Raw genomic sequence first — 277516 nt, 5'->3', positions numbered from 1 at the left:
GAAAGTGCTGTGCACCTGGGCCAAAAAACAGACCCCGGGGTCATCTCCCCCGCGGAGCCAGTGAGAACCTGGTGCTCAGAGCCGGGCGTTTGGCAAAGGAGCCTCTCGCTCCTGTCTTGTCCCACCCCCGCCCCGGCACGGGGCCATCGCCGCCGCCCTGGCTACCCCCGCTCTGCTCGGGGGCGGCTGGAGCCCCCCCTCCCCGCCCAGGCTCCGCGGACAGCTCCCTGCCCTGAACCAGGCTCCCTGCCCGAGCCCGGCGGCAGCAGGACCTGGCTCCGGCACCGCCCGCTGCTGCCCGGGGCCGAGCCCCTCTCCGGCCCCAGTGCCCGGGCATCGCCCAGCCCGCAGCCCTCGCCCCGCGCCCCACACCCCCACGGCTTCCCGGCCCGGCCGGGGCTGCAGCGCGGAGCCGCTGGGCCCCCGCGGGCTCAAGTAGCAGCAAGGGAAGTTTAGGTTGGATATTAGGAAAAGCTTTCTCAATAAGAGGTAAAGCACCAGAACAGGTTACCCAGAGAGGTGGTGCAGTCTCCATCCTTGGAGGTGTTTAAGCCCCAGCTGGACAAAGCCTTGGCTGCGATGGTGTAGTTGGGGCTGGTCCTGCTTGGAGCAGGGGGTTGGACTAGATGTGACCTCCTGAGCTCCCTTCCCACCCTCATTGTCTATGATTTTAAGCAGAATTATTTCCCTGTCCAATTTTAGTAGGAAGTTGACCTGGAGACTTTAAACATGCAGCCAATGCCCATCTGGCCGGACCCCTCCCCAGCCACATAGCCGTCTGCCTCCCCCTTTACATTGTCTTTAGGTTTCTTCTCTTTCCAGACACTAATGAGTGTTTTCCTATCCAGGCGCATGCCCCTGTACTTGTCTTCAGTCCGGTACTCCACGTCGGTGGTGTTCTTGGGGAACATGTACTTCCTGCCGCCGCCCATGATCACCTGGAGGAGGACACCAAGAAGAACCCGGTTGCAATCGCGTGGGACGCGGAAAGGAGCTGGTGGAGACCGATGGGGAGAGGGAAGGGAGGACTGCCTAGATGTGTTGCACGGGGTAGTGATTTGCACAGCAGCTCCTCAGCAGGACGTGCACAGGGCACGTGGGGCTCACCAGCTCACTGAATGGGCCCAGCTGGAATGGGGGCACATGGGAGGTGGGCACCAGAGGTAAAAGGTTGCTATGAGGGTCTGCACGTGTACTTTCAGCCACCTGCAGCCGGGTCAGAGCTAGGCACCGTGCCTCCACAAGTCTGGACTGGACCAGGGCTGCACTGGTGGGGGGAGAGATGCTGGTGAGGGTCAGCCAGCATGCTGGTGTCCATGCCGGGGGACGGGCAGGCTGCCAGCACTGTGCAAAGCAGCTGTGCATGGCCCTGCTGCAAGCACCATGCCCTCAACCCAGGCCTGCAGTCACTGGCGGAGTGAGCAGCAAGAGCCCCGTTCGGTGCCAAGTCAGCCCTGCCCGCGGCTAGAACAAGGTGGGCAAGATAGGGGCCATGGACCCAATGCAGCCAGGATGCCACACTGAACAGTGGCACAGCGCTGGGGTTTGTGTGGTCCCATATTGTCATTATCTGTGCCCCTGTAGGCCCCTGGCTCCCCTCTGTGCCACTGCCTGACAGTGGCTCTGTGCCCTCCTGCCACTTCAGCTCCACGCTGCCCAAAAAAAGCCAGTTCTGTGGTGCTGCAACATCTCCCCCGCTCCCGTCCCCCGCAGAGGACCTCACCGTGCTGCTACCCGAACACGGGCCATGGAGCTGGCCCTGGCTAAGCCTGCTTCCGCTCTCCCCAAAACCTCGCTGCAAGGAGCCACAGCTGCTCCAGTCATAGCAGGCTGGTCAAAAAAACCAATTAGTTATAAAAGGACTCACTTTCCATAATTGCAAGGAGCGTTAAATGAACTCCTTATGACGAGATGCATAGAAGTGAGCAGCAAGCTGCTGGTTTCCATGCAGATGAGCCAGTTGTGGAAGAACCACGTTTCACCGAGATACGTGAGGCAATCTGATGTGCCAGAATAACAGAGCGTCGCTGTTCGTGCTCCTCCCTACAGCCTATAAAACCTGCTTTCATATTAGATCGACCCCTTGCATGGAGCCGGCAGTAGGAGAAGGCCCGCTGTCCATCCGAGTCAGGAACTGGGAGAAAACCATTCGACTGTAATCAGACTTCACACCCAAGCTTCCTAGATCTTAAAAAAAGCAACTGATAACATATCATGAGATGGTGACGGGACTGCAAAATATGATTGTTGGCGTCCCTGATAACTTTATTTGGCTGGTACTACTGGGTGTTTGTAATGCCAAAATCAGAGTGGCAAGTAGGCAGTGAAGTCTCTGCCAGGTCTGACACCAGTGGCAGGGAGATAACGTTATCTCGAGTGCTCTTTAATGACAGCATAGAAGAAGTGGTTTGATCATTGCAAAATTCTCAGGGAAAGGTACATTCAAATGGCTTATACTGTTTTTCGTACGTGCTTATGTTATAGCTACTGGAAGACAGCAGTCACGGGACAGAGGATGGCTCGAACCTTGAGGAAAGCAGCAAGAAAGAGAAAAGGAACTGAGAATCTATTAAAACCAAACCATGGTTGTGAGCTGGTGAGAAGGTCTTAGACTGCTTGTCTAGCAATTAGTGCACATTAGATCAATTAATTAGGCGCTAGGAGCAATAATTACAGATAAAGGTTTGAGGAAGTACAAAATTAAAGCACAAGCAGAAGAGCACTAAGGACAACGAGGGGCCAGGGAGTTGTAGTGATCACTGGGTTTGGTAAGTGCAGACATACAGTGCATGAGAAGAACTAGACAACAGGCTTGAACTGTGGCGCAGAAGGCAACCTCCGCAGACACTTTGTCTCTAGGCCATGGCAGCACGGAGGAGCTGGCTCGGAGCATCTCCAGGGCAGCCAGGTTCCCAAGGGTGAGCGGAAGGGGGCTCGGGGTCAGACGGAGCAGAGCGGGGGTCTGGATTCCTGCTTTCACACTGCCCCCCATCCTGTGTGACCCAGGGCCCCTACTCCCCCCTCCGTCCCCTTGGTGAAGACACTGGGAGACTGTCACATGACAGCACTACCTGCCCAAAGTGCTGGGTACCAACATGTCAAATGGAGGGAGGACAAAGTGTGTGTGGGGGGGCACAAAGGGTTTCTGTACAGCCCAGTAGACATCCGTGCGGGCTTCGCTGCCCAGCTGTCAGCGCCCGGAGCTGCGCTGGGACAAGGGGCTCGGGCTGGGGCTGGGGCTGGGGCTGGGCCAGGCGCGGACCACAACCACCGAGCTGGCCCCACGGCTGCCAGCAGGTGCGAGCATGGACTAGGGCTCGGGCGAGGCCATTGCACAGCCGGGAGCCTTCCACCGGGGCTCGGCGCGCTGCCCGCACCCACAGCCCGGGCTGCAAGGGGTGCGGGCCCTTAGTGCCGGGGCCGGCTCCGCCCCGGGCTGCAATTAGCGCTAATGAGGCCCGGCTGGAGCAGCGCGGAGTGCGGGAGCGAGCTCCGCCCGGCGTCCGGCCAGGGCCAGGGCCAGGGCCAGGTGCGGGCGGGCGGGAGGAGTGCGGGGCGGAGCCGCCTGCCCGCCCGCCCCCCCGAGGCCGGGACCTCCTGCCGCCCCCCGCCCGCCCGCCCGCCCGCAGCCGCGTCCTGCTGCCCCGGGGCCGGGCAGCGCCTGAGCCGGGGGCGGGACAGGGCCGGGCCGGGCCGGGAGCGCCCCCAGCCCCGGGGCCGGGCTGTGCGGGGCGAGCCTGCCGGAGCCGGGGCGGGGAGCGGGGGCTCCCGCCGTCCAGCGGGTCCCGGGCGCTGGAGCTGCCCCTGGGGACGGGACCGCCAGACTCCCTGCTCGCTGCCGCGTGGCTCATGGTCAGCCTTGCCAGCCCCCTTGCCCCGGTGCACGGGGAGTGAGTGGGCACTCGGGCTGGCAGAGGTGGTGCTGCAGCCAGCGCAGCGCAGCGCAGCGCAGGGCACAGGAGCTGCTGGGCAGCCCTGGGCGGGGATCCCCCGCGCTCAGCGCCCCGCAGTCCGAGCAGGGCTCTGCCCCCGCGCAGGGCGGAGGGGGGCGTCCCAGGGCGGGGGTGCTGGCCTGCCCCTGGCGCAGCTCCTGCGCCTTCGCCTGGCACAGGCTCGCTGGGGCGGTCAGCGGCGTCCGTGCGCAGCGTTGGGACCCCTCCGCGAGGACAGCAGCCCTGGGGTGCTGGTCCGGCTTTGGCCCAGCGGCCGCCCGGCTCGTGGCCCTTTGCCTTTTGGGGTCCCAGAGGCAGCTCTGCAGCTGGACCTTGCTCTGAGCCAGGCCCCGGGGAGGGTGTTTGGGCAGGCGGTCTTCCCTGGGTCCTCTCATATCCGTGCTCCTCAAGACACAGCTGTCCAGCTCCCAGAGCACAGCCCAAGGCCGATGCTGCCCCCAAGCCCAGGTCTGACCTAGAGCCGGGGGGCCGGGGCACAGTGCTGCACAGCGTGGGCTGGGGGTCCCGATTCCCTTGTGGCTGGAGGCCTCCCAGCCCCCCTTCTCTGCACCCCCTTGGCTGGGGTCGTGCAGGAGCTGGGACACCGCAGCGGAGAAGCCCAGGGGGATGTACGAGCGGTTTTGCTCTTCCCTTGCCTTTGTTTGCGACCATTGGAGCTGCAAAGGCAGACCTCCCGGCCTCCAGCCCCGCCTCTCTGGACTCAAGCACAGGTGGCTTGAACAAGTCCTCTCTGGCATGGCAAATATGATGGCCCTTGGCTCGCAGTGGCTGGGCAAGTGCCGCTGGGGAAAACAAGAGTGAAAGCTGGGGCCAGAGGCTGCTGCCCCTGTGCAGAGTCAAACCCACAGGCCCCGCTTTCAAGCACGGGGCCTTGACCACCAGGCCGCGAGGCAGGCTAGGGCTGCAGCCTTCCCGGGACTCCCCTTGTTGTGGGGCCACAGGGAAAGAGTCAAGGGGCCCAGAAGTGAGGGCCTGCACCAGCCAGGCCCTGTGGTGTGTGGTGCTGGGCTTCTCAGCGTGGGTGCGGAGGTCTCAAGTTCTGGTCCCGGCCTCCCCTGTTTTGCAGGGAGGTGCCTTGCTCTTTCCATGGCGGGGCCTGGCTGCTGCGCTTCAAGGGGCCCATGAAAGCATGAGTTTCCAACCTTCCCTGGTACTCCGGTGGTAAGGGTGCTACCCTAGGTGGCAAAGGTTGTGGGTTCAAGCCCCTGCCTGGCTGGAGCCCTCTGGCCCCTCGCTCCTCAGTGAGTCCCTTGTGCGCACAAGGAGGCTGTGCTGGGTTGTGGGGAGGTCAGGGGGGGAAGGCTGGGTGGGGGGGGACCTGGGCCAGTGACTCCCTGGGTGAGGGGCAGGGGGTTTTTTTTGCACTTTGAACATCTTGGGTTTTCCTTTTTGGGGGCCTGGGGCCCAAAATCTAAGGCAAAAAAAAACCCGGCAAGCCACCGGGTGGTTCAGGACATTTTCCAACTGAGCTGCACATTCAAGTCCCCTCCGTCTTGCAACTGCGATCACCCCTGAGCTCCAGCTAGTAGGCAAGCGCCGGAGGGGGAAACGGTTGCGTAGTAGATGGTGACCAGGGGACTCAAGCCTTCGGGGACTTGAACCTGCAGCCCCTGCCACCGCTGACAGTGTCCCGAACCACCCTGCCAAAGGGCCAACCTGACTGCAGGGCCTTCCCACGGGTCTCTTCACCCGCCTCGCTGCCTGCCCTGCAGGCAAACAAGCACACACATCAAAAGGGATATGCTGCTGGCATCAGGACTTAACCCCACAGCCGTGCTCCTCCTGGCCCCTTGACCTGCCCACCTGCACCATGTACTGTGCCCACAACAAGGGAGCCAGCCAGGGGTCTTCAAGAGGAGGTTGGATATGCATCTGGCTGGGGTCATCTAGACCCAGCACTCTTTCCTGCTTATGCAGGGGGTCAGACTCAATGATCTATTGAGGTCCCTTCTGACCCTAACATCTATGAATCTATGAAACCCAACCCCCCCCACCTTGCCCCGGGGCCTAGGGGCAGGACCCCCCCCAGGGCATGGCATCTACACGTCCTGTGTCGCCTGCTGTGGTGGGCTTCCCTGCACAGGTGGGCTCTCCTCTCCCCCTGCAGCCCCTTTTCTGCTGCTCTGTGGAAGGAGGCAGCTCCTGCTGCTAAAACCTGCAGCAACAACCAGTGCAACCGATGTGCACCCCACCCACCCCTGGGCTCCTGCGCCTGGCTCGGGGCAACCAGAGGGGCTAGCACGGCCAGTGGAGACCCTGCACGCACCAGCTCTGCTGTGTCGTGGGGTAGACATTTGTGCAACCCCTCCACGTAGTCACAGCATCTCGCTCCTGCCCTGCCCCCCCGGCACGGGGCCATCGGCTCCGCCCTGGCTTCCCCCGCTCTGCTCCGGGGCGGCTGCAGCCCCGGGCACAGGCGGGGCTCCCCGCGCTCCCTGCCCGGCACGAGGTACCCCTGCCCCTGCCGGGCACGGCCAGAGCCCGGGGGCAACAGGACCAGGGGCATCGCCCAGCCCGCAGCCCCCGCCCCGCGCCGCCACGGCTTCCCGGCCCGGCCGGGGCTGCAGCGCGGAGCCGGCGGGCAGGAGCAGCCCGCTGAGCCCAGCTCCGCCCCGGGCTGCAATTAGCGCTAATGAGGCCCGGCTGGAGCAGCGCGGAGTGCGGCAGCGAGCTCCGCCCGGCGCCCGGCCAGGGCCAGGGCCAGGTGCGGGCGGGCGGGAGAAGTGCGGGGCGGAGCCGCCTGCCCGCCCCGCGGGGCCGGGACCTTCTGCCACCCCCCGCCCGCTCGCAGCCGTGTCCTGCTGTCCGCCCCCCCGAGGCCGGGACCTCCTGCCGTCCCCCGCCCGCCCGCAGCCGCGTCCTACTGCCCCGGGGCCGGGCAGCCAGAGCGGCGGCGATGGCCCCGTGCCGGGGGGGCAGGACAGGAGCGAGAGGCTCCTTTGCCAAGCGCCCGGCTCTGAGCAGCGCTTCTCACTGCCTCCGCGGGGGAGATGACCCCGGGGCCGGCGCAGTCTCCAGGCAGGAGGGTTTGGAGTCGGGAGAAGGCAAACCCGCAGCTGTGGATGATGCTGTGACTATGTGGAGGGGTTGCACAAATGTCTACCCCACGACACAGCAGAGCTGGTGCGTGCAGGGTCTCCACTGGCCGTGCTAGCCCCTCTGGTTGCCCCGAGCCAGGCGCAGGAGCCCCGGGGGGGGGGGTCAGGGTGCACATCGGTTGCACTGGTTGTTGCTGCAGGTTTTAGCAGCAGGAGCTGCCTCCTTCCACAGAGCAGCAGAAAAGAAGGGGTTGCTTAGGCAGGGGGAGAGGAGAGCCCACCTGTGCAGGGAAGCCCACCACAGCAGGCGACACAGGACGTGTAGACACCATGCCCTGGGGGGGGTCCTGCCCCTAGGCCCCGGGGCAAGGTGGGGGTCTGGGTTGCTGGCCGGCCAGGGGCTCCCTTGTTGTGGGCCCAGTGCACGGTGCAGGCTGCAGGTCAAGGGGCCAGGAGGAGAGGGGCTGGCAGACCACTGCCCTGCCCTGGGGCTGTGGGGTTAAGTCCTGATGCCAGCAGCATATCCCTTTTGATGTGTGTGCTTGTTTGCCTGCAGGGCAGGCAGCGAGGCGGGTGAAGAGACCCGTGGGAAGGCCCTGCAGTCAGGTTGGCCCTTTGGCAGGGTGGTTCGGGACACTGTCAGCGGTGGCAGGGGCTGCAGGTTCAAGTCCCCGAAGGCTTGAGTCCCCTGGTCACCATCTACTACGCAACCGTTTCCCCCTCCGGCGCTTGCCTACTAGCTGGAGCTCAGGGGTGATCGCAGTTGCAAGACGGAGGGGACTTGAATGTGCAGCTCAGTTGGAAAATGTCCTGAACCACCCGGTGGCTCGCCGGGTTTTTTTCTGCCTTGATTTTGGGCCCCAGGCCCCCAAAAAGGAAAACCCAAGATGTTCAAAGTGCAAAAAAAACCTGCCCTCACCCAGGGAGTCACTGGCCCAGGTCCCCCCCCACCCAGCCATCCCCCCCTGGTCTCCCCACAACCCAGCACAGCCTCCTTGTGCACACAAGGGACTCACTGAGGAGCAAGGGGCCAGGAGGCTCCAGGCAGGCAGGGGCTTGAACCCACAACCTTTGCCACCTAGGGTAGCACCCTTACCACTGGAGTACCAGGGAAGGCTGAGAGCGTCTGCTGCCGTGGGCCCCATGAAGCGCAGCGGCCAGGCCCCGCCATGGAAAGAGCAAGGCACCTCCCTGCAAAACAGGGGAGGCCGGGACCAGAACTTGAGACCTCCGCACCCATGCTGAGAGGCCCAGCACCATGCACCACAGGGCCTGGCTGGTGCAGGCCCTCACTTCTGGGCCCCTTGACTCTTTCCCTGTGGCCCCACAACAAGGGGAGTCCCGGGAAGGCTGCAGCCCTAGCCTGCCTCGTGGCCTGGTGGTCAAGGCCCCGTGCTGGAAAGCGGGGCCTGTGGGTTTGACTCTGCACAGGGGCAGCATCCTCTGGCCCCAGCTTTCGCTCTTGTTTTCCCCAGCGGCACTTGCCCAGCCACTGCGAGCCAAGGGCCATCATATTTGCCATGCCAGAGAGGACTTGTTCAAGCCACCTGTGCTTGAGTCCAGAGAGGCGGGGCTGGAGGCCGGGAGGTCTGCCTTTGCAGCTCCAATGGTCGCAAACAAAGGCAAGGGAAGAGCAAAACCGCTCGTACATCCCCCTGGGCTTCTCCGCTGCGGTGTCCCAGCTCCTGCACGACCCCAGCCAAGGGGGTGCAGAGAAGGAGGGCTGGGAGGCCTCCAGCCACACGGGAATCGGGACCCCCAGCCCACGCTGTGCAGCACCGTGCCCCGGCCCCCCGGCTCTGGGTCAGACCTGGGCTTGTGGGCAGCATCGGCCTTGGGCTGCGCTCTGGGAGCTGGACAGCCGTGTCTTGAGGAGCGAGGATATGTGAGGACCCAGGGAAGACCGCCTGCCCAAACACCCTCCCCGGGGCCTGGCTCAGAGCAAGGTCCAGCTGCAGAGCTGCCTCTGGGACCCCAAAAGGCAAAGGGCCACGAGCCGGGCGGCCGCTGGGCCAAACCCGGACCAGCACCCCAGGGCTGCTGTCCTCGCGGAGGGGTCCCAACGCTGCGCACGGACGCCGCTGACCGCCCCAGCGAGCCTGTGCCAGGCGAAGGCGCAGGAGCTGCGCCAGGGGCAGGCCAGCACCCCCGCCCTGGGACGCCCCCCTCCGCCCTGCGCGGGGGCAGAGCCCTGCTCGGACTGCGGGGCGCTGAGCGCGGGGGATCCCCGCCCAGGGCTGCCCAGCAGCTCCTGTGCCCTGCGCTGCGCTGCGCTGCGCTGCGCTGGCTGCAGCACCACCTCTGCCAGCCCGAGTGCCCACTCACTCCCCGTGCACCGGGGCAAGGGGGCTGGCAAGGCTGACCATGAGCCACGCGGCAGCGAGCAGGGAGTCTGGCGGTCCCGTCCCCAGGGGCAGCTCCAGCGCCGGGACCCGCTGGACGGCGGGAGCCCCCGCTCCCCGCCCCGGCTCCGGCGGGCTCGCCCCGCACAGCCCGGCCCCGGGGCTGGGGGCGCTCCCGGCCCGGCCCTGTCCCGCCCCCAGCTCAGGCGCTGCCCGGCCCCGGGGCAGCAGGACGCGGCTGCGGGCGGGCGGGCGGGCGGGGGGCGGCAGGAGGTCCCGGCCTCGGGGGGGCGGGCGGGCAGGCGGCTCCGCCCCGCACTCCTCCCGCCCGCCCGCACCTGGCCCTGGCCCTGGCCCTGGCCGGACGCCGGGCGGAGCTCGCTCCCGCACTCCGCGCTGCTCCAGCCGGGCCTCATTAGCGCTAATTGCAGCCCGGGGCGGAGCCGGCCCCGGCACTAAGGGCCCGCACCCCTTGCAGCCCGGGCTGTGGGTGCGGGCAGCGCGCCGAGCCCCGGTGGAAGGCTCCCGGCTGTGCAATGGCCTCGCCCGAGCCCTAGTCCATGCTCGCACCTGCTGGCAGCCGTGGGGCCAGCTCGGTGGTTGTGGTCCGCGCCTGGCCCAGCCCCAGCCCCAGCCCCAGCCCGAGCCCCTTGTCCCAGCGCAGCTCCGGGCGCTGACAGCTGGGCAGCGAAGCCCGCACGGATGTCTACTGGGCTGTACAGAAACCCTTTGTGCCCCCCCACACACACTTTGTCCTCCCTCCATTTGACATGTTGGTACCCAGCACTTTGGGCAGGTAGTGCTGTCGTGTGACAGTCTCCCAGTGTCTTCACCAAGGGGACAGAGGGGGGAGTAGGGGCCCTGGGTCACACAGGATGGGGGGCAGTGTGAAAGCAGGAATCCAGACCCCCGCTCTGCTCCGTCTGACCCCGAGCCCCCTTCCGCTCACCCTTGGGAACCTGGCTGCCCTGGAGATGCTCCGAGCCAGCTCCTCCGTGCTGCCATGGCCTAGAGACAAAGTGTCTGCGGAGGTTGCCTTCTGCGCCACAGTTCAAGCCTGTTGTCTAGTTCTTCTCATGCACTGTATGTCTGCACTTACCAAACCCAGTGATCACTACAACTCCCTGGCCCCTCGTTGTCCTTAGTGCTCTTCTGCTTGTGCTTTAATTTTGTACTTCCTCAAACCTTTATCTGTAATTATTGCTCCTAGCGCCTAATTAATTGATCTAATGTGCACTAATTGCTAGACAAGCAGTCTAAGACCTTCTCACCAGCTCACAACCATGGTTTGGTTTTAATAGATTCTCAGTTCCTTTTCTCTTTCTTGCTGCTTTCCTCAAGGTTCGAGCCATCCTCTGTCCCGTGACTGCTGTCTTCCAGTAGCTATAACATAAGCACGTACGAAAAACAGTATAAGCCATTTGAATGTACCTTTCCCTGAGAATTTTGCAATGATCAAACCACTTCTTCTATGCTGTCATTAAAGAGCACTCGAGATAACGTTATCTCCCTGCCACTGGTGTCAGACCTGGCAGAGACTTCACTGCCTACTTGCCACTCTGATTTTGGCATTACAAACACCCAGTAGTACCAGCCAAATAAAGTTATCAGGGACGCCAACAATCATATTTTGCAGTCCCGTCACCATCTCATGATATGTTATCAGTTGCTTTTTTTAAGATCTAGGAAGCTTGGGTGTGAAGTCTGATTACAGTCGAATGGTTTTCTCCCAGTTCCTGACTCGGATGGACAGCGGGCCTTCTCCTACTGCCGGCTCCATGCAAGGGGTCGATCTAATATGAAAGCAGGTTTTATAGGCTGTAGGGAGGAGCACGAACAGCGACGCTCTGTTATTCTGGCACATCAGATTGCCTCACGTATCTCGGTGAAACGTGGTTCTTCCACAACTGGCTCATCTGCATGGAAACCAGCAGCTTGCTGCTCACTTCTATGCATCTCGTCATAAGGAGTTCATTTAACGCTCCTTGCAATTATGGAAAGTGAGTCCTTTTATAACTAATTGGTTTTTTTGACCAGCCTGCTATGACTGGAGCAGCTGTGGCTCCTTGCAGCGAGGTTTTGGGGAGAGCGGAAGCAGGCTTAGCCAGGGCCAGCTCCATGGCCCGTGTTCGGGTAGCAGCACGGTGAGGTCCTCTGCGGGGGACGGGAGCGGGGGAGATGTTGCAGCACCACAGAACTGGCTTTTTTTGGGCAGCGTGGAGCTGAAGTGGCAGGAGGGCACAGAGCCACTGTCAGGCAGTGGCACAGAGGGGAGCCAGGGGCCTACAGGGGCACAGATAATGACAATATGGGACCACACAAACCCCAGCGCTGTGCCACTGTTCAGTGTGGCATCCTGGCTGCATTGGGTCCATGGCCCCTATCTTGCCCACCTTGTTCTAGCCGCGGGCAGGGCTGACTTGGCACCGAACGGGGCTCTTGCTGCTCACTCCGCCAGTGACTGCAGGCCTGGGTTGAGGGCATGGTGCTTGCAGCAGGGCCATGCACAGCTGCTTTGCACAGTGCTGGCAGCCTGCCCGTCCCCCGGCATGGACACCAGCATGCTGGCTGACCCTCACCAGCATCTCTCCCCCCACCAGTGCAGCCCTGGTCCAGTCCAGACTTGTGGAGGCACGGTGCCTAGCTCTGACCCGGCTGCAGGTGGCTGAAAGTACACGTGCAGACCCTCATAGCAACCTTTTACCTCTGGTGCCCACCTCCCATGTGCCCCCATTCCAGCTGGGCCCATTCAGTGAGCTGGTGAGCCCCACGTGCCCTGTGCACGTCCTGCTGAGGAGCTGCTGTGCAAATCACTACCCCGTGCAACACATCTAGGCAGTCCTCCCTTCCCTCTCCCCATCGGTCTCCACCAGCTCCTTTCCGCGTCCCACGCGATTGCAACCGGGTTCTTCTTGGTGTCCTCCTCCAGGTGATCATGGGCGGCGGCAGGAAGTACATGTTCCCCAAGAACACCACCGACGTGGAGTACCGGACTGAAGACAAGTACAGGGGCACGCGCCTGGATAGGAAAACACTCATTAGTGTCTGGAAAGAGAAGAAACCTAAAGACAATGTAAAGGGGGAGGCAGACGGCTATGTGGCTGGGGAGGGGTCCGGCCAGATGGGCATTGGCTGCATGTTTAAAGTCTCCAGGTCAACTTCCTACTAAAATTGGACAGGGAAATAATTCTGCTTAAAATCATAGACAATGAGGGTGGGAAGGGAGCTCAGGAGGTCACATCTAGTCCAACCCCCTGCTCCAAGCAGGACCAGCCCCAACTACACCATCGCAGTCAAGGCTTTGTCCAGCTGGGGCTTAAACACCTCCAAGGATGGAGACTGCACCACCTCTCTGGGTAACCTGTTCTGGTGCTTTACCTCTTATTGAGAAAGCTTTTCCTAATATCCAACCTAAACTTCCCTTGCTGCAACTTGAGCCCATTGCTCCTTGTCCTGTCACCTGCCACCACTGAGACACCACTTGTTCTGGTGGAGAAGGGACCCCCTGCACCATCAGCACTAATAGCTTGCAATGAAAACATGCAGAGCATCGGGATGAGTGTTTGCCAGCTCAGACCGTCCTACTCCCACCCCTGCCCCACCACACAAACCAGCCAGGAGCAGCACAGGTTTTCCAGTTTATTCCTTTTTTGAGCCTGTATATCTTAAAAAGCATTTTTACAAATAGAATCTTCTTACAATAGCGATAAATAGAACTTTATTTTATACATCAGTCACTGGATACACAAACACCATCTCGGATTTAAAAAAAGAAAAAAAGAAAGGGTGGGAAAAAAACCCGAGTGTCCAAACATTAAGTTAGGATCTGACTCAACGTATGTTGTGCCTTCAAAAAAAATATGAGTACAACACAGACGTGGAGGAATCCCAGACGCTCGCGGGATGTATTACACATACAGTAGGCAGTTGAAAAGTTACTTACATGTCATGGAGCCGTACCTTCCTGCCGGCAGAGGGGAGCCTTGAGAATGGGTGGGTGGGGTTTGTTTGTTTTTTACAATTATGCGACACAAAGCCCCAAATTTAATCGTACCCGTGGCTATATATTCATGTAATCCTGCTTTAGCTGCTAGCAGGCTCCCAGGGTGCTCTCAGCAGCAGGCCACCCTCTGAATCCATGATGTACCGGAGAACGAGGCCCTGCTCTGTAGTGCATTGGGAGGGCTATGGCCTTATCCATGGGGGCACCCAGTGTGGTGCCAAGGAGCCCCTGGGCAGTGGCTTTAAAACAAATGCTAATGCAACAGCCACCAAATGGCTTTACCAGCAGCATTTTCTTGGTGGGAAATGCCCTTTGGGATCAAGATCTTCCCCCAGCAACCTCCTGGGAGGCCCTTTAATGCCCCTTGCCAGGCTGGGGGAAGCCAGCTCTCCAGGTTTGGCTGACAGACAGAAATGGGTTTGTTTTCTGGTGACAAACTCAGCCTGTTTGTTGCAAAACCCAGTTCTGGAAAAGCTGGAAACGTCGGGGTTGGTTTGATCCTTCATTAAAACAGAAGTTGTGCAAGAAGACTTTGCAGGGGGGAGAGAGGAGGGAAAGCAGCAACGGCCCTCACCGAAAACCCTGCATCAAATAACTCTGCTCAGTGTCTCGCCGGTGCCAGGGCTGGGTGGACTGGCAGCTTTGCTACACGCTGCATGTCTGGTTTGGTGCAGGGCAGCTGGATGGGCAGCTGGAGGGAGGTTGCGTGGCTGCTGGGCTTGCAGGGGTTAAGTCCTATGGCTCTGGCAGGTCTCGTCAGGATTGTCTCGTCAATGCACAGCGGCTCTTTGGGATAAATGTGTCTGCCCCCCACCCCCCGGCCGGGGTGTTTGTGCCACGCCTGCCCAGAGCTGGGGGCGCGTGAACACGCTGCAGTGGTCCTTCCTTTCCCAACCGGAGCTCACGGGGATCCTCTGCACTAGGTGTTGCCCCCACTCCTGTCCCTGGCTACCTCACCCCACCCGTTTCACCCCTTTGGTCCTATATCTGGGGGATGCGCCCATGTCTGCAGCTGGAGATGCCTTCCCTAAAGGGTGGCATGAGCCCTGTGGCCCCAGTGCCCTCCACTCCCTGGCTTCTGGGGACCCCTGGGTTGGGGTCACTCCCTTGGGCGGCGGGCGCTGGATTAGAGCAGTCTGGGTCTCTCTGGGGTGCAGGGACCCTTGTGACAGGGGCAAAAGCCCCCCCACTTGCTGCTGGGCTCGTGACTTTGGGGCCTTGTTTGACAAGATGAGACTGGGTGGTGTGGGCTCTGCTGGGGGAAACTGGTGAATGGGGTCTTGCTTACCGCAGCCCAACCCCCAGAGCATCAGCTGCCGCGATAGCCTCTGTAAACGGCCTTCCAGGGATCGGGGCCAGCCTTGCCCTGCCTGCGCAGCCACGGGGAGGAGCTGGGGGCTCGGGCCAAGCGGGGAGGGAGCATCTACCTGACACCCCCTTTTTCCGAGCCTTGCAAACTGGCCCCAGCTCTGCGGGGCGTTTCAAGGCTACAGAGGGTCATGGGAAGTCCTGGATGCTGCTGTGTCCCTGCCTATGGGACTGGGTAGGTCTGCTTCACCCAAGCTGCCGCACAGCACCTTTCCCCTAGGCCGATCCCTTTGCCCCTGCAGGCTGCGAGCTCTCTGGGCAGGACACGGGTATGGCAAGGGGCTGGGGTGAAATGCCCTGGCAAGAACCTCAAGAGGAGACCAGCCAGACCTGCCGTCGGCTAGCCCGAGGCTGGGATGGGAGCAGAGCTCACCCAGAGGAGGTGGTGCCTAGAGGAGGCTGGATCTAGCTGCCCGGGGGGGATTGTCCTGCCATGGATGAGTCCCAGCTCTACCGTCCTGCATCACCTGGTGGTCGTGGGCACCTGGGTGCATGTGGCTTCCTTGCTGGTGGGGCTCCTCCGAGGACTGGCCGGGCCAGAGCTCCGCAGGGCACATCACGGTTCAGCAGGTGAGAGCTGGAGGTGCGAGATGTGTCCGGCTTCGTTTGCAAGTCCCGTCGGCAACGTGCAGCGATCGGACCCGGTGGGGGGCTGGGGACAGGGTCGGGAGCACGATGGGTGGGCGTCGTGGGGGAGGAGAGGAGCGGGGTCTTTGCCACCCGCTTCTAAGGTCTCGCAGCAGCTTTGGGAGCAGGAGAGCGGTGGCGGGTCCCTCTCGCATGTCGTCGCTGCTCCCGGGCTCTCCGCGCCGCAGGGAAACTGCTGCCCAGCCTGGAAGTGGGAAGGCAGGCGGGAGCGTGGGTCTAGCCGTCTAGGACGCAGGCTTCGGCAGGCTGGCTTTGGCGATGGGGCAGGGGCTGTCTGCCGTGACAAAGAGCGGGACCCTCCGCAAGTCCTTCAGCTTGTGCTTCTTCTGTGGGTGCTGCGGGAGAAGGGGAGCAGGTCAGGAGGCGGCTGGGCTGGACCACGAGAGGGTTGTCCCCCAACACCCCTGCAACTCCACCTCCTTTGAGCCAGGGCTGAGAACAGAGACAGGGCAGGGCTGGGGTGGGCAGACATGGGACTGGGGCTACTGGGCAGAAAGGGAGGGAGGGCAACAAGCAGAAAGAAATGCCACATGGCCCGGTCTGGGCAGTCCTTGGCCCTTGCACTGGCAGGGACATATCAGAACGACCCGCTCAGGCAGGCTGCCTGGTGCTGGGCAGGGCCCGGGGCCTGGTGCCTAATGCCAGGGGCCCGGGAGGAGAGATGAGGCTGTCATGTTCTGGGCACATCCAGGGACAAGGGCAAAACCAGCTGGGCTCTGGCTAAGAGCCTGCCCAGCTCTGCGGATGCCCATGGGGTGGGGTTGGGGGGGATTTGGGGCGTACGAGCCCTGGTTAGGGACACGGTGCGGTAGCCCCACTTGCAGAGGGCTGAGGGATGCACGGTGCATGCCCCGTGGCAGTCAGCACCTCCCTGGCAGGCTGCTGTGGCCAGGAGCATCTGCCCAATGTGCCCAGCTCTGAATCCAAGAGAGGGAAGCAGGCAGAAGCGAGGCGGTGCTGACCTGGCAGGAGCGCGCATCCACGGAGGCCGGGGAGGGAGGGCTAGCAGCTCTGCACAGACAGACACACAAAGAGGAGGGCATTAATTGGAGCCAGGGGGAGCCACGACATCGGGGACACACACTCCACACCCGCTTCTCCCCTCCCTACGGCAGGAACCGGGCAGGGATGGAGACGAGGAGGCTAGACAGTGCACGTCCCAGCACAAGGCCAGAGGGTTTAGCTCGGTGCCATCCTGCACCTGTGTTACAGGGACCATAGCAACCCTGTCCATCCAGGTCACCTTGACATTTGTACAGAAAGCAGGGCCTGATGCTCATGGGGGAAACTGTCTCCTGCTGCTCATCCCTGCCCCCATGCCCAGAACTGCTGGCAAAGGTGGCATGAGACTTCGAGCAAAATATTTCAGACCTAACTAGTTTCAGGGCCAGGATAATGCACCAGGGCAACACCCGACCAGCTCGTACAGCTCACCCCGGCTTCGGTGAACCCCTTGTGTTACAAAACAAGCGGGGAGTAGATCCAGAACAGCTTTTTGTTTGCAAATGTCCTTCCACATGATTAAAAGCAAAACACCCTCAATTCATTCCAAAATGCAACGTTTCAACCTGGGTCAAAGTGACGCTATTTTGGACATCACCGAAACTCAGAAACATTTTGAGATGAGCAAAAAAATCTGGCACTGTTCTGACAGCGAGCCCAAACCTCCGTTACTGCTACGGGTCGGGGGCGAGGCGTGTGGAAAGACTTCCTCTCCGCGCAGCCTCGTGCTCGCACTCCTTTAGCCGACACATCAGCAGAATTCAAGGCTGGAATATTGACAGCTTGGAAAATTTTAACAAGCTCTGGGCTTGTCTGGGAAGTGAGCAAGAGGCAAACCATTGCCCTAAGGCTGGTATTTCTGACACAGCTCATGAGCTACTCTGTCCTGCAGAGCCCTGTATGTGTGCGCAAGTGTGTGTGCATGTGCCCGTGTGTGTATGTGTGCATGAATGTGTGTGTGTGCATGCATCTGTGTACACTTCTATATGTATGTGCATGTGTGCATGCATGTGTGCGCGTGTATGTGTACGTTCATCTGTATCTGTGCATGCGTATATGTGTGTGCATCCGTGTCTGTGCATGCATGGGTAAGTGCGTGTGTACATTCATGCATTTGCATGCGTTTATGTACATGTGTGTAGGTGCACGGATGTGTGTGTGTGCATATGTGTACGTGTATGCATGGGCTCGTGTTTACGTGCATGTGTGTGTGTGTGTATGTGTGTGTGTTTGGGGGGGGAATTTGTGCTGCTTCTCTCCTGCAAACCTAATACAAACCACAGCACCCGGGGGCAGAGACTTCGTCTCCTGCTCCTCGCGGAGGAGGCACAGCAGCCTGCTCCTCCGAGGCCCCTCAACAATCCCCCTCACATCCTGGGGAGCTCATGGCAGTCCTCAGCTGGGGCCAGGCCCGAAAAAGCAGGGGACACCTTGATGCACGTACACATCCCCAGCTGTCTCTGCTGGGTGCCCTGCACGCTCTTCCCCTCCTCCTCCGGCCGCGGCGCTCTCACCAGGTGGGGTGTGTGCCGCTCCGATCTCTCCAGCTCGATTTTGATCTCTGGACAAGCCGGGTCCCCAGATTTTCTGGCGTCTGGCTGAGGAGACCGAGAGGGGCCTGAAAGCGAAGGGGGGAGAGAGACGCAGATGTGAGATGGGAGGAGACGAGAGCTCCCGGCAGGGTCGGACGTGTAACGCTATGCAGAGGCGAGCGGGCAACAGAGACATGCATGTTGCCGGGGGCCTGATTCTCAGCCCTCCCCACGACACGCATCTCTGAAAACGCTCTAAGGTATCACGTTGTTATTGTCCAGAAAGCTGCAAGGAGGTCTCACCCACCTTGGGCTTTAACAGCTTCTCGGACTCAAGCGGGCTGCAATAGGATCACACAACGGTACCCGATCGGTGGAGCAGGATTGGGCCTGTTGTGGCTAGGGGATGCTGTGGGCTCAGTGCCATCCTGACCGCAGTGCCCCTGGGGGTGCTGAGCCAGCCACAATTAGCATGGGGCCTGGGTGGCAAATGCCCTGCAGCAGAGGTGGCCAGAAGCACACGGCTAACCAGGGAGAGGAGAGGCAACATAGCAGCAGAGAGGGCAGGGAGCAGAAAAAAGAGCAGCAGATCAGGCGAGGAGCACAGGACAAAGAGCAGAAAGCAGAGGGGACAGGGAAAGGGGATGGGTGCGAGTGGCGGAGACCCCGTGTCCCCTGCTGGGAGCTGGCTCGGAGCCGGGCCCGCGCCCCGATGCCACGCCACGCCGCGCCGGTACCTGGAGAGCTGCCCCCGCTGGCGGTGCTGAGGCTGTCATCCAGCCAGGTGCTGTAGATGAAGGAGTCTCGCTTGTGCGGGGTCCCCGAGGAGGACTGGCTTTCCTGTGGCACACAACGGGGGGCAGGGGGGGTGAGGGAAATGCCCCCTGACCGGAGCGCCATGGGTGGGGGCCGAGAGACTCCCTCCCCAATGCCCGCAGCCGTGGAGAGGCCGGATGGGACTTGTGTCACCCAGTAAGCACCGTTCGGGAGGGCTGTGCCCCACGCCGGGGGAGCAGCCTCCTCCCCTGCCCCCAGGGGCTGTTACCATGCCAGTGTCGTCGTCGTTGCCGCCCTCGTTCTCCTCCACCACGCTGCCGAAGCTGCTGGCGCTGGACGAGGAGCGGGAGAAATCCCGCAGCGCGTCGGACTTTTGGGCGAGGGCCTCCACCCTGGAGAGACGCAGCGGTCAGGCGCCACCGCCCCTGCCCGGGCACACCCCCCAGCAGGGCTCTTCTGCCTGCAGCTCCCCACCCCAGGACCTTGCGCTGTCCAGAAAGGCTGCCCTTGGCAAGGAGATAAGCCCGCTCCCCAGAGAGGTGTAGATGGGCCATTTCAGGGCTCCTTGCACCTTCTCACCGGTCACCAAAGGAAATGCCAGCTGCCGCGGGGCCAGCTTTGCAGGGAGGAGGCCTGCGGCCAGCTTGCGGCATGAGAACGCTTCGATCAGGGGGTTTGCTGGTTTTTCAAAGGCTGCAGGGTCATGGGTGGCATCCTGGAGCCAGGCGGCCTGTTCCCAGGGTCTCTGGCCCCGGCCAATGTCACACAGGTCCCTGTCCTCCTGCAAAGCCCACCTAAAGGGGCCAGCTCCCCTTCGCCTCTCCGTGCCCAGGGGAGCTCACCTGTTCTTGGTGGTGGGCATCTCCGGAGAGCTCTGGTTAGACGAGTCCTCCGATTTAGGCTCCTGGGAGACGTGGCCGCTGTCTGGGGTCTTCTGGGTCCCTGTCGGGCTCTCCCTGCGAGGCACAAACGGGCCCGGGGGGAGATGCTAGTGATCAGGCCCACCCGGAGCTGCCAGCACTGCATCTCAGTCTGGTTCCAGCGCTGCTCCATCTCGCAGCCGGCACGTGGCAGAGCTGCTCCCATCACCCCCGTTTTCCCCACGACTGAGCAGGGACCGCATCCTTCACCTGCTCCAATGAGCCAACGTGCCCCTGCCTCCACCCACCTCTTCTCCTGCACCTCCTGGATGTTCTCAATGCCGATGGCGCTGCTTCTCCGGGAGCTGAAGGGCCCCGATTTCTTCCGCGTAGGGCTCTTCCCGGGAACAATCAGCGACTGGAAGAGAGTCGGTCTCATCGGTAAGAGAGCCCCGCTGACAGCCGGGACCGCCCGCCGGCCGGGCTTCCAGAGGACCCCCACCACTGTCCGCACACACGTGCACGCAGACGTACAGGGGCCCGCGCTCCGGGGTGGGTAAACCAGGTTGGGAGCAAGGACAAACAGGTCTGGATCCTGGAGACAGGCCACCGGTGACTATGCAGGTCCCCTGGGGCATTTGCACGGGGACCCGTGTCATCTGCCTAATCAGGGCAGATAGTGCCCAGGCACCAGCATGAGATGCAGCCAGCTCTGGGCATGTCTGTCCCAGCAAGCATCCACCTAAAACCCCCACTTCTACTGGTGCAGCTGGGATCAGCCCTTGGGAAGGTAGGGGAGCATGGCCACGCTTTTGCCCTCTCTGCAAGGGAGCATGGCTGTGCCCCGGGGCAGGGCTCCCCCCTCCCTATAGCATGGCATCGCGAGGGGCTGCAGGCTGGGCTGGGAGAAGTGTGATGGGAGTGGGACAGCTTCTTGGCCCAACGTGCATGAAGGACACATGGCATCTTGGAGGACGTGGCCTCAGGCCGGGAACCTGCCATCCCCAAGGGTGGAGGTGCAGCAGAAAGGGGGTCAGGCCCCGGGAGGAGGTGCTGGTAGCTCTGGGGTCTGGCTAGGGCAGTGGGGGCTGCTCCAACATGGCCAGTAGCAGCCAGAGCCCTCCGCAAACCCTGTGTGGGGCTGCGGCACCCCTGCCCCAGGACCTCCCCGGGAGAAAGGCCCTGCTCTATGGAGGAGGCGGCTGCGGTGCCTCCCTGCTCTGCGACCGCACGGCACAGCCAGGAGCAGCACCTGGGAGTCCGGCCCTGGCTCTAACCACTGGCCTGGCTGCCAGTCAGCTCAGGAAGGCACCGAGCAAAGAGGACGGGGCCACCCATGCTGCGCCGAGGGATCAAGCTTCAGTGCTGGCGACTCTCCGGGGGGGTGGGAGTGGGAGCAAAGGAGGGGGCTGGGAGCCAGTCTGGGGTCACCGCCCTCATGCAGATCTGAATGCATCAAGCGGGGGTGGGTGTGGGGTGCAAGGCCAGCTGGGGCACGGGCGGACTCTCAGTGAGTCCATTTGCAGACAGACTCGACGTGAACCCCCAGCCACGGCAGAAGAGGACGATACTGGGAACACGCTGGGACAATACTGGGAATACTGGGGTGGGGGGTGCTGGCCACACTGCTCCTCACAGCCTGGGACCGGTAGGAGAACGCATCTGCCCTTTCTGCGCACACAACAGGGAAAGGGAAGGCACTGGAGGCCCCCACGGCAGTGGCCACGTTAGCTGTGGCTGCCTGGTGCCCTGTGGCTGTTGCTGGGGACCCACTAGTGCGAGGAGCAAACTCGAGCTAGGATCGGAGGTGACTCTGCAGTGAAGCCAAGCCCCGAATGTGGCAGGGGCGTGACGGGACCACGGCTTGTGGAAAGCCCTGGTGCCCGGGGGTGCGAGGGTCCCGGCCAGGGCTGGGCAGGCCAACGCCCCATCTCCCGCCCCAGCACCAAGGCCACACGTGACAGAGGACGGGGAAAAGTGTTCCCAATATGGTCCGGTTCCTCACCGAGCCCCCCACTGCATGCAAAGCGGCAGCTCCAGAGCAGGGGGCAGCAGGGATGAGGCGGCAGGAGAGAGCGGGGAAGAGAGAGAGATTGAGAGAGAGAGAGACATCAACCTCTTCTATGGTTCCTATCCCTATGGCGCTGCCTCGACGTCCGTACCTACTTGGCGTTTTCCCAGGGACAAGCAATGACTGGCAAGCGGATAGAGAGCGGCGGAGAGGAAGCGAGAGAGATGGGGCATGGGGAGATGGACAAGGTGGGGGGTGGGGGGGGAGGAGAGAGAGAAAGAGAGAGAAAAAAAAGAAGAGAGAGTCATGCAAAAAAAAAAGGCTTGATCATCATAACAATGGCTTCATCAATAGCACCATGGCGTGACCTGCCCTGTCCAGGCCTGGGGATGGGGCAGGGAGGCAGCGGACTCACAGGGGACATACTGTACCTGTGCGGGGCGTCCCCGGGGGCTGGCTTTCACAGGAAGCCCGTGGGAGGTGCTGCGGGTAGGGCATGCGCTGCTGGGGTGATGGAGAGGGCATGGGGGGCAAAACAGCTGTGAGACGGGGCAAGGCAGTGAGGCGCAGGGGGAACGGCGTGGGGAGGAAGCTGCCCCGAGCGGCTCCGTCCCTGCTTTCTTCCTATTGGGAACGGCATTTCTGGTGTCCCTTCCAGACAGCCCTGGGGCCGCGTGCACCGCAGCGAGAGCTGGCAGGGCCTGGCAAGCCCTCCAGGGAACTTTATCCACACGATGCACAGAGAGGGAAGGGCCTGAGTCCTTCAGCACCCGGCTCCCTGTGCCCATGCACTGGAGGGACCGGGATGGAGCTAATGCAGGCATCCCTCCTCCTGCGGGCCAGGGTTTGGGACCTCACGGGTGCAACTGGGGGGAGGCTCAGCCAAAGCCGTCAGTGGGACCCAGAGCGGAGAAGCGGTGTCACCATGCTTGGTGCGGGCTCCACTCGGAGCCAGGGGCATTCAGGTACAGCCCCATGCTCCATCCGCCCTTCCTGAAGTCCAGCCAGGGGAGGGAGTCGGCAAGGGGCCTCGACCCCAGCACCTGCAGCCCCGCTGCCTCCAGAGGCAGGGAATCAAACACCAGCACCCTCTGCTCCCCTTCGCGGAGGGGGTCTGGGCATTGCACAGCACGGATAAGCCACCCCCAGCCCTGAAGCATGACAGATGCTCCCCCACATCATGGGGAAACTGAGGCACAAAGTGATAGTGAGCCAGTGGCAGAGCTGGGAGAGGTACCCCAGAGGCCTGCCTCCCACCCACTGGGCCACACAGCCCTCCTGCTGAAGGCTGATGCTGGGGGCGCGGGCTGGATCTTGCCTGCAGGGAAGATGCCATGGGTGTCCCCAGACGTGGCAGGCCTGAGTGCAAGTCTAGGTGGCCTATGGACTTGCAGGAGGGTGCTGAGGCAGCCCTGGGTGGCACAGAGCATAAAGCCCGGATCTGCCGGCGGAGGAGAGGGCTGCTTCGATGCGGGGAGCAGAGCCAGGCTGCACCCAGAGGGACCCTCCATGCGTCCCACGGAGCCACTGGCTGCTTACAGGTGGGAGCTTGTGAGGCTATGAGGGAGGTGGGACAGAGGGACCTGCCTGTGGGGCTGAGCCAGGGCGGCGGGGGGCTCGGATCTGGCATCCCAGGGCCCTGCAGCTCTGCGACGGGCAACCCTGCAGCTAGGCAAGACGTGGGGCAAAGGCTGAGTGCAGGGATCGAGAGGAGGTAGGAGCAGAGGCCCGTGGCGAGGAGGAGAACCGGAGAGACCAGAGAGGGAGGTCCAGGAACTGCGGGCAGGGGCTGGGAGCAGGGGACAGGACAAGGTGATGGGGCTGGGGCTCCGGACACTCACGATGCCGGTGGCTTTGGCGACGTCGGGGTTGTTGTGGCCGAAGCTGCCGCTGTGGCTGGTGGAGACCGTGTTCTGCCTCTTGCTGCTGAGCCCCACGGCATCCATGGACTGGCTGCGGCTGCGGATCACGCGCTGCAAGGGAAAGCCGCGGCCATCACCCGCCGTGGCTCCCCACGGTGCCGGCCCGGGCACGGAGGGAGAGGCTGGGGGAGCCCAGCTGAAGGGCACGGACGGGGACTTGGAGTCTGAGCCAAGGGGGTCCCGGCTCGGCTCCTGCCCTCATGCAGCTGGGCTGGGGCAGGCTTTGCAGGGGGGCACGCACGTGGGAGCGGAGCCCCGGGGGAAGCCAGCGCCTGCCCCTCTCACCTTGAAGGACTCGAAGAAGCCCCCGCCGCCCCCGCCGCCGTTCTCCATCTTGTCCTCGTCCCCGCCCAGGCCCATCATGGACTGGCTGTTGATGTGCAGCTCCTCGTACAGCGTCTCCAGCAGCGCCGCCCGCGTGCGCTCCTGCCGCGGGGGAGAGGGGAGCGTGAGGGTCCCCGGAGGAGGCAGTGGCGATACGGGAGGGAAGGGGCTGAGCTCTCATGGGCGACAGCTTGGGTGCGGGGGGCAGGCACCGCGGTCCACCCCCACCCTCGCTGCCACGACCTGCCCATTGACCCTCAAGGTCAGGGAAAGAGAGACAGGAGCCGCAAGCGATGCAGGGAGCGGGCTGCTGGAAGGGAGGGCAGTTAAGGCAGGTGCTTCGATGATGCCCCCTCAAGGACACGGCCCCAGGGGCCAGGCCATGCCCGGCGGGGCTCACCTCCAGCTTGGCGAACTTCTCAGCTTTGTAGCAGGCATACTCCGCGTTGATCAGCTTGGTGAGCAGGAACTCCTGGAAATCGGTGCCCTGGGGACCCGCCCAAGAAGGGGTTAACCCCGAGCCCCCCGAGGTCCCAGCTGCACGCTACACATGGGACCCCGCTCCTGCCCGTTCGGGCTCTGACCCACCCAGCGCTCCCCGCTCCGGCGGTCCAGGCGGATGAGCGGGTGCATGTTGGCCTGTGCGACGGCCGCCAGTGCCTTACCTTTCTGAAGATGGCTGGGTCGGGCAGCGGGGGGCCGAAGAAAGGCACGTCGTCCCGGGCTGTGACGGAGACCTGCAATGCACGGAGCGCGGCCATGGGGCTGTTGGTCTGGCTGAGGGCAGGTCGGGATGCCCATGCAAGATGCCTTGATCCATAAGCTGCCTAGTCCCTAGCCCTGGTGCAACCAGAAAGGCCTTCACAGAGCCCGGGAGGAGCCTCTCGTGGACCCCCAGCTGCATCGCCAGCAGGGCCCAGCCCATCGGGGCTCTTCCTCCAGGTATTACTGAGACCCCTCAGCAGGTTATCTCCCCTCTCGGGGCTGTTGAGAGCAGACAGCCCGGGGTGCCTCTGGAAGGAGGTCCAATCCCCGCCAGTCCCCCTGAGCCAGTGCCAGACTGGCTTGTGCCAGACTTTGGGCTCACCCTTGTGCTAGACTTTGGGCTCAAGAGTCTTTGCAGCGCCTGGGCTTGGTCTCCAGGCAGCATTAGGAGGGTGCAGGGTGGTGGACAAGGCTCTGTTATCCTTTCCAGGCTGGGAGGCAATGATCGCCCCTTCTGCCCCTTAGATTAGGACTCAGAACTCTTTACGACCAGGCGTATTGTCATCCTCCCAGGGGGAAACCGAGGTACGGATAAACAGGCACACACGCTCCGTCCCACACACCAAAGCAGTGAGCAGCAGGGCTTGAAACAGGACCCAGGAGTCCTGGCTTTCCTACCCCTTGCCAAAATGAGCAGACCCCACTCTGGTCCCAAAGTCCTTGGGAGTCCTGAACCCCTGCTCGCGACGCAGCAGGACCACCTCCACTGCTCCCTGAGGCCGGGGCTCAGGCCCTAGGTCCCTGCTGCAGGCCAGACCTGGGTGGCATGGGGGGCTGGGCTGCCCCGCGGGGGCCCTCACCTTGTAGAGGGTGTTGTCGGAGCAGGGGCTCTCCACCTGCACCACGATGTAGGCGTGCAGGAAGTTGGAGGCGATCATGTCCGGCACGAATGGCGTGTTCTCGTCCTGGAAGACGATGGCCACGATGTCGTTGCCTATGTGCCTCTTCCTCTGCAACTGAGTGCACGAGCAGGGGGTCATTTTCCAGGCTTGGAGGGGAGCTTTGGAGCCCCAGCGCCAGCCCCGACAGCAAGCTGGGGGCCCAGGCCACCCGGGTCAGGTAGGGGCAGGCTGGGACGTGTGCCAGGGAGACTGGGGGGATGCTGGAGGGGCGAGGAACAGCAGGGTTTCCCCAGGTCCCTGCCCCACTGCCAGCCTGACCCCCTACTTTACCCCCAGGCATGGCCTTGGCCTCTCACAAGCTGAGAGTGACTGTAGCACACGTGTTTGGGTGTGCACATAAGTCACGCATGTGCGGAATGGGGGCTATGCTCACCCCCGGGAAGGGGTCAGGCTGGCTGGAGCAAACCCCTGCACGCATGTGCAAGCACACGTGTGTGCAGATTGTGTCAGGCCCGGTTGCGCTCCCCTACCTGCTGGGCGTCCCCCTCGGTGTAGGGCAGCTTGGTGGACACGTGGAACATGATCTCCTTGTTGCGGAAATTGCAGTAGACGGACTCGGTCCCCGTCTGCCCGTGGGTCACGTCTAGCCCGCCCCGGAACCTGCCCCCGGGCACACACGGGCCTCAGGCGGGGGCCAGCCGTCCGCAGCCCCCTGCCCACCCACGGCGGCAGAGAGCAGCGCCAGGCCCAGGTCAGCACCTCCGGGACGATGCCACCCTCCCCTGCGCGGTCCAGGCTGGCGGGGGCGGAGGGAGCTCGCTCACCCCTTGAAATCCTGCAGCTTCACCTTCTGGCCCAGGAACTCGAGGAACTCCACGAAGGCCGGGCTCTCCTCGTTGGTGCTGAACAGCTCCTCCTCCGACGTCTGCAAGAGCCCGGCACATGGAGGGCTTGCACAGGGGCTGGCAAGCTCTGCCCAGGGCCCCCCTGGCTGGGAGCAGGGCTGGATGGGGAGGCCAGGCTGCTGGGGGAGATGCTTCTTGCGGGGCAAGGATGGGGAAGGAGACCGTCTGCATCGTCCCCAGAGCAAAGCGTGGGGGAATTGAACTCTGCTGAATGAATCCACCCTCCCACCAGCCGTACAGGGACATTCCTCAGCTGGGGAAACTGAGGCACAATGCCAGAACCTAAAAGCTGGCATCCCAGGGCAGGGCAGGGACCTGCTGTTCCAGGCGGGCTCGGCCCATGGTCATCGGGCAGCGAGCAGGCCTGCCTCTGACAGTCCACGCGGCCCCGGAGAGGTTCACACAGCCCCAGGCTCCTAGTGCCGGCGTGCAGCGGCGCGGCTGGCTGCCTGGAGCACGTGGGACCAGGATGCGTGCAGCCCCCGGCCATGCAGACTTTGGTGGAGAGGGAGAGCATGCCCTGGCTGCGGTGCTGAGTACCCCAGTGAACCTGACCTCCCTCTCTCCAGTCCCTGCAATGTCTTGGCAGAGAGTTGCTTAGCTGCTGGGCCTTTCCCATGTCTCCCCGGGACCCTCGTGCTGGTCTCGGGAGGTGTGGGAAAGGAAGGTCCCTATCCTGCACCTTGGAAAGACGCTTGCAAAGGGCCAAGCAGGGTCCCTGGCCTGCAATTCCCAGCTGCAACTGCCAGGGGGTGCTGCCACCCTAAAAAAGCCTGTGGGGGGGCACAGGGGACCGTGGCCATCTCTTTAACCCTTCCTTTGCTGGAGGGGTCCTGGCCTGCTGCCCTCACCGCTCAAAGGGTTGGTAGCCCCAGTGCTCGCAAACACCCGAAGCGGTGCCAGGCCCCAGGGCACCGGTCTGCCCCGGCGGTGGCTGCATGCACCCACCTGGCCCAGCTTCTGGTAGATGACACCGAACTTGAAGTTATTGCTGATGACGTGCTCGTCGAAGGAGACGATGAGGCGGGAGGCCTGCAGGACAGGGGGAGGCTGATGAGTTCATGGGCATCGCACTAGCAAGAGGGACCCACCTCAGGGCTGGGGTGGGGGGCATGCGTGTGCACGTGTGCATGTGTGCGCAATGGGGAGGGGGGCCCTGTGGGAACCAGAAAGCCCGTATTTGTTTCTGCCCAGGTAAGGGGAAAGCTTCCACCTGCTCTGGCTGTTCCCACTACAGAGCTGAGCCCTGAAGCTTGTGCCCCCTGCCTACCTTTGGGTACAGCACGGGGTAGAAGCGGTCCACATTCACGTCCTCGCACACCAGCTGCAAGAGGAGAGAGTGGGAAAGGGCTGGGTGCATGTGCGTGCCATCACAGGGGACCCGCTCTGCTCTCCCACCCCAAGGTCACTTGGGTTCGCCCCTGCCTGGCTCTGGGTGCCATCCACAGCACCCAGGGGCTCCAGAGCTGCCCCGGGTCTGGTGCATCGGCCCTGCCACTGCCCACGCTACCCAGACAGGGTCGCGGGCTGGACACACAGCCCTGGGCCGGGAGTGCCCTGGGGTGGGCAGGGAGGCCTGGGACCCCTGGTCTCAACCCCGAGGCTGGGAAGGTGCCTGCTGGGGTCTGGCTGAGCACGGCCCGAGGGGACCCAGAAGAAGGGCCACAGGATGTGGTCCTCCACAGTGCCGCGAGGGTGCCGGGAGCTCCCCGGGGGCGCAGGACATGCCTTGGCCATCTGCACGACGTTGGGGAACTCGGTGAGGCAGGAGATGGGGATGACGTCGTGGTACGTGCGGCTTTTCGTCCTGCAACGAGAGACGCGGCGTCAAGGGCCACCCAGGTGAGGGGGCCAGTCCCAGTCCTGGGGTGGGGGACACCCCTCACCTCCCCCCCGCCGTGGGGTGCAGCCCCCGCCCCGCGCTCACCGCAGCAGCAGGCGCAGATGCTCCTGGTCACCGATGACGTCGTACTTGAGCGAGAAGACGAGGTGCCCCAGCGCCACGTCCATGGAGTAGTAGTTGAAGTGCTCCTGGGGGGAGACGGCAGGCGAGGGCCTGAGGGGCTGCCCTCCCGCCACACGGCCCACCCTCGGGGTGGCCGGCTGGCCTGAGGGGCAAAGACCCCCCTAATCCCACAGCTCCAGGGTGATGCTGAGCTCTGCGGCCCTCAGGCCGCCTTGCTGAAAGCACCTTGGCTCTCCGGGCGGGCTGGGGGTGCCCTCGGCCTGGGGAATGGAGATGATTGATGGACTAGGACCAGCCGAAGCAGCCCTGGTGGATCTCTCAGGGGGCCGAGGCAGCCCAGGCAAGGGGCTCCTAATGGGCTTTGGGAGCTGTGGGATTCACCCCGCAGCACAAGCTGTCCCATCTGGGATCTCTGTGCAACGTGTCAGCTTGATGGGAAGCGTTTCCAGTGCTCAGAGGCGAGGACGGGGGCTTGGGGAACGGGTCCTGCACCGTGCTGCATGGCCTCCCATCAGGCAAATCTGCATTTGAGTTCCTGCCGTACCCCGGCCCCGGGCTGTGCCAGCGAGACCCCTGATCACACAGTTAGGTCCTGCAATCCCAGAGTCCAGCATGGACAGAGCCGAGGCCAAGGAGAAGCCGAACAGCATGGGGAGGAGAGGCGGCCAGGGCGATGGAGAAGCAAGGGAGCTCGGCACGAGCAGGAGGGGCCCAGCAGTGCAGCCAAGGGGCCGGGGAGCTCCGGGCAGGTGATGCCTGCTGGCACAGCCGGGGTCAGCCCCCTCCGCGGGAAACAGCGCAGAGAAGACAGGCTGTTCCCAGCATCTCGGCAGCCAGATGCATAGGAAAGCCACAGTGTGCAAGTGCAAAAGCAAACAGCATGAGATCCTTGGGCAAACACAGCTGGGGCCAGGGCTGCTAGGGAAGCCCCGGCCGGGCGCTGAGGACAGGCTGGCGTGCCAGCACACGGCTCCTTCACAGCAGCCCCGGTGCTCAGGTGAGCCAGGGGTCCACCTGAGGGGGCTCGGACAGGGCCCAGCTGACCCCTGGGTCTCAGCAGAGGTGAGAGCAGAAGGAGCAAGCCCAGCTCTGCATTTTCCCCTGGTTTGGTCCTGCTCCATTTACAACAGCCCTCTCCAGCCGGACACCCCCCGACCAGGGCGTCTGCCTCACAAGTGCCAGGGGGAGCTCCCTGGGGTCCTTGACCTTCACGAGAGCCCCATTAAGGGTCCCACAAGCAACTAGACCGGGGCAAAGCCCCAGAGCCGGGAGGGCTGGAGACGAGACCCCCCAAGGGGAAGAGAGAACAGGGGTGGCCTGGACCATCTCCCTGCCTGGGCCAGGACCTGAGGCAGGGGTGGGGGGTCTCACCTTGCCCAGAAAGTGCTTCCTGTAGATCCTGGCCGTGTGGTTACACTCCAGCTTGACCTTGGAGGTGGGAGACTGCAGCTGCTCGGTTTCGGGGACGCTGGCCAGCTCGTGGTTGGTGCCTTCGATCCAGTAGCCCCCAAACTGCGGCAGCAGGATGAGGGGGAACGGCCCTTCCCGGCCCAGCACCTGCGGGACAGAGAGAAAGCAGTGAGAGCCCCCCAGGCCCGCCTGCAAGCATGCTCTGCCTAGCTCACGAGGCCCCCACCCAGCCAGCTGCTCCCCGGAGAGGCAGCGAGGGCCAGCACAGCACCGGCCTGGGGCTGTGGAGTCCTGAGTTCGACTCCCTGCTCTGCCACTGACTTCCCGGGGACCCTGGGCAAGTCACTTCCCCTCAAGCCTCCTCTGCACTTGGAGCTGTAGCAACAGGAAACTCTAGGAAGAGCCACGGCTGCCATTAGCAACGTAGGATGTAGCCCCTCCTGTAGGCCCAGTCCCGGCGGCCTGGCAGAGAGGAGGGTGCTGGCCCGTGTTGGCCCCGCAGCAATGCAAACACCCTGTCCAAATAACCAGGCGGTGAAGGGCAGCGGCATGGGTACCTCGTGGACGCTGGGGTAGGGGATGTAATCCTCTTCTGTCTGCAAGGCACAAACACAGCAAAGGCTCAGAGATTTGGGGATACAGCACAGCTTCCTTCCCCCTGCCCCGACAGCATGCACCATGCATGCCCCTGCAGGGTCCTGGCTCCATCACCCAGGCTTGGGTTCCCTCCTAGGACCTGCCAGTGGCAGGAGGACAGCTGAGGGCCTTAAAATCCAGCCCTCCATGTGTCCCCAGGGCTCTGTGGCAGCAGAGCTCAAGTGGATTACCACCAGGGAGCCCCCACCGTACTTCAGCAACAGTGGGAGCTGTAGTGTAGACAGGTCTCTACCGCGGCTGCAGCTGCTCTGGTGGGGAGTGGCAGCCCCAGAACAGGAGCAGCACGTGGCATCACAGGAGACACCAGAGCTGGATGGGGGTGACAGCCACAGCACAAGGCCTGACCCAGGAGACACGAGAGGCATCACCCTGCCTGGATCTGCCAGCAAGGACTGGTGCCTCCTTGCATGAAGCCAGCCAGCCCATTGCTCAGATGGCATCACGTGCCTCCCTAGCTCTTGTTCAAGTCTGAACATTCAAATGAGAAGTGACACTGATGCAAACATCAGCACCACCACGGCTGGCACGAGGTCAGATGGCCTCCCCCTGGCCAGTGGGCTGTGCAGCCCCACCCCGGTTCTGGGGTCCCACATGCCTCTGCTTGTCTCTTTCCATCACTTTCCCCCTCTCCTGCAGACAAGGCACTACTCTGGCCTGGCCTGGAAGAGGGGATGGCTGGCACGGACCCAGGTCCCAGCTGCAGCCACTCTTTGCTGGGCAAAAGCCTTTTGCATCCTGAGCTCTGGGGTCAAATCCTGCCTTGGGTTGCTGGACAACATTAGATGGTGCCACCTGACTGCCCACGGGGGCACCCACACAACTGACGTGGTTCCAACAGTAGGAAGCCTCTTTGCAGGAGAGTTCGGGGTGCCGTGGGGGGGTGACTAGCAGTGTGTATATCGGGAGCTCAGCACTGTGCAATGCTGTGTACCAAGAGTGGTGCTGAGGAGCAGAAGCAGAGGGCACTGGGGCAGATCGGGCTTGACCCCAGGGCAGCAAGCAGCACCCTCGGCACCTACCTTGAGAGGAGGAGGGAAGGTGCATCGCTGCTCGTCCATTCTGCTTCCCTGGGGGAGACAAGGGGCAGAGAGTCAGCGTGTGGCACTGAGCACGGGCCTCTCGGGGGATCAAGGCCTGTGACATGTTTACTCTGCAGGCGAAGGCCAGTTCCTGCTTGGCACGGCTCCGGCAGGCTCTGGGCGTGGGGGCAGAGGGGGAAGGGAGGTAGCAGCTGGCAAAGGAGCTGCCAAGGCGCGTGGTTGCCATTGTTTTGTCTCACATCCGTGTGTGCAGGTGGCAGGGGCTGTCTGGGGGTGCTCACATGTCTGCACCACCCTAGCGAGGCTTGGGCGCGGCACTTACAGGTGGAAGCACCTGCCCGTCACCACCCTCCGCAGAGGTGCCCGTGTCCGTAGCAGATAAGCTGCCACGGCACTGAGGTGGGAAGGGGGCGAGTCCTTGGGCTCACACCCCCGAGCTGCCAGGAAGCTGCAGGCTGGGGTTTGGGGCCCAGACCCAGAAACGCAAGCCCTCCTTGGGCCATCACCCAGCGCCCGGTGCTGCACTGTGATGGGGTTTGTGGCCTCCGGGTCTGAGGCTGCTGAGCTGGGACAGCTGCCACCCTGCCTCGTGCCAGTCCCTGGGCTCGCCCTGCCAGGCCTCTCCTGGGCAAAGAGTATCCGGGATGAGCATGAGCCCAGCTGGGGAGGCAGAGGGAAAGAGCCCCATCCAGCTGCACGAGCAGCCTGTCTGCGCTGCGGGGCTCTGGATTTGGGGGCTGTGGGAGGCGACTCACCTGCATCTTTTCAATCATTTCAAACAATTCGGTGTTCTGCAAGAGAGAAAGGAGTGTGTCAGCCAGTGCAGTCGGCCCGGCCCCCGCCCCACAGCCCAGCTGCCATTGCAGCCCCGCATGGGGCCAGAGGACTGGGCCTGGCTTTGGGGCATGCATGAGGCTAGGAATGGGGTAGGAGGCACCAGCTTGGGGTGGACAGAGGTTTGGGGACAGCCCGGAGTGTGGGGGAGCCTCCTGAGGAGCTTCCCAAGCAAGGTCAGCCCCAGCCCCACCCCGATCCCAGTGGTCAGACCCTAGAGCTCCCAGAGATGCTGGAAATGGGAAGCCCCAGGGGCTTCAGCTGGTGCGAGATACACATCGGCTCGCTCAGTCGCTCGGGGGCGAATCTCCAGCCTCCGGCCCCTCGGACGGGGACAGGGCCCGGAGCTCCTGGCAGGGCAGAGCTGCCAAGTGAGCAGGTGCCACACGGAGGGGCACACACAGGCACACACGTGTGTTCAGCTGCATGCACACCCCCTTCCCTCGCCATCATGTAGAGAGGTGTGAGTGCGCCCGCATTCACACAGGCACACAAGGCTGCAAGTGCACACCTGGGCAACATGCACACACATGTGCACATGGCTGCTAGTTCTCACACGTACATACAGACATGGCTGCAAATTCACACACGTGCACACATACACCTGCAAGTTCACACACGCATGGACATATGCACACACAGTGTATATTATGTGTGTGTGTGTGTATAGCATGCACATGGCTGCTAGTTCTCACACACACACACAGCTGCAAGTTCACGCATGCAGATAAAAGTTCATACACGCACGCACGCACACACACAGCTGCAAGTTCACACACACGGCTGCTAGTTCTTATACATGCACATACACACATGGCTGCAAGTTCTCACACACACCCCCCTGCAAGTTCACACGCACACACACACGGCTGCAAGTTCACAGTCACACGCACACTCCCTGCACACAAGCGTCTCCCACGGGCAGGGCGCACCTGCACACGCACACGCACACGCGCCCCGGCCCCGGTACGCACGGTCCAGCCGTCCCCGGCCGCGCTGTCCCGGCGCCCGGCCATGCTCCGCTCCGCAGCACAGCGCCCGGCCCGGCCCGGCCCGGCCCGGCCCGGCCCGGGGCAGGAGGAGGAGGAGGAGGAGGCGGCAGCGGCGGGGAGGAGCCGCCTGGCCCTGCCCGCTCCTCGGCTCCGCGTCCCCGGGCCGGCACAGCCCTTGCAGCCGCAGCTCACCCGCGCAGCAGGGCCGGGGCTCAGGCAATGCTGGGACCCGGGGTAGAAACCTCCCGGGGCCGAGACTCCACCGCCGCTACCCTCAACTTCCCTTGCTGCAGCCTGAGCCCATTGCTCCTTGTCCCGTCACCTGCCCCACGGAGAACAGCCCAGCGCCAGCCTCTGTGCAGCCCCCCTGCAGGGAGGTGAAGGCTGCTATTCAATCCCCACTTAGTCTTCTCTTCTCCAGACTAAATAAGCCCAGTTCCCTTCACCCTTCTTCATCAGTCCTGTCCCCCAGGCCCTGAACCATTTTCGTTGCCCTCCACTGGACTCTCTCCAACGTGTCCACATCCTTTCTGCAGTGGGGCGCACAGCTGGAAACAGGACTCCAGATGTGGCCTCCCCAGTGCTGAATAGAGGGGAAGAATTGATCCCTCGACCTACTGGCAAATGCTCCTGTGCAACTCAGTATGCCGGTAGCCTTCCCGGCACCAAGGGCACACTGCTGGCTCCTGTTCATCTTCTTGTCCCGTCCCCCAGGTCTTTTTCTGCCGAGCTGCTGCCCAGCCCATGGGTCCCCAGTGCAGCTAAGCCGCAGCTCTGCACAAAAGGACCTGGGGGTGGCAGAGGACAGGAAGATGAATACCTTGCTCTTGTATCCTGTAGCAGCAGAGAGTGGAGGCGAGAGGAAGAGCGAGCTGGGTTTCACCTGGGTTTCCACCCCCCGCTTGTTCTTTTCCCCCCTGCAGCCTCCAGTGTTCAAGATCTAGGAAGCCGTGATGCAGAGGCCACAGCCCTTGCTGTCCTGCTCAATAGCTCCTGCTGCCCCTCTCCTCCAAGACCATGTCCCCTCCCTTTTGTCAGTGCCTAGGCAAGGAGCCAGGGGGACGAACAGGCCACGGAGGGCTAAAGCCACACTGGCTACCTTTCTCCTCTGCTCCCGGGCTGGCGGCACAGCCTCAGCCCAGGCTCCATCAGTGCTGTGCTTCGCCAAGGGAGCTTCGCTCAGTTGATGTTGGCGTTGGCTCGAGACTTGGCAGCCTGGAAGCAAAGGTCCCAAAACAAGCCTCCCTTTCACTTCGAGGCTGCTGGTGCAAACACTGGCTGCGGCGGGAGCAGGAGCCCCTCCAGCTGCACTAGGACGTGGCCAGCAGGCTAAGGGGACCCCACGTGACACGGGGCAGCATGGGTCCTGCCGGCCCACTCCAGGGTGCCAGCGTATGTGGCAGCCTCAATGCTGAATCCTTTTCACGTCCATCACAGCCCGCCATGCTCTACCCTGCCCAGCTCCCACGACCCCTGTGCCTGGGCACAAGCATATCCTAGGGCATCGTGCATGGGCTGCAGCAAGGACTCTCCTGTACTAGGTAGGTCAAGGGCACAGTAAAAGTGATCCGGAGCAAGAATAGCCATCGGAGACAACGGCACCTGCCTAGCCCCCTGCAGACCTTGGCTCTTAAAGGAATGCAGCTGGCAGTGTGGCTATTAGCCAGCTAGAGGTAATTAAAGCAATCAGAAGGCGGGAGGGATGACTATTGTGGCTCCCAGTGCAAAGTCGACACGTATCACAGGAGTGCAGGAAGGTGAGGCAGCCTTTCCTGACAAATGTCAGCTCTCGGGGTGTAGAACAAAGCCAGAGCTCGTGTGCATCGCCATGGTTACGTGTCATCAATATAAGCAATTAATCATAGTGTCACTCACCCTCGCTGCCATCCCCTGTGGGCGGCCTCCGCGCAGGTAGAAACAAACCTCATTTCACCTCATACCGAAATGCAGCAACCTCTGGGGAGGGACACAGCCGCTACGCCTTACTTTGCTTGATCTGCATGGCACACGGTTGTAAGGACAAGCAGAGAAGGTCAGAGCCCACCGGAGCAGTGGCCCGAGGCACTGGGGTAGGAGTACAGGTGCTGTGGCTGTAGCCTGCCCAGGACTTCCTGCACCGATGCAGTTAAAAATGTTCCCATTTAAACTGGAGCCCTGGATCTCAGTCACCTCCTGGATAGGAGCAGTTCACACCCTCCTAGGAGCTATTGTTTTGGGGTGGCCCAGGAAATCACTGGCTGCAATTTGGTGCTCAGCCTCCACAGATCTGCTACTGCTGATCCACCCGGGGTCAGCCTGAGACAGCTGCTCCTGTCTCTGGAGCTGTAGGGCCAGGGGTCTCATCCTGGCTCCTTGGCTTTCGCCTTGTTCTCCCAGCTCCGAAGTATATGGCTGTCTGCGTCCCTCAGCAGCGTGCAAAACACTCAGGCTCCCAGCTGGGACAAATCCAATGATTTTTTGGAGGCAGCTTGCTGCAGACCTGGTCGGCAACGGCATGGTTTTGTGTTAGACACAAGACGCAGCGCTGCGCGGATGCATCCCTCCGTGGGCATCAGAAGGCTCCTGGGGAGAAGTAGGTGAAGGCGCCTGATCTGGGAGCTGCACCGCATGGAGATCCATGGCTTTGAACCAGAAGGTCAAGGCCGCAGGGGGGGAGCGGGAGACAGGCTTCAGTGAGATCTGAGCTCCCCACAGCCCCTCTTAGGCTGCAGTGCAGGGCTGCCATCTCTAGCTCCAGAGCAGGCCCCTTCTTCTCCCAGGGAGGGAACATCCCCAGGTAATCCTATGTTGTTAGCACCCCATCCAGGCCCTTGCTCCTGCTCCAGTGGATTCCTGTAGCCTGGGCTCAGCTGGAAGTCTGTCGCTGAACTGCCTGCAACAGGCCTAGCTGGATTCCTTCCCAGACAGTCTCCACTGAGCAGGGAGGTAGGGGCCATACGAGCCCCAGCTTGCCAGGCTTCCTCCATCACCACCCGGCCTGCCCCTTGGAGCTGGGGAAGCAGGTGAGCTGCTTCCTGTGCAATCTGGGTGTCAGAGGACAGAGTCCTGTGTCACTTGACGTGCCACGCACAGCAGGTTTCCAGTCACGTGCTGCCACAGTTAGCCCTGATGCATGGTTTGCAATCCTAAGTCCACGTGCAGCGTGGATGTGAATACCCACATAGCTCCACCCGCATGGCTCCATGCTAAGAGCCCGCACGGCTACCCGGGAGGTTGTGCTCTGGCCTGTGCATGTGGGCAAGTGAAGCCACTGACTAGTAGCCAGGCAAAAACCTCACGGCTAGCGCAGGTGGGGGCAGGCTGGCCGATGTTTCAGTCCAGTGACCTACTAGCAAGGGCACTTTACTGGGTTCAAGGCTCCCCTCATCCAGAGGGGTTGGAGGCTGCAGCTCTCCAGCTCCCCTATTACCATACTCAAGCATTAGGCTACAGGTAGGGATTATCCAGACCTCTCTCTGCTGCTCTCCTGGCAGCCAAGAGTGGGATGTGAGGCCAGGAAGAAGACAACAGGAGTTGTTGTTGTTTTTTTTTAATTTCATGTCCGGAGCCAAATTGGTTCCAAATTCTCTGGACGGAGCAGAGCTCAGCTGCTGAAGTCTGTGTGGCGCTACCCTCCTGCGGCTTCAGATCCTCCCAAACCCATGGCAGGCATCCTGTGTGCAAGCCTCCAGCCCAGAGGCCTTGGCATTCAGATGTCCCCTAGTCTCACTTGCCCTTGTCCAAAAGGCCAAAGGAGCAGGCTGGAGGGAGAGCCCGACAGCAATCCCCCATCCCCTTAAATTGTGTAGCCGAGATCCTCGCGCTTGGAGGCATTTATAGACTCAGCCTGCCCGCAGTGCAAGGGACAGGCCTTCACCTTGCAACTGCACTGGGTCACTCAGGGCTGGGAAGAAGGGGCTCTCCCCTGCCAGGTCAGTAAAACCATCCTGGGATCTCCTCTGCCAGTTTAAGAAGACAAGACTGAGGGTGTGTGGTTCAGGGAGGGGGATGCTGTCCTGGGAAGAGCAGGGCTGGGTGTTTAACCTGCAGCCCTGGATAGAAACCCCCCTGCACTGCCCTCCATCCCTGCCAGCCAGACTGCTACGTGCAAGGGGCAATGGCTTGGCTTCAGGAGGGGCCTGGATGACGCGTGCCGGATGGAGCCCGGTGCTGGGAAGTTGGGGAGAGGTGCACACATGGATTAGGGGGCCTCGAGCCTGTTTCCCACGTCCCGAGCAAACGCCCTGACTACTAAGCTGCTGGCTTGAAGCAGGAGGACCCTCTGCAATTTCAGGACGTGCCCAGCCAGAGCTGTAGCAAATCCTCCTTTGCTGCGAGGGCACACACATCCGTGCTGCACAGGGAGCAAGACTGCAAACAAACGTGGTGGTTACACGCTTGGGAAGTGCCATCCGGGCATGTCAAGTGAAACAGAAATGTGTCCTCGGCTCCCAGGTCCCTTCCCTGCCCACGGTCAGGAGTGGGAAGGGAGGGAGACGAATGCCGGAGATAGTGTAGGACTGGCTGCTGCAAAGTATCTGAGATGCCTGCAAATGAGAGAGGAAGAGCTCTGCTTGGCTTGCAACGGGAGCCCACGAGAGAAGGGAACCCAGGGACGTCCAGCTTGGAAGTGTCAGCCACCTGCCTCCCCGACCATCCCTGGGGCTGCTTCTGCTCCCCGCACCGCTGAGCCTCTCTGGGCCGGGGGATAGAAATCTAAAGAATACGAACAACAGAGCGCAGGCAAATGTCTCGTAAAGGATATAAATGAGAGAGACACGCAGCACCGGCTAAGCCCCAGGACCCGGCTGATCCAAACACAGGGCTAGGAGCTGGCTCGTGCATAACTTCTGTACCTGGAGTCAATTGATTGCCAATTAACTCCGTGTAGTTAACTGGTTTCTCGCGGCTGGTGCGAAGGCCCCCCTCAGGTTACAGCCGTTTGTTCTCTGCTACACCAGCCTTTACAAATATGATTACTGCCTTGACTAAACTGGTGAGAGGCTCGCTCCGGGCACCGGAGTCTAATTAGGAGAGACTGTGTCTGTGCGCGCTCGTGTGTAAGAGAAATCAGTGTGTGCACACGCGTGTGTGTAAAAGAAGACGTGTGTGTAAAAAGTGTGCATGTGTGTATAAGAGGAATCAGTGCATGCATGTGCGTGTGTGTGTGTGTAAGAGAAATCAGCGTGCACTTCTTTGAGGATCTATTAGGTGCTCACGTGTGCAACTGTGAACGTTCAGCATCCATCATCTCCGCTGGAGCCGAAGGGGAGGTCTGCACTGGATGCTCACGCAGCTTCTCTCCCCTGATCAGATGACTCTTCAAATCACATTTTTGGGGTCTGCTTTAATTGTTCTCCCCTCCTGTCCCCTCCCGACACTTCCCCTACTCCAGCAAGGGCCATTAGCCATGCATAGGCTTTTCTGGTGACCCGACTGAGCAGCAAAGTGGACGTGTCTTCTCAACACCCCGTTCTACAGTGGTGGAAATGAGGCAACGATTAATGGGGTGACTTGCCCAAGGCTAAAGTGGGAGTCAGTGGCAGGGCTGGGATTAGATCCCATCTCCCGTGGGTCTCAGCATCACCAGAAAGCTCAGATGTGGGGTCGGGAAGGGAAATGGCCAGATGCTGGGTGAACGGGACATGGCAGCCTGGCAAAGCATGTGATAGCCCCCCCGACAAAGTCTCCGTGCTCGGAAAAGATGCTCACGCTGAGTCCGCACATGAACAGCCCCCAGGAGCTGGCGCGGAGCTGAGCTCCGGGCATTTTGCAATGGACCAAATTAAGTGGGATATTTCAGGAAGCACCTGGGGGCAGCGGCAGGGGAGCTGAGCACAGTCCGTCTCTGCGAAATGTCATTTGTGAAAGGCTAACGACAGCCCCGGTCCAGCGACTGACTGCACGAGCGGTTGCTCCCACCCTGCCACGGGACTCGGCACACGGCCGCCCACCCGGGGAGGGAAGAGCTGGAGAGACGCAGACACTCAGAGCTTGGGCAGAGAGAGGAGGTCCTGCTTGCGGGCTGCGGCGGGGAGGGCAGGGACGGTGCAGCGCTCTGCCGCGTCTGAGCTGACAACCCATATCTGGGAGGGGGGATTGGCGCCGTTTGAGACTGGAGGCGAGCGTGGAGCAGAGGCAGATCGGGGAGCCCACGTCACAGAGTTGCACCACGGAGACACAGCATCCGGCGGTCACCAAGCACTGCTCAGGACCTTTGCCAGGGCTGAGCTCCCAAGGTGCCAAAGTGATGTAACGCACTGCAGGGAGTTTGGAGACGGACGCGGACTGCTTTACGAGGGTCGCTGCATTGGGTGCAGCGGATCTGGCTCCGTGGGGCTGGGACAGAGCAGCACGTGGAATTGCTGGCCTCCGAGTGGGAAGAGGGGGTTTGATGGGGTCCAGGGGGTTACGGCGGAGACACACACAGCACGAAGGAAGACAAGGGCCTGCGGAGCAAGAGGAACAGCCGGGCAGGGGGCGGCGTAGGCCCGGGAACAGTCTGCCGAAGGAAGTGGTGGGACGTTAGACACGACTAATGCCCTCGGCCCAAGAACAGGCAGGCTCTGCCGGGGCTGAGGCTTTGCTGGCTGCGAGACCAGGTGGTGCAGACTGGCAGGGGCTGTGGGCACAGGTCGGGCAGCCCATCACATGCTTTGCTGGCAGTGAGTTTGTCGAGCTGTCTCTCATCTGCTCCACAGAGACAGGCCAGCATTGCATGGGGCAGCTGGGCCTGTGGGGTTGAGCCCATGGAGATGGACACATGCAGGGGGGCACCAGGAGCTGCAACGCGAACCAGGATGCAAGAGCATGCCCAGGTATTTCAAGCTACAGATTTACTACTGCCACTTCCAGGAGTCCCTGCAGGCAGGACTGAAAGGCACTGGGGTGATGTGCGGGGAGCTGCTTCAAGGGCTCCACGACTAAGCCCAAGAGAAAAGGGAGCTTAGAGCTGGGAACCGCGACAGTGAACCCACCCCATGCAGCCGGCAGAAGGCAAGACAAGAGAGGCCGAGTCTGCAGGGGAGACGGCTGGATGGAGAGGCATGGGAAGGTTTCAGCATAGCCCAAGGATGGGGGGGAAAGAGCCTGGGTCTTGCAAACTTCTGCTAATGGGGAGGGACCAGACATGGCACCCCCGAAGAGTGATCAGAGGAAGCCCATCTCCAAACATCTCCTCGCCAAGCTGCGGGGAGTCTTTCTACTGGCTCTGAGCCCAGCCCCTGCAGGAAGGACCCAACCACGCTGACGGTGTCGGGACAGGATGAGACTGGCCTGGCAAAGCAAAACAAAGCAAGCAGATGAAGTGCTTGCAATAGGCCCCGGGGCTCAGAAGGGAGTGTGCACATAGATCCCCTAGGCAGCAGCCTCAAAGTGTCCTTCAATGCTAGACCCGTGTCTCCCGAGTACTCATTCTCACCCAAAAGGGACCAAAATGTGGGCCGGAGAGAGCACAGCAAGACTGGGCCAAAGCAATGCAGACTTCCCCTCTTGCAGGGGCACAGACCCGAACGCGGCAGCGATGCCCAGAGGCAGCAGTTTCACCCTCCCACATCGGTCTGGGACAACTTCTCGCTGTCCCCTGCTCCTTCAGCCTCAGGGCCAGCCTGAATCCCCTGCCCCCTAGGTAACCACCAGCACCAAGCAGGGGCAAGGAGCCATGGGCTCCCACAGCTGCAACAGGTCCCATCCACCCCCGGAGGGTTGCCCAGCCCTGCAGCTGCCCTCATTTCCCTTGCAAATAGTGCCGGGGGCTGGAAGGCGCAGAGAGCAGAGGGGAGGGGGGTTTGGACAGCAAGGTGTAACCCAAGTGGCTCTCAGGTGCATGCAATGCCCCCTACCCTAGTGCCTTCCCTGGGAGCTGCGCTGGCACCAGGGCCCAGCGGCACAGGAGGGACTGCAGTGTGTTCCCGATGATCACCAGCCGTGACGTGCGGGGACCAGCCCTGCAGCCAACACTGAGCAACAGCCCTGCAGCTACAGGTCCATGCAGCCTCCCCGACCAGGAGAGACCCCATGGGGCCAGCTGAGCACCCCCAAAGCACCCAAGTGAAAAGCCAGCCCCCCAGATCCCAGCAGGCAAGCTGGAGGACAGCCAGGGTCACTGCCCTACAAGCCTACAAGCCTACAGGAATCTCATCCCAGTGCATCTGGGCTGGGGATACTACACCCATGACATCTCCACACCCCCCACCAGCCGCAGAGCAGCAGCATTGATGCAGAAGATGGACACTGAGGCCTGGGGAGGGAAAGGGACTTGCCCAAGGCTGCACAGCAAGTCAGTGGCAGGGCTGGGAGTGCGACTCTGTGTGGAAAGGGGGGGCAATCCCTCCCCCGATGACCTGGAGCTTCTTCCTGATGGGTGAACGGATCAGGCCCCTGGCACGTTTGTGACTGGGGGTACGGGTGTCGCGGGCACTATGCAGAGGTGATTCATCCTGGGGGGTGGAAAAGCTGGGCAGCCCCTTACCTTAGGGTGGCGGGGAGCAGTGTGGGGGGGAGCAGAGTCCACCCGGGGCAGCTCTACGGCGTGTGAGAAGCGCTGGCTCGGCCCATTGTTCTTCCTGCAAGAGAAGAGAGACGCGGGTCACTGTCCAGCCCCTGCAGCCCGGGGTGGTCGGGGCCCGGGGCATTCAGCAGGCCCCGGGCAGAGGCTGCCCATGGAGACGGGCCACACGACCACGTCCCCAGGCTGCACCGAGAACAGCGCCTGGGCGAGGAGGACACCGGGCCGCAGCGGGCTGCCCTTCCTCTGCCGCAACCCCCGTGGCTGGGAGCCCCCGCAGTGGAAAGCAGCAGTGCAGGCAGCTGGTGCAGTGCAACCAGAGCCACGCTGCCCGCTGCATCGGGTAGTAGCGGGCGAACGGGGCGGCTAATAGATTGGCGCTACCGGGAGATGCAGCCGCGGGGAGAGCGGTTCATCGCCGAGACAGCTGGCTGCCGTGTGACAAGGGGCTCCAGACGGCTCCTCCACACCGCTCCAAGGGGCAGGAGCGGGCACGGGACAGAAATAACCCCCAGCCTCCGAGACCCCTGCAGCAACCAGAGCTGCCGGTCTCTGGTGCAAAGCTGGACACCCCAGGGATGCTCTGGATCCTAGGGCGGTGGCGGAGGCTGTCCCCAGCCTGAAGAGCACCATGCCCGCCGGCAGTGTTTACCTTCCCCTCCCTTGGGCAAACAGCCACGCGGGCTGCTCCAGAGGCACCCGGACAAAGGGCGAGCTCCCAGCAAGGGTCCTGCTCTGCTCTCAGGGGACGAATCCTGCTTTATACCAGAATCCGGTTTTATACCAGGCTGCGGTTTGCTCAGGGGTGCGAGTAGCCCTGGCAGGGTACCGCCAGGGTGAGAGCCCCCTGCACCAGGTGCTGTACGCACAGACAGGTCCCGTCATGAAAAACTTATGCTCTAGCTAGGCTAGATGGACCCAGGAGGGGAAAGTGAGGCACGGCGAGGTGAAGTGACATGCCCAGGGCACGGAGCCCGCTGTCTGGGACCCAGAGCTGTGTTACCCCCCACAGCAGGGACCAGAGCTGTGCCCCCCCAGCCACAGTGCCTCTGGCAACTGCCCAGCCTGTGACTGAGAGCCAGGGCAGGCACGTGCCCCCATCCCCGCTTGAGCCAGGGGCACAGCACAGCCAGCAAGGCCAGCACAGGTATGTGAACTGCCTGCAGCCGTCTCCAGCCCTGGATCTGCCTGGATCCCAGCGGGAGGCAGCCACGCAGCAAAGCCCCGTGCTCCCCTGGCCGGCGGGGCTGCGTCTGCGAGCGGGAGCAGTCTGGGATCTTTCGCGGGCACCGCGCTCGCCATCTGGGGACTCCCCGCTGATTTGCAATTAAGCCGGAAGATTGGGATGACCCAGAGGCCAGCGAGCTCTGCCTGGCACGAGCGTGCGGCACCAGTACGGCGTCAGAGCCGCTCGTGCGGTAGCTCCTATGTGACAGGTGGGGAAACCGAGGCACAGCCAGGGGAAGGCCTGGGTCTCAGTCGCACAGGCTGGGCCAGAACCCAGTTGTTTGGAGGTCATGGACCTACGACACTTTTACAGACCTTGGCGGGGAGACCTAGACCTGGGGAGGGGTCAGATGCATGCCTCACACCCATCCCAGGCCCAAATCCATGCAGCCGGGTCTCTGCATGTTGCAGGCAGGTGCCTGGAGCATCCCGGGTGCAGCCACCATTTCCAGCTGTGCCCGAAACCATCCATGTGGCGGGAGCTTGGCGCCCTCCCCTGGGCTCAGCCGGCCTACGGCGAGGGCAGAGCTGGCCCCTGCGAGCATCACACAGTGCAAAGCAGAGCCGACCAAGGAGCCATTTCACCCCGCAGAGTGGTCTCGGGGGCAGCTCGGCCGGGCATTGCCCAGGCTCCCCTGGCTGTCACCCCAGGGGCACACAGGGACTGTATCCTCTCTCCAGCTGGAAAGCAACTCGCGGGTCCTGGTAGATGTCAGGGATCTGTGAGCCCAGCTGGAGACGGGGAGACACGCACATGCTGCTGTGCTCTGCCGAAGCCCCTTGAGGCTGCCCCCAGCTCGGGTGCCCTGCTGCGACTCCAGACCGTGGCTCTGCCATGCAGCCGTCTTCCCTGGGCATCCCACGGCAGCTGCAGTCAGGTCCCTCTCATGCAAAACCAGGGTGGGGGCACTGAGGGGCTGTACCCACAGGGCAAATGCCCTCACCGCTGTGTGCCGTCCTCCTCCCCCGTGCCACTTCCCAGGACCTCCTTGCACGCAGCAGCCACGCATCAGAGGAGCTTGTGAGTGTGCAAAACCTCTCTGCTCTGCCAGAGAAGGCTGTGCTGAAGCGATTGTTAGCATGCCCGAGGGGCTCCGTGCCAGCCCCGCGCCCCCCCCGCACGCACACATGCGCTCCACAGATGCATGGAGGCGAGCAGCCCCGTGGAGCAGGCGGGCAGGAGAACGCACTTCCCCGGCGCTTCTCCCTAGCAGAGCAGAGGCCATTTGCACGACTGCAACTGGAGCCAGGCCACGGAGCCATGGGGTGCCGCACGCACCCCACAACCACAACCCCAGGCGGCATCGCTCAGATCCACAGCCACGTGGCAGCCCTGAAACAACCCAGTGCTGAAGCTGCCCAGCACTGAAGCAAGCATGGTGCTGAGGCAGTGGTGCCCAACACGCCAGTGCAAACATGCAAGCCCTGGCTGTCCTCGGCCACAAAGTACCAGAGCTGTGAGCCCAACGCCACGATGCAGTACCCATGGGATGGGGGCACAGGAGCAATTCGAGCGCCTGGTGCTCGCTGGCGTGGCTGGACTGTGACGTTACAGAGCCGCAGCACAGGGGCAATGCCCAGCCCCGAAACCAAACGGTCCTGGCAGAGCTCGCTGCTCCTCGCCCCCGCAGCCTGGAGCAGGGCCTGTTTTGCAGCCCGGGTCCCTCTTGCTGAGGCCAGCGGGCAAAGGGGCGCTGCACCGTACGGTGCAGACCTTGCAGAGATGGAGAGGCCGCGGGGTGAAGCCTCCCTGCCACCCCGATCTCCAGCTGACAGGAGCTCCTGCCCCTGCCCCAGTGCCTCACCAGCACCCCCAAGGCGGGCAAAGGGGAGAGACCCCGCATGGTGCCACGGCTCAGCCCGCAACGCACCAGGTCACCCCTGCCTCACTCCTGTGCGCAGGGAGGTTTGTGGGCTTCTGGGGGGCACTGAACACTAACCACTAGGCCAGCTGGTGGCTAAGCACTGATCCCGGGCTGTGGGTTAAGACCAGGGCCAGGTTCCCGCTGAACTACAGATGTGGGGGCCACAACCCTGGGATGACCCTGGGGCCCGGCCCTGTCCCTCCAACTGGCATCTGGACAGCAGGACGGGGCCGGAGCGCTCCACGGAGACACGGCCCCATGTCCCTGCCCCTCCCAGCTCTGGACCTGGGGGCAGGCACCCGCTGGACCGTGTCGTGACCCTGTCCATCCTGCTGCAAAGGATGTGGGAACAAGAAAAGACTCCCAGCAAGGCCCCAGCTGGGATGGGCAGCAGGGAGGGCCAGGAGGGGCATCACTTGCCCCTGCAGCGAGGGTCCCACCTGCCCCCAGGCTGCAGAGCGGAGCAGGGTGGGCTTGGCAGTCCCCTGCAGCCCAGGGGGTGGGAGCAGGGGGTGCCCGGCTGCTAAGGGCATGAGGGGGGGGACAGGAGGGGCAGGGTGCCCCCGATCCCCCCCTTCCAGATGCCCATCATCACAGTTTCGGGTGCCCCAAGCAGGGAGGGGGGTAACCTGGCATCTCCCCCCAGCAGCGCCCACCCCAGCCGCACCCCGCGCAGAGCTCACGTACCCGCAGCCGCAGCCAGCCCCAGCCCCGGCGCTCCGGTCCCCGGCAAGGAGCTCCGCCCCAGGCACGGGGATGCTGGCAGCCGCTCCGCCTTCCTCCGAGGGGCGGGGGACCCGAGAAGGGATGCTCTTGGGCACGGAGAGCCGCCTGCTCCGGGGACAGCTCCTCCTGCTCTGCTCTCAAGACACCCCTGGGGACAGGGGTTTGCTCAGATCCTCGAGACCCCCGGGGATCTCCGGGCTGCTAGCTGCCGTGCCCACAGCAAAGGGGGTGCAGGGTGAGGGGCTGGGCCATCCTGCAGGCATAGGGCTGCAAGGGGGGGATCTGTACCCTGTCCCCTTGCTATGGTCACCCCGGCTGGTAAACCCCCGAGTGACCGCTTCCCTCCCCAATGCCCTGCAAGCCCAAGACATCCATCACCCCATCCTGGAGCCAGGCCCAGCTCCTCGGCAGGACACCTGCTTTCCCCAAACATCACTGGGGGTAAAACACAGGCTTGGATCCTCCCTGCACTGCCCACGGGGCTCCCGGACAGACTCCTTTGTGCAGGGAAAGGCGCTGGGGGGGTTTATTTTGCTGTTAAGCTGCATTTGCAATGAGAAGGCTCCAGTGATCTCCGCGCCCCGGATCCCTGAAGCACCCCTGCTTTTTACTGGCAACGGCAGCCTTTGCTTCCCATCTTACACTGCTATGACGCCCCCGGCTGTGCCATTCGCCTGAGACTCCTGGACTCAAGCCCAAGCCGGCAGCTTGCGCGGAAGAGCCGGCACCACGAGCGCGGAGGCAGCGACGGGCTCCGACTGGGCCTGGACCCTGGAGCGGGGCAAGAAGCCACGCGGGACTGACATGGAGGACCCAGCCCGCTATTAAACAGCAGCCATGTTCCACCCCAGAACGGGCTGCATTTTGGCAGGGGGAGATGATTAGCTTGTGCACTGAGTGCATCGAACTGCATGAGTTTCTAAGGGCTTGGGTTGAAGCCCTTTGCAATGGAAGACTGCAAGACCTGACTCTCCTGTCCTCACCTGAGGTCCTGCAAGGAAATGCTTTGGGGTTACGCAAGTCTGGGCCAGTTGTATTATGAATGTCCCACCCTACAGCACTGTTTCCCCTGAGGTCTGGGTGGTCTCTCTCTGCCCCGGCCCCCATCGCACTCCTGGCCACTACGACTCGCTGCACTAGGAGGTATCTCCTGGCTCCCTGCCCGGCACCCTTGTATGCAGACAGGCAGCTCCGAAGTGTCTCGTCCCCAGCCAGCTGGTTGGAGCCACATTCCTTGCTGAGACCAGACCACTCCGAGCACAAGTGATGCTTGCCCATCCAGGAGCCCACCTGTAATTAAGCAACCCACGTTCGTTAGCTGCAGCACAGCCCTCGGTGCAGCTGCAGCCTCCGCTGTGCAGGGACCTCTGGGAGGAGCGACTGCAGCGCGTTCCCAAGGCCTGAGCATCCGTCAGTGCCAAGCCCCGGCAGGAGAGGCTTTTAATTAAAAGTAACAAATGGAAAAACCTTCAGGTTTCTCCGGGACAGGCCGAGGCAGCCAGCAGCCCATCGGGCAGGGGTCGGACCCCTGGGAACCACCACCAGGCACCCTCGGCTCCAGCCCCTGGTGCACCGAAGAGAGGGAAGGTCAGGGCAGGAGCCAGGGAATTAGGCTCCTGGCACGTCCTAGGGCTGCATTCGGAAAGCGTGGCCAGGGGAGGAGACCTGGACTCCTGTCTCGGGGCGTGCTGGTGTGAGGGAGCAGCAGGGCCTCCATCAGGAACGTGCAAGTAGGCGGCAGCTCCCGCTGCTGGCGAGGGGAGGCTGCTCCGCTAAATGTCCCTGCCCCACAGAGGGGCTCTGCACGGCTGCAGGGGGCTGCATCAGATGCCGCAAGGGCAGGACCTGAGTGCCAGGCTGTGCCCCCCGGGTGGGATGGAGGCCGTGACCTTCAGACACTCAGTGGATGGGAGCCGCCCTCCCGGACCTCAACCTCAGGTCTCAGCAAAGCCAGCCTCCGAGAGCACCAGCATGCATCAGGATGCCAGCCCAAGCGTTCGCCTCCCTGCCCTGCTACTGACTTGCTGCACGGCCTTGGGCAAGTCAAGCAATTGCTGTGTGCCTCAGTTTCCCCCTCTGTAAAACGGGCATAATCCTTCAGCTGGCTGGTCTGCCAAGACAGCGGCTTCCCCAAGGGTAGCAGCACAGACCAGGTATTGGTTTCCCTGTTGGGCGGTTGGTTTCCCTGTAACGTAACGACAGGAGATGCTTCCTCATTTGGGGTTTTTCCCCAGTCTGGGGGGCTCGTTTCACCGCCGGTTTCTATAACCCCCGCTACAGGGCAAAACTTTTTCACTGGAGGAGCGTCGGCACAGGGCTGGCCCGGGTCCAGCTGCGTGGTACCCAGGCGGGCCAGGGTATTTAGCAGCGCAATCAAGGAAGGAGCTAAAGCACTCTGGGCTGAGCGGTCCCTATGGCAACCGGAGGCAGCCACGACGAACCTCCGCTGCTAATTGATTGACAATTATAATTGGATAAGCGCGTAATGATGGTGACAAATCACGCTGCGAACCGCAGCCATCTGCGCGGACGGCAGGGAGGGAGACCCGTCCCGTCGCGCCTTCCCGCAGAGCTCCCTGCGCCTGGAGGACGAGCAGCGAGGACCCGCTCCCCGCACAGGGCTCCATCCCCTCTGCCCTCCCCGCAGCACCCGGGCCTGCCCCGGGGCATCCACCCAGCTACCAGCCTTCGCAGCTCTGCATCCCCTCCAGCACCCTGGGACCAGGCAGGTCTCCGGCTGTCATGATGCGGGAGGGCATCCGTGCCCAGCTCCGTCCGGAGCCCGGCTGGTCATTTCCTATGTCGATGCAGAGACCGGAGCAGTCCTCAGGCCGGCTGTGCGGCTCCACGTGGCCTCCAAAACCGTGATGGTGCAAGAGGCATCGTGGGGGGTACTGGGATGGGCCTGGTCTCCCCGCACCCCTGCTCAGGGGGGCTCTCCCCAGCCAGGGAGATGCCAGGCCCCTGCTCTGGGCTCTCCTTCAGCTCTGGGGCTGTCTGATCTGCATATGCAAATATGCAAATGAGATGTTTGTTTGTTTCTGTAGTGACGGGGCGCTGCGGCACTTCCCGACCCCATGCATCTCCTCCGTCAGTCCTGACCGGTGCAAGGGGGGCACGGCTCCCTGCCCAGCACCTCCGCTGTTTCCTTTGGGCCTCTGGTTACAGCAGCCATCGCCTCCGTCCCCCTTTCCATCCATGGGCCTCAGAGCAATCGCACCGCCCTGTTTACAGACGGGGAGACCGAGGCACGGGATGACGGCGTGGTCAGACGAGCCAGATCTCATGCCCCCCTAGCTTGGCCCATGCATCCCCCAGCCCCATCCGTCCGGGAGCTGAAGCCCGGGCGCTGCCCGCACTAGACGAGGGAGGCCGGTTGTTTCATGCCCTCCTCTCCCTGCCCAACTCTTCCGACGTCTCGCTGCCCAGAACGGCTCCTTCCTGCCACGGCATCTGCAGCCGGCCCCTATGTGTGAATGCCAGAGAGCTTCATAGGCGTGGGGGCCAAATCCTTCCTGCCCCCACGATGCCTGCTAGGCCATAGCCACGAGCTCTGTTCCTGTCTTGCTTATGCCGTGGGGTCAACGAGGAGTGACCCCGTTGGTGCGGCCTCAGGAGAGGAGGCAGCTGTCAAAGCCGGCCCGGCTGGAGCCGCGGGAGAGCGGGCCCCGGCCCCCAGAGGGATTTGCCGATAAGTCTCGCTGACGGGATTACCGGCTTGCAGCTAAGCGTGCAGCAAGCTTCCGGAAACAAAGCCATCTGATGCAATAGATGCACCTGATCTTCCCCGCTCGCGGCTGCAGCCCGTCTGCAGCACAAAGCTGATTGCCACAAAGCCTGCCCAGCCCGGGGGGGTCGGACACCAGACGCAACACCAGGCACAGCGGTGCTCAGAGATGGGCCGTCACGTGGCAGCATCGTGAGCTGCGGGCTGCCGCGTCTCCTGGGGTCTGCCTGGCCCTAGGCGATGGGGAACCAGCCCTGAGCGCACGCCCAAGGGCAACCATTTGCATCATCGCTCACATTTGCAAAGATGTGCCAGTCACGACATCCTCGTTTTGCTTTGATGCTCGCTTACAGGTGGGCATGCCCAGCGGACAGCTGGGTGGGGGCTGTCTTGCAATATTGGCTCTTCCCTCCTCTGCCTTATCCTTCATTACCGGCTCTGGGGCAGGGGCTGCTTCTTGCCCCGGCTCCGTCCTGCACGATGCAGCCCCCGGCACCACGGAGCAGCCCGGCTCCCTATGCACAGCAACAATCCCTGCCTCTTCGTCCCTCCGACCTCTGGGCTGCTCCTATTTCCAGCTCCCGCTGCCTGCAATCTGTTAGGCACCAAAGAGGTCCTGGACGCAGGCCCCTCTCTGCAATCGCTGCTGGGTCCCCATCCTGAAAACAGGTGACTTTGGAGCAAAGGGCCCTGAACTAGGCCCTGCGGACCCACAGCACATCTCCCGCTTGCCTCACAACGGCTGCCTTGCTGCTGCAATCGTGCCTCCGCTACCTGCTAGCACCAGGTCCTGGAGGGGGTGGCACCCAGCTGGCATCCTCTCCGGATGCGTGGAAGTTGCCAGGCTCTGGGAAGGATGACCCGGGCCTCCCGGTGCTCAGCGAGCTGTGGGTTGCTGCATCTCCTGGGGTCTGCCTGGCCCTAGGGGACTGGGATCCAGCCCTGAGCACACGTCCAAGGGCAACCGTTCACAGCATCGCTCACATTTTCAAAGCTAGGGAAGTGACTTGGAAGCCGGGATCCCATTGACCATGAAGGACTCTTCAGGTCTGAGTCACTTTGACAAAACAGATCCCAGCTGCTTAAGTCACGTAGGATGAAATTTCCAAAGGGATTGAGGCACTAAAAAATTCATATAGATGCCTTGTACGATTTCCAGGGCCCCTCGGCCCTAGGCATCTGACTGGAGACAGGGAGCTGTGCTGTCCTTTCTGCAGACGGTGCGCGCGGACCCAAGCGAGCACATGCGTGTGTGCGCGTGCGTGCATAATGTGTGGGCGTGTGTCCCTTGCCACGGCTTGTCCCAGTTCCCCGGGCCGGGCGCGCCGGCTGGCAAGCTCGCTCCACGTTCCTGCAGCAGCCGAGCAGAGCCGGAGCCGAATCCCTGGCTGATGCATAATGCATCAAAACCTGCCTCTCGCTTTCTGTTCCCAGCTGCATCCCAGCGAGCGCCTGTTGTTGTGTTCCAGTTCAGACGCAGCTCAAACACTACGCCGACGTCTGCCCCATCGCACCAGACCCACGCCCCGGTCCGGAGCCACGTGAAACCTAAATGCTAGTGAAACCCAGGGTGGATATGAGCACCCCCTCCTCGGGCTCTGGATAGTTACCCGGTGCTGGGCCTGGCTGTCCCTGCCATCCCCCTCCAGCTGGTTGATTTTTCCTTTGCTGGGGCTGGCACTGGCCTCACTGTGGCATGGGATGTACCCGGTCCCTGTGGACTGTTGGCTCTTTTACTCCCCTGCCCAGGCTGGCCCATTTCCCCCCTGCCATGGTCCTCCAGGCCCAGGAAGTGCCAGCCAGGGGACACGATGCCTTGGGTACGTGGCTCATGTACAAGGGAGTCCCTCTGGGAGCCTCGGGGCTCTCCCTGTGCCCTGGAGGTGGGGTAGGGGGGCACCCACCTGGGACGTGGCATCGACCGAGCCCCACGATGGGAGAGGGTTGGAGGAGAAAGATCCCCCCTGCTCCCCAGACAGATAACCCTTGCCAGGGACAGTCGGGGCCTCGCAGCAAACCGCTCTTCTATCATGTCCTGTGTCGCCTCTCAAAGCCGGGTCCTTGTCCCGACTCGAGGCAGGCAGTCGAGAGACGCAGGGGAAGCGGGCGCAGCTCCACGCTCAGACGGGGAGTCAGGGGAGGCTGCCGTATGCCAGAGCAGCCCCAGGGCTGCTCAATCTCACACCAAAGCTCCCCATCTGGGAGGCACGAAGCCAGCTTTCTGTTCCTTCTCCTGGAGCCCCGATCCCAATGACCCCGGGCATTTGACGCTGCAACCCTCACGGCATCGCGGTACAGACACTCTCCTCTTTCTCTGCTTTCCTTCCTCTTTCTCAGGCTGTTTCCTTCCTCCCTGCCTTCCCCTCTGATCCAATCCAGGGCATTTCTAAGGCTCTATTCATTGCGCTATCTCAGCATCTGCGGCTCCCTCCTCCGGGATAGCTCTGCCGGTGGGAACGAGGTCCGGACGTGACTTGGGCCTGCTAACGCCATCAGGACCCGGGGAAGAGAAGCAGCCCTGCATGTGCAATGCCTATGAGAGTGTGTGTGGGGGGTCTCTTTTCCCTCACCACCCCATCTGCTTGAAGGGGTGCCCGTGGGCTCACCCCAAACCTCTGCAACCTTCCTCCCCTTGCTCCGCTGCTTGGTCCACGCGCCCTGTGATGCATCACGGGATGCAGCGAGTGAACATCGGGAGGTGGCTGGGATGGGGGGGAGCCCTGGGAGGACATTTCCAAAAGGCTGGGATGTGCGCTTCCCTGTCTCCCCGGCTTCTCTTGCACGCGCAGGACACAAGTGGATATCAGTGAAGCACCCAAACAGCTCCTTCCCCAGCTGATCATTCCCCGCTATGCTTCGCTGACCAAGCCCCTTGGCCAAACGGCTCTGCGGAGAGGCCTGGTTTTCTGAAGCTCAACACAGATAGAAAACTGCATAAGCACCGACAACTCCGCCTCTCCGGCCTTCCTCGCCCTCCCAAAGGGAATGGAGGTGCAACATCTGTCTCCTCTCCCAGCGGTAGTGTGAAGCCAGGCTAGAGAAAGCCCTGGGGTCTGCCAGCCGACCCACCACTTCCAAGGAACAACGGCATTGCCTCGTCCCACGCGCCGGCCCCGGGGTCGAGCCGGGCTGAGCCCCTCCGGCAAGATGCTGTAGAAGGAGAGCCGCGGACAGCGCCTGCCCGGGGGGAGCTTCGGTTGCAAGAGGTGGAAAGAGCTTAATGCTTAATTCAGTGTCCACATGGCACCGAGTCTGTACAGCACCTGGCACCACGAGGCCTACTCTACAGCCAGACAAATGCTGATGCCGCCTGCCTGCCCTGCGGGTCCCCCGCGAACAGATGCGCGAACCCCTACATCGAAGTCCCAGCTCCCTTGGCTCTGGGAGACCAGGGCCAGCCTTGACCCGGGGGAGCCCAGCCCAGCCCAGCTCACCCCGAAGGACACGGCGAGGGTCTCTACCTGTCGTGCCTCCTCCTCTTCCGGGCACGGTACAGCAGGCCGATGAGGATGGCCAGTGCGCGCAGCTTGGTCCGTTTGGAGGGCATGGCGGCCGGGAGCAGGGCCGGGGGCTCTACGAAATCAGCCCCATCGGTCCCAATGAGCCGGGTCTCTTCACAGGGCAGGTGCCCGCTCCTGCCTGCGGGGACCGAGGTGCCGGGGCACGTTTCTGGAGGGCTGCAGCAATCCCAGCGGCTCCCTCGGGCCCAGGAGACTCCCCGCTTTGCCAGGCAGCTGGGAGACCTGAGCCGGCTCAGTGCGCCTTGCTGCCTATTGCCAGCTTCTCTGCAGAGCCGGACGGCTCACGCAAGCCGCCCCTCGCCGCTCCGCTCCCAGCTGCTTTCCACCGCGCTGTGCCCGAGCAAGCCCCCTCCGGCCCCGCGCTCCGTGCAGCCGGGGCCACCCCCTCCCTTTCCTCCGGAGCTGCTTTATCTGGGCCAGGCCTGGGAGGATGGAGTACCGCTGGCCTAGATGGGACCGGCGATGGGGAAACTTAGCAAGCCCTGAATGATGATCAGCCATCAGATCCCTCCAGCCCCCCGGCCCAGCCACGTCCTACAAAGCCACGGGGTTGCAGCCAACGCCCATAGCTGGCAGGGATATGTTCACGGTTTCCTCGACCGGCCCAGCACCAAAGCTGGCTGATCTGGGAGCCGAAGCCCCGGCTCTCTGCAGTGCCCCGAGGCGCACGGAGCTGGCCCGGGGCAGGAAGGAGGAGCCTGCCCGTCTGTCCGGATCGATCCCCAGGCAGGGAGGGACAGCTCGGCGCTCCTGGCCGGGGGATTTTCTGCCTTTCAAGGCAGGCTTTGGAACAAATCCCTGGCCCCATGCCTGGCCGGCGGGAGGGGGAAGGGGTGCAGCCCATTGATCTGATGCTTTTAATCTCAGCCGTTATCGACACGCTGCAGCCGCGGGATGTGGGGAGCGAATGGGCCAGACAAAGGCAGCGCCTCCCAGTCCCGTGGCCCCGACAGTCCTCCCAGGAGGGCCACGGCCAGGAGCGCGTGCCAGCTCGCGGTGCCCAGGCCGGGTCTGCTCTGCGCGGAGCAGCTGCTTTGCCAGTGCAGCTCTCCGAGGCACGGGGCTGCGAGGATGCAACCCTAACGCCGCCAGCTAATGACCCACGAACCAGCCCCGTCAGCTGTCGGGCTGCGGAGGAACAAGCCTGGCAACCCAGGGGCTGTGGCGGGACGGCCACCTGCCCAGAAGCAGCTCTTGCCTTTGGTGCTAACAGCAAGGCAGCTCCGGGTGCCTCTGACCAAGGGATCAGGCATAGTCCGCCACGAAGACGACTGGCCACAGACGGGCTCCAGTCAGCCGTCCCAGCCCTCGTAGAGAAGCAGGGCTGGCAGGGAGCTGTGGAGGTCACATCCAGTCCAAGCCCTGCTTGAGGCAGGATCAGCCCTGTGCAAACCAGCCCAGACAAACCCGTCATCTGAACTCTTCGTACAACTGCCGCCAGCCCTGAAGTGGCACCAGACATCACACCCGGACCTGCCACAGCCGCCAATGCCTTGCTTGTGTGAAGGGGTGTTAATCGATGCTCAAGGGGTGCCAGACAGAGCCCGTGCTCCTGCTGCAGGGGAAGGCAAAACCCTCCAAGTCGGTGCCAACCTGACGGGGGGGTGGGCATCCTATCTTGACCCTAAATACAGCATCTGTCTGAGCCTGAGCGCAGGAGCAAGACCCTCTAGCAGCGTACCCCCACTCGCAGCCCTCCAGCCAGGACGTGCAGGGTCGGTGCCAGCAGGAGCACTGGCACAACCCAGCCCCATCCCCAGCCTGGGCTGCAGCCTCTGTGGGAGGCTTCAAACCCCCTAACACACAGAGCAGAAAGTGGGTAGGGGCAACCGGCACAGCCCAGAAACTTGGGAAATCCCATAGCAGAGCACAGGCATCGCTGCACCGCAGTGCCCGTCCAGCCTCTCCTTGACACCTCCAGGGACAGAGAGTCCTCCCTTCCCTGGTGTCCATCCCACCGCCTCCCTGCCCTGACACCGAAGACGTTTTCCCTGGTCTCCAACCTAAACCGACTTTGCCATAACTTCCAGCCACTGCTCTGCATCCTCCTCTCTGCAGCAAGATCCTCCTCTCTGCTTCTACTCTCTCCATCATCCCCAATGGCCAAGCAAGTCCCCAAGTTGGTGTCACCTTGATGCCGGTTGCTGCCAGCCCTGCCACGCACCCCTCGCTCCAGGGGTTTTCAGCTCAATGCGTTTCCCGCAGAAAAGGCGGATGGCTTGAACCCGGCACTTCTCGCAGGGCTCGGGAAGGAGTCTGTGGTGGGAAGATCGGCGGCACCCGGCAGGCTCGGCTCCTTTCGGCTGGGAAAGGATCTCTTGTGGGTGCTTGGCACGCACGCGCTCTGCATCGCTCTCCGCCTCCTCTCGCCCCGTGGAAGTTTCCCAGAGATGCAGACGGTCAAGCCTCAGCGTGTGTGAAACCGCAGCCTTGTTTCCCAGCCAGCTCCCTTCTTCAGAGGCCTGAAGGGCAGGAGGTCACATCCCATGGGGTTTGTGGGGCATGGCTTGTGCTCCTTTGGAAACCGCCTCTGTGGAAGCAGATCCGGACTTGACCGCTGCTCGGGGCAGGGGCGTGGGAGCAGGCTCTCCCCGTGCTGCACGGCTGCAACGTACCCCGTGCAACGTGCCTCTCCCCACCTGAAGCCCCAGCCCTCGGCTGGCGCCACGGGTCTCCGAGCCCATGCGATAATGCATGCGGTGCAAGGATGGAGCGGGATGCAGAGTCCTTTCCACGTGCCCCCGTGAAGGACGTGACAAAACCATCGGCACCGTGTATAATGGAGGAGCTGCCACAGCAGGTGGTGCCCGGCTGGGTCCACTGGTATTTCGCATTCATGTTTCATTTGCATGACGCGGCCCCCTCGTTAATCACTGCTCTGCGTGGTGTCTCATTACTGGGAGAGAGCAGGGGGCCAGGGTGGGCGCCGGGCTGGCAGCGAGTGAGGACGGAGCCTCTCCCTAACACAGCTCCCGTCCCGAGCGCTTGCTTGAGGTTTGGGTGTTGGGAAACACCCCCCAGAAGCAGACACGACCTCCAAAGCGTTCGGCTCAAGTCCCTTCTCTGCGCAAGCTCCCCGGCTTGGTCGCTCGGGCTGTCTGAGCCCCCACAACAAACTTGACCTTGAATTCCCAGCATTGAAAAAAAAACCCTTAAAGCAAAAACAAAGACAGCAGAAAGGCTCTTCAGCGGGCTGCTCAAAGCAGTGCAAAGCAGCAAACGGAGCCTGGGTCTCTGCCTCTTTCTGCCTCCGCACATCCCCTAAATGGCAGATCTGGAGTCTGAAGAGCTCCCAACCATCAGGCCTTGAGGTCGAGATTGCACAGGGGTGGCACATGTGGTTTGCAGACAGGCAGAGGTGGGATCTCACAGCAGTCACAGGTGTATCTGCAAAGAGACCCTCTGCTGTGACCCCAGGAAGCCACGTTCTCCCCCCAGCGGCAGGGAGAGGACCGAGGGCATCGTGGACGCATGACAGAGCAGGGGGCCGGCTCATTCCCTGGCCCCAGGGCATGAGGGGCTGGCGCGGGGGTGGATCGATGCCAGAGGCGAAGGAAGCAGCACCTGGGCAGGCCCCAGACAGGCTGGAGCGGGATCGATTTGCTCCGAGGCCCCTTCTGGCTGCTGAGGCTGCCGGGGATCGATGCGCGAAGCAGCCGCACGCCGGGGAAGCCGAGGCCGTGTCCAGCCTTCAGGAAAGATCGATGGTCGGAGGAAGGAGGGGCAGCCTTGGCATTCAAGCTCCTTCCAGCCAGGGGCCTGTCTTGGCTGGCCGGTACCTGCTCTCCACTTCGTCCTGTTTCTGCCCTTCTACCCCAAATGAGATATTTCCTCCTTCTGCAATCGGTCTGGTCAGGCACCAAATAAGAAACCTCGTGGTCCAAGCAGCCCCAGTAGCCACGGCCTCCACCGCCGCTGCCAAATGCAGCTGCCTCTGGTGTGGAACAGCCAGAGAGAAGAGGAGGAGAGTCCCTGCACCCGCAGTGCATGTGCAAGGAAGCAGGACGGGGAGAGGAAAGGGCCTGGGTTGGACTTTAGCCAGGAGATTTCATAGATTTCATAGACATTCGGGCTGGAAGGGACCTCGGAAGATCATCGAGTCCAGCCCCCCGCCCAAAGGGGCAGGAAGTCAGCTGGGGTCATAGGATCCCAGCAAGATAAGCATCCAATTTACTGCTGAAGGCGTTCAATGTAGGTACATGAACCACCTCCGGTGGCAGGCTGTTCCAGACCTTGGGGGCTCGGACAGCGAAGAAATTCTTCCTTATGTCCAGCCTGAAATGGTCTCGCAGGAGTTTATAACTGTTCGACCTAGTCGTCATCCCTTGGGGTGCTCTGGTGAACAATCGTCCCCCTAGATCTTGGTGGTCACCCCTGATAAACTTATAGGTGGCCACCAGATCACCCCTGAGCCTGCGCTTTTCCAGGCTTTTCTCAGCCTTTCGTCGTAGGGTCTGCTTCCCTGACCTCTGACCATGCGCGTGGCTCTTCTCTGGACTCTCTCAAGCTTCTCCACATCCTTTTTGAATTGTGGAGCCCAAAACTGGGCGCAGTACTACAGCTGCGGCCTCACCAAGGCTGAGTACAAGGGGAGAAAGACGTCATGGGATTTGCTTGAGAAGCATCTGTGGATGCAAGCCAGTGTTTTGGTGGCTTTATTGGTCGCAGCATCACGTTGAAGACTCGTGTTCATCTTGTGGTCAGTCATGACCCCCAAGTCCCTTTCATCCGTAGTGCTAGCCAGCGTAGCACTGCCGAGCCTATAAGGATGCTGCAGGTTTTTCCTCCCAAGGTGGAGAACCTTGCATTTTTCGGCGTTGAACACCGTCAGGTTCTCGTCCGCCCATTTCTTGAGCCTGTCCAGGTCAGCCTGGATCGCCCGCCTGTCCTCAGGTGTGGATGCTTTACCCCAGAGTTTGGTGTCATCAGTAAACTCGGCCAACTTGGAGATGAGCACACAAATGCCACCTGTGAAGACTTAGCCACTGCGACCGGAGAAGGACACATGTAGTCAGTGCTCAGTGTAGGATCCTTATCCACAATGCCCAAGAAATGCACATTACCCACAATGCCCGGGGAACGCACACATTACCCCGTTGCTCACACTGCCCGAGAGGCCGTGCATGCTTTCCTCCCACGTCTCCGTGGGAGAGCGTGACCCTCACTGCCGAGGGACTGCGTGCCACTGCCCGGTGCCCACAGGCCTCCCGTGACCCAGGCTGCCCTGGGAGCGCTCCCTGCCCGCAGGCCCGGGCTTGGCTCCAAACACCACCCTCTTGGGGAACGCAGCTGTCCGTGGGACCCAGTGCCGGCACCGGAGCCTCGTGGTGCTTGGAGGGGGAACGTCAGCCCTGCTGGACACCTGGCTGAAGCAGCGACCTTCCCCTGGGCCACGTCTTCACCCAAACCAGCTCTGCCACAGACTCCCCGCGTGTCCATGGGCATGTCACTTAGCCTCTGTGCAATGGGTGTGAGAGCTGCACCCCCTTTCAGGGTGCAGGGAGGACAAATGCACTGAGCCACTCAGTGCATGTGCCACAGCCCCGGGCCCTGCACGTGCCAAGCTAGGAACAGCTTAGGTCAAGACTGCTCTGCAGGGTTTTCCATGCTGACATGGCTACCATTGAGCAAGGGGAAGCCCAGCCCGTGGCTCAGAAATCCCCTCAGCAGCTTCCTCCGAGCGGGCGCAGAGGCAGGCTGCTGCCTTGGGTCTGGGCAGCGTTCAGGGCACGCTGCAAAGACCATCTGTTGCCTGCAGGAAGGAGGAGCTGAGGGGGCTCCTCGGGAGCACGGTGGGGGCAGGGCACCTCCTGCTGCTTGGAATTAGTGGCTGGTGAGTTATTTAACGAGATGCCGGGGGCGGAAGGGCTGTTGCACACAGGGGACTATTCCTCGGAGGACTGGCATTTTCAGAGCCCACCAGGGAGCCTGCATCTCTAAATGCACGCATTTGTCGCTGCTGTGCATGTCCCCGGTACGTCAGGAGTGTGCCCTGCGCTCCCCGCCTCCCTTCCAGGCAGACCCACCCTGAAACGGAGCAGAGAAGAGCCTGCCGCTCCCAAGACGAATGCAGGGAGGCTGAGACTGGCAGCGAAGGGCACCCTTCGGTCTTAGGGCAGGAGGGATGGGTGCGGGGGTGCCTGTGGCAGCAGCCTCAGGTATGCCCGTGACCCCCAGTCAAGGTGTTTCAGCTGCTGCAGTGATACCCAGGGGAGGGTGGGCACAGATGTCGTGCTAGCCTGCCCTTTGGAGTCGGCTTCCTGCCAGGCGGAAGCATGCCCGGCGCCCAACGCAAAGCATTCATGCTGCTCTCTCCAAGCACAAGGCAACCCAGGAATTGCACAGCAGGGCCCAGCTCCCCCTGGGAGCGCCAGCCACGTCTGCCTTAGTCCTTGCCCCGGCACCGGCGCTGCTTTAGCATCTAGAGGCCTCGATGAAGGCCAGGACCTCGCTGCACTGAGAGCTGCCTGGCCCCAAGAGCTCGCGGCCTGAGCGGACCAGACAGGGTGTTGCACGGCCGGGGCAGGGCTGGGAGCAGGAGCCCAGGGCTCCGGGGCTGTGCTGCCTTTTTGCACGCCCCAACCAGGGGCCGAGGGAGCATCTCCTCCTGGTAATGCAATGCGGGATCATCCCCAGAGCTGGCAGCCCAGCACCTTCCCCGCTGCTGGAGGAGCTCCCCCGGGGCCGCGGGGTTGAAGCTGCCAGGCTGCTCCTCACCCCTTTTGCATGGCATGTGGATGCCACCACGCGGCTGCCGGCTCCGTCCCCAGGCAGAGGCGGGCGCTGGGCTGGGATGCAGTGCAGAAACGCCATGTGTAGGCCAGCTCCGGGCCCACGGGGTGCCTGTGGCAGGGCCCACGATGCCTTGGGGACTGCCCCCCTCATGCTCTCCCTCCGCAGAGCGGGGAGCGTCTCCCCCCAAAGCACAATGCCCCTTTCAGCTCAGCAGGGAGGGCAAGCATCCAAGCATCTGCATCGGCTGGGCTGTGGGCCAGGGAGGCGCCTGAGTGGGCCTATTGTCTGCTCCAGGGCCCCCTTGTTTCCCGGGGAAGGCTGCCCCAGCTGCAGGGCCCGATCCGGGCTCCAGGGGAGGGAGCGTGCCCCTGGGCTTCCCTTCCAGGCTCCCACCCAACGCAGCGCCAGGAATCGCCTCCCTTCGATGCCTGCCCCGCAGTGCCGCTGGCATGGGCTCCCGTCCCTCTGCCCCCTTGCTCGGCGGGGCGAACCGAGCCTGGCTCTTCCAGGCTCCCTCCTTCCCCTGCCCCGGTCCAGCGTGCAGGCGCCTCTCCATCCCAGGTCCCACGGCCCCTGCCTTGCACGGGCTCGCTCCTGCCTCTCTTGGAAATGCCACCGCTGCCCCGTGTGCATCCCCCTGCTCCTCGGGGTCACCGCGTGCACTCCGGATGCTCTCCCCCGGCGCGTCGCCATGGCCTCGTTTCCTCAGCCGGTGGCACGGCCATACGCCCACCTCGTACACCAAGGTCACAAGCAGAAAGAGTGAGGCAGACGGCTCCCCTGTCGTCGCCGCCAGCCTGACTCCCCTCCCCGCACCGCATCACCAGCGCTTCCCCTAATTCCCCTCTTCTCCAGCTTAACGAACGGCCTCAAGTGCTTTGCTGAAGCCCTGGGAGCCGAGACCCGCTGCACCGCCTTTGTCTGGGAAATCAGCTGTTATCGGAAGGAGCTGTCAGGCCCGCCTGGCGCCATCTCTCTCTCACAGACAACCCACCGTGCACTTCATTCAGCCCCTGTTCCCTTCACCTCCAGGACTTTAATTATCCCTCCCTCCAGCCTACCACCAGATTTAGCATCTGCTCTTGCCCAGAGCCCTTTCCTGCACCTTGGAGGCTGAGCTGGCTGCTGCACGGTGCCTGCCCGGACGTGGCCGCTTCGCTCCAGACACTTGCGACCAGCCCCACACCTCGCGCGCCGAGATGGAGATCGATGTCCCCTGCCCTGAGGTTTTGTTTCTGCCTCTGAGGCCATTTCCTTCCCCTCGCTGGCATTAGTCACCCCCAAGGGCACCGCCTTCATGAGCCCCTGGGACCAGTAGGTACCATCCCTGCCTGCCCGAGCCGGCCGCCCTCCCCGCGGAAACGCGGCGCTGTACTCACCGGAGGTTCCTGGGGTAGATGAACGACTTGTCCACCCTGAAAAACAAGGAGAGAGGGGTCAGAGGGGTCCTGACCCTAGGAGTCAGGTCATAGGAAAGCAGGGCTGGAAGGAGCCACAGGGGTCACCTCCCCTCCAGGCCCCCGCCTGTCCAAGCCACCCGGTGCAAATCCTCGTCTAAACCCATGCAGGCAACCCCGTCACGCTGCGGCACTGTGGCACCCACCGTCCAGTTGCTGCCCAGGGGCATTAGGATCAAATCCAGACTAGCCAGCCCCCCCAAGGCTGACGCAGAGGGGAGCACGGAGAGGGCCGGGGGAAGCCTGTAAGCGTGGCTGGAGGAGTCATGGGGCAACCGAGAAGCAGATCCCGGGGCTGGGGGAGTGGGGCAGGCTTCTCGTCCAGGTGGCATGAGGAGGGGCTGTCGGCAGGGTCAGCGGGGTCGTGATGGCACCCCAGCATCAGGGGGACCCTCCCCAGGGCCCTGGCATGATTGAGAGCAGCTTGGACCGTGGAGCCATGTTGATCCTCTCCCATGGAGCAGGGGAGGGAGGCCGAGCCACCCGGGCTGGTGCTCTGGATGGGAGCCTGGTCCAGCACCAAGGGGCCCCGCTTGTGGAGACGGTTGCTCCCCCTTGTCCGGCAGCAGCATCGGGGCAATCTGTGCCAAAGGGCAAGGGCACAAACAACAAACAAGCCCGAGCCTCCGGCCTCGACCCTGGAACCAGTCTGACCGGCCGTGCCGCGCTCCCAGCTGTTTAGGGTTAAACACGGCGCGTTTGCAAGCACCGGCGCTGGCAGCCAGGCCCCCCACACGCAACAGGGCTGAGACCACGGCTCTCCACCCCTTGGGCCACGCTGGCTCTGCTTGGGAGCACAGAAGGGTACCAGAGCCAGGCAGACCCCAGCAGGTCGGACAACTTTTAACCCCGTTGCCACGTCTGGGTTTATCATGCCCATTGTGTTGCCCCATCAGCACCCCTGGGAGGGCTTGGAGGCACCCCGGGGGCTGCAGCCGGCCTGAATCATGGTGCAAGGCTCTGGAGCTCGTGCCGGCTCTCAGGTACACGTGACGGGCACAGCCAGCCGCAGCCACCACTCAAGTGGAGGGTCGTAAAGAGCCCGGGTCCGAGCTCAGCCCCGCTCCCCTGACATCGGGGCACACCACGGCCGAGTTGGCCCAGGCTCCAGTGGGGCAGTGCTGCTTGGCCCCCGGCACCCACTCCTCGGTGTCCCCTGGCTCCAAACAGGCTGGTCAGTCCCCTGCCCGTTTCTAGCCAGCGCAGCAACCAGGTGCTTTGAGGGGGCTGGAAATGCACCAGGGAGCAGGGTTAAACCCTTGGTTTCAGCCTAGGCACCCCCACCTGCCCCTGCCCATCTCTTTGCAAGCCGTATATTGGCAGCTGGGGCTCAATGCAACCACGTCACCTCCTGACACACGTGGACAGCACCAGGGCACCTCTCCCTTGCAGGGAAGGCGATGGCAGCGCAGCAGAGCTAGCTGAGCCTCTCCCACCCCGTTACGCACCCACGAGGCCGGCCAGGGAGGGAGGGGGTTTAGGGGACCGACCACGTCTTTGCCACGAAAGCCCAAGGGGCAGCTTGGCCAGGGCCGCACAGAGAGCCAGCACGCTGCAGGGGCCGGAGCCGGCACACCTGGGTTCCCATCCCAGCCCGGAGCAGCTGGCATGGAAGGGGCTCGGGGGGAAGGACGGAGACAGCCGGGGCCACAACACGGCTGTCGAGGCAGCTGCCCCATCCCGGAGCCCTTCTGCCGCGATGCTGCAGGCGCTGGCGACGCAGGTATGTGCTGCTCCCAGCCCGCCTGGCCCCGCGGCTCGCGCTGCCTGCTCCACCGTCCCCGAGGCCTGGGGACGGGCCGCGCAGAGGGTTTCCAGGCAACAAATGCACCGGGGGCCGCGGCGCCAGCAGGGAGGACATGCAGAGGAGTAAACACAGGCCTGCAAGACAACGGGGACCGCTCTCTCCTGCCCCGCTGCAGTCCTGGCTGGGCCCAGCAGGGGGCCAGGGGCAGTGGGGCAGCTCCGGCTTCTCCGCCTGGGACATGGGGGCAGCTCGGGCCCGAGTCCACGAGGGCCAGGGGCTGGTCTGCTCCACACCCCCCCGCCGTGAGCCCAGACACGAGGTGCCACCTGCCGCCCGCACGCCCTGTGGGCACAGGGAGCTGGCATATGCCCCCCAGGGCAAAGGGCTGAGCACAGCAGCCTCCATCCCCCGGGATTCCCCAGTGGTGCTAGACGGCCGTGGCCTGGACAGCATCCAGCACCTGGCCCCAGCATGAGGCCACCTGGACCCAGCCTGGCCTGGGCAGGACAGCACCTGTGGGCCCCAAATGACATGGTGGGGAGGACAGCTGCTAGCACCCGGGGGCACGGCCAGCCCCGGGGTCAGCAGCATGGGTTTTCACCCTGCCCCGCTGCCCCACCAGATGCTCTGCTTTCTCCTTGTTGCCCTGTGCCCCCTGCCCTACAGGCTGCTCTGCTTTCTGCTCCCTGCCCTATCTGCTGCTGCGTTGCCTGCCCTCTCCCTGGTCTGCCGTGTGCCACACACACATGCCACTGGTGACATGCGTGCCGCAGGTTGCCCATGCTCCCCGCCGGGCTAGACGCTCGCACCAGCCTGCTGCAGCCCCACAGGCGAGGACCAGCCCGCGGGCACCTGAGCCCCGATGTGGATCTCCCCAGGTGTGACACGTCCCGGACCCACAGAAGGAAAACAAGCTCCATCAGTGCGGAGGGGGAAACTGAGGCATGAAGCGGGGAAGAGGGCTTGTCCACAGATATCCAACCAGCCATGAGCAGGGCAAGTGGGACCCAGGAGCCCAGGCATCCAGACTTGGGTGCTTAGCGCCAAGGCATCTCCCCTGGGTCCCAGCTGTGAGAGGCGGGCCGTGGGGGGTGGCAGTGCCGCCCCTGGCCTGTGCCACGCGTGAGCCCGCACCATGCCGGAGGCACCCCGTGCCCATCCGTGCTCTGATGCCTTCGGGGGCAGAGCTGGAGGGAGCCGGGAGAGCGGGTCCGGGCAGGGACAGGGCGCGGGGAAACGGGGCCGGAGCACAAGGAACAGCCTGCGCTTGCAGAGCTGGGCTGGGACAGAGGGAACTGGGCTGGGCCTGGGGCATACTGGCTGAGCTGGGGGAGGCCTGTACTGGGAGAGCAGGGGCTGGGGCATACTGGCTGAGCTGGGGCTGGGCCTGGGGGCGCGGGCAGAGCTGCACGACGCAGAGCCCCCGCACCGCGGCACGTACCCTCCGTAGGCCCCGAAGGTGAAGCTCCGCTTCCTGGCGCTCATGCCGGCCGCCCGCTCCGGTCGCCAGCTCCTGCAGCTGCAGAGTCCAGAGTGGCAGTGACTGCCCGGCCTTGCCTCGCCTCACCCAAACCCCTCCCCGCCGCCTCGGCAGCTTCCTTCCAGCCCCACCGGCTCCGGGCAGCGCAGGCAGGCAGGGCCGGGGCTCTCCGCGACCGCCAGCCCGCAATTCTCCACCCCCGGCGGCTCTGGAGCAGCTGGCACCGGCTCTCCGAGGGACCCATTAGCTCTGCCTTGGCAGGAGGCCCGAGGGAGGCCCTTAGCAGAGGCTGGGCCAGAACTGGCAGGCACCGGGCACCCAGCTGGCGTGCCCACCAGGGCCCCGGCAGCAGCAGGGATGCTCTTTGCTATCAGGGCACTGCTGTGGGGAAGCTTGCAGCAGCCCCCATGCCCCAGCACAGGCCGGTGGAAAGCCCCGGCGTGGCCGAGCGGCGGCGGTGATTCCAGGCCAACAAGCGGCTGGATTGTTCCCAGGCCGAGTGGCTAGGGAGGGGGTGGCGGGCACGGAGGAGGCAGGAGAATGGCAGGCCTTGTTCGGGGCCGGCGCGAGCTCTGCGTGGCCTGGCTCCTTGCTGACCGCGGCTTTCCAGGCCAGCAGGAGGGGGAGAGTGCAGCAGCCTATGTGCCAACTGCACCCCCGGGCTCCGGGCAGGGCAGGGAGCGAGGACCATGCAGCACCTCTGGCTGACCCAGCCCCAGGAGATGGGGATCCCCTCCCTGCAGGGCCTGGGCATGCGAGACCTCTGGCCCAGGCTGCCCAGCCCTGCCCCTGGCTCCTTGCCCCAGCTTCAGGTATGGGGCATGGCTCTGCCCTGCCTTGGGGGAGGCAGGGGCACGGTGTCAGGGGGCTCAGCCGTAGGCACCGTGCCATCAGCCTGCCCATCAGTGCCGTGACATCTCCCCGGGGCAGGAGACGGCCTGTACGGCCACAGCTCCAGGCTGCAAAACAACCCCCCCGAACGCACAACAGACTTATCCCCAGCCCCACAAACCGGGGCCTGGGGCATGTCAGCACTCCCAGAGCCAGGGGCCGGGAAGCTTGAATGGGAGTGGGCAGCTGTGCAACAGCTGGCGCCACATCTGGGCTCGGGAGCCCTCCTCCACGCCCAGGCTTTCAGGGCTGGGGGCAGAGAGGAAGCTGCAAAGCAGAGCTTGCAAACCAGGCCTAGACCCCGGCCTGGCCCTGAGCCGGCGTGCGGGCACCTGGCCCCATCCAACAGCTCCGCCACCTTCATGTGCCACGTGCACACCAGCTAGCATGTGCACTGCGCAGGCAGGCACACGTGCACACCCCGACGCCCGCCTGCTCCCCTGAAAAGGCCAACGCAGCAGAGGCCGCCCCGCGCACTCCGACACACCAACATGGATGCCCGTGTGCTCACACACGTGTGCACACGGGTGCGTGCAGAGGCGAGACTGGACCGGCCGGGATGCCCCATCCCATCACCCCGGCAGGTCCGGAGCCATCTCCAGCCCCAAGCAGAACTGCAGCCATGGGTGCAGCTGTGCCCAGCTGTGCTGGCTCCTACCCATTAGGCAGCACTGCCAGGCCGGTCAGCGGGCGCCCTCTGCTGGAGCGTGCCAGGCCCTGCCAGCCAGCACCGTGGACAGCAACCCCCCTCCCCCCAATGCTCCGGCCCCGCCAGCTCCAGCCCTCTTGCAAATCAGACACGGGTCCAAGAGCCACCAGCTCCCCGTGGGCCTGGCCTGCCCGGGACCATGCACGCAGATGAAAAGGGGGACGTGGGAGGCATTGAGCTGCTAACAAGGCTGGCGGCTGGGCTGGCAGATCGGGAGCCAGCGTGCAGGGGCGAATGCCAGCCCTGGCTTGGCACGCCACCCAGGGAGGTGTAGGGCCCTAGGGCAGCCTGCGAGCGCCCTTTTCTGGGGGCAGTGGGGGGCTTGCTATTGGCTCTGGAGCAGGCTGGAGGGGGGGAAATGCAACCCCCGGGGTTCACACAGAAAACTGCCCCCTCCTCCTGCCCCACAGCACCTTGGCTGCCCCTTGCGCACAGGCCACTCCAGCACCCGGCCCGCAGCCTCCAACAATGCTCCTGCCACCTACCCCTTCCCCTGCTGCGCATGAATCACGGGGGATAATTGCAGCTCCCCGGCGGAACAATGCGCCTATATATAATCCGTGCACACGCACACCCCCTCCCCGCCCACGGCCGGCACGCGGGACGCAGGCAACCGCTGCAGCAAGCAGATGTTTGGGGGGGTCGGGAACATGCTTTGGCCTGGGCCAGTCCAGCTCCCGCCTGCAGCCAGGAGGGCTGAAAATGCACCGGACAGAGAGCTCCAGGACTGAGAGTCTCGCCTGCCTCTGCGGGCTGGGGCTGGAGGGGTTATGTACTATGGTCCAGGAGACTCTGGGGCCCAAAGGGCTGGGGGGTGCCCTCCACCTGTCCCTGGGGACAGGCCCAACCCCTGAGCCCTGCAGGGGCAGGCAGGAGCTGGGGGGGGTTGGCCCAGAGTAGGGGCACAGCCCCCTGGCTGCACCGCTATGGCTGCTCCCGGTTACACCCAGCTCAGGATGCGGCCTCCACGGGCCACCATGGGAGAGGGGTCTCAGCCCATGTGCCCTGCTCTCCCTGCTGTGCACCCCCACTCCTGCTGGGCAGTGACAGGCCCCAGGTGCAGCACTGCACGAGTGTGTGCGTGCGGCAGAGTGTGTATGTGTGTGTGGCAGTCAGCGTGTGTGCAGCGGAGACTGTGTGTGTGTGCGTGCACCAGAGAGCACAGTCATGTGTGGCAGAGACACTGTGTGTGCATGTGTGCAGGAGTGAATACATGTGTATGCATGCGTGCAGCAGATAATGTGTGCATGCGCATGTGTGTGCGTGAGTGCATGCTGGGGGGCTGCAGTGGAAGAAGGCCCTGGCCCTGCCAACAGTGCTGTAGGGGCAGGGACGCGCTGCCCCCGGCGTGCTCGCCCAGGCCAGGCCAGGCCAGGCAGCAGAGCCCTTCCAACCGCCTGCTCTCAGAGCAGGGACTGAGCCGGCAGCCCCGGGAAAGCCACCGTTCCCAGGAGCCACGGGGCGTCTGGGGCCAGGAAAGGGACTAGCTGCCCAGGGCTGGCACCTCCTGGGGGCACCTGCAAAAGGAGGTGTGGGGCTGGCACACGCAGGGGGACCCTGGACCAGGCAGGGCCATCAGATCTGCTCGCGGGCCTGAGAGCAGCCGGACGCAAGGTCGCACAACGCGAGGGCTCGCAGCACAGCACGAGTCTCGGGGGCAAGGGCTACAGGGGTGGGTGTGCATGGGGTGTGCGTGCCCGTGGCTGCGCAGACTGCCACGGTCCCTGCACCTGTGGGGGAGCATCCGTGCCCTAGCCTAGGCTGTGCTGTGCCCCAAACCACAGCCCATGGTGCTCCCAGCCCCGATGCCCCTCCACCGCAGCCGACCGGGCCCCGCACAGCCGGCTTGGCCCGCAACCCTGCCCCCCACGCGCGGCTCCGGCGATGCACCTTCAATTGCATTTCAACCCATTACCGGTGCCGCTCCCATCGCAGGAGACGCTCCTTCCCCGGAGAGCGCAGCTGCTGGGCGTAACCCTTTCCAGCCGGAGCCTTCCCCGCTGCGGCTGGAAGAGGACGCAGTGCCCAGGGTGGCACTGGACGGGGTCCTGCCCAGCACAGCTGGCACCCGAGGCGGACGTGACGGCCCTCAGGCTGGCGGGAGGGCCCCGGGCTGCTGGCCAAGGCCTGGGCACAGCGGTCAGGAGAAGCTCTGCACAGCTTGAGCCTTGTGGTGCAGGTGCAAAGGGGCTGGCGGAGACGGGTCCATGACCAGACACGTCCCCTCCGGCGCTGGGCGCCCCCAGGGCACTGAGGGGCACCCCGCGTCACCGCTCCCGCACCCGCTGGCAGCCGCACCGGGGCTGGGAGGGGAAACCGAGGCGCAGGCCCGGCGAGGCAGGGAGCCCCCCCGGGTGCCCGAGCTTTCCAGCGCGGCAGCTGCACGGGGAGCAGCACCCAAGCCCCGGGGAGCGACCTGTGCGCCCAGGGGCGGTCTAGCTTCACCCGCGCCACAGGGGAAAGGGCTCGGAGGCGGCGGGGTCAAGGTCGAGGCGCCCCCCAGCACTGCTACCACCCCCGAGCCCCAGCACCATCCGCCCCGGGCCCGGGGGGCGGCAGACAAGCGGGGCACCGCCACCCGCCCGCCCTGCCCTGGGCGGCGCGCCGCGGGATGCGCGCACGGGCACCGGCGGGGGCTGCGCTGCGCTGCGCTGCGGGCGGGGAAACTGAGGCACGGGGCGCGGGCACTTACCGGGGCCGCTCCGCCGAGCCGAGCCGAGCCGAGCCGAGCGCAGCGCCGCCGTGCAGCCCCCCCGCCCCCGGCAGCGTCACGCGGGCCCGCCCCCCCCCCAACCCCGCCGCTGCCATTGGTGCGCGCCCGCCCCGCGCCGCCCCGCGCCGCGCCGAGCCCCGCACCGGCTGCACCGACCCGGCGGGAGGATGCCGGGGGCAAGGGCAGGGTGCCTGGCAAAAGGCACTTTGGGGGCAGGCCGAGAGGACGAGGCCGGCTGCGCCCCAGGGACGAAGGGGCTGGGACGTGTTGCCCCGGGGGCATGGGGCTGCCCTGCGGGGAGAGGCGGAGGGCAGCTGGGGCGAGCGCGGGGCCCTGCTGTGTTTCACGGGGTTCAAGGCCGAGGGCTTGGCTCTGGCGGGGGGACGGCTGCCGCCCCCCGCACCGGGCAGGCCGTGCTCCAGGCACCGGGGGAGCCCCTCGCTGCCACCGCGGGGCCCCGAACCCCGCTCCGGTGCCGCCCGGCACAAGGCAGCCCCTCGCCAGCTGCGGGGAGACAATGGAGCTGCTCCCCTGCTGCCCCTTCCCCAGACCCCAGTCAGGGAGGAGCTGCCTAACTGAGGAAGATGGAGAAGCCCTGCCTGCCCCCGCAGCTCCTCACACCCAGGCCCCAGGGCTGCAGTGCGGGGAGCCACGACTCTAGGCCTGGAGCTGCTCGGTGTCTGCAGAGGGCCGGAGCCGTGCCCTCTGAAGGGCTGGTGGGGGCTCCGGACCAGCACCCCGCAAGGCGCAGGGGGTGAGACCCAGGCACCCTTGTCCTAGCTAAGGTGCGAGCGCTGAGGGGCACAAGGAGAGGGACTTAGTGATACGCACGGGCAGGTTTCTGTACGGGCTGCAGCGGTGCCTCCAGCCCACAGCTTAGCCCATGGGCAGGGGTAGCTCCTTGCTGCCCATCGTCACCCCAGAGGCTCCAGGCCTAGCCGGGCCCAGCTGCGGAGGTGGACGCGCAGGTGGAGCAGGATTGGAAAATGGAGGCAATTGAGTGAAGCCAGCAATGCAAATAAACACATGCATATTCATAATGCAAATGAAGCACTGGCTTGGTTTATGCATCAAGGTTGCAGCTCACCCGGTGGGCTGGTTTTAGGGGGCAATCAGGGCCATTGCTGGGCACCCTGCTGCCCAGGCTAGGCCCTTGGAGAAGAGGGCTCAGTCCCTCGGCACAGCCGCTCCCCTGGCCCCTGCTCCCTTCCCTGCAGGGAGAGGCCAGGCCTGGCGCAACCCAGGGCTCCCCCAGCCTGCCCCTCGCCCCCCGGTTTGGCAGCGCGGCTTTGAGGACATAGCCCACGTCTCACCGAGCAGGTGGGGCAGCCACACACGGCTTCCCTCCACCGGTGCCCACCCGCGACGAGCCGCTGCGGTGCGTTTGCCGGTGCAGACGATGGAGTCACTTCCACTCCTGCTCATCGCCAGCTTCTGACAGCAGCTCCGAGGCGCCGGGCTTGGCTGGAAAGCAATGGGTTGGGTGGGTTTTTTCCTTCTTTCCTGGGATTGTTTTTTTCTCCTGAGCAACGGGTTTCTTTTCAGCTCAGGATCTTGTAAAACGGTGTCCTAAAAACACCAGAGCTTGTAGTCAAATGGGCACCGATGAGTTCCCTCCCAGGGGTAACACCGAGGCACGTGGGCATTAGCTTCTTCACCATGTGACATGGGGAAATCAGTACAGGCAGCAACACGGAGCCCATCCCAAAGGCAGGCAGTGGTCCAGGGATGGTGCCCTCCCCAAAGCTGCCTTCTTGGGCCTGCTGCAGGCTCCAGGGTCCCGCAGGGCAGCACAGGCATCTAGCAGCAAATGCAGACAGTGAGAACAGGGGAGCATCTGGCTCAGGGGGCACAAAGCCCCTCACCCATGCCCAGCTGCAAGTTGGCACAGGGCCTATGTGGGCTTTCTTCACGCGGCACCCAGAGACCAGCTTCCCTGCCTGTCTCCCATCGTCCATCCTCCCTGCAGAGGGGCAGCGCCCAGGCTCAGGCCCGAGGGGCAAGGCCTAAAGCACCAGGCCAGAACTGGCCTGGGCTACAAGGCTCTGGAAGGGTTAAGGGGACCTGCATGGCCCCCCCACAAGGCTCCCTGCATCCAGCCCCAGAGGCGCTGCATGCGTGTGCTGCACCCGCCTGTCACATCGCATGGAGGAGCCACGATGCCAGGGCCAGCGGTGGTGGACGTGACTCCCCGTGCGGCCGTGGGAGCAGAGCGGAGCTGTCAGCGTGGCTGACAAGTGACAGGCAGCGGCGAGCACTGGAGAGGTCAGGAGCCACCGCGGCAGCCCCGCCGCCCCTGCACCTGCCCTGCCCTGCATGGGTCAGTGCCTCGGGGTCAAGCTGGCGCAGCCGGTGCCTCCCGCGGTGCAAGGGGTAGGCATCGGACGGGGATGAGCTGCTCACAGCAATACCAAGCAGGGTGGTGGTGGGGGGAGGACGTCAGGCACGAGGCAGAGGGAGTGAGCAGACAGGCCCCCACGGCTGTGCTTCCTGGACCCCTGCGATGGGTCCCAGCACAAAAGGAGCTGGAGCGCAGGGCAGGGATGAAGGATGCTGTCTGCAAACACTGGTCCATGCCCGGTGCAAAGGCAGGGCTTCCTCCCAACCCCTCCATCCATCAGCCATGTAGGAAACCATGGCCGGCGGGCATCGAGGAGAGGAGGGCAGAGGCGTAAGGATGCTGAGCCACATGCCAAGCGACGGGGAAGGTTGGGGGACTGGGGAGGGCTCTGAGCTGCAGGGGTGGAGTGGGGTGGGGTCCAAAGGCAGAGCCCACACAGCAGAGGCTGCTCAGGAAAGGCCTGGTTGGGCAGGAAGCCTCACTTCCCTTGCAGCCCCCCCAGGCCCTGGAGGCTGTCACAACTGACAGGGAAGCACAAGCTGGGAGACCTGGGTGCTAGCCTGGTCTCGGACCCCAGCCACAGCCTGAACACGCCGGAAGACCAGCTCTCCCGGACTAGTGTTGTTCTCCCAAGGCTCCCGCCCCGAGACAAGGACGGGATGCAACGTACTCAATCACCTTAATGCAGCGACGCGGCTGCAGGTTTCTTTCGAGAAAAAAAAAAATCAGTTTATCACCATCTGTTTCTGGGCATTGACCCAACTTTGGGCGGGAGGCTGGAGAGAAGCCGCCGGGAAAGGGGAGGAGGAAATACCTCGCTGCCTTGCGCCGCAGGTCTCCTCCGTCACTGCGGATGGGGAGCGGGGAGCCGTGCTGGAAGCCTGCGGAGGGAAGGGAGACAATTTGTAATTATTGTGCTGCAAGGTGTTGGACAAGCATGGTGCTACCACCTCTCCAGGAATCACTGGAGGACCTTCCCTGTTTTTGGGGGGGACCGGCGAACCCCACCCGTGGGAGGTAATGCCTGGCAGACAGGCCGCGGCAGCCAGTCGAATCTGTTGTTAATTCTCACCTTGGATGTGATCCGATCGCTTGAGCTGCCCCTTGTGCTTCTCCAGGGGAGTCAGACAGATGCTTTCAGGAGACCTCCTGGGTCTGTTGCAGGATTTGCTCCCGGAGCTGGTTGGTAATGGTCTCCTTTCGACTCCCTTCCCTCCCACCCACGGCTTCCCAAGCTCAGTCTGGCATTTCTGCACCAGCTCAGCAACCTGACATGCAGAAGCATGAGCCACGGGCCCTGGCAACGGGAAGATCAGCAGCGCACGACACGCTCCCCACAGAGCCATAAACCGTGTTTCTCAGGGCGAATGCCACTTTGGGCTAGCGGGGGGTTTAAAGGGCAGCTTGGCCCAGCCTGGGCAAGGGCAGAGGAGTTGCAGCTTATCAAGCTGGCTGATACGGCTGCATGGCTAAAGAGCCATCCAGGCCAGGGCAGGAGGTAGTAGGGAAAGAATATAAAATGGCTGCTGCCCAAAACTGCATTGCAATGAAGCATTAAAAACAACATTGCTGGGAGAAACTGGATTGTCAACTTGTTTTGCTGTCCAAACGTGCCGGTGGCCTGAGCCAAAGGGTGGGTTTGGCCAAGGAGCATGAGGAATGGCACCAGGTGGGAGTAACGCACCCGTGCATGATGAAGGATGAAGAGGAGCCCAGCAGCTGAGTCCCAGGGCAAGGATGGGGATGGCCAGGGCCGGCAGTGGAGTTAGATGGAGCACCGCGGCGTTTCTGGAAGCACAGAGAAATCCCGCCAGCAGGCCAGAGTTATGCCGCTAGAAGAGCCTACACTTTGGGGCGTCTTTGCTGTCTCTCCCTGCACACACCGTCCCTCTGCCTGCTCAAGGAAAAGGCCAAATCCCTACTCCGAGATGAGACGCCCTGAAGAGTTGCTTGAGGCGTAGCTAGAAAACAGCAGCCGCCTCCGTTAGGCTCCAGGATCTGGGCTCTGTCTCAGCTACCCCGCAGCGCCGCTCCTGCAAAACGCACCTCTCCTCCTCCTCCTCCTCCTCCAAGAGCAAGAGACCACAGCACAAGCTGCAGGAAAACAGGGACCAAGAACCTCTAGGAAACACTGGCATCCTACTCATGGCACTGCTGCCAGAACAGCTAGTGCCAACCGGGCGGGAGCAAAGTGCGTCACGGCCCTGGCAGCAGTCTGTGTCTGTGCAAAGCGGCATCAGAGGTGGCTGCCAACAATGTGCAGGGCCTGGCGCCAACGGAGCACAGACCACGGCTGGTCTGCGAACAAGAGCCTGGGCCCTGGGGAATGGGTGCAGGTAGACGGCTCCCCTAAGCAAGCGCTCTACCTTCCAGCCTGGGTTTTCATATTGCCACCCAGGTCCCACAAGCTGCTCTCAGCCTGCCTCCAAGTATCTGTGCGGACTCCAGCCTGGCAGAGGAGCTGCTACAAGTGGCTGTTCTCTCTCCAAGGATGAGACCCAGCAGAACAGAAGAAATGCAGGCTCCCTCCCATGCTAACCTGACCCACGGGACTAGGCTTGTGATGTGGGCACCCGGCCCCCAGGAAATGGATGGAAGCGACCAATGCATTTCATGCAGGCATCCTGACAGCCACATCTCATGACCGCTAGTCTCCCCATCAAAGCCATCTTAAGGCTTGTGGCCTCATTTAAGACCTGACTGGGATGCCGATGCAGGGCAGCATCCATCCGCCTCTCCAGACGATCATTCCAGATCCTCAGCGCTCATCTGGTTCTGAAGGCTCGTGGTCTGCTTGAGAGCTCTCATCTCTGCTGCTATCAAACGATGGGTAACAGCTGGGTAGGAAGCCGTGGGTGTGCAAAGGAAGAGGCACGAGGATGCCAGGTGCCACAGCTGGAAGAAGCATTTGTGTCTGCTATCCCCTTCCTCAGGGATGCCGTAAGGGTGCACGGCAACTTCAGGACCTGGTTGCATGGAAAAGGGAGATCCAGCCAGCAGGAGGGTAGTGACCAAAATACCCAGGGAGGGAGATGAGATGCCATGCTATAAATCACAAGGGTGCAGTGGGTAGAGGGTGCGGAAGAACAAGCTAGCTCAGGACACAATGAGCTCCTCAGCAGAGAAAAAATGGCTAAGACTTCAGCTCCTTTTTCAGCAGGGCATTTGAGAGCGGGGGGAGTGCTACAAGACAGGACCAGCAAGGATTTGAATAGGAAAGAAGAGATGTGAATTGCCCCTTCTGCAAGGCCAGGCCTGGCATGACAATACCCTAATTTGTTTAAAAGGGATGTATAGGTTTACCCCAAATAAGAACAACTTAAGCCCTCCCTCCTTGTGACCAGAGTCCCAGTAAAATAAATGGTCTGTTGGTCTATGCTGCATTCACTGCTTGTATGTTAAAAACAGGCAGGGTGAGGACCTGAGCTCCAGCTGGCTGGGAGATGGGATCTGGCTTTAAAATGTCTTCCCAGCTCCCACACGAGAGCCCCAGCTCTACCTTTCACTCTACAGAGCCTTCACCCATTAACAACAGGAGCAATCCCTCGAGTGTCTTGCAGCTAAGCTACAGGACACAAGTCCAGCTGCTGCTTCCACACCAAGTCTGCTGCTGTGGAGGGCTCAGCTCCTTGCTGCACACCAAGAGCAGGAAGTGGTGTCTTTGCAGATTTAGAAATAGCCTGTGAAGCACCGTCATGGGATAAGACTAGGAGAAGAAACGCAGTCCCGAGCTGCAGGGCTGAGATGAGGCAGGAGATCCTTACCGAAGGCACGAGTGATCTGAGGACGCGAAATGGTCCCTCTACCTCCACAGCTATCTTGTCGAACACGGAGCACCAGACCGATCTGGAAGGTCACACAGGAGGCCAAATGCTCTAAGCTACAGCTGTCTCGACTGAAGTGGGCTTTGTTACAGTCATGTGTTAAGTGCTGCCTGCACTTGATATAGAAACACCTCTGTCTTGAAGGACAATTACTGCAGCAGAGTTATTTTTGCTTCTGCAGGGGAATAGTTGCCAAATTGTACGCCACACAAAGGAGTCTTCTTGAACCATGAAGGCCCAGTTCTCTACATACTGCTGGTTCGTCGAACGTTTATTCCGTCTAGGACTTCAATTTCTGTCCAAACACCTACGTGCTCTGATATAGGCTTATTTGCTGCACTGGGTATTTCCCCGCCTCCCCCATTCAATTGCTGAGAATGGCTCCTCTTCATCTGCTTCACAGGTAAAGCTAGTCATTCCCACGTCATATTTTCAGGACATTAGTCTGATCCGTCTGTCCAAGGCCCCTGATGGGAGGCAGTCATGCAGCTCACGCGAACCCTGACTCAACTGTGAGTGTTATTTCAGACTCCTTCAGCCTGGCTCCTCGCACCACAGTGAAGTATATTATTAAGCACTACAGGAATGCTTCTGCAGCTGAGGGAGTAACAGACCTTACTCCCCCCATCTAGCCCTGTACGATGCCATTAGGCAAAAGAATTGCATCCACCTGCATTTATCTGAACAAGGTCTTTCAATTTAAATTGCCATCCTGGCTGTTAGCTTGAGAACAACAAAACACGTCAATAAGAAAAAAATCAATTAGGATTACACGTACGGGCTTACAGGTAGAGTGTTTTTCTACCAGCAGATGTTGTTCTGTGACCCCGCAAGTACTCCACTGCCCATAGGAACCCTGAGTTTCTACTTGACTACAAAATTAAAGCCATTTATTCTTCTGCCACCCGACCATTAACTCTGTTTCGGGGCACGCTCAACCCGAGGACAGTTAAAGGGTCAGACTGACGTAATTCTCAAGAGCGTTAGGAAAACAAGACATAAAACGTCACACAAGATATCCAAACCAATCAAAGTAAAAAAAATGCTTTATGCAGTGTTAAGAGCAGATAGACCATGTGTATGCACTTTAATAAGGCTTCCACAGCTCAAATGACAATTTCAGTCCAATGTTTGCAAATACAGACAAAACAGTAAATGTGCCTTTGATCACATCTTGTACCTGCTTCCTCTGCACAGTTGTAAAATACAGCAATGCCAAGGCCGTAAGGTACATCTATACGTTACCTCTGTATAACCGCGTCTACGTGTACATCATGGTTTGCAATTCTTCCCTGTGAAGTTTAGAGATTTAGTTTTGCAATGTTTTAATCTCAAGGAAGAGCCCTAGTAACAAATCATAAAATAACAGCAAATTGAAAAAAATATCAAGTTTCCAGGGGCTATGTACATGAGTGCGTGCTTCAGTCTAGAAAGTAGAATAAAATCTCTGGCAGGCAAACAAACCTGTTTGCAAGGGAAGGAGAGTTGCTTAATCAAGCACTAACAACAGCGTACTGAAGTTTTACTGAAGTCTTTACCTTGGGAAAGAATAAACTGCTCAGCTGCACTGCTATACCTCTCAAAGATCCAGCCCTCTTACTGGATTCAAACCCATACCTTGAGGTCCAAAGTCAAGCCAGAGGCAAATCTTAGCTTGAAGCTGCCCTTTCCAAATCATCTCAAAGCCATTATCAGTGGCTTTCCAGCTGCTCCACGTAGCACACTTTATGCCAATTGTTTTGCAACTCACTGGTCCACACTTGCTGCCGGAACTCCCCAGCACCCTTCCCCAAAATGATTCAGGAAGAGCAGGAGGGGAGACCAATATAATATAGACAGATGAAAACAACAGAGAGAGAAAGGACAAAGACTCATCGTTTTATGACAGGCAGCCAAAATTACTCTGATAAAAGGTACATTTTAAAAAGACCGCTACCAAGATTACTGGGTCCATATTTTCATATCCCGCCCCCAACCCCTCCACTCCTGTCCCCCTTGCCTGCAAAGCTTCTGCTTTTTTAATACGCTACTTTTGCTCAAACAGTCCTTTAAAAAATAAAATGATCCGATAACAGCCCAAATCTCAGAATTGTTGTCAAGAGCCAGCGTACAAATCAGTTAAGACTCTCTTGCTAAGGGAAGACACTTAAGTCTATGCAGGTACCAGGAAATCTCTAACTTGATTATGAAAAAGGCCTTGGCAGTGCCCTTTTTCAGTGTTCGAGTGGTACGTTACTTCCTGCTAGTAATATTTAACAGGACCAGGAAGACAGCCTTTCTGAGAATTACAGAAGATGTATCAAAAAAGTGTTAGCGCTTTCCTGAAAAGAAGGGAATGACAACAGAAAGAAAGTCTTGTTATGTAAAAAAAACAACCACGTTACCCAAACATGACCCCCCAACCCCTTTGGTAGCTCTGACTCAGATGTTCTAGCAAAGATCAGTTCAAGGCTCCCAAACTGATCTGTAGAGTGTAAAGGATTTCTGGCTCTTGGCAGTAGCATACTGGAGAAAGATGTTATCAAAAGTTGTTAAAATAGTCAACATTTCTAAAAACACGTTTCACAGAGAAAGACCATGTGATTATTAAAGTTAGGATCGTAATGTTTGGAAGTGAAACTGCAAAAGGATGAGTGCGTGATAACAAAGTCTCCAGAGACAGTGGAAGGGGGAAGTCTCCCAGCCCCCCTTGATCTCTGCGTCTAAGAATCACTGATGGAAGGCTTTCATAGGCAGGCCACAGCTTACATCTTGGGGTACATATATGAAGTTTGAAAAAGCTAGACATTCTTCACAATTAACAATTTCTTTACTTCCATGCTGTACTGAAAGAGTAATAGTGGATCAAAGACAGGATATCTGTAAGCAGGTTTATGTCTAAAGACTTACTTTAGGACAGATCAAGATGTTTTTGATCTACTATATTACAATTCCATTATGGAAAGATGACCGTGGTATGAAATCTGAGTAAGGAAATACAATTAAATGCCACTCCCTTCCTCAGCTAGAAAGTTCTGTCTGTAAACACGATATACTGTTACTGCTACTAAACTTTGCAACCTTACTTTGCTTTATTAAATATAAAATTTGAGACGCTCTCTTGAAGTCAGGATGTCCTTCAGTGCAATCTGCTTTGACGTAAGGCATTTTGGGGCAGTCATTTCAGAATTGGTTTCTGCCTTCTGGAAGAGTCAAGCAACTGTTGAGTCCTATATATCCACCTTTGCTTTTAATGCCCTACCATGTCAAAATCCTCTTCCCTTCTGGTCATTTCTCTGCTGCCAGCGGGTATAAAAAAAACCTTTAGTGTCCAAGAAGACCAGTCCCTGGAAGCAAACAAAAAAATACACACTTTTAAGATGAAATAAATGTAGGCTCACAGGTTTAAACAAAGGGGTGAAAAAAATAAATGCCTTACCTTTAAATCCTTCTTCAGGCATACAAACTGAAAAGAAAAAGGATAATGTATTAGACGCCTCCAGTGACATGCCTTCCAGAAGAATCAGGTGTCTGATTTAAAGCATATTTCAAGCTGTCAACTGAATATTCAGCTGACAGCTATGGGAAGATCTTCAACACTGCTGTCTCTAGTCCGTCTCTCTCCCACCTTTCTTGTAGGACTTGAACTCTACAAATCAGCCTCTCTCTCTTTCAACATTTCCCGTTCCAGGCTCAGCTTGGCTCCGTATGGCCATAATTTGTGTTTAAACCACTGAGCAGAAACACTGTTTCTACAAATGAGACTGTTTCTAGAACATAGTTATGAGTTCTTCTTTACCTTGCATAACATCATCCATTGCTGCATAATCTGCGATGGGTTCATCAGCCTATAAAACAAACCGAACACTGAACCAAAAAAGAATAAAATAAAATTGGCACAATCATGAAAAGCTATGAGGTCCTAGTAGCTGAGGGAAGAAATCTAGCTGCTGTGTATCTGAACAGATCGGAGAGGAACGCAAACAAGATCTGCTCCCAGAGCAGGGTTGTTTTAGGGCAGCGAGTGATAAGAAAAGAAAGCTGGAAAAATTTGTTGTGGTTTAGAACCATATGCTTCCATCTCGCTGAAATCATTTAAGCATCTCTCAAAATCCCTTCCTGAACTGGCACCTCCAAATTGCTTAAGTGGCACATTTGTAAGGGGGCATCGGAGCAGAGGGATGAAGATACTTAATCTGAAATGCTAATATATTGGTTGTTTTTTTGGCCATCTGCTGCCTGTTAAACTGACAAGCACACAGCTTCACAGCGACACTTGCTAGGGCATTAATTAGGCTTGACCAGACATAAGTGATATTTAAAGAAACAACATTTTTCCCCTCAAGAAGATCAAGAAGTTAAGTAGGAGAATCTATTAATGAGGTTACATGGTTTAGTGCTCATAAGGAAGAGCGTGAAGACTGAACTGCAAAACCTGGATTTTGCCAGCTCTGCTCACGGATCTGGTGCAGGAGATTCTAAATGCACCAAACACATGTATCATCAGTGTAAAAATCAGTTAGGCTTTGTGAAGTTACAGCACTTAAAGACAACGCGAGCACAGGAATTACGACTGCACATTTCCAGACTCAAGAGCTCTCATATCATTTCTGTTTCCAGGCAGCATTTCCTTCCAGCAGCCCCCACCCCACTTCTCAATTTACCTTCAATAAGATGACTGACTCTGGAATGACTCCAAGGTTGCCAAGCGTTGCAGTGTCATCACTGAGTATCTTTCCATTGATTGATAAATTCTGGTCAAATGGAGCAACTGAAAATGCATGCATGATCTGTGCCAACACAATAAAACACACCAGTTTTGGGCAAACGAAAAATATACAACAGACCTACACAAATACCAAATGTAAGAGAGAAAACCATGTTCCTTTCCCTGCCACACTGGACTGAAAGGCACTACCGTATCATGGCAGGATCCAGCCCTTTCAGGCTGTCAACCAGTGAGCAATGCTTTCCAAGAATCAACTTGTACACTGCCTCTGATGCCAAAACTGTGGCAGCTCTGCTGTGTTTAGGACCTTTCCGTCCACGGTAGAGGAGGTGAGATCTGGTTGTGAATTGGTCTTGTAGTTTGGTTCTTTCTTAATCTTAACACAATTTTAGATCTTCCTACATTACAGACACAAGTGCAAGGCATTTTTGCTTGGTTATTTAACTCCTTGCCATTAGCATAGCCATGATAACAAAGGACCGTGTCTTTAGGAACCAAAGGAAGTTTACCTCACCTGTATTTTCAGCTCCTTCAGCGTCTGATTTGCAGAAACAAGCAGGGCCTTTTCCCCTCTGACTTTCCTGTGTCGTGTACTCCGTCTGATGCCTTGCTTCTGGTAAGTGACATAATTCTGGTGGGATACTTTCTGCCGCTTGGTACCACCATTAGTCTAGAGATAAAGTCGAGATACAGGAAATTTTGTCTTGAATTCGCTAAGGCAGCTTCTCCCGTCCTTTTGCACAGACAGCAGTGAACAAAGTAACTTCAGCAAGGGATGCTGAAAGCGCTGCAGCGCATGTTGGATGAACTGACACACATGGGCATCACAGAGAGGTTGCAAGGACTGTAAGACATCCATTTGTAAAGCTAGCAGGGTATGGAATATTTAGTGTTTGTTTAAAGGAACATTACACCGACACCACGAGTAAGCCAACAATATAAACTGCCGCCACCTGACATTAAGTATATAAACCTTACATTTCCTACCGTACATTTTCTATTTCTGAACCTTATTAAAACATAAGTGAAACAGAAATACTTAAGTGTTGCCTGCATGTTTGTTAACAACAGTGGGCAAGAAAAATTAGTTTTTAAAATAGGAAGACATGAAAACCAGTTACAAAATCTTTGCTGTTAAGAGTACGACAAGAATGTGATTCGAAGTGAGGAGGGTGATGTTTCTTGTTCCAACTAGTAACGGTAAATGGAAATGACTCCCACATTGTGCCAAAGACTGTGCAAGTTCAGATGTGGGTTCCTCAGTACCGATGGGCAAAGTCTAAACATTACAAACTCCATAGCTTTTCAGATCTCTACCTGGTTAAAATCTGGGTCCTGTTCCCCTTCTGGTTTGTTTTCTTCCCTTTCCTCTTCAGCTTCCGAACTGCTCACATTCAGCTCTGGGGCAGCTTCCTTCATTACCTGCAGTTACAAAACCACATGCTGCAGAACAGTCCCAACAGCTAGAAAACCTCAAGTTGACTAGGACAAGCTGCCTCCACAGTGTTTTTAAGGGTGCTGTTTTAATGAAACGCAACAGCACATAAGGACACGAGGGATCAACCCCATGGGCACCGTGAAGGTCGATTCCCGGCAGGTGTTTGGGCTGCTTCGGTCTCGGACACAGCAGACTGTACGAGAGAGAAGGCTAGTGTTACATGTCCTCAGTTGGGTTTTGGGTGCTGGTTAAAGTACAGGATCTATGGCAGGGCTCTGGTGCTTCCTGTGCCTCAGGACCCATTTTCCTCTACAGACAAATGGTGGTCACCAGGAGCCACAGCTGAATTCTTTCCCCTTCAACCAAGAGCTTCTCAGCCTAAATGTAAGTGTGCCGTGAAAGCCATAGTAAAGAGACACTAATATGCTCTGAATCACACACTTGGGTCATGCCTTTAGCAGACTGGCAGAGGTGCTCCTTAGGGTTATTTTATTGATCTGGCGTTCATTTGTAAGTATATTGTGAATAAATAATTTAAATAATTCTCCTCATTCTGATCTATAATTGTTAAGTTACTTTATAGTGAACACTTGCATTAGGCTAACATATATGTCTGTACTACCCCTGTGCTCCTCACCATCTGAGGCTGGAATGTTTCTAGCGTTATATACTATATCTCCAGCCTCAATACTCGATTCTCAGTTTTGAAAGCTTTTTAAAAGTAGGTTCAATTAAAAAGACACCACTATATTCCCTGCATTGCAGCACCTGAAACCTATTAGGGCTCCCTCTCCTTTATAGGATATAAATCAATGGCTAGAAAATGAAAAGATAAGCTGTTCATCCTCTCCCCTAATTTCATCAATAATTGATAAATGATTATAATGTTCGCCAAAGTTGTGAATTACAGAGAGGTACTTATGGCCACCTTGAACTGCAGGCACTTGGGTGTACAAGGGAGAAAACACTAATTGACTTGCCAAGCAAATAAATCCGTTAAAGAAAGTTGTTAGTTCAAACAGCCACCATTCAGCAAACAGTTTAGAGGAGAGAAGACAGAGGGGATTTGATAGCAGCCTTCAACTCCCTGCAGGGCGGTTGCAAAGAGGATGGAGCTGGACTGTCCTCAGTGGGGACTCCTTGGAGTTTTTTAGACCCGGCTAGACAAAGCCCTGGCTGGGATGATGTAGTTGGGGCTGGTCCTGCTTGGAGAAGGGGCTGGACTAGATGTGACCTCCTAAGGACCTTCCAACCCTCGCTTTCTGTGATTCCGTGAAATTCTCTCTGCCGGGAACCATGGAATGCTTGGTGCTACACCACCAATGAATAAGTATTCATGGAGAGTAATAATATACTGGTACCAATGATATTTTGACTGATGACTTGCAGAGTCATTTAAATGTTTCTGAATCCCAGCTGACTTCAAAGAGCCCAGACAGGAACAATGAGCAATATGCTTTGCATACGTGCCGGTTCCAGTCTTGTACTCCGATTCTGCTCATCTCGGCACCAGAGACGGAGCTAGAATTTCATGCCCCGAAACCCTGGCCTCGAGATCGGTGCCAACAGCTTTTGAACACTCACAACCCTGTTAACTCTTGTACTTATTTGAAACTAGATTCTACAAGGAGCAGCTCGCTCCACTTTTCAACAGAAGTCAAAGGCATTCACCATGCTTTAGGAGCCAGTGCAGCAACCAGGATCTGGCTCTCACCAATAAGAAAGCAATTCTTATGGCTCTATTCACATCCCCCTAGGATGGATAGCAGACCTGTTAAAAACTATGCTTCTCATGTGCATTAAATATTTCAACCTCCTTCTCCAGAGAGCTAGCTTGTGTCCCACATACACTAATTAGGAAGGGTCAATAAAATTTGCCTGCTTTAGGGTCTATAAAAAAAAAAATCTAACAGCTCCTACAACTCACTGCCTAAACATATTATACTGTGCAGTCACATTACAAGATGTCTGAGCTCCCCACCCTCCTGGTAGCCAGCTGTTTACCCTTCAAAGCACTTACGAAGCTTCTGAATCCTGAAACATCAGCGCTCCAGACCTGAACATTACAATGGAGCAGGGTTACACTTAGCCACAACTGGCATGCTGATGGGCATCAGTGAATTGTGTTTTTCTATTCATTATGCCCTTCAGAAAGTCCTAGTACGACAGAAATCCTGTGACCTTCCCACATACACATGTCATCTTACCATCATCAGCTGTTTCTTTTTGTTTTTTTAACACTTTATCTGAGCTTTCCTCTCAGTCTTGGTTAATCGCCAAGAATTATTAAGAAAATTAAGACTAGAACCTTTTCACGAGGAACTTTTAAGTACATGAAAAGAAAAATTTGGGATAATTATTTACCCTTGAAAATGTATTTCACTTGAATCAAATTTTAGAAAAGCATCTTAGCTTATACTGTGCTACTTGATATATTATATTGTGTTTTTATTCCAGTGAAGGAAATAAGGGTAAATCTACAGATGGTAAAAAGCAAATGTAAAAGGAACATCCAAGTAAAGCATGGGAGTCTGATGATTACACGTAATTATAAAAAACAGACACAAAAATGTGTTCAATAAATAAACAGAGGAGGAAACTCCTAACTTAACATCTGGTGATGTAAAGAAAACCAAAAGAATTGATTTTTGCAAAAGAAAGCTTTCAAAAGAGACATGCTTTCAAAATTGTCACAATGAACATTTTACAATTTGTCATTTTTGGTGAATGCAAAACAGGAATGTAAAGAGTTATAACAGCTTCCAAAAGGTAGGCAAGGGGATGCTTCCACTCCTATGTAATATTAAAAGTTACCGGCACCAGAGAGAAATCATTAGCAGCTGCTACTGAGAGCTTCATTCACAAAACAGAGACCCCAAAACAAAGTTAAATCATTTCTCAGAACAGCCTTGGACAACTCCCTGCCACCACACATTCTTATTAGATAGGTTTCTGTTTAGCTGTACAGACTACTAAATATAAGAAATCAATACAGTCTCCTTTTAATGAAATTCAGTAAAGGCTGGCAGTGGCCACAAAAAGGATCAGTACCTTTTTATTATCCACCACTTTATGTATATAAATGGTGGCTTGGGTGTACTCACGCAGATCCCTCTGCTGTTGGCATAACAACCCTTCTCTGCATTCTGGACACAATTCTGCAAGGATAAAAAAGGAAAAAAAGTGTGGTTAAATACCTACGGTTCTTTTGATGACATTGAAAAAAAATACAGCTATAAATATTCAGTATCTTTCATGATAGTTTAAATCTAGAGTGACTCAAACTGGGGGCATGTTCTGGAAAGTGCATTTACGCTGCAGCTGAGTTACTGGAAAATGCAAGTTACCTTTTCTTCATTCCCTTAAAAGTTTGACTATTTATGCCAAAGTGACAATTCCTTCCCTCACCCCACAGGAATCAGCGCCACCTGGGGAAAGAACCATTAGCAAAGATGACAAGACTCACTTACTAGGCTCAGAATCATAAAGTGCGCTCTCAGGGTTCGAGTCATCAGCGAGTGTCCTGATGATTTTGATTACATGATCCACAACAAATAGCTTTTGTATCATCTCCCACTCGCTGGGCCATATTAGAGCTATACTGTGCAAAGAAACACAACATGCTTCATGACATAGAAAAGCCAAGCCACACCTTCAATCTTGTAGTTAAATTGTCAGTAAGAGACTGTGCAAACTGGGCTAGGCTCTAGATTTCAGAACCTTTAAACAGTTAACTGTTTTCTTTTAAAAAGCAAAAAATGCAGATCAACACTAGACAAGACTGGAAGCCACGCTAAGAGGATAAAGAAGCCTTATTAGGTTACAATTACATGTAAGAGTCCCTGTAGAACCTAAAGCAAAGCTATGGAGGAAGGAAGGGTTGAGATGGAAAGAAAGCAAGCGCAGAGGTGGAAGCTTTGTGCAGCTGAAAAAAGCAATGTCACAGAGCATGGGATTTGCTGACTACATCCAGTATTTTGAAGATGGAAAGTAAATTTGAGGAAAGCTCAAGCCCGTTGTACTCTGAAGATGACAAAGTGAATTCTCAAGTATCAAATAATAGGTCTTGCTTACTTAAGGAAAGCTTACTTTCTAATAGCGAGATCTACTATGCCAGCCGGATTTCTTTTTACAGCATGAATCTTCCCTCATTCTGGCACTTAATACTGGATGTCATCTTGAAGAGTAACATAGCTCTTACTCGGTTTCCACATCAATTTCATTTTAAAAAGTGATGTTCTCCCAGGCAAACATACTGCGATCACAGAGATTGACGATGCTAGCTATACGAAGCATTTGATCGGTATATATTTCTTAGGACGTAGGAGGGAAGAAAATACCGGACAAGTCAGACGAGTGAACGGAAGAAACTCACAGTTTAGAATCTTCTTTGGTCATGGAAGCGTACGTGAACATAAGGCCCCCATGTGGACACAGGAGAGCACTGTTTCCCACCGATGATACAGGACTGCATCTTGTAGGCCGCCTGCTCCAAACACGAGAAGGGAAAACAAATGTAAGCAGTTTGCAAAGTCAGAGAGAAAGTTTCATTCATCACAAGGTGTGAGATTAAGTGTTTATAGAAGACTGTTTATAGAAAACTATACATGAAGATTAAACTGTTGTATCAGTATTGTATATTGTTAAATTACTCATATCTACAGAATATTTCCAATCTCAGACCACTGAAAGTCCACGGAAGCAGGAAAGTTATGTCCTTTGATCATGATATTGCTTTATTTATAAGAAAAAACCTTACCAGTTTACTATAAGCTAACCATCTGGTTAAGACAAAATAACGCGGTTTTCTTTCAAGTGATCACAACGGATAGAAGCTCAAGGATTTGGTGAAAAAAAGGTTTCCTTATTTTCACAAGTGCATAGTGTATATACCCATATGCCAGCTATTTTAGCACAATTCTACACTGCATCGTATGAATGTTACCACCCAAAGGTCAAAAACTGCACGCATCTCTACGAAGGAATGAAGAGAAGATTTTAAATAGGAACTGATTTACCTAACAAATTTCCTCCATTCTTCTACAAAAAACTGTGAAACAATGTAAAGTTCATCTGTCTCCTGGAAAAAAAAAAAGAAAAAAAGACCCAATTTAAACTAATGTGACAGTAGAGAAGTGACATCTATTCAGTTCCGCCTCTGTTTTATCTTTGCCTTTTAAAGATCTTAACATTCTTTACAATGACAACTTCATTCAAGCGTGACTTTGAAAGCCTAGTTAAATCAGCTGAGATCATGTACCAAACACTTACGTCGCTGTTCTTACATTCATTACAGAAGTAAATTAAGTTTGGAATGCAAGTACCTTCAATTCCCCGCATGGAACACTTACTTGCCCAATTGTCCAAAATGCATTTATTTACACGCACACATGCACGCATACACACACACACTGCATGTGTGTGCATGTGCACATGTGCTCCACGCTGTGTACTTGAAAAGTATTCTGTTGGTCAGCAGTACTCATTGGTCGTTGCTCTGTGCCTTAAGTGCTCTTCAACCACCAAAGGACAAAATACACACGTTGCCCCTTAACTGCTTCATTATAGAGTCCTGACACTGTGAGGCACCGTAGCAGTGGGGCTGGGAGGAGAGTCGTGATACATATCTATAATGGACAATGCAACTTGAAATGCAATTACTCTGGGGTAACCGGTCATTTCTTTTTCAAGTGACCGGCTGTTACGCAGAGCCCAGCATTGGTGACTCACAGTGATCCAAGTCCCAAAAGGCACATGTAAATAATGACCATACAGCAGCTCTGCCAAAGTTTCCCAGATCTGGATACCTCCAAAACCACAGAAGTATTAAGCAAACACACGGATCGGTGACCTTGAAATTACCCTTATCAGTGCTCAGGAGGGGAACATTTCCCAGGCAGGCAGCAGAAAGTTGACAGTGTTTCAACCGAGTGAGCTTTAATCATGGTTTTACCTTAAGTGACCCGTTTGCACGATGTTTGGTGCTGGCTAGCATCCAGTTGAAGTCTCTCAAACACATCAGCCTTCGAAGGTAAGTGGCCACTTCTGCAAGGCACTTTGTGAACACCCACAGTGCTGTCAACGGGCCAAATGGTAACATCTTGATAATGACAGCTTCCCACAAGAAGCCTCAGCTATCTTCCGTGGGTGAGTGAACTGCAAGGGGGAGGAGGTCAAGGGCCACATAGCAATTGTTCAGATCGAGACGCGATTACAGAAGCTACCATCAGCAAACAGCACTCGAGCTTCCACAGTTGCTGTTTAACCATCTTGAGTCCAGAACAGGTCTCTCAGCTTCTTTTTGGGAATCGGAGAAGATTAAAAATGTCCTCTCTCTGAATTCCTGAGGAACTTCTGTCACTGCTCTGGGGGTGGGGAGGTATAAAGGAACGGAGCCTCCTGATTTCATGTGCTTGGGTAAGAGGGGTCTGTAACTTGATGGAATGACCTCCACTCCACTATTTCCTGCTGGTCAGTAGTCCTGGTGTGCCAGAACTCATGGGAATGATTCCCACATAGGGCTGGCATGATTAGAAGATAGATACACAGGCATCTGAAAGCTGCCGTGAACAAGTCAGTCAAATATTCTGTTGAAGGGCACTGATGGGAAAACATGGCAAGGGATCCACATCAGCACCTGTAGCTTTTTGCCTTTTCCAAGGCAGTTCAAGTTCCCTACACTGTGGGTAGAGCTGCCTGAAGAGGTGACCAGGCAATGAGCTCACTCCTGGACTTACAGACATTTGCTGCCCAATGGAAGTTTGTTTGCAAATTTCCTCATAATCCTAATTATTGCAATCATATTTTATATCAACAAGACTGGTTAACTGACCACTCATTTGAAGGCTCAGTAAGAGAGATATTTTTCATGCAAATAAGCACAATTCTTTTAGGTTCTACAGAATGAAGGTGCCAAGTGAATGTTTCCTTTGCCACATCCATTAGTCTGCAGCTACAACTACCAGCAAGCAAGGAGTATAAATTGTTCAAATCCCTGAAGCCAGGCTTGATAGTATTGGTCTGCCATAGTAGTGGATGCTGGAATGAGAGAGGCAGATGTCTGCCAAAGCAGCTTGGCAAGATTTAAGAGTCAGTCATTAATCAGCATTGCAACATGTTGAGGAACCAAAGTGCAGAGGGTGCCCAGAAGTTCGCACGATTTTTCTTGAATGTCTCAACTGGAATCTCAAATGCCAATTCTTTTTAAGTGGTCTGTTAATCATCTATGGGCAATTAGATGTGAGCTGGAACTGACTGATCTTCTATTTCTTCACTGATCTTTTGTGATTCTTCACTTGAGTAGTCAAGTTAGATGGTAAAAGCACATCCAGGGCATATGGTAAATTCCCCTTTGGGGGTTTTAGAGAAAGGGATCCACACTGGGACACTAATGTGGGGTTGGCTGTAGGCATAAGGGACGTGCAAGAAGAAAGGTTTGGGGTGAGTGCTACCCCTAGCAGAGCTCCTGATGTTTATGAAGATAGGAATCAGTGCTAGGATCACTTCCAGGAGGTAACTGGGCCTAAATAACTTAACTCAAGTTCTTCACTGGTAAAACCTCCCCGTGTAGGGAACTGAACGCTCATAAAGTAGGGAAGCTGTACCAGTTGGTGTGGTGGGAACACCCACAAAAATGTGTCCTGGCCAGCTTGTTAACCAGTTATAAGGCAGCTGCAAGCAGACTTAGCTGCATCACTACAAATCTTGTGAGGTCCTTTCCAGCCTCCAACTTCTATGAATGCATGAGAAGTGGAGACCATCATGTCTTTCAATATCAAGTATGTCTACATCAATGGAAAGCAAGGAGCTGTTACTGGCACCACTACAGACAGTGGCTTGCAATACCAGCACCCAGAGGTCAGGACAGGATGATTTCAGTGGTGCCAGAAATACTGGACTTGAGACAAAGGTGAGCAGTGCTCAAATGGATGCCAAAGGAGCCTCATACTACTTCTCATGTCAGAAATACAGGAGCATTTATAGCTGCAGGAAGGACCCATGGGGAGAGACCTCTGATGATGCCTCTATAACCATGATGCTCACTCTAGCTCATTGCCTAAAGTCTGACTACACAAGGAGGGCGAGTCTTTCACCAAATGGACTTCAATGATATGGAAAGAGAAGATGCAGGAGGTGCCATTTGCCCATAGGTGCTCACAGACGCCTGTCCTTGTCTTCCCATAAATCAAAGAAAGGAATGCATCGATTTCTTTAAAAGAAACATTTTGTAAAGAGATTTTCCAGGGTTCAGGACTCCTTCTGTAAAATGGTTTATAGATGGCACACCCCTCTGTAATGTGCCCCTCCCAGACAAAACCACCAACTGGAACACCCATCGTTACATGCAAAGCAGGTTTTGAAGTGTTGAGACTAGTTATTTTTATGGTAGAAAGCTTTCCTCGCATAACCATACTAGCAAAGCATGTATTGTGGAGGAAACTACTATAGGCTACTCCAGCTCCCCTGAGCAACATAAGCTAAAAGAGTTGCTGGGCAGTTTTGATGCATCTACAATATTCTGTCAACAAAAGTCTCTATGTCAGTAGAAATTACACTTCAACGGCCTACTAACTGACAGAGTTATATCAGCAAAAGCTTTCTAAAAGTAAGCACAGACTCATGTGCAGATGTAGCAAAAAAGCACCATATCAAGAGTGCCATACCAGGCAAAATAAAATGGATTTTCTGACAAAAGGCTGAGATATTAAAAAGCCAATAGTAACCTACTCACTTGCAATTAAAGTTGCATACATGAGGAAAAGGCCAGATAGTGCATGGACTTGGACACTGCAAGGCAGCAAGGAGGAAGTGATGGGCAGTTGGGGGTGGCTCCGTGCTTTGTGCCCTTGGTTGGAGAGACAAAGACATTCAGGGAGCAGATGCTGTCCCAAAAGACATTGCTGACCAGTATCATCCATCTCGTGTGTGCTGGGCAGAGACACGCTAGCAGCAGGAGATGCAAGGACGAATAACCCAAAGCAAACATCTCTAGCAAACCACAGCAAGACTTACACCAGTCAGCGCTTTACAAGAAGAGCAAAAGGTAGTAACTATAGAGGGCCACACACGCAGAAGGTACTTTAGAAAGTTCCAGCTGAAATAATACCTGCCATTCTTTTTTTTGTTAAAAACACTGTTTTCAGATACACGTATAAATATTGATAAAAAATAACTTGCTGTTGTCTTTCACCTAGAGGGAATATCTCAATCCAGCTTTGATTATTTAAGTTACATCATTCAACAAAGCATACAACGTGTTTGTATGGTCCAATATTGTGTGCAAGGTTTACACAAGCACATTTCTCTCTCCAGCATTTCAATTCCACATTTTCTCATCAACATTGATAACACAATACACCTTTTCCCAGCTTTGACAGATTTCTATAACCTTTCCCAGACTTTGTACCTGAGGCCAGCTACCAAGACACGGTCTGCATTTGTCATGAAACAGGTTCTGGAGGGAAGCTTTCTGTTCACTCGCCATCATCTTATGTAAAGCTTCATTTTCCTCTCCTTCTCTTTCCAGAATCTGTGTAAAAAACAGAAGAGTTTCTCTAGTCCTTTCTGTTTGCTTTCAAAATCATTATTGAAAAAGTAAAAGATTTTTAAATTTGTATATTTTAAGCAAGGGTAGCATCAACAAGGCTAGAGATGCAACCATATGCGAGCTATCAAAAAGCTTAAAAGTTACCAGGTACTCAAATACCTTGCACTGGGAACAGCATTCTTTGTTATTTGGGAATTCGGGGGCCTTTGGAAAATACTGCTTGAGTTTTTTCCAGGCTTCTTTAGAAACAACCCTTCTTTCATTTTCTGATATGCACAGGTCACCTGGATGGGGGGGTGGGGTGGGGGCGGAAAAAAAAAAAAATCAAGAGAACATTTTGGTTCTGGACATGCTCGGCAAGAATTTTGCAGCACTGAAGATTTAAGAGATTACTTTATATAACTGCAGTCATAGATGTGTACGCCCTTATCATCTGATGCTGACGTCAGCACTAGAGAGTGAAAAAATAGACCATAACCAATACAGAAGAGTCACCTTCAACCTCTATTTCCACCCCCCTCGTATGAATAAGTCTCCTTCTGGAGGGTAGGGTTTTAGTGCCTGCTTACAGCCATAGCACTTCTTAACAATTGCAACCAGCTATTTTAACAGCCAGACCAATGCATTCTTAAATTTCCTGTTTATATTTTAAAAGGTCAAATGATTTTAATCTTTATAAGATCATGCACTTAACTTGCAGATACAAATACCACAAGAGGAGGAACAGCAGAAACGCACAGATGAGCAGGGAAGGCTGTGAAGGGCAAGAACAGTAAGAGAGAGCATGCACTACATATACACAAAGGCTAATATTGCACGTTACAGAAGTGGATCGTCAAAGGCACAGATCACCCAAATCTTTGTTTATTCCAAATAGAAACACCTGAAAAATAAAAGTCACCATGATTTATTTACATCTCAGGCATCCCAGATTCAATGTTCTGTCCAAGATGTTCTCCCCACTCATCCTCTAACTGCTTTTCTGATAGCGTCACTGCATTTAAACACTACATGGCTATAGGAACCGTTTAGCGTATGAGAAGTTCTTCAGGATATTCAAGTGGGCAGGATCCACAGAAGAATCCTGTCAATAATGCCCATCTTGAAAAAGCGCAGTATACAAACTGCACAGCACACTGAATGCCATTTGTAGTTCAAGACTGTCATTTCAGCCCCTTTATGGGAGACGGTATAATTGTATACAGCTAAGTGGAATTAATTTTGTGGGTCAAAACCATGAGAGACATACCAAATCCTGCTCAGACAACTCCAATTACTCACACGGTATCATTTATACATGCAAGCAATGTTCCGGAAGCTGACAAATGAAATCTGAGAATCGGGAAAATAATGGCTTAACAGAAAGTATTTATGGAAGTTTATTTTGATAGCAGCAATGTCAAAAAGGTCACTCAAGTGGCACAGGCTCTGGATGTATGTATCCTAAGATTCACTGTACGGCAGGAAAACATTTCGTGGACGAAAAGTGACTGCATTGCTGAGAGACTGAATGAGCCATTAAACTGCGCATGGTTTCTTGCTGTGCGCTACGCCCAGCACTGAGTTCCACCTGTGTAACTGCTGCTCTGAAGCCAGAAGCCAGCCATGCAAGTAGAAGGGGAAAGGTAAAAATGGTGCTGCACACACACAGTGAGAACAATGGTAATCTGAAAACAGAAAACAACTCGGTGCTGTCAAGCTCGAAGGCACAAAGAGTTACATGGGAGGAAAACAGTGATGCTCCAAATATATCAGAGTGTATGTTACCAACGATGACAAGGAACCAGGGTACTGAAAAGTTACAAAACGTGGACCACGGTTAATCTGAGGACTAGGCACTTTGAATTAATTCTCTCGATTTCTATAACCTGAAGGGGGCTCAGATTATCCACTGGATACAGAAACAACTCAGAAGGAAAACTCCCTGTTTGGATTTCTTCAGTATTAGGAGAAGTCTGCAATTCCACTGACCTGTCATCTCTCATTCTGGCAAATCTTGAACTTCTGCCAACTCCCCAAACCAAAAATAGCAACACACTGTTCCTGGCTTTGTTGCAAATAAATGAAGATCAGATTGGATTATTTTGAAATAGCATTTAATGAAAAACTTGCTGAATTTGACCAATGATTAGCCTAGGTTCACCATATGGGGGAAGGCAGGACTGGGAGGCTTTCCAGAAACCAAGAGGGACATGAAAATAAGATCATACAAATAAGTATGCTGACAAGGTTTGATTAATGAAAAGAGACGATAGCCTATAATAAAGCTATAGAGGGAGTGAGGTGGAAAATCAGATCAGATGTGCAGAGTACAAATACTCTACCATCTGGAAGGTGAAAACTCTAACCACTGTTTCTCCTCCCATCATCTCTGGGGAGAGATGGATTCTGGGCACGAACATCAAAGATGTCCTAACTTGGTAATCAGAGAAAATTATCCAATGGGGTCAGGAAACTACTGGAGAGGGAGCAATTACAGCAATTCTCCAAATGGAAGATGAAAAAGGTTTTTAACATATGCATGTAAGATGGGAAAGGCAACTTCATAAGGGAAAGCCAGCATATTTTTTGGATGCAAGCCAGACCTCACAGATCAAGCACTGGTCCTTGCAGATAGCACCATTAAGGCTGTAGTTTGCTTTACTGCAAAATCAAGGCTCTATTACAGGGAATGTAGATTTGCTGATACACTTCAGTGGAATATTTTCAATGCATAAGAGGAAGACGGTATTTTATAAGAGTAATTTCAGGTTAACTCAGAATGAAGAAATCTGAATTTGAGGGCCTGGATTTTTAACGTCAATTACTTTTGCGTGACCAAGTCAAAGATCAATTTATATAGAAATGACTAATTTGCTGGGATAGTATTTTCAAATGCTCATTTTTATGGTGGTGTTGTCTGCCTACATCAGAAATATAGAACTGCCAAGTAGAATGGAAAGATTTATTTAGCGATACCAGTCTCATGGCACTGCCAGCTGCCATACAAAAATCCCACTGGAAAAAATATGTAACAATGACAAAAGATTTCAAACACTGTACTTGAGGACGTGACTCTAGCTATCCAAGGCATACGTTGTTTATTGGCTATAATGGTGAAGAGCGCATTGTTAATCCACATTAAGTTTGGTATTAACTGAAAATAACATAGCCCTAGATGACAATGGCCCAAACTGACAGATCATGCCTCCAATAAGGCAGCAGTTACAATCTATCGCAATATTGCCAATAATCTACATATTGAAAATAAGACTAGAAATTTCAGCATAAGTTGCAGCCAGCTAACCATCACTTGATGCAACAAAACGACCAATACTATGTCACCAGCATGATGAAAGAGATGCCAAACACCCTGCAGTTTGCTAACAACCTATATACTGAAGAGGCCTAAATACTTATTGGATAGGAAAAAATACTTCTTATGTGTTTTTGCAATTGTCTGTACCCATGTAGAGTCTCAGTTCAGAGGGTTGCTATTTTATTTACAAGAGGGAAAAGGAATGGATACTATCACTGATAAATACAGTTACTTTTATCCAAAAATATGAAAGCAGTTTCACAGATTTCAGAGTTTTTTGTTTTAATAGTCACAATCGTTAGGAATGCCTTTGGCTTTTCTTCTACTCAAAAGACAGCACGTGCTACAGAAGAGACTCTCTTCACATTATACAGAACTATCAGTTCAGTAGCAAATTCAGAGGGAAGAGTAACACCAACTTAATTGGTGATAATTCTCTGTAGTACCTACGTTTTCTCTGGAGGTTTCCATCCAAATATATCTTTGTTTCCCAAACTTGTGTGATCTGAGTCAAACTCACGGCATTCTTAGAAAAAAAGTTCAAATGGTATTATCTACTTATGAAAAAAAGCAGGGTAAAACAGATTTAAGTAGAATTCATCCGTGATTAATCCAGCTGGTCTTGAGCTTGACTGAAGAAACACAGAAAATTACCTACTATTTAGAGACCAATTAGAATACTTTGCATATAATTACTCCTACCTCCCACAGATACACTTACCATGTGGACAAACAATGTCTTCATTAAAATTTAACTCCTCTTCCTCCTCTCTTTTGTCTTCATTGGATTCATCTGACCAAAAGAAAAAAGTACACTGCACAGAAGTTCTCTGTAGAAGAGTACGGTTCTTACAAAACTATGCTATTATTCTCCCAGCTGCAAATTGCTGCAAAATTCTAACATGAAAGGAAACTTCAAAAGCACTATGCTATTACATTTATTAGGCCAGTTCTCAAGGGGCAGTACAGGACTGTGTCCTACAATACATTATACATTCAAATGCTTTGAAGATCACGGAGTACTAGATCACCTCTATAAGACCCCAAATACAGAATGCGGTTTTTGCTGCTCAAATCTCTCAGATGAGAGTGAAGGGAAAAAAAATAAATCACCAGTGGTAACAGTTGAGGAAACAAAAGCCTTGCGGACAAAATGTTAGTGAGCTCTCCACCTTGAGAAGTATGATCTAAACCAATCCTCTTGCACCACTAAGGCAGCTTTGTGTGAATAAGGCCAAGACCTACTTGGACTGGAAGAGCTGCTGTGAGGAGCGGATAGAAATGATGCTTTTTTTGTTTGGAGAATACTTATAACCTTAAGACTGATCCCAGAAATAAGTAAAAACGTGTTTACTGAGAGAAAGGTAGAGTGGTTACTGTTTATTTGCACGATGTTGGCAGAAGAGAATAAGGCAGGTTGCACATAGCCACAATCATTAAGTTCTAACTGCAGGGCTAATTTTTATCTTGTATTTCAAGTGGCTTTACACAGGTGTATATGAAAAAAGGAGTTTGGGCCAATGAATGTTTACCACCGGTGTCAATGTGTAGGCAGGAAAGGTCGGCTCCTGCTATGCATCCTTGAGCAGTTCCTCAGGGATCCTTTTACGCCTTAAAAGCCTTCTAAGGACCAGGATGCATTGAGTCACTGGAACATGATGCTAGATGAATTTCCCAAGGGCCCGGATACTCAGACAAGGGCCCACATACATTTATAGAGGCTAGTTATGAGCCTTTGGTTTATAAAATGAAGAGCTGACATCTTTCACTACAGTGTTGCAAATACAGCAGTATACTGAGCAATGAACTGTAAAAACCTAAATAATGAGCACATGTCCTAGTAAATAATTCAACCTTTAACCCCTTGAGCATTATTTTATGCTGCTGTGAAAACAACTTCCATTTAAGACCAGAAAAACAACAAAACGATTTCCTGAGGGATATTTAAATTGGGACCCAATTATCAATGCAGAAAAATATCCTTTAAAATTTATTACCAAAAAACCACAAGATCAACCGAATTCTATTAGTGTTGCCAGCTTCTGAAATGTGTCATGTGATAATTTGATGTTGATCCTAAGGCCTCAGGTCCTGAAATGATCCGATTAGGTTGAAAAATCTCAGCTTTCATTTTTAACAAGTTCTTCCCTTCTCCTCCCTTGTAGGCTAAAACCCAGAAGACAAATAAATAATTTGAGAACCCCAAGTTTTTATTTTTTGAAGGGTAGGCTGACGTCATGATTTTTGGGCACCTGGTTTTAGCAATACTCTTCTGTTTTTCACAGGAAACACTCAGTTCTTTACTGGAGGCTTGCAAAACAATTTCACTTCTTATCCATTGTAATTTTTTGTAGCAAATATTCTTTTTTGTTATTTGTTAGGATAAAGTTTGGAAACTCTGTGCCCAGACTTCTAATTTTTTATTGTTTTGTAGGAACACTTTTGGTTACTGCTCCTCTTCAGACATTGAAACTTACCTAATGTTTTTGAAAACTCTCAAATATAATTTCACTATTGGCTACTTTGCTTGGATTTTACAATGTTAAAATTACCTTTGTTTTGGGTGTCTCCATTCATTTTGCCATTACTGTGTTCTGTATCGTCATCTTGCTCATTCAGCTGTTCCAAAGCCAACTGACGCCAGCTGCGCAAGGATGCCTTTCCCACCCAAAATCCATCATTACTGCATAGAAACAAGAAGCATTCACAACACTATGAAAATAATTCATGGTTTGTATCGGGATCAGAATGAGAATTATTAAAATCCTATTTAAAATGATTGGCCTTGATGATGGCTGAAGGCCCCAGCCCTCACATACCCCTTTACTGTAATTTTCAGCAAATTTGTAACAGTTTTGTAGTCTTCGTTTAACTGATTTTTCAGTCGTAGTATTCGACATCTCTCAACCACACAGTCCTTGCACAGCGCTTTCACTGGAGAAACAAAGAACACTTCGTGTTACGAGCATTGCTACCACTTGTTTCGAAACAAAGCCAACAGTCCAGACATCATTATTTGAAACGTTCTGTCCATCAAGTGACATCCACATAGCATCCAAATGACATTTTCCAATACCTATGATTTTAGGCAGAAATAAGATTCCATGGCAACAGCTGAACTAGGCCAAATTTAGAACCCAAGAAATAATTGTGGGAAGCTCAACACGAGGCAGGATTCGTTCATGCAGCAACAAAACATCCCATCACTTCAGTTTCACAAGTCTGTATTTCTGCATTATCTGCGAGAATAGCAGCTCACAAGTAGAGTAACAGGTCTGATAAACACCAGTACATGCAGAAACAGGGTTTAAAAGACGGAGCAGTTCATACATATGAGCACAGCTGCACCAGTCACAAGAACACAGGGTGGAGAAGGTGGGAATTTTATTGGCATTATGCGTGCCTGTTTCCCCACCCTTCTGTGTACTGTGACCCAGGGGTGCCAAGTGTGGTTTCCACTCTGGGCTGTGGAAGTGGCATGTGGCCAAGCGTAAAGTGACTAGGAAGGTGTTATCTGCTCTTCAATGTCTTTTTGATATAAACGGAAGCCCCAGGGATTGAATATTAACTTCTAATTGCCAGGAACCAACAAGCTTGGAACAACGGCATGAAGAGACCGAGTTTCCTACACCCAGCAGACAGAGGAAGAGAGAAACAAGATGGATAACTAAGAGAATATGGTACGTTGGGCTGGTTATTCTTGCAGACAATATTAACTCTGTCTCAAGCCTATCTTACCCATTCCAGGCTAAAAGAATCTGCCTGCTATATTCCAACTGATTAAGACAATGGATTATTTTAGAAAGGCTGCTGATGTGGCTGCAGTTTCTGCAAGTCGCTTACTGCCCTATAAGGGCAAGACCCATACAGACGTTGAGTTAATTTGTGCTGGCTTCAAGGGCTATGAAGAAAAACTGTGGTGCCGTAACCTGAAGGCCTAGTCTGGAAGCTGAAGCAGCCATGGGACTTTCCTTACAAGGAAGTTATGCCTGGGATATTCAGGGAGACTGCGTAAAGCCTGAGGGCTCGAGTAAAACTCTACATCCACGACAGCCACACACAGTCTCTCTCTCTCTACATAAGACTGATATTTTTTTCCTATTTTAGAAAAGGATGTTTCATTAAGAGAAAAAACATACTAAAGCTTGAATTCTTTCCTATCCCACTGTCTTCTTTAAAGCTACTCGGCATAAAACTGCTTCAAGGCACAGAGCAGAATCTAGGTTTGAAACAGATCTGCCATTAAATGTTCTCCAATTAGACTAAATATATTTGTTTGAATGCTAATGTAATTAAGCAGTGACCTCAAAAACAATTCTCCAGAAATACACAGGCAGCACATCTATTACGGTGAGAGAGAAAGCTCCATTTTAATGACAAAGGATGGCCCAGAGTTAAGCTATATGTTTATTATAACATAATAAAATTTAAATGAAAAAAAAAAAAAGGGTGACCTCAAAGCATCCTCTCTTCAGCTTACCAGTCAGCCTGGGGCCCCCTCCATATCTCCTGTAGAAGAAGTCAGCAACATACTCAGATATTCTCTTCATAATGGATATTTTATCTGGGTGCAGTTTTCCATGCGAACATAGGCATGCAGCGTTATCTATGGGTTTGGGAGGGGTAGATTCATCCAGCCATTTCTGTAGCCAATCAAGAGAGATAAACTCATACGGGGATCCTGGAAAAAAGTGAACAGAAACAAACCCATGATACTGCACATGCTTTCTAATAAACTGCTTTTTTAAAAGTGTTTCTACCTTAAAAAAATTAAATTGCTATAAACAGAGGACTCCCCCCCCAGTAAATTGACTAGGTTCAAACTATGAAAATTTTGCAAATGTTTAATTAGTTTGTGTTCAGTTCTGGCAGATTTATATCACTTGCTCTAAATAGCAGGTACGTGAAATGAGATAAGAAGGGGAAAAAAAAATCAATCAACTACGGGTCAACTTATTATTTTAAATACGTAACTTGTCCAATAAAGGCAGAGTGTGTTTTCAAGCAGGAAAACCTTTTGGATACAGTAGCTTATTTCATTTTAGAACATTATCAAGTCTCCTGCTCACAGCTCAAAGAACTGAGTTTAAACCACAAGCTATTCACAAACAACCAGGACACAGGCTCTGTATCAAAAATGTATGCTGGGAAATGCCACCGACTTAAAAAAATCTCACAGTAATGAGATTGTTTCCTTTTGCTTGCTAAACCCCAAATACAGAGATTTGATTTTGAAGGTTGGTGGGTAGGTTTGAGATGGATCAATACCTACACTTTACAAGAAATGAATAGATTTATATAAATATTTAAGACAAATATCTTGATGCAACCGTGTAACCCAAAAGAGCACGACCATGTTTGTAAATAAGGCATCTTATATTTCCATTGGCTTTTTCTGTAATAAAATGCAGCTGTGAGAAGCAAGCTGATCTCAGACATTTCTCCCCCTTTCCAATTAGCAGTAATCATCTTTAGGTTCCGAGGCAGGTTTAATTACAAACTAAGAACACGAATTGATTGTGGGAACAAAGCAAATTTCCTTCTGTGCATCACGTCTAGCCCCTATTGGAAAGATAACGATTCGTATTTATAAAAAGATCACTCGAAAATTAACAGGATGGCCAGGAAATTAAAACGCACTGGGCTGATGTGTCAAGGACAAATCTGAAATTTGGGTGAAAAAGATGCTGCTGATATTAATCTGATCAATACAACTCATGAAATTAGAAAAAAAAAATCTATAAAGTTTCATATAGAGGGACAACAGCAAAGCTTGAGAAAAATCTGTACTATAATCAGCACTGGCTTTTCATAAATTGAGGCCTTAAATGGGTCTGTTCTTCCCCTAGTCAGTAGCTTCTACATATTAGGCAATGATATTATTCTCATAATTGTTTCCTTCTGCAAGGCTATAAGATTTGCTTTTCACTGACTGCATTTACATTAAATGTGGCCATAGCCTCCGGAGGTTTTAATTATATTCAAACGCTTTGCCAACCTTTCACAATGAATTATCACGCGGTTAAAAAAAAAAGTTTTAGAACCTGCCATAACGAGATTTATTCATGTCATCATTGTCAGAGGCACATTATTCCCGTTGTGCTTACAAAGTTAAAGAGCGTCACTTTTTGTTCCCATTTCCCAAAGCTGAATCACAGCACACTGCTGTCCATGTTGACAGCCTAGATTTCACTACAACTGTTCAACAATACATCTGGAGAATATAATTAACAGGGGGAATAAAACACGCCTATCTTTCCATTAGTTTGAAGCACAAATACCGAAGTTTCCAAATCCTAGAGCTTACAACTGTGTCCAAATGGAAATGGGCAGCTATTTAGAGAAGCTGAGCTCCCAGTGACTTGGAGTAGTGAGCGTTCAGCACCTCTGGAAGAGAAGTCCAGCCTTTTCTACTAGATACTTTACTTGGACTTGGGTGCTCAAATCTGAAGAGTTTGGCCAAAGTATATTGCACATTAAACTGAAATATCACAAGAGCCTATTTTTGCTTCTTAAGAGATTTATAATTTTAATTTTAAGTGATTTTTTCAATTGTTTTTAGAAGTGGGATGTACATGGGAGAAATATTCTGTATGTAAAATAGCCACAGAAAGACCCGTACACTTATACGTAAGACAACCAAGGGAAGAAAATGATACTTCAAAATCCTAGTGCTTAACTATGTGAAAAAGGTAGGGTGAAAAAAATGGGTACAAGATTAAGAGGCAGCCAGTGAGCGCTTGCTCACAGGACAGTACAGCTGAGATACAGAGGGCTTATACGAGTGGAATGACTAATAGAAGTCTTACAGATAAAAGATCGCCTACATGGGCGTTCCCAAGTGCCTGTCAGACATGAATGACTTTCTGGCAGAAGGTTGAGTGAACCTGCGCCCTTGCAGGTTCATTTAGCACTGACGCGAAGAAGAGAAGTGGAGACTCACGACTGGCTGAGTTATTCTGGTTTCAATGCGGCTAATCAATAGTGAATCAAGTCGTTGATAGGACAACAGAAAATGGAAACAGTATGTGAAAGAGGCTAGCAGACATCACTGAAAGGGAGGGGAGAATATATCAATAGAGAGAAAGAGAAAAATAGCTGCAGTGGCCATTAAAATGAAGGACAGGAAAAAGAAAGAGAGAGGAGGGTGGGAAATGTAAAGTCACCATGAAGAAAACATTATGGGGGAAAAGCAGTACTGAGCATAGATGTTCCACTGCCCTCTTAGCTAGCGTGCCCTTCCCTCATCAGGAGGCACACGATTACACCTAACATCTTGCAGTGAAACATTCAGACCAGGAGACCACATCTTACGATGCACAATATGGTTCTAGTGCTGTTTGTTTCTAGAGCCCAGCCAGGAAAAAAAAAGATAGCTTTACGGACTTTTGGGGAAACCTCAAATAGAATTTAAATGCTTGGGAAATGGACCCTCCACATCTTGTTTCCTTCAAAATTTATAGTTCTTCATGATACTTTGCTAGTATGAATACCAGAGTATGAAAGGTTAAGAGGAAAAAAAAGGACCAAATTTATGACAACTACTGAATGCAGCTATATGTAAAGGGGAACAAGAATTAAAGCAGTGGTTTATTTACAAAAGACTGCTAATCTTAAACACATATCTACTACAAAATGCTACCAGAATATCTTACAGACCAGCTTCAGCAGGTAACCTTTTGTAGAGCTCCTTCACCTCTTCATGTTTGATTTTGCCTCTGGCCACGCTCTGCTTTCGCATCTCTGCCATTTCGTTACACCACTCCTCAAACTTGCAGTTATCCCGTTCTACCAGCTCCTGCAGAAAAGCTAGCAAGAAAGAAAAACAGCAGAAATACTAACTACCCCCAATTCACTGTCTCATGGAAAAAGACAGCCAACATGAATGTCAATTATACCAATTATCCCCGCAAGCAGCTTTTAAGCCGACATCACCCCTAAGCAAGTTTCCCCACATAGACACTGGAATCCACAGCCTTTCAGGAACCCAACATGCCCCAATATTCTGCTTTTATATTTACATTTCAGTGCTTTTGCCAACACAGGCGATTAAATGTAAAGAAGCCATGGGATGCAAATGTTTTAATACTGTCCAAGAGAAAAATTTACTCTGGGGGAGTAACACTTGCAGGGTTTTAGAAAGCAGGCAATAAAAACCTTTGCTGCGTAACAAAAAAGCATGCTATTACATATTAATAATTACACTCCGGCAGCAACGGTTCTACTACAGCCCTAGCAATGAAGGCTGGCAGACCACGAGCCCATAAAGCTCCTTTAAAACTGTTTCAAGAATGCCTCTGCTACTTTCCAAGACCCATGGTTCCATTTTCTTGCCTCCTACTCTCTGCAGTATCACTCAGCTCTACTAGATATTCCTCTTGGCTCCTTTGGAATAGCTGTTCTTCTTACCAACATGCAGGAATAAGAGCCTTCAGACCCAGAAGTACATCTGAATCTTCCAGTGCCACCTATCACAGCACACGGTACCATGGATACTTGAATGTACAGTATCTTAATGAGCCAAATTCTCTGCTTTTTAAAAGGTGAGAGCAGAAAACTCTCAAGAATTAAGAGATCAGGCAGAGTAATGAAAAATAAGTGAGGATTGGCAGTAACAGGCTTACACAAAACCAATTCATGAACCATTTAAACGGTAGGAAAAGACAAGGTGGAAAGAAAAGGCAGCAGCCTATTTCCTCACAGTGATACAAAAGGAAGTACAAAGTATTTTCTACTTGAAATTTTTTGCTACTTAGGAAAGGTTAAAAACATTTCAAAAGTATACTGGTTTAATTTCTTCATGTAGGCATACCATCATGAGAGATGCATCGCTAAAATCTAATACAATATTCTGAATTTTAATTTTGCCTATAAGAATATTACAAGTTTTGAAAGAGTGTTTAGTTCTTAAAATCAGCCCGACCCTTTCATTTCAAAAGCTAACAGTCAGCCGAGTTCCAAGTTGTAGTCCCAGATCTATCAGTAGTGTTCTGTTCAAATTCAAGTTGCTTCACTTGGATACTCTTATTAGGTGGGTTAAACATTAAAACTTTTAAGGGTAATCACCACCCTTTGCTTAAGATAGCTGCAAAAGACGTATTTAAACATGTTTCTGCTCAACACAGAGGCAGATGCAAGGCTCCACAGGAATCTGAACCATCTATGCAGAAGAGTTGCTTCGCTGCGTACCGTTTTAGAAGGAATACTCTGTGTGCGGGGATTGAGCTCAGAAAGGGACTGAGGAAAAGTGACACGGTGTCAGTCAGCATTGGTTCAGCCTTAGGAGAAGCTGAGAGAAACTTCTGCACTGGGGGTGGGCTGGTTGGAAGACACTTGGTGCTTTCAGCAAGGAAAACACAAAAACACACAACTTCACCATTAATTTCTTCTAACTGAAATGCTCTACAAGACTCTGGACCTGAGATAGCTTCTAGAATCAGAAGGAAGAACAATATCTTAGTTTTCCTTTTCTGTAAAAGAGGGATATTGCCTCTATACTTACCGCTGTAGAAATATTAATTAGCATATATAACCCTTTGAACAGAGCACTATACAAATGTTAAGTATTATTCAATCCAAAGGTCAAATGAATTTCCACCTCCCCCTAGCTATAAGACAAATCATGAATACGTTAGCAAAAAGTCTCTGAATCGTCTGCACCCTTATTTTTATTCCCTTTATACACAGTAGGGAGGAACATGTATTTGTGAGAAGCAGCATGCTGTTGTAAAAGGCACACAAGGCAAATAAGCGACTGAGAAACGCCAGGACTACCCACCTTCAGCACAATATACATGACACTGACATCTTGTAATGACTGCTATTCAAGGTTTGGGCTTCATTTTTTAAACCAGTTTAATTATTAAAATGGAAATCTGGCAGGGGACACTAATTATTCAATCACTACTCTGAGTGATGAGCTGAACATTTTGTGATCACGTACGCCAACTCACAAAAAGTTGAGATTACTTCAGCAACAAAAAAAACTCCTTCGCTCTTTCTGCTGCACGAGCACAAGTGGCAATTTCAATGCAACAGGGCCAGGGAGTGCTTACAGCGATGAAATTACAGCGACCCAAAGAGAAACTACCGCCTCAGCAACTCTTATTCCTGGTAGACGCTGAAATGGGATTATTTTTGGTCTTCTCAATGATTTTCTTAAAGAAAACAAGCAAAAGTCAACTCATGGGGCAAACCTCTGCTAAAAGGACAGCTGGGTTTCCAGAAGATAGGAAGACGGAAGAGATAGAAGACAAAGTTACAAAAGAATTAAAATATAAAACATATTTTATTTAGCTCTTCTTTCTTTCTTTTATTTTACTAGGAAATGCTTTCCTAGTAGAAGAATACATTGAAAAACCAACATATATGTTTAGCAGGTCAAGTAAGAGCGATTCTACCATTTAACATGTCACCCCACCTTGTGTCAGGAGTGACTGATGCAGTCCCCAGTGTCTGCAAACTAGTCAGGGGCCTATAAAGTGGTAACAAGTCACTGAGTCATTTAACGCAAGTTTTTGGTTTAGTGGATACAGGTTGTTACAAAAAGCATTTAAGGTGAACTGCTGATTTCCTCCAGAACTGGACAGAGCAAACTAAAATGATTTAGCTGTAAGAAAATGGTCTGAAAGGCCAGAAGAACAATTCCACTCACCTGGTACTTCAACTGCCGGAGATTTTTCTCGGGTTTGCAGCCTGTACACCAACATGTAAGCATTTCGAGAGCAATGAGTCCCTTTCCCACACTTGGGTTTACGAGTCTGAGATTTAGAAGGCTCTGCTGTGGCACAGAAGGCAAAATGTAATAAGTATGCATTCTACTGTATTTATTATCCCTTAACAGGGTGAATCCAGAGACAAGGTATCTTATCTAAATTCATCCCCCCCCAGCATGTATTCACTACCTCCAAGTATTCTAAACCTCTTCTCCAATGGAAGACGGGCAGTTGCGCATGGGTACTGCGTGTGCAGTCTCATCCATGCACATTCCCTTATACCAAGTAAATGTTTCAATGCTTGGGGTAAAGAAAACGTTTAAATGTCACTCTATCCATAAGGGAAATGTGTTCCTTCCCACTGTGTGACAAAACCTGTGGGCATCAAACTGGAGGGTAGGAAATGCGTTATTTCAGATATCTGATTCCAAGTGCTAGCTTCGAATGTACTTGAGACGGGGGAAAAAACGTGACCGTATGCTACCAACTCATGTTTTTGAACTTGTCATTCTACTTTCACCTGCAGCCTATGAGACAATGGAACATTTTGAGTGCGTGCATCTAAATTTCCAGCATTACAAGCTAATTTAAGTAACAAGGAAAAAAAAAAAAGGAAAAACAGCTTCAGTTCAAATTCAGTGGAGTATATGGAAATTTCATCTCTATTATTTATGCACGTAGAATTCTTGAGGAACTCGGACGCTATCACAACGCCCATCTTGTTGTGAATTTAGGTGCTTAGACCAGAGGTTAGCAACCCAATGGCAGGCAGAGCTGGGGGGCTTCTGCTATGTTTCAGAGGCCAGGTGGCAGGGAGAAGTCATAGTGGTGGCACTGCAGGGGAGAATGGTAGCTGTGGCAGTTGCAGTGGTCTGGGCTGTGTTGGAAGTAGCCGGCACTTGTAGCTGAGCTGTGTGAAAGCAGCCCGTCACTCCATAATCTTGCCATTCCATGACCTAGACAGATCTCAGCACCACCTTCCTTCCCAATTTCTACAAGCACTTATAAAATCTGTCCTGCCTGCTGGGTCAGAGGTTCAAGGACACTGCCACCCTGCAGCAGATAAAAGCAGAGCCTTTTCACAGCAATCTGCTTATACACCAAACTTCTTCCACTGCTGAGTGTGCAATAGCCTCTGCCCTTGGAGGAGAAAAAGAACCCTGACCAGAGATTTTGGCAGAAGCTGGTAAATAATTTTAAATCCTGATGAATAATATTTTTAATTGTAACTGCTTGAGGCCCCAAGCCCAGAGACTTAAAATATGCTTTACATTAAGAATGCGAATACTTCCTTTGCCTTCAGTAAACGATGCACACTTAATTTTAAGCCCATGCTTCAGCCTTTGTAACACCAAGACCTATCTTGTTTTACAGTTTTAAATTGTTGTCTCTTCTTTCTGGCTTGTTCAGGGAGTGAACAGGAAAGGTCAGAGAAGGAAGTATCTGTGTTTCAGTGGGTTTACTTCTGCATCTTACATTGCTACCTGTCTAATCAGGTTCATCACTGTTGACGGTCAGGTGCATCACTCAGCCACTAGCAGGACACCATCACTGCTCTGGCAGGGCTTTGCATACAAGCTCGTCATCAGGTTCTGCAAGAGGATGTTTACCAGTAGTAGCAGCAAAGCTGCAAATGAAGAGGCAGCAGACAGATGTGTGGAGAGAAAGTGGTGAGAAACAGGAGCAAGGTTTAAATGTGCTTGGCAAATCTCTCAGGAAACCTTTATAAAACCAAATGTGGGAGAAGGTTAAAAAATTGAGGGTTTGTTTTTTTTTCAAATTCAGGGCACCAAAACGTGACTTTAGGTTAGTTAACGCTTGGAAATGTTTTGGGAATTTTTTTTCCTACTTGCCTTTTAGTTGAGAAATATCTAAATTTTACTTTTCTGCTTTTTATTAAAGGATTGAAATGGGGATTCTTAAATACTTTTCTTAGTACTCTGTTAGAGCATTTATTTGGATCTCTGCACCTATGACGTGTTGAGTGTTGACTCATTAGTGTTACTCAGGCATGTCTGTATTTGCATATTCAAATGTTGAGACTATTGATATTCATACATCCTACAAATGCATTGTGGGCTAAGCCAGCTGCAGCTGAAGTCTCAGCCTAAGCTCTACAGCAAACATCACGAAATCAAGATCCAACATTGCCAAGGTAATATGAAAACGGGGTGTTTTCTCTCGGAGTAAGGGAGAAAGGCTGAGCAGGATGTAGAAGAAAATCAAAACTGCACAAATAAAAGCTTACTATTAGCTCTCTTGAAACCATATTAAAAAAACTTGCTTTCCATTAAAACTCCATTTGGTTCACTAGTTTAGGCAAATAGTTTGTTCAAGTTTTACTCTGATGTGCAAGTTAATCATTTTAAACCAATTCATTTCTAGGCAAAAGTTTGCTATTTGCCATGTTATAACTGAAAAGAGAACTGCAGTCAAGAAAGACTATACAAGACAAACATTCAGATGAGGATCCGGGATTAAAACTGCTGCAAGTAAGGAAACTGCAGTTTTGTTAGTTACCCATTAAATGCAGCTCTGTTATTACCAATTGTTCATACATGTATCAGGGCAACTGATTTAGCTTCCAAGTTTTTGGTGAAAAAAAGAGTTATTTTAAAAGGGCACTCACAACTTAAAGGTTTTACCTAGATCTTCCTCAATCCCCAATTGCAATTTCTTTCCCTCCATCTTTTCTATGTCTTCATCATTAAACTTGTACCATTCACCAGTCTGTGGGTCCTTCACATGAGCAATGTAATGACCAGAGTATGCACTCACTCCTCTGTGGATAAGGACTGCACTGAGCTCATAGACATAAACGCCATCTGAAAGAGAACAAGCAGTTCTTTTATTTTCTAGGGACCATACAAATCATTCGTCTGAAAGCTTTTAAGAATTAAAAAAGTTCTTCCTAATACAAAAGAGCATAAGTGATTTTTCTCTTCTCTAGGTTTTGACCTTGAACAAGAGAGAAGCAGAGGCCAAGTAGGACTTTATCTTGCAAATCTAGTAACCAAAGAGTTTCACTTAATAGTCAGAAATTAAGAAACTTTTATAGAAGTTGTTAACCACTGCTGGCAGTTCAACATGGGAGCAAACACTGCTTAAGCTTCCATTTTAAGTAAAGGATATTGATAAAAAGAGCTAGAAATGTTTTAAGCTGCAAACAGGCAATCGCTTCTACTGGTAAAAATGTCTCTGAAATTTTTCCTGGTAGAAAAGTAGCTCGGGAGCTGAAGCGTACATGTATTCCAGCCCTTGGCTGGAGAGCTACAAAGGTGAGCTCTCCAGCCACGGGGCACTAGAGGGCTGAACCTTGGGCCAAACCTGCCCTGAGGGGAGCCCGTTACTTGACAGTCTGCCTCCTTCCCAGGCAGGGGAGAGGACAAGCTGTCAGTAGGGTCCCTGACCTCCCCACCCTCAGGTTTTAAATGGCTTTGTGTGCAGCCCATCTGAGCTGCATGTGGAGTGATTTAAAGCTGGAGGTAAATGGGGCTGGGGGTAGCCTCCTTGATCGCAGGTCCCAGCTCCCTGATTTTTAAATTGTCACATATAGACGCATGGGTACAAGTTAGTACTTTTCACACAACTCACTTCGCTGTTCCATAAAAGGCTCCATGTCAAGCAGTTCAGAGAATCCAATGTAGGTATTCAGCTTTTTCTTATGGCCAGTTTGTCTGTTCAAAAAAATCAAACCACAAAACGTTCAACAATACATGCTCAATGCAACAATAAAGAGAGACTAAACATGCAGAAAGATGTTTTCCAAAATCTGTACATATCTATTATATGTTAATAATATGGATTTCTTAATGTTCACTTATCATTCCAAAGGGCACAAAAGCTCAAACTCAAAGCGCTTAATTCAGACTTGAATAGCACCCAAAGTGGAAGCGAATGTAGAACAGGTCATTTTAAATATCTGGGCTACCCAACGCACCTCCCTCTCCTCCACCACCACCACAGCCCCCCCGCCCCCCTCAACTTTTACAACCCAGGTCATTTACCTGTCAAACACAAAACGCATCAGCTGCAAGTTGAGAGTGCATGGAAGACTAAGCAGCCTGATCTTCCTTGTGGCATTTTGCTTACTCTGACAAGTTTCACAGAAATAGCGATTGTCCCCTTCTAGTTTTTCTTCCTGACCAGGAGGCAAAAAAAGAAAAAGGTTGATTCTTTCACTCTACTCTGGAGCCTGAGATTTAAAGCCATTTACAGACACCAAAAGAAGACAGCTCTCTTTATATCCATACAATCAGTATCCCAAAATATGGGGGGATAATAGAAGACAATGCAAAAAAATACAGAAAACACTGGGTTAACCACACTTTAAAATTTCAGAGCTGTTAAGAGACTAGTGACAGTTTAAGAAATCACAAGTCTGTCAAATTACGGTAAGCCTTTGCTGCAATAATTGGGCAGTTTATAATCCAAAGGTCAGGGTTTCCCTCTACTGAACTGAGCTGGATAACATAGTCTGCATCAAGGAGGCTGTAGAAAGTTCTGTTTTAATGAGGTTATGTAGTTAGTTAACAGAAAGGCTATAGTTTCTATTTACTTGAAACTGTGCCCATGTGAATGAATGCAATTTCCTCATGCTAGACCAAATTAGCTTCAGTGGGGATTCACAGGAATTGGCATCCATGTGTGGAGTTGGGAATAAACCGTAAACTGCTAAGCATGAAGCCCTGCCTTTTAATTTTTTGAGACAAACAAACCGTCAACCCCAAATTTATTGTTGCTAAGTGGATACTATAATCTTGCAGTGTGGGTGTACCCCAATGCATCTATTAGACGCATACAGAAATGTGTTCTCTTTTAATTGGAAATTGCCTTTCATGGCAACTTGTTCCACAACTGACTTGTCTGCTGAGCAGGTCACCCCGAGTCACGATCTGTGACTTACTGCATGCAACAAGCCGAACTACTTAGTAACTCTACTCTAAAATATTTTAATAACACAGCTAGAACCTTGAATACCGACAACTTGAGACCCAGTCACTTTATAAAAGTGCATCTAAAATATTTTTAGGTGTTGCTGCAGCTATGTCTGGGTGTCTAACAATACTATAGTTAAAAACATATATCCTGCCACTTCTATGTGAAAGATGTGCACTAACAAGGGAAACAGCAAAGGAAAACTTCACACAAAGCTTTACCAGATACACAGTAAGCTGAGAAGGATTCCCCTAATGTTTGGTATACCACTCTCAAGAATAGTTATATCCTGACAGAAGCATCTCTTTTAATACTGATATTTTGCAGTTATTTAGTGCCCATTCCCACAGCCTTTTCCCACTGATTTTGTTAGGAATTCTCCCTGATTTCAGAACACTTTGACAGGCAAGTAAACTAGTGCTTTGTTTTATAGCATCAACAAAAAGAATAACTTTTTACCTTAAGAAATTCTGTGATGCAGTCTGTCAATTGCTTGTGCCCTTGGATATTTAATTCCAGTTCATAAAACTTGGATACAAGTTTGGACTCCCTGCCACACTGGTTACAGCTAAAACAGAAAAAAAAATCAATTAATTCTAAAGTCATCATTGGAGCTGAGGTTCTGGGCACAGATCACTGACTCTGAGGTGTGCACCTCCAAATTTCTGTGTCCTGCTGCTCTTGGCCATGTCAAGATTTGATCTGTGGACTAAAAGAACCTATGCAGCAACATAGCGGTCTCCAGAGCAAGTGCAGAAACGTCTTTTTGCACCTCATGTTTACACTGCTACATTGCAAATACAAATGAACAATTCTCACGGGGGATCAATGTGGGCGTCCAGGCAGCTACAGATCATTTTCAGGACTTTGGAATTTAAGTTATAGCTGATGGGTCTACCTGAAGCCCCAAGAGGACACAGCCACATTGCTTCCAATTTTGGAGGCAACCAACATAGAGCACCATGGTGTGAGAGAGGAAATAGGTTTGCCAGGCAGCTGTGGCTTTTGAACATGAGGAATTAAAGAAAGAAATAGACAAGCTGCAAAATTCTATAAATTATATAGGAGGTGCATATGGAGTCCTATTTTTCCATAAACTCAAGACTTCAGAACCACTGAAAACTCTTGCTTAAAGAACTCGGCAAATAACGCACTTGCCTTTCTGTTATAGATTTAGAAAGGTTCCTTCCCACTCGCTCTCTCCTCTCCAAAAATATTTAATGTTTGTAGGAAAGTTCTTCCAAGTGGCCAGAGGAACAGGAAAACATGCTGAGCAAGAAAGCACTGCTGGAGAAATACACAGATTACTTACACGGTGACATATGCATACTCTCCACAAAACTGCTTCTGGACGATATTTCGAACATCTGGATTTTTCTGTTTAGACAAAGTATCTTCCAGCAGTGACATAAAGAGCTTGGAAAACTCCTGGGCATCCTAGAACACACACCAGCATTTGGTAACAATGGAATCACTTCTGAATTACAATCACAGCCTAGTTCTCCAATTTACTTGAAATGTTATGTTGATAACCAAAACCCACATACAGAATTATATAGATGCTAAAGTGCACATGGAATAGAAAAATGCAAGGTAGCAAGACAAAGGAAAAGATAAATTGGACTTGAAGGAGTGCAAAACACAGCATGAGAACAGCAGCATGAATTCGACGAGTATAGTAGCGGTAGCTGCACTGCAATTTGCAGGATTTCGTTAAAAGGGTGGTAGCTCATTAACTGCATAAATCTGATTATTTTCACTTCTTAACTCCACATTGTGAATCAGGCCCACCTCCCTCCTCCTCCCCACCAAGAATACTGAAACAAACATTTCTACACCCAATCTGATTATAGCATTGAGACTGACAGACTTTTAAAGAGTGTTACTTATCTTGTATAAACAGCACACATTAGTTTAGAGAGGATTAATCATCCTTTGCTAGGGAACGGTTTGTCATAATAATCGCTCATGTTTCATACCGTCCCTTCTTCTGACACCCATTCCAACACTGTGTTCCAGTGTCTCAGAAAATAACATTATTTGTGCTTACATGATAGATCTAGCCAAGCGACAGAGAAAGAGAGCAGCAAACAAGACAAAAATGATACGACTGCCATCAGTTGTTTCATTTTCTGTAGACACAGACCTTCAGATGGTGTAAAACAGTATAGCTCCACAGATGCTACTGAGCAACACTGATTTACGCTTGTTGAATACTCAACAGGCTTTTATTCATTGCCCCCTTCTGTTTTGCCTTCTTCCTGGCTAAACAACTCTCCTCCTCCAACTTAAGTGAGTCCTGCAACAGCAGCTACCTGTTTGCCACCTTTCACTGAAACCTTAAGCTTTAGGCTTGTAGGAAGCCTCCCTTCTCATCTTGCTTTCCTTATTCCTCTTGCCTCCTGTCACTCATACAGATTCTTTTTGATCTCCCAAGTGACCCCATCCCATCTCCTGGTGTCCACTGAATTCCTTTTATACCCTTCTTTATTCTTCCCATTAGCCTCATTCTCCTAACTCTTCCCTCACCATGCACACAAGCTTCAGTCTCTCCAACCCATGACCTCACCTGCCTCCCTGCTCACTGCCGCTTCTTAAACTCACTGAACATGCTGTTTACAACTGCTGTCTGGAGTTTTTTCCAGTTCTATCCTACAGCTTCTCCAATTCAGCATTGGCAGCTTGCTCTTGCTCTCTGCTCCCAAGTTTTTGGTGCAGTGGTGCCCCACCTTCTCTTACCCTTGGGAAAACAATACTGAGCATGTGCTGCAGCGACCATTATATTCTGACCTCAGTTGTAACTTTTTAACTTCCTGCAGCTGCGAGTGGGGTCCTAAGCTCAGGAGCAGGGCTCTTGGGTATGAGGAGGATATGATTAAATAAGTTTTAGACTGGACCTTATGGGATATTATTCCACCTTACTTAAAAAGTTGTTAGAAAAGAGAACTTGTCAAACATCAAACTCAACCCTACCTGTTGCTGTCCTGTATCCAAGCCTAGTGCTTTAACAAACCCAGAGGGATCAATGTATCGCCTTTTGCTGTTCTGTAACAATGCAAACAGGTACTGGAGATGCTCACAAATTGTCTGAGGTTCATAATCTATTGGGAGAGAAAAGTTCAAATTAATAGGAAGTGACTGACCTGGTTTGCACCAAGAGACAAATGAGCACCAAGCCAGAGACATTTAATTTTATTTGGCTGTCAGTGAATGAAACTTTAATGGAACTTTAAGACCCTGAAAATAAAGTGGGAAGACAAAATGCCACACACAGAGATGCTAGAGCATGCAGCACTGACACTGTTAGAAGCCACTATCAAGAAGAGGAGGTCAGGATGGCTTAGCCATGTCAGAAGAATGGGAGGAGACTGTAGACCCAAAAATATTTTGTACAGTGAGAGTTGAGATGGCTCTAGAAAGCAAGGTTACCCTTTATGGTGGTGCCAAGACATGGGCATAAATTATATGAAGTTGTTCAACATCAGCGTAGAAATCTGGGAGGAGTGCATAGAATCCTGTCTAATCTGGGGAAAACATCGGGCACTGGGTGCAGCTCAACATGAAGTGGCTTTGATCCGGAGGATGGAAGCAAAGGGAGAAAGAAGGGAGCAGTGTGCTATAAATTAACTCCAACTCAGACAACACATGGACCCGTGAGACTAGTAACAATCCGTGTCACTCTCGAATTGGGCTTGTCAGCTGCAAGTGGATTCATCAGGCCTCTGATCAGATCTCTTGCACATACACCACGATCCAGAGGACTGAGACTTGCTTCTCAGTAAATGAAACTTTAATATAAATTTATATGATCAGAAACAAAGTCCCTGTTTACAGCTTCTATTATAAACTGCCATACCAAAGTAATTAATTCAAGCTAAGTATCTTACTTAAGGGAAACATTTTCATACGCCGTCATATCCCCAAAAGCCAGCACTCAGTAACGGAAGCAGAATAAAGCTAGGAGCTTACTGTACATCCAGCAAAAGTTACTACTGGTGTTTTACATACTATTTTGTTGCTTGCTACAACTGACAACACAAGAAATGGCCAAGAACTCACTTTGTGCGAGAAATATCAGTTGCCAGTTAAAAAAAAAGAAAAGGCTAGTTTACAATAAGCATTACCATACTTTAATCCATAACGTGCAAAACAAAAGGCTTTATGCTATCAAGGTATATTAACACTGTATGTATACAGCAATCTATACAATATAGACTCATAGATCATACTCATGAGCTGAGACTAATGGCTTTTCTAGTCTATTATTCTGGCACTGACAATGGCCATTGCCAGGTGTCTTTTCTACATGCAAATACTTGGCCATTTTTTGTGTTGTTCCAATTGTAGCTAACTGTAGCCCTTATGTGCAACCAATGCTTTCTCATGAAGATATATTTATATGAGGTAGCATCTGCCAAACTCCAGCCACTTAGTGCTAAGATAATTCCTTTACCCACACAAGAAGGATATTCTAAATAGTTAATCAGTTGAGCAAGGAAAGCAATTTTGTTATGTGAACAGGGAGAGGTTAACAATGTTCTCTTGCAACAACAAAAAAGAGTTCAGAGAATGTTGCGACCTTCCACTGACCTTTGTCTTCTGGGATGCCCTCACCGGTCAAATATTCGCTGCAGGTGCTGGGGCACAAGTAAAGTGCCTGCCGAAGCTCCAAGTTAAGAAACCACATTTGCAAGAAAGTGTTCACATAGCATGTGGCTCCAAGGTTTGTTAAGCCTACGAATGCATTCTAGTATAAAGAAGAAAGCACCAGTTATAATTATTCCTACAAAGAATCATAGAAAGTAGGGCTGGAAGGGATGTCAAGAGGTCATCTAGTCCAGCCTCCTGCTCAACACAGGATCATCCCCATCCAAACCATCCCATACAACTGCAGGTCTACTAACCTATTCCCAAAACTACACAGATTAACCCTGTCACACAAAACTACAAGGCACATTGTCCCAAAACCCCAAAAGGAACACACTGGGAGAAAAAAATCCAGCTGTCACATGCTTGTACTTTGTTCTTGGTACTGAGCACCGGTGGCTTTATAGAGGACCTTCTCAAACTTTCTACTCCCCAACTGCATGACTACAATGAGCACAGCACAGCATGCGTCTGTTATGCTGCTTCTCTGGGCATTATCTGAATGGATTTCTAACCCACCTGCCTCCTTTCAGACCTGACAAGCAAGACTGGGCAAGTAATACTTTAACTCAGAGGTTCCCAATCTGTGGTACGCATACCACCAGTGGTGCGCAGACAACCTGTCAGTGTCAAGGAAAATAAAAGGAGTGTTGTAAAATATATGCTGAGCCAGTGACAGTCGGTCTCAGATGAGAAATGAGAAAAGCGCAACTCAAATCTTTGAGAAGGGAGAGTTTCAGGTCTTGTTTGTGGTGGAGAGCTGACGCTCCATAGCAGGGAATCATGCAACACAGTATCTATCCCCAGACAGAAGACGTACTCGCTCATCAGCCCTCATGGTGCAAACACTTCAGATCCTGTGTGCGCAGATTATTTGCTGGATTGGGGGTTATAGCTTGTATAGGAAACAAAGAATCTCTTTTACCTTTTTCCTGCGTTCGGAATTTGGGTCGTCGATATTGTGAAAGCTATTCTCATCAATTTCTCCCAGCCAAACGTGTTCGCCAATCCCAACCAAACAGTTTGGGTTTCCTCTGCAGTTTCTTCTACAAAAAACCAAACACACTCATGAAAACAAAGACCGCTGGTTCAGATCATGCGAAAACAAAAACAAACCCCCCAAACCAGGAAGCAACAGCAAACTGTATTATTTTAATTAGCAAAACACAGGAAAACAGAACACAGGACTAAAAACATGCAGGCGTAACTTGAGAGTCTTTTTGTTGGGAGCAAACGCTTTTTACCCTCTAGCCTATAGGTTTGGTCTACTGTTGAGTAGGCTGGAGGCAGCATTTAGAGCTGTTTACCTCTGCACGCTTCATCAACCACAGGTATGTCACTAGAGAGGAGTAGAAACCCTGCTTTCATCACTAAAAAAAAAATTAAAAATGTTCATTTTAACAAATGACCTTATGTTTTTTAAAGGGATTTCTACAGCGTAAGCCCCCTGCATGTCTGACAGAAATATACTGAAGCTGGATGTTGAACCGGTTCGATTCCCAGAGGCAGGCTTTCATCACAAGGGAAAGGTTCATTTAGTTTTACAAACAACTTATGCTTTTAAACGGATGTCTACGGAGAGCACCCCTACCTGTCTGACATGGGAGTAAGTTAAGCTGGATCTTGAACAGGATCAATTCTCAGAGGCAGCCTTTCACCACGTAAGGAACAGTCGCTTTATTTTAAGAGGATTTCTATCGGTAGCACCCCTCGTAGGGGTACTGACACCGGATCTTGAACCGGTTCAATTCCTAGAGGCAGCTTTAATCCCAACAGAAATTTTCATTTTGTTTTACAAACCGTGTCAGTTTTTAAAGGGATTTCTACAGCAAACGTCCCTTGCAGGTCTGGCAGAAACGGACGGAGGCTGGATCCTGAACCGGTTCGATTCCCAGGGGCAATTTTCATCGCAGGAGAAACTTTTGTTCCGTCTTATAAACATTACGAGTTTTAAAAGAGGATTTCTACAGACGGCATCCCCCACGTGACGGGCAGAAACGTATTGCAGCTGGATCGCGAACCGGTTCGATTCCCAGAGGCAGCCTTTCGTCACAAGGGAAAGTTTCATTTTGTTTTACAAACCACGCGAGTGTTTCAGGGATTTCTACAGCGAAACAGACGGAGGCTCGATCCCCAGAGGCAGACTTGCCACAAAGGCGGTGCGTTTTTAGAGGGGTTTCTGCAGACAGCACCCCCATCTCCCCGGCAGAAACAACCGCGGCTGGATCTTGAACCAAGTCGATCCCCAGACGCGGCTTTCGCCCCAGGAGAAACGTCCGTCCCGTCTTACAAACCAGGCGCGAGCCTGAAAAAGGATTTGTGTCGCCAGCGCCGCGGCAGGAACGTCCCGACGCCGGATCTCGAACCGGCTTTCGGCGAGCGAGACGTTTCCGATTCGTTTCACGCGCCGGGACTGCTTCCGCGATGGGCGCGAACGGACCGCGGCCGGTTCGATTCCCGCGGGCCGGGCCGCCCGTCCTCGCGGGGGGAGCGGGTGTCTCGTCTCCTCGACGCTGCGAAGGGGATTTCCACAGGCAACGCCGCCGTGTCCGGCCGGACCAGACGGAGGCCGGCTCCTGACCCGGCTCGGGTCCCGGCGGCAGCTTTCGTCGCAGGAGAAACTTCAGGCAAGTTTAAAAAGCGATTTCTACGCGCAGCGACCCGATTCGACTCCCGGAGGCAGCGCGTCCCCCCAAAAGGTGGGTTTTTGGGGGTTTTTTAAATGGATTTCTACAGAAACACCCCGACGCCGGCCGCGAGCCGCTCCGCTCACCACAGGGGCACTTTTGCTCCGTGTTGACAAACGAGGGAAGTTTTAAAAGGGATTTAAACATTTTAGCGGGATATAAACAGCCCTCCCCACCCCCCTCGCACACGTCGCACCCCCTGCGGACACGGCGCGCAGCCCCCCGGGCCGGGCCCGCACCTGCAGACGCCACGGCGGCAGGGCTCCAGGCCGATGCGGTAGGCCGCCTCCACGTGCTCCTGCGCCACCTCCTCGGGCGGCACCGTCTCGGTCCAGCGCCAGGCCGCCTTCTCCAGCTGCAGCCGCGGCGCCATGGCGGGCCCGGGCCTGCTCGCCCACTGCGCCTGCGCCCTCGCGGGCGGCGCCGTCGGCGCCTGACGTCAGCGCGCCGCGCCGCGGTGCGCGGGGTGTGACGCACGTAGCGCGCGCCGCCACGCAGGGTGGAGGGGCGGGGCTGAGTGAGGCACCGCCCTCCTCCTCCTCCTCCTCCCCCCTCCCGCTCGGGAGGCGAAGGGGCGGGGCCACCACCTATATAAAGGGGCAGAGGGGGGCGGGGCTTGCTGAGCCTAGTGAGGGGGTTCTTGTGGGGGGTCTGGGCTGTGCCCCCTGGGCTCCCCGTGCAAACCTCTGACCCCTGGCACGGCAGAGCCTTTGAGGGGCTCTGACCCAGTCCAAGGGTCGTGGCCCCCCCGCGGTCCCCCCACACAAGCGTGGCCTCGGGGGCCACGGCAAAGCCACAGCCGCCATCCTCGTGCCCCACCAACGGGCCGTGGCACCGGTCCCTCGCCGCGCGGCGGCACCTGCCCCACTGCCACGGGATGCCCCGTGCGCCCATCCGGTGTCTCTAGTCGAGCCCCCGCTGCCCGCGTGACGGGGTTGGTGCCAGGGGCCGCAACCCCTGTCAGTGCCGCGGGGGCGAAGCGACGCGAGCAATGGCAGGGAGCTCTTTTGCACGCGCACCCACACGTGCACACTTTAGATGAAGCACAACTCTTGGGACAGATCACTTCCCACTCCCGCCTCCATAAGTAGAGCCAAGGTTTGTCTGTTATGCGCTGAGCTGATCGAAGCCACGCAGACATTTTGCCGGTGTCGAGGCGCTTTGCGAGTTTTGGCTGGTACGAAAGACACCTCCCCGCCCTTTGTATTTGCACCAGAGACGTCAGTGTGGCGTGCTTTATGAGCACATCTCGGACTGCCGTTGAACGAGCTGACCCGCGTGCAGACAGCGCTGTGACACCATACGCGCGTCGCTACAGGGCGGCTGCTTTAAACCAAGGTGTGCTTGCTACGGACGTGCAAAATCTCCAGCGTGTTAAAATCAACGCGCTGTTTCGAGTTTTAAGCGTACAGCTTTCTGATCTCCGTCGTGTATCAGGATTTGCCGTTCATTCTGCATTGCGTGCGCACAGCGATGCAGCGTCTGTTTTAGTCACCCTGCTATTGATCCATAATTTTAAAAACTGCCTCCAGTTTGGTTATTTCTTAGGCGCATTCTGCAAGAAGACTTCAGGGAGCTGCATTAGGCCATAATAAATAAAAATTACCCATTAAAAATGGTCTTTTCCGGTGCTGCTCTGTGGTTAATTGTCCTAGATCATCGAAGTGGATCTCAGGGCAGTTTGAACTGGCTCAGATTGCTGTATCTGAAGACTCCCCTGGGTGACACGTCGGTAATGTTTTGCAATGACTGAGTTTGAGGAAAAGATGCGGGTGTCTAGCCCGAGTTGGTAGGGCAGGGCTTTTGCTTCTGGCCCAGGAAGCAAAGGGCTTCACAACACATTCCTTGGAGAGAGCGAGCGCTAGGCAAGGATTGCTTTTTAACCTGTCTGTCGGAGCAGGCTCTGGAACCAGATGCCTTTACAACAGAGGTGGTAAAGGCAAGTTGCCAAGTCTGGATTTGCAAGAAAGAAGCAATTACTTGTCCAAAGAAGATGTCAGCCTGGAAAGCTTATTTCAACAAAAACTGGAAGCCAGCAAATTGACTGTAGCATCCATAAATGTCATTCTTAGAAGGCCTGACTATGTTAGTCACCTGCTGAGCCATAGCCAAACATGACTACCAAGGGATACGCAGAGAAAATTCAAGCTATTTAGCCCAGGGACATTATCATCTCATGTGAGGCACTGGGTGTGTGATCCACCAGGTCACTCGTTTCATGTTTACCCACGTTTAACCATTTGGGTTTTTAACACACATTGATTTAAATTGTTTTTTCCGTGCCGAGGTATGTTGTTTTTCAAATTAAAGTCGGTGCCCCCCGCCCCAGTTAAAACAACCCAGATCTTTGCTCTTTTTGGTAGGTGTTTGGAGATAAAAAACATTCTCCATTATGCCAGCTGGGCACACAGCTCGGACGTCCCAGAGACAGCAAGTTGTTGCATTCGAGATTAGAAAGAAATGACTGGAGCCAAGTGTCTGGTGGCTATCAGGTGCAGGGTCCATGCTAGCATATGCATGCTGTTTTCCAGTGAACCATCGTCCCAATTCAGGGGAGCTTTAACTCAGTCTGGAGCACTCACAGGCTATTTCAAAGTCATCCTCCGGTGGGGAATTTGTGCCCTAATTATTGCGCAGACTGCTACTGGAAGAAGGGAGGCGAATGGGCCCAAGCAATGGAGGGGGGAGAAGAGGAGGGGAAAGTGGGATGAGGCAGCAAAGACATGGTCATGCCAAAAGGTCATCCCAGACCGAACAACCTGTGGTTGAGACGTGCTCCGTTCTGTGGCCAGCACCCCACATGGCTGGCATCGCAGCTGCCTTTCCCTCTCCATCCTGCATCCGTAGGGGAAGCCTCTGGCACCCTTTTGGAGCAGGGTTTGAACTCATGCCTCTGCAGCTTTGGCAAGATGCCTTAACAGCTCTGCCAATGCAGCCCGGCGAAGAGATGTGCAGGGGCCAAAACCTGTGACAGCAGCAAATGGCTCGCCTGCTGCAAAGCGGTCTCTCCCCCGTCTCGGCAGCCACTCCGATGGACACAAACCCCTCGTGTTTCTTGACTTCCCGTCCTCTGCTTTGTATTCAGCCCGGTGCTTTGGCGTGTGCTGGCCAGGTGCCTTAGGAGCTTGCTGCATGGGGGACTGCAGTGGTTTTCATCCGTTCCCAATCAAACCCAACCCTCTCGTTGTTGGCCTGGAGCTCACAGTGCTTGGCCTCGTGCCTCTCTGGGTTAAAGCTCTGGTACTTGTCTGCCCCGCAGCTGTGCCCTCCATACCTCCTCCTCGCTGCCCGGATCTGGGCCGTGCCGGGATGCTGTCACTAGCCTTTTAGCCTTGTCGTGGATGCAAGTCCTGGGCAGCACATTGCATTGTCCTCCCCCCCCCAACCCCTTCTTCCATTGCTCCATCAAACTCCTGGAGTTTCCTTGGCAACCCCCTAACACAAATCCTGACCGTAAAAAAGCAGGATGAAGCAAGGACAAAGGGCAAGCTCTGGGAGTCCTTGTGCCCAGACAGCAGCAAGAAAAAAAAGGCCTCTTCCCTTTAATCAACACCCAGGGCTGCTGCCTTTTGCTGTCCCCTCTGTTCCCATGGCAGGCCACGCTAAAGGAGCCCCCAGCCTGGTTTGCTCACGGGAAGCCGGGAGGCCGCCGCGCTCCTCAGTCTCCCAGCTGTTGCCATCCCAGACGGCGCGTCCTGCTCTTGCTCCGGACTTCGGGATCTGCGCCGGTGGAAAGCGATGGCGAAGAGCAGCCCGAGGCACTGCTTGCGCCTGCTGTCCGGGTGGCTGGTGCTGTTCAGCTGTGCGGTGGCGGAGGTCTCATCCATCGAGACAGGTACCGCGGGCTTTCCAGGACGCTTCCTTTGCTCTCTGCGTGGGGGCTAGAGTTCAAAACCTGTAGGTTGTTTCCACCAGAGGTTTCCTGGACTTTGAGGGTACTTTGAGGGTATTTTTCCAGCACTCTTCATTCATACGGGTGTCTAAAGAGGGTGAATAGGATATGGACTGAATGGAGAAGCTACTGCTTTGCTGCACCAAAAGGAGCATGCTTCACACGAGCAAAGAGGAGACCACATAGCTATGGGTGGCAGTGGTCATACGTACCGGCCTCGCTGTGTGCCAGCAGTGGTTTTCCAGCTCAGGATTTGCTCTAGGCCCATGCTTTTCTGCTTGTGCCTTCTCTGCCCCCAAATGCATACAAGTGAAACCAAGGCTCAGGGGGAGTGTGATAGTGGGGGGCTCATGGGGGGCATTGGTCCATCAGCTCCCGTGCTGAGGCTGTTGCAATGGCCGAGATGGGGGGAAATAAAAGACAGGTGACTCTGATCTTTGTTCCTGCACAAAGCCAGAAGGCAGGGCCAGGCTGGGTCTGTCCCAGCACTGGATGGTGACCCCCGTGGGCTCTTCCTCCACAGTGAGCCTGGTGGATTTCTGCGGCCAGACGCTCCAGGACAACGGCATGATTGTCACCTCTCACCGGGACTCGCGGCGCTATTACTTCGTGGCTGTGGGCACCGACTGCCACCTGGTCATGCAGGCCGCGGCCCCCCGCGACAAGGTCCAGTTCCAGTTCCGGTTCTTCCTGGTGTACAGCCTGCTGCGCCTGCCCCTGCCCGGCGGCCCTGCACCCAGCACCACCGCTACCCTGCCACCCCTGGGCAGCCCCAGGCCACCGCAGACCCCGTCGGGGGGCGACCGGGAGCCGCCCGACCCCTGCCACGCCGGCTCCTACGTGCAGTTCTACGACGGCCGGGGACGGGCGGCCGAGCCCCTGGGGCGTCCGCTGTGCGGGAAGAGCATCCCTCGCCCCGTCCTGTCCACCGGGAACTTCCTGACACTGCGCCTGGTGACGCGGGGCCAGCAGCCACGCGTGGACTTTGTGGGCGACTTCACGTCCTTCCGGCTGGGTAAGGGGCAGAGCTCCCCACTAGCAGCGTGGTCTAGTAGTTAGGCTGCGAGTCAGGACTCCTGGGCTCTGTCCTCAGCTCGGCCAAGAGGGTCCAGCGGGTTAGAACAAGGGACCGGAGGCCAGGACACCTGGGTGTATTGCGGGGAGGGTGTCAGGACACGTGGGCTCTACCTCCAAGCCTGGGAGGGGAATGAGTCCCAGCGCTTAGAGCGGGAAGCTGGAAGTTGAGATGCCCGGGATGTGCTTTTGGCTGGGGGAAAAGGTAGCGGGGGAGAACATGAGCCCCATTCCCAGCCTCATGTGTCCATGGGAGGTGGGGTCCTGCCCTGGGCGAGGGCAGGCAGGGTGCATTGCTGCCATGCCTGTTGCAGGCTTCAACATGTCGGGGTGCGGCCAGGAGCCCTACTTCCCCTGCCGCAACGGCAAGTGCATCCCCCAGAGCCTGGTGTGCGACAGCGCCGGTGTGGACAACTGTGGGGATGGCTCCGACCAGGCTGCCCGCCCCCCGGCCAGCTGCAAAGGTCTGTGCAGACTGGGGGCACCGTGGGCTGGTGCAGGGGCTGAAGTGTGGGCCCAATCCTGTGGGCGTGTTAAGGGCGGGGGGACAAGGCAATGGCTTGATGCTGGGCAGGGCTTGGCTCAGCCCAGGGGGGCGAGCATGGCATGGGGGCACATGGTCTGTGAACTAGGGGTGCAGCTCCAGCCTTTCTCCCTCTGTCTGCCCCAGGTCCGGTCCCCACCGCAGCACCTCTCCAGACTGCCAGGGCCCTGGCAGCCAGCTCCGCTTCCAGCTGCGGGAGGCCAGAGAAGAGCCAGTCCCCGCCTCAGGACACCAACCTCCAGGAGGACGCTGCTGAAGGTACCCCTCATGGGGGGCAGCCTACCCCTGGTGCCAGGCTGCGGGGGTGCAGAGCAGGGGGTAGAGGTCTGCAGAGCCTCCAGCACTCATGCACCTGCTCAGCAGATGGCTTTTCCTGCCAGCAGCTAATCGTAGAAGCATAGACCATGCGGGTGGAAGGGACATCAGGAGGGCACATCCAGTCCAACCCCTGCTCCAAGCAGGACCAGCCCCAACTACATCACCTCAGCCCAGGCTTCATCTTAAAAACCTCCAAGGATGGAGATGCCACCACCTCTCTAAGCACTGCACTGTTCCCGTGCTTTACTACCCACCCTAATATCCAACCTGAACTTGCTGCAACTGGAGGCTGTCGCTCCTTGTTGCAGTCATGTCCAGCCTGTGCCACTCCTCTGCACTGGATCCCTGGTGCCCTCCTTGGGTCACAGCCCCAAAATGCACCCCTGGCACCTCTGGGACAATGCCGTCCTCCAGGCAGCACTTCATACCTCCCCTTTCCTTTAAATCACCCCAGACCTTGAGGTTAAACAGACCCAAACCGAAGCAAATCCAGCCCTGACCTTCCTGCACAGCGCTCCCTCCTTCCTTCTGGGTCTGGCCCAACTGAGCCCTAGCATCAGGCTGTGGCTTGTAAGATGCTTTTTCCTCCCCTTCCCTTGCTAAGGCTGCTTGTGGGCACTTTCCTCTCTGCAAGGCATCTCTTCCAGGCCCCACAGAGGCTGCTCCCCGGGGTTGGGGGTGATGGAGACCCCTGGCCCCCCCGGTGACCGTGCCCCCTTCCCCTGCAGGTGGGCGGCTGGCTCTGCCGGCCCTCTCGGCGCTGCTGGGGGCTGCCGCGGGTGCTGGTCTCCTGCTCTGGTGCTGCTGCAGCCCTGGCTGGCTCGTCTGGAGACTCGGCGCCTGCCGCTTCCTGCCCGGATGCAACTCAGCCTGCGCCGCCTGCCAGCTTTGCCCGCGCAGCTGCACCCGCCGTGGCAAGGTGGCCCCACGCCACCTGCCTGCCTGACCCCTCTGCAGCCGGGCCCTGCCCTTCGGCCCCTCTCTGCAGGGTGTGAGCCCTGCTGGGGCTGGGGACACCAGGCATCGCCCTCAGTGCTTGCCACCTCACACCCTTTCCAGTCGGCATGTGCTGTCTTCCCATCACACTCCCAGAGCCCGTGGTTCCCTGCTCCATCCCACGTTGCCCCCCGGCTGCTGCACCACCGGGCTGGCAGGGCTGAGGCACCGGTGAGGGGTCCGGTGGGGGGTCTCGGGTGAGCTGCCTCCCACCACAGGGCCCTGGGGAAGGAGGGAGCCGGAGGTCTCCCCCAGTGTGCAGGATCCTTGGCCAGCAGTGGGGACATGACCGGGGCTGGCCACCTGTGCTGAATAAAGCAGCTGTGTCCAAAGTGTGTTTGCAAAGCAGACCCCGCGGTGCAGCAGGGAAGCCGGCAGCCACGTTTCCAGCACACCGGGGCAGGGACAGTGTCTGTGAGGCTGGCTTGGGAAAGGCCCCAGTGGTCCCAGGTATCTGAGGGGCAGAAGCTTGCAGGAGGGAGGGTCCTGGGGCCAAGCCTGGGGGTCCTAAGGCAGCCAAGCAGGGCACCCTCGCCTCGTGCCCTGGGGGCAGAGCGGCCCCTGGACTGGGTCACGCAGCACCAGGGAGGGGAGCGGTCCCGAGGAGCAGTGACAGCTCCGCACCCCCACGGGGTCCCAGCCAGCACCGGGGCAAGGGCTGAAAGGCGAGTGACGCGGGGGGCTCGTCTCCTGGCTGGATGCCCCCAGCTGGGCCAGGGTGCAAGAAGCCCATGGGCCGGGCACTGGGGGGGTGCTGGGCAGCCCCAAAGCTGGGGGTGGGAGCTATGAGGCCAACACCTGGGGCAGAAGAGACAGTCCCCCATCCCGATGCCGGCGGTGGAAGCAGAGGCGGTGCAGGTCTGCAAGACGACGCTCGGTTGTTACTTGTCGTTTAATAGGAAGCCAACGAGACAGCGCGGACCTGAGCAGAGCGGGCCCCTATCCCCCCATCCCCGTGGGGCCGCTTGTGCCAGGCACGGCTCAGCTCACACGGGTGGGAGCCCAGCACCTTCCCAGCCCCTTGGCGCACCCCAAAGCGGAGGCTGTGTTGCTGGCGTCTGGTCTCCAGGTCCCCCCCATCACATCTCTTCTGCCCGGGGACCGGGGTCTCCCCGCTGCTTCGTCGGCTGGGCTGCGTTTCATCGTTGCAAGTCACTTGGAGGCACGAAGGAGCCTCCCGGGGGCATGAGGTTCCCGGGCCCGGGCTGTGCTGGGAGGCTGAGCCCGCGGCACGTGCTTCCGAGCGAAGGGGAGGTGGCCGGAGCCAGAGAAGGCCCCGGGGAGGAGTGGGGGGATTGTCCTGGATCGAGGAAGGCACGAAGGTGAGTGTGCAGTGCCCTGAGCCTGGCGTGTCTTTGGGCTGCGCTGGCCGGAGTGGGGCCGAGGGATGTCGGATGTCTCTGCCCAGCGCCTGTGCCCCCGGGAGGGGTGCGCTGCAGAAGCCTCCTTCCCTGCCTGCTGCCCCTGCCCCAGGTTGGTGAGGAGCTGTCCAAGCTGCCAGGATTTGGCCTTCGTCCCCTGACACCGGACAGTCCAGGGGGTCCCGTCACGCTCCCGCGGCAGCCCGGTGACGGCATGCAGCAAAGCCGGCTGGCCCCGCTCCCTCCTGCGTGCCACGGAGCAAGAGGGGGCAGGGGGAGGCTTCTCCACCCATGGGGCCCATCCGTGGCCGAGTCGGTGGCCGGAGGCTCTGCGGGGCCCGGTGCATCTGGGGCACCGGGCGCTCGAGGGCAGCGGTGACGAATGCGGCCCCCTCCCCTGCTGGGGATTTGTTTTTTTTTTTTTTGGTAGCAGCAAAGCACCATTTTCCTCTTTGTTTCTTTACAAAAAAAATTCATCAGCATCAAAATAACAAGAACAGACGTCTGTGGGGGGCCGTGGCCGGGGGAGTGGCAGGCCGGGCCTACGAGGGGCACTCCCGGGTGTTGGTGCCGGCCTCCGCGTGGTGCTGCAAGTCGACGGGCTGCGGCGGCTGCTGGCCTGGCCTCTCGTTCATCAGCACCAGGTTCTTGATGCAGCCCGTGATGCCCGAGGTGAACTTGCCCGCGGTGAGGGTCTGCACGGCCGGAGCGCCTCCTGCGGGCAACAGGGAGCGGTCAGCCCGCAGGGCTGGGCACAGGGGGGGAAACTGAGGCACCCAGAGGGGAAGGGATAGGGACACGCACTCACACATGCACAAGCATAAACACTCACAGAAACACATGCACACATGCTCACACAAACGTGCATGCACATACACAAATGTGTGCATACGCACATGCATACACACGATGATCCACCGGGTCCCTTCCGACTCTATATCTATGAATCCATGTACACACGCTCACACACACGCTCATGCACACACGTGCAAATGCATACATAGGCACCCACATACATACACGCACACGCACTCACACAAAGGCACACGCACAGACACAAGCACACAAATATGTACCCGTGCACATACATACACACGCACACAAACAGGTGTTGTGTGTCCTGCCCCCCATGCAGCTGCCCTGGCCTCACCGATGTACACGCTGCCCTTGGTGTTCACCATGATGTTGTTTCCGGGCGACTCTCCGCTCACCAGCTCCTCTCCATCCACGTGCAGCGAGCCCTGCCGCCCTTCCCTGCAAGGCCATGGTGTGGGGGGGGGGAAAGGGGAGCCCAGGTCACCAGAGCCCTGAGACCCTGGGCAAAGGAGGGAAGAGGTGGTGCCCTCCCCTGACCCTGTGCCAGGCAGCTGAGGTCTGGCACCAAGCTCTCCTGGCACCCAGCTCCTGGAACATCCCGGCAGCCCGAGCCCTGTGCCAGTCCCTTACCGCACAGCCGTCACTTTGTGCCACTCGCCATCATTGATGGGGTCATCGGAGACGATGCTGGCCTCGCCGCTACCCAGCTGGTAGCTGCAGGGAGACACCAGGGGGGTTAGCGTGGCCCATGGGGCTGCCCCTGCCCAGAGCCAGGGCGGAGGGGAGCCAGGACTGGGGTCAAGGATGGGGAGTGAAGCTGGGGGCTTTGCTGGGGCAGCCTCTGGGGCTGAGGCCTGAGTGGGTCCCTGGAGATGGGCACAGAGTGGCGGTCAGGGCACTGCTCACCTGAACACCAGGTGCCCTTCTTTGAGGCCGAGGCTGATGAAGTCCTTGGCTTTGCCGCTCTCCCCTTCCTCCTGCCAGCGAGAGAAGCATGCTGACATTGCTCTGACCCTGGCCTGGTGCCACTTTCCCCCACCTCTACATGCCCACGACAGTCAGGCTCAGAGCACGTGCGTGTGTGTGCACACATGCATGCAGGAGGCGATCCCACGAGTGTGCATGGGAAGGAGCGACCTCAGGGCTGTCTCCATGCAGAGGAGCCACCCTCAGCCAGCAGCAGGTGCTGGATGTGCTTGTGGCATCTGGTCTGGGGGCTGAGAGAAGAGTGGGGCACCATGCCGGGACAGTGGCACGTGGCATGGTCCCAGGCGCAGTCCTGTGCTGCCCCTTGCCTGCAGCCTGGGCCAGCCGGCCTGGCACGGCTCGGTAAATACCTCGTTAGTAGCATGCAGGTCGAAAGCAGGCTCCCCGGCTACCTGGAGAAGAAATGGGCACAAGGCAGTTATGCAGCCACAGCTTCAAAGCTGGGGTGGGAGGACGGAGCGGCGCAGGGGGCATGTTAGTCTGGGTCCCAGGCCAGAGCCAGGCAGCAGAGGTGGGCTTCATGCAGGCAGAGGCCAGTGGGACACGTGGAAGCTCTCCCGCCCCAGCCTGGCCATGCGATGCAGGAGGGAGCAGCCAGCGCAGGCAGCCCCACGTGTGCAGGGGCCCTGCTCACGGCCCAGCCTTGCTGCGGCAGACCATGGGGATCGGGGCCCCTGCCAGGCACACCAATAGCCTGCTCCATGTGCACGATGCTCCTGCTTTTCTGTGCCAGCCCCGAAGCCCCTCCAAAGCCAGCTCTGCACCCCTGAGAGCCCTGTTTCAGCAGGGAAGTCCTCGCCTGCATCCACCAACCTGCCTTGCCCCCCCTGCTCGCTGGCTCCTAATGCCAGACTCATGCCCCAGCTCTCCCTCAGCTCCCTTGTGCCGGCAAAGCCAGTCCCGGCTGCTGGGGCAGGCCAAGCCTTTCTGGCTCCTGTCTTGGCCCCGCTGCAGAGGGTGCTGGCTCCTGGCACCAGCACATGGCACCGAGCCTGCCCCAGCGCCGTGCCAGGCTGCCATGGACTCACCACACCCTGCCAGAGGACCACGCCGTTGGGAGAGGTGGTGCGCACTTCCAGCTCGATGGTCTCCGGTGCCTCAGGGCGGCTGCAACGAGACGAGGCTGCGATCAGATGTTGCCGGGTGCAGGAGAGACCCCAGGCCCCGGAGCCGCGCTCCCCACACCTGCCGCAGAGAGCCTCACCCTCCCCAGATGCCACCCGCTCCTGGGCCAGGACCCCACAGCCTCGCTCTGCCTGGGGCTCCCTGGCCTCTGCTTGCTGGACGGGGGGAACCCTTCCTGCACCCCTGGCTGGCCAAGGAAGCCAGACTGCAATGCAGTGAGCACCTCTCCTCCTCCCCAGGCTCCTGGTGCCCACTCACCTCCTGGGGAACAGGTGTCTGGGAAGCGCAAGGTAGCCGCCATCATAGAAATAGGCTCCATACTGGCCTGGGGCATCTGCAGGAGGAGAGGAGGCGGTCAGGGGTGCAGGGCGGGGTGGGTGGGTGGGTGGGCACAGCAGTAGGCGTGGGCTGGCAGGCCAGGGGAGTCCAGGGGAGTGGGATGGGGGCTGCTGCTGGGGCAGGGCACGTGGGTGGGATCCACAGGAGCTTGGCCATGGGGCTCGGAGAAGGGGAAGGCCAGGCTCTGTGCCACGGGAAGGTGGGTACTCTACCGTTGCCCCCACTGCCTTCGGGGAGCCACTCCCGGTCCAGCTTCTGCAGCGCCAGGCCTGCATGGGCAAGAGATGGAGATGTGCGTTAGGTGGTGTGGGCACGGCATGGCCATCCTGGGGGGCCTGTGGGCGCAGCGTGGGGTGGCGGAGCAGGGGTCCCTGCCTGCGGGTGCCCTCCCTCCCGGGGCTCATTGCTAGCTGACGGGCCGCCCCCCAGCCCCAGCCAGTAAGACACGGTCCCCTCAGCCACACTTCCCCCGACAGTCCCTACCCAGGTGCCTACTGCACTCAACGCCCCAGACACCCTCTCCCACCTACTCCAGCTCCTGCTGTCCTCTGGGGCTGAGTCCGCCCCAGCGAGCACCCCCGAGCACTGCCCCCCTCGCTGCCCACAGCCCTTGCGTCCTGGCACCTACTCTGCTCGCAGTACGTCCCCACGAAGCCATCTGGGCACAGGCACCGGCTTGCCTTGCACGTCCCACCGTTCAGGCAGGGGTTGCCCAGCAGGCACGGGTCATCGGCCAGCTCGCAGCGGTCACCTGTAAGGAGAGGCTGGCTGAGCCCCAGGCCACTGCACCGGCTCGCAAAACACGTGGGCAGATGTACACGCACGCACAGGTGTATGCACAAAACACACATACACATGTGCACATACATATAGGCACATGCACACCTGGACACACATGCATGCATACAGGCATGCACAAGTGTATGCATACAGGCATGCACATAGACACACACATGCACGCATACAGGCACACACACACGGACACACCCACACACATACACGTATGAACAAAATATGCATACATGCATGCATGCACATGCACACACATGCACAAATGTATGCATGCAGACACACACACATACATACATGCACCCCCTGACACACATATGCACAAGTCTATGCATACAGGCAAGCACACACACATACACACACCCATGCACAAGTGTATGCATACAGGCATACACACATACATACATGCATGCTCAGGCACATACAGATGCATGCACACATACACATAACGTGCACACACACACACACATGCAGGCACATGCTTTGGTACACGCTGCCTCTGCAGCATACCCCCGGCCTGGGGTGCGTGCAGCCCTCCCAGCACCAAGCCCCTGCCACGGGGCAGTCGCACCCTGACCAGGTCTCAGAGCAGTTGTCTACAAGGGGGACCCCAACCCAGCCCCCGCAGCCGGGAGGGCCCCGAGCTGCCCTGGTGATGCCGGCACAGCCTGGCACGCGCACCCGAGTCCCATGCTCACCGCGAAAGCCGTCCTGGCACAGGCACTGGAACTCGTACTCGCCGGTGGGCAGGCACTTGGCGCCGTGCAGGCAGGGCCGGCGGTCGCAGGGCGAGCTGTCGTAGCACTGCGCCACGCTCCGGCTCTCCTGGAAGCTGTACGAGATGTCCACCCTCTTCCCGTTGATGGACACCTGTGGGGCAGGGGGTGCCACGTCACCCACACCTGGGCCTGAGCCAGACAGACCGCGGGTCCCTTCCTTGGTCTGTCCAGGGCCAGGGCCCAGCACTGGGGCAAGAACCCATGTACCAGACTCCCAGCCCCGGCTGGGAGGAGAGGGACCTGCCCTATCGGGCACCAAATGCCCACGTCCACGCGGGAAGTGCAACCCAGGAGCCCGTGTTCCCCACAGTCACCCCACTCCCCTCCCAGAGCCGGGGGCCGAACCCAAGAGTCTGGGGCCCTCGCTGTCCCCGCAGAGCGCCCGTCCTTTGGAGGCCAGGGGGCCAGCCTCACCTCGCCCACGCAGCCGTGGAAGTGGGCGCTGACATTGGCGGCCACAGGCAGCACCACAGACGGGTCCACCCCGCCCAGGAACATGGGCGTGCGTAGGTTGAGGCCTTGGCTCTTGCCTGGTGACGACCGCTTCACCGGCCGGCCGCCATCCACCACGAGGGTGCCGTCCTTATTGCTGCGCTCCGCCGAGACCCGGTGCCAGCGGCCCAGGGCGAGGGGCTCCGTGCTCTGCAGCACGGCCATGCCTGCGAGACAGCATGTGGGGAGATGTGCCCGGCTCAGGCCTGCCTGAGCCCTGGCACCTCTCACGGCAGCCGGCACGCTCAGGGCCACGTGCCGTGCCCAGCCAGCTCCCTGCTCTGTGGCCACGGCGGCCAGGGCACCAAGGAGGGACCTGTGAGCGGGCATCCAGGGGCACTGTGAGCCAGGGAGAAACAGAGCCAGATCCATGCCAGGGGGCACAGAGGGCTAGTTCCCTCTCCCTTCTGACCCCATCTGCTGCAGGACACTGGACCTCATGGACCTGGGGTCTGACCCATCCGGGGCAGTTTTTATGAGGGTGCTACTGAGCTACAGAGCATTCCCAGTGTTGAGCCCCAGCTCAAGTCTGGGTTCATGCCCGGTATGCAAAGGCCAATAAAGATACCAGGGGTGAAAGTATAAAGAAGGTTTATTGCTAGCAATAAAAGGTGCGAGCGGAATAATTTCCCATAACAAGCACACAGATCACTATTTCTAAGCATCTTTTATACAGGAGTCTTGAACCTTCATAAGCATCCTTGTTTGCTAATTGGTTATAAAGGAGTGACGCAAGGAGTTCTTTACTGAGCATGTCTCTATGCCTGTGTTTTAGCCATGTATCTCATTTACATACATGTGGGTTTCATTAGCATACTTTTTCCCCACCTAGGGGCGTGATTTTTAGTATTTTAATGAGCTCTTTGACCCAGTACTCTGATTCTGCTTTTGTTTTCAAGCCTTCTTTATACTTTTACCCCTGGTATCTTTATTGGCCTTTGCATACCGGGCACAATCCCAGACTTGAGCTGGGGCTCAACACCAGGTCCAGGCAGCAGGTGTGATGGGCATGCTGGGTCTCAGCCCAGGCCCCGGGCATCTGGGGCACGAAGCTCTTGCTGGCTGGCATGCCCCATCCCGGCTGTGCGGGCTGCGCCCCTACCTGAGCCCAGCTCGTAGAGAAACTCCAGGCGCCCGGCAGCCATGGCGAGCAAGACGAAGTCTTCCACGGGGCCGCCCTTGCCCGCGCTGAAGAAGATGAGGCCGTCAGGCGACAGTGGCTTGAACTCGGCGTCCACCCGCAGCTCGTAGTGGATGTTGGTGAGGGGCGGGTACGAGATGAAGGCGTCGTGCCCGTTGAAGAAAGGGGTGGTCACCATGACCCCTGTGGGCATGGGGAAAGAGGGTGGTTACAAGTGGCCCCACTCCACCCCGGCTGCCCACGCCGGCCCTGCACTCACCTTCCATGCACTTCTCGCCCGTCTTGCCCAGGTGGCAGCGGCAGGTGTAGCCCTGCCCATCCGCTCGGTTAATGCAGGTGGCGTCCGGTCCGCAGGCCTCTGCGGAGGGAGACGGTGCCATTCACTATCAAGCTGCTGCTCTGGGCATGGGGGTGACTTTGGGATGTCCCATGGGAGGGGATCCTGCAATTCTCCACCCAACCCCAAGCCCAGGCAGGAGACCTGGCCCCCCGGCAGGGCTCGGTGCAGCGATGGAGCAGGGGTCGCCCGGCGGGTGTACCTGGGTGGCAGTGCAGGGCCTGCGAGTGCTCGCAGTTGCTGCCGGTGAAGCCCTGCGGGCAGTGGCAGACGTAGCTGCTGCTCTCCGAGTCCCTGCAGACACCGCCGTTCTGGGAAGGGCCGAGCAGACGGTTAGAGGGTCTGTCTGGGGGGCACGGCCCCCACCGCCCCCGTGCCGGCACAGGTTACCTGGCATGGCTGGTCCCTGCAGGTGGGGCAGCTGGCGACACCGTGAGCTGGCAGATCCAGGTCCTTGAAGATCACCTCTTCGCCCTGGATCAGCAGCTGGCGCACGCAGCCTGCGATGAGGACAAACGGGGTTGGTGAGATACCCGGGGGCATCCCCAAATGCATGCGGGTAGCGGGGCAGGGAGTGCGGGGGCCAGGAACATGTGAGCAGTGCTGGGAAGGCAATGCACAACCTCCCCTGGAGGCATGCTGCCCTCACACGCATGCAGGCACACGCAGGCTTGGCTGGGCCCTAGCATGTGGGCACCAGGGCTGGGCTGCACGGGGGACACTCACCGATGAAACCGCTGCTGAGGCCGGTCTTGGCGATGGCGGCGTAGCTGGGATACCCACCCAGGTACAGCTCCTCGTTCAGATCCAGCCCCTGGAACTTGCCCTGCGCGTACAAAGAGGGTCAGGGCTGTGCCCTGAGGACCCTCCATGTCCCACTCGAGTTGCAGCAGCAATGCCAGCCAGCCCCTGGGTCCCCGCTTCCCTGCGGGGCTCGGCTCCAGGCCTGCTGGGTGTCTCGGGGCGCTGCCAGGCCCCCTGCTCACCTGCGAGGTGCCATTGACGGGTGGGTGGTTGTCCAGCACGAGGGAGCCCTGGGTGAGGTTGCGGTACAGCCGCACCGTGTGGAACTCCCCCAGCCGGATCGGCGTCGGGTGCCGGATCGTGGCCATGCCCGAGCCGGCGTCGAACCTGCGATTTCAAGCCTGTCAGAGCTGCGGAGGGCAGCGGGGACGTTCTCCCTCCATCGCCTTTCCCCCATGCTCAGAGCCCAGCCCTGCGTGCACCGGGACCCCCCAGACAGCACCAGGAAGCATGGTTTGGAGAAGCCCCGTGCCGGTCGGGGGGCACCGGCCGGCCACGCCTGCTCCCTGGGCCCAGGCCTTGCCCGTGGTGCGGGGACACGGCCAGGTCTCACCTGAATTCTGGGCGGCCGCCCACCAGGCCGAAGGACACGAAGTCGGCACCGGTGCTCTTCTTCTGCCCATTGTACAGCAGCATCCCTGCAAGAGCAGAGGGGTGAGCCTGGCGGCAGTGCCACGGCCAGGCACGGGGCCTGGGGGCAGGTGGCAGCTAGAAGCACCCTGGGACCTGCAGGAGCCCTGACTCGTGGGACCAGCTAGCAGAGGCTCCTGGGTAAGCCTGGGACCCACGTATGGGTCTCTGCAGCTGGGGCCAGAGGAGCTGCTCCACCCGTGCAGCAGTAGTAGGCTCTTATCTTCTACCAACACAGGCAGACACACACCACACTCAGCCAGGTCTCCCCAAGCAGACCCAGCCCCGCTGCTTCTGCCCACCCCCAGGCAGCGCTGATTAGGAGGCGACCCCCAGGCCAGCAGCCCGACGGCACGACCCGGGCACCCCGTGCCTCGGTGTGATGTCACCGCCTGTGACATCACTGGATGGAGGTTAAGCACAGCAAGACAGGGACGGCCCCAGCTGCAAGGAGTTAGGCACACAGGCATCCTGGCCCGTGCTGAGGCCTCGCTGGTCCTGGGCACTCGGTTAGTCTGGGCTGGGCTGGTGGGTTTAACGTGACCCCATGGGGTGCATGGGGCGTGGGCACACCCCTCCCTGAGCTAGTGCCCCGGGCAGCGGGGAAGAGGCGGCAGGCAGAGCTTACCTGAGTACAGAATGAGAGCTGGAGGGGAGAGGGGTATGGACAGAACAGATGGAGGAGGACAGACAGGCGGAGAGAGACAGAGTGGGGGGCCAAGACGGAAAGAAAGGAGGAAAATCAGAATGGGTGAGTGAGAAACACGGGCTCGATCCGCCTGCCTCTGAGCGGGGACGCTGCCATGGGCGGGGGGAGCTTGTCAGATGGGGGCTCAGAGGAGCCGGGGTCTCTCCCTCCCTCCTGGGGCACAGGCCAGCGGCCTGGACCCGTGCTGGGCAGAGGGTCTCTCCGCTTACCATCGGCGGTGTCTGGCCGGAAGGTGATTTGGATCTCAAACTTCTTGTAGGCGTCCTTGATGGTGGGCAGGGGCAGGTAGGACTGGGGGCTCTGCGTGAAGTAGGGCACCACCCGCTCTGCAATTGGGGGGAGACAGCGAGCTGCAGCTAGGGCTGGCGCCCGTCGGGTTTGGAGCCCCGTTGCATGGGGCAGCTCCGTGCCCGGGGACCACGAGGTCTCGTTACCCCCATGCTGACCTCCCCTGCCCCTGCCGCGCAGACCAATGAATGGGCCTGGCCACGACTGCGCTAGCAGGGGCAGGATGGAGATGGACCCGGCTGTCGGCAGTTCCCTGGGAACAGCCATGCTGCAGCCGGAGGGGAGGGGAAAGCACGGCCACAGCTGCCAGCACCACGCCGGGTCCTGAGCACCTCCCAGAGTAGCTCCCTTGTCTGCACCCCACGGACCTCAGCCGGCTTGGCAGCGACCCTGCTGCCCGTGGCTGGAAGGGCAGCATCCGTTGCGTGCGCGGGAGCACGGCTGGGGAGGGGTGCGGAGGAGGGAGCGAGGGCTGCGTCCCAGTCGGCTCTGGGGGCTCACGCGTCGCCCCAGCGCACTCACCTCGGACCTTGAGCATGGAGATGGCCGTCACCTTCCCCTGCCGGTTGGAGGCGGTGCAGATGTAGACGCCCGCATCTTCCGGCTTGACGGAGGGGATGGTCAAGATATTGCTCTCCAGCCGGATGCCTTCGGGGAGGTCTCCCTGCAGCTGAAACCCAACGCCGGAGCAGTAAACTGTCACCACCGCAGAACCACTGACCGCGGTCCCCGTGGACAAGGCGAAGGCTGTCACTGTGTCTCTACAAACCCAGCTCCTTCTACCCTCCATCTCTCCCCCACCCCCTGCTCCTGTGCCCAGCCCGTGCCCATCTGGCCCGGGGACAAACCCTGCTGGCACCTTCTCTCGGAGGTTGTGCACTTACCTTGGTCCACTTGATCTCCGGGATGGGGAAGCCAGTAGCCAGGCAGGGGAACACGGCTGTGGACCCCACGGCCACCTCCTTCATCTCCGGCTGGGCGGCAATCTGGGGGACAGCTGCAGGAGGGAATAGCGCTCTTCAGGCCTTTGGGGCGAGCAACCGTGCACCCCCCAACATCGCCAGGGCCTCTCTGCTTACACTGGACGTGGAGGATGACGTGAGACTGCACGGTGCCCACGTCGTTGGTGGCAGTGCAGCGGTACTGCCCTGCGTCCGACTGCTCCACCCGCTCGATCTTCACCGTCCCGCCGCTGATGACGAGGTCGGGGCGCAGGCGGCCGCCCACCTTGCTCCAGGTGATGTGCGGCTTGGGGTCCCCGATGGCCAGGCACTCGAACTCCACCGCGCTGCCCATCAGCACCGTCTGCACCAAGGTGCGGATGTTGATCATCACCTTGGGCAGCGCTGGGGGGGAGAAGGCAGAGCGGTGAGAGGGCGGCCGAGTCTCCACGCAGCCCCAGGGAGCAGGGTCAGCCTCTCGGGGCCGGGTCCCGCCTTACCCTGGATCACCAGCTTGGCACTGTGCTGGGCCTCCCCGGAGGGGCTGGTGGCCCGGCAGGTGTACACGCCCTGGCAACTGCGGTCCAAATTCGGGATCCTGCAGAGAATCAGCAAGGGAACGGGCTGGGTCCTGTGCACCTAGCTGCTGGCCCTTCACCCCGTGGCCATGCCACGCTCCCAGATCACTGGCATTGCAAGAAATGGTGCCCCCCATTGCTCACAGTGCCCCTGCCAAGACTCTGCCAGCCCCCCCCATGAACACAAGCCCACAGGACAGCCCACCCCGAGGCAGCAGTCTCGCAGCTCCTTACCGCAGCACCCCGTTCGTCACACTGTGGCCGACTGGCAGCTCCCCGTCCTCCTTGAACCACTCGATCCGCGCCTGTGGGTCTCCGGTGATGGTGCAGGTGAACTCGGCCGTGCCGCCCACGCCCTTCGTGTTCACGCGTGGGGTCACGTGCACAGTTGGAGGCCCCCTGGATACTGGTGGGGTGGCACCACCTGTGGGGTAGAGACACCAAAGCTCCAGCCATGGACACCCCCCTCTGGCTGAGGGGATCTGCCCCAGGGCCAGTGTGCATTGCACTTGGCCATGGGGGTGCTCCCCACGCACACTCCTGCAGCGCAGAGCTTCCACTCTGGGGCTGCTGCCATCGCCCAGGAGCCCGGGGCCTGGCTTGTTCCCCCAGAGCCTGGAAAGTGGCTCTCAGCTCCTGATTGCCAGCATGCAGTGTGACCCCCCCGAGAACCTGCATCTCCGCCCCTGCCTTGCTCTGCGTGTGTGGGTGTGTGCATGTATGCATGCATATGCACATTTTTGCACACACATGAGCGTGTGTGCATGTGTGCATGCATGAATTCATGCTTGCATGTGTGCATAAATGCACGTGTGCACCATGTGCCAACATATGCATGTGAGTGCATATATGCATGTGTGTTTACATGCACATGGCTATGTACATGTGTGTGAGGGGACTGCAGGGGGAAACCAAGCCGGACAAAGCCAGAGGCAGCAGTGTCCTTCCAGCCCATCTCATGCCTGGGGTCAGCAGGACATTTCCCTGGGGTCTGCTCATGTCTTGTGGGGGCTGGGCTTGGGGCTGCCGTCACCATACGCTCACCCCCACTCTGGAGGTCCTGCCCCCCTGCCCCCTTCCCACCCATTCTCCAACACTGTCGGTACCAAGGCCTGGAGCCGCCCTCTCCTTGAGGCTCGGACCCTAAGAGCCTGCTGGCATCTCCCCAGGGGCCTGACCGTGTGCCGGCCCCTTCCCCAGGACAGAGGAGCAAGCGGAGGCCCCAGCTCAGGTGCTCACCCTGGACGCTGACCCTGGCGATGGTCTCTGCGGAGCCCACCCTGTTGCTGACGACGCAGCGGTAGGCGCCCGCGTCCTCGGGCTGGGCTGGGCTGATGCGCAGGACGCTGTCCCGCAGCACGGCGTGGTCAGGGAGGAGGCCGTTGACCTTGTCCCACTGGTAGCGCAGGGGGGGCGTGCCGTGGGCCAGGCACTGCAGCTGCACCGTCTCGCCCGCTCGCACCGAGCTCTCGTCGGGCAGGCTGGTGGCGTAGGGCGGCACTGGGGAAGGCAGGCACTGTGAGGGGTCCCTTCGGGGCATGGGACCTGCCTCCCTCTACATTACACCATCGGGCATGGGGACAGCACGAGGTTAAAGCTCAAGTGTGTTCAGCCCGCCCGCCTTTCCCTGGCAGACCCTGGCTGCATCTCACTTTCCACGTCCAGCGTGACGAAGGCCTCGGAGAAGCCGGCCGTATTGCTGGCATTGCAGATGTACTGCCCGGAGTCCTGCTGTGCCGCTCGTGGGATGACCAGGGTGTTGTTCATCACTTTGTGCTGCCAGGGCAGTGGTGCCCGCAGCTTGGACCAATGGATGCTGGGGGCTGGGTCGCCTGCAGGGACAGGGCAGGTTGGAGTCACCCGCTAGCCAGGCTGTGGTGGCCGGCGGCACGGCACGGCCCCCCCCCCAAGAGGGGCAGCCATGCACGTCTCCAACACACCAGGTCCCTGCAAGGTGCAGGGATGGAGATGGATAGACAAAGGGGGCAGGGATGGGGACAAATGCACAGACAGACCCACTGCAGAGGGGCATGCATGGGGATGCGGAGGTGGATCAAGGGGTGGGATTTGGCCCAGCCCGCACTCACATACCCGTGGCAGAGCAGTGCAGTGTGGCTGTCTCTCCGGCCACCACCGTCAGCGTAGGCTCCACCGTGACCTCAGGGGCACCCGGGGTCCTGTGGGCAGCTTCCACGGTCACCTCCACCTGCACCTGGGCAGAGCCCACGGGGTTCTGGGCCACGCACACGTACGTGCCAGCGTCCTCAGGCTTCACGGGCGAAATCTGGGGGTGCAGAGATGTGGGAGAGTGATGGCTCCTGCCAGGCTGGGGTTGGGGTGCTCCCCTCCTCCCTGGAGACCCAGCCCCTTCCTGCTCAGCAGGGTCGATACAGGCTAGGAGCCAGGACCGCAGCAGGGATAGCCATCCTGGCTCCTCTACTGTTGGCCCCTCCATGCCCAGGAGGAGCAGGGCAGGACGGGGGTGCTCTGTGGCTGCAGGCATGTGTCCTGCTGCCCCGGGGACCCCCGGACCGTGGTGCATGGGGGGTGAAGATCCACGGGGTCCAGCTCACCTGCAGCACAGCTTGGCTCTCCAGGGGCAGCAGCGTCTGGTGCTCGATCTTCTGCCGCACGCCCAGCCGGCTCCAGCGGACCAGGGGGCGGGGGTCGCCCCGGCCGAGGCACTCCAGGCTGAGGGACTTGCCCACCTTCACCGTCACGGGGCCCTTGGGCATCACGGAAACCGTGGGGGACTCTGGGGGGATGGAGGTGTCAGGGAGGGGCAAGCCGGCACCGACTGCGGTGTCTCCGGGGCTGTGAGCTGGGCCCCGGGCTTCCTCAGCCACTGCTCACCTTGCACCATGAGGTTGACCACGCTGCTGGCTATCCCAAAGCGGTTGGAGGCCACGCAGTGATAGGTGCCCTGGTTGCTGGTGCGAGCCTGGGAGATGGTGATCACCGAGCCGTTGGGGCTGATCTTCACGTTGTCTGGGGAGGCAGAGACGCCGCTGAGCCATCCCCTGCCCTGGCCATGAAGTGCCTCTGAGGGAGGCTTAAAGCCCCCTGACACACGGAGCAGAAAGCAGGGCAGGGGGCAACCGACAGAGCCCAGAAACCAGGGAAACCCGGTAGTAAAGCACAGGCATCGCTCCACCTGCATCATCCCCGAGCAGTGCCTGAACACCCCCAGTGATGGAGGGTCCCCCCTTCCCTGGGAAGAAACTTTTCTAAGAGCCCTTCTGGAGGGGGAAGCCAGGGCTGGGTAACTAGGAGCTCCCCGGCAGCCAGTGCTCCTGGAAAATGCCCCGCAGAAGTCCCTCGTGCCAAGCCAACCCTGTCCCCTGGGGCGCTGGAGCTGAGCGGCTGTGGGCTGGCAGGGACAGCCCCAGGGCGTGCCGTACCTTGCAGCTGCAGGCCGGGGGCCATCCTCCAGGTGATGTTGATGGGCCGCGCGCCGTTATGGATGCGGCACTTGAAGGACGCATCCTCGCCCTGGCGCACGGTGGTGCTGTGCGGGTCGATGGAGATGATGGGGCTCTGCAGGCCTGCGGGAGGGAGGGAGGCACTGGGGTGATGCCAGGTCAGGGGTCCCCGGAGTCCACGGACCCTTTCTCCCGCCCACCACCCACTGGACTCACGGTAGCCGGAGCCATCGCCGGAGGAGACGGTGACGATGATGGAGGCCTCCTGGGAACCGGCGCCGCTGCTGACCCGGCAGACGTATTCGCCCGAGTCGGCCACGGAGACCTGGGCCAGCCGCAGCCGGGAGCCGGAGACCTGCGGGGAGTCCGTGGAGGCTCAGTCCGAGGACAGTCCCGGTAAGGAGTCCTCCCCCCGTGACACCAGAGCTGTGGATGTGACCCCCCGCCCATGGCTCCTGCGTCTGGGTGGCCACGAGGAGCCCGACAGAGGAGCCCTGCCCTGCTCGGGCCCAGGGAAACGCCGGTGCTGGGAGTGGGAAAAGGAGGGGTGGACGGTGCGGCCCCTACCTGGTGTTTTGCCGGGAGGGAGCCATCGCGCTTGTACCACGTGACGCGGGGCTGGGACTGGCCGGCCACCACGCAGCTCAGGTCCACGGTCTGTCCTTCGACAACGGAGGATGACGAAGCCTCAACTTGGACGGGGGGCGTGAAGCCTGAAGCTGGGGGTGGAAGGGGGAGGGTTAGACTTGGGGCAGGATCTGTGCACACAGCTGAGAAATGAGGGGGAAGCGGTTTCTAAAGGGGCAGGTGCAACCCATACGGAGCCCGCAGGGCCCCCGAGATGACCCTGACGGTGGGATGGGGTCCCTCAGCACCACGTGCACGGCCTCTATCTCGCTGGGTGCAGACATGCTCCCCTTGGCTCAGTTGCACCCACCCCCAACTAGACCCCTGGAGCCCACGACACCGTCTCTGCCGGGCTGTTTGCAGAGGAGCTGGCGGTCCTAGAGGGATGCACCCCTGGGCCCTGCCACGGAGCACAGCTGACTCCCGGGGAAGGGACTTGCCCAAGGCCACATCCCGAGGCTGTAGCAGAGCAGGCTGACAGAGAGGTGGGATGAAGATCTCCCTCCCTACCACCGGGACCGCATGCTGAGCTGACTTACGGTGGGAAGGGCTGGCATCGTCCTCGATGGTGACGACGAGAGCAGCCTCCCGCGTGACACCGCCAGCACTGGCGCGGCACACGTACTCGCCCGAATCGGCCGAGGAGACCTGGGGGATGCGCAGGTGGGAGCCGGAGACCTGAGGGGAGCAGCAGTGGTCAGGAGAGAGCCGTGGACCGGGAGCTGAGAGTCCCGTTCACCCTCCGGACCGGGGGCTGTCTCCTCTTGGCTCCGGAGACCCCAGCCGGCTGATTTCTGCTGGCTGCCATCCGCCTCCGGGCTCCCTCTCGCTGGAGGAGGGCTGGAGACTCCCGCCTGTAGCTCTGCCCTGGCCTCTGTACCTGGTGGTTGTCCGGGAGGGAGCCCCCACGCTTGTGCCATGTGATCTGGGGCTGCCCGGCCACCACGCAGTTGAGGTCCAAGGTCTGCCCCTCGGCGAGGGAGGATGAGGAGGACTCGATGCGGATGGGGTGAGTGGTGCTGGAGGCTGGGGGAGGAGAGAGGGGTGATTATGCTGGTCTGATCCCCACCGGCTCCTGGCCTCCAAGGATGGAGGCAGCCACTATGCCTAACTGCCCAAGTGGAGGGGCACGATGATCTCTGCTCGGACCCTGTCTCCGGGGATCCCGTGCCCGCGGGCAACTCTCGTGCCTGCACGCTGCCCACACTCACAGTAGTAGGAGCCAGCGCTGCTGGGGACGGTGACGATGACAGAGGCCTCCAGGGAGCCGGCACCGTTGAGGACGCGGCACACGTACTCGCCCGAGTCGGCCGGCGAGACCTGCAGAAGGCGCAGCCGGGAGCCCAGCACCTGGCAGGGAGAGGATTGGTGAGGGCCAGGCGAGAGCGCAGCCCTGGAAAGCTCCTCCAGCCCTCACCGAGTCCCAGCAGCTCCCCGGGTGCCTGCCCTGGCGTGAGAGTCGGTTACGGCCTCGCATTTCCAGAGCACGAGGCTGCTCCTGGAAGTCTCCCCCGCCCCAAGGCACCAGCCACCTCCGGGCGCCCTGTCTCCGTGCCGTGGCCCGGCTGCAACAGACCTGCTGCCCGCGGAGGGGCTGATGGAGCCTGGACCTCCCCCAGCCCCGCCGAGCCCCTGTACCTGGTGGCCAGCTGGCAGGGAGCCCCCCCGCTTGTGCCACGCGACTCTGGGGTGCGAGTGGCCGGCCACCATGCAGTTCAGGTCCAGGGTCTGTCCCTCGATGACGGAGGAGGAAGAGGTCTCGATCCTCACTGGCGGGGTGACGCCCAGAGCTGCAAGGGCCCGGAGGAGAAGGACGGAGGTGTCTCAGCATGCTGCGCCGTGGCCGGAGAGGTCAGGAGGATGCTCCCGTCCCCTGCCCTGGGCTGAATCCCCCCATGGGAAGGCTCCCCTGCCCGATCCATTACTACCGGAGTTTCCCAGGTATCTGGGCCTTGCTGGTGGCCTCGTGGGGCTGGGAGGGAGCTTCCCTCCTCTCCCATCACTTGCTCCATGTGTCAGGGGGCTTCTGAGCCTCCCCCAGAGGTGCTGGGTCCTGCTGCAGCCCAGGCTGGGGATGGGCACTGGGCTGTGGCAATGCTCCTGCTGGCACTGACCCCACAGGGTCCTGGCTGGAGGGTCTTGCCCCCGCGCTCAGGCTCAGATTGACGCAGCACTGGGGCAGGAAGGGATTTCCCCCCTGCACAGGCTGGTCCAGACTGGGGGGTTTGCTTCCTCTGCTGGGGTCTCTCGAGCATCTATTAACCCCCTTGGACAGCAGCGGGATGTTGACTGCCATTGTCCCTCTGCTTTGCCTGGTGCAGGGCTGGGCGTGATGCCTGGTGCTGTGCCAGGGGTGACTGTGGTTTTGCTAAGAGGTTAGATACGGGTTTGTCTGGGCTGGTTTGCACAGGGGTGATCCTGCCTCAGGCTGCGGCTGGACCAGATGTGACCTTTGAAGGTCCCTTCCAGCCTCACTTCTCCAGGATTTTATGACCCTAAAATAAGGAATCAGCCAGGGCCTCTGCCACGTCTCCTCTGGGCATGTGCCCCTCTGAGCCCGGAGAGAGGGCACTGCTGGCACAGCCCAGATTCACAGTACTCACAATAGGAGCCGGCACTGCCCTCGATGGTGACGATGAGAGAGCTCTCGTGCGGGATGCCGCTGGTGACGACGCGGCACACGTACTCGCCCGAGTCGGCCGCGGATACCTGGGGGAGGCGCAGGCGGGAGCCGGAGACCTGAGGCAGGGAGAGGAGGGAGCACGGAGGGCGGGTGTGAGAGGGGAGAGCAATGGGGTGGCGAGGAAGAGCCACTCTCTGCAAGGCAGCGACCACCACCACAAAGTCCTCCCAGGCCTCCCTGCCCCGCGTACCTGGTGGTTGGCCGGGAGGGAGCCCCCACGCTTGTACCATGTCACCTGGGCTGGTGACGGCCCTGCCACGATGCAGTTCAGCTCCAGCGTCTGTCCTTCGGCCACGGAGGACGATGAAGACTCGATCCTCACTGGCTGGGTGACACCCGAAGCTGGGAGGGCGAGAGCGGGGAGGGTTATGGCAGGGAACCACATCCGCTGCCTTGCAGTGCCACGAGAGACAGAGAGAGAGGACGCAAAGCTCAGATTCAGCCCATCCTTTCTCGTGCCCCAGGAGAAGGGATCACTCCTCAGGGAAGGGGCTTGGAGACCCAGCAACCAGAGGCCCGGCAGCATGTACCCCCCAAACCCCAAAGGGCTCCTCGCGAGGCCTTCTGCACGCAGCAGCCCGGCGTGGCCCTGACTCACGGTAGGGCACGGCACCGCTGTGCTGGATGGTGACGAGGACGGACGTCTCCTTGGTGGCAGTGCCGGTGCTGACGCGGCAGACGTACTCGCCCGAGTCGGCCGGCGTGACCTGGACCAGCCGCAGGCGGGAGCCAGAGATCTGGGGAGAGCCACGGGGAGACAGGAGGTGGGAGATGGATACACCCCTGTAGCATCCCGGGCTCTGGGGATTCCTCCTGTCCTCCACCCTGCAGCTCTCCCTAAGCTCCCTCGCAGGCCTGGCGCTGCTGTCTACCCCAGGTCTGACAGCGAGGAAGCCTGATGGGTCCCCAAGGGAAATCCTAGTTCCCAGCTCGGGCTGCACGGCTCCCCGGGACCGCACCATGGCCTGAGCACAGCAGGACGCACTCTCCAGCGCATTTGCTATCTCCAGCTCGACTCTTCTGCTCCGTGGACCTCTTGCAGGATGGGAACCCAACCCTCAGGCCAAGGCAAGCCAAGCCCTGCCCTGGTTTCCCTACCTGGTGCCTGGCGGGCAGGGAGTCCCCGCGCTTGTACCAGGTGACCTGGGCCGAGGACTGCCCGGCCACCACGCAGTTCAGGTCCAAGCTCTGCCCTTCGGCCACGGAGGATGATGACGACTCGATCCTCACGGGAGGGGTGATGCTTGAGGCTGTGGAGCCCAAAGGGGCAGGTTACAGCAGGTGGCGCAGGCTGCAGCTTTGCAGCATCATGGGCGTTGCACACTTTGCTAGCCATCTCCCGGAGTCTAGCACAGACTGATCGTTTCAGGCTGCTCCCAGGACCTCAGCCGCGGCTTGTTCGGTCTCAGATACCCCCCGAGCCCCTCACCCTCACTCTCCGGGAGCCTTTCCCGGGTTTGTGTTTGCATCCCGCTCATCCCTTCCAGTAACTCCCACCACGGGCTCCGTGCACCCTGGGACGGGAGCCCCAGGGAGGGACACGGCTGTCATGCCCCACCACGGACCCCTGAGCCCAGACAGCACGGCAGCCCCGCGTGGTCCCGACTCACGGTGGGACACGGCACCGCTGTGCTGGATGGTGACGAGGACGGACGTCTCCTTGGTGGCAGTGCCGGTGCTGACGCGGCAGACGTACTCGCCCGAGTCGGCTGGCGTGACCTGGACCAGCCGCAGGCGGGAGCCGGAGATCTGGGGGAGAGGCGTGGAGAGAGGAGCGATGGCACAATGGGCAAAGTGGCAACTCCTCCACCGCCTGCTCATTACCTTCAGCCCTGGATGCTGCCATTCCCTACGTCTCGCGTGCAATGAGGAATCACCCGTGCTGCCTCTGAGCACAGCACGACCCCCTCATGCCCACGGCAATGCAGGGAGACCCCCCAGCCCTGCCCTGGCTTCCCTACCTGGTGCCTGGCAGGCAGGGAGTCCCCACGCTTGTACCAGGTGACCTGGGCCGAGGACTGCCCGGCCACCACGCAGTTCAGGTCCAAGCTCTGCCCTTCGGCCACGGAGGACGACGACGACTCGATCCTCACAGGCGGCGTGACGGCCACGGCTGGGGGCGCTGCGAGAGAGGAGGTTATGATGGGGCATGTTCTGCTGCTTCACAGCACCATGATGGATGGAGCAGTGCTGTCCCTTGAGCCGCTTGTCCCACTGGGGTCGGGGCCAGACCAAGAGCTCCAGGTAGCTCCCTTGAGCTTTGCTTGAGCTCGTTCAGAGCCTCAGCCAGTCCCCGAGAGCTCCTCGCCCCCTCCAAAGACCTGCCTCTTAGGGAGTCTTCCCTTTCCGCGGTCCCTGTCCCAGGAGCACTGATCTCCCCTTGGGCAGAGGCACCTGGAGAGGCTTCAAGACCTCTAACAGCCAGCGTGTCCCATCGTGAACCCCAGCGGAGAGCTGCTGTAGGCCCTTCCGGAGGGGCTCTGAACTTGCAAAGGGGAAGCACCCCAGCCCCCAGACTCACAGTAGGATGAGGCGTCCTTAGGCTGGATGGTGACGATGACGGACGTCTCCTTGGTGGTGCTGCCGGCGCTGACGCGGCAGACGTACTCGCCCGAGTCGGCCGGCGTGACCTGGACCAGCCGCAGGCGGGAGCCGGAGATCTGGGGAGAGCCACGGGGAGACAGGACGTGGGAGACGGGAGTCGGGACAGTGCTGGACACAACCCCTGTAGCATCCCGGGCTCTGGGGATTCCTCCTCTCCTCCACCCCGCAGCTCTCCCCAAGCCCCCGGCTCAGGCTCCACAGCTCCCCGGGACCCCCCCCGTGGCCTGAGCACAGCAGGACATGCTCTCTAGTGCATTCGCTATCTCCAGCCCCAGACCCTTCTGCTCCGTGGACCTCTTGCAGGATGGGAAATCAGCTCCCTGCACTGTTCTCTGACTGGCAAAGGGGGAGCTGTACCTTATAGACTAACTGAAGCAGAGAGGCACAAGCTGTGGCTCCCCAAAGCTCGTGCATTGCTGGTTTGGTCAGTGCCTTGTGCCTGGCTCCTGAATGACACAGCTAAGGACCTCTCTGCTTTTTGACTGTGGATGCTGCCCTGGGGACTCGGCCCCACTGCCCAGCCCACCCCACCAGAGCAGAGCCTGCCTTGGCCCCCGACACACACCAGCTCTCCCAGAAACGAATGAGAACAGGAGAGCGGGATTCAAACTCCAGCAGAGTAGCAGAGCTCCCTCCAGCCCCACGGCAATGCAGGGAGACCCCCCCAGCCCTGCCCTGGCTTCCCTACCTGGTGCCTGGCGGGCAGGGAGTCCCCGCGCTTGTACCAGGTGACCTGGGCCGAGGACTGCCCGGCCACCACGCAGTTCAGGTCCAAGCTCTGCCCTTCGGCCACGGAGGACGACGATGACTCGATCCTCACGGGAGGGGTGACGCTGGAGGCTGCGGAGCCAAAAGGGGCAGGTTACGGCAGGTGGCACAGGCTGCGGCTTTGCAGCATCGTGGGCATTGCCAATGCTTTGCTGGCTGTCAACCTGCCCCTCTCCCGGAGACTTGCACAGACCGATCATTTCGGGACGCTCTCAGGACCTCGGCTGTGGTTTGTTCAGCCCCTCACTCTCCAGGAGCCTTTCCGGGGTTTGCACTCACATCCCGCCCATCCCTCCCAGTAACTCCCACCATGGGCTCTGCGCACTCTGGGACGGGAGCCCCAGGCAGGGACACGGCTGTTGTGCCCCACCACGGACCCCTGAGCACCAGACAGCGCGGCAGCCCCGCGTGGCCCCGACTCACGGTGGGACACGGCATCGCTGTGCTGGATGGTGACGAGGACGGACGTCTCCTTGGTGGCAGTGCCGGTGCTGATGCGGCAGACGTACTCGCCCGAGTCGGCTGGCGTGACCTGGACCAGCCGCAGGCGGGAGCCGGAGATCTGGGGGCGGATGCGGACGGTGGTTGGGGGGAGATGGCCCGGGCAGTGCCTGCGTGTGTGATCCCGCAGCGTCCCCTCTGACGTCCCCCTCTGAGCAGCACGGGGCGGCTCTGGGCTCCCTCAACCCAGATGCCCAGTGCTCCCTCCCGGGGCTGTGGTTTCAGTGTCTAACGTGGGTCTGACCCACACCGCTCCCTGAGATGACCCGGGGGATGCCTGGCTCTGGCCTCAGCCTGTACCCAGCAGGCATGTTGATCCTGTCTGCCCCTTGCCACCCACCACAGCTGCCTCCCAGGGGCAGGGGAATCAGCTTTCTGCCCTATGCCTGCACTGTGGGTCCTGCCATGAGGACTCTCCATCACAGATCATGCTGCGCCAGTCGAGGGAGGCTGCCCAACTTCTGTGGCTATAGCAGCTCATCCCCGTGGGAGCAGGCGCAGGGTCTTTGCAGCCGTTTCCAGAGTATAAGCATGTGTCTGAGCTGCTGTTGGGGCCCAGGCAATGCAAGGAGAGCCTCCCCCTTCCCTTCTTGCCACCCCCGGGACCCTGCCCTGGCTTCCCTACCTGGTGCCTGGCGGGCAGGGAGTCCCCGCGCTTGTACCAGGTGACCTGGGCCGAGGACTGCCCGGCCACCACGCAGTTCAGGTCCAAGCTCTGCCCTTCGGCCACGGAGGATGATGACGACTCGATCCTCACGGGAGGGGTGATGCTCGAGGCTGCGGAGCCCAAAGGGGCAGGTTACAGTGGATGGCGCAGGCTGCAGCTTCGCAGCATTGCGGGCGTTTTATGGAGGGGAGTTTTGCCAGCTGCCTGCCCACCCCTCTCCTGGAGACTAGCCCAGACCCACCGTTTCAGGCCACTCCCAGGACCTCGGCTGTGGCTTGTTCAGTCTCAGATACCCCGAGCTCCTCACTCTCCAGGAGCCTTCCCGGGGTTTGCGTTCACATCCCGCCCATCCCTCCCAGTAACTCCCACCACGGGTTCTGCGCACCCTGGGACGGGAGCCCCAGGCAGGGACACCACTGTTGTGCCCCACCACGGACCCCTGAGCACCAGACAGCGCGGCAGCCCCGCGTGGCCCCGACTCACGGTGGGACACGGCACCGCTGTGCTGGATGGTGACGAGGACGGACGTCTCCTTGGTAGCAGTGCCGGTGCTGACGCGGCAGACGTACTCGCCCGAGTCGGCCGGCGTGACCTGGACCAGCCGCAGGCGGGAGCCAGAGATCTGGGGGTGGACGCGGATGGTGGTTGGGGGGAGATGGCCCGGGCAGTGTCTGCGCGTGTGATCCCGCAGCGTCCCCTCTGAGCAGGACGGGGCAGCTCCGGGTTCCCTCCTCAGCCCTAGCTCATCCCCACGTCACGGGGTGGTTTCACACCAGCACCTTGTGGCTAGGCTTCCTTCAAGCCCACGGCAAGCGGAAAACCTCCCGCTCCCTGCTCGGGGTACTGTACCTGGTGCCTGGCTGGGAGGGGACCCCCACGCTTGTACCACGTGACCTGGGCTGACACCTGGCCGTCCACAGCACAGTTCAGGTCCAAGGTCTGTCCTTCGGTGACGTGGGAGGACGAAGACTCGATCCTGATGGGGTGCGTGATGCCTGAGGCTGGGAGAAACGAGGGGGTCAGGTGCCGGATGCAGCCGCAGCAGGGTCTTGGGGCACATCACGCACAAGGCCAGGAGGAGATGGAGACGGTCCACGAGATCCCACCGTGCTCTGCCCCAGATCTGCGTTGGCTTAGTGTTTCCCCTCCCAAGCAATGGGCTTTCCACCACGTCCTGCAGGATTTTATCCACAGGCTGGTTCTGCCCCAGTCAGGAGATATTTCCAACCCCCATTCATCTCTGAAAGCTGCTGCGGGGTGTCACAGCAGCTCACCCCGACCAGATCCCAGGGACCACGTCCCTGACTGCAGGCAAGGGGAGCCGTCATGGGGAGCAGCCATCACCGGGCAGCAGGGGAGGACCAGGGAGATGGACTTCGCCTTCCCACCTGCCTGAAAGCCCTTGTTATGGGGTCCACGTGTCTGCCCTGGAGCGTGAGCCTCAGCTGCTCATACAAGAGGGAGGCTGCGTCTCCAGGCCGCTCACCAGAGCCCATTACCCTGGTAGGTGGGGGCAGCTTGGGGTTATGGGACAGCATACCCCGTGGAGGGTAGGAAACATGGGACCCTGTGTGCAAAGCCCTGGACCTTGGAAGCCCATCAGCGGGTTTCTGCATGCTACACGTACACGAGGGGCTGGTGATGGCCTGTATAGTGACGATGACGGAGGCCTCCTGGACCTGGGTGCCGGTGCTGCTGCGGCAGACGTACTCGCCGGAGTCGGCCTCGGTGACCTGCTGGATGCGCAGGCGGGAGCCGAAGACCTGCAGGGAAAGGAGCCGGGGGCCGGTTAGAGGCGAGGACTATCCCACCACGTCCACGCCAGGCTCTGCTGCCGCTCCTCGAAGCAGCCGCCTTGCTCAGACCTGCTGCTCTCCCCAGCCGTCCCGTCACCGGTGGGGTGGCAGAGCTACCCCGAGGGGCCACCGCTGCCGAAGGGAAAGACGCCTTGCCAGGGCCCAAAGGGCAGCACCGTGCTGGCTGGGGCGGCAGTGGTGACCGGTGTGACTTTTCTGCATGAGCAGCACCGCTGCAACACTGTGCGCAGTTGGGCATTGCCCCTTTGAGCTGTGCACCGATTCCCCACTTATAACGGCAGCAGATACCCAAGGGGAGCGAAAGCACCAGCCACGCTGCAGCCCACGTCCCGTCTCCAGGCACGCTCTCCGCACCACCGCGTACCTGGTGCTTGGCCGGGAGGGAGCCCCCGCGCTTGTACCACTTGACCGGGGCTTGCGGGTGCTCTGCAACGACGCAGTTCAGGTCCAAGGTCTGTCCTTCGGTGACGGGAGCTGAGGAAGACTCGATCCGAATGGGGGGTGTGATGCTCGAGGCTAGGACACACGACAGGGGAAGATGCTCAGAGCCGGGGGCCTCTCCTGGATTGTGAGGACCGCGTTGACCCAGGGAGGGCTTTGGGTCTGGTGCTGTCCCGGGCCAGACCTTCCCAGGCAGCGCTGGCACTTACGGTGGGAGCTGTCAGTGGCATGGGCCACGGTGACGAAGATGGAGGCCTCTTGAATGGTGTCCCCAGTCCTGAGGCTGCAGACGTACTCGCCCGAGTCGGCCTCGGTGACCTGCGGGATGCGCAGGCGGGAGCCAAAGACCTGCAGGGAAAGGAGCCGGGGGCCGGTTAGAGGCGAGGACTATCCCACCACGTCCACGCCAGGCTCTGCTGCCGCTCCTCGAAGCAGCCGCCTTGCTCAGACCTGCTGCTCTCCCCAGCCGTCCCGTCACCGGTGGGGTGGCAGAGCTACCCCGAGGGGCCACCACTGCCGAAGGGAAAGACGCCTTGCCAGGGCCCAAAGGGCAGCACCGTGCTGGCTGGGGCGGCAGTGGTGACCGGTGTGACTTTTCTGCATGAGCAGCACCGCTGCAACACTGCACAGTTGGGCATTGCCCCTTTGAGCTGTGCACCGATTCCCCACTTACAACGGCAGCAGATACCCAAGGGGAGCGAAAGCACCAGCCACGCTGCAGCCCACGTCCCGTCTCCAGGCACGCTCTCCGCACCACCGCGTACCTGGTGCTTGGCCGGGAGGGAGCCCCCGCGCTTGTACCACTTGACCGGGGCTTGCGGGTGCTCTGCAACGACGCAGTTCAGGTCCAAGGTCTGTCCTTCGGTGACGGGAGCTGAGGAAGACTCGATCCGAATGGGGGGTGTGATGCTCGAGGCTAGGACACACGACAGGGGAAGATGCTCAGAGCCGGGGGCCTCTCCTGGATTGTGAGGACCGCGTTGACCCAGGGAGGGCTTTGGGTCTGGTGCTGTCCCGGGCCAGACCTTCCCAGGCAGCGCTGGCACTTACGGTGGGAGCTGTCAGTGGCACGGGCCACGGTGACGAAGATGGAGGCCTCTTGAATGGTGTCCCCAGTCCTGAGGCTGCAGACGTACTCGCCCGAGTCGGCCTCGGTGACCTGCGGGATGCGCAGGCGGGAGCCAAAGACCTGCAGGGAAAGGAGCCGGGGGCCGGTTAGAGGCGAGGACTATCCCACCACGTCCACGCCAGGCTCTGCTGCCGCTCCTCGAAGCAGCCGCCTTGCTCAGACCTGCTGCTCTCCCCAGCCGTCCCGTCACCGGTGGGGTGGCAGAGCTACCCCGAGGGGCCACCACTGCCGAAGGGAAAGACGCCTTGCCAGGGCCCAAAGGGCAGCACCGTGCTGGCTGGGGCGGCAGTGGTGACCGGTGTGACTTTTCTGCATGAGCAGCACCGCTGCAACACTGCACAGTTGGGCATTGCCCCTTTGAGCTGTGCACCGATTCCCCACTTATAACGGCTGCAGATACCCAAGGGGAGCGAAAGCACCAGCCACGCTGCAGCCCACGTCCCGTCTCCAGGCACGCTCTCCGCACCACCGCGTACCTGGTGCTTGGCCGGGAGGGAGCCCCCGCGCTTGTACCACTTGACCGGGGCTTGCGGGTGCTCTGCAATGACGCAGTTCAGGTCCAAGGTCTGTCCTTCGGTGACGGGAGCTGAGGAAGAGTCGATCCGAATGGGGGGTGTGATGCTCGAGGCTAGGACACACGACAGGGGAAGATGCTCAGAGCCGGGGGCCTCTCCTGGATTGTGAGGACCGCGTTGACCCAGGGAGGGCTTTGGGTCTGGTGCTGTCCCGGGCCAGACCTTCCCAGGCAGCGCTGGCACTTACGGTGGGAGCTGTCAGTGGCACGGGCCACGGTGACAAAGATGGAGGCCTCTTGAATGGTGTCCCCAGTCCTGAGGCTGCAGACGTACTCGCCCGAGTCGGCCTCGGTGACCTGCGGGATGCGCAGGCGGGAGCCAAAGACCTGCAGGGAAAGGAGCCGGGGGGCCGGTTAGAGGCGAGGACTATCCCACCACGTCCACGCCAGGCTCTGCTGCCGCTCCTCGAAGCAGCCGCCTTGCTCAGACCTGCTGCTCTCCCCAGCCGTCCCGTCACCGGTGGGGTGGCAGAGCTACCCCGAGGGGCCACCACTGCTGAAGGGAAAGACGCCTTGCCAGGGCCCAAAGGGCAGCACTGCGCTGGCTGGGGCGGCAGTGGTGACCGGTGTGACTTTTCTGCATGAGCAGCACCGCTGCAACACTGTGCGCAGTTGGGCATTGCCCCTTTGAGCTGTGCACCGATTCCCCACTTACAACGGCTGCAGATACCCAAGGGGAGCAAAAGCACCAGCCACGCTGCAGCCCACGTCCCGTCTCCAGGCACGCTCTCCGCACCACCGCGTACCTGGTGCTTGGCCGGGAGGGAGCCCCCGCGCTTGTACCACTTGACCGGGGCTTGCGGGTGCTCTGCAATGACGCAGTTCAGGTCCAAGGTCTGTCCTTCAGTGACGGGAGCTGAGGAAGACTCGATCCGAATGGGGGGTGTGATGCTCGAGGCTAGGACACACGACAGGGGAAGATGCTCAGAGCCGGGGGCCTCTCCTGGACTCTGAGGACCGGTGAGGACCGCGCTGACCCAGGGAGGGCTTTGGGTCTGGTGCTGTCTCGGGCCAGACCTTCCCAGGCAGCGCTGGCACTTACGGTGGGAGCTGTCAGTGGCACGGGCCACGGTGACGAAGATGGAGGCCTCTTGAATGGTGTCCCCAGTCCTGAGGCTGCAGACGTACTCGCCCGAGTCGGCCGCGGAGACCTGCACTAGCCGCAGGCGGGAGCCGGAGACCTGCGTGGGAAACGGGGGAGAGACGTAAGGAACGGGTGAGGGGGAGAGGCTGGGACTTCCCAGCAGCACCCAGCCAGGCCGGGAGGCCGTGTCCCCGATGCATGGGGCAAAGACCCAGAGGGGAAGGCCGGGGTGGCGCAGCCAGGCCTCGTGATGGCTCTCCAGCATCGCTGTCATAGTCGCCAGCTCTTCGAGCGGCAAAGAAACCCTTGACAGAGCGATTTGAGTGTCAGAGATGAAGAGCCGCCTGCCTGAGTCTGCAGAGAGCCTGGCACAAGAGCCTCCCGCCTCGCTTCTCCCTCTGGTACGGCAGAAGGGACTCTACGCCCCGACACTTCACTCGCCCCACGCGTGACGGCCCATGATGAGGTGAGGGGGCGATCTGTCCCGCGCACGGAGGGAGGGGAGGGGGCTCCCAAGGCACCTACACGAGCATGGCTCAGTCTGCATTCACCCAGGGGCAGGGGAGTTGAGTGCTGGAGTGTCACCCAGCTCCTCCCGCGCCACAGCCGCGGCCCGTGTACCTGGTGTCGGGCGGGCAGAGAGCCCCCGCGCTTGTGCCACGTGACGCTGGGGTGCGACTGGCCTGCCACGAGGCAGTTTAGGTCCAGGGTCTGTCCCTCCGCCACGGCCGGCGACGAAGACTCGATGCTCATGGAAGAAGCTGGAAGGGCCGAGGGACGTGTCGTGGGTCAGAGCACGCCCACCCCGACGAGCCCAGAGGATGACGAGGCCTCTCGGGGCGTTTGCAAAGCAGCAGCGATGCCTTGCCCCGAGGGCAGCGCCAGTGGGGCTGGCTCGTGGCCGGCGCAGGGTGTGGAGGGGAAAGCTGCTCCCCAGCTCCTCGGGACCAGCCTTGTTCCTTGCAAGCATGTCCCCCCCGGGGTGTCCCGAGCTCCTGCTTACCCCCCTGCACGGCTCCAGCGCCTTGCACGGTGATGACGATGGAGGCCTCCTTGGGCCCAGCGCCGTTGCTGATGCGGCAGACGTATTCACCAGAGTCAGCCGCCGAGATCTGGGGGATGTGCAGGCGGGAGCCGAAGACCTGGGGGGCCATGAGCCGGGAGAGAGAGATCGTGAGGGATGGGGAGAAACTGGGGATGGGTCCCCACAGGCCCGCTGTGCCCCTGCGCTGCATGGCCCGGAGACGTCTACCTGGGATCCGCTGACCAGCAGGATCCCTGTGGCCTGCAGGGATGGACGTGGTCTCCTCACCCTCCCCTGGGCAGCCTGGGGAACTAGAGCCCCCAAGGCAACCCCCCCAGTGCCCTGGGCTGGCTCCCCGACATCCCCGCGGCCCTGTGGGTCTCCGTACCTGGTGCCTGGCTGGGAGGGCACCTCCCCGCTTGTACCAGAGGACCACGGCTTGCGAGTGCCCAGCCACGACGCAGTCCAGATCCAAGGTCTGCCCTACGACCACGGACGATGGCGATGCCGATGCCTCGATGCGGATGGGGGACACAGCCCCTGAGGCTGGAAGGGCCGAGAGAGAGGGGCATGGCATGGCATGGGTCTGGGACCCGCAAGGGCATTTACAGCCTGGCCGTGGGCTGCACTGGGAGCATGGTGCAGCCGGCACTCCCTGGGCTACCGAGGAGCTCCAGGATCAGCAAGGAGCAGCCTGTAGCAAGGCCTGTGAGCTGCTGCAAAAGGCAGTCACTACTCCAAAGAGCTTGTGGCTTTGTAGCAAGGGGTCTTCTCAGCGTGCAGCGTGCCGTGCTGCTGCAACAACCCCCGAGGAGCGTGGTCACAGGCTGGTGCATGGCGCCCCGACGACCGGAGCAGCCTGGCCTGCGCATTCAGACCCCGACATCTGTCCGAGGCGCGGCCGGACTGGACGTGCCCCTCGTGCCGCTGGGTTTTACTTGTGCAGGGGCAGATGCCCAGATTGCCCGCTGAACGTGTGTATGCAGCCTCTTCAGACCGGGCTGTGCTCAACCCATCAGGGGACCCAAAGCCCATGCCTCGGGTCTCAGCAGACCCATCCAGAGGCACCGCGAAGCCGCCGTATGGGTACTTTTGGCTTCGCTCAACCCAGGGCTGAGGTCAGCAGGGCTCAGGGAGCCGTGACGGGAAACATCTGGGCATCCCTCTGCTCTGACAGAGCAGGGGGACCAGCCACGGCCGAGGATGCTCAGGCTTAGGGGGAACGGTGGTTAATGCTGCAGGCACTGACAGGGGCAGCCCCATTTAGGCAGGGTCTGGAGGGAGGTGCATGCTGAGGGCAACACGGCACAGTGGGGTGTCTTGCAGGGGGCACCCTCCTGGCTGCTAGCAAGGCAGGTCTCCTTGCACCCCATACCTCGTACGACCACCTCGATCCTGGCCCGGGCCACGCCGGCCGCACTGGTCCCGACACACAGGTACACACCGCTGTCAGCGACCGTGATGGAGGGGATGACCAGGGTGGCGATGTCGGTCCTCTCCGAGCGCGACTGCAGACACAGGAAAGGACCGTGAGGGTCAGAGGTCCCGGGGCCACATACAGACACACAGTAAGCGGGGGGCACTGCAGGGTGCCATCAACACAGGGACACGGGACACCACGAAGAGAAGGAAGGAGAGCTGGGGCTGCCACCTTGGTGACTACTGACCGGTTTGTGTGAGCTGGGAGTCTCCGGGAAGCGAGGCCATGCACCCCAGCTTGGTCCCCTGGGACCGGGGTTGCACAGATTTGGATGGGGTCACCCAGAGAGGGCCAGCACGCACCCAGGGCTGCGCCCGCGAGCTCCTGGCTAGGGAGCCCTGTGCTGTATCCTAGAGTTTGGCTGCACCCCCAGATCTCCCCGCGCGGGGCTGGACCGTGACCCGCAGCGCCCTGGAGCCGAGGAGGACGGAGACACCAGACAGAGACAGCAGGAGGGAGCAGGGCTGCCGTGCCAGTCCAGCCAGGCGAAGCAGCAGGTAGGGCATGCGAGCTACCTGCCGGAGCTCCAGGATCCGCTGGTAGATTTCCTCCAGGCTGGAGCTTTTGAAGTGGAGGAAACCGTAGGCAGAGAGAGCCTGGCAGCAGAGAGAGGCCGGCGGAGAGACAGGAGAGGAGAGGAGAGGAGAGGAGGAGTGTGGGAAGGAAGAGACGGACCGAGAGAGACAGCAGTCAGAGAGAGGAAGGGACAGCGATCGTGTGTGTGCGTGCACGGCGGTGTTCATGTGCGTGTGCATGTTCGTGTGCATGCATACCCCTGTACGTTCCCACGGGGGACATGTCCTAGGGATCACGGGCCGGGGAAAAGGCACCCAGGGCACTGCACTGGTCTCTCGCTCTCGGACTGAGAACCAAACCAGCCTGGACTGTGCCGATGCAGCAGCCCCAGTGCAGGGGAAGGGCCCTGCCCAGCTGGGCCCCGGTCCTGGTGGGGTGACCCCTGCACACCGCTGGTGTCTGCCCATGCGCGGGGAGACGTGGGCTCCGGACTGGCGAGGGCTGAGCTGACCCCTTCCACAGGTGTCCCTCAGGGCTCCAGCCTAGGCCTGGGGACCCTGCTCTCAGGGCATCCCCTGGGCCCCGACACCCCCAAACCCCAGAGCTGTCCAGACCGAGAGCACAAATGCATCTCTAGGGTCTCCCCAGCTCGCGCCTGGCCAAGGCCTTGCCAGAGCCCTGGGGGACGGCGCAGGTGAGAGCGGAGCGTGGGCATGCCCCCTTCCTGCAGGGCACTGGCCACGGGACACACAGCGCCTACAAGCTGCTGTGTCCTCTTGCTGTAGCTGTCCCGAGCCTTCCCTGGGATGGAGTCAAATATTACATACATGCAGAGCTTCACGGAGAGGAACCACTGGCTTAATGGAAACTAGCTCCCCTGCCCTATTAGCCAGGCTTGGAGGTACCAACTGTGTGCACTGCTTGTCAAAGAGAAACATTATCCCGGATTTTACTCCAGGGTCAGACTGCTTAGTCCCAGGGGAATGTGTCTGCACCCACGGGCTCTCGGAGAGGCAGCTCTGGGGCTCCACAGCACTTCCAGCCCCTCTCCCACACCCACCCCCTGTCTACTGCTGCCCCCGCCCCTGCAATTGCCCCAGCACGCAGACCCCGGCGCCTTACCTGGGGTGGCAGGCTACCCCCTTGCTTCTCCCAGGAGATGGTGGCGGTGGGGGAGCCGGCAGCCCTGCAGTAGAGTCGCACGGTGCTGCCCTCCTGCACCTCCGTCCGCTCCGGGCTCACCTGCACCTGCGGGACGCTGGCACCTGCCAAAGCCGTGTCCGGCGGGTCAGAGCCGAGGTCCCACTCAGCCCAGCCCCCCGACACGGGGCTCAAAGCGGGACAGGAGGTGAGGGGGTCTGCAGGCTACCAGCCCTGGCTCCCCTGGCAGGGCTCACAGCTACTCTGCTCCCCACAAGACTGTCCAAGAGCCAGCCCCCTTCCCTGCAGGAAGACCCCTGTTCCTGCTCCCCTGCAAAACCAGGGGCATGTTGTAGGCGATCAAGCATCATTTCAGACCAAGCCATGGGCTCTGTTAGATGCTCATCCCCAGAGGATGCTCCTGGGATCCAGCTGTGGCTTCTAAGGTAGAGTGGTGCCTCCAGCACCGGGCTTGGCCCACCCCCCACCTTCCCCCCACTGCCGGCCCGGGACGTACTGTGCACTTGGAGAATGGCGCGGGCCACGTGCTGTCCGGCGCTGTTGCGCACGCGGCACAGATAGTGCGACTCGTCGGAGGGCTCCACGGCCGGGAAGCGCAGCACCCCACCCCGCACCACGGCTCGGGGGGACAGGACACCGTTCTGCCCGCCTGCAGGAGGGAGGGACAGCGCCACGGTCAGGGAGCCTCGCTGCCACGGGCATAATGCCACCCCCAGGGTCTGCAAGGAGCTGGAGGGACTGGGATGGACTGGGAAGGCAGCAGCCTGGCTCCGCACCCCCCAGCCCATCCCCAATCCCTCCCAACTGGTGCCGACCACATACCGATCCACTCCAGGGTGGGCGGGGGGTTCCCGGTAGCCACGCAGTGGAACTCGGCCGGCTGGCCCGGCTGCACGGTGAGCTGTGCCGGCTTGATGGTGGCCGTGGGCGCGCTGGCATGCGTGGCTAGGGCGAGACGGAGAGCAGGTTAGGTCAGGCCGTGGGGCACCAGGGTCAGGAGGTGTCCTTTGAAGCAGCAGCTTCCCTCCAGAGCTAAACGGGCCCCGAGCCTTGGAGCTGCAGAGTCCTGGCCCCACTGCAGGGAGGGCTGGGGACCCTCAGACCCCATTCACCGGTGCTGCTCCTCACCCGGGGCTTGTGGCTAAGGAGCCCCTGAAGGCAGCAGGACCCCCTGCCTGGTCCAAGAGCCCTGGGCAGGCATGGGGACGACCCCAGTTTGGGTGGGAGGGATCCCCACGAGTGGGATTTGGAGCGGGGATGGGAGAGGGCAGCTGCAGGCGCTGCTCCACAGCGTCACGGCCCTCCCAGGATAGGGACACGGGGTGCCACTAGCCGCCTTCCTGCTCCCAGGTGGAAGAGATGGGCCTGGCACTGGCTGGGGTGAGAAGCAAGGCCAGAGAAATATTTGGGACCCACATAAATACCCACTCTACGTTGCCCTGGGGTGGACGTGAGTGTGGCCACGTCCCCGTGCATCGCCCATGCCCCAGGAAGGGGCACACGGACATGCATACACAAGCATGCACGGTGACGGCTGCTGCAGCGGGAAGACAAGGGTGCTGGCAATGACCCCCTCCCTTGATGGTGCTAGTCCCAGCCCCAACAGCCATGGGGTGGTCACGCTCGCCCTGTGGGGATCCCTCCTGCTAGAAGCAGAGAAGATGGAGAGGAGCAGCCACCGCACATGATCTGTAGGGCTGTGGCTGGCAGGCGGAGGATCAGGGGTACGGTCCACACCTTGACGGCTCCCTGTCCCGTGGCAGAGCCCGGTGGGAAGGAGGTGCAGGGAGGGTCTCAGACCCCATGGCTGGTGATGAACCCACTGCTCTGGGGGGCTGGCATGGGACAGGAATGAATCCCACCAGAGACAGGGTGAGAGGCAAGGACAGGACACAGCGTCGCTCCCACGTGGCACGCAGAGACACAGAGCAAAGACACTGCTCAGAGCACCAGGCTGGGCCGTGCCAGCGGTCAGAGCCCAGGACACCTCAGCACTCCCACCTGCTCCCTGCCCAGGGGCTCAGGCCCTCCTACGCTGTCCTGGCGGGACAGAGAGCAGCGATGCCCCCCTGCCATGCTGGAAGGCACCCGAGAGCAAGAGCAAGACCATGAGAGTGCTCCGGGCCGGGGGCTGGCATGCATACAGTGGAGATGGAGACTGGCGCACAGCATGCCAACTTACAGGGTCTGTGGCCTTCCACAACTTCGACGGGTCCAAAAAACATCTGGGTCTTAGAAGGGGCTGTGAACAAGTCGTCGTGTTCAATGGCAAGCCGCGTGGGCGCTGCCTTCGGCCTCCACCCAGGCCCCGTGCCTCCCTGCTCTGAGCCTGCCTTTCCTGCCTGCCTGCTCGCGAGAAGGGGGCTCGAGAACGCCAGCTGCAACCCAGCCCCTCTGCTCCACCCGTGTGCACGGCTGAGTCAGCTGGTGCCCGGGCCCAGGTGTTGTGGGGGGAGCAGCTGGAGGACTTCATGCATCCACGTCCGCCACGGGGCCACGAGAAAGGAGAAAGGCATTGCCTCTTTTGTGCCTTTCTTGCAAAGCAGCTCGGGGAGCAGAGAGGTGACTGAGTTTGAGTGTGGACTGTCATGCATGGCCTGGGTTGCTCACAAGCACCGCTGAGTGCAGGGAGGGTGGGAAGAAGCGTTCTCCTGATGGGGAAACGGAGGCACCGCAGGGGAGCAACTTGCCCGTGGTCACCCACAGCCCGTGGCAGAGCCAGCTCCGCTGAGTCCCTGCCCCTCTGCCACGACTGCCAAGGGCACTTGTGTGGGACCTTTGTCAGACCTCATCCCTGGCTAACACCGCCTGGTTCGATTCGTCTGGACGGAGAGGGGGGGTCTCAGGTGGCACGAGGAGCAGCTCCCTGACCGCTGCCTCCTCCGCACGGCACCCCCCGAAGCTTTCCTGTTGCAAGCCAAGCCAGCAAGGGCAGAGCTGGCACGTCATGTCCGGCCCATCCTGGGAACTAGACTCAACATTAGGGGCATGGCTCCTATGCCACTGCAGGGTAGAGGGGAGGCTGGCTGGAGCTGGAAGGGACCAGGGATTTCAGGACATGAGCGACAGAGCTTTTTCTGCCTTCCAACATCTCCTGTGTACAAAAGGCACCCCTCTGGCAGAAGCAGGACCCCAAGAGCCAGCTCCCCATGGTGCCCAAGGGTGCGTGTGCCCAGAGGGCCCAGGGCCATGAACGCCGCACGCACCTTGCACGTAGAGGGTGGCCGTGCCCTCATCCATGTCGAGCATGTTGGAGCCGGTGCAGACGTAGATGCCGGCATCCTCGGGCTGCACGTTGCGGATGGTGAGGATGCCATTGAAGTCCATGGCACGGCTGGGCAGCTTGCCGTTGTTCTGGCGTGTCCACACCAGCGTGTAGGCTGGGGACTGCAGAGGCACCGCAGTGAGGGGGGTCAGCCATGCCTACCCCACCCTCGGGGAGGCCCATCGTCGGCACGCCAGGGAGGCTGCCTTTGACGGGCACACAGACGTGCAGCTGGTGGGTCTGGGTACTGAGCCCAGACCATGGCACGGAGGAGCTGGCAATGCCCAGCCACGGGGGACTGCTCTCCTGGGGCCCTGCTTGCAGCTGGGGACCCTCAGGATGGCAGCTAATGCCATCCTACACTTGGCACACTATCCCCCGCCACCTCCTCGCATTGCACCGTGCTCCCCTGGCGCAGCCCAGCCCTCACCTTGCTCTTGGCCGTGCAGATGAAGGTGACGTCAGCTCCAGGCTTCACCCTTTGGACCCTCTTCTCTTCCACGGTCACAGTGATGGGTTTGCTCAGGGCCTCTTGAGGGGGGAAAGGACACATGAAAGCTTTCTGCTTGGTTCTTCCCTGCCTGCTCTCTGGACCATGCCCACAGGAGCCTGTCTCATGGCTCAGGACCTGAAGGGTGGGTGAAGGGGATGGGGTTCGACTCTAACACCATCACTGCTCTCCACCGGCGCCTTCTGTCCCTGGAGACCCTTCATCCTGCTCCAGGGACCCTCCCAGATGCTCCTCCCTGTCTGCCTGGGTGGGAGGGGGACACTGCCAGCCCGAGCCCTGGGCACTGGGCCGTTCCTGGCACTGGGACCTGTCCTCACGCTCTGATGGGTACCGGACTGCTTACCCTTGACAACGACCTCTGCCCGGCTGGTGTTGCTGTGCTGCAAGTTGCGGCAGGTGCAGAGGTAGACGCCGGCCTCGGAGGGCTGGATGCTGGGGAAGTGGAGCTCCTCGCCTGGGAAGGGGATGAAGGGCACAGCCCTGGGTCACGTCAGGCCGGCTCAGGGCCTGGAGAGGGACCCCTGAGGACCCCCCAGGGAAGGGCCAGGTGCCCAGGGCTGCTGTGGTACAGGCAATGGGTGCTCCTGGCCTTGCCAAACCCCGCGGCTGCTACATGCCCCTTTCCAGCAGCATCGGGCCAGCATGCCCCCAGGCCAGAGTGGGGAGGGAGGTGAATGGGTCCGTCCGCACTCAGCCCCAGAGACTGGCACTGCAGGCGACGCTTGTACAAGCCGCCGGCAGCCCCCACCCCAGAGCAGCTGCCAGGTGCTGGAAGCAGGATGCCCGGGGGCCGCGGAGCCGCACGGGACCATCATGCCGCCTGTGTTGAGCCATTACCTTGCCGCCTGCTCTGGGCAGAGCTGGGAAGGGGTTGCCCGTCCTCGCGGGACCAGTAGTAGTTGTAGGGTGGGTTCCCGCTGGCCTGGCAGCGCAGGATCACCTCGCTGCCTTGTGTTACCGTGGTCTTGGTGGGGTGGATGCGGACCACGAGAGGGGCTCGGGCTGTGGGGAGAGAGCGGGACACTGCTGTGGGAGAGCACCACCATGCCCGAGTCCACCTGCCCTCCTGGGTGCTGGGTGCGAGGGGCCGGATCCCACCGCTGTCCCTGGCGGGGCTGCCCTCTCGTCCCCAGGCAGGGCAGGAGGGGGGCAGGGGGCTGGACCTCCCTCCTGGCTTCCTTCTGGCCTCACTTGTGGCTCCTGGCTGAGGCCTGAGGTAGCCCATGGTGCCCCGGGCTCTCCCGGGCCAGCTTGGCGGCATGCACTTACCCACAGGCAGGCACTTCTGCCCACGCACATTGGGGTTCCCCACGTAGCCTGGCGCGCACCTATTGGGGAGCAAAGCACGGGTAAGGGCAGGACATGGAAAAGAGCCCCAGAGAGCTGTGATTTCTCCAGGGAGCATGTGCCCATGTCCCCTGGGGGCTGCCAGGCCGGGGAAGGGAGCCAAGGGAGGCACTTACTGCTCGCAGTACTGGCCGGTGTAGCCGGGCTCACAGGCCGTGCAGCGGTAGCCCCCGGCCCCCAGGCTCTCGCACGTCCGTGAAAACCTGCCGGGCAGAGAGGTGTGAGCGCTGGATGGAAACACCACCCAGCTCGCTCGTGCCCACCTCAGGGCACCAGGAACTCTGAGCCCACCACGCTCTCCCCAGCGGGGTTTGGAGGCGACTTGGTTCCCGGCCCCCCGAGAGGGGAAGCCTCCAGCACATCCCAGCACTGGCTCTGCCCTGAGCTGTGCAGAACGGGGTCTCCTCTGAGCAGCCGGATACCTACTGGTTCTCGGGGTCGGGCAGCGGGCAGGCGCAGGGCTGGCAGTCCTCGGGGGTGCCGGCTGTGGCGTCGCCGTAGAAGCCGGGGGCGCACTGGTCGCAGAACTCCCCAGCCGTGCCGTGCAGGCAGCTCTGCGGAGAGGCCACGCGGGGCTCAGGAGCTAGCCACGGGCCCCACGTGGGAGCAGCGTGCCATGGCATAGGACACGCGCCTCACCCCGGACCCTCCTCCAGCATCAGTGGGCAGAGAGGAGGGTCAGGCCCTGGAGGCAGTGCCTTGAGGAGCAAGGGGGCAGGCAGTGTCTGCTCTCAGCCCTGGCCACGGGGCCCGAGGCCGCAGGGTGACTTACCGAGCAGGCTCCGGTCTCGGGGTGGCAGGAGTCGGAGTGGCCGTTGCACTCGCACAGCTCGCAGTGCCCCAGGTACAGGCCAGCTCCCGTCCGGGTGTAGCCGGGGGCACAGTCCTGCAAGGGAGAGATGTGGCATTAGCCCCCCGGGGAGCGCATCTACACATGCGCTTAATGTGCAGTAGCTTATTTTACTGCGCATTAAAGCGTCATGTCAAAAAATGTGCTAATATACTAATGTGCAGTAAAAATAGGCTACTGCACATTCAGCGTCACTAAAAAAGCGTGCACTTGCACTACTGTGCATTAAGGCAGCCTAATGTGCATTTATTCAGTACCTCACCTTAGAGGTATTACATTTAATGCACAGCAGCAAAAGCGCATTAATGAACGTGTAGACACACCCAGTGGTGGCCCTGAGGGGCCCTGTCTCACCTGGCAGGAGAGGCCCTGGTACCCCGGCGGGCAGCGGCACTCCTCCACCTCTGGCGCTCGCGGCAGAGCGGTGTAGGTGGGCACAGCGGTCTCCATGCTGACGCCGGAGAGGCTGGCCGACACCATGTCCGTGGAGTAGGTGGCGCGGATGAGGATTTCGTCCAGGTCGGCCAGCACCATCATGAGGTGCTCCCGCGTGGCCGGCTGCCCGTCGGGCCGCTTCCAGTATTGCTGTGTGGAGAGGGGCAGGTTCATGCTGGCTGCAAGCTGGGGACTGGCTGGACTGGTGCAATGGGGATGCCCAGACTGCAGGAGCCCCTGGAAGCGGGGGGCATAACCCCCCTCCCTGCATGGGGTCTACATGGGGAGCTGTGAGCCCGTCCCAGGCGGCCAGGGGCCCTGCTGGGATCTGTCCAAGGGAGGCCGAGAGCCGTGGGCATGTGGCCACTGAGACCGTCCCGAGCTGCACCCTGCGCTCGCCTCTTACCTCCCGGAAGACGATCTCGAAGCTCTTCTGGTCCCGCGGCGCCAGGTCGGGCTGGTAGGCCACCAGTGTGATGTCGTTGCCCTGCGCACACCCCAGGAGAAGGGGCCAGTCAGAGCCCGGCCCCTGCCCCGGGGATGGGACCCAGGCTCCCCTCTCCTCCCCTCCAGGTTTCCCCTGCATCCCGGGTGCCAGCCCCTCCGCCCTCCCTCCAACGCCCTTCCCAGGGAATAAAGACATCCAGCTGTCGCAGCAGACCCTGGGCATGGCTTCGGCAGTGGTCCAGGCACACGGGCTATCGAGACACTTGGTGTCAAAGGAGTTTGGAGAACTACGGCTTCAGTACCCAGCCTGGCTTACCGTGATCTGGACGTCGGCATCGGGCAGCGGGGTGCCCCTGCCCCCGGAGCTGTAGGAGAGGGTGTAGCGCAGCCGTCCGCCATAAGAGCCAACCTGCAACCCAACGGGAAGCACCGTGAGCTGTGCCAGGTGCGCCAGGCCCTGTCACCGCTGGCCCGGTACCCAGCCGCCAGCTTTGTGCCACCGGGCACCCACACGTGGCTCTGGATTCCCGTGCTCCTTCAGTGCATCCGTGCCCACGAGGGGAAATGCAAGAGGGGCTGGGATGGAGAGGGGGCACGACAGGGATGCTGCCCAGCCAGAGATCCAGGACTCTGCCACCACAGAGACCCCAAACGGAGGCCATCGCGCCCCCCAGAAGGGCACAGGCAGATCCCAGGCCTCAGAGCCCAGACCCTGATGCTCTTGCTCCAGAGGATGTGGGATCAGCCCCCACCCAGCCCACCCCCCCAGCACCAAGGGCCGTTACCTTATCCCCCAGGAAGGGCTCGGGGAGCTGCCAGTAGAAAATGCTTTCAGGGAGCAGAGAGAAACCCTTGTAGACGAGAGAGTACTGAGACAGGAGAGGCAAAAAGGAGAGAAAGCCACGGAGTGAGAAGACTTGGTCCCTTAGCACCCCCTCCCCACCCACGGACGAGCCTGGGGAGCCGGCGGGAGAGCATCCAGCAATATGAGCACGGCGCTGGCCCAGCAGGGAGGTGCACGCTGTGCGGCACTGCCCCCGGGGGCTGCTATACACACCCAGATATCTCGCTTCCGGGCTGGCACGGTGATACGTGCAGGAGAGGGGTGCCTTTTTCCAGAGGGTAAACAGCGAGAGCCGTGGGCAGGTTTGCCCCTGGCCCGCAGCTGACCCACCTCGCTGGTGACAAGCTATGCATCACGCCAACCTGCACGGGGGGGGTTTGCGAGTGACCACAGCAAGTCACAGCATCGCACCGACCCATGCAGGGGGCATCCATGAGTGACCACAGCAAGTCACGCCAACCCGTGCAGGGGGGCATCCATGAGTGACCACAGCAAGTCACCCCAACCCGTGCAGGGGGGCATCCATGAGTGACCACAGCAAGTCACGCCAACCTGTGCAGGGGGGCATCCATGAGTGACCACAGCAAGTCATGCCAATCCATGCAGGGGGACGTCCATGAGTGATCACAGCAGGGCTCAGCATCACGCTAATTTGTGCAGGAGGACATCCGTGAGTGACCATGGCAAAGCCCAGCATCACACCAACCCGTGCGGGGGGATGTCCATGAGTGACCACAGCAAGTCATGCCAATCCATGCAGGGGGATGTCCACGAATGACTACGGCAAGGCCCAGCATCATGCCAACTCGTGCAGGGGGACGTCCGTGAGTGACTCCGGCAAGCCCCAGAAGACAAGGAAGTCTTGACTGGGAAATCAGAGCTAACCACATCTTGCTCCTTGGGAGAGGGCCTCCAGATGGAGCCGCCTGGGTCAGACACTCCACGTCAACCCGACCGGGGGAAGCTCAGTCTGACCACAAGAGATGCGCTAGCTGGCACGGCCCGGGGAGCTCTCCGGCCACAGTGATTCACAGGACATCAGGCGCATTTCTAGAGAGTGAGCCATGGCCTGGGAAACTCCTCTCCTCCTGTGGGTCCCTTTGCGGCCAGACCACGAAGGAAACCTCTGAGCCACTCCATGCAGAGGGGAAACCAAGGACCACGCCGGGTGCACACGTAGCCAGGCACTTAAGCAAACCAGACACACTCCAGATGGCTCCTTCAGCTCTCAGAGCCAAGGCAAGCCCGGTCCCCCTCCCTGGGACGGGCAGCTGAGGGGTTAGTAAGGGCACTGGGTTGCTGCAGGCTCGCATGCTCTCAGACCGCTCCCTGTTTGGCCCTCCGCCACCAGCCCCAGAAGCATGCATCTCTCTGGGACACTCTGTGGACCTCACAGCATGCTCCCATGCAGGGTCTCTGCTTATATGTGACCACTGGCCACGCAGTGCCAGCCGTCCCGCACCCTGCGGACCTGCACCCTGCGTCGTTGCAGCACAGAGCAGTCAGGCTGGAAGGGACCTCCATCTAGTGCAACCTCTATCCATCCCAGTCCAAACCATCCCAGGCACATCCATCACCTAGAGGCGGCCGTCGGTCCTCCAGATACATGAGAGAGGTCTCGTCAGAGGCCCAAGGACTCCACTGGTGGCCGACAAGGCCGGTTTGAGTGTGACACAGTGTGTTACACGTCTCAGAGCCAGGTGTTGTCTGAGCTGGAGTCCAAGTTTACAGCTCGCTGCTTCCTTTTCTTGCTTGGCTCCCGTCCCCTGCATCAAAACCAGTTTGTGTTGAGCTGCCGCCAGCGCCAGATGTTCCCTCCGGATCCGCCGGGATTCTGCACGCTCTTCCTACATTGACGGTGAACGACTTCATATCATTTTTGCCCACGTCGTGGCACCACCACGGACGGCAATTCCACTTCTGGAGCTGCCTTCAATCTCCCTGCACGAAATATTCTTGGAGATACGGTCTGCTCCCGTTCTCCCGGCACAGCAGACCCATCTTCCTGACAGCGGCTCCTAAGTGTCAGTCCTGCACGCTGCAGCACCTCTGGGTTTGGCATTTTGACTTCCCACTTTATTTTCAGGATCTTAGGCAGACATCTCACATGAAAGCTGTTCAGTCTCTTGATTCATCCTTTAACCTCTTTGTAAAACTACCGTCACCCCTGACACAACACAAAAACCTGCCACGGGTCGAGGAGGGACTATGGTAATCCTGCTTCCATTCAAGCAAGGTCTTGCTTCCACCTCCTTCAGCTTTTATACTGGGGGTCAGTCACCCCCCCGGGTGACTCCCAGCTCAACGGGGATGAAGAGGTTGGCACCCACAACCTCCACGCTCCTCAGCATCATGGGCTTTACTTTTAGTTCATTTAAAGAGAAAGCCCAGGGTGATCCGAGAACAGTCTTCCAAGACCAACGGCGCTGCAGCAAGAGGACGATCCACTGGTCCCCGTGTCCACAATTCGGGTTAGATGTTAGGAAGAGGCTGGTGGAGCCCTGGGATGTATTGCCCGGCGAGGCTTGGGGACTCGTGTACGTGGCTGGGATGGTTCAGGCTGGGCTGGGAGATGACCCAAGGGCCCTACCAGCCTGCCTTTGCTATGATCCTGGCTTGGCCTCTACAAAGCATCTGTGCTTACCCGCTGCCCTCACCGAGCCAATGCCTTCAGGTGGGTGGCAGGCTGCCCGTGCTGAACCTGGGCTGCCAGCAGACGGGGCCTCTGAGCTGACCCCCGTGCCCAGAAGCCTGGGTTTAGGAAGAGATCCACTCTCCAGCCTTGAAGGCAAGCCCTGCTTTTCTGAGCCCAGGGCAGAGACGGCCCTGGAGCAGCAGCCGTCAGGGCTGGGAGATGGGGGCAGGACAGCCCAGGGCCAACAGCACAGGCTCTGCATCCCCGTGGGAGGGTTCAGGTCCTCCAAAGAGCCTCCCCAGCACCCCCCGAAAGGTCTCTGCCTCCTCCCTGCTCTGGCAGGCATGCACTCAGCAGGCAGGCCAAGGCTCTGTACCTTGCCAGCATCGCCAGCCCCGTGGTCTCGGGGGGACAGGAGGTTGCTGGACTCCAGGGCGTGAAGTCTGGGTGATCCTTTGCGCTGGGGCTTTGGCAAGAGAAGACAGCAAGGGAGATCAAAGCCTCAAGCAGGAGGAGAGGTGCTGGAGACCCAAGGTTGGGGAGCATGGATCCCACGGGCAGGGGACGGGGAGCTGTGGGGCTCTAGGAGCCTGTCCCCTGGGAAGGGCATGGGTGGGATGGCGAGAGCGAGCGGCTGATGGCACTGGTGCCAACCAAGATGCCCAGGCACCGATGCTGCGCTGCAGCCAGACCTGGGGATGCCGAGGGCGTGCCGCAGCCAGACACGGAGTCTGGGCAAGGCTGGGGTGCCCCCAAGTGCCTGTGCGAGGGGGAGCGGCTGAGGCTGGAGAGTCAGGGGAGGGGGTCTGTCCCCTGAGAGCCGGGCGGCGGGGAGCAGCAATGTCGCACCCACAGCTGGAGCGGTACCTGCGGGCTAGACCTGAGCGGAGCCGCTAAGGGGAACGAAGAAGCCCTCGAGGAAGAGGAGGAGTGAGGCCGAGCAGCTAGGAGGGCGCGAGGGCGGGCATGTGGAGGGGGTGGGAGTGTGCCGCGCGGGGAGGCGAAGCTGGACAGCAGCTCCCAGATGGCGGCATCCTGTCGGCGCTGCGCTTCGTCAGCCTGAGAGGGAGCAGAGGGGAGACGTGGCGAGGGGCAGCGCAGGAAGCTGCCATGCCAACCCCACGCCCGGGCAGGAGGCACCAGCCCCACAGATGCCCCCACGTACCGCATGCCAGGACGGCACGGCATCGGCCTCATACGCCAGCATGCCCGTGCCACACACCATGCTGCCCCCTTCCCAGAGACGACCCATGCCCAGCCAGGCAAGGACCCCCCAGCTCCACACATGTGATGCCAGGAGGAGTCCAGGCAGAGTCTGTGCCAAGTCCGCACACCGGCACAGGTCAGCATCGACCCCGCGCACTACACCGAGCCAGAGCCGCCCTGGCATGGAGAAGCCCAGGCACGCGTTGCCACACCAGCACCAGGCCAAATCCAGCCCCGCACCCTGGTACCTTCAAGGCACGCCTGGCCCTGCTGCCACCAACGGCACCCGGGATCCTGCCCACGGCCACGGCCTTCCTCAGCTGGTCCTCCGTGAGGGACGTGCTGTTCTGGGGGTGGCACGAGAGGGCTGTGACCCGGCCGTGGGGATAACGACTCCCCTGGCAGGACCCAGGGGCTGCCACGCCGGGGAACATGCTCGGGGCCCCCCGGCACGGGTCTGGGGGGACGGGGGTCTTCTCTGAGCCGTGCCCGCTGCAGTAAGATGTGCAGCCACGATGCTGTCTGAGGCCATCATGATCAAGAGGCCGGGCATGGACACCGAAGCGCTACCGTATTACAGGCTGGCTGGCACCAGATGGGGCTCAGCCCCGTCTCCCGACCTCGGGCACAGCTGGATGCACCTCTCCTCTCTGTGACACCGGGCCCACCCCGCGCCCCATGTGAGCGTCGTGAGACCAGCCTGGTCCGAGCAGGGCTCAGACGGTCGCGTGCCCTGGGCTCGGGCGAGAGATCGCAATGCCCTGTCCCGCTACCCGGCTCACGCCCCATCACACCACGGCACACAGCGTGCTCGGTACCTTGTGCGCGCGGCGCATCCGGGCAAAGTAGGTTTCCCTTTGCTTAAAGGGAAGGAGAAAGACAGAGGAGAGAACGGGGTTAGCGAGGACACGCAACCAGAGCCAGGAGCCCACCTGCGGCCGGCACATCCCGGCCCAACCGCCGGCACAGGGAGGAAATCTCTTCCAGCTGGAGCCGAGGCAGCCCTCGCCCCCGCAGCAGATGTCGGCCCGAAGGGTCCCAGGGAGCCCACGCCCCAGACGCGCCGCGCTGCCCCGCGAGGAGGGGAGGGGGCTGCAGCAGAGACAGCCCCAGTCCTGGGGACCAAGTCTCCCCGGAGCTCCCTGCAGTGCCCAGACCTGCTGCCTCTGCACGTCCCATCTCCCTCTGGCCGGCGTGACCCCAAGTCCCCGCTCCCCGGCTGCTGCCGTGCTCAGGGGCTAACGGCTGGGGCAGCTCCAGGGGGGAGGTGCAGAGCAGCAGGCGGCTGGGGATGAAATGGGCCCCCGGGAGCTGACCGGACCCAGTCCCTGAGGATCTCCAGGCAGACCATGGAGGTCCCTGTGGCTGGGCATTCAGGCCCCTGCCACCCGTTACATGTATTACACAATTCACCGGTGAATTGCGCAATAAATGCAGACTACCCACACGTGCCAAGCAACTGTCACACAATTCACGGGTCAATCGCACAATAAACGTAGATTGGCCACACGTGCCAAATAATTGTTACAGAATTCGCAGGTCAATCATGCAATGAATGTAGACTGGCCACACGTGCAAAGTAATTGTTACACAGTTCATGGGTGAATTGTGCAATAAATGTAGACCGGCCACAAAAAGGTCCATCCAGCTATAGAAAGAGCCAACCAGCTACAAAGCTAGTGCTTGAAAATGTGTAATGACTTTATAGCTGGTTTCGATCCAGCTTTCGTTTGAATATGGGGCTGGGCCCTCATTGCACACCCAGGAGTCAGAGCCGGGCACGCGGGGCTGGGTCTCACCGCAGTCTGGGGTGGGGGGGTCCCTCGGATGGGGACTCAGGGACCGCAGGGTGAAGGGAGGCCGAGGATGGGGTGGGGGGCAACGGGGGGTCCCTGGTCACCCGGCCCAGGTGCTCTGCACTGCATCCTAGCTGGCTTGGAGTCGCCAGGCTGGCTGCAGGGGTTGGCCTGGGTGGCTTCAGCTCCGCTGGCTGCCCACGTCCCTCTGAGGGCAGGGCCTAAGACCCCTTGCCTCTCCCAGGGAAGGGTCACTGCACCCCACAGACAGTGCGGCAGGGCTTGGACCAGCCCCCAGAGGGACAACAGAGGGGGCAGAGGGCAGCCCCTGTCCCCTGCAAGGAGGAGGACAGCCCCACTCCCCTCCCCAGAGGGCAGAGGGTCACAAGGAGGGCCCTGGGCGCAGGCTTGGAGAGGAGGGGGAGGTGAGAGGTGGGGAAAGCACCAGAGCACCTAGCACCGGGCACCCGAAGGCAGATGTGCACGTGCTGCCCACGCTGGGTGTCCTCACACAGCACGTGGCCTGACACCACGGTGCATCCGGGCACTGCCAGAAGCCACGGAGAAGGGCAGGGGGATGCGGGAGCCCCCAGCCCGGGGCTGCACCCAGCCATACCTTGTCCCCCTGGTAGATCTCAGGCAGGTGCCAGTAGTAGGCCTCCTGGCCCATCTCCCCGAAGCGCCCGTAGGAGAGCCGGGCCCCCTCGCCGGATGCCTCCACCGTGAAGCCGGTCGAGATGCGAGTGCTGTGCTGGCGGTTGACCAGCGCGAAGCCCTGGAAGTTCCCGGGGGCGAAGGGCGTGCTGACCTGTGGGGAGAGACGCCCAAGCGGCCGTGAGTCCTGCTCAGGGCCCAGCTGTCAGGCTCCAGCGGGCAACGGGACGCGGCATCTTACCAGGTCCCTGTAGGAGGAGGAGCTGGTGCACTGCTGCGTGACGCCCATGCAGAAGCAGGGCAGGCAGCCCTCGTGGCTCTCGGTGCTCAGGTGGAAGTGGCCGGCCCGGCAGCTGCTGCACGAGGGACCCTCCGCATTGGGCTGTGGGGAAAGGGGTGAGCGCGTGGGCAGACGGGGCCAAGGGGAGCTCCTGGGAGAGCTGCAGAGGGGTCCCCCCAAGCAGGGCTCTTCTCCACCCCCAGCACAGAGGACACAGGGGTGGGGAGCAGGATGGGGAGCTTGGGGTCTCTCAGCGCATGTCACCCCTCCCCGCCTTACCTTGCACCGGCATTGCCCTCTGGCATCGCACTGCCCGCTCACGCTGCCCCGCGGGTCGCAGCGGCAGTCGCCCCTGGGGTCATCTGGCTCTGCAGCAGTGGGGCAGAAGGGTGTCAGGGTGGGCAAGAAAGAGGGGCTCCGCTCACCGCCTCCCACGACACCTGCCAGGGGCACACCCCGAGCCAGGCTCCCCCCAGCCCCCTGCCCGCTGCCCCCACTCACCTCGGCAGGGCTGTTCACGGCTGGGGTCCCCCACATAGCCAGGAGCACATCTGGGGGCAAGGGTCACACTCAGAGCTGCCCACTCGGGCATCTGCCCCTCCTGCCCCCATGTGATCTGCTCTCCTTTTCCTCCCGGACACAAGTGGATCCCGCCAGGGGTTGGGCACGGGGCCAGGAAGGGGATCAGGTCACCCCCAGGTACTCTCCATTGCCCCCACCCCAAACTGACCCCAGAGGCCCTTCAAAACCAACAGAGGCTATTGCAGAGACACCCTGTTCAGCCTCACCAGAGACCCCAGAGCTGCCGTGAAAGAGCAGAGACCTTGCAACAGGGACCCGAGTGCCCCCGGGCACTGGGACGGGCGAGCGGGGACTCCCCCGGGCACGTGCAAGGCCGGTGCAGAATCCAGCCCCCATGTTACCTCTCGCACTGGCGCCCGACATATCCAGGGGCGCACGTGGTGCACGTGGGCTGCCCATCCGTGTCCAGGAAGCAGATCTTCGTGGCTCTGAGGAAGGAGGAGAGAGTCATTCGGTGCCTGGCTGTCCTCCCAGCCGGTGGAGGGAGGGCAGAGGATGCCACGAGGACAGAGGCTGCTGGGGGCACGTACTGGCTGGCAGAATAGGGCCCGTGGCACGGGCAGGGCTGGCAGTCTCTGGGCGTCCCCCGACGGGCATCGCCGTAGTAGCCCGGCTGGCAGCTCTCGCAGTGGGGCCCCTCCGTGTTGTGCTGGCAGCTCTGGGGGGAAGAGAGGAGGCGTCGGGTACAGACAGGTCCTGCCATGCCCTCAGCAGTTCCCCGACCCCCTGCTGCCCTCTGCAGAGTCCCTAATGCCCCCAGGGGCCAGCTCCGTGCTGGGACAGGCCCCACAAACCATGCCCCCCCAGCACGTCCCGGCTAGGTGCAGGCGACATCCCCCGTAGCTCACCTGGCAGTCCCCGGTCTCAGCGTCGCAGTCGCTCGAGTGCCCGCTGCAGTCGCATTGCTCGCAGGTACCCAGGTAGAGGCCGCTGGTGGTGCGCGTGTAGCCCACGTCGCAGTCCTGGGGTTAACGGCACATAGCTCATCCCATGCCCCACAGATGGGCAGGGTCTCAGCTGCCCCCAGGGCCAGGCAGGGGCCCGTCGCCCTCTGAGCGGGAACCCCTTGGCCTCTGGCAGGCATGGGCGTGCTGCTTCCGGGCATGGAAGGGACTTCCCTCCAGCCAGGGCTGAGCACGGACCATGCCTTGCGGCCATGGGGCTTGAGCTCCGCTGGCTCAGGCCAGTGTCCGCCAGGGCAAGGGGGTAAGAGCTGGGGAGCTGCGGGCATCCTGCTGCCTCCAGCACCTGGGTGCAGACTGACTCAGCAGGACTCGGGCACTTCCGTTGCACCGGGGGCTGAATGAGCTCCCCGATGGAGAGGTCAGCTGCAGCTCTAGCCTTGCCAGTGTGACTGATAGCTCAGCCCCTCCGCCCCAGTATGTTTGGTGGGGAAAGGGGAGACAGTGCCCACTGACCTGGCAGGACGGGCCCCGGTAGCCAGTGGGGCAGGTGCACTCCTCCACCTCCAGTGCCTGTTCCAGGCCCGTGGAGTGGGGTACAGCCACATCCATGTGGATGTTGGAGATCCTGTGAGAGGGTAAACCATGGGGCAGGTCAGCACCCCCTGGACCTGGCTGCAGCCAAGCCCGTCCCATCACCTGCAGACTCCCCAGGGGTCTGGACAGGTGCAACGTGCTCCCCTGCACATGGCCAGCGGGCTCAGACCAGCCTGTGCAGCGCAAGGGAGCACCCACACTCCCTGGAGCTGCGGGCAGGTCTCAGGGGGGTGCGAGAAGCCCAGCGCCTGGCAGACCCAGACCCTGGGGGTGCCAGATGCCGGCCTGGTTTTGCCCACAGCACCAGCCAACATCCCTTTGCTCCCCCTGTCAGCATCTAGGCCCCAGCTACCACCCAGGACAGCCCTCAACCTGCTCTGGCAGGACTAAAGAACAAAGTGCAGGGGAAAGAGAGGGGCCATTAGTAGCTTTCCAGCTCTCAGAGCCCACCCCGAGGAGAGAAGGGGGCCTGGCTGCCTGGCTGTGAAGCATGTCTGGGCATGCATCGGTGTGCACATGCATGCATCTGTGCATGTGTGTAAATGTGTATGCATATGTGTGCATGCCTGCTAGCTGGCATGCCTATGTGCATGTGCCTGCTCATGCCTCTGCGTACGCATGTGCCCGGGTGCAGCTGTGTGCATGTCCACACCGGCATGAGTGTGCACCGTGCGAGGCTGCTGCAGGACCCCGACTCTCAGCCAGGCGGACAGGACCCCTTGGCCCGTGGTGGAAGCAGGCCTGGCTCCCACACACCCCGAGTGCCCCCAGGTCAGAGCCGAGTGCCATGTGGGTACCCACGGTACCTGCTGTCCGACGGCCGGTCAGTGTACGATGCCCGGATCATGAAGACGTTGATGTCGGCCAGTGCCATCAGCAGGTGTTCTCTTGTGGCATCCTGCCCGTCTGCACGCTGCCAGGCTCGCTACAGGAGGGCAGGCGGACATCTGTGTCAGCTTTGCCCCCCAAAATCTGCACCCGCCCAGGCCTGAGCCATGGGGGCTAGCAGCACCTGCACCCCCGGCTGGCAGGGGTTGTACCTATTTCCAGCCCTAGGGGTGCATGGGGGCAGCCGGGCTCTCACCTCGCGGAAGGGCACAGTGATGGTGGTGGGGGTGCCTGGCGCGGGGCTGGCCTCAGCGAAGTGCTCCAGGAAGATGCCATTGCCTTGCAAGAGCACGTCGGCCTGGCGGGGCAGCGGCTGGGAGCCCGGGAAGACGCTGTGCGTGACTGTGTAGCGCAGCTCCCCACCGTACGAGGTTACCTGCCGGCGCAGCGCGGGGTTCAGGCGGGCAGATGGATGGATGGACACGGCTCGGCCGGGACAGGGACTCACAGGGCCCAGCCCAGCCTCTCCCACAGCCCAACCCAGCACCCACCTACCTCTAATGCACCCACTACACCTCCCAAGGCAGTTCAGCCCCTTCCCCTGATCTCTGAAGCCCTCTCCCAGCACTGCTCAATGCCCGCCGTGCCCCCGGCCAGAGTCTCCTTCATGCACTCGGTGCAGGGGGCTCTGGAGAAGGCCGTGCTCGCCCCAGGGGCCCCAGGACGGGGTGCACCTTGTCTCCCTTGAAGCGCTCGGGCAGGACCCAGTAGTAGACGTCGCGGGGCAGGGCGTGGAAGTCGGAGAAGGCCAGCTCGGACGGGCCAGAGAAGCGCAGGCCCTCGCTGACCGTGCGTGTGGTGGCCAGGTTGGAGAGGCTGAGCGGTGCCCGCTCGCTGTCCTCGTACACGGCTCGCACCTGGCACAGAGACCCAGCGGTCAGCCTGCGGCGGTGCCCCCAACCCTGCTCCGAGCTCGCTCGGAGACAGACCCAGGGTGCTGGGAGCCACGAGGCCTGGCACTGACCTGGTCTCTGCTCCAGGAGGAGCTGGCGCACTGTCGCGAGACGCCCATGCAGAAGCACTTCAGGCAGCCGTCGGGGTTGGTGTTACTCAGGTGGAAGGCCCCCGCCACGCACTCATTACAGAGACGGCCTCTCACGTTGGGCTGTGGAAGAGATGCCCAAGGCCCGTGGCCGGTCAGACAGCTGCCAGCCCTGGCCCCAGTGCCCTCTGTGCTGCTTGGGAGGGCAAAGCATGGCCTGGCACCCCAGCTACCCTGGCCCCGGGGTCCTCTGCACTGCTTGGGAAGGCAAAGCATGGCCCAGCACCCCAGCGAGGGGCTGCAGCAACCGGTGCCCGCCTCATTGTGCCCGTCCTGGGTTCATCTGGGGCAACAGGACCGTACCTTGCAGAGGCAGGCGCCGCCGGAGGAGTCGCTGCTGCCCCGCTCGTCGCACTTCACGATCTCCTGGCCTGCAAGGGGGAAGGAGAGAGGAGTGCCTCAGTGCACAGATGGACGGATGGGTGGACGCCCCTCACAGCAGGGACCCTCTGCCTTGCCTGGCAGACGGACACCCCCGTTCGCCGCGGCACTCACCGACTCTGGTGCACTTCCCGCCTGGCCGGATGGGGTTGCCTTCATAGGCCGGCGCGCACCTGCAGGGAGCGGACAAGGCGCAGACGGGTCAGACGCATCCCCATGAGCTTCCCTGCCCATCCCTGGGACTGACCCACCCCATGGCCGGCACCCCTGGCACTCACCTCTCGCAGCGCCGCCCGGTGTAGCCGGGAGCGCAGGCGTCGCACGTGGCCTGCCCGTCCGTGTCCAGGAAGCACGAGTCCGAGAACCTGCAGAGCATGTGGCGGACACGGTCACCCCAGCCCCAGCCGTGCCAAGGGGATGCCCAGTGCCAAGGGGATGCCAGGGAAGGGGCTCACCTGCGTCCAGGCTCAGTGTAGGGGCAGGGGCAGGGCCGGCAGGCCGTGGATGTGCCCCGGGTGGCATCTCCGAAGAAGCCGGGTTTGCACTTGTTGCATTGGGGCCCCTCCGTGTTGTGCTGGCAGTTCTGGGCAAGAGCAGAGGCACTGGCATGGCCGTGGCAGAGAGGCACGGCCCCAGTCCGGCAGGACGGGGCATTGAGACACCCCAGCCGGTGCCAGGCGGGGGGAGAGCAAGGCTGGGGTGCAGGCCCCCGTGCGCGAGCTGCACGCTCAGCACCCGCCCAGTCCAAAGGCCCAAGCAATGCCCAAGCTCTTGTACAGCTCCTCCCAGCACCACCCTGCCCCCCGCCAGCCCCCCGGGGGTCCGAAGCCACGGGGTCCTTACCAGGCAGTAGCCGAAGACCGGGTCACAGGAGCTGGAGTGCCCGTGGCAGTTGCAGCCAGAGCAGGTGCCCAGGTAGGGGCCCTGGGCCACCCGCTTGAACTGGGCATCGCACCGCTCGCAGGACAGGCCCAAGTAGCCGGTGGGGCACCTGCGGGAGAGCACGGGCTGCTGACAGCAGTGCAGGGAGCACCGGGGCTGGCTCCAGGCTCAGCACACTGCTGGCCCTGATCCTGCCATCCAGGTGCTGCACAAATCCTCCCCGGATAGAAGCAGTGAATGGCAGGGGAGCGGGCTGCTCTCTATAGGAGGATCCCCCAGAGCACCCTCCCTGGTGCCCCCCAAAGCAGCTCCCATCCCGGCAGGCACCTGCACTCCTCGACGCCGCGCGCCAGGCCCAGGCTGGTGACCTCGGTCGTGGTGGTGTCCATGACTATGTCACTCAGCCCCACGCTGGCCATCCTGTTGTCGTAGACGGTCTGCAGCAGCACGCTCTCCAGGCGCTGCAGGACGAGCAGCAGCTCTTCCCGGCTCACCGGTGCCCCCGACTCATGCACCCAGTTCTCCTGCAAAAGGCCGGCCGGGACGGGGGGTCATTGGCTCTGTGGAGCCCCTGGCACAGGCTGGGATGCTCCCCTCGGGCGCTCAGCATGGCACAGAGAGCACTGAGGCATCTCTAATCTGTCCTACAAGGGTGCTGGGGGCAGCTGCCATGCTAAGGAGCTCATCAGGGCAGAAGGTGCTCAGGGCATGGTGCTTGGACCCCCTTCTCCAGGCTGCAGAGCACCTGCCTGGCAGGTCCCCACTGAGATGCACTTTCACCCCCAGCAGCAGAGCAAGCCGCAGGGGAGGTGACGGCAGCGTCGGATGAGCACCCACGGAGCTGCAACAGGAGGGCACCCAGGCTCCCCGACCCCCCAGTGCCCCAGGGAGGAAGGGGACATGATGCCCCCCTGGGCAGACTTTGCCAGGCGCAAGGCACTGCTGAACCCACCTCCGTGAACTGCACACGGCGCTGGTTGATGGCGGATGGCTGGGTGGGCACTCGTGCCCGGTAGATGAGCTTCTGCCCGTTGCCCACGATGATCACGTCGGGTTTCTGCACAGGCTCTGGCTGCCCGCGTGCCAACCCGTAGCGCACTTTGAAGGTGAGGAAGCCACCGTAGGAGTCCACCTGCCACGGCACCAGCTGAGATCAGAGCACCGCACACAGCCTGGGGCAGGCCCGCTGGGCATCCTTCCCTCCCACACACCTCGGGCTTTGCCCCGAGCTGCCGGGCACTCTGGGAACCAGGCTCCTCAGCCTGGTGCAGTATGTCATTAAAAGCTGGCACTCGTGGCCACCAGAGATGTGGGAGCTCAGCCAGGTCCACCAAGGGACCAGACCTGTGCGTGGAGGAAAGGGGCATTGGTTGCTATAGAGCACAGGAGAGAGAAGCATGGCTTCTGAATCAGTTTCCCAGACCTTAAATACTGGAGGCTGCAAGGGGCAGAGGAGCAGGAGGGAAAACCCTGGCCAGACCCAGACGTGCTGCATGACACCAGAGCCTGGACAAGATGGACCGGGTCTGACCCAGTCCAGGGCAGCTCTTCCATTCTTATCATGTTCCAACCCAGGCTCCGCGCCGGAGGCCCCCCACCATGCCTGGCCCATCACCTTGTTGCCCAGGAATTGGGCAGGCAGTGTCCAGAAGGATTCGTGCGCCAGGAACCGGCGGGACAGGTCGACCAGCTGGAACTCCTGCAGCGCGGGGTCAATCTGCAGCTGCGTGGAGGACAGGGGCAGCATCCCGGGCAGCACCGGGTTCGTCACGTTCACGCCTGGCCGGGGAAGCGAGGTGGGAGGAAAGGCTCAGGTGCCCACCGCGGTGCCCCGGCTCCCATCAGGTCTCCTGCCCCTCCTGCCAGTCCTGCCCCAGGGATTCAGACTCCGAGCGGAGCTGGAGGTGATGAGACCCCCCTGGCTGCCTCCCAACGGCCAGTGTCTTGGTCCTGGCTGCATCTGCCTTGCCTGGCCCTTGCAAACCTGCCTCTCCCAGGGCTCAGGGAGCTGCCCAGCCCCATCTGCCAGGTCTGGACCCCATGCCATCTATCCCTGCTCACCCTTGAAGTCCTCGGGCCTGTCGAAGCGGAGGCGGATCTGGTGGCGGTAGCGGCCGGTGCTCCGGCACGCCTTGGTGATGCCGAAGCAGAAGCAGGGCAGGCACTTGGATGTGCCCTCAATGTGGAAGTGGCCCTCGGAGCAGGGGCCTGCGGGTGGAGCGGAGACATCAGCCACGGGCAGCGCTGGCACCATCCCAGCCGGGCAGGGGGATGCCCTGGGTGGGCACAAGCAGGGAACCAGCCATGGGTTGGGAACACCACCCCTGGGCTCGGAGCTGCACCGGACTCACCGCGCTGGGGCGTGAGGCTGAGCACGCCGTCAGGGATGCCGAACACCATGCCGCGGGCGTTGATGGCCTCGCAGGTGTAGGCGCCCTGGTCAGCCTCCTTCACATCCCGGATGATCAGTGTCCCGCGCCCCTTCTCGCTCGAGATGGACACTCTGGGGAGGTTGGAGGGTGGTCTGAGTGCCGGGGGGTCCTGCCGATGGCCCCGGGCACGGGCCCAGCCCGACCACTGCACTGCAACCCGCTGCAGATCTGCTCCCACGCTGCAAACCCACCACAGAGCCCCTCCCACACTGCAACACTCCCCAGCACTGCAATGTCACTGCACAGCCCCTCCACACGGCAGCAGTGATGGGAAAGGTCCACCACCTCCGCATGCTGCAGAGCTTCCCCTCCTACCCCCACTGGCTGGGAGCACTGGACCCACCTCCTGCCGGCGGGGATGTGCCCCCAGTTGAGCCTCCAGGTGATGATGGGTGTGGGGACGCCGATGGCCACGCAGGTGAAGCGCACCGTCTGGCCGGGGAAGGCCTGGATGGACTCCTCAGGGGGCGTGATCACCTGGGGGGGTGCTGGGGGTGGACCGAGGGGTGAGGAGGGCACCCCTATGGCACCCCCAAACCAGGGAAGCAGACACGGCTTCCCCCAGCCCCTCATGAAGGGCAAGGACCTGCCACCCTCCACCCACAGCCAGGACCCCCACTCACTGCAGCCAAACTCGTCGGAGCGATCGGGGCAGTCGACCTCCTCGTCGCAGTGGTAGCTGGCAGGGATGCATGTGCGGTTGGACACGCAAGTGAACTGGTTGGGGCCGCAGGTGTCACCGGGGGCCTTGGTGGCTGCAGGGACAGAAGCGTTAGCGGGCAGGGGCAGCACCACACGGCATTGCCCCCGGGTCCCCAACACCCCCTGCCTTGCACATGCAGCAGCACAGTGCCACCTCCTCCAGCGTTGGCAGGAAAGAGGCCAATCTGGCCAGCACAAGTCTGAGACCAGCTGTGCAGCTGCAGTGCATTGGGGCTGCAGTGCACAAGGGGCTCTGCAGTTGCAGTGCAGTGGGGCTGCAGTCCTGAAGCAGCTCTGTAGCAGGGCTGCAGTACAGTGGATTGCAGTGGGGAACAGGCTCTGCATTGCAGCGGGGCTGCAGTGCAGCAGGGTGGCTGCTACCAAGCAAGTGGGCAGGGTGGCTGGCCTGGCACTGCAGTACGGGGACAGTGGCATCCTGCTGTGGGGCCCCAAACTCCAGCAGCTCCATCGTCCCTTGGGCGCCCCGTGACCACCCCGTTGCCCGGAGCCGATGGCCAGGTGCACTCACGGCAGTCCATCTCATCAGAGCCGTCCCCGCAGTCGTTGTCGCCATCGCACAGCCACAGCTGGAGGGCGCAGTACCCGTTCCGGCACTTGAACTCGTTGGGCTCGCACGGGCTGGGGGTGCCTGTCAACGAGAGGGGAAGGGGGTTTACAAAGGGTTTAGATGATGGCTTTAGGGTTCGGACAGGGCTGATCCTGCTTCAGGCATGGGTTGCACTAGACGTGCCCTCTGCAGCTCCTTGCAGCCCTGCTTCTCTCTGCTATTTCCAGCTGCCCCTCCTGCCAGGACCCTCCAGGCCCCGTTCCCGCCTGCCCCGTGGTCTGTGCCCTCCCGCCCCGTGCCACGCGGCCTCACCGCATTTCCGCTCGTCGCTCCCGTCAGCGCAATCCTCTTCGCCATCGCACAGGTAATCTTGGGGGATGCACTGCTTGTTGGTGCACATGACTTCGTCCCGGCGGCAGGGGCGCTGCCCCAAGGGGCCAGTGGGGCGGAAGTGGCCAGGAAAGGGGGTCAGTGGCCGCCGCGTGGTGACTGTGGGTGTGGTGGGGGTGATGGTGGTGGCTGGCATCCGAGTGGTGACCGGCCGGGCCGCGGTGGTGATCGGCAGGGGCAGTGTCACAGGCTCCCATTCTGTGGGCAGACAGACCGCATGAGCATTAGGAGCCACGGCCCAGCCCCGGAAACCCAAGCAGCATCACTGGGCATGCCAGGAGCTCGGGCACACAGGGCACCAGCTCAGCCTCCGGTGCAGCCTAACGGTGCCCTGGCAAGGGATCTGGGGGACTTTGCTAGCACCAGGGTGCATGCGCTCTGTTCCTGCAGGGACCCCCACCCTGGAGCCCCAGTCCAGCATGTGCCCAGCTGGGAATCCCCAAGACCTTCCAGAGATGGACCATGGCAGGTTCTGCTCCCAGCTCTTGCCTGGGCCTCCCCCTGCCTCAGTTTCCCCATCTTGGTGGGGTGCAGGAGCCACTTGCGGCTCCCGTGGGGAGTTGTGGTCTCGGGGAGGGAAGGCGCACCCCCAAGGCGCTCACCGCAGTCCTCCTCATCCGACATGTCGCGGCAGTCGGGGCGGCGGTCGCAGCGGAAGTCGCGGTCCACACACTCCCCGCTGCGGCACGTGAACTCCTCGCTCGTGCAGGCTCGCACGGCCGGCGGCATCACTGCAACAGGGCCCGAGTCAGAGCCAGGCCTGGCCCCTTCCTGCCCGGCTCCCAGAGCCTGCTGGACACCCCTCACCTCTGTGGCTGCAGCCCACCCCCAGGGCTGTGTGTGCCCCGTGCCCTGCCCCTCGGTCCCAAGTCACAGCACGGTCAGGAAACGCACACTGCACACACTCAGGCAGCAGGAACATGTGACACGGCACGCCAGCCTGGCCACACGCATGCCACGAGACTTGCCAGGGGCATGCATCAGACAGCACGCAGCATGAGACACACGCGTGCGGGCGCACATGCACAGCACACATGCCAGGCGGCAGAGAGGCCGTCTGTCTGCCGCGGCGAGAGTCCAGCACAAAGGACCCTGGTGCCAAGCACTCTCCAGCTGCAGGGCCAAGATCTGCAGGGTGCAAGGCAACCGCCCCGCAAGCACTCACGGCACAGCACGGCACAGGCAGACCGGGAGGAACCTGGAGCCTGCTGCTCGCCCATGGGGGCACGGGACAGAGGAGAGCTGGCCTGCACATCTGGAGCTGGCTGAGAGCAGCTGGCAGCCGGCGGGGAGGGAGCCCTGGGCTACCGTGGGCACAGCTGGCATGGGCAGGGCCCAGGGAAATGTCACGCTGCAGACACTGCTGTCTCCAGCGGTTTGTACCAGGATCAGGGCCTGAGACTGTCTCAGGCTGGCAGGGGCATGCCCCGAGCTGCAGCCCGGAGGGAGCGGGGTCCCGGCCAAGCCCAGGCTCCAGCTTCCCCCGCACGTGGTCCGCTCTCACCCCGACTCACCCGGGGGCTCCACAGACACGGGGGGAGGAGGCCTTTCGGCTGCAAGTGAACAGAGGGACTCAGGCCAGCGGGACTCCCTGGCTCAGCCCAGCACTAGCCAGAAAGCAGCTCCCCAGACCACACGTGCCCTTCGTTCTGTGCCCAACTACCGGCTGGGCAGCTGCAGCGATGCCGTCCTGCATTGCATCTCCACCCTGCAGGCTGGCGAGAGCCTGATGCTGCGACGCAGCTGCTAGGGACAGGCCCACACGCCGCCAGGAGCTGACCTCTGCTTGGTGCCCTCCGGGTATCCCGACAGGGCCGCTACCCTGGGCACCCTCTGCTCACCTGCCCCGAGGCGCCGAAACTGGAAGCCCTCGGTGGAGGTGACGTAGGAGGCGATGGAGCCGGCCTGGATGACCGAGTAGAGCACCTGGCGGATCTCCTCGTCGTCCATGTTGCCCTCCGAGCCCACGTCCAGCTCCACGAAGATGTAGTCGTCCATCTCCCTGGCAGAGGGGGTGGGAGTGAAGGGGCGTGCATGCACCCACGTACATGCCCTGCCCCTATCTTGGAGCTGAAACGCCCCGATTCCTGCCGGGGCTGGATGCCCTCTGGGCAGCGTGGGCCTGTCCCAGCTCTGGGGCAGGGCCCACGACTGGTGCTGGGGCTTGTTGGAGGGGTCGCAAGTGGCTTCTCTGCACCCAGAGGCTGTCGGAGATGCGTGCCCCACACCCAGAGAGAAGCAGGGGGCTTCCCCAGTCCCCAAGTCCTGGCCCCAACTCACTTGATGAACACCACGCTGACCACCTGCTCCCCGGAGATCTTGTAGTACTCGGACTCCAGCTGGGAGAACGGGAGACAGCGTCAGGGGTCTGCGCCCACCATGCCCCAGATGGCCCCGAGGGCAGCCACGGCCTCCCCCAACCCACCCGGCCACGGAAAGCTGAGTCCTGCATGCCCTGACAGGCTTCCTTCGCAGGTCTGGGGACTCCGGGAAAGGCGGCCACAAACCCCTTAGCAAGGGCAGCCCCAGGGTGGGCACCCCGCGGCTCCTCAAACGAGAGGGCAGACAAACCCGGTGCGGGGCCGGGGCTCACCGTGTCCACCACCGCGTCCGAGACCTCCCGGAAGGTGCTTGAGTTGGCATCATCCAGCGCCGGGCTGTAGTCGATGCTGCGGGTGAAGTTCACCAACGCACGGTAGTAGACTGGCGAGGAGGGGGAGAGATGCCATCAGTGCAAGTGCAAGGCACCGGGGCTCACACCCGCCAGCCTCGACATGGCGTGGCTGCCACACTGCAGCCGTTTAGGACAGGAAGTGAGGGGAAACATCGCGGCCAACGGGGACCAGTGGGGCAATGGGAAGCCGGGTTAGTGCCAGCTGAGACAACAGCTGCTATTATAGTCTGCAATGACCCAGGGGCATGCAGGGTGTTCACGGGCACCCCCCACAGATCAGTGCCCGTGGGGATCGTGGCTGTGAGGCTCAGCAGCAGTGGCGTGGCGTGGAGTGCCCGCTGCCCACCCATGGCCAATGCAAGGGGATGAGAGCGGTCATTCCCTGCCCCCGGATGCAATGCCCAGTTCAGGTCTCACCAGGCTGGAGGGGCAGCCCGGACCCGGTGCCCGCAGCTGGGAGCAGCCCGGGGGCAGCCGGCGGACCCCACCCCCGACTTTCACACGCGCCCAGTGCCAGGACAGCCCCAGCTGGGAGCCGCTGCCCCGCGCGGCCCCTCTCCAGCAGCTGCAAGGGGGGAACAGCGTGGACAGCGCTTGGCTCCGCGCCTCCCGTCTCCCGGCGGACGGAGCCGGCACCTGGGCTGGGAACGGCGCCGGGAGCCCCCAGCCGGAGCAGTCCCCGCCGATGCAAGGGTGCACGGCCCAGGACCACAAACACACTGCGACCCACCTCCCCGGCCAGCACGGACGCCCCAGGCACGGGGAGCTGCGGCCGGGGGCTCGTCCCCGGGGCCTCAAGCAGCTGCTGGCGCGTGGCCCCCGCCTCGTGCATTCCAGGAATTCCTCCTCCGCTCACAGCCAAGCCCTTCCCGGGGGTGGGCTGCAGCGAGCCGCCCGCGGGGAGGCCGGGGCAGTGCCAGGCTCCCCGCTTGCAGAGCCAGGGCTTGCGTCCTGGGGTGCCCCGGCAGCGCCCCCGCTCCGGGGACCCGGGGAACACAGGGGCACTTGTGAGGCTGGACAAAGGGCCCCTTGAGAGCAGCATCCCAGGGCTTGGCCCTGAGACCTCGGGGCAGGGCTGCGTGGCTCACCCCCGAAGAATGCGGCCCAGCGGCCCCCATGAAACGGGCTCTTGTAGACACCAGCTCCTGCTACAAAGCCTCTTTCTTGCTCCCGAGCTGCAGCCATGCATGGAGGGCCTGGACGGGGGTGGCCGCTTGGAAGTGGTGACCCCCAAGCCAGAGCTGTGCCCTCCAGCCCCTCACTCTGGACTCGGGCCAGCACGACCTCTCCAGTTGGGGAGCGCGTTCCCTGCAGGTCCCGGGGCTGGCGGATGGGGAGAAGGCGGCACCGGGGCACTAGGACAGTGCCCTGCTTGGGTGCCAGCAGGACCTGGATGCCCGGACCTTGCCTTCTGTGCACACACATCCCTCGTCCCAGCTCACCAGCACCCAGGCCCAAGGGACCTGCAGATGGCCGCTTGCACCTGCCGTGGCCTGGCGCCCGCCCCGTGCATACGTGCACACATGGGATGAGGGCTCATGTGCCGAAGTAGGCGTGTGCATTCGTGTGCAAGGTAATGATGCAGCACAGCTTGTGCCTGCCCCATGCCACATTCCCTGCATTGCACGTGCAATGTCCATGCCTGCCACGGTTGCAAGCCGTGGCCCTGAGCTCCGTCTCTGCTCAGAGCTGGGCCCGGCTGCAGGAAGCCCAGCCTGTTCCAGGACGTCCCAAGCAGCCACTCTGCCTCCTTTTAAGGAGCCCTTGGGGCTCGGTCTTGTTTTGTTTGCAATTGGCTGGGGAAGGAGATGGAAAAACACTCCAGGCTGCAGAACAATTGCACAGGGCTTTGGACTTTCCGCCGTGCATCCGGCCAGCTGAGTCACCTCTCCGGCACGCTCGCTGCAGGACAGGCCCGAGAGCCCCTGGATCCCGGTCACCTGGCAAACACCCCTGGGAACCACCCCGAACGCAGCACCTGAGCACGGGCCCCTCGGCAAAAGTACACCTGCCGCAGCTCCAGCCCTGCTCGCCGATCGGGGCCGTGACAGGCTCAGCAGCTCTCGACCTGGCTAGACTCTTGTCCCCCTCGGAAAGGGCTGGCGCTCGGCTTTCGCTCACGTTTGGACTATGCAAAAAGGCTACTGTAATGGCTCTGGTTGCGATGAACTCAGGGAGCCCCCGCGGTGGTGATGCTCTGGATGCCTGGTTGAAATCCCTGCATTTCCCCTGGAAACTGCCTAACATTGCACACCTCATGAGTCCCCAGGTGAGACTAGCTGCTCCAGAGACAGCCCGGTTTGCAGCAGAGGGGCAAAGGCCCACGAGGCACAACACCGAGCTCCTTGTGCTGTAGCTCCCTAGACTCAAAGGTCCCTTCCCCAGCTGGTTCCCAAACCTGGTCTTCCAGGAGGAGCACCAGGGGCTGGAGAGTGGGAGGGTCTGGCTGCGTCGCAGCCCTGCAGGAGAGCACCCCGAGCCGCGCGGGACAGCCCCGTGCGGTCCACGTGTCCCTTGCTGAGTCACGAGACGTGGCTGCGGCTCGGTGCCCAGCACCTGTTTCCTTCCTGCCTGGACAAACACGGGGAAGACACGGGCCTAGGAAGGGGACATTTATGCTGCCGTCCCTGGGCGATGACGCTGCCTCTGCCTGCGTCAGGTCTCAGCGTGTCCTGGGGACTCGCGCAGCATCCGCGGAGCCCGCCAAGCGCTTCCCCCTTCCCTGCGTGGTGCCAGAGGGCAGCGAGCAAACAGCCTTGCAAATCTGACTCTCTTCCAGCGCTGCCTGCCCTGCACCTGCAGGGATCCTGTGACGGGGAGGAGGGCACTGCCAGGATGGGGCATCACGACAGGGGCTACAACCCCCCGAAGATGCCCTGGGGCCACTGAGGCAGCAGCATGGGGGTGCAGGGCTCCTCTGCACATGGCCCCGGGCCCGGGCTGACATCAGCAGGCTGGAGGGAGTTCAGGGATGAGCCATAAACCCGAGGAAGGTGCTGGAGGCATCGACTTATAAGGAGAGAGGAGAGGAGCGGAGCCCGCCTGTGCTCAGGGAGCCCCTGCGCCGGCCAGGCTGCCCGGGGCCACGATGGCACCAGTGCAGGACCCAGGCTGCAGAGAGGGAAGCTCCCTGCCTTGTCCCTCCCGCCCTGCTCTTCTGTGGGGCTGGGCTCGCCCGGAGGACTGCATATCCCATGATGCACCATGGCTAGCCCCCCCCCCCGCCCGCCCAGTGGGGGGTGTGCCAGTTGCTTTGTGCAGTGGATCACAAAGGAGAGGAGAAGGGGTGCACGAGGGACCACACAGTGACTCCCCAAATGCATGCGGCACCCGTGACAAGTGGGTGATGCTGGCAAGCAAACTTTTGTCCAAAAAGTGAAAGTTTTGCATGGAGAAGAACCAGCTGCAGCACAGCCCACGTCTACCCCCACCTGCTCCAAGACAGCCCACTTTTGCCCCAGCCCGTAGCCTCCATGCCCACACCACTGCCACGGGCACCGCAGAGCTTCTCCCTTCACTTACTGAGCGGGGCATCGTCGTCCGGTTCAGAGACGGTCATCCCTGCTAGGGGGGGCAGCCCCGCGGGAGCGGGGACCACTGCTGATGGGGAGGGAGATGAGGGGACAGAGAGGGACAGGACAGGAAAGGAAAGAGAAAGGTTTGCAGTTACCAAGAGAGAAACAGCAGCAATGGCTGCGAGAGCTCAGAGCTGGAGTTGTCGGCCCCGCAAAGGTGGCATGCAGAAAGAGAGGAGACAGGTAAGAGGAAAGGGGTCCCGACCCCACAAGAGCCCCCCCCGGGCAGTGCCAGACCGCCCCCCACACCATGGCAGTAGCTGCCCCGACTGCCCTGCACAAAGCCGAGCTCCCCTCAGACAGGGCGGCACGTCGGCCATGGGAGACGTGGGCACAGAGCCAGCCTAGGGACGGGCTTCCACAGGGCCTGGTGCAGGGGTGGGTGCAGCAAGGTCCCCTGACCCCCTGGCCAGAGTCTCATGCACCTGCCCATGTTATCCCGACCCTGCACACAGCGTCCCCTGCACCCCAGCCCTCCACTGCTGCATCCTGACCCACCTCCCCGTTGCTCCCAGGCCCTAGAGAAGACGTGGACACGGTTGGGGACTCTAATGAGTGCAGCCTGGTCCAGCTCCATGGCTTGCAGGAAGCGTTGGTGGCTGGAGCAGCTCCCGCTGCCTGTACTGCGTGGGGGCGGCCGGTGTGGGAATCTGTCCCTGGCACAGCTTCACCCACCGCCTTTCCCAAGCTGCTGCCCTGGCTAGCTCCCATGGATGGGGCTAGGTCATACTGAATGCTCAAGTTCAAGGCCAGGCAATGCACTTCCAGACATCATCCCAGCAACCGGCGTCTAAGACCTACTCTGCTGGGTGCTAAGTAGGGCAGAGATGCCCGCCCCGTGGCCAGGCCCCGGGTGCAACCATGAGCATCTGCAGTGCGTACATAGGTGCAGCCCCAGCCCCACAAGAGGCATTCCCCGACACTGGCGTGTGCCTGGGCAGGTGTGCATGCCCCAGCCAGCTCTCCAGAGGACACGGCTCCTCCCGCCCAGTCCGAGATGTTCTCTCCAGACGGCCGCAGGCACCGGGCACTGGTCCCAGACTGGCAGGGCCCCTGCCGGGAGCCTCAGGAATGCTGGCCACAGCAATGCTGCCTCTGGCCGTGGCCAGACCGGACGGGCTCGGCCTCGCCAGGATCCCAGGACACTCGGTGGAGGCCATGGCTCAGGCTGGGCACGCTTTGGGAAGTCAGAACCAGCCCCCATACTCTCACTGCCTGCCCCGTTGCCTCCGTAAGTGGCCTCTGGGTTCACGTTCGTAGCTCGCCCCTTACCTGTGGGGAAGAACGTGACTTCGGGCTGCATGGTGACGGAGGGCAGCGCGCTCGGGAAGGGAGTCCCGCTGCCGTTCTCCCCGCTGCCATTGCCGTCTGAAAGGGAAGCAGACGGGCGGCGTGAGCAGGGGCTGGGCCAGCCTGGTGCGTTGTGAGTATGAGAGTTGCCGTGGAGTGGGTCAAAGCACAGACCGGTCTCTGGTATCACACAGTGGGGGCTGAGAAGGAGCGGGACTGGGTCTGATCAGGGTTTTTTCCCCTCTCCCTTGCAGCCTCCAGCACGATGCAGAGGCCGTGCGCCTCACTCCCCTAGTCCACAGCTCCCGATGCCCCTTTCCTCCAAGCCCGTGTCCCAGCCCTTGGTGAATCTGGTGGCACGCTCAGCTTCCTCTGTGCGGGGTGCCCACAAGCTCCACCCTTGAATTCAATTCCCCGCTGGGTGACAAATGAATTTCCTCGTGCTTATTTTAAACTGCCTGCCTGCTGCTTCCACGCACTGACTTCTCATCCTGGTCGTCATAAATCCCAAGGGACTTCTCTTTGCCATTTAGTACGTTGTAAACCCTGATCCTGTCCCTCCTGAACAGGCCCCTTCCATCTCTCCTCACATGGAGGCCCCCCCCCATGTCTTGTTGCCCATCTCTGGATCGTCTCTAGTTCCCCATCTCCCTTTGGGATGTGCGGGGACCAGAGCTGGGCATGGTACTCAAGGTGCGGATGAGCCATGGGTGTATAAAGGGGCACAATGATGCTTTCTGGCACTGGGATGTGTGCTGTTGTTCCCGCTTGCTGACGGGCCGAGCCAGGTTCCCGGAGGCCTTGGGGAACGTCTCTGAGTGGAGTTGGGTGGAAAATGCATCCCACGTTCCCTCTGCTATTTCCATCAGCGAGAGGGCCGCTGGCCTCTCCCCGGGCAGGCGGTGCCCTGGTGTAGAGGGCTCTCCTCTGCCGAGTGTCCCCGCGGGGACATTACCTCCTGAGGCCTCATCCGCCACCAGGTCCTCGTCGTCAGAGAGGTCGGTGTAGCTCCACCTGCGCCTGCCCGCGTGGTCAGACTCTGTGTCCTCGGGGAAGGAGGCATCATCCAGCGTCCTGGCTGCACGGGCCACCTGCCGGAGAGAAGTCCAGAGAGTGTCAACTTTCCTCCTCGCCACCCAGGTCAGAGCAGCCTCGAGGGGGCAGCTCGGCCGCCGTGCCCAGCGACCCCAGCACAGCAGGACAAGGGAAACCCTCCCTCGGGCCACAGTGAGGCCTCCCCTTCCTGCACCAGTCGTGCATCTGCACTGGGCACTGGCTGCACTGGCCCCATAACACTGCAGGGCAGGGGCAGGTTGGGGCCAGGGTCAGCGGTAGCAGCTGCTAAGCAGGTCTCAGCCCTGAAGCACGGCAGACGCATGGCCTCTTGCAATGAAGCATGCGTGTATCTGGCTCCAGGGCAGCAGCTGCCCTTTTATAGCCTGATGTTGGGCCCTATGCCTTTGGAGCAGGGCACGGCAAGCAGGAGGCAGGAATCTCCCATCTCTCCCTTGCATGTGATGGAGGCACCGGTGCTAAGAGGCATCCAGTGGGGAAAGCAGCCGGGAAGGGAGAGGGGCACTTGCATGGGGCTGGGGGCAGCTAGCCTGAGCCCCGGCATTGCAGGAGCCCAGCTGGAAAGCAGAGCTGCCATCCGGCTGGGCTCAGGGGACGAGTGTGCGAGCCTGGCTCAGACTGTCCCGTCAGTCTGGGGGTTTGGCACTGGGTGCGCTGCTTACTGCATGGGCACAGCCGTCACAACCACGGCCCCCTGCCCCATGGCTGGAGCTCCAGCTGCTGGGACAGGGCACGGCTGCAATGGGACACCACAGAGAGGGGGAAACAACTCGTGGCAGGGGAGGATGGGGATGGGGGTCTTTTCCAACCAGGCTGGACGGAGCAAGAGGAGAGCCGGGCACAACAGAGCTTCCCTGGTGCTGCGACGTGAGCAGCTCCACCACGTCCACGGTGCTTAGCATTGGTCTCTGCGTGCCGCCTGCCCGGCTAGTGACACCAGAGCTGGTCCCGTCCCCTCCCTGGCCTGCCTCCCTCCTGCCAGCGCAGCCTGGTGCTCGCAGCACGGCTCCTGGCCAGGGCCTGCCCCGCATAACTCAGCCGTCAAGTCATCCCCGGCTGGGCTGGCCTGGGGGAGACGGGCAGCGGCAGTGAGCTCATCTCCCCGCAGCCGCCCACCTCGCATTCTTGGGAACCGGGGAGATGGGGTCAGCGCGGCCGCGAGCTGCCAGCGCAGGCAGGAAGGAGGCGGTAGCTTCCCCGCAATCCTCTGGGGCTGGAGCTGTACACTCGCAGCTGACCCGTGCACTGGGGCCAGCTCGTGGAGCAAGCCAAGGACAGGGGGACCAACCCCCCCCAGCCACAGCTGGACGATGCACAGCTGGTCGTACCCAGGGATGGAGCATCTTCAGCCCCAGCCCCAGGCACCCCAATGCCTCTGAGCTCCCCCCACCTGGGGCAGCTGCTCGCCTGGGCATTGAGGCCGGCAGCAGGGGGCAAATCCTTTCCTGATGCAGGGTTTGGTCCCAGCCCTTTGGGAGCCAGAGGATCCATGCGGATGGCTGCACTGAGCCCAGAGGGAGTGGATGCACATGCACATACGTGTGCACCAATACACACATGCATGCAAACACACGGACATGCTGCACAGTTCCTGGTGCCAGCATGGCCTCCCCCTCCCAAGCCACTCTGAGAGGACATGGGGCTCTCTCTGTTCCCACCCCTACCCCAGCTCAGAGAAACCCAGCCCCTTCCCACCCCATCAGGGTGTTGCATGCAGGAGACCTCAGAGCTGGTCCACTTTCCTGCTTGTTTCTCTGGCCGGTGATGGAGGGGCTACTTTGTGCCTCCGCCTTTCACAGAGACTGCTTTTCTCCCAAGTGTTCGTTGGACATGGGAGTTACAGTTGGGTTAAGAGCCCACTCCCCTCTGCCAGACAACCAGGCATGGGCTGGGGGAAATGCCCAGCTCCTGCAGCACAAAGGGCACGAGTCAGCTGCTTTCCCCCCTTTGAACCCTCCTGTGTCAATGCACCGAGAGCACTCGCGCATCGGGCCCCTGGCCTCCAGGGCATGCGACCAGCCCCGTCTGCGCAGGGTACCCCTCTCCGGCCACCTCCCAAGATAAACTTCGCCCCGAGCTCCAAGGTATCTGTAGCTATCCAGACCCCAGCAGGGCTTCCCCCAGCCGTCCAGGCGTGCCCTGACACTCTGGGTTCCCTGTACTGCAACAAGCCCGGCCCCTGCGCCTGCCTGGGGTCCCAAGTGGCTCCACCCCAGAGGTGGCTGCATTTCCAGGTGTGTGTCCATGCACAGAGCAACTCCGTTGGCCCCGGGGGAGGGATGGCAATGGCCTGATCTGGACAGCCTCAGTGCTGCTCCCTGTTCTGGCTGTGGGGGAGACCCAGAGGGGATCAGCGGGGAAGGGCAAAGGGGTCTGGCCCGCATGCAGACAGGGCCATGCCCCTCCGGCTCTCCTGCTCTGAGGGGCAAGGAAGGGGTGGCTCCTGTCCTCTCCCTCAGTTAGAGCCTCCCTGCACCCTATTCCCACCCAGCCGCCCGGAGGCCCGTGTGGGGCTCCCCTCCCGGCACCGGCTGGGAGCTGGCCCTGCGCCCCGTCCCCACGGGCAGTGCAGGGGCTGGTGCATCAGACCGCGACGAGGCAGGAATTCGTCAGAGCAGCACTTTCCTGTGCAAACACATCGGGCTTATTATGGCAGGGTGATCAGCGTCGGGACAAAGGGAAGGGACAGAAACATAAAAGGTATTTAATCAACCCGGGCTGCCTGAATGGGCGTGAAAAGCCCGAGGGGAAACCGGAGCTGGCGAGCTATGCAGTCTGCAAATGCCAGCGTGGCACCGTGCCAGGCTCCATGCACCCTCGGCCCCCGGCACGGCTACGCTGCACACACGCCGGGAGCCAGGAGCCCAGATCCACCCCCGAGGCTGCCCCCCGCCAGCTGGGCACCGCTCCTGGGGTGAAACGATGCTGCCCATGGAAAGGCACCGGGGAGCCCTGCCACCAGCCTGCCGCAAATAGCACGCAGGCACGGCCAGGGAGCTGGTCTGGAGACGGCATCACAGCGAGGGGGATGCTCCGCCTAGGCTTGGCCCAGGCTCCAGGACCCCCAGCCAAAGCTCTGGGGCTCACAGTCTTCAGGCAGGCCAGGATAGGGCTCGTGGACCCCAACCAGGCAGTATGGTACCTGTATGGTAGTTTGCGAGGGGCCACAGCCCTGACCACACCAAAGCAACTGTGCTGCAGGGCACTGGCAGCTCCTCTTCTATCTAAACGTGTAACAGGGGCTGCCAGAGTCCCCAAGCCTGTGCTAGGGTGCCTCACACCCCTGACTAGTCCTGAGCACCGCAGCATGCCTGCGGGGTCTGGGCACAGCCAGCTCTGAACGTCCTCAGCTAGACAGGACTGCCCGGGACTGCCCAGCCAGGATGCCCCGCTCCCTCCTGCAAACTGGTCCAGGATGAAGGCCGTGGCCTTGAATCACCCACGGACATAACGCTGCCCTTTGCATCAAGCAGGGGTCATGGCTGCGAGGGCCAAGAGCATGTTTCACGTCTCCAGAGCCAAGCGCAGCATGAAGTGGAGGGCAGCACGGCCCACGCCGGCCGTACCCCCAGCCCGGGCACCAAGGGGGCAGTCGGGGACACAGCTCTGCCACGAGGCGTCACCAAGACCCAGAGCCTAGCAGGATGGTCGTATGGGCTGGCTGTCCAGAGCCAGCCACCAATAACCCCCACGAGACCAGGTTTCTCCCAGCTGGGTTGCTCCACACCTCTCCCCAAGGGTCCCTATCTGGCTGGCTGGCAGGGATGCACTTGAGCTGGTCCACGCGGGGCAGAGGGCTTGTGACACGAGACCTCGCTCCCAGCCCCCGGTTGGTATCAGACACAGGCGCATTCATCCCTGAAGAGTAGAAAGAGCAAAACCCCTCGTGACCTTGCCTGCCGGAGGTGATGGAGCCGCAAGGAGGGAATGCATCCAAGGCTTCGGCTTCCTCCTGGTGCCGTGGAGCCTTCCCCGCCAGCTGCAGCCAGCAGCACCTCCAGCCCCGGCCTCCCCTCCCCCTCATGCAATCTGTGGGAAAGCAGCTGGAGCCCCCACGCCCTGGCACAGCCCGCTCTGGAGCCCCCCGGCCCACTGCCCCAAGGGGGAGCGTCTGAATAGCAGCCCTGCCCTGCCGGCTATGTCACCACCCGGCGCTTCGAGGCATTTGGCCCCTGCCAGCCCAATATGCACCCAGCCTGCTGGGTCATCTGCAGTGAGGCCTGGCATTTAATGCGATGAGGCAAGGGGTCGGGTCCAGCCCGAACTCCCACCGAACGGGGCATCTGCCCCATTGCAGCAGGCCCCAGATAAGAGGCTGGCAGCAGCAGTGACCCAGTGCTGGGCACCTGGCCTGGCCTGGCCACTCCACACTTCCTAGGGGCTCTGATATGGGTCCCAGGGGTCTGACGCTACTTGGGGGCATGGGAGATCTGGATTCAAATCCTGCTCCACCAAGGCACTGGGTGAGCGACTCATCTTGGCTATGGCAGCCCACCACTGACATAACCCATCAAAGCTGATGAGGACCGGCGAGTGCATGGGAAGGAGAAGGCTAATTAGCTACCCAGGGCCGGGAGGAGGGCCGGCTGGGGTCTTTGGGCACGATCAGCGGGGACAGCGTGACCCCCTCCCGCACTACGGGCTGGGGTGTGGCTTTGGTTGGGGGTAGCCCCCGAGGAGCTGGCGGCTGGGACAAGGGTGTCTTAGGTGCCATTGGTTGTGGGGATGGGTCCTGCAAATGCTATTGATTGGTGAAATAAGCTCTAGAGTGCTATTGGCTGGGGGTGTGGGTCCCTCAGACACTATTGGTCGGTGCCATAACCTCTACAGTGCTTTTGGTTGGTGGTGTACGATGTTATTGATTGGTGACAACCTCTAGGGTGCTATTGGTTGGGGGTCTAGGTCCCTCAAATGCTATTGGTTGGTGACAAACTCTTGGGTGCTACCGATTGGGGTTGTGGGTCCCTTGCATGCTACTGGTTGGTGAAGGGTCCCTTGGGTGCCACGGGTTGGATACCCCCTTAGTGTTATTGGCTCGGGCACGGCCCCCAGAGCACAGCGAGCTGCAAGACGCGGTGCTGCGGGCTGGAGCCATGGCCTCTCGGGCACCGTGCAGCGCCCGGTCTGCCCCGTGCCCCCGCCTGTCCTTTCCCAGACGGCTAGGAGCCGAGGTCCCGCGCAGCCCGGCTGGGGCGCGACCAGGCTCAGGCCCCCGGCGCCTCCCCCACTGCCCCCGACAGCGAGGAGATGTGGGGCGGTGGGAAGAGGCTGCATCTCCAGGCCCCGCATGGGCAGCCGGCAGCCCCTCTCCCTCCCAGCGCCTCCCACCTGAGCACCAGAGTGGGGAAAAACCCAGGAGCTGCTCGAGACAAAGAATGAGATCATGCAGCCACCGGCGGCCGGAAAATACAGCTCCACTCGAGCCGGCCGGGGGTACCAGCCAGCCGGGCTGGGCCGGGCCGCGCTCCCACCCCAGGGGCCCTATCAGTCCCGGCTCCTTCCCCTGTCTGCACCGGGCGCTGACTCACGCTAATGAGCCCGGCTGAGTTTGCAATCAGGGATGCCGTCTGCCTAGCACCCCCTCCACCACGCAGGGCCTGGCTGGGTGGATGTCATTCCTCCCAGGCTTCAAAGAGCAGCAAAATAACAGAGGCCTCTTGCTTCTCCTGCTGAAATTTGGGCTGGGGGGATCCGGTGGAAGCCGTGCAATGAGCCAGGGGTGATGGGAGTGATGGTACTGATGGCCAGGGAGCCCTGGTGCGGAGCCTGGCATACCACGGGGCCGAGATGCAGCCAGGGGGCAAGAGTTGATAGCAACAGGGCTGTGCAGAAGGGACAGCTAATAGTGATAAGGATCCCAGAGAAGGGCCTAAGCGGAGGCAGCTCATGGCTGGAAAACGCCCCCCAGCACAAGCCGGACCCTCCTGCCCCGGCGCTGCGCCGCTCCCCTGGCAGCAGGCACAAAGGAGCTGTACGGGCTGGGGCGCGGGCTGGCCCGCAGCCACGGGCAGACGCGCACAGGTACGGCACGCCTGCGGGAGCCCACGTTGCTGGCGGTGCGCGTGCACACACACGCCCCAGTGTGCGGCTCGGTCCTGCCCTGCAGCCAGGAAATATTTACGGTACGGGACATTCCTGGGCTGTGTTTAACCGGCTGGTGGGGGGGCGGATGAAAGAGCCGACTCTGGAGCCCCAGCCTGGGGCGAGACTGGAGAAGAGGCAGCCAGGCCACTGGGTCAGCCCGGGGCAGAGTATTGCTAGATGACCTAGGCAAGTGCCTTCCAACCTGACCTCCCTGCCGCTCCCTGTGAGACCCCCCAGCAAGCAGGGGGAACAAGGAGGCTGCTGGGGCTATTCACAGCTCAAGGCAGGGCCAGGCCCCTGGGAGCTCCCAGCCGGGGCAGGAGTGAGACACCGGCTCCAGACTGCCCGGAGGCAGCCCAGGCACAGCCTCGCATGGGCACACAGCCTCAGAGCACGCCCCGCTGGGCACACGCCCCGTGCACACAGCCTCGGAGCACGTCCCGCTACATGCGGCTACATGCACAGACCCCAGTACGTGCAGCCCCGGAGAACACCCTGCTAGGCACGCCGATGCACACCCCCTAGTACGTGCAGGCCCAGAGCACACCCCCGCTGTGCACACGCTCCCCAGATCAGACCCATTCCCCATCACACACATTTCTTCTGCAAAATGCCCCCTTCCCCTTCCCCTCCCACCCAGTGCAGCCCCAGAAGGCCGCGTACCTGGGCACGAGGCAGGGGTGCTGAGCAGCGCAGCTATGTGCTGCCCTCGGCTGTGACCTGAGCCCGGGCAGGATTCCCAGAGGGTTTTCCCGGTCAGTGGGACCTCAACCCCTGTGCCCAGCTGCTCAGCCAGGCCCCCCTGCCCTGCGGTCACCCCCTGGCACCTCCTCACAGGCCAAGGGAGGATGCTGTCACCCGACGGGGCTGGGGCTCGATTTGCACTGGCAGTTCAGCCACCTCTTCCCGGGCACCTTGCACCTTTGCACAGGACCAGCAAGGATCAGCAGATGCAGCGACCCACGGTCCACCTCTACTCTTCCTGGCCACGCGTGGCGGCACACGCCAACCCTGCCGTGCCTCTGCCCTGCAAGGGCAGCCCGCTCTGGCCAAGCTGCCCATCGGCTGGAAAAGCATCCCCCTGCCTGACTGCTCCAGAGACTCGAGCGAAACCTCGTTCCTGCTGCCACGTGACAATGAGCCTCCTTATCTGCCCTGCACACACCCGGAGCGCAGGAAAGCGGGGAAATGCACTGCTTGGGGCACCATAAATCTCGCGCTGTCCACGCAACACGCGATTCTTATCGAGCAGAAAACAAGGCGGATTTCAGCCCCCGCCTGTCTCGGAGGGGACTCCCGCACTGGAGGCAGCCATGCAACAGCTCCGTACCCCCAGCTCTTACGCCCATCCAAGCTGCCCTTGGAGAAGGATCTTCCTCTGCTCCCCAAGCCGCGAGCAGGGTGTGTTTCATGCACGACTGTCCCAGCTGGCTTGAACCGAAGTCCGTGGCACTGATTCTCTTTGGCAATGGCAGGAGCAGATCACAACTATTCCCCAATGAAGACCACGACTAACGCTGCCAAACGACAGCACCTGCTGAAGTGAGCTCAGGGACACCAAAGCTTGTCTCTCTTTATATCTGATTCAGTTAGTCTATAAGGTGCATCTCTACCCCGTCTTCTGACTGACTTGAGCTAACACACCCAACTGCCTCTCCCTGGGAGCAACAGCCGCACAACAGGTGACCAGCTACAAATGGCTTCACGTTAACAACCTGCAGCTCAAACTCTCCTCCAGCCTGTGCAGGACCAGGACGCCCGCCCTTCGCTCCAGGCGTCCATCAGCCCACGTGCACGTTCCAGCCACGGGCCGAGGGTCGCTGTTACAGAGCTCCCTCGTGCAGCGACAGGCCACCCCTGTGCATATCTCCACCAGTGCCAACCTGCAACCCGCTCCTGCTAATGCAGTCCTGGGCTGCCCATCTCTGCCGGTGCCCCCTGGTCTCGGTCTGCAGCCCGTCCCTGATATTCCAGACCTGGGATGCCCATGCCCTAGCTTGGCTGGATGGCCTCGTTCCCTGCCTGCAGCTCCAGGCTGAGGTTGCCCAGGCACGGCCCGACAGTGCCCCTCAGTCCAGGCCTGCATCTGCATGCCATGCTGCACCTGCCCCGTGCACCCCAAGCTCTGCTGGCGCATCAGACCTCTTTACCACCATGGGTGGCCTTCTTGTGCCCCTGCGACTCTCATGTCCCCTGCCTTAACGGGCTCTCTCTCACCAGCTTCCCCAGAGCTGGGAGACCATTCCCTGAAGCATCCCTGCCGGAGCCACAGGCTCTGCTCTGGTCATCCTGCCAGGCTGGGCTGCATGCCCGTCCCCCATGAACCTCAGGTTTGCAGAAGGGAGGGCATCCCTTTGTGACAGCACTGGCACCAAAGGGTCCCAGCCCAGGGGAAGCGATGGTATCGAGTGCCCCAGGGGGAAGGGGAACAGGATGGGGATGCCGCTATCCTGCCAGGAGATGATGCTCCAGACCTGGTGCCGTGGGCACGGCCACCTTCACTGCTGTGGGCTCTGGTCCGTGCCAGCCTCTGGGTGGGAGAGGCCCACGAAGGCGGGCATGCCAGGCGGCACAGCTCTGCCCATACAGGGGGGGATATTCGGCATGGGCCTATTCTGCTCCTCTGAGTCACGCACGCTGCTGTTTTGGGAGCAGGGGGAGTTGGGGTCACAGGTCAGCGCCGATGAAAACGGATCGGCCCAAGCTTTCCTCAAAATAACCCGGCTCCCTGCTGGCCCCGGCCAAAAATACCCAGCCAGCATGTGGCGGGCGCCTCCTGGACCCCTCCAGCCTGCCAGGCCGGGCCAGCCATGAGCAATGGGGCAAAGGGGAGGAAAGTTCCTGCCCCTGCGTTGTGGGCAGCTGAAAGCAGGCAATGATAGGGCAAACTTGGAGACGATGCTGGGGCAGATTTGGAGGCGATGGTAGGACACGTTCGGAGGCGATTCCCCTTCCCCAGAAGGTCGGGAGGGCAGGGACTATGGCTGTGCTAGGAGCTGCGGCTTTGCTGCATCCAGATCCCAGAGCCCGAGCGCGTCCAGATCCAGGCTTTGGGGTAAACCCAGCCTCCGAAACGCCGCTGCCTCTCCCACCCAGCACGCCTGCCTGCCTGCCAGGGTAGCGGCCCTGCGCTGCAGATCCCTGCCTGCCCGCCTGCTGGGGCCAGCCTCACCCAGTGCGGTGGGGAAAGGGACTGGGCTGGACTGGCAGAGACAGAGCCTGGCCAGCCTCCGGCTCTCGAGCCCTGGCACTGCTGGGAGAAACCCAGGCCCCAGCACTGCCCTCTACCCTGGGCATGTCGGGAATGGGGGCTCCAAGGGCTCGGTGGATCTGGGCCCCGGGGCCGTGCGGCTCCCAGGCTTGGAGGGGGCACCCAGTACCGAAACAAGCAGGATCCACTTGCATACACGCAGGAGGTTCCCCGTGCCTCGGGTGGGAGTCCACAAGCCCCACATACAGAGGGGGCAACTGAGGCACGGGGCAGGATACACTCCTCCAGTCACCCTGCAGGCTAGGGGCACAGACGGAAAGAAAGCCAGGTCTCTGCCTCCCTGCACCGTGCATTACAACCTAGCCATGCGGCCAGAGCCCCGCTGCCACCGCCCAGCAAGGGAAAGACCGCCCTACAGAGCGCAGGGGCTGGACCTTTCCAAGGGGCCCCTGCTCCAGGACAGCACTGCTAGCAGGCAGCACCTGGAGGCTGCGATCCTCCGGCAGCGGGGTCCGTGCCCCGCGGGGCAGGGAGACCCGTACCCATGCAGGACCAGCCTGGGGAGCAGAGGGCAGGCACGGCCCTGCTGCGTCCCGCGGTGCCGTTCGCAGGGACAGCGGAGCCGTTCCCCATTTAGCCTTCCCCGCCTGGGCCCGGAGGGCGACTTGCTTCCATTTCTGTCAGGGCTCGGTTTCACGGCTCATCTGTCACTCGGGAACAGCGGCTCCTGCCTCGCCCCCAGGTGCAATGCTGGGGGGGCGGCCCCGACTCCCGGGGAAAACCCATGCACCGCTCCCGGCCGCACGATGCCCCCCAAGTGCCCCCACACGGCGCACGGGGGCCGCAGCTCCTCCCCGGGGCTAGGGGAAGGCAGCAGGGCAGCCCCTGGGGAAGGGGATGAACCCACAGTGCTCTCGCCCCCCCAGCCAGACCTCACAGCCAAATCCAGGCACATGCCCAGCTGGGCAGGGGGACGGGGCAGCATGGGAAGGCGGGGGTGATCCCGGGGCCTGCCCGCTCCCATCCCCCCAGGGCTGGGGGGGGGCCGTGGCAAGGCCTGGCTGCGGACACACACACGGCTCTTTGTGCGGGTGAGTCACCGCTTCCCTGGTGGCGGCCGGGGAGGGCGTGTGCGGGGCTCCGGCGTGCGTGCACGACGAGATCGGCATGAGACGGAGACGCTCCCCCCATCCCTGTGCCACGCTGCAGAGCCCTGCTTGGCATGCCGGATCTCCGCACCATGCCCCCGCGCCAGGGCGAGTGCAGCTCTCCAGGAGCGGTGTCCTTAGGTGCCCCCAGAGATCCCCCATCAGCCGTCATGCAGCAGGGGGTACCCTTGGCTTGCCCCACACGCTCCCACGCTTGCAAGCAGGTCTGGGCGGCTGTGCAACACCCCGGGGGGGGGGGCTCGGTCCCTGCCCTGGCAGCATGGGGGTTAACCCCTGAAGCGCCGTGCCTGCTGTGTCACCCCTGGCGTGGAAGGGGTAGGACACAGACAGGATGCCTCGCCTCCAAGTTGCAGGACCTCTGCGCTCCAGGCAAAGCCTCCAGCCGCACCCCGGGCGTTGGCCGTCAGGCCTGCCCACGCCTCTCCCTAGGAGGAGAGAAGATGCAACCGGGCCTGACCCTGCCGGGTGCCCAGCAGCTGCTACCGAGACCACAGCTGCTGGCCTTAAAGCCACTGGGAACGGTGGGGCCCAGTGCCTCCCAGGACCAAAGCCCGTGGGCCTCAATGGGGAATCCATCTGCCCTCTGCCAGGAATCTGCAGCATGCATGGCGGGCTGCGGAGGCCGGCGCCGTGGGCGTCACGAGCTGCCGGCTTCGTACAGTGCTTGCACACCTGTCACCGGGGGTGGGGGTGGGAAGGAGCCGGCCCGGGCAGAGCCGGGACAGCCGAAGAGACAGGCACCGAGGGAAAAAAGCTGCCTCATGCGGACTCAGGTTACCGGAAGCGGTGCATTGCAGCGGTCACCCTATCGGCTCCACCGCGGAATCCGGACCCCGGGACATCCTGTCCGCTCCAGCCTGGCTGCGCCCGGGCTGCGGCCGCAGGACCTCGCCGGGCCGGGGCAGCTCAGGCAGGGCTTGTCGACCCGGAGAACCCGGCTTCCCCTCCGCCTTCATAGCTGCAGCCTCGGGCATCCGACCCAGCTGTCAGCACAGCCCGCAGGAGGACGCCAACCCTGGGAAGGGGCTGCGGGGCCTGGAGACACAAGCGGCAGCCCCCTCTGCATTTCTGGCCCGCCTGCCTCTGGAAGGCCAGATCCTACTGCCCCTTGCAGGGGTCTGGGGGTGACGCCATCCCAGCCCCCTCTGCAGAACGGTTTCTGCACCGCTGTCTTCAGGCACAGACAAAGGCGGGTTGCAAAGGAACTGGCACTAAGGGGTTTTTGGGGCCAGTACCGCACCAAAACACCTGGGGCAGAGCAAGCCCTGCTCACGGCATCCCCAAACCCAGACACGGGGCAGCGACAGATAGATAGTCATCTAGCTGGGGTCATCTAAACCCAGCACTCTTTCCTGCCTATGCAGGGGGTCGGACTCGATGATCTATAGAGGTCCCTTCCGACCCTAACATCTATGAATCTGTGACAGTGGGCACAGGGGCTGGCAGACCAGCTGGGGTGGGCACAGATGGACCCAGGGGGCTGCAGTCGCACCCCCTGCAGCCTCTGAGCTCACCCCATCCCTTCGCCTTCCCCCAGGTTTGGGTTGCACCCTTCATTCCAGGGCCCGTCCTTGCATGGTGCAAGCAGGAAATCCCAGCCCTGTTTGTTTGTGGCCCAGATCTGTGTTTATTTTTCCACGTTTGCTCGTGAAAGGTCTAACTCCCCTCTCAAGGACAGGCAGCATCGAGGCGTTGGAAGAAAGTTGCTGCTACGCGCGGAAACGAAGCTGCAAGCAATTGAAGAGAGAGGAGAAAGGGGCCGCGCTTTGCTTCTGTTGCTCTCCGTCACTTTTAATTCTTTCCATTTGCCAACCCGGCCCCTTCGGATGTGCCAGAGCCTGAGGAAGGCCTGTGGTTGCAGGAGCTAGCCCCTAGCCCTGTGCATGTTGCCGGGACGGGACCCCCAGGCATCTGGGCTGACCCCAGAAATCCCAGCCCGAGAGGAAAGGGTGCGAGGAGGTTAGGTAGGGCTGCGTGCCTTGGCGAGGCTGACCGCTGGCAGCATAACGGCAGCATCCCCGGAGCCGCGACCTCTCCTCGCTTGGCCAAGGAAGCGGCCTCCTATTGCTCAAGCTCCTAATGACACGATCATCGTCTCAGATTTGCTCAAGATGACCGGCACTCACATCTCTCTGCCGCTGGCATCGTGTTGGCGCTTTGCATGAGCCAGGGGCATGCTCCCCTTTACCCAGGGGATATTATCCTACATGGGACGGGGCGACACCTGAGTGCTGCTGCGCTCGTCTTGCCAGTCTTCGTTTTGAGGTGGGTTTTTTTAATAGCTGCCAATGACACGGGGCAAGCGCGGCCCGGAGAGACTCAGTCCCTCCGCTGAGCACGTGCATGCCCGGTGCACACTGCTTCTGGGGAAACCCAGCGCGCTCAGAGACAAGCTCTTCTGGATTCGTGCCTAGAGATGATCTGTTCTTCTTGCCATGGGGAAACGGTGAGGGGGAGTCTCCGAGGTATGCTATGGGCTATGACACAGGGGATAGGTTTCCTTCGGTCCACTGCCTTATTGAGTATTTGTGGGAAACCTGCACAGAAAACCCACCCCGTCCAGCAGACTGAACCAGGTCCTTTCCAAGCCCTTTAAGGTTATTTCCCAGGAGGAAGGAAGAGTGTCTCTGCAGGCACCAGAAGACGCTGACACTATTCAATGCACAGGAACAAAACCAGCGGCACCTCTCCATCGCCACCGCCCCGATCAGCCAGAAATAATATCCCGGGTTATTAATAGTGATCCCACCCGTGAGCCAACTGCCCCCAGCTGCAGCATTGTCCTCCAAGGCCAGCGGATTTCCATTGCATGAAAGGTGTTTCCTACAGTAGCAAGAATGGAAAGGACCCTTTGCACACGCTGATACAGCGTACAGCAGCGAGCGCTGTGCAGCAGGCCCCATCCTGGCAGTGGGGCTGAGCACCCACCAAGAGGCATCAGGATTGGGTCCCCACCAAGCACTTAGCACAGCCGCGAAAGGTGGTGAAGGTGCGATATCATCTCCTTTGTTATCAGGGGATGCCAGACATGGCCTGGGCTGTCAGGCAGGGTGCCAGGGCCACGGGCGTAGCCAAGTGTAGACAGCAAATGCTTGACACCCAGATACCAGCTCCCAGAGCATGGCAGAGCGCCCACTGACCCCAGTCACAACAACCACTAATCTCCCTTTCACCGAAGAAAACAAGGAAAAAGAAAGCAGGCTGCTCCGATGCCACGGGTGTGGGAATGGCACCACGGCGTGCCCGGGGAGGAAAACTACTTGGCCCTGGTAAAAGACCTCCAGCTCAGCCCTCAGCAGCCATAGCAAGCGGCACCCCAAGCGGATGGGCGAGCACTGGAAGACCCAAGCAAAGGGGAAGCCACCCCCGAGACGCAGCAGGCACCAAGGATGGCACCGGTGCCCCCAGGGCTGCAGGCACCCACGGAGCTGCCACAGCACCGCCCTCCTCCCGCCGACAGGATCTAGCCCACGGGTGGGAACGGGCAACGGCTGTGCTGCGGTGGGAGGAAAGGGACTGACATCCGTAACCGCGGTTCTGGGGGAAAAGATGACTTCATCCAGCCCCCGCACGGCCCCCAACCCCCTTGCACAGCTGCTGCCAGCTGGGGCATCCTCGGGTCAGTCCAGCTCCAGCCGGGTGCTGGGACGTGGCGAAACGTGCCCTGCTGCAGCCAGCGGAGCTGCACGCGGCGCAGGCCTCCCCTCCGCGCCGACTCTGCAGCACCAGGGCCTTCAACCGCTCTTGGCCTCTGGAGCCCGCGGAGCCGGTCCAGCTCCGGGAAGGCTCAAGGCAGCTACGCTGCACTCTGGCACCAGAGCCATGAACTTGACGTGGGCCCCATCACTGCTCTGGTGATGAATGAGCTGGAAAAAGTCCTGCTTGATAATCTCATTCCAGGGTGACTTTGTAGGGCTGGGAGTTGTGGGGGGGAAGGAAGGGGGAAACATCTGCACATTAAAGCTCACTCTGGAACAGGCTCAAAAATCCTCCAGTTTGCAGATTTTCTGTTGTTCTTGTTTTTCATTAAAAGTATTTATTTTTCCTGTACCAAATGACTGGCTAGGGAGGAAACAACAGGCCTCCAACGGCTGTGCAGGGCTTAATCTAGGTCATTTCCATGCTCCTGAAAAACTCCCTGTTTCATAAGGAAACTATAGATTCATTGCATCCAAGGAAAGAAAAGCAACTGGGGAAGAATAGGCAGGTTATGATCTCAGAGGTCAGAAATGCCACCTTAATTGGGTCCCTTGTGCATATGCACTACGGCTTAGTCTCATGGGATCACAGACCATTTTTACCCGGCTCTCCCTGCCAAGCCCTTGCCTCATCCACCCCAAAGCGTGCACTTGCTCTGCGGATGATTTAGGGACATTCGGTGTGGCAGGCTGGGGTCTGGAGCAGACTTGCCTCCTGCGTTGCGGTGCTTGGGAGGTGTCAGCAAACGGGACTTCTTCACATGACTCCAGCAGTTGGGGCTTCACGAAGAAAGCCAACTGTTGGGAGGCTCGCAATACAAAGGAAGGGGTTAGCAACACTGGCCTGAGTAGATACGTCTAGACAGCCCGATTCCCAGCTCAAGTGTCAGTGCCGCGGTACAGACCCACGGCTATTAAATGGCTCTGAGGTCAACACGACAGAAATACTGCTCAAAAGACAGGCCCGAGGCACTGCCTAAGGGTCCCTGAGCAAAGCGAAATGCATATGCCGAAAGGAGCCGCATCAAAGCTGCACGGGCATCCTGCTTTTCCTGGTGGCTCTCCATCTTTTCAGACTCAGGGCACCCCTTGGAAAATCCCAGCTCTGTAGCTTGCACTCTTTTTATCCCGATAGAAAAATAATACGGACGGTTTTCTGTTGCAAAGAGCTCAGGAAGACCACAACTATGGGTTTTGATTTAAAATCTCCGGGTTCATCTTCTGAATCGTGTTTGTGCATGGCACCCTGGCTAGGAATCACTGTCCTAGGCGCTCGGTCTCTCTGCCGGGCACCAGCCACGGCCCTGCCCCAGGAGCTCTCTGCGGCCTCCCAAGCCCAGCAGCCGCGCGGTTTATTTTGCCGTGAGCAGCCCCCGTGCAGGTCCCATGCAGCAGTCGGCCCCTGTTTGGGAGAGGCCTTGATTGAGCAAGTGCTTTGATGCTTTGCTGGGCAGGGCTGGATTTCAGTGTGCTTCAGTGCTTGGCCGAAATGGGCTTTGCGGTGTTTGCTCAGCCCTTATAATCTCAAAACAGCACTTAACATCAACAGGGCGAGGTCCGTCTGGCATTGTCTGCGCGGTTCATGCTGCCACGGCCTTATATATAGCATGTCAATATTTATAGCATGTTAGCAATCCCTTGGCACATGGCAGAAACTTGGCAGTGTCAGTCTCCCCTCTGCCATCCAACAGATCTCCCTGCCCAGCGTGATGGGTGGTGGTCTCCACCCCGGGACAGACCCCGGTGGGTCTCAAGGAGAGTTTGAAACCAAGGTTTACAGTGAAGCAGCTTTGTAGATGCTGATGGGGACCTCATCCCATGCAGGAGAAGAACCACGGAGAAAAAGTGCCATGGCGCTGGCTTGAAATGCTAACGAGCAGACAACGAAAGCCAAGGGCTCATCGCAGATGGGAAATCAACCCGGGCCATAGAGCTGGCAGCGCCAGCACTGACTTGGTCCCGTACTACCCTGCCCCGCCATCCAGCCCGAGGGTTTAGCTAATGAAGAGAGATTTACCCAGTGCAACAAGCCAGGTGTTTCCAATCAGATATCCCAACGCCTGCAAAAACGAACACCTTCATTACCGAAAACAAGAAGCCACGCGGAGGAACGGAGCGCGCCGCTCATGCCGGCTGCACGTTGGCTACGATACCCAGCTCGTCGAGAAATGCCGGAAAAGGGAAACCGCCCCATCTTATCGATCACGAGCCGTCGGCCAAGTGATACTGCCTTCAGCACATAACCCGGGCTCCCGGGAGCTGTGCATGTGTCGCATTCAGCAAGCAAATCCCCCGAGAGCCACTGGCAGCGTGAGGTCAGTGACTCCGCTGAGGTCCCCGGTGCTACATCCCTTCGCAGCATCTGTGCTGACCGGGTCCCAATCCTGCAGTAGCTGGTAACCAGCTGCTGTCCACTCCAGAGGTTACCTAGCATGTATATGCACGGTGCCCGAGCCGCTCCTGGGGTTTCCTTCAGCCCTGCAAGCCTGGAGAGCCATGGGACAGTGCTGCTCGTGTCAGTCCAGTCTCCTTAGTGGCAGAGAAACAATAGGATGAGAAAGACAGAAACCTCTGACCTGGAAACTGCTTTGCAGCTGAAAGGGATGGTTTTCGGCGCAGCGTGAGTCAGCGGCTCTGGACAAGAGGCCTGGGCTGGGAGCCGCTGACCAGGACAGGTGCAGCTTGGCATGCATTCACCCACCGGGTGGAACGAACCCTGCCTGGCGCCCAGAGAAAGCATCTGCATGATGCACCCATGCATGCAAAACGGGCGTGAAAGGGCAACGTGAGCCACCCTGGCATGGAGGGCAGCCCTGTGGGCTGATGGTGCCTGTGCAACATCTCCCGGGCTGCCCGTGCAGGTGGGGGCACACAAGTGGGAGATGATTTCAAGGCGACTTGGCCTCGTTGGGCAGGAACAGGCGCTGCTTAGACAGCACCAGGGCTCCATCCAGCGGGAGACTGACATGGCGCAAGGCCTGACCCTAACCCTAACCCTTCTCCCAGCAGCATGGCCTCACACCCGACTTCTCACACATTTGAAGCAAGCTCCCAATGGCCTGGGCTGAGCTGGAGGCTGGGAGCAGACCCCAACCCTCGAACCACTCACGGCAGCTTGGGTCGCCGGACCCGCCACCTCCACGCGGGCTCTGCAGCGAGCAGGCTGGGACCTGCCCCCGGCCCCAAACCACCCCCAGCCACACTCCCCACTGCTCCGGGGCGGTTTCCTCAGCCCTTCGCCGTGGCTATTCTCTGCCTCAGGCTTTGGCCCAAAGCTGAATGCATTCCTCCGGGAGCAACATTACCTAATTTATCCATGGCTCCCTTCTCTCTCTGCTATTTTGAGCGAGCTCGGAGAAGGGAAAAAACCTCCAACGCGATCAAAATAAACAGCCTGTGCTCCCCGGGCGCTCTGGCGACAGGAAAGGGGCTCACGCTGCGCCCAGGCTCCGAGAGAGATGCAAAGTGGGGCCGCGGGAGGGACGCTCGAGGGAGGCAGGGCCAACCCTCCCACTTCTGCAAAGTTTCTCTTCAGCAGCAGGAGCAGGATGCCCCGACTCCCAGCCCACCCGCTCTCACCACTAGATAACACTTCCAGTCTAGACCTGGGACCAGCACCCCGGAGCCCACATGCCCAGGCCTCGACTTGACCTACCCGCAGCAATGGGAAGGCTTAGGCAGCATCCGGGGCAACAGGATCCTGGTGGAAGAGGGTGCTCATCAGGCTGGATCCAGCCAGGGGAGCTCTAAAAGGACCAGGCCCTGCTGCTTGGTTGCTTGCAGTCCAGATGCACGCCCCACGGACAGCGTGACCGTGACTGTGACAGCGTGCTGGCTCTGAAGGGGAGGTCGGAGGGTGGCAGGACTCAGCAGCAACCCTGAACACTGCTCAGGGCACAGGCAAGACCCGCTTGTCCTGCCCAGGACCTCCTGCCCTGCCCAACACCATTCCCAGGTGCACGGACCTGTCAGACTGTCCCCAGAAAAGCCAGCCGGGCTCCCCGACAGCACTCGGGGTGGGAGTCCGAACGGGAGCCCGGGCGCCAGGGCTCTGGGGTTGTCTCCCTACATTGCTATTCACTCTGCCTCGTGCCACCCCAACCCCATCCTGCCCCCGCCACTATACTTTATGCAGGAGGGCATCCATCCTGACTGCCTTGGCCAGGAAAACACTAATGTGAACGTACAAGCGACATATATAAAGTGCCACTACAGACACAGCTACAGCCAATACAGTTTGAGCTCAGAGCTACTAATATTGCTAACAGTAAAGCTCCTTAAACTCATATATCCGTGTAGCATCATAAATGTGGTAGTCTGTCTTAAACTGCTGGGATGGCCAAAACTAATTCCTTTGAAACCAGAACTGGCTCCGGCGCCGGGGGAACTACCTTGGCCTATTTTTTCCCATTGAGCGCTGTCCATCACTGGCTCTTGAGTCTGTGGCTATACACGGACCTCCTTCCCGTCTAATGAAGAGTGCGGAGGAAGCTCATTAGCAGGACACCATGCTCATTAGCATCCGGGGGCTGTCATCAGAGCATCAGTCCTCGTAAGGCCACACAGGTGTGCTTTGGGAGAGACACGAAATGGCTTCGGGGGGGTAGTGGTCAGAGACCCTCAACCGGCATGAGCCTAAGTCAGCTCCGTCCTCCCTCAGCAGAGACAGGGACCCACAGACCGAGCAGGATGCCCCACACCCAGCAGCCGGAAAGCCACGAAAGCACCCGAAGCAGAAGCAGTGTCAGTGTCCCCAGGGCCACGACGGGCCACGGAAAAGGCAGGAAGCGAGACGTGCTCGCTGGTACCTTGTGGCAGCCCTGCTTTATAGCAGGGAGACGCCAAAGACGAGCTCTGGGCACAACACACCTGGCCTGCACGTGCGAGGGGTGCAGGGGCCGCAGGCAGAGGAGGAGCAGGGGTGTAAGTGCCAAGTGGTCACAGGTGGGATCAAGGATTCGTGGCCAGGGGCACAAAACCCCCTGCAGCAGCACAGTCGGGATTCCCGGGGTGTCGGGGCCTCGGCCCACGCTCAGGCACCGTCAGCAGAAGCGACAGACACCTCCAGTCACGGTGCCCGGAAAACCAGCCCCGCCGGCTCCCGCAGTTCTGCAGTTTGACCCGATTCCTGGCCCCCGGCCCCGAGCTCAGGCCCAAGCACCGTGCACAGGCGCGAGAGCCCCACATCCCAACCACCTTATCAAACATTCCTCTCCGTGACCTTTCCCCTGCCCCACCAGCCAGGAAGGAAGGCGCGCTGGGCTTGGCCGCTTAACCCGTTCCAGCACAAGCAATCGGGGACCATGCAGGGAAGAGCGGGGGTCAGAAGGCGAGAGGAAATGCAATGCAAGAGCAGACGGGTGGTTGCTGGGCTAGTTCCCATGCATCCCCCAGCACTGGAGCCAGTACAGCCAAACTCTGCAAACTCCTGGCACCAGCCCAGAGAGACGAGGCTTTACTGCCCATTCAGGCCAGATTCTGCTCCCCTTGGCGCGGGTGTCAAGTCCGGGGCGACTCCCCGGGAGGTCGCAGCACGTTTACACCCAATGGAGGTGGCAGGCGTCAGAGTCCAGGCGCGAGCTCCTGTGCAATGTGAAGCAGCTGTTCAAGGGGATTAATGTATTAATTGTACTAATCGTTTCTCCACGGGGAAGCTGGGTAATGGGTCTTCCGCCTCCAGGGTCCTAGCAGCACCGTGCCAAGGGCCCAAGCCGGGCTGCGCTTCCAAAGTGCTCAGCGTCCGCGGGGATGACCCAGGACAGAGGCACAGGGAGACTTCAGAGGAGTTGCTCTGGTTCATGCTGACTTCACAATTCGGATCAGGTTCTTCATGCTCCGTCCCAGCTGCTCCGGGCTCTGGCCCTATCGCTGCGAGACCCGAGACAGGCACGAAGCAGCAGCTCTCGAAACACAGGGGCCCAGACACAGGTCTAAGCTCCTGCTACATCCCAAAGCACTCGTGGCCCCACCACAAAGCATGCCTCTTCGTTCCCTTCTTCCACAAGCCTGGGGTAGTTGTCAGCAAGGACCAGCCCTGCGCGGGTCCCAGCACCAGTTGGCAGCAGCTGGGAACAACGGCTCTGCTCCTCTCTGCTCTCCGTGGCGGTGCAGTCTCCATCCTTGGAGGTTTTGAAGACCCAGCTAGACAAAGCCTTGGCTGGGATGATGTATTTGGGGCTGGTCCTGCTTGGAGCAGAGGGCTGGACTAGATGAAACCTCCTGAGCTCCCTTCCACCTGTATTTTCTAGGACTCTTGGATTCAGCGCCCCATCTGTCTCATCAAAGGCTGCAAAATTAACACATTTGCACCACCACGCCCATGCGGCTGGACAGCGGCAGCATTTTCAGACTAAACTTTTATTCCATCAAACATCCATTCAGGTCGCTGCAGCGAATTGGGAATTCGCACTGAACGTGTTGTCAGGTAACGTCTCCTGCGTCCCTTCTGCAGTGATCCTGCACGTAGAAATTTACCTCCATTTCCACTTTCAAGGTCAGGAGCCAACCAACACACCCTAAAAACAAACCCTGTCAGCCTACCCCTAAAACACCCCGTTCACTTCAAAACCATTTTCCCCATCCTTTGCATTGCCGGAAAACCCTGAAAGGGTACAATTCACGTCAAGGAGGAGGACGACGGCTCTCCTTTCCACAGAGGCCAGGGCACGAAGCACTGGACTTGCACTGCAGCAGAGCTGATTCAGACCGAGCTTCAGGAAAAACGTCCCGGGTGTCAGAGCAGGGGACAACAGGAAGCTGTGGACTCTCCTTCACTGGAGGTTTTCCCGAAGCAGGTGGAGGGCATCTCTTTGGGAGGGTTTGGGAATAGCACCTGTGTTCATGCAGGTCCCTGCCAGTCTTCCAAAATGCTACCTTCATTTGTTTGCTCAGCTCACCTTTTACCTTGCTTTTATGGCACGATTAGCATTTTCTGCTGCTCTTTTTCCTGGGAAGGGGCTTGCTGGCTGTGTGGAAGAGTTTGGCCAGAGGATCCCAGGGGCTGAGCGATGGGAATGGCTGGTGGAGAGGAGCACCCGCTGGCCCCTGCTGTGTGCCAGGGAGCAAGGGGTGCCCGCTCTCATGGCCAGGGGGAAAAGCAACCTCCAGACAGCTGCTCCACTCCTTTCCCAAGCAGGCAGGGAAGCCTTGGACTGCTTTGGACCAGGCCCGACTGCCGTGCCAGGGATATCACGGGGCAGGCACAGCGTACAGCTATCCGGACAGAGCGGGACCCGTGGCCACATCCCAGGCTCGTGGAAAAGCCACAGGCCAGCTCCAGGCAGAAAGCGCTCTGCTTTGATGCGGGTCTGGGCCACGGGCCCGGTGGGAGGCTCCAGGGAACAGCAGCATGGAAAAAGGTTGAGATCGGGGCTGGATGGGGCGAAGGAGCGACCAAAGCAAGGCAAAGAGGCTGGACTGTGTCAGGACATCCCAGCTGGACGTCCCGGGGGCCACGTGCCACAGCTCTCATCCAAACAGCGCTGCAATCGCTCCCCAGGCAACAGCCCCTCTGCTCACCCAGCGTGACATCAGCTGCAGCCATGACATCACCATGTCACACAATCCCCGCAGTGACATCACCACCACCAGCCTTCTTCCCGCGTGTCTGCGGCTCAGCTCCGGGCCCTCCTGCGGGGCTGGGGTCGCAGACCCAGGGCAAAAGCACATGCAAGACAGCGAGTGCCAGGCAGCCCCGGGCCAGGCCGGGAGCCCCGAGCCCTCGCCTCGGCCCCAGCTCCTCGAAGCAGCAGTTGACGGGCGGTTTGAAACCGAGCACGGGCAACCTGCCTCATTGGGAAAATATCTCGGCTCCTACAGACCGAGTTCCAGGCATATTTCTCAGGCATTGTCAGCGCGAGAGAGGGAGTGGGACAGAGGAAGAAGAGGTGAGCAGGCCGAGGGAGGAGGCGGGTACATGTTTGGGCACCCATCGGACACGGTCCTGAACTTGGCACTTAGCAAAGAGCTGCAGCCACCACCAGATGCCTTCACTCCCCACTTCTTTCCTGAACCAGGACCGGCTGGCACTGAAGCCCAGGCTCCTGGCCCTGGGACCCTTAGACCAGTGTTTCTCAACCAGGGTGGTGCGAGAGGCTTTTCAGGGTGCCGCGCCATACCAGGGGCTGGACAAGGGGACCTATGGAGGTCCCCTCCAGCCTGACCGCTCGAGGATTTGCAGTTAGGCGTGCACACCCCAAGATAAACCCCATGTAGGGATCCAGAGGGTCCAAAACAGCCTGGTCTGCTGGGGTCTTGAGGAGCTCTTTGCAACAGGAGAACTGCTCTATTGCTTTTCGGTAGTCAAGAAACAAGTGAAAGCAGAGAGCTGGCATTTTCCCATGGGGGCTTCGAGTCTAATGAGGTGGAGAACCCCCACCCTCAGCACTGACCCTGGGCCGCGGCTTGCAAAAAGTCACTCAGAGTTAAGCCGGGACAGCTAGTCCCCGACAGCCACCAGTGCAGAATTTGCCCCCCTCTTCCTGCCTGGGGAGGCACCGGAGAGCAGGGGAGCAGGTTGCTGGGGCTGCACCGTGCATGGTTCCCCTCTGATGAATCATCGATGAGCACAAGAGGCAGGGCTCAGGGATGAAGGTGCCTCTGTGGAGGAGGTGCCCTGTCGACAGACCCCCAGGGATAAGAGGCCTGAGACTCAACCCCCTTGCTGCAGTGCTGGAGGTGCGGACGGGGCTGTCCTGGTCTCCAGAGGCCGCCTGGCATGGCAGGAAGGACTCGTGGGCTCTGATCCCAGCTGGAGATGGAGCAACGCCAGCAGGGCAGAGGCCCACACTGATGGGACCCCCACAAGAGACGCGGGATGGGAGGCAACGTGGTGGGGGGACACAGGCTTGGAGCTGCCCTCAGGGGACCACCAGCTGAAGCCGCCCGGCTGCACAGCCCTGGCCCTCAGCAAGCAGCTGCCTGGATGGGGACACAGCTAGCAAAGCCAGGGGTGGCTTTGGAGGAACCGGTGCCGGCCCCAGGGCAGAGGGATGGCCTGGTCTGAGCTGTGCCAGGCACCCAGAAGCTCCCACATCCAGAGCCCCTCCTCGTCCCAGGGACTCGGCGGCTCCGATGAGAGCAGAGAGGTGCTGGGCACGTGTGCGGCACTGCAACCCCCCCGCACAGCCCTGCACAGGCCCTGCCCTGGCCCCGGCCCAGCCAGCTGCAAGGAGATTCCTATACTGTATAAATACTACAGCGGAGTCACTCGATCCTGCGGTATATTTAGAGCCATGTTTACAATCCGGCCTCCCCCACCTCATTTCCTCTGCCCTGTCCGCCCAACCCGCACCTCTATGCCCAGCCCCTCGCGCCACAGCCGGACGGATGTGGCCACCACCGGCTACACTGGCCGAAGCCGGAGAACAAGTCGAGGCAGAGCTGGGCAGGCCCTGTGTGGGCAGGTCGGTGAGCCTGGAGGGAAAGCCCAGGAAGGGAGCTCAAAGGGGTTTGAGGAGGCTGCATGCACCATAGATGCAATCCTGGCACATACCCCAAAACCATCCCCACCTCGTACCACCACATGCTCCCCCCAGCCCTGCAATGCAGAGCTCCGGGCAGCCCTGCCTGCACACAGGGACGCAGCGAGCTCCATGCGAACAGTCCCCGACTGCATGGCAGCCGCAGGCAGGGCCGCAGACATGGTCTGTACAAGTGGATGGAGGAGCGGCACAGGGCACCAGCAAGGGACCAGCCTCTCCCAAATCAGAGGTGCTCGCTCGATAGCCCTGGTGGAGGTGGCAGGGGATAACTCCCCACAAACCGGGCAAGATGCAGCCAGGAGACGATGCGTGTCAAGGGGCAGGGAGGTTTCAGACAGCTGGACCAGGGGCAATGGGGACCCAGCGATGCTATCTAGCCAGGCACATCTCTGGATGCAACCACTGCCTGCCAGCACATACTGCTACCTATCTTCTTCCTGCCTCTCAGCCCCCCGCCATGGCCCATGAGCTCCATGCCCGTGCCTTGCTCCCACACCAGTGACTACAGTGCCCCGGAGACAGACGAGCCCCTCCACACCCCAGACGGGCACGCTCCCATGCCGGACGCCCGGCTCCCAGCACAGGCCAAGGAGCCTCCGAAGCAGCCTGTGGTTTTGCAGGAGCCCGAGGAAAGGCGGTACAAAGCTGCCCATTGTTACCGAGTACAGGCTGTGTGGGCGGGGAGAGGCTCCGGCTGCAGCCCCCAGACCCCCGCCGGAGCCAGGCCTGGGGCACAGCTGGAGCTTGCGGGCTGGGACGGAGGGCACCAGCGGGGCCAGGAGGGAACGCGGGGCTCGGTGGAGGACGGGCAGAGGTGGGAATGGGGTCTGCCCGCCACCCAGCCACGCCGGGGGCGACCTGGGCATGCCTCCCCGCCTCCACGTCGCCTTCTGGCACCCCGCATGGGCCAAAGCGAGAGCCTGCCCCGCGCCGCCCGGCCCCACCCCAGCTTCTCAAGCGCCTTCTGTTCCACCTCCTCCCAAACCACAGCTCGCTCCGGGCTATTCCTGAACACTGGGCTGCCTCCCAGCCCGGCCCGGGCACGCTCCCCGGGGCCGGCTGGGCCAGGACCGCGCTGCACATGCACGTCCCCTCTGCCCCAAGACGGGGCCTTTGGGCTGCGCCAAGGCCGGGAGCTGTCACCCCGGCCAGGCAGCGGCGGGGCCCAGCCCGCCCAGTGCACGGCGCGGCGCGGCGCGGGGCAAAACCCACCGCAGCCCTCGGGGGGCACGCCGCGCACCAACCCGGGGGCACAGGCCCCCGCCCCAGCCTTGCCCCGTGCAGAGGCAGGGCTGGGGCCGCTCTTCGCACCCCTCCGCTCCCCCCGCCCCGACGGCCGGACCCGGGGCAGGATCGGGGCCCGCCCGCGCCCGCACTCACGCCGAGCAGCAGCAGCAGCAGCAGCAGCAGCCGGGGCCACATCCTCGCAGCGAGCCGGAGCCGGAGCCGGAGCCTCGCGGCGTCCCGGGGCTGGGGCTGTCCGGGCCGCCCCTTCCCTCCTCCCTTTGTCCGGCCCCGGGCGGCTCCGGATCCAGCCCGCAACTAAGTAACTTTCCCGGCCCCGGCGCCCGGCTCCCTCGTCCCGCCCCGCCGCAATCCCGGCCTGGAGTGCGGAGCGGAGCGGGGCGGAGCGGGGCAGCGCCCGGCCCCGACCGCCCCCGCCCCGAGCCCCGGCCCCAGGGCTGCCCCCTGCCCCGGCAGGCCGCGCAGGGACGGGGACGGGCACGGGCACGGGACGCGGCTGCCGAGCCGGTGTGGAGGGACACGAGCACGTGTGCACGGAGCAAAACCGAAAGGCTCCTGGCTCCTGGGACGATCCAGGCAAGCCCGACTCCGGAGTGAAAGGAAAGCAAAGGTCCCTTCCCGGGGCCACACGTGAAAGCTAGAAAGAGCCAAGGCACTGCCTGGCTCCGCACACTGATCCTGACCCCGCACCCCACGGCAGAGACCCGGCGGCGAGCTCGGGGCTGCGGGGTTGGGGTGCCGGCAGGCTCCAAGTGCCAAGCCTAGATCTGCCCGAGGAGGGGGCCTCGTCCCGCAATACCACTCCTGATCTCCCTTTGCCCAGGCCAGGGGGAGCAGGGGCAAGCAGCCTGGGGCACATGGCCAGCTTTGTTGTCCTCATCAGCTTCCCCGCGCTTTCTTCTCCAGCAGCCTTTTATTCACACCCCGCCAGGCTTCTCCATGCAACACCCTGGCTGGGTAAGCATTGGCGGCGGGGGCCAAGCACCGCGTCTCTCCCTGGGTGACACGAGTGCTACAGTGCACAGCTCCCCTGCGGGTGGACGAGCCCCCGTCCTGCTGCACAGGGCACCTGGCACTGGGGTCCCTTGCTGGGCCACATGAAGCTGGATACCTTGGGGATAGGACAGGACAGAAGGGAGCGCTCGTGGTGGCCAGCAGCTCTGTTCCTGGGGTCCCTCGCACAGGCCATACAGGTGTGCAACTAGCTTGCAGCTGATGCACACAAGCAAGCAGCCACTGAGCAGCACTGCCTGTGCTCACACCCGAGCACCCGCTGACACCCTTGCCAGGTCCCAGTGCTGAGCCACCCATCATCACTGGCAGCTGGCACAGGATCCTGCCAGGGCAAATCCCCGGAGCTGGGCAGCGTTCCTGGGCATACCTGGCCCTCCACTGCCCGGCACTGACCCGGTGACGCAGCAGGTGCGTGAGAGCAGCCACGTGATGCCACCCGGCAGGCAAGGAGTCAGTGAATGGGTCGTGCGCTCTCTCAGCTGCACACACAGGCAGCATGCTGAGAGCGCAGTTCGGGACCTTTGTCCCGGGAACAAGCAGCCAAGGAGGCTAGAGAGCAGGCAGGTCCTTGGCTTCCAGCCCATGCACCTGAGCCTGTGTGGTCCAGCGCAGCCCTGTCCCCCTACCCCACCCAGGCCGCCTTTGAATAAGGGCTCCCAGGGCATCCTTCCTGGAGACTGTGCTGGGTCATCGACCCCGTGGACCGGTGGTGCTCATCGATGCAGAGCTGCTGCCATGGACCACACAGGAGGCAGAGGCAGCACACAACCAGGAGATATGCCCTTCAGCCCCTTTGTGCCTGCCAGCATCCGTGGGGCAGAGCTGGGAGAGGTTCCTGGTTGAATCCCTGCCCATCAGACAGCACTGTGGCAAGATGGAGGCTGAGGTTTGCCCATAGAGGGAGAGGATCCACTACCTACAGGCAGTTTCTCGTGGCTTGCTTCGTTTCACAGCTACAACATGGCTCTTGCAGTGCTTACAGGGCACTTCCAGGCGCTGGGGCAGAGGAGAGGGAAGGGGTGAGACCATGTCCCCTCCCCATCAGGCAGTGCAGCCCAGCCTTGCACATCCCAGAGCCTCCCACATGCCAGGCCATGCCGGAGGGAGAGCCAACCATGGGGGTTCAGTCTCCTGCCTGCCACTGATTCCCCCCACCCTGGAGGAGAGGGAAATCCCACTGGATCTGCCCGTGGACAAGGCAAATCTCCCCTCCGGCACCCCGCCACGGCCCAGGGGAAGCTGTGTGAGGCTGGGGCCTCTGGGCTGGTGCAGGGAGCAGCACGGGCGACTCCAGGGCTGTGGCCACCCAGGTCTCTGGCTGCTGTTAACCGGCTGCTGCATCTCTCCCCAGAAGTGGCTGCATTCCAGTACAGGCCTGGGACATCCCTTCCCTGCCCCACCAGCTATCTTTAATGAACGGCTTTAATGAAAGCTTTTGGCCTTACTCCTTGGTGATGAGCAGATAGTTCACAGCAACCTATCTGTGGCTGAAGCTAACCCCATGTGACAGCCGTGGCCGACCACGTAAACTCGCCTTCACCCCCAGTTTCCAGCTCCCTGGCCAAGCGTAGGCAGGCCACTCCCCTGCTTCCTCATCAAGGCCAGGCAGCTCTGAGTTCAGATGCCAACCAGTTTACCTTTACCGTGCCCGGGGCAAGCTCGTCCCTATGCCAAGCAAAGCAAACAATAAAATAAGCAGCTACCACACAGAACTAAACCATGTGCTTTCTTCAGGCGGAGAGGGCAACCCAGGCTCTGTGCTTCTCCCTCAGCCCACCGGCCTCCTCTCTTCTCTACCCCTTGCCCTCCACCCTCACGCACTGCACCCCGGGCTCCCAGCCTGGCAGACTCTTAACTGCTGTCTACCTGCAACTGCGTCCCAGCCTTTTGCAGACCAAGCACCTCCTTATACCAAACACCTCCTTGCGTGGGCAGAGGGTCTCCTGCAATTCATGCCAGGGCCAGAATTTGCCACCCTGGTCTGTCACACTTCGTGCTGTGAGTCCTGGTGCCTGCTGCGTGATGGGCTCCCAGAGCCCGCAGCCCATGCACTGGAGGGGATTGTGGATGCTGCTGCACCCTGTGACTTGCTAAAGCCCACCTGGCTTGCCCACAGACATCAGAGGTGCCTTTCCTGCCCTCTGTGCTGCCCCAGGGTGGTACCAAGCGGGTTTGCAGAGGATCCTGGCTTTACCAAGCTGCTCCCCCATGCCAGCTGCAGAGGAGAAGCGAGACCCCGGCGTGCCCCGGGGCGGTGAGGCCCAGCAGCGAGATGCACTGAGCACATCTGCAGGGCAGGAGCATTCCCAGCCTGATCAGATTCCCAAAATCCCAGGCAGGCATGGGCTGGGCTCTGCAGAAAACTCGGCCTGGATTCCCAGGGCCGGGTCTTCGGTGCCTTGGAAGAAAAATGGGGCAGAAAATCCAGAGAGCCCAGCTGGATTTGCACCATGCGGCATGCCCCAGGGAGCCCAGCCAGCACCTCCTCTGCTACAGCATGGTGCCACGGCTCTGCTCCTAACCACTGCCAAATCATAGGCCGAGGGCGACTCCCCGGCGGTGCCCCTTACGCAGCGGATGCACGAAAGGACCAGACATGGCAGTGATGGGTGCAAGGTGGACAGCGAGCCTGCCGTCCGTGTGCCCACGCTGCAAGCAGGTGCAGGCCAGAGCTCCCCCACCGCAGCCCAGGGAAGTGCCCGTTGCGCTCCAGCCCTCCGGCATTTCCATGGGGGTGCGGAGGAATCTTCCCCCTCCTGCTCTGCAAACAGCTCCCCAGCCACAGGGCTCCAGGTGCCATTAATAATTAACCCGTTTCCTGCAGCCTGGGCCTCAAACCTGTTCCTGGGAGGTCTCTCCAGGCCACATCCCCCCATGGATGAGCAGCTCCGCGGATCCCAGCTAATGCAGAGCGGCTGCAGCCCCAGCCCAAGCACCAAGTGGCTCAGTCGTGCAGGCGCTGTCGGACTCAGGCTGTGGGGGCAATGCCCACCCAGGAACACCCATCCGGCAGGGAGACCCCCATCTCTGGGGGCAGCCTGCCCAGGGGTGCCCTGCTGCTGGTGTACGCTGCAGGGACCGTCCTGCCTCAGTGCAGAGGTGCTGCTCTCCCAGGCCTGGTGTAAGCACTGGAAATAAAAGCCAACACACCTAACTAGGGCCCAGGAGGATGAGCTGCAGATTTAGAGGCCTATTTCCATGCCTTGAGCCCACCTCCTCTCTTGTGAGGCTCCCTGGGGGGCTGGAAAACTGGGGCTGGGGTCTCTGCTGGCCTCGGACTGCAGGTCTGGCTGCAGGGCTGTGCAAAGCCTGCTCTCTGCCCGCTTGCCCGGGGAGAAGGGACCATGCTGGGGCAGTGCCGGGGGAGCTGTCGCTTTTTGTTCTGCTGCCGTGTTTGTAATTGTTGGAAAACACAGAGGTCGGGTCAATCGCTTTCTGCTAAACTGGGCCGCCATTCACCTCCGCTCCTTTGCCATTGCCAGGGAGATTGGGGAGCGGGGACCAGGCTGTGATGTTCGGGGCTCTTCATTGCAACCGATGAAGCCTCGAGCTGTGCTTGACCCTGGGGCAGCTCTGACCCCAGGCAGCGAGGGTCTGGGGGGATCTTGTGATGGCAGGGAGCACCGAGCTGCACCCACACCCACCGTCGTCCCCAGCGGTGGTGAGAACAGCTCAGCGTGGTGTCGAGGCAGGTCAACATGGGTACAACCCCCCGTGCCCTCCTGCTGCAGGTCCCCTGGCACCTGGGAGGAAGAGGAGGAGGCAGCGCCCAGGCCCCTGCTATCCCACGCCCAGCTCGGAGGTCACCGCTGGCAGAGCTGTGAAGGGAGCGGTTTGTCCCCAGGACATGGGCAGCTGCGGTGCATCCTGGGCCCGAGAGAGAAGCTGCAAAGGAGGCCCCTTCGCCCCTCCACGCTGCTTTGATGTCCGGCGCTCCCGGCTCTGATGCTGGGGATCAATAGGGCCGCCGGTGCCAGCTCCCTCCCTGCTTTCAGCAGCACACAAAGCCCCTCTCTCCATGCCTGTCATGGGGAGGGCAGCCTGGCTGGGAACGGAGAGCAAGTGGCCTTTGGGCAGAAGCATCCCTTGCTTCAGCTCCCCGTGCTGGGAGGGGAAGGGATGTCTCTCTTGGCCACCTGCCCAAGTGTGGTGGCTCATCCCAAGCCTTTCCCGAGCCCCCCAGGGAGGAGGAGGGCAGGGGTTCCCCACCACGGCTCCATGGAGGCAGAAGCAAGAGCAGAACCCAGGAGTCCTGCCCCCAGGTCGTGCCCACAGGGGCTGCAGGGACCAGGATGAGCGGGAACAGGTGGGGATGGGGAGCTGGGTTCACACGGGCAGGGCCCTCTGGGCTCAGCTCTGGCTTCTGTGCAGCCCAAGCCCCTGCTGGAGCCTCGTGACAGCCCCCGGGAAGCATCCAGAGGTGCTGAGCCCCCAGCTCCCATTCACGTCATTGGGACCTCGTGCACCGAGCACCACGCAGATGGAGCCTGTTAGGCTGCTGGCCCCAGCCAGAGGCTGCGGCAATGCAGAAGAGAGGATGCCCACTGCCGGTTTATTGCTATAAGTTAGCTTGCTGTCGCTCCTCTGGTGCTGCCTTAGTCCCTCGGGGCAAGCTCGAGCTAAGTTGCCTGCCATGCAGCGCCAGCTGCCAGGTGCCGTGCACCCAGCTGGCGTGTCTGTGGGGTCTCCAGCCCAGCCTGCATCATTGCCCTTCTGCCTGTCTGTGGAGGGAAGGGCAGCCCTGGGATGACAGCTAGGGACAGGAAAGCAGGCTATAGCCTGGGGTTTTAAATAGCACTGGGTTGATTGCTCCGGAGGATGCCAAGTGGGTGAGTCAGTCGTTCCTTCCAGGCATGCAAGAAGGGAGCAGCCTGGCAGATGGGCTCCAAGGCCGGTCCCTGTGCATGCAGGGGAGGGAGGGAGGGAGGGTGTCACCGGCTCAGATAGCGGGTGAAAGCAGGGGGTCCCGGGGACTGTCACGAGCTGCTCTCCAGTGTGGGGGTGGGCGGCAGGGCCGGGTCTGGGCAGAGGCACCATCCGGGAGAGCCTGGTGTTTAATGATCTGTGATCACTGCACAGTGATCCCAGGCTGCGAGCCAGCAGGCAGGAGGTAAACACAGGTCCGGGCAGGGTGATTTAGGGTTACGGTGAGATTGCAGGGTCTCCCCGTGATGACAGCACAGCGCCTGTGCGGCTTTGTCCTGCAGTGACCCACATGTGTGTCTGGGAGGCTGTTCCCCTCCTGCCTGGCTCAACAGAAACGGGGTGTGCAGGACATGCAAGGACATGCACCCTGATCTGCAATGGTCCGTGCCCCGCTGCCCACCGAGGGGCAGCTGCTCAGGACATCTGCACTGGGCAGCACGGCCCAGCCGGCTGTGACCATGCCTGCAGCCCTCGTGCCCAGATGCTGCTCCTAGACTGCAGCCAGCACCGAGCTGCCCGCCGAGACTGCCGTCACCTCCCCCTGCAAGCCTGGGCAGCCCTAAAGCGGGTCCCCACGGGCCCTGCCCCTGCGGCGCCTATTGCTTCCTGTCAGCAAATAAAAACCTGGGCTTCCGGACTGGCCCAGGGATTGGCACGACACCTCATTTCAGGACTGAAGAGAAAGGCTTTATTTACTACAAGTATTTAAAATCAAGTCAAGTGAGCCCGAACCCAATCCAAGTCCAGTAATTAGCTGTAAGGTGATGACTTCTCACCAAACAGGTGACGAAGAGGTGGTCTGTTAATGTTCAGCTTCTCGAGTAAGTCGGAGCATCAGCAACTGGTGTCTGAGAGATTTCTCACTCTTGAAGCGCACGCGCCGTTTGCTGTTTTACTGCCTTTTTATACCCTTAGTTTAGCATCTTCAGAGCATCCTTGTAGTAAATCAAGACAGAGTCCCAGGCAGTGATTGACAGGAAAAACCTGCTCATCACTGGTTATCAGAAATGTTTAATTTGAATGAGTTACCTTCTTCAGTAAGGAGGTGATCCAGTTTGGGACACAGGAAGTGATTAACAGCCAGGACAAACGCACTGAATCAGGAGGAGACATCTATCACATATGGAGAATGTCTTCCTGCGCATAAACACGAGTTAGTCGCAAAAGAAATATTTACCATACTAATTAATCAAGGATAGACATTTCATACCATTACACACCAGACAACTAAGAGTCTGCTTGAAATCATCCTGAATATAGCAAGATAAGGTGGAAGAGATACTTCATTATTCCTTCCCAGATGGCCTAGCCCTGAACTCGCATCCTCTTGCAATATGCAGTTAGTAGTATTATTCTGCATTTTAACTTTTGTGAGTAGGCCCAAGCTTAGCATGAGTTTCAGAGTCAACACTCCCAAGGAGGGAAAGCACATTGTTTTCACCAGGAAGAAATCACTGCTTTCAACTCGAGGGGCAGCTAAAACCATCCAGCCCTGCGGCTCTCTCCAGGCCAGCGCTACCGTGGGGCTCTGCGGTACCAAGTGCACATCACCTCTCTCTCTCTATCTCTCTCTCTATCATGTATCTGCACATCCACCCACCCATCCCTCTGCACCTCGTGTAGGCTACTTAACATTACATGGTCTTCAGTGAATAAAAAATATGTCCAAGTTCATCTTTTTCCTATGAGCAACAAAGAACAGCAGGAAACCTTTCCAACCACAATATATACATGACATTGCTCCTTGGTAGTGAATAAGCTGCCAGCCAGCTTCGCCGTCCTTGCTGCCCCTTGCATTGCGAGTCCAGAGCATGGCACTTGCCTCTGGCTCCGGCTGGGCACGTTGCAGCGAACATGCCCTGGACACGGGAAGGGATTGTTTGCTCCTTTGTGCAGGGCAGGGGTGGCTTGCCTTGTCCTGGGTTTGACCAGCGCCTGGCACCCTGGGGTCCTGGCCTGTGACCAGGGCTCCTTGGCATGGCCACATAGCAAATGGGGGATTTCTCTAAAGGGGATAACCCAGGATAAAAGTTTCCTCACCCTCCAGAAGGTCCTGGGAGCCGGAAGGGAGCTGCTGCAGCACGGGTACTGAGCCACGGTGGCAACTGGCCGCCGGCGCAGAGGGGAATCAGCCTTCGAGAGCGGGCGCCTATGGGAGCTGCTTGCACCCACCCACGAGGTACCAGGTTTCCGTCCGCGGCTCAGGGCCCTGTCCTGCACCAGGTGGGAGGATAGACTGGCAGCTGCGGGCAGTCCCCCTGGCTTTGCAGGTGAGGGTGGCATGAAATGTCCCTGGTACAAGCGCCCTGGCAGGCCCCAAAGGACACGCAGGCAGCCTTTGACCCCTGTACCTTGCAGCTAGAGACTGGTTAGGGTCATCCAGTCTGCCCTGAAGTGGCACAGACGGGCAGCTATGCCCGGTCCAGCTCCTCGCTGGGCACTGGCAGGCTCTGGCTTGCTAGCAGAGGACTGGGACAAACAAAGTTTGCAGGGCAGGGAGGTTTTGCCTGGAACTAGGAAGGCGTTTCCCGCAGCCTGGAACAGCCACTTGGCTTCTCTCCACATTATCCTTTCTTGCCTTTTTCTTGATTTTCTTTTGGAGCCGGGTCTCCAGGGCATCTGGGAGCAGCTGGAGGCTAGTGGGAGGCGAGCGGACAAACACGGGCCCCTCCTGAGCAAACACTTGGGGAGGCAGGGTCCCCGCAGCACGGCTCAGGGCCCGAGCGCTCAGCTTCAAGTGGCACTTGCTGGTGTTCAGCGCAGACCGAGAGCTGCACTGCGGCTTTGATAAGAGGGGCTGCAGCAGGGCGAGGCGATGGCAGGAGCCGAGCTGGCAGGAAGGGTCGTGCCTGATCTTGGCAGGCAGCGAGGGGGCTGGACGTAGCACGTGTGAAGGCCCCAGCCTTTGAGACTCAGGAATTAAGAGCCCGTCCTGGAAAGTGCAGAGACCTGGGCACGAGGAGCCCTGATTAACACAGGTGCAGGATTTTCATTGCACACCGAGGAGTGGGGATCCTCCGCACCGCTCTCCTCTTGCAAGGTGGAGGTTGCAGGTGTGAAGGAATCCTGTTCCGCCCCCCTTGTGTCCATCACTCTGGTTGCTAAGCAACCAGCTCGCTGCCTACCTGTCGGACCACAGGTAAGATGGTGGGGATGCCTGCTCCATCGCTTCAAGCCGTGACCTCATGGCACGGGGGCGGGGGGCTTGAGCCATGTCACACCCTTAGGTGACCAGGATGCTTTTAAAATCGGTTGGTTGGCCTCCAACCACACCTGCCCCGACTGGGTCCAGAAGGTGAGGGCTGAGCGGTTATTTAAGGGCCCTCCATCTCGGGGTGGGAAGAGAGGCATCTTGAAACTCACGGACGCACCGTGAACTGCCCGCCTCCAGGGGAAGCTCAATCGGCCTCTGGACGATACTCGTGACCCACCTGAAACTTATCTAGAAGTATAGCCGAGTGTAACGTAGACACGTGTCAAAGGCGAGCAAGCCGTACAGTTGGCTCTGGGTCGTTCTTGAATACTTCCCCAGCTTGTATCCCTCCCCACGCCTACCCTCTCTACCCAATAAAGCGATCCGCTATAACAAGCTCGGTGGTGCCCGCAGGAGAGGGATTGGGCACAACTTTTCTGTCCCCCTGGCCCGGCTGACCAAGGGAGGCGACTTTCTGTGCTTCAGGTTCATGGACAGACAAGGTTCCTTGGGTGAATGTGATATCTTTTATTAGACCAACCCAAATAGTTGGAGAATAGTTATTAAGCAAGCTTTCGGGTTCAAAAACCCTTCAGGTTCACAGAAGCACTTCACAGTCCCAAATGGTTCCCAACCCTTTTTTGCTGTGACCCTAAACACTGCACCATTACCTGCCACCACTGTTAACTGCCGTGACCCTAATGAGGACCCTGATTTGGGTCGCACCCCGAGGTTGGTCTACAGGGCCTGTGTATCCCGGGCGGCACAGGGCCCAGATAAAGGCCTGAGTCCAGGGGTGGCAGCGGTACCCGAGGCATGCGGGTGTGCTCCAGAAGTTGGTGCCCCTGAGGTGGCATCCAAAGCCAGGTTTTGGTGGGGTGCAGTGAAGGGGGTTTCTCGGCACAGGAGTGCCCCCTACTTGGCCCTCCATGCAGGAAGCAGCGGGAGCGAAGGCCCGGCATCCCGAGCTGCAAACAAGGAGGTCCTGGGCAGCGGTGATCCCACAGCTGGGACTGAACAGATAGGCTGGGAGGCAGGATCCCCGGTACCTGCACCACCGGCCCTGTGCATGCTCCCGGGAATGCATTGCACGCTGTTTGGGGTGCGTGCTGAACAGGGAGCATCGACGTGGAGGGACGCGGATCAGTTGGGGTCGGACCCTTCCAAGCCCATGCGGCGCCCTAGTTAAGTGTGTGGGTAAGAGCCTACTACAGCTGCTGGTTAGTGGAGCTCCACCTGCAGTACAGCCAGCAAGGGTCCCTCGCTGCCTCTGGTTCCCTCCCTGCCGAGGATGAAGGGGGTGCTTGCTTACCTGCCTGTTGCCCCGGGATTGTGTGGGGGCTCCAGGGGCCCCGCGCTTGCAGGGCTGGGGCTGGAAGTTCCCGTGCTTGCTGCGGGAACAGGCCTGGAGCTGAGTAACAGGAAACGTTTGGGCAAGTGTCAGGAATAGACCATGCTTGTTTGTTCCTCTGCTGACTCCACCGCTCCATCCGGCGTTCCCAGACAGCGCTGGAGGTGAGGCCGTGCCTGGCATGGCTCACGGGAATCAGCCCCAGCTTCCGCTTCCTCCCCTATCTCAGTGCAGACAGGGGCCACAGCCCTGGGCGTTGTGCAGGCAGATAATGGGGAACAAATACAGCTCTGTGGAAAAACACTCAGTCAAGGCCCCTTCCAGGGCTGGTTGAGGCTCCAGGGCCGGTGGAGGGGAAGGGCAGGGACTGCTGCATCGTCCTGTCTCTTCGGTGCTCTGCGCTTCGGGAAACCAGGGAGGCAACGAGCTGGATCCGTGCTAGTGGCGTGCAGACCCACGGCTGCTGAGCGAGGGTGCTCCACGGGTCCCCCGCCCCAGACTAGCCTCTTGGCACACGGTCTCTCCTCCAGCTGCCTCCTGGCCGAAGCGGAGGGCTACCAACTATTGGTAAATCTATGGACAATCCGTAAGAAAAGCTTGCAAAATCAGTAAAAAAACCCAACTGAGCTGTCTGTAAAAGCCGAAGAAACCCCAAGCTTGATTCTTCGATCTGATGCGCTGTCGTAACGAGGCTGAATGCAAGCGTTGACAGCCACACCTTGTATCTGACAGGAGCGTACCTCGGCACCCTGCACGAAGCTCTCCATCGAGGCTTGGGGGTCGTGGGACCCTCTGTAGCCCCCTCCCCTGCATCTGCTGGCCTCAGTGGTAGGAAGCCTGGGGCACCAGATGAGACAGAGGTGGGGAGGAGGCACTTTGCAGCATGGCACCTTCTTTCCCTCTTCCCAGGTAGCCAGCCCCAGGCGAGATGGACCCGGGCTAGCTCAGGTACTGCCGGCAGTGTAGCCATAACAGCTCCCTCCCCGAAAGATAAGGGAATAAATATGCAGGCGGTTGACCTGTGCAGATCTCCTTGCTGCTGCATCTACATGGGTACCGGTACTTCGTTTCAGCGCAGCCCCACGCGTTGTCCCCACTGCAGCGTGACCAAGCCCAGGCCCATGGGTCACAACACAGTATGCAAAACAGACTGTGACACAAATCCCAGCTCCACCAATTAGGAGACGATTAATAGATCGGGGCCGGATGTGGCAATATCGTTACTCCTGGACCCTCGTCGCTCGTGTCTTCGGCGTTGCAGGCTGTAAGGTCTGCACAGAGCGAGCCGTGCACGACTTCCAGGCCAGCACACCCTCAAAGGCAGGTCAGGTCAGGCAGGCACGTGGCTGGGACGGTTTGGCTGGAGATGATCCTGCCTTGAGCAGGGGGCTGGACGAGGCGACCTCGTGAGGTCCTTACCAGCCTGAGTTTTCAATGATCCTATAAACTGGAGGAATTAGGGAAGCCCACCAAGTTTAGGGAGATGTGACTGTACATGGCATAGCAGGTCTGGGAGGTGCTGTGTAGGATAACCTGGATTTCCCTGGGTTGGAAGGATCTTGCGTGGCGCGATCCATCTAAACAGCTTGTGGCAGTGTCTCAGGTTAGTCTCTAACCAGGGCTATGTCTTCCCTCTGAAGGGCACATTTATTTTATTTTCCCCAAATGCTGCCCTTCTGTAACCGAGAAAATTGCCTACCAGTCGTACAACGCAGCCCCAACGGGTACTGGTAGATACCTGCCCAGCTTCCCACCTGCAGAAGACATTGCTCCTAGGCGTGCATTTTAAAAATGTCCAAGTCCCCAGAATATCCCTTTGAGAAACTCTAGCCGTCTTCCAGAGAGGTTTAAATGGGGCATGGGAGCTTTTCAAAGTCTGACCCCAGTTACAGATGTTCTGCCCTTCTGAAAGTCTGGCCCTTAAGTATGCATTTCTCCTTGACTTAATATCTCTCAGCATCTTGAAGAGAGCCTTTCTATGCAAAAGCAAGAGGCTCGTGGCGTGCAAAGGGAATAGTGAACAGGCTCTCACCTTGAATTGGCTTCCATGGCTTTTGTGGGGATGTCATACCCTTAAGGCCACACCAGAGCATTTCTGGGTTTCCTTTCTCCTGCCCATCGTAGCCCTTGAGCATGTGAGCATCTGTCATTTCACCAAAGACCGGCTGTGGCTTTGAGGATGTTCCCCTAGTGCCTTGTACATAAAACTAGGGACTAAGACCGTGTCTCTGCTTCTGAAGGTAAAGAGCAGCAAGGAGTACATGGCTGCAGTGGAAGGGGATAAAGCAAAAAGGAGGAAACATGAGGCAACCGACAGCTTCAGGGTGCACAGGTGTGTTTAAATAGTTATCTCTGAACCTGGTGCAGATATCTGCCTGAAAACAATGGGGGAAATGAGGGACAGTCGTGACCCAGGGGGAAGACAGGACATCTGCTGAGGTTTCACTGCAGAGGTGAGACATCAAAAGGACTGCGTCCCTCTGATGGCGGTCAAGTGTCGCTAGCTTGATTTCCTTTCTTCCAGCGGGCCTGCCGTGTAATACGGACCCTCTTGAAGTCTGACTTCCCCGTCAGAGATCCCAGCCCTGTCTCCGGACCGGCAGGATCATCTCCCAGATGGACAGAGGAGAAGAGAGAGCGGCACTTCAACCACTGGACCACTGCATCCGTGAGGGTAGGCGGGCTGCTTTTCGCACGAGGGTCCCTAAGAACGGGTCCCTTCGGTGCAATGTCCCATGGAAGGGGAGGGTCATATCTCCAGCTGTCACCAAACCATGTTGCTGAGCTGCCAACTATTTAACACGGTTTAGGTACAATTTCCCTGAGATCAGTCACTGCCCCGGCGGTTTCTTCTCTCCCCCTGGATAGTTCACATTTGAAGCCTTGCCGCATCTTTGTCTCGGCAGGTTTCAAGAAGTTGTACCAAAACCAGCAGCTCTGTGATGCCACCATCGTGACCGAAGGACAGCGGTTCCCATGTCACAGGTAGGATGGCTTCGGCTCGTGTGCGTCGTCACCTCTCGCGTTGCTTCAGTGGAAGATTCGTACGTAAAGACAACGATACCCTGACATCTCATCACAGGATAACTGTACAAATCTCACTTCTCTTCAGTCGGGTTTCTAGTTGGTTTAATTTGTCTCATGTTCTCCCAGAAAGTGAAGTTTGAATCATCTGAGCAATCTTTTTAATATGTCTGTTAGCAAAGGCAATTCTCTGGTTTTGTCTCTGACTTTTTTTTTTCTGCAGGCCTTCTATTTTTTTGTAGGCCATGCCCCAATGTCAGATTTCTGTTTGACTCGTTCCCAAAATCAAGAAGTCTTTTGAAATTAAAATTAATTTCTAGCTACCCTCCTCCAGGAGTCCTCTGCTGTTACCGCATGCTCTTTCTTTTAGACTAGCTGTAATAGCACACAGTCAAATGGAGTAATGGCCTTGTTCTGAATGTGTCGTTTCACCCGAGCCCGTGGTGTTTCACAAGGCTGATTCGCGCACGAGCTACACCAGAGCAGACCTGATCTGAGAGGAGAATAAACAAACCCTCGTCTTTAGGTCTTGCAATCTGCATTTTGATCAACTTATTTCATTCCTTGGCCTGTCTTTCAACTCTGGGCATCCCGACTCTGGCAGGTGCATTCACAGCAGTCTAGTTAGGGCTGTTTCTTCATTTCCCCATACCATTTCTTGGCAGAAAAGCAAAGGTTATGCATGCCAATGGTTATACATGGTCAAATGGATATGTTCGTTAGGCATTAACCTACCCCCCTTTAATTAGGCATGCCATTTCAGCCTCTTTTCATCTCATTCCTTTTAACCAAACTAAAATCAGAAACCAGGTCATGGTCTCAGAGAGAGAGACTAGTTTTGCTTTGTGCCGGTAGCAAGAGAAAGATTACTGAACAGGTGGAGGCAGGGAGGAGAAGACCAGAGCTCTGTTTAGCAATCTTGAAACCGAAAGGGAAAGGATGTGGCACGACAGAAACTCCAGTATTCAATGCCTGCCAGTTTGGCTGCAGTTTTTCCTTTCATTTATTTATCAAACTCCACACGTTCCTTACATCCTCCACGGCTCGGGGTGCAATTCTGCTCCTGCTGAAGCCTGTGCACGTGCAGCCAGGATTTCCCCTAATTCTTCTATTCCTCTCAAGACAGCACCGTGCCCATTGACCGCGTCTTCTTTCTCCGCGCAGGATGCTGCTGGCTGCAGTCAACCCCTACTTCCGAGCCATGTTCGTCAACTCCTTCAAAGAGTCCCACGACGGCGAAATTCTGATGCATGACATGGACCCCTTCACCGTGCAAACCGTCCTGAACTACCTGTACACCGAGGAGATCTCCATCACGGCGGAGTCAGCCCAGGCTGTGTTTGTAGCAGCCAGCAGGCTTCAGATCCTCCCGCTCCTGGAGATCTGCACCAGGTAATAGTGATGCACATGCTATGTTGCTCTGGACGTATGTATGGTTTTGGCTGGTGGGAGAGCTGTGCTGAGCCAGCGATGTGTTCCCCGCCACCTCTAAAGGAACCGGAAGGGAGGCACTTGGGTCTACTGGGATGGCCAACGCCTTCGGCAACTTAGAGTCTCCCAGGGCTGGGAGACAAGACCAAGGCAGGAGTAGGAAGCTTTCCAGGGGTCATGCTGGTCCAGGGGTCCAGAAAGCTTTCCAGGGGTCATGGTCCAGACTGAGGTAGGGGCCAGGGAAGCCGGGAGCAATACAGACCTGAGCATCAACCAAGCAGGAGCCAACCGTGACAGTCAAGCAACAGCACCAAGACACTCAGCCAAGCCACGGGAGCAAGGCTGAATATATATTGTCTTGATGTCCTCAAGCCAAACAAAGCACTTAAACACCCGTCCGCTGCTGCCTGGAGCCAGTCCCACGGCTCCCCGGTGCAGCACCCCGACTGAAGTCGAGTGGCCCAAACGTGGGACTCAACAAGAGGAGTGATGCATCCTACCTCTACGTACGGAGACACCTCCGTGCCTTTTGACTGGGATTCGCAACCGCCTTGTTATGCAGAGAGGAAAGAAGTCGGGGCAAGAGCGGTTCTGGGGCAGTAATAAAGACCAGAACAAGAACGTTTCTGGGGAAGGATGCGATTGTTTTCCAGCTCCCAATTGAGAGGGCATGGGGAGTGGGCTGCAAAAGGGAGCTGAAGCTTTAGAAAGGACTTCCAAGGTTGGAGCCTGAATCTCCAGGAGAGAGGAGTAAAGGCAAGTGGCAAAGACAGCAGAAGTGAGAGGGGCAGAAGGAGGAAGTGGAAGGAGCAGTGAAAGGCGAGGCGTAGGGCTGGGTCCTAACCTTTTTTCAGAGAGGGGCGCCACCGGTTTATGGAGGGGGATCTACGATGCGGTGCCTGCGATAGAGGGGGCTGCACCGAGTCGCTCCGGAGGTCCCGCTTGCTCCTATTTTCCTAAGTGCTTTTCATGGTCTAGTCCCAGCTGATTTGCCCAGGCTCCGAGACTTGATGTCTAGGCCACTGACCGTCAGCTTGGTCCTTTCCATAGGATGACCTTAAATCCCGGTCTTGTAATACTGTTATTCTAACCTGTCAGGATGAAGGGCTTATACAACAGTTCATTCTCGTGGTCTTCCTGTTAACACATATTCCAATTTTTCTCCCAGTTTTCTTCTGAAAGAAGTTTCCTTGAAGAACTGCGTGAAACTTTATGAGCTGGGCTATGCCCACAACGAACAAGCTCTGCTTCAAGCAGCCATGAGACACATCAGCCTGAACTTCAGGCGCCTTTTCGTGAAGGCCAACAGCTTCCGACAGCTGCAGCTCAGCTCTCTCATCAGCATCATCTCCTCCGACAGCCTCCTGGTCTCTTCCGAACTCGTCGTGTACTGGGTCGTCCGGCGCTGGGTGAGGTTTCAATCCTCCAAACGCCATGCCTTCCTGGGTGAGCTAATGAAGCACGTCCGCCTGCCTCTCCTCACCCACGAAGAGCTGCGGGAAGTCCAGCTCGAATCGGAGCATTACCGAGACATTCGGCTGCAGTGGAAGCGTCTCAACGGGCAAGAGCGGCTCCAGGAGTGTGGCGGGCTCAGGCAGGGGATGTACAACAAGTGCATTGTATGCGTGGACCTGTTCAACAAGGAGGGCCCGGAGCTGAAGATCAAGGACTCTCAGATAGGCTGCTACAACCCGCAGTCGGGGGCGTGGGAAAAGCTGCCCCCGCTGAAATGCTTGTATTGCGCGCGGTGCTTGGCGGTGAGAGACAAGCTCTACGTCACGGGGGGCGTCCACAGGGACTACTCTTATTCAGACACTCTCCACGAGTACAGCTCTTTCCGAGGCCAGTGGATACGGCTGCCCTCCATGTCCACGCCCCGCGCGTCGCACGGCTTTCTCGATTGCAACCAGAAGCTTTATGCCATCGGCGGCTGGTGCTGTTACGAGGGCTACCTCGACTCGGCGGAGTGCTTTGACCTAGCGAAAAAGGTCTGGGCGCCCATCTCTCGGCTGCCATTCACACTGAGCCATTTTGCTTCCACCGTGCTCAAGAACAAGCTGTATATAGTCGGCGGGGTGACCGGTGCCCGGGGCTCTTGGACCGCTTCCAGGAAAGTTTTGATCTACAAGGCGAGCTCCGATGCGTGGGTGCAGGTGCTCCTGGACTTCGAGTGCTGCTGGGCTGGAGCCGTCTCCATGAACAACGGGATCTACGTGGTCGGTGGGTATTTCAGGAGCAGAGCGAGACATTACAACGAGGGGTGGCCTGATTCAGGAAGCCTTCACTGCACGAGGAAGTGTTTCTTCCTGGGCGAGGATGGCCGAGCAAACAAGGATGTTGCCATCCCAAAGCTGCCCGTTGAGATTGCTGGTGCCGGCGTGGTACGCTGGAAGAAGAGGATCTACGTGCTAGGCGGTGAGAAAACAAATCTATATACAAACCGGGATGATAAAAACAAAGAGGAATATTATAACACGATTTACTATTGGGAACCTGGAGATGCCCGATGGACTCAGTGCCCAGAAAGGCTCCCTTTTACCAACTGGGGTCTCAGTGGGTTTGGCTGTTCGACGCTGAAGGTACCGAAAAGACCTATTCTGTCTCTTTTCCGAAAGACATCCATTGCCCTGACAGCAGTCGAGTTAGCAGAGAGTTAGCTGCGTTTTAGCCGTCGACCGACCGCCTCATGCATAGCATATCCTGTACTTAAAACTGCTTGCGTGAAAATCATTGGGCCGTTATTTTACTGTGTATCGACGTGGAATTCGGAGGTGTTGCATTGAAAACCAGCAGGCTGTTGCTGAAGGGAAGGATGCCTTCTGCTGGAGCCATGTTTTGCCCTTATTCATTGCGAACCTACATTACTGTCAGACCCGAACTCCCCCACCAAATTTTATCTATTAAAATATATTGAATATATTAAAACCAGCTAACAACACACTTCTTGGTGTAGGAGGGAGGGCTGAAGATCATATTCAATCATATCCCAGTTGTGGAGTTAGCCTCCAACTGCTTGTGGCCTGCTTTACTTGACCCAAAGCCCAGAGAACGATTTTGGGGGTAGCTGGGATGTTGGGCTCCCAGGCACCTAAGTCACTTAGGAGCATCTGGAAATGTTATTAACTGTGTCTACAGCTGTTTCTCCTAGACACGCCCTTGCCCTTACTATTGAAACCAAAAGGTCAGCAAGGTTTGGTACAGTAAGGGGTACCTGAATGGATAGCAAGAATATCCAGAGCTAGTGTGGAAAAAAATAAGTAAAAGGAAAAAAAAACATGTATATGGTCAAATCATCATGTGTACAAGCGCCCCAAGTGCTTTAGGTGCTGTTTCAGTTGTCTTGTGATCTTCCATAGCTAGCTCATGTTAATTAAGAAACTTTTAATAATATTTAATATCAATTTTACAAAGCGTTACCTACTTATTGCCTAAACCCTTTAAAACACATGTACAACATTATGCTTGTTACATGTAAAAATGCTTGTCCCAGTATTTAAAAGTTCTTGATTAAAATGAATGGTCGGATACAATCTCTCACTGATCAGCTTTAGGACTGCTCGAGCATGTTCCTGCAACATCTTAAGGTTCATTTAGTTGCACAGCGACACGGTGGATTCAGACAGACTCGCCTCAGTGCCAGTGATAGTTTCTTTATTCGACCTTAGCAGATGTCTGGTGTTTGATTCCCGAGTACAACAGCTCTAATGCTTGTTTTGGACCCGGCACAGATTACAAGCTTAGTAAAAGAATAGCATGCACACATTATCCATTGTAACATCACATTTTCCTTCAAAAGATTTCAACCCCAAGTCCTTGTCTTGGCTCAACTTTGATTTAGGAGAAAAGCAACTGGGATGATGTATTTCCCCTTCCTGTAGCCAGAATACAAGTGTTCACGATGCATATAAACATTTTCCTGTGGATATTAAGTCCTATGTTTTGTTATATAGCCCACGCGTGCCAGGGAACACGATCTACCGCACAGATCTGCAGTGACTGAGCAAGTGCCCCAACGATGTAAAAGCGACTTGCTTTTTTTCCTTCCCTTGCTCACGTTTGCAATGCATTGCTTTGTAACAGCGCGCCTTTATTCCTAACGAGTTGTTTGCATGGGAACGAGGACCATTGCAGCTACCTTTTCAGAGACGGTTGGGAAGAGGTCACGGTTGGGTGGGTTTTGCCAGTGGTACTCAGTTGGAAAACACCCAGCGTGCCATGATGGGGGTGGTACACCCTCAGTTGTCTTGGTAGCAATGACTGAGCACTGCGAAGCTGGGTAGCTGCAAGAAATTAGTGACTTGTCTTAAATTCTGGGCTTGAAGCCAGGGCTAGTGCCGGGGAGTCCTAGACCTGGCTCATCGCCTGGGCTCCTGCTGCGGCGACCTGCATGGGCTGTGCACCCCCAGTCACGGCGGCACGGGAGTCTTCATCGCTCTCCCGGGTGGCGTGGGACATGCCCGGCTCGTTCTGGCACATCCCAAATCACCGTGCAGACCTGAGAGGTCTCACTGATTGTATCTCCCTCGTGGCACCCCGTTGGGATTTCCACTTCTCCTTACGCAGCCGGGCTCCGCAGGAGACCCTCCGCGGCAGCCAGCTCTCCCCAGACCTTCACCAAAGGATGGTTCCCGGCATACAAGGAACTCTGCCAACCTCAAATTGCACGACTCATTTGTCCTTTCCCTGGCAAGGGATTGTGGCTGCTCCTGCCAGACCTTTCCTCCTTCCCCACGCCGGGCCCTCACGTCGGTTTAATGGATCGGAACAAATTACGAGCCAGTCCGATTCTTCCCTTCCGGGTCACCCTGCGCAGGGGATGCAAATGAAGCGGGAGACGATGATATCACAATGCCGCGCTCTGATACAGCAGTTGGCATTTGCATAATACGTCGTCAAGTTCCAGCGAGATGGGGCCGAGGCCGTAGGGGAAGCGCGTGCCCGTGGGCTTGGGTAGCACCGTAACAGGCTCAGGTATGCCATGGCACAAGTCATTTTAAGGTCAAGAGGGATAATTACATCATGCATTTGAATGCCAGAATATCACAGAGACAGAATTTCATCCAGGTATCGTGGGCTCGACTGTTCTTCCAACTCGAGCACGGGGGGAGGCAGGAGGTGGGGGTTGGCTGGCTCCCAAAACAACATTTGTTAGCTCCTAGCAGGACCCTCCCTGCCGATCCAAATGCCATGCAGCCGGGCTCTCTCCACAGGGCTGCCTGGTCCTTCTTAAAGGGACAGACTGCTCTGTCCCATTCCCCCTCCAGGTATTTGAAATCTCCTCTCCTCAGTCTCCTCTTTTCCAGGCTCAAAACTCTATCCGAAGATGCGTGTAAGCAAACAGCTTTATTAGGGTTTTATTTGAATCGGTGTAAATGGAAGAAAATGCCCTAAGGAAACCTGGACGTCTAGTCACGGAAGCTTATTTGTTCATCCTCCCTCGTCTTGTGGAGCGGTGCCTCGAGTCTAAACGACGTTGTGCCTCCTACTGACGCGGCTGCAGAAATCCGACAATTAGCACGGGGGTTTCATACGTCGTCTCCTCTCCAGGGTGCTTTCACTTGGTTCGTCATGACCCTTAGCCAGAAAGGGGGCAAACAGAAGTCAAAGCCACTGGGACTGAGCAAAGGTAGGTTGGCTGATCTTCACGGATCGGTAAGCTTCTGGTTAAGCTTGGGGCGGCGGGTGCCGGCCATCCAGAAAGTGGTTGTGACGGGCAAGTGCCGGGGCTCCTGTCACTTCTGCAGTGTGCCATGCACGTGTAATTAAGGGGCAAGGAGGAACTTCTCATTTTCTCAGCACGAGGGATCAGTTCCTCCCCTTGAGATGTTTGTATGCCATGTACCATTGCAGCTTTGCCTTTTCCTTCCCCAAATCCCACAGGTCTAAAGCAGCTGTACCAGCACCAGTTGCTCTGTGACAGCACCGTAGTGTGCGAAGGAAAGAGGTTCTCCTGTCACCGGTGGGTTTGTGCTTCTTTATCATCTGCACTTAGCCCGTTAGACAGCAGGGACCTATGTTTGGTATTATCAAGGGTGCGGCAGTGTGCTGGGTAAATCAGGCAAAATGAGCGTTGACATGATTCGGCTTCCCTGTTGTGCGGCGCTAGGGATGGCACCGCCACGGGCAGCTGAGATGGGCCCTGAGTAACTGGTTCATGGGGCTGCAGACTGGGCTGGTGGCCTGACCTCTGATGGTGGGACTGCTTCCCCCAGTGCTGCTCACTGGCAGATTTCTAGCTGCCTAAGTGGCATTTTGGGCATTCGTACTCATGGGCATGGGACTTTGGGCATTCGTGCCAGGGAAGTACTGATTGTACTTCCCTGGCAGGGTGCGTGTGTATAGGGTACATGCTGGCAGGGCATGTAGATGGCCACGTGTGCATACTCTAGACAGACGACGTGGAGGACAGCTTCATAATATGGAGTGGTTAGTGCAGCCACCCAGGAAGACAGAGGGAGGATGCAGATCTGGGTCTCTCACTCAGTGGATTAAAGTGACCTGACCAGGAGGCTAGTGGGATAAATCACGGATAGGTTTAATTCAGCATCCTGCCTCTCGTAGGGTTTTGCCAGCTACAGTTTGAGGACTTGCGGGACATGAGAGCACAGCGCTGTGTCGATGCCGAGCCCGAGCACGGCGCCACTGGGCAGGCTCAGTGGGGATGCACACGCTTCCATGCCAAGAGCTGATTCACAAACGGTGCACACGTGTCCGAAACTCCCAGGCATCCAGGTTGTAGCCGTATGGGTCTCGAGGCAAAAGAAATCAAAACTTATGGATGAGGCAGTATTTTTATTAGATCAACTAGATATTTGCAAACAAATTATTTTATTTATTTGCAAGCTTTCAGGCCCAAACGCTTACAAATAAATGTATAATTTGTTTGCAAATATCGAGTTGGTTTAATAAAAGATACCACCTCTTCCACGAGTTTCAAAACTCCCAGGATCTCTCTCCTCACCAGGGTTGCATGCCTACCAGTAACAGATGTGATCCAGTAATATTGTTTCTCCACTCGCCGCAGAGCCGTGCTAGCCGCAGTGAGCCCTTACTTCCACGATGTGTTCACCAGCTCCCAGAAGGAATCCCCGAGTGGAGAGGTCCTGCTGCAGGACGTCGCTCCTTCTCTTTTCCAAAGCATTTTGACATATATCTACACAGAAGAGGTATCGCTGACAGAAGAGATGGCCCAGGATCTGTTCGAAGCAGCCGATAAGCTAAAGATCCTTCCTCTCGTGGACATATGTTACAGGTAATGTGAAAGAATGGATAGCGCGGTGTCTGTGCTTCCAGACAAAAGACGCTTGTGCCTGGGAATATCAGCGGCATAACCAGAGGCAAGTCAAGGCAAGCATCAGTAATAGTTCATCTGAAAATCAGCACGTTGCAAAAGCTTGCACTACTCTGGATGGTTTTGGAGCATCCTTCTCATGAGAAGAGCTCTGCAGCCTAGTGAAGGTGGATGTTGGAGAAGACCATTATTATTTTCATCAGTAGCTCTCAGAGTTATCAGCTAAAAAACTCAACCGATCGCTCTGAGAACTACTGCTGACAATAATACCGACAGCTACCAGGCCATCTTCTCCAGTTGCTTTGGAGGAGATGGTTTGCATGGAGAAGATGGCCTGCATAAAGATAGGCCATTTAGCCCAATATCTCTTTAGGGCAAATCATTAATAAAAAAAGATAAAGATTAAAAGAAGTGAATTAACAGATACGATTGTGATTGGTTTTTGTAGTCCCTCATTGGAGTCAAACAGCAGTTTGATTAAGAAACAGCACTATCTAAATTCCCTGGGTCACATAAAAGAGTTAGGAGTTGGATCTCAGCGTGTCATTGCTAGCTAGGGTTCACCAAGGAGGGAGGGGATTTCTGGCCAGTTTTCAGGGGTTGTGCTTGGTTCCAGGTCAAATATTTGCATCTAACCTGGAGAAAACACACCAGGCCTCTGTCTCCACGGCTGGCAGTCACCTGGAAGAGCTCGCTTGCATGGCTGGCACTGAATCCATGTGAAAACACAGCTGCCACGCTGGCGTGGAAGCAAGAGGTTTCACAACCCCAGGAGGGGAAGATCTGTTCGTGCACGTTCCTCGTACACCGTGCCTCCTGACCCCTCACTCGCTTCGGCGTTCAAGCTACTACTGCCGGCTACTGGAACTAGTCCTTTAGCTCAGTGGTTTGCAACCTTTTTTGTATCAGGACCCATTTGTGACCATCAATGGCCAGTCCTGACCCAGTGCCCCTCACTCCCAACCCAATGCCCCCCATCTCCAGGCCCCAGACCCCCAGCATGTGGGGCAGGGGGTGGGTATGTGGGGCAAGGGAGGCCCCAAGCAGCCCCTTGCAGGCTGGACTTCTGCCTCCTACAAGGCAAAAGCCACGGGTTTTCTCCTTTAAAGGAGAATCCATTTTTAAAGTTTGTGCTTGACCCTTTATTCTTGCAACCCCCTATTGGGTCACGACCCATAGGTTGAGAAACACTGCTTTAACTCAAGCAGTAGAAGTCTATTCCTTGGTCCTGAGTTACTGGTCATGCGGATGACCTGTGGTGGGGCTGTGCCAGTCACCTAGGGCACGTCTACACACGTGCTCTAATGTGCATGAGCCTATTTTAATGCGCATTAAAGCATCACTGGAAAAAACCGTGCTCTTTAGTTAATATGCATTGAAATAAGCTAATGCACATTAAAGTGCCACTAAAAACCGTGAGCATTAAGATGGGCTAATGCTCATTCTCCTAGTACTTCACAATGGAGGTACTAGATTTAACATGCATTAATGTACGTGTAGATGCGCCCCTAACGATTATGGCCTTTGATGTTCCTCAGGTTTTTTAGAAAGAACATCTCCCCGCAGAACTGCTTTGCGCTTTACAGACTGGCTCAGGCTCACAGCGACCAAGCTCTTCTTCAGGCCACCGTGCGGTTCGTAATCCTCAACTTCAGCCGGTTCTGCGAGGATGACGACTTCTTGTACCTGGACCTGACGAGCCTAATCACCATCCTGTCTTCAGGGGACCTGGCCGCTGCTTCGGAGTTAGACGTCTTCCGGGCCGCGCAGCGCTGGGTACGGGCCCATCCCGGTACCTACCCTTTCCTCGTCAATGCTCTGATGAGCCACGTCCGGCTCCCGCTCCTGACCGACAGCGAACTTGCCGAGGTTCAGGCCTATTTGGGACAGGTCGGGGATGTTCAGCTTCAGTGCAAACAGCTGGATGGCGAGGAAAGGTTGCGTGCAAGCGGAGGGCTCCGAGCGGGCATGTACGACGAGTGCATCATGTGCGTCAACACACAGATATTGGAGACCCAGACGCCGGACACTGAAGACTCCTTCATGGATTGTTACGACCCTTGCACCAGGACATGGAGAAAACTACCAGGCCTGACATCCTTGAGCCACCCAGCCTGCGTGGCACTGGGGGACAGGCTCTTTGTGTCCGGAGGCATCCGCAGAAACTCTTATTCGGACGCTCTGTATGAGTTCAGCTCCCTCAAAGGCAGCTGGGCCCAGCTTCCTTCCATGTTAGTGCCGCGTGCTACCCACGGGTTCCTGGTCTGCGACCAGAGGCTCTACGCTATGGGAGGGTGGTGCGGGTTTCACGAGTTTCTCAGCTCTGCCGAGTGCTTTGACATAGCAGAGGGGACGTGGACTCCCATAGCGAGAATGCCGTGCGTCTTGAGCCGCTGTGCCGCCGCAGTCTTGGGGAAGAAACTGTACCTGCTCGGAGGAGTCACCGGCCTGACCAGTTATTGGCAATTCCACAAAGGGCTTCTGATCTACGACGTTAGCAAAGACGCGTGGACGCAGGTGCTTCTGGACGCGGCGTTCTTCTCCGCGGGCGCGGTGGCCATGAATAACGGGATATATGTGGTTGGGGGCTACACGGAGAAAAGAGCAGGAGAACGGATCTACGAGGGGGGCCTCATGCCCGAGAACCGCTACTGCAGCCGAAAGTGTTTCTTCCTCGCGGAGGACGGCAGCGTCAATCATGAGATTGCCGTTCCCAAGCTGCCGAAAGGAATCGCCTACGCTGGGGTAGTCGGCTGGGGAAAGAGGATCTATGTCTTAGGCGGGGAAGATACCACGCACTGCTACAAAACTATTTACTATTGGGAGCCCGGGGAGCATAGGTGGAGTAGATGCCCCGATGACGTCCCTGTCCCCGAAGGTGTCAGCGGGTTCGGGTGCACGACACTGAAGATACCCAAGGAGCGAATGCTGTCACTTTTGCAAGAGACATCTGTAGCCCTGATAGCCGTTGTTGGCAAGTAGCTGCCTTTAGAGGTTTCTTTCTAAATAAAAAAGACTGGAGCAAGACAGCTGTAGGGGAAGGGCTGAGCACAGGGCGCGTCTACACGTTCACTAATGCACTTTAATTACCGTGCATTTAGTTTAGTACCTCTAATAAGAGGCACTAACTGCATGCGCAGTAGTGGCAGCACATGGTTTTTTTCATGATGCTTACTGTGCATTAGCCTAACGACTGCACAGTCGGCTATTAGCACAATTAATAACCACTACGCTACTGCACAGTGTTATTAGGCTAATGCGCAGTAAGCGTCTCATGTAGATGCGCCCGCAAAGTCGGGGAAAACCCCCTAAGTACATACCTATTATTTCCCCGCCCCTTGTTCACTGCCATGGAGAGGCGGCTGCTGTCTTGGGTTCCTTTCCAGGTAAAATAAATGGAGCTCCATCCTTCTCAGTAGCCCCTCAACTGTCTTCTGTCTATCCTGAAGCCACCTTCCCACAGCCACTTCCCAAGTGAGAAGCCGAGGCAGCGTGGCACTGGGAAGGGGATCACCTTGACCGCTTCACTGAGGATGTGCCGTGCAGACGACTGCGTGGGGTTCACATTTATGTTTCCTTCCTGGGCAGCATCTGCTGCACCCTCGAACACCATTGTCCGCTCACCCAGTGCAGGTTCTTCAGCAGGGCTGAGACGAGCAGGTCCGCTTTGCTGCTTTCTGGCGTGACACGACAGGGCCCCGCTAAGTTGCAAAGCAGAACGACGGGTGGGGACCCAGCTGCATCTGTACGGCACTTGGCAGTCAGTCTCGTGGCTCGCAGTGGGTCGGCGTTGCAGTGTCAAATGATACGATTCCCCCCCTTGCACTTCCTGGGACAACTTCCCGGGACAGCTGTGCATTCGCAGCTGCAGGCTGAGTGCCCGGGCAGCAGGTGCCAATACTTTTTGACCTTCTGTTAGGACTTGTACTCGGTGTCAGGGGTGTCACCCACTAAAAAGAGCTGTTGCATATGTGCTGCACTTGTTCTGCATCCTAGGAAAGGAGCCTGCAGAAGTGACGCCGTGTGGCGGTGATCTGTGACCAGTGGAGCCTTGCTTTGCCCCATATAAGTATGGCTTAAATTTCTCCCCTGTGCCCCAACCGGACTATTTATGCAGTGTTCTCCTCTGCAGCTGCAAGTGATGGCACTGCAAATGCTATGGGCCAGGCCGTGCCAGCGAGAAGAGCCCCGGCGCCGTGCGAGGATGCCCCAGACCCTAGCCGATGTGAGCAGTCTTTGTGTTTCCAGGGAAGCTTTGTGACATGCATGGCCAAACGCGCTTGTGGTTTGTCTTTAGCAAAGGATGCATGCAATGCAGTGGCTAGGTTTGGCCGGCTCTGCTGCACCTCGCTGCCCCACGCCGACATGGCCTCCCTCCAAAGAGGGCTTTCCAAATGATGACACCACTTCTCCCACCCCCATGCCCTGGCTGCCAGCTGCTTCCAGTTGAGCTGGGACCGGGCACTTGCAAATGGCATTTGCACTGCCACTGCCTCTTCCCTGCTCCCCTTTCCAGGTGTAAGGGTGATGTGTGCCACCAGTTTTAATCCAGAAGAAAAGTGTGCCCCAAGTATCAGAAGTCTGGCCCACACCGAGCTGAAGTGTGCAATGATCAAACCATTTCCCCAGCAGTTGCTGCCCTCTAGTGATCCCATGCGGGTAAGAAGCAAGAGGGAAGGGGAAAGAAGCACCTTGTCCTTCACAAATCTAGATCTGCCGGAGATGTATTACATGCAGGACTGCGGGGAGTCCAGACACGTGGTGGGGTAGCAATGCTGAGGCCGGGCATCTGTGCTTGCTCACCGCAGAGCTCAACAGCCAGAGCATGAATTTGGCCAGGTCTCCACTCACTCACCTATTACAGCAATTCTCACCCGGGTGCCTTGAGATCCTTTCAAGGGTGTTATGTCTTGTCAGCTCTGCTAAGGGTGCAGACAGGATAAAGCCAGAGATTTCAAACAGGCGTCCGTATCGCTACAAGCATTCTGCCCTGCTGGGGACTTTCTGAGGTTTTTGCAACACAGGAATTGCTCTAGTGTTTTTCTGTAGGCAAAAAGCAAGTGAGGGGGCCTCGAGCCCAGCATGGTGCGCCTCATATCTAGCATGAGGTGCCTGGAGTCGAGGAGCACCAGCCCGTTATCTCCCGAGTGGAATTTGGTGTTGATTTTTAACCTCAGATGCCTCAATAGCATAGGACTTTCTCACTGGACTGATGCCTCTCTCACACCGCAATGCCAGTTTGGATCTGTATGTCCTTTCTGAGTTAAGATTGCACTCCATGGGCCAGATCTAGTTGTGCAGGCTCATGTGGTTTGTGGCACCGCAAACCTCCTTGCAGCACCACAAACTGCACATGTTGCATGTTAAAACTGTGTCCCCTGCTGCTAATTTGCAGTGCTGGGGCAAAATTTGCTACTGGGATTTCCCAACAGCAATAAAAATACCCAGAAAAAAAAAAAAGCAACGCAAAGCACGCCAAAGTGCCACATGCCACGTCCCAGGACAAACGTAGTAGTCCCAGGTAGCCCAGGACTGCCTGCTCCCTCGTTTCCATGCACTGAGGTGCCTTGTGCCCCTCCCTGCTGCAAACCGCACGTGCAAGGGCATGCACCGCAGCACAAAGTAGCGGCACACGTGTGCCACTCCTACTTGTGTTGCTGCAAAGGCACACCCCTGCTTGTGCAGATGCAGCCATGGGGTCTTTAAGGATTCATTTTTCCCAGGCAAAAGCCAAAACCCAGCTTTGATAATCTTCTGGGCATCCCAAAATGGCAACCAAGCTGCACCTGTACCACCAGGCTCTGATGCTTCAGAGCTTGTCACACCTGGGGATACCCGTCCCCCCGGTCGGGGGGACCATTGCCCTCAGATGGTACAGGGACCCTCTTTTCTTAGGTGCTTGGCTGATGTGTCTTCCTTACGGATTTATAAATGACCTCAACCATTGTAGCCAGTAGAGATTAGTCCCAATGAACAGCTCTACCAATGCAGCAGCCTCTGAGGACTGTGTTAAGATCATGGTAGCTAATGAACAAAGGGAGAAAGGGGAACAGCAATTAATGGACACAGTGGGTGTGGCAGAAATTAGGCCTAAACGATGAACAACTGGGTAACAATATTCTGCCCATTATTTCCTCCCATGTTGGCAGTTCCCAGGTTGTTTCATAAAGTTTAAGCAATTTGGATGGCTTTGCTCAGAAAACGAACGAGAACCTCACCGTAAAATACATCGATGCCTGTTCTGACGCCACATGCCTCGGGTCATAAATGTGATGGTAACGCAGCGACCCTTCCCGGGGAAAGGCGTCTGTCCGAGGGCTATTCTGCGGCGCACACGCAGGCATGTTCGTGCGCCTCTTGTATGCGGCGGCTAGAGGAACTCATCGCCCTCCCCATCTCCATCACTAAAGGTCAGGGAGACTCTAAAACGAACGTCATTTGGGGCAAGGGTGCAAACACGCCTTATCTTTTGCCAAGCCTTTTCCACCAGGGCTCACGCTACCCGGGCACATGGTTACGTCCCGTTCGCAGGCGAGTGGGTCAGACGGGCATACCCTCTACTTTTCGGCAGACTTGTATGACTCTTTATAGTCTGACTACTTTCCCAGGCTACCAGAGGCTCATAAATGCTGAGATTGGCTTGGGTGTGGCTGATCTACCTTGTCAATAAGTAGCTAACTGTGAGTCCATAGGGTGATTATCAGATGGCAATAAATTTACTTGGATTAATGAATTACCAAGTAAATGTTGTCTGGAAGCTTTATAAGGCCTTCCTTTGCTTTGGGAAGGTATGGCCCGGGAGGTGCGAAGATCTGAGGCTCAGAAGCCAAAAGAAAAAGAGCTGGAGAGACACAGAAGAAAAACAAGAGACTAAAACCAAGAGAGAAAAAATTAGATATTTTGAGAAGAAAAACGCGGGGTCCTGCCGGTGCCATGAAAGGCTTCATTTTCCCGGCGATGCTTGTGCTCGTGGTGGTTATACACAGCGTCCGGCCTGTCTACGTCCAGGTGAGATCACTGGCTCTCAGACATTTCTTTTTTATTACTACTAGGTCAGCACAATGTGTGTGATAGCAGCGCGCACGGTTAGAATAAAATGAAAAACCACGGACACCCCACCCTCATGGACTCAAATCCTTGCTTAAACACTTTGCACAAATACTGTGTCTCTCTCCGGAGGATTCAGAGCGTTTGTGCAAGAAACGTGCGTCTCCAGACCTCGGCGGACCTCTCTCTACGGTGAGCGTGCGTCTGTCGATAGGTGAGCACTGGGGAGCGCACGTTTCTTACACGAGTGCTCCGAATCCTCCAATGAAAGACACAGTATTTGTGCACAGTGTTTCCTGGCCTGCTGTCATGCATCACATTAATTACAGGCTTTTCCTGTTTTATAAAAGAAGCTGAATTTCTTTTTGGCACAAGAGACCATGTGGCCTCACTAATTAGCCTGACTTTGGAGGAGCACACCCCTGAAAAAATCTGCTGGGTTTTGTGTGCAAAGATCTCCGCGGAGGTAGACTGAAGAAAGCAATGGCTAGGTAGGGTTACAGATGCGTAGCAGTGGGTCTTAGACCAAACCACGGGGAAACAGGGCACGATTAGCTGTGCGGTCCCATGCATGTAGACTAGGCGTGGATGTGGACAAGTCTTGGAAAGAGCTGACACTGGGGGAAGAAAGCCTGGGAGCTGAGCAGTGAGAGCACTCGCCCGGGAAGGCAGGCCCAAAGGCTCCAGGCCCCTTCGCTCAATGGCATTTCAAGGGAAATGAATCTCCAAGGCTGCATCCAACAGTTGCATCCACGAAACAAATGTTTTTTTGTAGGATTCATCTTTCTTGAAGGATTCAGCTACCTAGCACCCCCGGCACTTGGGGTTATTAAGTGAAGTGGAGCTGCCGCTGCTGCTGCTTGCACACTGCAGTATCTAATTCACCAGCGAGAGCAAAGTCAGTCTGAAAATACTTATATCTGCGTTCGGGTCTGGTCATTGGGTGACTCGCTCTCAAGCTTGGGTGCTTTACATTAGCTACCTAAAGCCCTAACGAAGAGCGCAGCTTATAGGAGCATCGTAGCTCCTGCTGACTGCAGGTGAGATCTGTGGGTGCTCAGAGCATATTCAGCTGCTTTTTAGGTGCCTGAACTCCAACTGCAGTTCTCATTATAGGCTTCCAGTTTCGACAGTAATTGTCATAAATGGCTACAGATGAGGAGCGGGGTGGTGATTGCAATTATTGTGACATTCCCTCTCTGTCATCTCTGCATGTCTTCCTCCTCGGTCCAGGATGAGCTGGATGCAATCCTAACCAAACTCCGTCTCTGCTCTTGGGATCTGTGGCACGTGCAGATGCAGCACTGTCTTTTTATTCTGGGTGGAGTGATCGTCATCAATAAAATCCGAGTTTGTGGCACGGTTCCTGTTGCTCCAGATGTTTCAGCGTCTTTTGGAGCAGGAGGTTGGGGGAAAAGAAAGCAAGGCTGTTGGGGGAAAAGAAAGCAAGGCTGTTGGTTCTGGCACCTGATGTCCTATAAATGATCCTGTAGTGGGCACGTCTCTGTGGGACGGCCGCTCAGGTTCCCGTGGCTGCCCCTCTCCTAAACACCCGCTCCTCTCCCACTGGGATCTAAGGGCTGTAGCGTCTTCTTGGTGCCGTCTCCAAGCCCTTCTGCTCTTTTAGGATCACAGGAAAGGGAAGGAAAGGCTTCCTGCATTATCTATGATGTAGTTAACACTCCTAATTCGCCATGACTGCTGCAGTGCTGATAAAACTATTAGCTGGAGCATCTAGGAGGGAAGACTATCCTATCTTTACAGCCACTGCTGTTTAATGAGGTGCGCTCGTCTGTCTGATTGACCAGCCTGATCATATCAGCACCCTCCAAGGTCCAAGTGTTAACATCAAACTTCAAATCCATTTCTGTTCAAATCTTTCTTGGCAATCTTGATGGTTGATGGGTGTCTTGGCTGATCTGATAGTCTGCATCTCCAGGTGCTGAGAGTGCAGGAGAGATCCTGGCACACACTGCGTGGAGATTATGAACATTGCTCTGCAGCCCAGAGCAGGTGGGAACTGGAGAGGACCATGCTCAGCAGCAGAATCAAGCAGGACTTTACTGCTTCGTTGTGAAACAAGATTAAAGAGCTGGGAGAAGTTTGTGCAGGGGATGGGATGGCAGAAAAGGGGCTCCCCGGCTAGTGTGATGAGTGGGGCTGTGTTGGCAGTCTGGGGTTGCAATGCAGAGAGGAAGGTGTTTTGTTTCCACGGGCCTCTGGCTTTTGCTCATTGCCACATGGGGCCAGGAAGGAATGTTTTTCCCCTTCCTGGGTTTTCCCATTTTCTTCTAAAGCATTTGGGGTTGGCTGCAGCGAAGGCTGGGGATTGTGACTGGGGTGAGCCAGTGCCCTCGCTGGCACGTACACCTGCAGGTTTCCGGCCACATGCTCTGGATCAGGCAAATCACCACTGGGGCGGTCAGCAAGGAGTTTGACCCAGTGGTCAGACTGGCATGGACCGGGGGGCTTTGCCTTTCTCTGTAGCAGGGGACCCCCTTCCCCCCCCAGATCGCTCAAGCATGTGCAGTAACAATCTTCCCCGCTTTGAAATCTTCTCCTGCTTTACCTATGGAAAATGAGAGGTTTTTTATGTTTGAGGAAATCGTGGATAGCAATTTTGCAAGAGTGCTTGTTCAGTATTAAGAGCAGGTTTGACAAATACCTGTCCAGGGTGGTTTAGATAGGGATGATCCTTCCCTTCCAGCCCTTTCCTAAGCTCTTTTTCTATTAATAATGTAAGATTTGGCATGCGTGTGCCACCCCTGGGTTGTGGTGAAGTGATAACCACCCTTTTCCTGATGCATTGCTTTGATTCTCTCTATACAGATAGGGAATTTCTCCATCCCGCTGGAGGAGGTGAAGCGGCTGAACGCATTTTTGGGTCTGGACGCCAACGTTAATGCCCGTCTGATGAGGAACATCGGTGCCCCGTGCGCAGATCCAGAGCTCCCGGTGGAATATCACCATATCTGTCAAAGAGAAGATGCACCCGAGATTTTCAGAAAGTTGCTAAGTGAGTCACGCAAACATGATTCACGTGGTAACCCAGAGATTTCACATAGGAATCCGTCCTGTTAAAGCAGTCCTGCCTGAGCTCCTTGCAAGAGAATTGCTTGATTATGTTGCTATTACAGTCAAAAAATAAGTGACAACTAAGTGCTGGCCTTAGACTCGAGGCATCCCTTGGAAAACTGCTCTAGAGAAGCTGAGAGGTCCCCTCCTAGCCAGAGCTCCTGAGCCACCCCTTTTACTTACCTCGGAGACAAGTGTAGGACTGAAAAATTGGCAAGGGCAGAGAAAAGTGACACAAATTAGTCAACGCCTGGAAAAATGCTGTACAAAGAGAGGCGAACAGAGCTTCCTCTGTTGCGTTTGACAAAAAGAAATCTGGGAGGTGACTTGATTAGAGTGAATAAATACACCCCGAAGGGACATAGTCAGAATTAAAAGACTCTTCCTTCTAGCCAAGGCACGGCAATAATCAACAGCTGGAAGTTAATGCTAGACTTTTCCTTTTTTAATTTCAAATTAGAACGAAGGCAAATATTTTTAGCAGTCAAGGTCATTAGCTGCTGGAATCAGTTGCCAAGGAAAGTAGTGGACTTGCCTTCTCTTGACATCTTCTAAGTTGGGATGCGTTTGTGGAGATGGGACTAGCCAAACACTACACAGGCTTTAGTCAGACCAAATTACTGTGCTAGTAATTCCTGCGCAAAATTACTGTGCTAGCAACAGGATGAAAATGAATGGTCTGTGTTACAAAAGAGATCAGCTGAAATGATATAACTGCTTTGTTGGCCTGGAGCTCCATAAATGGCTGTTGGTTCAGTACATCGTATTTCTGTGCCTCTGGTAGGCTTCGTAGCTTGGGCGCTATATTTCTTCTGTGCTGTCTTCCCTGGGGGAGGTTGTTGGGGGATTCCTTACTTAAGGCTTTAACAAGATCCTGTGTTCCCTGTTATGACTTATTGGACACGTCTACATGTGGATTTATGCACACCTAAATGTAATGTGCATTAGCTTAATGTGCATTAAGCAGGTTTAGGCTGGTGTATTAAAGCGCATTAATGCTGTGTGCACTGGCTTAGGACTAAAGTTAATGCGCTTTAATGCATCTAACGTGCATTAATGTGCTTTAATGATTTGTGCCTAAATTGGATACCTACGTTTTCCATTTTTAATGCGCATTAAGGGCACACATGTAGACGTGCACACTTAATGCGCATTAAAGCTAGGCTGATGTGGCTAATGTGCATTAACGCATCACGTGTAGACGCATCCATTGCACACGTGAACGTGAAAGGTCCCTAAACTGCAGTGAAACATCATCGGCCCTGATGTCCTTGCAGATTCCTCCTCGAAACATTGCCGGACAGCATCACTAATCTCATTTCTTCTTGCACAGGCATGGATGCCCGAGCCATGGAGCTGTGTGAGATCTGTGTCAATGCGGCGTGTGCCGGCTGCTGATGAAACCGTATGCACAGGAAAGCCAAGTTCTGCAGTCTTGATTCTTACCCTACAGCTTCACACGTCTGGACAACACTGCTATGGTCTGGTACGTCCTCACTGCATTCAAGGGGGACTGCAGCCTACGTAGATGTACCAAGCCAGCTTGCTGGAGACTGATAACAGAGTAGCCGGGTAGCACGAAGCTCCATGCTGCTTGCAAAACCTGTCGTAAGAGGCAGTGCGGAGCTCAGATCCACATGCAGCTCCACGCTGCCACCGCTACACTGCTGTTAGTACGCAGCGGCATTAGTTTTAGGTTTTTTAGAGGTACGTCTACCTGAGATGCAGCCGCACCTTTGACTGCAGTGAAGAGGCACTTCTCTGGGAACCTGTATGTTGAATTTGCTCTCATCACTAGAGTCTGGGTCACTGTTTCAATCTCCACAAATTTTGCTGAGGAGGGTGGAGGGGTTTGGGGAATAGTAGTCTGCTATAAAAGCTTTGGTATGTCTAATTCAGTGGGTGATTAGTCACCATCTGTAGGGGCAGATCTAGCAGCATGGCAAAAACCTTTGTTGCGACAAATTCTGTGAAATACAAAGGCAATGCTCTTCTGGTGCACGACAGTTTTACAGGAGGAGGTGGGGATACGAGCAGGATTGGTTTAGTGCCCATGTGCATTATCCGAACGAAGCAGCGTGTGCCAGATCACGCCAGATCAGTGAGATAACAGCACGTGCGAGCCAGCTGAAAGCACTCCAGCCAGCAACGATCACAAACCAGACATCTGCCCCCCATCCCTTTGCACTAGCCTGCTTTGAACAAGGGTTTTTCCCAGCATGAGGCTCACCCACCCCCCAGAAAGGATCAATGCCTTTGCAAAGATGCTGAGCTGCTAGCAGTGGCGATCCACGCCCCGAACAGAGGCCTACAGCTTCCCCACATGGCATCATCAGTAATTTCTCCGCATGCTGCAAAGCAGTCCCAACGCTTTTGGAATGAGCTACGGAAATTCAAGGCTAAGAATATTTCCCTTCGCTGTATCTCTTTTTCTGCTGATGCAAGAGGCTCCTAGAGGGAAACCCCCCCTCTATGACCTGGTAGCTTTGTGCAGATGGTTGATCTGCTTCTTGGCACACTCATGCTCTTTGCACTTTTGTGGGTTTTAAATGCTTAACTTATGGCAGTGAAATAAAGGATTTGTGCATACGACTGTGGTGTTTGCGTGCACGTGCTTTGCTGTGTGTAGCATACAAAGAGCGGCGCATGGATGCGTGTTTGCAGTAAACCTGTAAGCGTTTCGGGAAGGAACAGGAACACCCTCTGAGCTTTGTGAGCAGCAGGGGATTTCTCTTCCTTTGTGTTGGCTGCCATTCTGCAGCTTCCCTGATAATTCACCGGTCTTACTTTTTATCCATTTATCGTCAAATCTCATCAGGAAAAGGTACACTTTAATATTTCATGCAGGCTGCTAACATGAATTGCAGTGTGAGGACGTCACAGTTGAAATATGCCTGGGAAAGATAATGTTTCTACAGATACACTAGAATCACAGAATCAGAGAAAATGGGGGTGGGAAGGGAGCTCAGGAGGTCACAGCTAGTCCAACCACCTGCTTGGATCAGGACCAGCCCCGACTACATCATCCCAACCAAGGCTTTGTCTACCTGGGTTTTGAAAACATCCAAGGATGGAGCTTCAGCCACCTCTAGTCCCATGCCCCAACCCCCAAATCATTTTCATTGCCCTGTGCTGGGTGCTGCAACGTGTCCACATCCTTTCTGCAGTGGGGTGCACAGCTGGACACAGGACTCCAGATGTGGCTTCCCCAGTGCTGAATAGAGGGGAAGAATCACTGCCCTCCATCTGCTGGCACCGCTCCTCCCAATGCAGCCCAGGATGCCAGTAGTCTTCTTGGCACCACGGGCACACTGCTGGCTCCTGTTCAGCTCCTTGTCCCCATCACCCCCAGGTCCTTTTCTGCAGAGCCATTGCCCAGCCGGTCACCCCCAGCCTGTACCTGGGCATAGGATCGCTCCCTCCTAAATGCAGGACTTTGCACTTGTCCTTGTTGAACCTCATGAGTCCTTTTGGCCCAATCCTCCAATTTGTCCAGGTCACTCTGAATCCTAGCCCTACCCCCAGTGTATGTACTGCTCCGCCCAGCTTGGTGTCATCCACGAACTTGCTGAGGATGCAACCCAGCCCATCCCATCCTCCAGATGGTTAATGAAGATATTGAGCTAAACTGGCCCCAGGAACAACTAGTTACAGGGAATGAGACGCTTCCTTTTACAGCCAGGGAGGCACCAAACGTTTGGACTCGGTCTGGCCTTTGGATTTTGTCTCAGTGGCCTAAAGGGGGGATGGATGGTCTGGGCAGCCTCCACTCCTGCCTAGGCATGTGCATCAGTGGTCTGGATAACCTCTCACACATACGCCATGACCCGGGAGGATTGATGATTGCCAAACCAACCTGGCTGCTCCCTTTTCACTTATCACACAATTCAGTTAGGATCCACCTCTCTCTCTGCACATTTAGCAGCTCCAGCATGCTGTAATGCTGTTATACATTCATAGATTGTAGAGTCGGAAGGGACCACAATGGATCATCGTGTCCGACCTACTGCCCCTGGCAGGAAAAAGGACCGAGGTCGGATGGCCCCAGCCAAGTTCTCTTGTAGACACCACATAAAAACTCACCTTTTGGTGTAAAAACGTTACCAAAAGTTGTATGTTGCATATGTTCCCATAAGGAGAAAGTCTCCTTTTGTTCCCACATATATCAACAAGTTTCCAATTCACAGAGAAAAATCCAGGAGCATTACAGTTAAAAAAGCACCGTGGGCATTTTCTTTGGTCAATAAATATTCTGTGCTAAGAGAACGGCCAAAGGCAGCATTTGTTTTCCTTTGCTCATCTGAAAGGGAGTCTTTTATTGTCCAAGAGGCACACGTTGCGATCACATACCGGCAGCCATTCTGGCCCCGGCGGCGTGGCAATGAACGTGGGCACACGCGTGTGTGCAGAGACTTAGCTGGCCAACTTCCTCACTCAGCCCCACTTCCCCCCAGATCCACTGCTTGGTGGGGGGCCGCGCAAACCTCTCCCACCGCTGCGAAGGCTCCCAGCGGGCGATGCCGCCCGTGCTCCTGTTCCCACCCCCAGGCCCGGTGCCTTAGAAGTGGCAATAGCTTATATAGAAGTGCAATAGCTTATATTACCGTGCATTAGCTAAAGAGTATGTTTTTTTCTGATGCTTTCATGGGCATTCAAATAGGCTAATGCACATTAAAGTGCACATGTCGATGCGCCCATAGTATATCTGTGGGGCAGGAGAGCGAGGAGGGGAAGGTGAGCCCCTCCCTCCATCCCCGGGACCCCTCGCTGCCCCAGGTGCTCAGTCTGCTCACTACGCCCTCGTTTCCAGCCTGCCTTCAGCGGTTCACACACGCTCCCAGCATGCTTCATTTACTCTGACCACCTCCCCAACATGGTCCAGCGATGACTGCCGTTGACAGTGGGGCAACGGCTCTGCTGTTGTTTGCATCTCCCGGGTTTCAGGCCTTTTTTGAATCAATAAACTTATACTCACCTTTACATTGGTGTGTCCGATGGGATATCACTGCGTTAGGATAAGCCAGATACGGGACTGCCACCAGCTGCAATGTGTTTGCAGTCGGTTCTTCCACTTCCTGGCTGCTGTTTGCCATGTAATAAAAAAACGGTATCATGTTGTGATAACAAACGGCCTCGTTTCTTTGTCAATCGATCCTCTTTTACATACAGAACAAATGTGTCTGAAAATAACAGTAATGGTTGACACGACTGCGCAGGACAAAGGATTCAAGTTCCTGTGACAGACTAAACTCTTCTGACCGCACGCATGCGTGCGCTCCTGAGCCCAAAGCACTGCGTGAAGGAGCGCTTTGCGGGAAAAAGGGACTGCATTACGCAGCACAGAAGAGGGGTGGAAGAGGCTCCCGTCACAAAAAAAAGAGCAGAAATTCTGGTTCCTTTTAGTTATTTAAGTGCACTTATGTGCAGGTAGCCGTTCTGCTCCCTGACTTGAAATCCTGCGTACGTTTGCCTCTACGGGGCAAGTCGGGCCATGGTTTGAGGGCTGGGAGCTGGTGCCACGACTAAGGAAGGCTCTTCCACCCCAGGCAGTGTGCCAGGCTGTGTGCTTGGCCCTTTCTGGCTGCAACACGGTGCAGTCGGGTTTGCCTCTGGATCAGGAACTCGAAAGAGGGTCCCTGCAGCCGCTCGCTCTGGGCAAGACGAAAGCAAGGGTGAGCTGATCTGGGCCCCGTGCATGGAGCCCGGCTGCCTCCCGGGGTGCAGCTGGGAGCAGAAGAGCTGGCAGCCGGCTCTCCACCTCTTCTATCCCTTGTCAAGGAAAACATTGATGAGCCCAAGGGAGCCATCTCCTCCAAGGGCATCTCCGGGGGGCAGTGGTCCACCCTGAAGGGATAGCCACCCCCAGGGAGTGATGGCAGCCCCTCTTGCTCAGGGTGACGACTTTGGACACATCAAGGCCTCCGAGCTTCATGGGCCCCCTCTTATCCCTGCTATCCTCAGGCCCCGAGGTGGTGTGTGTGGGGCTCCCCATTCTCCTCAGTGGTCCTCCAAGGTCTCTCTCCACCCTGATTTTCTTAGGAGCACATTTCCCTGGGCTGGAGTTTCCTCCAGCTCTCAGGCTTGCTTCTGCTCTGCACCCTTGGCACAGAAGACAACTCAACCTCCAGGTCATTGCTTCTGCACTAATAGGTTTCCTCCACTCGCTCACGGCTGCAGGACCTGCTGGGCTGCAATGGCCGGACTGGGCTGGGGGTGCCCTCAGTAGGAAACAGGGCTTCTTCCAATGCAAGGGTGCAAGTGGAGGGGGGTTTCCTTCCCCAGCCTCCGCCAATGCAGGACAGTCCTCAAGGACTTGGCCCCATCCTTCAGGATCGTCAAGACCCATCTCTTGAAGGACAGGCCCTGCCTGAGCTCAGGGCTGTGCATCCTAGCAAAGAGTCTACTAACAGGGCTCGATATTTCACCGGCACGAGCCAGCTCGTCACCACCGAGAGAGGGGAGGGTGTGGGACAGCGCATCCCTCGTTGCCAGGGTGTGCAAAGGGGGAGCAGTGACGTAGGCTCCCCTTGCCGCGACGCCCTGCTCTGTGCCCCTACCTCGATGGTGCCGGGGGCCAGAGATCTGCACATCCCTTTGCAGACTGAGGCTGTGGGTTAGAGAGGGCTGTTTTACCTGGGAAAAGGCTAATGAAAGATGTCTCAGGCTGCTGTCGCATGGAAGGACTCAGCAGCGCCAGATGCGGTCAGACCCGTGGTCCATCTAGCACAGTGTCCCTTCTCCAAGAAGGCAGGAATGGGTGCTAGAGACAGAGAGCATTGAATCCCATCTGTTCCCTATTCGTTACCCTCCTTGGCCTCCACCCTTATTAATTCAGAGATGCCGGAGGAAACCTCTTCAACCGCTCTGTTCAATAGCCATGAACAGCTCTATGCCCCGTGCCATTATCCAATCCCTTGCTGAACCTGGCTGTGCTCTCTGCCTCCATCACAAGCAATGAATGCCGCACGTTAACTACGGGCTGCATAAAAAAGGACTTTGCCTTGCTATAAGCATGGGTGGATGAGGCAAAAAGGATGGTTTAGAAATAGCAGGAGAAAAGGTACAAAGAGGAGGAAGATCAGGTAAGAGCTACAGAAAATCCTAACCTAAAGAGAGCAGGAGTGATTTAGGGCAGGGGGAAGCTGCTAACGCCTTAAGTTTGGCTCTCCAGGGCGTGGGGTGGGCAAAGGGCTGCTGCAACACAGAAGATGGAAAGCCCCGACGCGGTGGCGGTGGAGCGGGGGTAGCAGATGAGAGGCTAGATCTAACCGAGGAGGTGTAAATAGCCCCAAAGTCCAAAGGGTGAAGGACGAGGGGGAATGGAGAGCGTTATCGCTGTGACACCGGGACAAGATCAAAGCAGCTGCCAGTCACCTCCAGATGGAGAGAGAGATACCGGCTCCCACCCTGTGATCTGTGGTCCATTGTGGCGCTCCCTAACAAGGCCGTTTTATTGCATCCCAGAGATTATCATGCTTTGGTGCCGGACCGCATTTCTTCCATCATTTTAAACTGCTCAGTGAGTATCTGGACTGAAAGATATCCAGAAAATCATTGTCAGACTTGTCCCCGCAGAACGGGCAGGCATTTCACACAAGCTTCCTCTGGTCCCAGCGTCCCGGCCTGTTTCCCAAACCAAGCTCTGCAGCCTCAAGCGGGGTCACAAGACCCTTGCCGCGGCATCCTAAGTACTTGCCAGATTTGTCTTTACTCAATCACGAGATGGGGCCGAGGGGAGGAGCGCGCGCACGTCTCCGTCCAAGCGCGTTTGAGAACCGTGGTCGTAAATGGTTTCTGAGAGAATCGGGAAGAGGAAACCTCAACTGATCGTACTTCACGTGACTCGCTTCTCTGCTAGACAGCCCCTAGCAGGGAGGACTCGGATCAGGGAACGATTGTCCTCTCAAGAGTCACATCTGGGCTGATACAGTACGAACCGAACGATGCCCCGCGGTACAGCAGCCACGGTGAGGGCTCGCGGGCATCCCACGGAGGGTCCATGCGAGAGGTCGAGGCTGCGGGGGCACACGCATTACGGGACAGCCAACCTTGCACTCTCACGAGGCACTAGAGCAGCTCAAGTAGACACAAAGATTAATATCATCGGAGGCTATAAGATTCTCCCAATGGAAAATTAAGCCCAAATTGATCTTTTCCTATGGGAAATTTGGATTTTGAAAGAAAAAAAAAATCCCATGTTTAATTCCTGGCTGGGAGGATGGAGCTGGGCCTGGACTAGACGTGACCTCCTGCGGTCCCTTCCCACCTGAATTTTCTGTGATTCTGTGATAACGGGGAAAACAACACAAACCAGTCACCCAGTCTGCAAGCTGAAACCTGCTGTGCAAAGCATAGGTGCAACTTGTACCCATGGGAGCGTCAAGTACTCGGGGCTTATGGAAAAGAAGTCGCTGGGCCCTTACGGTCGGTCCTAACGATGTGTTTAAAATTACAGTCCTGTTTTATAAGCCTTGTCTTGAATTGCTCTGGGCATTATAAACGGAGGACAGAGAGATGCTGTGAGGTTTGAGGGCTTAGCTGGAAGTCAGGTCGTGGAAGGACACTCCACGTTCGAGGAGATGATTTCAAACCTCTTACCCGGGCAGTGCCGCCATCGGAGCGCAGACAGACGAGCGTGCATGGTGCACCGAGGTCTCAGGAAGCGCTGCTCGGCTCTTGCCTACTAGCATTTCTTTGGGCTTCATTTCCTTTAGCCTGAAGCCGCCTAGGTGTGATTTTAAAGGATGTTGCTGTTGTCCCTGAATAACGAGGGCACCATGTCACAGTCTCAGTTTGATCGGCAAAGGCTCAGGGGACATCCCAAGAAGGAAATTCTTCCTTTTTCACGTCCTTGGGATACAGTATTTAGCAGAATTTGCAGAATCGGTTGGCATCTGACAGGCCTCCAAAGAAAACGAGACCAGAGGAAAGATAACAGGAGTCTCCATTTCTGGTGTTGACTTGCAGTTAAGCTTTAACACATTGCTGATAGGAGTTTGGGGCACAAGGGGTCAAGGAGCTGGCAAGGCAGTCTGGAAGCATCGGGTTTTGGGTTGGGGCCTGGACCCAGGATGAAAGCAGAAAGGAGGACCCAGGCCTCCAGCTTCCCGTGCCAACATGCCAACTATGCAGCTATGAAGACTACAACGTGGGAGGAGGATCGGCTGGGATTTGCCCTCAGGTACGTATTCATTGATGCATTCGGGCTTATGCATCCAGGACTCAGGCTGCTCGCCCGTGCCGCAACGCGCGCACGCAGCAACTCAAGTAGCAAAATAGCCGGCAAAAGGGGAAGTCCCAATTCCCGCGGAAGTTGGTTGGGTAAAATGGTTTGCATGAAACAAAGATGTTTGTGGGATATTACCCATTTCAACAAAGCATTCACACAGCATGTTTTTCAGCACCGAGAAGGGGGAAGTAGCCAAAGCAGAATGACCCAACACAAGCAGCCCGGCAGTCGTGGCACTGCCGGGGACCGGAGATTTTAAACTGGATAAGGACAGGAACTGCACTGGCCCAGAAGAGCGATACAAAGCAGTCTTGACCCTCACATTCCTGGTGAGCAGCCCAACCCACAGGCTATTTTAGGGCTTTTGGTTTGTGAAAGACTTCAAAATCCCTTTGTTTCTTCCAACTGCGGAACAGGGATTTTTTTTGGGCTCATTTTGAGCACTTTTGTAAGACAGGAACACTTCTTGCATTGTTTCTGCTCCCCGACTTGGGGCCTACACTCCTTAAACAGTCAAAACTAAAATTAGGACATGACAAATAATGGACTTTATCCACTGAACTCTTACTTAAATTATATGTTGTAAAAAAACTTGCCGAAAGTTCAGACTTCAGGAACATTTTCAGAAATCCTTAATCACTGTCTGCGTGCTGAGCAATGGCCAACAGCACGTCCTCACAACTCCAGAAAACCCATCGACTTACTTTTGTTCACGAAAATATTTGGGAATTATACCTGTGGTTTGTTCGGGTATTTTTGGTAGTTAGCCATCTCTAGTTTTTTTTTTTCTGGAAAACAGCTGTTTCTGTCTTGACGTCACGGAAAACTTCCACAACAGTTTGCTGTGTTGTATTATGATTAATTTGAAAACCTGATTTATGTGTATAGCAAAGCAGAGGGACGTGACGCGGGTCCCTATAATAAATCAGCGTATAAGAGGAACTGACTCTGCCCTTATCACTTACTGGAGACAAGGACACTCATATTGCTGGTTTCTAGGAATAAAAGTCGATCCAATGCAGGATTTAGGCACCCAAAGTGGGATCTAGATGTCCAAGTTTCACATAAATCCAAAAATGTGTTGAAATGTGCCTTCCTTTTTCTTTTTTCTCTATAATACATCATACATTTCATAGATATCAGGGCTGGAAGGGACCTCGTAAGATCATCGGGTCCACCCCTGCCCCAGGGGCAGGAAGTCGGCGGGGGTCACACGGTCCCAGCAAGACAAGCGTCCAAAATACCGGTGGTGTCTGTGCCTTTCCTCATGCCCAGAAGTCCCCCAGCCTCGACAAACGGAGCAGCTGGGCCCTGGACTGAGGTCTGAGCTCAGCCAAAATCCAGAAAAAAGCCAATCCTCCATCCTCTCGGGGGCTCTAGCTTGTAGACGCGTTCAAAGCACCCCCAACACAACTGGGCTGCCTGCAAGATGCAGCTGCAACCATTTTCATTTAAAACGTGGCTCTAGGAGGCGCAGGCGGAGCCCACCTCTAGGACTACTGAGTTATTAGGCCTGCAGTAGCCCACAAGTCATTTAGATGCAGATTTTTTATTAGAAACCTGAAAACAGCTGTGACAACCCCAGCAAACCAGCAAGCTAAAGAGAAATAAGAGACACCGGGCAAGGGCCTCTACCTCCTCTGGAAACCTGTGGAGCAAGCTGGTGCCATCCCATCTCACCCCACTCTGGGCTTCCCAAAGTGCCCCTTTCCGGGCTTTATACCGCAATACTACCCATTACGGGGTGCTCTGGAAAGTAAACCTTGGGAGCGGAGATTTGATACTGCCTTGGCCTGCCATTATAGTAAAATAATGCCTTAAAGCATAGGAAATCCACAGGCCACGATGGCAGTCGACCGCAGCAGCTGGATCTACAACGACGCCGGGTAATTGCATGACCAAACATAAGCTCTTGTTTGCCGAGCATCAACAAGTTTGGCATTGCACCGAATACAGATGGCAGAAGCCCCTATCTCCTGGAATTTACAGCCAGGCAAATGACACGAAGAGATAAAGATTATCGCATGCCTGCCCCGTGAGGTAAGGCGATTGCGCAGGGAGTGGAGAGGAAGATTTGCCAGGTACGGCTGGGTCGTGAAGAGGTCTCACGTCACACAGCGCTCCAGAGAGAGAACAGCGCTTTTTTCCCTGCAAGTGTTTGATCCTAGCAGTCTTTTAAGTCAGAACTTCTGGCCGTCGAAGCACGCTTGTTCCTTGCTCGTTCACTACAGACCCCAGTAATGCTTTGGCAAGCATCGTGCAAAGATGCAGACATTTCTTGGCAGTACAATCGAGGCTTTTTTTGTTGTTGCTTAAAACAGGCATAGTGCTGTTGGTCCCAGCTCTGAGACTGTATGAAGAGAGGGGGAAGCAGAGGTCACAAAATCACAGACCATGAGGGCTGGAAGGGAGCTCAGGAGGTCACATCCAGCCCAACCCCCTGCTCCAAGCAGGACCAGCCCCAACTACATCATCCCAGACAAGGCCTTGTCTGGCCAGGTCTTAAATACCCCCAAGGATGGAGACTGCCCCACCTCTTTCAGTAACTTGTTCCAGTGCTTTACTACCCTCCATGCGAGAAAGTGTCTCCCAATATCTAACCTCAACTTGCCTTGCTGCAACTCGAGCCCATTGCTCCTTATCCTGCTGTGTGTCATCAGACATCATCACACCAGGTCAATGGAGAGTGTGGATGGGCATGGGCATGTGGATGTGCCATGGATATATTCCCCTACGTGTTTAAATACCCAAAAAGCCTAGGTGACGTCCAAAAAATGACCAGTTAGATGACAAGGAAAGAAGAGACTACCACCCTTAGTGGACGGAGAGCCCCATAAGATTGCAGGCCCTGTAAGGAGCGATCACAGAAGCGTGTCCTTCTCCACGGAACAGGAAGATGAAACAGAAGCTCCTCACAAGGTATTTGCCTGATATTTTCAGTGAGAGCTGGAGACAGAGCTGCTCTTCTATTAACAAACGAATGCAAACACATGCCTCCTAGGCTGCTCTTATCCCCCAGGCAGCAAGGGGACCCAGACAGCTGAGCTGCAGAGAGATCATGGAGCGCGCCGAGGGGATCCTGATGCCATGCCTTCAGACATCACCACGCCAGGGCAATGGAGCATAAAGCGCGGTGCACAGATCTCCTCCTAGGTGCCTTGAATCAATGCCAGGCAGGGATTCATTGGGCGACCGATCTTTTATTGCACTAACTGTAAAGCCTGGAGAGCTGTTGGACCAGCGTTCAGCCATCAAGTGCTCGTCTTCAGGACACCGGCTTCTTGAATGAACAAGCAAGCCAGGGCCCTGCATCAATAGCCTCCCTGGGGTGGGGATCCGGGGGCAGTTGCCCCGGGGTGGGAGCAATAAGCCACGCAATCACACCGGAGGCACAGCAGCAGCTGGAAGTCACTGCAGCCCCGGGCGCCCAGCTGGGCTGCTACGCCTCTGCACGAAGGCTTTTGTGTGCAAAAGGTCTGATGTACGGTAAGACGTCAGTGTGGTTTGAAGCAACCAGGTGGAAGACATATGGTAGAGGCAGCAAACAATCCCGTCGCACTGCTGGGATCGTCTCTGCCAGTGTCTCATAACTAAGTTTTCCGAGGTGCAACGCTGCCTGAAACCATGAGCCTGATGGCTCAGGCGGCTGCTGCCGCCTCTGTGGACATAGGGGATCCTACAGAAACTCTCTTCCAGGCTCTGGGATGAGATGGCATACTCTGAACATGGAAAAATGCTCGAGAGCACACTTTATCACGATCATTTGCTCACGCTGCATGTCTGCTGGGCTCGGGGGTGGCTTGGGCTCCTGCCAGAAATCTCCCTTTTATGCCACGCTGCTGCTATGCAGAAATCAGGAGAGAATAGACCCGGTGTCTGGTGCAACATATCCCTGCCGCTGCTTTGCCTTTGCAAGAATTTATTATTAATCGAGATAAGATAAGACCCATGCGGAGGAGGCAGTATCGAGTCACAGGTCACAAAATGAACTTTAGTATTGCACAGGCTTGACTAGTTATGACTCAAGACCCTCATCCCAATCCCAGCGAAGGCAGGTAAATGCTGCAACACTCTCACAAAAGGACTTTGAGATACCCAGGGGAATCAGCTTCCACCCTCCACCTCCCCTGTGCAAAGCAGAGTTACTTTTTTACCTAGGGGGACTTTGACAATCTTTGAATTCTCCTCACCCTGAAGACGGGTGCGTACACCCAAAAGCTTGCCAAGAAAGGACTATTTTTTGCTACTGTTTAGTTGGTCCCCCAAAAAGCAAATATAAATTTGGGCCATGTGAACAAGGGGATTGGGTATCAGACACGGAAGGTGATAGTACCACCCTACCAGGCACGCAGGATATTATGTGTAGTTCTGGACCCCGTGTTTTAAGAAGAACATGGGCAAGCTAGAGAGAAGCAAGCAACAGGAATAATAAAGGCACTGGAAGGCAAACCATGTGAGGCAAAGTTGAGAGTGCTAGGTATGTTTAGCTTGGAGAAAAGGAGATGAAGAGGGGACTGGATAGCTGTTTTCCAATGTTTGAAAGGATGCTGTAAAGAAGAGGGAGAGCATCTGTTCCCCTTTGCTGTGGAGGGCAGGGCATGAAGCAATGGTTTTAAATTGCAGCCGGACAGATTTAGGTTAGATCTCAGGAAAGAACTTCTTTAACGTTAGAGGCGTCGGGCAGGGGAAGACACCCAGGGAGGCTGAAGGCTCTTGCACCGGCGATTGTTGAGGGCGGCTGGAGAAGCACCGGGTTGGGGTAGCTCAGGAATAGCATGCCTGCATTTGTACGGGGGGGTGGATCAAATGCCCCTTGAGGTCACTTCCAACCTTAGGATTTTAAATATTCTTATTTTTACAACTGGAAAAGTCACTTTTTACAAGGCCACCAATTAAACCCACATCAGAAGCCTTTTGAACACAGTCTCCATGTGCTGGATCCTACAGACCAGACCAAGGATTTAATTAGCTGGTGACTGAAAGAAATATCCAGGCTAAGGTCCCCAATCTCAACCACTTCTTGCCATTCAGGCCCCAAGCAATCCCCTCTGCTTGCAAAATGATGTGCCGAGCCGGAGACTGGACTACCACGGGGGTTTGCATCAAGACAGATGCATCGGCAGACTGCGGGACAGGACGCACGGAGGCGAGGCGGGTGGGCTCGCGGTGCAGGAGAAGACAGATGACACACAGGGCTGACAGATATCCAAGGCTGATGGCTATTAGGGACCCTAGCAGCCGAGGGGGATGACAGCAGAGTCGATGCATCTCATTTTGGCTCTAGAGATTTTCTTGAGCTGAAGCCTGCCCTGAGCTGGCCCAAAGACACGGTCATTCAAGGCAGGCAAGCAAAGGCAGCGGTTGTATGCTGCTGGCTACAAACCTGGCGGGATTTAACCATGCAGCAGAGCTTCGACAGGCCTTTGACCATGACCTACATTGCAGCCTCTGTAGCGTGCAGCTCAGGAAACTACCCAAGGTATCTTCCAACCAGCTCGCTCAGGGGCTGCTAGCCAGGTCACTGCCACAACACAAAGTTCAGCGCGGGAAGCAAAGCCTGCCCGCGCGGCTGGGTAAACATTTGGGCAATTAGCTTGTGCAGAGCTCTGCGCTGTTGTAGCAACGCTGGAAAACAGCACCCGAGCGTGCTCATGTGCATCTATAGCACAGGCATGTCCTGATGATGAGCGCATGCTGTGCAAGCATTACGGGAGGCTTGCAGCTAGCAGAAACACCCAGGGCTTCGTCGTGGGAGTAAGAGGCATGTGCGGTCTTTGCGGTGTGCAGAGGTATGAGGTTCAACTCCTGATGCCTCAAGAAAGCTTTCTGCTATGATACTGGTGGAGAACCTTAGCTCTTATTTCTTCCAATGCCAAGGAACTGCAAGAGGGCAAGGAGGAGGAAAGAAGCACTCAGATGGGGACAGTCACAGCTGGGATGAAACATGGCGTGATTATTTGGGTTGTTTTAGGCTGCCTCACACTGTAACCGCTCTTACCATTTCACCATCCTTCTTTCCTCCTTAGCTTCATCTCCCTCTAGGATTCATGCATGCTCATTAAGTTGCCCGCTCCCGTCAGCCAGCTCTTGTGCTACCCTGGATCACCCTTTTAGCTGCTCGTCCCATCACTTGAGACTCCACCACCAGGCCAGGGTTACCCCCACCAGTGCCACCAACCCCCTTCCCAGGGCCTAAGCAGACAGCTTCAGTAGGAGGAAATACTTCTTCCTGCTGTTTCACTCCTTCCTCCCCTTGCAGAGAGCATTTTCAGCCTGCTTTCTTTCTCATCCCATCCAGCAGCACGGCAGGGGCAACACCGGCACTGCCAAGTCGTGTCCCTCTGCCGTGAATGTAATGGAGAGACAGGTTTTAGTCTCAGGGAAGAAACAGAAGTGACTAAAAAAGAGTTAAGTCCCGAATGCTGATAGCTGAACAGATGTTACCTGACTTAGCAGCAGCAAACAGTCTCGGTGTTTGATGCACCAGCCAGGGCTACTGGATTTGGAAAGCAGCTACATCACCATGGTTTTTTACACCGGTGGGTAGATGCAGATGGCTGAGAAAGTGATTTAAGATCACAACTGCAGCACAGAGAGTTTACAATCCTTCGAGGCAGGCTAACAACAACCATTTCACAGCAAGGAGACAGCTTTGCAAAGGCCAAAGCCTACGACAGCTGATGAGCTGGAGATCTCCCTTGCAACATCTGCCTTGGCCCAGGACACCTCTGGGAGTCAACACCCTGGGCAACATTGGGTTATCCTGGTTATGCCGTCCACCTATAACCATTACTCCCAGTTCACCTCCTTGTAACGAATGCTCCAGGTATTTTGACTATATTCCTACACATACACACACTGCTATTGTACTTCTGAATCTCAAAAATGGAGAAATAAAGTTATCCCTGGACACAGGAGTTGCACCCTGATCCATGAGGGCTGCAGACTCCATGCATTTGCTGTTAGGACGTTTCCAAGGCCTTTTGACAGAAGATAAATCCCAATGCCAAATTCCTGGATATGTTTTTTAGAAAACACGTGTGCATCTGAGCTGCCGCTGCCTCCCAAGTAAACCCGTGGTCTGACGGTGTGGGCAAGCTCGCTCCCAGCAGATGGCAGGAGACGCCTAACGAACACGAGCCGTGATTACAGGCCATCCGCCTGCAAAATCGCTCTCCCTCGTCTTTAAACAATGAAGAAAGAGCAGGAGGGCGAGGAGCTATGGAGGCAGAATATCACCAGGCGCAGCTTTTATAGAGCGACAAATGAGGCCACATATACATGGGTGCCCTCTGGCCTTCCTGCCACGTACCACGGGTTGGTTTCATGGCTTGTGTCACTCCGCTGGAGCAAAGTGAAAAGCCAGACATGATATGTCAGACAGGAACAAAGGAGGTTTTAAGGCCTGTCAGAAGTATCTGGAGTCAGGAGTGATGGGATGACAGTCAGCGTCGAGCCTTCAAACCCAGCCCGTGCAGGAGAGGCCCTTGAAATGGGGTCAGGCTAATCGCAGCATGGCAGGCATGTATGTGGGGGCAGGGGTTTTTTTTTTTTGGGGGGGGGGGGGGAATAACACAGGAAATTGGGACTCTAAAAGACAAGAGCTGCCCGCTCTATGCAAAGCTTCCTCGGTCACCTATGTGTAAAAGTTAATGCATCACTTGAACGTCCTCCAGCTCCGATGGGTCGGCAGGGGGTTCAATCCGGCTTCTGATGAAATCTCACACAACAACCTGGAGAAATGTGGGCTAGACCAGACTGCTGTAAAGGTGGATAGACAGCTAACTGGATGTAAGCAAAGAGGTATTAAAACCAGATCTATGCTGGAATGGATTTGGGGCTTCCAGTGGGGTGTGTCCCAGGTCCAGTGCTCTTCAAAGCGTTTGTTCGGGAGAAAAGGGGCAGATGACACAAGACTGGGGAGGCATGCCGTCCCACGGGAGGATTCAAAAGGCATTCCTGATGGACTGGGAAGCTGGGCTAGAGACAACGGGATGAAGCTCAGTACTGACAAATGCAAGGGGCGACACGTAGGGAAGAATAACCCAAAGTACAAATGCAGAACAGGGGATAACCGACTGGGAGGCAGTCCTGCTGAGAAAGATCTCGGGGGGCCGTGCAGAGGAATCACGGACTCAACCCAAATATTGAACTCGGGGTAGGATATGGGAGGTGTCGTGCCACTCAAACGCACCGAGTACTGGCTTCAGCCAAGGGGGGGATTGGGCTAAAATGCTCTCTTGATACCTGGGAGGGGATGTGGTGCTGTCGAATATACCAGCGATGCTAGGATATAAATGACCTTCTTCAGCCACCCATACAGGCTGACCGGGACATAGGGCGCGAGTCCGAGGGGACTGAGCTAGCTCAGGGGGCAGCAGGATGCAAGCTACGGTCAAAGCCAGGTGTCAGACTTAGTCCGGGATAGCAAGGGGAGGGCTGGGATGAGGCTGTGCGCATGGCAAGCAGTTGATCCAGGCCAGGAGGTCCAAGACAGAAAGGGAAGGTGAATTGCTCTGTATTTATATGGGGCGGACAGCTGCCAGCTCAGTGCTTTGATGATGTTCCCAGGTGCTGAAAAAATAGGAAAATTAGTGGTCTAAAAGGCCCGCTGTGAGTCTTTTCTGCAAGGGAACATTTTAAAATAGCCTCTCCTTTCTGTCTCTGTCTTACAAGGAAGAAATCCTAATTGGACTCTTTCGACAGCAGTGATACACTCCAAGATCAAATATCTCAATTTCATTCTTACTCTCTCATTTCTTTTCTTTTTACATTTAAAAACAGCCACTTAGCGCCATCCTCAATCTCCTCGCCCCACCCACGCAGAACGCAGCACGGGTTAGCACGCGTCCTGACCACGGGCCCAGCGCCATCCTCTGCATCGGCGAGCACGTGACCTTTTTGCAGCTAATCCGAATGCCAGATTTTACTGATCTCTCAACAAAATTGCCTCGAAACGTTATATAACAGCCATGTAATTAGTGGATATGGGAATTAAATGCAAACGAGACCTTTCCCTTTAGGCGGGTTTGTGATGACAAGGCCACAACAGCTCTGAAACCTGGGTTAGAAGCCGGGAGCTCTGGCTTCTCGTCCCTAGTCTCAGAAAAGAAGCGGAAAACTTTGCAACAAACGGGGCAGAAGCCCGGTGCTGTGCGATTCAGCAGTGCCATTTCTGCACACTTCATTGTAGCGTGTTTCCCGAGCAGCACGCCTTTTGCCTCGTGATCTAACGAGCGCCAAGAAACCCTAAGCTTTGTATTGTTTTGAATGTCACCTATTTCAGGGCATCCCTCCCGGTGCCTTTGCCACGCTATTTGCTTATAGGCTTTGTCTGCACTGCGGGGAAGGTATTTTTTGCAGCGAGATGCATCACCTGCAGTAGCGCTGCTGGCAAGAAAGCCTAGGAGAGTTTGACTGCAAGGCGGCTGGGTCAGGTCAACACTACGGCTCTACCCGTAGTCGCCTTTGCCTGGCTGTATCCCAGTGAAACCATGCCTCCTCTCCACCACGGATCTCCAGCTGGTTAGCAAACGTACTTTAGTTGGTCTGTGGCAAAATAATCACTGACTTCAGCAGTGAAGACAAAGCCTGAAGGTCCTTTGAGGGCTCCCATCAACCTGAATCTTATTGTTGCTTTTTTCCAGTGAGATACTGTAATAGAGACAGGCTGAGACTCAACAAGGCTAAAATGGCATCCTATCTCCCACCTCCCCTCCTCCAGGAACAAGGTCCTGTATTACAAGAACAATCCAGGAAATTGCAGACATTTAACTTCCTTCTCCACGTTTTTCTGCGAGACAGGGAAGGAAATCAAATGAAAACTGGGAATGGCATCCTAGGGAACGATTGTTTGGCCCTGGGGTGAGGGCTGTAGAAAATCATTGCATCTGAGAACTTTGTAATTTAGATCTCTGTGGTAGCGCTGCTTAAATGGCGAGGCAGTTAAACCAGCGTCAGAGTGGGGGACGCCTGGATTATTTGTGCAGGGGGAGAGCGCGAGGGGGGGAAGCTCGTCATTTCAGGGATGCAGCAGCCGTGTGAATGGCAGGTGGCCCAGCCTCCACCACCCTTCCTTGGGTTTGGCACCACCAGAAAATGCTTTGCCACCCGAGTGCAAAATTGCCTGCTTTAAGTTCACAGCATAATGCTCCTCGGGTGGCCTGGAGCCAAAAAGAACCAGGACTGCCGGCTCAAAGCATTTACCTCCGGGGTCTTCCCACTTGTTAACCAAGGCAGTGTGAACAAGGGGTTTCTCTTCGCTTGGGCCCCACTTTGCCTCCCCTGGTTTTTTCCCCCCACTCCACCCATTGCACAGACCCTTTGTTTCTCGTGCATCTTTTTCCACCCCAGTAACCTCCCACCAGGCCCATCTCCCAGGTGGGACAGGCGAAGTCACCGCCTGGCCAAGGACGGCACAGTGAAAATGTGGGCAGGCTTTATGGGAGCAACACTCCTCAGGCATCGACTCTTTGCCGAGCATACGATGAAGCGAGCGTTAGGGTAGAGCAAACCCTGCGATAACACGGGGCCCTGCTGCATGGCTTCTCTTAGCGTGCGGGTCCAGGAAAGCCACTACGTGGGGGCCAACCCTTTTTGGCAGCTGCGCCACAACGCGTTCACACCCTCCCTCCCCTAGTGCCAACCCCACCTAGGGTGGCCAGCTCCCAATCTGTTCTGGGAGGTTTCCAGAACAGCCACGTGCCCGCGGCCCACAATGCCAACATGCCCACGTGCTTGCATCTATCATTACGGATTACAGCGCGTAGACTTTACAGCAGGAAGGCAAATGCTCATTTTAAAAACCCACTGGACTACTGTATAAATTAGATGCAACAATTAATATTTATTGTAATGAATGCCTCTCATTGATCTCTCAGCAGTCTCCTAGAGATTTATATCTAACTTCCAGAGACTCCAGGGCAATCCTGGAGGGTTGGCAACCCTTCTCCAAACTCCTGCCCCTGCCTGATCTGTTGCTGTGCTTTCTGCTCCTTGCCTTGTGCTGGCTGTCTGATCTGTTGCTCTGTTGTCTGCTTCCTGCCCCATCTGCTGCCACGTTCCCTGCTCTTTCCTGGGTCTGCCGTGTCACACACACCAGTTGCCCATGCAACTTGTGATACATGTGCTGCAGCTTGGTCACCCCCGCTGTAACGAGTGGGGGGACAGAAACTAAGCCTTCATATGAGGTCCGAAAAGCAAACCCAGCTGCTTGCAAGTACCCCGTACTGTCACTAAGGGAGGTGGAGCTGGTAAAAACTGCTGTCATTCTGCTATGGTCATGCCTCAAAATTACTCAGCCTTTATATTCTGAGCTGGATCCAGTGATCCACATTCTCCGCTGCACCAAACGGTACGTGGTAGCATGCAAAATGAGTGTCCGAGCAATGCAAATGCCTGCATTCCCATTTGGTGGGATTTTCCACCCACCAGGCACTGGCTTTGCACGGATGTCCATGATGATACCGCAAGGTATCTGATGAATTCCTCCCCCCACTCATGAAGTGCAAAATTATCATTAAAATAAAGAAATCTGTTAATTAAGAGGCTGGGAGTCAGCTTCATTTTGGAAGTGTATTCCATTTTCACTAGAACTCAGCTTTTCCTGCTAACTAAGCCATCCCGCTCCTAACAATAGTTGTCTGGTGTCTTATCCCTCCTCTCGTATACATAACAATTCAAACATTGAGTTTTCCTACTACAGGGATGCTTCTAATTCCAGTCCTAGTCAATAAGCAAGATCCACGTCCATGGGCTAATCTAGGGGGTTGCACAGCATGGTGCCGCAATGCAACGCAACGGTTTCTCCATTTGCTTATCCCAGAAATGCTGTGGGGATGCCCCTATGTGGGCGCTCCCCTCCCCACACATGGCTTTCAAGCTCCCTGGTCTTCGGTGTGCTAGGAACAGCAGCCAGGACCCCCGTAGGGCAGCCTGTATGGAGCGGGAGGGGGTGGGCAGTATTGGGGACAGTTTTAGGGGAAGGGGCATGGGACCTCTAGGCATAAAGGGCCCCAAGGGGGTGGGCTCAGACACTAGTAAGCACAGGATGTTCAACAGCACAATCACAGACCCCCACGACCCTGTGGCTCATCTCGCGTTGCCTTCTGGTGCCTTATACAGATGCTGCTCCCCCTCTAACGATCCCTGAAGAAATCTGTGAGCATAACTGATCAGATCCAAACATAATCCCCGCTCGACAAGGACTCACCATCTTTCTCTCCCCCTTTCCTTCCCAATCGTGTCATTTGAAATTGCGTTGCCGGTGCACTCATCTCTTTCTATAGCTTTCAGTTCTTAATCTCCTTTAATACTCTGAGCACTAAGTTGCGTGCTGCCTTGCTTTGCCTATTCATTTCTTTTTCAAGAGGAAGGACATGGAGATCACGATCATGGTATGTGGGTTGTGTTTTGTTGCTTCTGTAAAGGCAATGCAATTTCTGCAGAGTTAAGGCAGGGAAAGCAAACTAGCCCCAGGTGGGGTTAGTTGAGCCAAATCCCCCGAGAGCTGCGGCCCACATCAACTATCATACCAGCTCAGGCAGCTGTTTATTCAGTTATTTATTGCCCAAAGAATAGAGGGTCGATAACTAGGGAAGGGCAATGATTGCAAAAGCTAGAATGGCAAAGTGAGACTGAATCATGATTTCTCTTCCCACCCACAGGCTTTTTGCTGGCAGGATAGTGCACCTTCTCAAGCACAAGGAAAACGAGGTTACAAGCCTTCCTGATTGTGTGTGGCTCAGACCACGGAAGAAAGCACAAACCCCAAACGAGGGGGGCATGCTGGCCGCCCCCATGAGATGCTCATGGTTAATCTTTTGCCCTGGCAATAGCGTAGCTGTTAACACGGGGCATGTGGTGAGGGTCAGGCTCAGTGAAGACAAGCACTCCTGAACGAGAGAGAAACACAAACTAGTTGTGGGGCAGCTGATGATCTTCCCTGTGCCCTGGGCTCTAGCTCCCCTGTAACCAGGGGCCGTCTCCCAATTCTCAGCTCCTTCCCTCTGCCAAAGGAGGGAGCATCTCTCTGCATTATAGCTTTTCTCACCACATCTCCCCCCTTAGCCACACACTCCCAGTGACTGCCCAGGTCAATTAACAGCCATGCAGAGGAGACATTACTGCATCACTCTGGAGTGAGCTTTTAACCACTCGCTTTCCTATTCTTCCTTTTTCTGTGGCTGCTTTAGCAAGCCCCTGCAAGCTCTCAGGAGGCTTCATTTTCCTTTTGGACAAATGAAGCATCCATCCTGGTTTCCAGCTTGTTGTTGATGGGAAACTTCCCCACACCAAGTCTCGACAGACTCGAGTCCTAGGCCAGTCCTTTATTCTGCTGCCGTTTGCGGGGCACCTGCAATGAGCTCCTCTGGAAGCTCAGCTCCCACCAGACAAGCTTCAACCCTACCAGCACAAGCCAAAGAAATCAAAAATACCCCATCCTCTCTAGACACAGGAACAGCAACTTTCCCCCTTGGCTTTCCCACACACAGCAGCCTAGCTTCTCCTTGCAAGCTACAGCTAAGCCTCCTTCTGCTCTCTCCTCTGGGGTGTAAAGCTCCCAGCAGGATATTCCCCCACTTCTAAAGGAGCCAGCCCTCCCTGTTGCAAATCCTTATATTGGGATCTAATTGCCTCCTTGGAGCCCCTCATCAGGGCCACCTGGTTTCCGAGGGGCGCCGGCTGCAGGGGTCCGGCTCATTGGCTGCAGGGTGGGTTGGGCTGAGTATACAAGCCCAGACCCTTGCCTTGGGCTCTTGCTGCCCACAAGCTTCACAGCCTGCAGCAGCAATGCCATCCCTTCCCCTTCCCTCTGAATCTAACCATTGCTTTCTTTCTTTTTAGCAGCTCTGCTTCCTACAGACAGGATCTTTGCTATGCATCTCTGGTGTAGTTGGCTGGTAAGGTGCAATGTTATCCTGCCTTCTTACTATTGCAGCTAATGACCTCTTTCCACCAATTTGTTGGGAACAGAAATTAGATGCACTGGCCTATATTTCCCTGGCTCTTCTCTAGAGCCCTTCTCAGACTGGAATTACTTTGGCTGCCCTCCAGTCCTGTGGCACTGAAGGTGGCACAGTAAATAATTTCTATTTGATCTCAGAGATCCTATAGGTACCCTTCTTATCAGTGAAGGTTTTTACCCTATTTGACCCTATGTGGACTTGGACATAAGCATACCCTACCAGCAGAGTCTGCCCTATCAATCCTGCCTGAATTAACCACTGGCAATCCTTTAGCAAGCAGCACAGGGGCAACCGAACAGATGGATGCTTAATAGTCATAAAAAACATTATAGGCAGACCTCACAACATGTATTTATATGGTGTGCCACACAAACTGAACTATCTTGCATTGAAATGCAGGTTCTTTTCTCGGGTTTTCTCATATTGCAAGGTGGTTTCAAGTAGGAATGCACTGGTCTCAGTTCAGTGTTCATTCAAGTTAAGCCATTGAATTACTTTATTAATGATTTGGATTCAGGAGTAGAGAGTTTACTGATAAATATTTCCACTTAATACAAAAATAGGGGGTGCAAATACTGTGGAGGATGGAGTTAAAATCTTGATCTTGATGGGCTATAGGCAACACAATGACACTCAGCAAGGGCAAGTGTACCATCAAATGCAGACCGGGGGGGATAACTGGCTGGGTTGCTAGAGATGGTCTGGGAGTTATGGTGGATCATGAGATAACTGGTGTGATCCTGGCACAAAAAGAAACACTTGCATGTTGGGGCTGTATAAACAGGGGCATCATTAGCAAGACAAGTTGACAGAACAAGGAGTGATGATCTTAAGTTGCAGCAAGGGAGGTTTAGGTTGGATATTAGGGAAAAAAATTCTCAGTAAGAGAGTTGTGAAACACTGAAACAGGTTATCCAGAGAGGTGGTTGGATCTCCACCCTTGCAGGTTTTTAAGACCAAAGCCTTGGCTGGGATGATGTAGCTGGGGCTGGTCCTGCTTGGAGCACGGGGTTGGACTAGATGCGACTCCCGAGGTCTCTTCAACCCTCGTTGTCTGTGATTGTGTGATGGTAACACTGCTTGGTGCTGGTTAAAGTCAGCTGGAGCATTGTGTCCAGCTCTGGGAACCATCTTTTAAGGAGGATGTGGAGAACCTCGGGGGATTTAGAGGCATGTGACACCTCCTCCTTTTCTGGAGGAGTTGAAATGCAAGCTAAGGAGAGGTTGAATGAGTAAGTTTGCTTAGTTCTGGGGGAGATGAGATGGGGGGGGGGGGGTGTAGGGCACGTGGTAGCAGTTTTCAAATATTTCAAAGACTGTTGTAAAGAGCAGTGAGAAAAATAATCCTCTCATGCCAGAGGGGGCAGAAAAAAAGGTGTAGTGGGTTTAAACCCCAGCAAAGAAGACTTGAATTAAGTCTTAGGAAATAGCTATCACCTGTCTTTTGCAAATCTCAGGAAAATGTCTTTATTATAAGCACAGTAGGACAATGGCACAGGCTGGCTGGGAAGTTAGGGAGCCTCCTTCACTGGAGGCTTTCAAGACGAGGTTGTAGAGATGTCTACCTGGACTGGTTTAGGAAGGAGCAGTCCCGCGTCTCTGCGAGGGGATCAGCTTTGTGACCGTATTCATGAAGTTGTCGTCCTATCCTGCTAGAGAGGAGCCTTCGCTTTGCCTGGGATCTCTCCACTTCCAACTGAAGGGATGACGGCGTTGACTCTCACAAACATCTTATTCCACCCCAAATATTTCTCAGGGGTTGGAGTTAAGCAGAGGTTGACAAAAATCCCACAAAACACACGGTGCACACAACAAAACACAACTAGCAACAAAAAATAAAAGGTTTAAACAACTAAAATAAATCAAACACATCCTTTTCCTCTCAATGGCTCAGGCTACCTTCTTTGCATATCCTAAATCGTGGCACGTCACCAACAAACTGGGTTTGTTTTAAAGAAAATGCTTTAAAATGCAAACTCTTTTTTTGTTTTTTATCCAAGAAAGGAAATCAAAATGGAGCTTTGTCCCAGCAAGGGTTTTACCGCTGCTTCACCTGTAAAAAGGGCCCCTAGTCTGTCGAGGTGGCACGCGCTAGAGCTCGTTCCACGACGCTTGCTTTCTTCTACAGCACCCCTGCCCGCGCAGCCATCTCTGCTGCAGCCCGCGCAGGCTCCGGATGTCTTTCCCACTAACACGAACACCATCTCCCTCTGCGGGGAGGTGCCTCTGCATTGCTTTTAATCTTGGGCACAAATGGCTCAATCAGGTTCTTTGATATTTAACCACTTTTTGAATCTAGCTGAATTTCCTTTATTTCACAGAGATGCAAATGTTCACTACAGGCACATCTACACGTGCATTAATGTGCTTTAGTTAGTGCGCATTAAATCTGGTACAATGCGAGGTCCTAAGAAAATGCTCATTAGCCTGTCTTAATGTGCGTTAACTAAAGAGCATGGGGGGGGTCTATATATATGCACTCTAGGGGGGAAGGGAGGTGTTTTAATTAGAGTGGCTCTGAGAGCTGCTTTAATTAAAGTGCCTGCAGCGCCACATGTATTCATTCAACAAGCTTTAGTTAAAGCACCCTCACCACCATTTTGAAACATGGGGACACTGAGTACATGTGATGTGGAGGTTGCTGGAGCACTAAATAGCATGCTCTAGCAGACTCGCTCCAAAGTATGCTAATTAGCACGCGTCAGAGCAGAGCGCTGTCAAATGTATAGGTGCCCCTGGTTTTTAAGTGACACTTAATGTGCATTAGCCTATTTTAATATGCATTAACTAAAGAGCACATTTTTAGTGATGCTTTAATGCACTGCACATTAAAGTGCACATGTGGATGTGTCCAGGGTGTCCTCTACCATATCAGAGTTCCTGGAAGCAGTAGTGCTCCCAGGTGGTGTGTGTGTGTTTATTACTGCTCCGTTAACTGCATTTCCTGAAATGCAAAAATGACTTTGGCGACGTCCCTAGGGACAGGGGAACTGCAGCAAATCTATTCTATTAGTTTTGACCCCGGAGCCTCGCCTGCTAATTTTTTAACTTAGGAGTTCTGGGGAAAACGCAGTTTCCAGATAGCTCAAAATGCAGGTCGCCTCCTCAAAACAAAATAAAATCCAATCAAACCCCAAGTCAATTGTTAGCAAAATTGTTTCACATCTCAACCGGCAAAGACACTTATTAGAAGCTCTTTGGGACACAGCTAATCTCATAGAAATGAATATTCTGCCTTAAGCCTTGTCATATCCCACTCCAGTCAAAGCCTCTAATGACATTTCACAATATCATGCAAATGGCTTAAAGAAGAAAAAAAAAAAGAAGGTGGGAAGAAGCAAGAGACAAACTGTGAAAATCTCTATTTGTGGGGAAAAAACCCTTCCTTAACAACGCCGAGAGAAAGTGCCGTGTTCTCTGGCTTGACTTTCTCTCCTGCACCAAGCATCATGCTTGATGGACAATATCTCCGCTAACTCCGACACACATGTACTTTTGGCCATATTTTCAACTGCTTTTCCCTGGTAGAGCCGTACAGGAACGGCACTCGTCTACCCCTATCGACTCCACTGGAGCTGCTCTGATTTCTAAGCAGGTGTAGATCTCTGCCTTTCGCCGCAATGGAGCGATGCTGATGTTTGCCAGCTGGGGACCACGTCTGTTCTTCCAATGAAACAACACTGCTGACACCGTCTGGAAAGCTCATCCATCGACTCCAGCAGAGCAATGCTGCTTTACACCAGCTTACGACCGGATCCGTATTTAACTGCGGTAGCCCTGACCCTACGCTGCTAACGACGTGAATGATCATTTGATAACAGGGAGCGAGGTACTCGGGGTAGGAAGGCCTATGGGCTCCAGCTCATAGCGGTGCTGAATACTGGTTTTGTGACTAATATTTCCACGCAGGCATTAGCTAATGAGTCATTAGCTCAGCATCTCATGAGAGAGGTCCTATAAGCCTCCTTTTACAATGAGATAGCTAAAATAGAGGGAAAGGAAGTGACTTGTCCAAGACCACGGTGCGGGTCCGATGCAAGGCGGTGCATCGAAAACGCCGGACACCAGAAGAGACCTTCTCAGAGACGCGCTGAGGCCAGTCTCGAGCACCCTGATGGTGGTCAAAGCCGCTCTGCTGCGGTTGAGGGTCTTCACTGGCGTCCATATAGCATCCATCCAGCACAGGCCAGAACGTCATTTTTGCGCGCGTCCCCAACACCCAGCTGGACTCGCAGGACCGGGGGAGACGAGCCACTGGAGTCAGTCCAGGAAAGAAAAAGTGTTGTATGAAACGGTTAGTGGCCATCATCTTTCCCTTTAATGTGGCCTCTCCAAAGCCACGAGGACAAGAGAGTGGGGGAGACACCGACCCGAAGCCCCATCAGTTAGCTGTAGAAGACAGGCTTGCGGTGTATGCGCACCACATTGTACGTGTTTAGCCCGGGAGCATCAAAGCCAGGAGACAAACACTTGCGGTCGAAAGGGTAGAAATTAAATAGCTGCCCATCCTGGGTCTCTAGAGAGACGGAGGCAGAGCCCAGGCGCAGGACGCATGGGAACTCCTTGTCGAAGACCACCTGGAAGACCCGGTCCTCCAGGTGGTGAAGCTTGATGGTCCGGTAGTTTTCAGGGATCAGTTCTTCTATGTGGGGCCCAAACTGCTGCATGACCAGCACCCCGTGAGATCCAGCTTTGATCTCGTAAAAGGTCAAGTTGGAGTACGTGTAGTAGCCCACGTAGGGAGCGGGGCTTGGGGGAGCGTTCAGGCTCTTCTCTGCTTCCCGGAAGGCCGTCTCCATGGCGGGGATAAGGGTCTCGTACGTCTGCGTCACGATATCCCCCCCCTGAGGCCTGGGGCCCGCCATCAGAACGATGAAGCTTAAGCGGAGCTTGGGGATGAGGGAAAAGGTCGCCGAATAGCCATCCAGGTCGCCGTCTTTTCGGATGACATCATAGCCCAGCTGCTCATTGATCTCCCAGGGGGTGCCGGTCTTGTTGGCGAAGTAGTCCCTCGAGCATTTGAAGAGAGGTGTCAGCATCGTCTTCACAGTATCAGGCTCTAAGAGGCGTCGGTGGTAGGTGCCTAGGAAAACCATCGCCAGCTTGGCCAGGTCAGCGGCTGTGGAGTACATCTGGCCGGAGGGCCGGTACCAGCCCAGGTCGTACAGGGGAGCTGGCTGCCCGCTGCTGTAGAAGCCCACTGCCATTTGGGAACGGATGGGCGGTGTGATGTCAAAGCCGGTGTCCTCCATGCCCAAGCGATCCAAGATATTCTCCGAAACCCAGCGCTGGTATTCCCCCGCAGCAGCACGATCAGCCAACACGTGGGCCATCAGTGAGAAAGCCAAATTACTGTAATGGCATCTGCAACGAGAGAGACATGCATCTCAGTGTCATCCTTCAATAGGCCTGCAAGAGCCCTGGCCTTCACCAGTGCTGCGGTGACAGACGTGTTATAAATGCCGTCAGTGACCCAGGCAATCAGGACTCATAGTAAAGAGGATATCTTTTATTAGACCAACAAGATTTTTACAAAAAAAAAAGGTCTTTAATTGCAAGCTTTCGGGCGCAAACACCCTTCACCTGGATACCTGACACATGGAAGTCAAGGACCCAGTTCTTTCATGAGCAGAAAGTGTCACGTACCCTAATGGAAACTAGGAACGGAGATATCCCGAACCTGCTGTCTTGTGACCTGGAGCCACTTCCAAAGCAATTAGAAGAGGGGGAATGAAGAAGGGATGGAGAAAAGGAGAGAGTTTTTTCCTGTTTGGTGACTCAGGATTCGCGGTGAGGCAGGGAGCGCCGCGGGTGAGATGCAACAGCACCGTTAACACCGCCCGTCTGCATTACCGTCAGGTACATTACAACACGCTTAAGAGGCAGGGAGCGAGGGGGGGAAAAATACTACAAAGAATACATGCCACAGGCATCGTCTCCAGAACCTTATTTACCAGGCCTTATATTTAGCAGCAATACATTTTTTGTGTTAATTATCTCTATTATATGATAACAAACAGATGCGGGCTGAAGGCCTGCACAGCAGCAGGCCATGGAAGTCCCAGTTAAGTGGTTTTGTAGGTTTAAGCACTTAAAGCATCTTAAGGTGTGAGAAGCTCTTAAACCAGTTTATGCCGCACGGTAGCGTCAAGCTTTGAAGTTGTGTCACATCCTTAAGAAGCATAAGTCCATGAATCATTAAGTCCATGAGATCCTTTAAATCTTAAAATGGCCCGGTGTTTATGGACACAAAGCAGCATGCGTGGGCGTGCACACTTCGGCCTGTTACACCAAATCGGTGCACACGTGGACTTGGTGTGATGCTCTTCCGCGCTGCTGGAGTCCTTGAAAAACTACTACAACAAAAAACGCATGGACCTTCGTCTTCCTCCTCACTGCTTTTGGTCACTCAGTCTTTAGATAAGACACTGATGTGTTCAAAAGCAGATGCGTTAGCAGACTTTCAGAGGCTTGGAGCGGGAGAAATAGATTCTGGCCCCACAAGTGCTTCAGCGATGAGTGCCAGACTCACGCCTGCATAGATTATGGGTCCCTCTGCTCCTAGAATATATTAATAATCACCTAGTAAACCTTCCTGAATAATACAGACTACCATTTTACCACGTTTTCCTGCACCGAGCCCATAACTTCTAGCTGAAACGGAGCAGACTTTTGGGAAGCAAATGGACAAAGTTTATTTAAAGCCTGTTCATGACAGAGAGTCTGCCACATGCCTAAGCAAACTGCTCTCCTACTAAATTAAAACATCTGAAAAGTTTGTAATTTAGTCCCACTTAGTTGGAATATGTCTAGCTTCAGCTTCCAAACACTGGATCTTGCTCGGCTTGTGCCTTCTAAATTGTCAACAGGCAGCTTAAATTCTGACATTTTCCGAGTGCTTGACTTTGAAGCCTAGACAGCATGCTTATAACATCATTTTTAATCATGATAAATATTTATAGCTTCTATTGACAATAAGAATTGGCCAGATTTTCAAAGGTATGCAGTTCCCTAATTAAGCTGAAAGCTGCCCAGTAGGATTTTCAAAAGTAGCTATGTAGGAAGAATTTAACTAGTTCATTCCCGGGCTGGAAGGACTGAGCTGGGATTTACGTCCTTGCGAAAACACAGGTTTTGGAAAGGATGGTTTCTTCCCTTTACCCTTCACTACGTTAAACAGTCGCGTACCCCTGCCTGCGGGAGCTGAAATCAATAGCCTGAGCCTGCTTAGGCGGTTTGGGAAGGCAGCGTCTTCAGGCTCCATTGAAAATCTGGTCCAATGACTCTATTATCATGCCACATATTTAGCAGACAAACATGCTGTCTTTCTGTATTGGATCACTGTGATCTCAACTTGTCCCTTCCCCACTGCAGAGGTAGTTTCTGTCATGTCTTTTTGCCTCGATGCAGCTATTTGTAATGCTGGCACTGATTCCTTAGCCACCGAACAGCGCTGCAGTCACCCGAAGGAGAGGCCTGCCCCTCGAGAGAAATGTAAATGTTGCATTTATCTGACCTGGTTCCTGGATCAGCCACCAAAACATCATCCTTCAGGAGAGCAAGTGCTTCTTGTGTGCTTCCCTTCCACAGCAGGCTAGTGGACCGGAGCCTCCTAGGAAGTCCTGTGCAATGGGAACAATCGGGTATCAACAGCGAGAGATACCTACTCACTTATACGAGGGAAAACATTTGGACACGTTCACTGGGCCAGCGCAATAATGAGCTGAAAGTGAAGACTCGCGTGCCCACCGAGACAGCCATGATTATTGCACGGTGTATAAACGGCACGGCAAATGTGCTGCTGAAACACACTGGGTCCAGAACAGTGCTCCACGCAATAATAGGGCAAGGCGAATCAGCCTGTGTAACAAGGCCTGTATGACCCCAGCAGGGTCCTTGACTGGCCTCAGTGGGCCTCGAGAAGCTCCTGTGCCTCTTGGGCAGTGGCTGTTCTGGGGTCCAGGGGTGAAGCTGAACCGTTGCCCAGAATAGCAGTAGTGGCATTTCTATTCAGGCAGTGCTGAGGGAATCAATTGACTTCATGCTCCATTGTAATCTAATGTGTAGATCCAAAAAGCCCTGCTACTGAGCTGTATGCCATCCTCCTCCACGCTCCCAACTCCCCTTGATACTATAGGAGAATCAATACCGTGACCGTGTCACAGGTCACTTGAGGGACACAGGAATTGGTGTGTATTCTTGTGCTTTGGGGGTTTAAACAATAAAACGTTGGGGTGTGGGACCTGGCTCTTGCCTCTCGTATCAGTAGCCAACCTACTAGTACATCTACACTACCAGTAGCAATGCAGACTCTCGCTTTACAGGAAAAAAATACTCTGACAAGACGCAGCCAAGAAGAGACATGCAGCAGCTCCTGCCATGGCCACGGCTTGCTCAGTCAATAGGCAGCATCTAGCATGGAGAGAGGCCTCCTTTCGGTCACCTGTTCTTGGACTCGCTGGGAGAAGATCACAAAGATGCTAGTGCAACTGCAGAAATCTGCAGGACGAGCATCAGGACGGGACTGTGTTAACTTGCAAATGCCAAGCAGGGGGTTTGCGTTCCTCTAGTGTGATCTGTCCTCACTGGGGAAAGGGAGTTTGGCTCTTTTAGCTGGGGCCTTGCACCCATTTGGAGGCCCTGGTGAGGTCTGCAGGGGGGAAGCGGAGGGGTTTTGTTACCTGAGAGCTGGCTGGCCATTCTGCGCAGGGTGACGGGTGACGGCTTGAGAGGCAGCGACCCCTTCTCCAGAAAGACCAGCCCGTCGGCCGTGTA

The 277516-nt window shown here is 57.6% G+C and overlaps 8 protein-coding genes across 12 annotated transcripts in view; 4 read left to right on the top strand and 4 right to left on the bottom strand.

The window, feature by feature from the left end:
- Nucleotides 1–12959: 12959 nt before the first annotated feature.
- Nucleotides 12960–60887, bottom strand: RAP1GAP (RAP1 GTPase activating protein). Of its 3 annotated transcripts, XM_019496921.2 has the most exons (25): nucleotides 60857–60887; nucleotides 41641–41734; nucleotides 32121–32156; nucleotides 31345–31392; nucleotides 30226–30264; nucleotides 29630–29815; nucleotides 28220–28323; nucleotides 28021–28099; nucleotides 27563–27616; nucleotides 27241–27324; nucleotides 26212–26312; nucleotides 25918–26047; nucleotides 25346–25501; nucleotides 24446–24517; nucleotides 24181–24267; nucleotides 23742–23882; nucleotides 23376–23507; nucleotides 21640–21717; nucleotides 19832–19941; nucleotides 19506–19619; nucleotides 18932–19055; nucleotides 18624–18726; nucleotides 17869–17972; nucleotides 16315–16363; nucleotides 12960–15687 (listed from the first exon to the last, which is right to left on the bottom strand). In XM_019496921.2, the coding sequence occupies exons 3-24, from the start codon at nucleotides 32136–32138 to the stop codon at nucleotides 16355–16357; spliced, it is 2073 nt and encodes a 690-aa protein (XP_019352466.2). In that variant the 5' UTR covers nucleotides 32139–32156; nucleotides 41641–41734; nucleotides 60857–60887; the 3' UTR covers nucleotides 12960–15687; nucleotides 16315–16354. The 3 variants fall into 3 exon arrangements, with proteins under 3 accessions (XP_019352466.2, XP_019352469.1, XP_059572790.1); XM_019496924.2 differs by lacking the exons at nucleotides 41641–41734; nucleotides 60857–60887 and adding an exon at nucleotides 35067–41629; XM_059716807.1 differs by lacking the exons at nucleotides 21640–21717; nucleotides 41641–41734; nucleotides 60857–60887 and adding an exon at nucleotides 33174–41628.
- A 14780-nt stretch (nucleotides 60888–75667) lies between these two features.
- USP48 (ubiquitin specific peptidase 48) lies at nucleotides 75668–117029 on the bottom strand. 2 transcript variants are annotated; one of them, XM_014601168.3, is made up of 27 exons: nucleotides 116857–117029; nucleotides 114856–114976; nucleotides 113874–114030; nucleotides 112257–112384; nucleotides 110596–110720; nucleotides 109743–109851; nucleotides 108353–108486; nucleotides 107940–108022; nucleotides 106991–107170; nucleotides 104285–104410; nucleotides 101290–101439; nucleotides 98111–98311; nucleotides 96450–96564; nucleotides 96183–96313; nucleotides 94352–94423; nucleotides 90492–90616; nucleotides 90192–90314; nucleotides 85804–85865; nucleotides 85161–85271; nucleotides 84256–84386; nucleotides 83837–83943; nucleotides 80665–80769; nucleotides 79862–80017; nucleotides 79283–79408; nucleotides 78418–78466; nucleotides 78058–78084; nucleotides 75668–77965 (listed from the first exon to the last, which is right to left on the bottom strand). In XM_014601168.3, the coding sequence occupies exons 1-27, from the start codon at nucleotides 116988–116990 to the stop codon at nucleotides 77943–77945; spliced, it is 3111 nt and encodes a 1036-aa protein (XP_014456654.1). In that variant the 5' UTR covers nucleotides 116991–117029; the 3' UTR covers nucleotides 75668–77942. The 2 variants fall into 2 exon arrangements, with proteins under 2 accessions (XP_014456654.1, XP_014456655.2); XM_014601169.3 differs by having other exon boundaries at nucleotides 104285–104407.
- Nucleotides 117030–119532: 2503 nt separating this feature from the next.
- On the top strand, nucleotides 119533–123391 carry LDLRAD2 (low density lipoprotein receptor class A domain containing 2). The gene is made up of 5 exons (XM_019496920.2): nucleotides 119533–120452; nucleotides 121033–121524; nucleotides 121898–122047; nucleotides 122254–122385; nucleotides 123174–123391. Exons 1-5 carry the CDS (start codon nucleotides 120356–120358, stop codon nucleotides 123389–123391), a joined length of 1089 nt encoding a protein of 362 aa, XP_019352465.1. The 5' UTR covers nucleotides 119533–120355.
- A 924-nt stretch (nucleotides 123392–124315) lies between these two features.
- On the bottom strand, nucleotides 124316–213539 carry HSPG2 (heparan sulfate proteoglycan 2). The gene is made up of 108 exons (XM_059716716.1): nucleotides 213329–213539; nucleotides 188186–188321; nucleotides 187213–187308; nucleotides 185888–186067; nucleotides 182285–182394; nucleotides 181972–182030; nucleotides 181533–181693; nucleotides 180279–180422; nucleotides 179614–179889; nucleotides 179263–179382; nucleotides 178655–178786; nucleotides 178375–178519; nucleotides 177951–178102; nucleotides 177661–177807; nucleotides 177215–177378; nucleotides 176552–176731; nucleotides 175927–176123; nucleotides 175561–175708; nucleotides 175173–175300; nucleotides 174996–175082; nucleotides 174832–174890; nucleotides 174640–174707; nucleotides 174259–174399; nucleotides 173969–174151; nucleotides 173491–173670; nucleotides 173213–173331; nucleotides 172326–172437; nucleotides 171756–171869; nucleotides 171438–171565; nucleotides 171249–171335; nucleotides 170827–170876; nucleotides 170605–170693; nucleotides 170287–170427; nucleotides 170008–170199; nucleotides 163227–163319; nucleotides 162870–162950; nucleotides 162383–162613; nucleotides 161951–162064; nucleotides 161605–161732; nucleotides 161295–161381; nucleotides 161101–161159; nucleotides 160669–160833; nucleotides 160175–160285; nucleotides 159751–159851; nucleotides 159262–159442; nucleotides 156878–157000; nucleotides 156552–156704; nucleotides 156017–156159; nucleotides 154274–154406; nucleotides 153287–153444; nucleotides 152878–153016; nucleotides 152496–152635; nucleotides 151833–151971; nucleotides 151537–151688; nucleotides 150979–151117; nucleotides 150693–150844; nucleotides 150138–150276; nucleotides 149852–150003; nucleotides 149297–149435; nucleotides 149011–149162; nucleotides 148457–148592; nucleotides 147679–147830; nucleotides 147313–147451; nucleotides 146788–146939; nucleotides 146085–146223; nucleotides 145582–145733; nucleotides 144811–144949; nucleotides 144251–144411; nucleotides 143900–144038; nucleotides 143388–143539; nucleotides 142888–143026; nucleotides 142480–142631; nucleotides 142210–142345; nucleotides 141245–141396; nucleotides 140818–140956; nucleotides 140487–140632; nucleotides 140146–140284; nucleotides 139547–139698; nucleotides 139196–139334; nucleotides 138959–139102; nucleotides 138411–138545; nucleotides 138131–138312; nucleotides 137649–137841; nucleotides 137210–137389; nucleotides 136797–137057; nucleotides 135792–135981; nucleotides 135480–135577; nucleotides 135118–135384; nucleotides 134923–135035; nucleotides 134561–134708; nucleotides 133960–134076; nucleotides 132965–133049; nucleotides 132594–132738; nucleotides 132334–132433; nucleotides 131998–132107; nucleotides 131810–131918; nucleotides 131530–131628; nucleotides 131232–131453; nucleotides 130052–130296; nucleotides 129557–129728; nucleotides 128698–128820; nucleotides 128282–128338; nucleotides 127989–128064; nucleotides 127634–127712; nucleotides 126525–126595; nucleotides 126249–126332; nucleotides 125953–126056; nucleotides 124316–125517 (listed from the first exon to the last, which is right to left on the bottom strand). Exons 1-108 carry the CDS (start codon nucleotides 213368–213370, stop codon nucleotides 125345–125347), a joined length of 14808 nt encoding a protein of 4935 aa, XP_059572699.1. The 5' UTR covers nucleotides 213371–213539; the 3' UTR covers nucleotides 124316–125344.
- A 12060-nt stretch (nucleotides 213540–225599) lies between these two features.
- Nucleotides 225600–231815, top strand: LOC102559825 (kelch-like protein 6). Its single transcript, XM_019495281.2, has 5 exons — nucleotides 225600–226009; nucleotides 226202–226351; nucleotides 226584–226662; nucleotides 227866–228093; nucleotides 229301–231815. Exons 2-5 carry the CDS (start codon nucleotides 226294–226296, stop codon nucleotides 230787–230789), a joined length of 1854 nt encoding a protein of 617 aa, XP_019350826.1. The 5' UTR covers nucleotides 225600–226009; nucleotides 226202–226293; the 3' UTR covers nucleotides 230790–231815.
- Nucleotides 231816–232940: 1125 nt separating this feature from the next.
- On the top strand, nucleotides 232941–238950 carry LOC109285047 (kelch-like protein 6). The gene is made up of 5 exons (XM_019495282.2): nucleotides 232941–233103; nucleotides 233436–233758; nucleotides 234013–234091; nucleotides 235157–235384; nucleotides 236962–238950. Exons 2-5 carry the CDS (start codon nucleotides 233701–233703, stop codon nucleotides 238403–238405), a joined length of 1809 nt encoding a protein of 602 aa, XP_019350827.1. The 5' UTR covers nucleotides 232941–233103; nucleotides 233436–233700; the 3' UTR covers nucleotides 238406–238950.
- Nucleotides 238951–242200: 3250 nt separating this feature from the next.
- LOC102560051 (guanylate cyclase activator 2B) lies at nucleotides 242201–248137 on the top strand. Its single transcript, XM_006278378.4, has 3 exons — nucleotides 242201–242431; nucleotides 245300–245486; nucleotides 246879–248137. The coding sequence occupies exons 1-3, from the start codon at nucleotides 242357–242359 to the stop codon at nucleotides 246941–246943; spliced, it is 327 nt and encodes a 108-aa protein (XP_006278440.1). The 5' UTR covers nucleotides 242201–242356; the 3' UTR covers nucleotides 246944–248137.
- A 21076-nt stretch (nucleotides 248138–269213) lies between these two features.
- The window catches only part of LACTBL1 (lactamase beta like 1), a 15019-nt gene continuing 6716 nt past the window's right edge, over nucleotides 269214–277516 (bottom strand). For both annotated transcript variants that reach the window (XM_006278379.4, XM_059716275.1), the window contains 3 exons: nucleotides 277423–277516; nucleotides 276258–276363; nucleotides 269214–274105 (listed from right to left, as the gene is read on the bottom strand). The exon at nucleotides 277423–277516 is cut by the window's right edge and continues 154 nt beyond it. In XM_006278379.4, the coding sequence (XP_006278441.3) occupies nucleotides 273127–274105; nucleotides 276258–276363; nucleotides 277423–277516 (1179 nt within the window). In that variant the 3' untranslated portion in view covers nucleotides 269214–273126. The remainder of the gene's footprint in view (nucleotides 274106–276257; nucleotides 276364–277422) is intronic.

This window comes from Alligator mississippiensis, chromosome 13 (assembly GCF_030867095.1).
Source record: "Alligator mississippiensis isolate rAllMis1 chromosome 13, rAllMis1, whole genome shotgun sequence".
Classification (NCBI taxonomy): Eukaryota; Metazoa; Chordata; order Crocodylia; family Alligatoridae; genus Alligator; species Alligator mississippiensis.
This window is presented reverse-complemented; position numbering and strand designations above follow the sequence as displayed.

What these genes read in the sequence shown, in the direction of transcription:
- RAP1GAP (XM_019496924.2), bottom strand. An exon ending in ACCCCGTGCTGTACCCAAAG is followed by an intron (nt 27,325 to 27,562) that starts GTAGGCAGGGGG and finishes CCTGTCCTGCAG; the next exon opens with GCCTCCCGCCTCATCGTCTC. An exon ending in GCTTCTTCGAGTCCTTCAAG is followed by an intron (nt 23,508 to 23,741) that starts GTGAGAGGGGCA and finishes TTTCCCTTGCAG; the next exon opens with CGCGTGATCCGCAGCCGCAG.
- USP48 (XM_014601168.3), bottom strand. Translation starts at nt 116,990, where the DNA reads ATGGCGCCGCGGCTGCAGCTGGAGAAGGCGGCCTGGCGCTGGACCGAG. An exon ending in TGCCGCCGTGGCGTCTGCAG is followed by an intron (nt 114,977 to 116,856) that starts GTGCGGGCCCGG and finishes GGTTTTTTGTAG; the next exon opens with AAGAAACTGCAGAGGAAACC. An exon ending in AGGACCCAGATTTTAACCAG is followed by an intron (nt 80,018 to 80,664) that starts GTAGAGATCTGA and finishes CTTTATCTCTAG; the next exon opens with ACTAATGGTGGTACCAAGCG.
- LDLRAD2 (XM_019496920.2), top strand. Translation starts at nt 120,356, where the DNA reads ATGGCGAAGAGCAGCCCGAGGCACTGCTTGCGCCTGCTGTCCGGGTGG. An exon ending in CTTCACGTCCTTCCGGCTGG is followed by an intron (nt 121,525 to 121,897) that starts GTAAGGGGCAGA and finishes TGCCTGTTGCAG; the next exon opens with GCTTCAACATGTCGGGGTGC. An exon ending in CCAGGAGGACGCTGCTGAAG is followed by an intron (nt 122,386 to 123,173) that starts GTACCCCTCATG and finishes CTTCCCCTGCAG; the next exon opens with GTGGGCGGCTGGCTCTGCCG.
- HSPG2 (XM_059716716.1), bottom strand. Translation starts at nt 213,370, where the DNA reads ATGTGGCCCCGGCTGCTGCTGCTGCTGCTGCTGCTGCTCGGC. An exon ending in CCCTGCCAGCTGGCCACCAG is followed by an intron (nt 140,957 to 141,244) that starts GTACAGGGGCTC and finishes TCTCCCTGCCAG; the next exon opens with GTGCTGGGCTCCCGGCTGCG. An exon ending in CGTCACGCTGGACGTGGAAA is followed by an intron (nt 137,058 to 137,209) that starts GTGAGATGCAGC and finishes TGCCTTCCCCAG; the next exon opens with TGCCGCCCTACGCCACCAGC.
- LOC102559825 (XM_019495281.2), top strand. Translation starts at nt 226,294, where the DNA reads ATGGACAGAGGAGAAGAGAGAGCGGCACTTCAACCACTGGACCACTGC. An exon ending in GGACCACTGCATCCGTGAGG is followed by an intron (nt 226,352 to 226,583) that starts GTAGGCGGGCTG and finishes TTGTCTCGGCAG; the next exon opens with GTTTCAAGAAGTTGTACCAA. An exon ending in CAGCGGTTCCCATGTCACAG is followed by an intron (nt 226,663 to 227,865) that starts GTAGGATGGCTT and finishes TTCTCCGCGCAG; the next exon opens with GATGCTGCTGGCTGCAGTCA.
- LOC109285047 (XM_019495282.2), top strand. Translation starts at nt 233,701, where the DNA reads ATGACCCTTAGCCAGAAAGGGGGCAAACAGAAGTCAAAGCCACTGGGA. An exon ending in GCCACTGGGACTGAGCAAAG is followed by an intron (nt 233,759 to 234,012) that starts GTAGGTTGGCTG and finishes CAAATCCCACAG; the next exon opens with GTCTAAAGCAGCTGTACCAG. An exon ending in AAGAGGTTCTCCTGTCACCG is followed by an intron (nt 234,092 to 235,156) that starts GTGGGTTTGTGC and finishes CACTCGCCGCAG; the next exon opens with AGCCGTGCTAGCCGCAGTGA.
- LOC102560051 (XM_006278378.4), top strand. Translation starts at nt 242,357, where the DNA reads ATGAAAGGCTTCATTTTCCCGGCGATGCTTGTGCTCGTGGTGGTTATA. An exon ending in TCCGGCCTGTCTACGTCCAG is followed by an intron (nt 242,432 to 245,299) that starts GTGAGATCACTG and finishes CTCTCTATACAG; the next exon opens with ATAGGGAATTTCTCCATCCC. An exon ending in GATTTTCAGAAAGTTGCTAA is followed by an intron (nt 245,487 to 246,878) that starts GTGAGTCACGCA and finishes CTTCTTGCACAG; the next exon opens with GCATGGATGCCCGAGCCATG.